The following is a 288,358-nucleotide window of genomic DNA, read 5'->3' on the forward strand; positions in this document are numbered from 1 at the left end:
ACCTCCAAGTGCTGTTCTTTTCACCCTGTGTTTAATTCTTATTCCAGATACATTGTTTAAATTATGGTCATTAACTTAGAATGCATTCTGAGAAAGCACTGTGCTCTTCTGTCTTGTTAATATGTTTATCTAAACTCGCTTTAGCTTTGAAAATAAATAATTTGCTTTTTTAAATACAGAGGTTAATGGAACCAAAGTGAGGAAGAAACTAATGGCTCCCGATATCAGTTTAACTTTGGATCACAGTGGGGAATCTGTTTTGTCTGATGACTTGGATGAGAGTGGAGAGATTGATTTGGACAATTTAGATACTCCTTCAGAAAATAGCAATGAGTTTGAATGGGAAGGTAAGTGTGGTGTTACTTTTGTCTGATGCCCTAAATTATTTCTATTTTCTTATGTGCAGGTCAACAGTTTTTCAGGTGGGAAATAACTATGACTTAATATTACAAGAGGAAAAATATAAAGGGAGTGATTAGACTAGAAATAGGAAATAGGTGCAGTGAATTTTTAAAGAGCAAATCAGACCTCAGCTGACTAGTAAGCAGGCAACATAATAGCCGTAAGTCCAAATAAACTTAGGTGAATGTCATTAAACACCTGCAAGACTCAAAGTTATGGAAAATCCTCTCCATTACAGTATTTTTAAAACCAACCTGGGGAAAAAAATATCAAAGGTGTTTTACATGTATTACAGATCAGTGGAGGGGAACCATATTAATGGATCTAGATTATAGATTAGTCAGAAATTGATGAATTGCAAGCCTTTGTATTTACGGAGGACTGAACGATATTTTTTAAAATATTGAGTAACACCTGATTTCATATCTTGCTGCGTCAAGAATGGCAAAAGGTCAGTAGCCTTAGAGTTTGCATGCTTTCCAGATTGACTGAAAGTGGTAGAAGAGCCTCTATTATGTGTCAAGGTGTTCTGAAGTGACTTGATAGGAAGTTGACTTAGCTATAGTCACACTAGTAATGATCTTAATTTTAAGAAATTAGTAGACAATCTTTTTCTTACAGGCAAAACATGGAGATTCTAACAAATTTTATTTGAGGTAAAAAAGTTCTGTGTAGGAGTTAAAGCAAAAGTTTCAAACTTGAAATTTAATTATGTTTTAGGGCCCTTTTATGTAAGCCAAGAACTGTTGTGTCAGTCAAACAGTTGGAGTTTTTAACTTCTGTAAACTTCATGACTTAATAATGTCTTTTTATTATTTATTTATTTAGTCTGGAAATAAAATAATGAGTAAACAGGAAGCTCTCTTTTCACTGTTACGTATGAAACAGTACCTGTTCTTCATTCCACAATAGCTTATAAACAGAGAAAGAAACACTTTTAGAATAAGAGTTTTCTTTAAAGTAGCTAAAGACATATTGCAGGTCAAGTTTTTGTAACAGAGGCTGTGGGTTTACCTGTGTAAAAAGATTTTCATCATTTTAGTGAAGAATTGATATTTGGGATTAGTTTTGCAATGATGTGAAGGAAATGTTCCGGATGTTTGTGCCTTGTTTTTAAAAGTGGCTGAAAAGGGTTTCTGTCTTTTCTTCCTTTAATGCTGCTGCCTTCATTTTCCTGGAAGGATAGTTTCAATTAACAGCTTTGTCTTGGGAACAGACAACTAACTTGCAGTAGGTTTTTCTCTCTTTGGGTAAGGTCTATGCAACAAAGTCAAGAATCATAATTTAATTGGAGCAAATTGTTTTACAGATTGCTGTCAGCATAAATTTCATACGTATTGATTGCACACACATGAATAGATTTAATTTCTAGTAGATTTGCCTGCATGTCTGCTTGCAAGGTACTGTCAATGTCTTAAATCATGCTTTTATGTAAATCTGTGATCAAGCAACTTGTGTAATTATCGTTGGAGTTAACCACTTTGTCTATTTTGGTGAGATTCGTCATGGTCTGTGTTCTGAAAGCCTACAATTAAATAGGCTTCCTACACGAATGGAAATTTGTCATGTACTTTAATATAGAATATTACAGTCAATGGATAACTGCCAACATAGAGTATTTTAATAAAATATATATGACACCCATGAGATCCTATTTTGTAATGACTGAAGGAATTAAGTCAGCTGATATGTCTGACTGGCTAAAGAATATTAAAATAGATTAAATAGCAAAGTGGTTAACCTGTGTTGTAATTGATTGTCACTATACATAGTATTCATAATGGATCTTGAATATGTTTTAACTTTGGCAGATGATCTTCCAAAACCAAAAACTACTGATGTAATTAGAAAAGGATCACTTACTGAATACACTGCGGCAGAGGAGAAAGATGATGGTCGACGCTGGCGAATGTTTAGGATTGGAGAACAGGACCATAGGGTGGACATGAAGGCAATTGAGCCCTATAAAAAAGTTATCAGTCATGGTGGTAAGGATTAGTGATGTGCTGAGGGGAACTGTTGAGACACTACTTCTTTAGGTGGAGTTGGGGTGGCACAGGTAGAGCTTTGTGCATAAAGGCTCACATGATGATTCATTTGTTGCAGTATTAAGGCATATGGTTGATTCAGTATTTTTTCCCTATTAAAATAAAGTTCCAAAATGTACACGTGCTTAGATGAAGCTACTAAGATACACATTATGTAATAAGATGTACATATAAGTTCTACAGTGTCAGTACCAGTGCCAACGGTATAATTTTTGGGGGTTTAAGAGTGTTGAAAGCGTTAACTGCAGATCTACAAAGGCAGAGATCAATTTAATGACTCTTCCCAACAGTCTGTGGAGTTTAGGTTGGAAGAAAAGTTGACTGTATAAAATGTTATTAAATATACTGAGATATTGATTGTAGGTACAGCATTTGATTTACATCAACTTCAGCTATTTCTTTAGAAGTAGGCAAACCTGAAAAAGAAATCTTAAGGTTTTCTATAACTGTACAAATCCATCCATATAGAATAGATATTTGTAAAACTCTTTAAGGTAAATAATGTAAAAGCTTACGGAATATGCTTGACTTTGTGTAAATGTAGTCAATGTATAGCCACCTTTGTCGCTACTGTCCTTTTTTGTTTTGGTTTTAGGTTATTACGGTGATGGGTTAAATGCCATTGTTGTGTTTGCAGTTTGCTTTATGCCTGAAAGTAGCCAGCCTAACTACAGATACCTAATGGACAATCTATTTAAGTAAGTCATCATCTGCCTCTGAATACTGTCTTAATTTCGCATTGTGAAACTTAGTATTTTAATGTAGTGGCAATTACTTCTCTCTTTTTTTTAATGAAGTTTTTTATGTTTCGGATGAGGGACAGATAATAAATAGAAAAGCAATTACATCTGCTTCCACGGGAAGAAAAAAATTATTAGATGTTGGTCAACACTGTTGCCATTCTTTTTTTAAATATATTTGAGCACTACTAGGAATTACTTTAATATCCACAGATCTTCACTTGCAAATTTTCTTTGCTTGTTTCTGCAGGTATGTAATTGGCACTTTAGAGCTGTTAGTAGCAGAGAACTATATGATAGTTTATCTGAATGGTGCAACAACACGGAGAAAAATGCCAAGTTTAGGCTGGCTTAGGAAGTGTTACCAGCAAATTGATAGAAGGTAAGAAGCTCTGCAGTGTTTTTGTACAATATTCACATGCTCAGTGATATACACATTTAGGAAAAACTGCTGTTTAATATGCTGGCTGGTACCTACTGGTTAAGATTTAATTAAGCAAATTGCTTGGTGTATTGAAAACCTCTTCCTAAGCTAGACAATGTGGAATAATGCTGTAGGCAAGCCAGGTTTTTTTGTTGGTTTTTTGTTTGTTTATATTTTAGTGAAAACAGTTGTGTTAGAATACTGAATACCGTTACCATGTAGGGTATCCTTAAAACTTCATGTATTAATATGATAAGTTAAGAAGGGGGTCCTTCGTGAACCACTTCATCATTCGTTGTGTAAAAAGATTCAAAGAAACTTCTCTTTTGAATGTTATTTCCTTGTCACTGTTGTCAACCTGGTACTACATCTTAAATTTTGACTATACAATTGTGTGGGTGTTTTTTTTTTTTTTTTTCTTCTGGCAGATGGTAATTTCTAATAATGGAATATTGGAATACCAGATTTATGTGACAGTTGTGCTTGCAAAAATATATTTTTATATATTAAAAAAACTCTTGTCATGCTGCCTTTTTGTTCTAGTAATTATGTCCACTGTTTGAATTCTTCAGGTTAAGGAAAAATCTGAAATCATTAATCATAGTTCATCCTTCTTGGTTCATCAGAACACTTCTGGCCATCACAAAACCTTTTATTAGGTAATACTCTGGAAGCTATTTCTTTTTTTGCTCTTTTTTTTTTAAATAATCCTAACAAGTGTTTACTTTAAACTTCAAAAACTGTTTTAATATTGACTTACTGAAAAAAAATTTAAGTTGTAATTGTACCCTGCGTTTGTTCTTCCACAGCTCAAAATTCAGCCAAAAAATTAGGTATGTCTTTACCCTGGCAGAACTAGCTGAACTCATCCCCATGGAATACGTTGGCATCCCAGAATGCATAAAACAGTACGTTCTATTATTCAAACATGTTCTACACTGATCATGTTTTAGAACTGGTATATATTGTATTCAATGATTGGTTTGAATGTAATACTTTGCATTTAATAAAATTTAATTTAACTCAGATCATTGTTATCTCTAGGAGGAGTAGCCATGTTTGACAACATTGCTAACTACAGTTTGGTATGCAGTAGCTTGGATAGTCAAAATGTTAATGTATAGGGGTTTTCACGTAATTAGCAAGTTGTAGCGTGTGAATGTCTTCTAGAGGCAAGGCCTCATTCCAGGTGACCTACCCCTTAGGATACTAAACTGGCTTGATACTGAAATTCCTTATAGTATCTTCAGTGTTCATGCTAAAATGTGGAACAAGTTGAGTGGTGAAATATCACTTGGGTTGGGATTTCATTTAAAAGAAGAGCTGTGGTGGAAAAATGCTAAATCCCTAGCCGTAACAGTTCTAAAACTACTTTGGTGAAGAGGTGAAGGCAGCATCAGTGTCCTTGGTTTTCTCTTCCTCCTTCCCTCCATATATAAGTATTCATTTTAAAGTCAGCACAACTCTGCTCTCAAATATGATAATTATACTTTTGTCAATAGCATTTGTGGGTGCAGTAATAGAGTAGAAACCATAAACTTGGGTCTTAAAAAAATCCAGATGAAAATACTAACGATTCTGATGATAAATTCATCAGCCTATTAGAAGGTGTAACATACAAAATGGGATCAGCAACTGGGAATGCCATAAGGACAAATGGCATAGTCTCACTGTTGTGGAGAGAAGGGCACATCCATATTGGACAAATCCACAAATCCCTCCCTCCCCCTGCAAATGGCTGATTATTGCAGTAAACAGCCAGTATCAGATGCACAATTTAAGTTTTTATGAAATAAAGAAAACACAGTTTTCTTGAGGTGGGGAGGACAAACATGACAATGCTGAAGCAGCCTTGTGCTATCTTTAGAATATTTTTTTTTTTTTTTTTTTACTGGGGCTTTTGAAGGATGCGTTATGAATATGCAGGCTGTCACCCCACGTCTTGAAAAACTCCTTTCTGTATTGATTAACTTTCAACTGTTTTGCAAAGGCTGAACTTGGTTGACTTATGGAATTAATTCTCAGACTTCTGTGGAGGATTATATCTGGCTTCAAACTGTGACGAATATAGACTTTATATTTTAGTAATGAATGTTAATACTGTACAAGAAGTTGTATCGAATTCATATGTCGTAGTAACTAAATCTTAATGCTTCTTGTTTAATGCTTATAAATGTTGGAGGTATGATATATCTTTTTCTTAATTACGTCAGTTTCAAAACTTGGTATGTTTCTACAAACTGTATTGACACTAATACCAGTTCGCAGCTTCTGTTGAATTTGGCCTTCATATGTTATATTTACTGAATCAAACTTTTCCTCACCAAGGTATGAAGAAGAAAAGTTTAGAAAGAAACAGAAAAGGTATATTCATATTTTGATTAGGGTTGCATCCAGATAAGACGATTTGCACTGCAACTAACTCCCAGTTGATTGGCTTGCACAAAGGAATAAGCATTTGTAAATATAAACATGCACTAGTGACTAAGTTTTTATGCATGAAAGTAACTATACTGCCTGCAAGTACAGTTCATCTGTACAGTATCATCTAAAAGAACTCACCCTGGATGTTCAAACAGGTATTTGTGAATAGTCTCTGTCCTATTACATGAGATGCTCACTTGTAAGGGGGATATGTGGATTCTTAACTGAATCTTCAAGAGGCAAAAGTAGTGCTTCTGTATGAATTGATAAAATCAAGTTTCACTGTCTCTAACAAGAAGTGGTATCTGAAGGAAGAGCTGGATTTAGGCACCAAGCTGTAGCTATGCATCAGCAGAGATGCAACACTGGAAGAAGTTCTAATATTGAGTCTTGTATTTTGTATTTTTGGTATTCAATACCTTTTTAGTTATTAACTTGCACAGATGCAATCAAAATTAGTATTTTTAGTGCTGTTTGTATTTGCAGTGCCTATGTTCCTTGCTAATAAACATTGGATTTTCATTTTCTTAATATTCAGTCTCCTGCTAACTATTCAAGCTATTCCAGCAACTGATGAAACTTTTTGAATGGATATTTTATTTTTTCACTCTATCGCTAACAAATGTACTGATAGGTTTTGCTACTAACTTTGTTTTTTTTTATAATTACGGTTCCTGTGCACGTATAACTATTGAGGGAGGTTTATTGTCTAAATTGGGTAAGGGACGTAGAGAGGAACACTAGGCGTGCAAAATTTGGCCCAATTCTATTGCAAGGCCCATTGTATTCGGGATGCAAACCTGAGATATTCAAACAGTGATGTAAAACCTTTTTAAAATCTCCACTACAAGCAGCACTTTTTCATGTCCCTGTTGATATCATCACTTATACTACCATCACCTTTGTAAAAAGTAGTTTGTTCCTAAGTGAAACTTTCAAGTATAGAGGAGAGATCACAGACGCTATTTGAAACTGAGACTAATCAGGTTGAAAGCAGTTGTAGGCATTATTTATTATAATAGGGGGAAAGGAGATGTGTTGAAGATTAGTTACTAAACTTGTTGAGGATGGCAGTAGGAGTTGTTTGGCTGTGTGTATGAGACACTTTGGAAGCTAGAATATGATATACTTCTATGGATTTATATTGTCAGCTGTATTTTTATGCATAGCTTTTTTGCATTAGCTTACCATATTTTCTTACACTTTCTGTGATTAGTCCTGTAAGTCATGTCAAAACATGCAGCGAGGACAGGGATGAGTTGCAGCTGCGTACTGTGCAGGTGAACAGGTATTCAGCTAGGACTGTTGCTCCTAGGCAACACTGCTCCAGACCTACTGGATCCTTATATACTAGGTTTAGTTCTTACAGCTGCAAAAAAACCTCTGAAAACTTGCCTCCCTTTTCCTATGGGTTCATGGCCTAGAAGAGCTGCCATTTTTTTTATCACTTTGAAAAACTGGCTGATTATAGTTTGAGAGACTGGACAGGTAGGTTAGACAATTAGGTTGTTAGAAGACAAACTTGGCCTCAGCCTTTCTCAATTTGGAACTGCTGTTGGTTTTAAAAGTAACTTACCCCCATGCAAAACTGATTTTCTGGAAGATATGGTTAAGACTCGTTTGTTCTTACTGTAAAGAGAAAAAGTACATCTTGTGCGGGACTATCAACCATCCACTGATTTCTGCAAAGCAACGTTTTGTTTGCTAGTCCCAAGACAGATATTAAAAGGAAAAAAAAAAAGCCACAAATAAACAAAAGTTTTAGCAGCAGGATGAATTTTTCCTGTGTAATTGCAAGAGTCTTAGAACTTGTTAGGAAAAAGTATTGCAGTTAAGGACCCACTTCACTTTTGTTGATTCAACTAGCACTGTTACCTTCTTGCCTTAACTACTATAACATTAAAGATAATTCTGTGCTTATCCTGCAGTGTATGACTTCATCGAAGTAGTAGTGCTTGACAGTATTGTCATGTTACCTGTAAACTTGTATTCCTGCTTGCATTCATTAATAAAAGCACAGAACCTGCTTTTTTCCTTCTGTGCAAAAGCGCTTGCACTTTTCAAATGCTATAGTTATTTAAACGGTTTCTTAACACTTTTAATTAATTTCTACGGGGAGGTAGGAAAACAGTCTTTTCTTTAAAAAAAAAAAAGCATTGTTGTGACTGCATTCAATAAAAATCTTAATTTAATATTTATTTATTAAACTTTTTCCATGAAAAAGCTCTGTGTTTTCCTGTTAAGATTAATATTTTTTGCTTAATATATAAGCTATCAAACTAAACTACTTCTTAACATGTTTTTAATTTTACTGCTTTCTTTGCTAAGCAGAGTTGACCAAGAGCTGAATGGAAAACAAGAGCAGAAAAGTGAACAGTAAGTTTGGAGTCCAAACAAGACTGAAGAATATGCAGATGGAATGATGCTGGTTTTGCTCCATTTACAATGCATTCTCTGTGTGTGTATATATTATATAATCTGTTGCAAAAGGTGCTTAATTTCTTCGGACTAGCACACAATGGACTGCTTACTGCTGTATCGGTTTGTCTTGACTTTAATAGCTATGTTTATGTAATCATTTTATACTGCTAAATGTCAAAGAACCCTATGTTTTCAGAGGATGTTCTTGCAATTGTTTATCTAAATGATGCATGTTCTTCAGTAAAATATTTATATACCTAAATGTTAAAGGAAAGAGATAATATATATTTTTATGACTGAGCAATATATTGTGTGTACCTGCTGAAGGAATTCATTTGCAGGTAGACAAGGCCATAAGTTACATGTTGTTACTGTATAAATCTGTTTTGCTGTAAATGGTCAAGTGCATTTCTTTGTTGTCACAGAAGCCTTAATTTTTTTTGGATATTAACAATCACATAATGTAGTCTTTTACAAGTGTGGAGATCCTTATTTTTGTTCACATACCTAATACAAGCAGTACTCATTTACCTTGCTAGAGTGAGCTTGAGCTTTGGTGTCTTTTAGTCTGTTTTTCAGAGTGCAGAACTGCAGTTCTGTGAACTTCAGTCTGTTGGCCAAAGGGTTTAAGCCTAAACCACAATAGAAGCTGAACTGTTTCAATAGTAAGATATCAGACCTTTCTCAATTTAAGTTGCGAATTTAGATTCTGCTTCAGTAAATCAAGGCTATCTCAGCTACCAATAGGAAATGAGTTCGTCGCAGTTCTTCCTGGATCAGTAGCAGTTGTCATACTCAGTAGATCTTGGGAGTTGCATAGATATTCTGGTCGTACTATCTATTGTTTGCAGAGGTATGGGGAGTATTATGCTATCTGTGTCATCCTTGTAGACGAAACGTCCATTTCTAAAGCTCTTAGTTTGGCACATGATACCAGCACTAATTTCACTTAACAACAAGAAAAAAATTATTTAAAGGTTGGGGTTTTTTTTCTCCCCACAATGGTCGTTAACTTGTGTCTGTAAGAGGTGTTCTTGGACACATAACTAGTGTTTATAGGTTTATCAGGGCAACAGTAATTCACAGGTTGACACCTTGTAAAAGTTTGTAACATCTTTTGATAGTCACTGCTATTTCCCTGTAAGGACAGGTATACGCAAATAAATCCATTCAGGAGTTGAGCAATATAATATTGCAGCAAATATATTACATATTCACTTTTGGTTTTTAATGTGCTTACAATTTTGTCTTAATTGAGAACTGATATTTTTGGCATTATATTAAAAGTTAGTGTTACACAGTTCTCTTACTTAAAAAAAAAAAAAAACCAACACGGATCTGTTCAACCAGATTACTACCTGATGCTGATAAATAGCAGTCGAGAGAGTTCCATGGTCAAGACTTATTACCAATTAACAATTAATCTACTGTCTCTAACGATACACGTATGGACTCCAAGAGCATGTTCATGTCAGATATGGGCAAACTGCCCATGTCTCTGGGAGTTTATGTCTGCAACTCAGAGACTTTCATCTCAAGATCTAGGTACCTTTGTTATAGTAGCTTCTGTATCACAGTTTCACAGAGATAAATATGCAGGACATTCTCTTTCAGTAGACGATGCTGATTTCAAGTTGCCTTGCATCCATTCCATCAGGTTTTGATCTTGCTCTGAAAGCAGAAAACAAATGTGAACAGTTTCTTTGGGGCTGTCTTATCTCCTGCTTCATTTTCAGTGTTGACCCAGATTAATGTAAAATTCCAGTCAGTAAACTGGACGCTTCCAGCCTGTTTACTCCTGATACTTTCGCAGTGTGGAGTGTATGAACGTGTAAACCTCCTTGATTTTTTTACTGACTTTGGGGGTCCTAAGCTAGATACTAAGCATTCTGATCATCTCATTTCAAATTTTTTAAAAAAGTGTTCTTAGTAAAATCATATTCTTTGTAGAAGGATCGCAGTTCTAGATGTCCTGTTGCTTCCTACGCATATGGTGCGGTATAGAGTAGCCAGTCCTCTGTATAGGCCATTATTATCAAATGATGGGATTGTTATTGTTGTATTTCCTGGTGGCTGAGTGATCCTACAGTTTCTTGCTGCAGTAGTACTACTTTTGGAGATGTGTATGTGCTTACCTAATGGTTTATTTCTCTAGTATAAGTTTTTTTTGAATGAATGTACAGCACAACAGTTCTGTCCCTAAAGATACACAGCTTGAGAAACAGGTGTACTAAAGAATTATTCCCCTCTGACCTTTTGCAGCTCATCATTAAATGGTGAGGTGGATGTTTACAAAAAGCAAAGAGGTCCCAAAGTTATCTTGAACACAAATGGGTAACTTTTTGTCGAACTTACCTTTTTCTAAATTTATAAAATAATTTAATATATTTTAATATTTAAAAACATGAAAAGTTGGAATGTCATACTCTAATAAAAATTATTTCAAAACCTGAATGACTTTGTGATAAGATACAGTATTGTAGGAAATTCACCTTTCAATGGCACTTCCTTCTAAAAGTAAAACTCATGTTGCTAGAATACAGTTTGACCCCTGTCAAGAAAAGATAATTTCATGAGCCACTAATTTACCTTTGATTTGGAGGTCTCATTAGTTTATATATATATGTGTGTGGTAATAAGTCCTTAGTTATCTTCTGTTATTGCTGTGCGCAACTGAAATAGAGATGTTTGGGCTAGTGGCCTCTGTGTGGATGTGACATTTTGTAAATTGATTTCTACAACAGGATAAGTGTTCAGAAGTGGCAAGGATATTTTGGAGGTGTCATTAAAAACTGTTGTGAGTAGACTCTAGATTGTTTGACTGTTCTTGATGTTCTGCATAGTGTGGCAAAGCTATGTTCTGCTGGAAAGCAATGGAGGGGGAAGTATGAGGATTTAGGGTTCTGGGATGTTAAAATGGAGAATTTTTGATTAGTTAGAGTAATGTGTAACCTTGTTCATAACAACAAAGTTCAGCGTATTTTTTCCCTTTATTTTCAGCGAACAGGTGAAGAAGAGTACTTCTTACTGTGAGGAACTTTGTATTGAGAAACAGTAGTTATATTCGGAATTGCACACAATTAGTATATAGCCTGTGTTGGTTAGCATGTTTCAGCAGGTTTGTTGCATCCTACCCTTAAATGCTCTAATGACAGTTTAAAACCTTTGAGCAGTTAATTTGTGTCAGACTTCCAGATTAGATTACATGCTGGTGGTAATGGAATCTTTTATGAAATGACCTCAAAGTGTGTCATAGGGAGGAGAGGGTGGCATTGGTCCCCTGTCATGTCATCTTCATTCGTGTCATCTACTGTAATGTCTGTAGTCAACAGAAGATAATGGAACTATATTGTGAATGGGCACTTTCTAAACCAAATCTGTCACAAAGAAATGTTTCTTGGTGAAAAGGGTATTTCTTCCAGTGTCAAACTTTTTTGTGTGTATCCTATGGATTTATACAATATTTATTATGTAGAAAGATGGCTTAAATGCATCTCTTATCACTTATGACTTTAATTCTTGAGTCATTCCAGTCTCCCTCAGAAAAGTCTCCTATGAGGAACAGAGGGGAGAGGCATAGTAGCTTGCGTGGTTTTTGTAATCGCAGAAGTCTTACAAAGCTTTCGGTGTAGATTCTAATTCAATCCTTGCAGATGCAGGTCATTCTCTCAAGGATTTGTTTCACCGACTGATTGTTGGAGAGGCCTGAAGTAAGTGCTTTAATTATACTTTTTAAGGATACTTGGTTTTAGTCAGAGTAGCACTCTGAAATATAAGGAATATTTAAATATTCATATTCTGAAAGCCAGATTTTGCAGCTTTCCTAGCTTCAAAATTTTAAGTTGAACTACGCTGTTTCCCTTACCACATCTTGTTCCCTGTATTGTGTTAACAGGAAAAAAGGGCATTTTTTCCCTGTATTGTGTTAACAGGAAAAAAGGGCATTTTTTCCCTGTATTGCGTTAACAGGAAAAAAGGGCATTTGAGAAGTGAAGAGGGCGCAGTCTTGTTACAGTTTTTCATCATTCCCTTCAAGCATGACTGAGATCAGTGAAATTAAAGGCATTCTTTGCTCAACTAGATCTTTTTTTCAGTTTTGCAATCTGGACTGCCCAGATTACTCTGATTGAAACATAATGATTTTTTTTTTTTTTTTTCCTCTCCAGTATTGAAAGTAATCAGAGGTGAAGCTGCTGGAGTGTTTCCAAAAAGTCAGTTCCTTATCTTACCATGTCCTTTATTCTAGCTTGCTCAGCTGCTAGCTAACATTTATGACCTGGAATTCCAGGTTAATAATTACAAAAAATATTAATGGAAGACAGGTGTTCTGCAGTTTTTCTTATTCAGTCATCTGAACAAAGACTTTTTATTAAGAAGAAAAGCCTGAGTAGTGGGGTGCTCTACCAGTTGGATGGTAGATAGAAGGGTTAAGACATTGCCTATTAGTAAAGGTTAATATGTGTGATATGGGAAAGGTGCAGTGTTTAACAAATTGAAGCTGCAGTAGTCATGCAAAAACATAGGTTGTGAATCCTAGCTGCTCTAACTGGCTTAAGTTGACTATTCTTCCCAGATGTGACTATTTTCCTTTGCCCCTTTAATCTAAAGCTATAAAATACAAGACTTTTCACCGACCTCTGAAGAATGTTATGATCCTTTCTTTTTAAATGAGCTTCTCGTTTCTGTTTGCGTTCTACGGTGTGATGGAGTAATGTGATAAACACATTGCTGAATGTGCTAGTTGTTAATACTTATGGGAAACTTTTTAACTAGGAAAAAAAAAATGCTATATCCAATAAATACCTTTGGAAAAGGTCTGAATGTTTTATTTTACTGCTTAGGAATGTATCGATAATAGGAGAGTCTCTTGTGGTTCTGTGTGCCACCAGTACGTGATTTAACTTCAGTTCCCAAAGCATCGTAGCTGCCAGTCCACTAATCGCAGTGAAATGTAGCCGTTACTTTGGCGGGAACAAAGGGCCTGCGGCTCCGCCCCGGGCCCACCCACCGGGGGGAAGACGGACGGAGTCCTTCCGCTTCCGGGCCCTGGGGCGGGCGGAAGGGCCCTTCCTCTTCCGGCCGCCGGGAGCGGGTGAGGTTGGGGCCCGGGAGGGGGCCGCCCCCAGCGGGGGCTCCGGAGCTAAGCCCGGTGGGACGGCGCTGCCGGGACCGTGGCTGCTCACGGTTGCGGTGCGGCGGCGGCCGGTACCTTCCCGCGGGTTGGCTGGGTCTGGGGGGGCGGGGGGGGCGGGCGATGGGTCCCGGCGGGGCTAGAGGCCGCTGGGTCGCCGGCGCTTGGCCGCAGTTGCCGTAACGGCCTTCAGCGGGGGGCGGGCGGCGAACGAAGGCGGCCCCGTGCCGTGTGGGCGCACAGGCCCTCGGGTGCCGGCCCGGCAGCGGCGCCGCTCCCTCCCGGCCGCCCGCCTCTCTGCCGGGCGATAGCGCTTTGGGCTTTTGAGCGCTCTTGGTTGTCGGTGGGTGTTTGCGGAGTGGTTTCTTCAATTCTTCTTGCTCTTGCTGTGGATTATACGTTGAGGGCTCTGTTGTGTTTGTTTGTTTGTTTGTTTGTTTTTCTCTTTAATTTCTGGGTTTTGTTTTGTTTTTTAAATGAGAGCGGGGACATAGCAGGCGTCCAGAGGCGTGGATGATCAGGGAGGTATCCAGCCATGGCATATCAGCTGTATAGGAACACCACGCTGGGCAACAGTCTTCAGGAGAGTCTGGATGAGCTCATACAGGTGCGTGTTGGGTTTAAGGTATGCGTAATGAGTTTAAAAGAAAGCGAGGTTAGTTATTAAAACGGGCTTGCGGTTGCTGTATCGGGGTACTTATGGCCAACGTCTGTAAAACTCACTGATTGAAATCAAAAGCTCTTGGTACTCCATTCACCTGGGAAGTCTTTTTCTTAATGTTCGAAGGAAATGACAAAGGAAAATGTTTTATCTAAGTGGCATAATCCCCTGTTGCGTGGCCCAGTAAATGAACAGCCAGATTAATCTGGAACACTGTAAGCGATTTCCTGCTCTTCTGGTTGTTTCCAATAAATATTTATCAGAAGAAATCTTTGTGTAGTACAAAAAAATCATGTTAGCACATCATTTCTTTTCTCAGAGTTAAACAGGAAAAAGGAAGTAAACACAGGAACATAATACTTCTGTAAATTGTTCTAGAGATCTGCTTCACCTGAACTTTGTTTTGATGTTTTTAATTTTTACTGCATTTTAACTTCTTGGTTTTTTTAAACTGCTTTAGTCACAGCAAATCACGCCTCAACTGGCCCTTCAGGTGCTACTTCAGTTTGACAAAGCTATAAATTCGGCACTGGCACAACGAGTCAGGAACAGAGTCAATTTCAGGGTAAGATAACAATATATAAAAGTTGTTCATGAGGTATAGTAACCAAGTGTTAATGCAGAACATTGTTAAAAGCTGTGTGCTCCAAGCAGAACCTTACCAAGGTCCCTTTTGACTCTGAAATAACGACTGTTTACATGTACATTTTTTATGTAATTGTAAGGCTTGTTATGTTTGTATTCTGCTAGGGATCTTTTGAAGGAATGCAAAAATCAGAAACAGATTTGGTGGGTGGATGAAAACAGGGGAAGGGGAAGAGGGAAATGCTTTCATGGGTGGCATTGCCACCCTCAGTGCCTTGCAGATGAGGAAAGAGCCTTTTGCTTCTCTCAGTTGTCCCTAGCAGAAGGGAGATGAGGCCAGATTTTCAGCCACATCTATAACATGAAGTGAGACTAGAGAGTTGCAGAGCTACGCTTAACACAAGTCACTGGGTCATTTTGTAGCTATTTTCTGTACATATCATAGAAAAAAAAAAAAAAAGTTGGTTTTTTTTTTCCCAGCCAGCCACCCTACTTAATGTCAGATAGCCCAGATAGTAAGTATGGAATATGATATAAATAAATTGTTAAATGTCAACTTGATTGTAATTTTGAGGGGAAAAAAAACCCCACCACAAACAAAACCAAAACAGTTGTCCTGTTAATGTATGTCCTAATGTTTCCTCTACAGTGTATGTAGAATACATTAATGAAGTGAGCTCTTAAGGTTTTAGATTTTTAAACTGTATAGATGTGTTAAAAAGAGCATAACTTTTTTTCTCTAATACACTTAACTTGCTTTGTGTATGTTATATGGTATAGAAAACTGTTCAGAATGTGTTTAGTGGATAAATTTAAAAAAATGTTATGTGGAGCTTAAGCTCAAGAATATCAGTTTAACATGTGAAGATGAAGGCTAAAAGATTTACATATCAGTATCCCCAGTAATACATCAAACATGAGGGTTACCCCTTTATGTCACATAGGTCAGTTTTGTCATGTTTTATTTAAACTATCACTTTATTTAAACAATTGCAGAATTCACATCTTGTTATGATCACTGCTATGACTGATTTTTCTTATGGCCTGTGTTTTAAGAAATCTTCTCTGATACTAATCCATTATACACATAAGAAAAGTTATAAAACTTCTTGGCGTACCTGTACCTGTGAAACTTCCCCTTGGATAGACACTAATTGTCACTACATGGTCTTGAAAATTTTAGCCACTGGAGGGCATTTAAACTACAGTTTTTCTCAGAATTGCTTGCTTGCCAAGTTTGTTTGCATTCAGGTTCACAGCTGGCTTTATGGCAAAACCTAGTTCTAGAAGGTATGTAGTTCAGTAGATAGTAAACATCATATTTTCTGTTACTTTTGGGATGCATCCTATAGAAAATGTCTCTTGTCTTTTTAAAGGGGTCTCTGAACACATACAGGTTCTGTGACAACGTATGGACATTTGTACTGAATGATGTTGAATTTAGGGAGGTCACTGAACTTGTGAAAGTGGATAAAGTGAAAATTGTAGCATGTGATGGAAAAAGTAAGTATGGAATATGATATAAATAAGCTGAGACACAAGACTTGTTCATTTATAAAAAGCTTTGACCAAATGTCTGATTAAAGCCCAGATTGATTGTATTATTTAGACAAAAGTAGGGTTCTGCACTCCCTTTTATACATGATGAGAAATGAAACAAAAGCAAGCTAAATGCTTCCCTAACTCATAAGTACTGAAATAGCAATGGTTAAGAGACTGCTCTATACCTGTTGTTGGGAAGTACATACTACTAGAGCAATTAGAAAGTCGGAAGTAATCTTAATTGAATTTCTTTGCGGTGATTTTTCTAGTATTAACCTGTTTGTTAAAAGAGGACCATGTTTTATTGAATTCAAGGAGTGCTTCATCAGTCTGAGCAATTGTCTGAGAAAACCATCTAAGCATTTGTTTGCTGGATTTGATAATAGGGGACCCAAGCACAGGAAAAGCTTATGCTAGGGTTCGCAAATTGCGTTATAAGATTTATATATTGCTCAGGCCCACTGTATGTACACTGCTTACGGGAGTTTATGTTCCATGTCTGCTTGACTGAATTACTTTTGTCAATGTTCCTTGAAATTCTTTACTGGAAAAAGTAATGTAGTGACTTTTGTGGCAAGCTGGTTTATAACTTTTCAAACAATCAATGTGGAGGCAGAATATCGCTAAAGATGTGTGAAATGGTGCCACTTGTTGCAGCCCCGGGGATTGATGCTAAAAGGAAGAACTGAGAATGGAAAATGCTTTATTTAAATATACTCTAGACCTCTGAAACAAGTTCTTCATGGCTTCCCGATCCTGGCATGACTATAGTAGTCACTTCAAGATATGTTAATATTTTGGTTTTCACCTTGTGCTAAAAGAGCCTGCACCCTCCAAGAAAGTTCACTAAGAGTCTGATTTGAAGAACTGGGTAACTTCAAGTTGCTGTTAACATTACAGCCTTTTATTCCCCACAAGAAGTTGACTTGCTAAAGGAGCACAGTAGAAAGTGACTTGTCTTTATCCATATCCAAGTTATATATTTTTTCCATCACTCTAAGAACAAGAAAGCAGGATTGGTAGGAAATCGCACCAGAAATTGCACTGGTGTTAATTGGTGCTTCTGACAAAAGTTCAGAATGGAGAATTGCTCACAGTTGTTTTATGGAGATCGTGCTCATTCTTGCATATGTCTCAAAATGCATAATAAACTATAGCCCGCGCTCCACAGGAGCTTATGCTACTGTGTGTGCAAAACCCTTTCCCTTTAGTAGGTCATGTGATTTAGCCAGATGTGCTTATGGCTGACAGCAATAAAGTGTTTGTGTATCATTGTAAGTTAGAGCAAAGCTTCTTGTATTTTTAATGCCTTAATAGAAAATGATGTGTGTGCACAACCTTGCAGTTTTGTGCTGTCTCTTTTCAATGTTGCTAACAGAAGTGAAACAGCACAAACAGTTCATGCATCACATTGGTAGCAGTGGAGGGAATTAAGTAGGTACAGAACATGTTCTAAATCCATGGGGAATGCTTTTGTGCTTGGGGAAGGTATTAGAGAGTGGTATTGGTTCTCTTTAATTTATACTCAACTATATTGGGGGTATGTATTACTCACAGTTTATTTTTTCTTTCCTAGACACTGGTTCCAATACTGCAGAATGAATAGAACTGTGGTTTGTCTGCAATGTTTTCTGTTAATATGCAGCACTTTCTGGAGAGAAGCATGGGAAGGACTGTGTTCATACTTAATTCTTGTGATGCAGATGTGAGTTAATCCATACTAGAAAGCGTCACAGAATGACAGCCGAAGAAATACCTGTAGCATTTCTTCAGTTCACCTTATAGGGCATGAAAACAATGTTACCTTTTTTTCTTTTTTTTTTTTTTTTTTTTTTTTAAACTACAACAGATACTGTTGCCTTTTTGGTTCAAAATAATTTCTGTAATAAACTTTTATTTAAAAACTTGTGAAAGAATGATCATTGGAAAACTTTGTTTAAAAACAATCATTAATATAATACATTATGCCAATATTATCTAAGTGTGTTTAGAGCAGTGTTGCAAATGCAAAGCTCTTTCAGTTACAGGGTTCCAATACGGTTACACTGATTGGTATTGCAAGAAATGTCTGTTTCAGAATGAGGGAGGAGGACGTGAACAAAAGCTTAGCAGCTCATGCTGGCCAGTATAGTTGTCTGTTTGTTACTATCTTTCTGTCTATAAATTTGTCCATTTGGTACCCTCTGCTAATAATACACTAACCCAAGTATTGAAGTTATTGCACAACTAATCAAAATGAAATAATGAAACTGAGTCTCGTAAGATTGCACTACATACTCGACAAATGTTAGTGTGGCTTGTTTTAATGTTTTTCTAATTGTTTTTTGTATTTATGTGGAATACATTTAATTGGACACCTGGCTAACAGGATTTCGGTGAAAGAGTTTAGCTATGAATTTTGAGATATCAAATGGATAACTTTGTTCTTTTTAGACTTACACATTCCACTAAATAACTCCAATCAAGAAACCCTTAAAATAGTTTATTTGCTAGAATTGTGAATATAATATACTGACAGCTCATTTGTCTGATTTAACAGCAGTGACTGTTCGAGTGTGGTCACAGAAATGCTAGCTGCCGCAGCAGTGTCAAATTCATTTGTTTTTGACAGTAGGCTACTTACAGATCCCTAGAAACTGGAAATTGTGCAGAAGTAGTCAGGGGGTAACTGTTTTCAGATCAATCTAAATCTTTAGTTTGTGATGAAACCGGAGCATAATTTACATGTTGAAACCTTTCTTAACATGTCAGTGGCTCAGTCTATTAATTAAAGTAATAAATCTTTAGTATCTTCTAATACCTTTCCAGACTGATATGTTATGGTTCTCTAAATCCTTCCTTTGGTCTGTATATTTGGGGCTTAGTTAATGTCTGCTTCCCTCACTTCAAGTGGTTTTCTCTTTTTCTACATGAGATTCAATCTAGGTTTAAACATTTTTCGTTCTCTTATAATCACGTGGTAAACTGAATTTCAGCCCTTACAAGTATAAAAGTTTGCTGTCCCTACCTCTAACTCTTTGCCGTCTCTTCCTGCCTCTGGAGAGAAACTTCTCAGTCTCCAGTTCTCTGTAGCCTTTGGACTCCCTCCTAATGGAAATAAATATATATCATATTTTGTTCCAATTAAGTGTGCATTAGCATATTTACTATAGCATTTTTCCATTAAAACCAAATTTAATAGAGAAGCACAATTGTACTGATGATCTGAGATTACTGTGTGGGATGGATTTATGTTTACATTTCATTGATGCTCCTCTATCAGACTTGTTTTCAACAGTTGTATACTACAGCTTTAGCCTTCCTAGGCTTAGTGCTACATTAGCTGTTCAGTGAAAGGAAAAGAAATATTTAACTGAAAAAGAAAATAATGTATATATATACTAAGAAAAATTACAAACAAAAAGGAGAAATAATTTTATTGACAAAGATGTCTGCTACTTAGTAATCAGTGAAATTCAAATCAATGTGAGCAGGAAACAGAAACAATTATGTTCATAATTCAGGGCAACTTTACTGACTTGTTTAAAAAAAGAACAGTCCCATTGAAGCTCTAGACTTGGTCCTTTGGAAGGAGAAGGTGATGGGATACTCCCTGTGCTGATGCTTAACAGTAATACTTTAAATTGTATAGCATACTTCTCTGGTGGTTCCTATTTGGTGTGAAAACAGGTTTGAATATTGCCTTGCCTTGTAAGGGAGCATTTGAAAAGGAGATGGACATTCTGAAATGAATTTAAATGCTCTGTACCCAAGTCTTGCTGTACTGAAAAAATGTGCAAACTTAAGTGACACTAATGTTCTTGATTAGCTTGTTCAGCTGGAGTTAAGTGAGTGGCAAAAAATTACATAAATGAAAAATACGTTAAATGTTACGGGTGGTTCTGAACGGTTCTAAGATTTTTTTCTTTTGCTAATAATAATGTCTTAACAGAAACGCACAACAGACTGGAGCAGGAGAGCAACTGGAATAGGCGGGGGGAGGAAGTAATCTTCCTGGGCACAGTGATAATGAAGGGACTGTGTGCTAAAGGAATCTGTGCAATTTAGGCTGTGTGAAAGGCTAGAAAGCATGTGCAAATTGCGAGTAAGGGAACATTTTAGGTGAAACCACAAAGAAATGAGTAGGAATAAATGGGAAGTCATAACATATGCTTCTGTAATCTAGACGTTGCTTTTCTCTCACAAGCCAAAAGTCTGAGGCCTTTCATACTGAACAACAGGAAGAGAGAAGCTACCAAACAAAAATAAAAACTGAAGAAAGGCAAACATGTACCCTGAGCTTTTTGTGTTGCTGCTGCCGGGCTAATTATTGGTGGTATTAGAAGCTTTATTTCACATTTGGTTAATGTTTTAATATCACTGTTTCAAAATTTTCTGGTAACATAGGCTAGCTCTGTTTGGTTATGGCAAATGCATTGAGCTGTTGTTCTGCAAGCCACTTGTTTTCCACTCTCATGATGGAATCCATTTTGGTTTTTGTGTACTCCATTTTTCATTTATAAAATAAATACTTTGTTACAAGTTTGACTACTTATTGTTCCCAAAATCAGCTTATGTGTGCTTCTTCTGTCTCCTTCATGACAGTGCAGTGTTAGGCAATGCAGGTATCTGACATTTTTGCATCTGTGGGATGTTTCTAGGACATGGAATTCAAATCCAGATGCATACAGAGTGCATACTGAGTTTATCCAGGTACACAAAGAATACTTGAACTTTTGTGATCAATACTATTCTTTGCTTCTGTTGTTGTTGAGAGCCAAAGGGCAATCTGTGCATATCCAGCAGCAAAGCATTTGGCAGTGTTGTTCTTTGCACGGTTATATTACAGTGCAGAAGCTCCAGGTACCACTTCTTTAGTATTTATTTTATTGTTCAGTGAATATACTGTTGAAAACTGCAGAAGTTAGCATTGGTTTTGTGTATGTGAAGAAACAAAATGAATAAGGGTTGCTTTATGGTTTCTAAAGCTTCTAAAGTAAACCTCACACAGGTCTGATGTTTCAACCTTATCTTGACTTTTATCTGTATTCTGTTTTGAAATACTCTGTTTCTAGCTTAGCTCTAGTTTCTTTTTTTTTTTTTTTTTGGTTGTTGCTGTTTCTAAACTATTCTTTTTTTCTTAAACATCCAATTCAGCATAAGGTATTTACCCTGTTAACTCTGCCATCTCTCTAGAAAACAGCTCTTGAGGCATACTGAGATGTAAATGATTCTTGGGAATAACCTTTTTGATGTCTAGAATTGCTCCAGTGATGGCTCAGGGAGTATCTGCCTATTGTATCAAGACTGCTGCCTGCTTGCTGCAGAAGAGAAGCTTGCCTATGCTTCTGGAGGAATTAATTCCTGCAAACCTCACAGCTGTCAACACAAGCTGACACTAGCTTGGCAGCACACATCCTTTTTGGCTCTAATTATGTTTCTGGGATGGTGTTTGTTCAGGCCCCGGATCTGCTACTTCTGTGGAGGCTGCTTCAGTTCACTGCAGGAGAGGGGAGCAAAGAGAAGGTAAGGGGATCTGGTGCCAAAATCTTCCTGCTTTTTATTGCTTTACTCTCTGTCACTTTCTTGCCACTTACTATTTTTTGTGTTTGAATTTCAGCTAATCCCTCCATGTTCATATGATTAATGTGCTTTGTGGTCTTGGAAGATTTGTTGAACTTAAACCTTAAAGTGTTAACTTCACTTTTGCTATACTAAGCTATTTTAATATCCAGTGGAAGACAAACCATCTGACTTGCTACAGCATCAGCATACTTGCTGCTGCCTATTTGCTTATTCCTTGCCTGTAGTGTTATGGACTGATTCATTTGTTTGGTTGGTTGGGTTTTTTTGTTGATTTTTCTTCAGAAAGGTCACAGTTGCTTCCACCTATCAGTAGCAGACAGAAGGTAAAATATACCTTTGCACCTTGACCTTCACCTTGAGTGGGAATGGATGTTTCTATTTAGAAAGTAAATTAATTAAAATAAAGTGAAGAAAAGGGAAGAATAAACACCAATACAGAAGTGGCTGTGGGTGACTGCTTGTGTTTAAACATGGCTTCCAAGAAAAAGGATTTTGTGAATTCTGTAAGTGCACAAAACAGGATGTTATCTAAAGTAAGCTGTCTGCTCAGTCAGGGATGTCAATACCTGACTTCAAATGTTATCAGAGACACAAATTAAAGGAAAGTGCGAAGCAGGAAGAAATTATGATGAATTCCTGGAAGACAAGTTTAATCAGGATCATTATGTAATTTTACACAATGACTAGGTAAAATGAGGTAGATGAGAGTTACTCAAAACACAGATATTTGCTTTTAAGGATCTCAGCAGCTTAGAAGGTAGTATTTCAGTTAAGTTACTACTGACTTGGTTTTGCTTTTCTGTACTCTGAAAGTTCGGGGGGGAGGGGGGGGGAGGAAGAAAAGTAGGAGCATGGTAAAAAAGCATTTTAACTTTGATAAGACTGTACTGGAAGATGTGGGCTTTTCCTTCACTAACTTAGAGAGTCATCTTTGTTAGGAAAATAGCTTTGCTCAAAGATAAATTTACTGTATAAATTAGCCATTATGGCTTAGTAGGTAGTAAGTCACAGATAGATATGTTAATATTTTGGTTTTCACCTTGTGCTAAAAGAGTCTGCACCCTCCAAGAAAGTTCACTAAGAGTCTGATTAATGTTTCATGCTCATTGCTGTTGCAGTCAGAAGAAAAAGGACACCCTAACCCTGTTCCCTGAATCAGTTTTACTCATGACTGCAAATACTTTACTGATATTTTGTTCCTATAAGTCATGTTTGCTTCTAGTCTGTTCAGAATTTATTACCTGGTTTCCTCCAAACTTATTTCAGTTGACCCATCTCTTTTTTATAGGACATTTCAGAGATGTTCATACAGAGCATGAAAGAAATGCAAAGCAAGAAGGAAACAGACCATCCTAACTGGAGTTAAGAGGAGCTGTTCATTGACCCACTGTGTAAATATGTATTATGCTAGCTGCAGCTTGCATTAAGTTGTTCTTGTAAAAATAAAGTGAAAACCACTTGGAAATAAAATATAAATTAAAGCCAGGCAAGTTTAAACCAAAAATAAATATTATTAGATTTCAGAATTATAGTTTCACCTTCCTCCTGCGCATAGCTTGAAAGGTAAATAGCAATTTGCAACTTATTTCCTCCTTAAGCTGGTGGTTTATTTGAAGTTCAGGTTGTTAGTTAACAATTGATTGTAGACAGAAGTTTTAGAAATAGATTTTCATCCTCTCACTTAAAGTTAACACTAATATTTCTGATATGATTATATTTCCAATTTGGATAGCCCAAGATTTTACTGATTAAGTTCATATGGGGTTTAGCCTATTTTTTGGAGGTGATCCTGTATTCTGATATACCAGTGCTACTTTGTGCTAGAGCTTGTCCTACTCTGTCAGAAGTTTATTTTTTTTCCAGTTCTGCAAATAACCTTGGTAAGTTCCATCCTTTCTTTGTGCCCTGTTGCCAGATGCTAGCTGTCTTATTTCTATGATACTCTAAGATCTCTGGAATACAAGTTCTATGCTAGAGTTGAGTGATATTTTTTATTGTCATTTATACTGGTAAGGAGACATAATTTTTTTTTTCTTTTCTGCATCACTGCTTTGACATGTGACCGCACTCATAACTCTGACATTTCTAACGTCTTTGGAAGAGGAAATGCTGAGAACATTCCTTTGTAAGAATCCTTTTGTCTTAGTTCACCTTCTGAATTTGGGAGTAGTCTCGTTCTTTCAGAAGAAATTAAGTCACTACTAAAAGGAGAGGGTGAGTTGAAAATAAATTTGTACAAGATACGCCTTTGTTTTTGGAACCAAATAATCTAAGATAAATTGTGAGTAATAACACCAACAGAAACTGAAAATTTTCTTTGAATCAAGAGAACTGGATGTGAAAATTTACAAGTTGTTTATATCTCCAAGACAATAATGCCAGAACATTCATTTTCATAAAAATCTGTGATCTCTTTGAATGGAGAAGGCAGTGTAGGCTATGTTGTTAGCTAACTGCTGTCCCTCTTGGTGTGTCACCAAATGGTTTTTGGTATGCTAGTTTCACTTGAGGCCTTTGCGTTCCACAGGCAAGCTCTTTCAAATGTGGATAAATGCTTAGATTCTGTCTCCAGGTGTAACCAGGAAGAGCATAGATTGCAACAGGTAACATTAAAATACAACATAAAATGAAAAATTATTTAGACTTTGTTAAAAGACTTACCATGGAACAAATTTGAAGTGGTGCTCCCCCCCTGCCCAGCCCTAAATACTTGACTCTGCATCTGTAACGTTTTTGGCCAGGACAGTGTCTGTCAATAATAGATGAAACACTGTTACTTACATAGTGTGTACAAGCAATACTTCGTATTTCTGAGAGAAGAAACAACTGAAGAAGTTAAACATATTTACAGAGTGAAGGGGATAAAAATTACTGTTAACAAATGTGTAAGCAACCTGTAAGTAGGTATCTTTCTTTACAGGTAAATTTGCCAAATAATACCCCCCAGGCAAATAATAACCCCCCCAGGCTGGGGTTCCTTCCACCCCCCAAACACTTTTTTGCTTTTTTGTCGGTGCTCAGAAGGTTCTTTGAGAAATAAATTTAGATCTTACAGACATCCATTTCATGGATGGGTTTGGTTTTGATGCAATTCCTTAGAATAGAGAAGTATGGTTTGTTTTGTTTGTTTGTTTGTTTTTTCTCTCAGTGAATATGCACCTTTTTTCTCCATTTTCCAAGGGAAAAAGACAACACCTTGCCATAGTCTAAAACACCAACCCTGCTCTGCCTTATTTAGTCCAGAAACTTGAACGTATGCCACTCCCCCAGTGAACCACTGGCAGTAGTTTAATACACATTAGCCCAAATGGTAATTTAAAGTAAATGAAAGAGCTCCAGCAAGCAAAATCAGATTAGGTAGCAGTGGTTAGAAACAGTCTTCTATGTTGGGAGATTTGTATTCTTACCCTGAGTCAGCAGAGAAGTTTTGTTTGTTTTAAAATAATGTACTAGACATGGGCATATTTGCTATTTAATGTTGTATTTGCTGCTGAAACCATTTTTAAGTTTTCTATATTACTATCAGGTTAGCATAAAGCTTTAATCTCTGTTGTAGCAATTGTCTGCTTACATAAGTTGGAAAGAGTTTCCCACTGGGACTAGCAATCCTATTCCTTTATTTGCTCTTTTTGAATAAACAAATGCCCGATGATATGTTGGGTATTTATGTTTGAGAGCTTTTTTTGCCAGTAGTTGGGGATTTTGCCTACACTGTTTGCTGTGAAATCACCATAGCATTTTAAGAATCGGTGTTTTACAACCAAGTTCATTTTAAGATGTCTAACAAAATTGCAATGAGACACCTTTTCAAGTCAGTTATTTCATCTTCGCATCCTATTTAAATCAATGTTTTAAAGATCTGTGTGATTGCAGTCATAACTTAATCTGATTGTAGCCTGGTGCTATGGAATTACTTCAGATGTTCTTTGCATAGATGCTAATTCTCCACCAGAGATCTTGAATTTATAAAGGTGAGAGTGTACTGACAAAAAAAAAAAAAAATTACTTGGAAGGTATTTTGGGTAGTACAAAGACAACGGAATTAATCCCTCAGCATTATAGGTAGTGAAAAGCTGTTGGATCCATGGAAAGTGCCGAGATTTAATGTGAGAAGGTGGGAAAAATACATGTGGGTGAAATACGTGGGTTCACAAATCTTTCTTTCAGATTCTAGAAGCAAAAGAAAACAAGAATGTGCTGGATTATTATTTTGTTCATCTAAAACGCCAGATACACTACTGGATATTACTGAGATCACTTCTCACAACAATCTTTTTTTGGGGGGGAGGGAAAGAGAGGAAGGTGCTAGAAAAATGTAGGTTTTCACACCATTAATGACATAGGCATCCCTCTCCCTGTGTTAAAGTGGGGCGCAGAGGGGTTAATTGGTTTAATGGCTCTGCCTAGGAGCACAACCAGTTCTCCTCAAAGGTACAGAATACCAGAGAGCCATCTATTTTAGTGTATTTGATTTTATTGGAGGATTTTGGTTATGGCTATTGACAGAAATTAAACTTTAGAGCGATGCAAAAGCAGCAGCCAGATGTTAAGCTGAGCAGTACAACAGGTACCAGGAGCCGGTGGCCTGACAGGTGCTTTATAGAAAAGCACATTAATTATAGTTTCTGCTCTGCTTGTAGCAGGACACGGAGTCACTGTGGGCCATGACCTGGCCCTGCCTCTCTACAACAAGAAGCCCTGGGGTCACTGTAGAAGGAGAATGGAAAAATACCCTACCCCCGTTTCTTCAAGCGGGTCTGTGAGGAAGCTGTCCGGGGGGGCCGGGCGGGAGGCCGCGGTCCGCACGGTGTCTCTCCGGAGCAGCCGGCGGCCTCGGGGAGGCGGCAGGGCATTCAACACCGGGCATTTCCCGCGCCAAGCCCCGCTGAGGCGGCCCGGCCCGCCCCGCCCCCCGGGGGTCCGCGCAGCCGTTCCGGCCGCTAGTGCCCTCGCGCGCCCGGACGCTGCTTCTCCTCAGGGCCCCCTTCCCGCCCGCCCCGCGGAAGGATCCCTCCGCCAGCGCGGTAACGCGGCCGTCCTTTCGCCTCACGGCGCGGGTCTCCCTCCGGCTGCTCCCGCCGCCCCTGAGGCGCCGCCGGCCGGGCTCGCCTACGGACGGCGGTAGGTGCTGGCGAGGGTCTCCGCGGGCTCCCCTCAAAGTCCCCGGCCATAGAGGGCACTGTGGCGCAGGTGCTCCTCGAGACACTGGATAGCGGCATCGTCCACCGTGGGGTCGAACTTGTTGGCCAAGAGGTGGTGCTGCTGGAGCATCCAGGGCAGGTCGCCCGCCCCGTAGATGCAGACGGAGCGCTGGTGCCGGCCGGTGCAGGGCGGGTAGGGCGCGCCCTTGCTGGTGTCGCCCTCCAGGTACTGCCACTTGACCAGGCGGGGCAGGGCGTTCATGTCTGAGAGCTGGAACTTGTCGTTCTGGGGCTTGGCGCCTGGCACGCCGGGCATGCGGTTGAGGGTGGCCCAGATGTGCTCGTCAGGGCTGTAGGTGTCCTTGGCCCACTCGAGGAACTGCTGCGCCGTGGGGTTCTCGAAGATGTGCTGCACAAAGGCCCGCGTGACCACGATGTACGCGTTGCCCGTGAACATGGGAGAGTTGTGGGGTGGCGGCAGTTTCTGCTTGGCTGTCCGGGAGATGAACTTCCCCACTTTGTGGTGGTACTTCCAACGCTCCTGCTTGAGGGCTGAGGGCTTCTCTGACTCCATGCTGTTCTGCCCCTGCAGCACCTTCAGGGCACGGATGATCTCGGCATTGGTCTTGATGGGGAAATCGGTGCCGCAGGTGTTGAGGATGTAACGCCATTGCACGGGGCTCCGCAACAGGTCCTGCATGCAGTTGAGGTCAGCCTGCACCCGGGACCAGGAGGCATAGACCACATTTTCCAGGCGGCTAGCCACAAAGACATTGGGGAGGCAGGCTACGATGGCCCGCACGGCCTCCTGGAAGTCAGCCGGGGACTTGCTGTCAACATGGACGCAGTAGACGTTCTGGGGGGCGTAGATGGACCGCAAGAGCCGCTCAAACATCTCGATTTTGTTGTGGATGACCATGGAGTAGGCGATGGGGAACTCTGCCTCCTCCTGACTCAGCGGGAACTCAATGAACCGCCGGGTCTCCCTGAAGTTGCTGCAGTCCTTTGTCATGTTCAGGTACTGACTGGGCGACAGGGAGACCCTTTTGTTCGCAGCCTCTATGTTGCTGAGCTGGGCCTCCTGGATGGCTTTCTCATCCCCACGGACAATCCCCGAGCAGTTGATCCTCCTGCTGGGGGAGAGCTCCAGTGCCCGGTATAGGCGTTGGCGGCAGCGTGGGTCGGCAGCGGCAGCTGGCTGTTTGTCAGGGCAGGGCCGGCTGGCACTGCGGATCGCCAGGGCGGCCACCAGCAGCAGGGAGCCCAGCAGCACCATGCAGCGCCGCCGTGCTGGCAGGGGGTTCCGCTCACATAGCCGCATGCCGCCGTGGCAGCGGGCACAGCTGGCAGCCTCGCGCCCTGTTCCGCCACGTGCCGCCTGCCCTCCCCGCTGTTCAGCAGCGAAGCACTGCCTCACCCTCAACTGACACCTCTCCCCCCAGCCCCTCCCCACCTGCCTGGCCTCAACAGGTCTGGTCTTGCCTCTTCGGTGAGCTTTGCGGAGGGTGCTGGAGCCGGTGCTGCGCACAGAGTGACTGGACAGCCTGGGTGCGTGCTTCCTGGGTAGTGGTGAAATAGTGGCAGGGCAATTGCAGCGTAACCGCAGGTGAATAATAGGTGAATAAAAGGAAGTCTCCTCCCTCCCCGTGGCGTGACTGCGTTTGGTTTTGTCAACACTGGAGGTGGTTGTGTATCTTGTATGTCTGTTTAAAAGAAGATATTTTATCTTACCCCTGTCCAGTGTGTAACGCGAGGAAAATTGCTCCGGAATGCAACCCCATGTAACATGCTTTTAAAAAAGACTTTACTAGATGACTTTGGGATCTAACCTGCTTTTCCAGTGTTCAGAGCATTCCAGCTCACAGGTCAAGGGAGTGACAGCAATAGCACTGTAGTCTAGAAGCCCAGCTGCAGCAAGCTTTCTGCTGGCCTGGAGCATTTTGAGCTTTAGTGAAGGATTATCGCAGGTGTTGGATAACTGGGCAAAGTAGAATCTCTGCTTCTACAGTGGAAGCAGAGGGTGAAGAGAGAGGCCATGGTTTATAAATAATTTGCCACAAAGTATCCGCTTAAAGGAAGGAGTGAGAGAATACTTGCAGAGAGTGTCAGGACCTCCTGTATATACCTACATGCACATCCTGGTTAAGTATCACAATAGAAAAGGTGGGATAACTGCAAGTGACTAAAATATGCTTTGAGCCATGATGAACAAAATAGCGTCCCCTAGGTTTTGCAATCATCCTGAACTACTTTGTAGTTTGAACCAAACGTGGGATTTGGTACCATATTTGTAAAAAAGGGCCAATTTCAACAGTTTCAATGCTAAGTCAGAATTTCCAAGATGGGTTTTCTAAGATACCAACAAAGGTGTATTTATTTTAATTTTTTTCTTTCTTTCTCCAGTTGTATCAAGGAACCAAACTCGCAGAACCTGCAGCTGGACTGAGAACCGTTGCTGTAAGTGTAGTTCTGGATGGGTTCTAGAAAACAGCAGCAGTTACTTCCCCAATTTCAAAACTGAGATTATTTGTTGAATTATTAGCTTTAACCAATTCAGTAAATAACTTAGACATCTGTGGTTCAGAAATTCTAATGGGCATTATGAAAGGCAGTGATGTGATACATGTAGTATTTGCCATATGCACAGCTGTCAGTTTGCCTGTGCTAAGTACCAAAGTGAATGTGCGTGGGAGAAACATGGGGAAAAAAGGCTTGGGGAACATAAACAAGGTGCTAGATGGGCCAGCAGCTTCTCAGTGTAAGAAAGACACTGGTCTTGCTTATGTGTGTACTGTGCTTCTGAAATTTGTTTCTAACCTGTGTTCTGTTTTCACTGCAGAGCTCGTTGACCTGGACAATTTCAAAGCGTCTGAAGAAAGGTATTTTACAAGAAACTCTTGGAATAGGACAATAATAGTAGTGCATCTTCTGCACTTCCAAGCAGCTCTTCCCCTCCAGGTCACCTCTGCTAGACTGTATCCTTGCAGTATTGTACAGAGGGATGGCAACTTCTTGTAGTCTTGGGATTCTCTTTTTCTAAAGCAATGTCTTTCTATCGATCCTCTACTCTGATTTCAGTACACAGATATCCTTTCATACAGCCACTGCTTGTGGGCTAGGAAAACAAGAGCATATTTTATATATTGTATAGCATTGTAAACAATAATTTCTACTTTATGGTTGTAGCTGCTCTGTATGTGTTGTGTCTTGTAACGGTGTGGTCGAAGAAATCCTCAAATTCTTAATCCTACAGGAACTATATTTAGCTATATTTATTTCCAGTTATGTGCATTTTTGAGTAATTCTTCAAAAATTTTGGTGATGTGATTCAGAAATGTAATGGTGTTTTTCCCAAAGGTGTTTTTAAGGAATTTGAAAAGAAACTGTAACTCTATAATCATATTTTTACCTTCTGTAATTCTTTGTTAAGAGTCAGTAGTTGCTAAGTCTAACCTGAGACTTGAAAAATGTGTTTTCAGTGTTCTCAGCTATGCTTTTAAAGCCAACAGTGTATTTGGTCTCTAAACAGTGCCAAAAACTAAAAAAAAAACCACCCCAAACCCACCCCAAAACAGTGTGTGAAATGACAGCAAAGGGCTGCTGTATTTCATTTTACGCTGGCCAATGGCTGACGTCACATGCACAGATAGATAGAGAGTAGGCTGTAGGAGCAGTGTATTCACTTCTTGAAAATACTGTCATACACATTGATAAATATCAGCCACAGGGAGTATTATTTTTGGAAAAGTTATCTTTGTTGATAACTTTATCTGACAGTAAATGTTTTCTCAATGAAAGCCCGATACTGAGTAAGGAAACAAATTATTTTGGATTAATTTGTCAACATTCTGTAAATTTAGTCACAGGTTGAAACTCCTTTGGAAGAAGTTTGTCATTTAGCTTTTACGTCTTGAACTTTTTCAGTGTAAGAAACTTGAAACTTTTGAAGGTTTCTATGATTAGGACCGTGGCCATAGGACCACACATCATCTGCTCTTCATGTATAGGCTGTTATCTCAAATTAAAAAAAGCACAGCAAACCCAAGTAGTCTGAAGTGCTTGTGCCTCTACTGACTGAAGTATTCACCCTTGCCTACTTTCAGGGTGAATTTTTAAAACTGTCTCCTTTGGAAAGTGTGAAATGTAAAGGTCCAGCTAAACAGCTGAAAAGCTGAAAAATAATAGTTATCAGTTGATCAAACTATATGTACTGACCAACCCTCTCTGAATGCCTTTTATTTGGCATGCCAATTTTTTCTGTGCTGTAGTATTATTCTTTATGCATTCTCTTAAGAGCAGGTGGTAATCCACATGGTAAACATGGGTAAATATTTGCTTTGCTCTCTGCTAGGCAGGTCTGCTGCATAACCACAGCAGATGAGCTGTGGTTATGATTGCAAACTTTACAATTTCTGTGAAGCTTGATATCTAACTTGTCTGATAGGAATAGTATGTATTATAGACAAGATATATACATCTAAAAAACTTCATGAAAATGAATTTGTGTCCCTAGTTACAGTTTAGATAAATAGTTGATATTTCAGTTAAGTAACAGAATACAGATGCTAATATCTCACTATACAGGAAGTTGTGTTTTTTTTTCTGTTGCATATTCATGATGAAATAACTTAATCCTTAAAGACACATGAAAATGGAATTAAATAAAACATAATTAACAGTATGCTTTCTGCAAAGCTGCTTTTTTTTCCATGAGAGAAATGTTAGCCTACATAAAAGAATATTTTGTTGGTAAAGTCTAAGACTTGAGAACTTGTTTCCATATCAAATGGGGATTAAATACTCTTAGTATCGATATTCTTGTGTGTAACTGCAACTTCCAACATACTTAATTTTGAACTGTGGGCTCAAATCGTTGACTTTGACTTTGTTTAATGCTGATCATGTCTCAGTGAATACTCTTTTTACAAGTGAGTGTAAAACAACTGTCCTACATAAGGTTGCTATAGTACAAGAACTGTCTACAGGGTAACCAGCAGCCACTTGATTACTTACATAGAGATCAATAGCTTGGAGGGATGACAGTAGATTACAATGTAAGAGAAGGACAATTTAATGATATTTAGGTAATCTTTCAGAACACTATCTGTGAGAAGTTACATAATGTAAGATTCTTGTGGTATGCATTTTGCAGAAACATACATCAAGCCACAACTTCCTAAAGTTGTTTATATTTGAAATGGTGAAGGAACGGTATAGAGAGGAGTTCAGGTGTTTGGCAATGATGGCCATGACTTAAAGATCACTGTGCTTTCATAAGACAGACTGGTGTTTCTGTTCACTTTCAGAATTCTGCTGTCAATATCAAAGAATGAAGAGTTCTTCATCAGTGTGAAGACTCTCAGTAAAAACAATTTTGATAAGTCTAGACCCTACATCTCTCTAGTGCCTGCCTCCATTTTAATAAGCCACATCAAGTCAGAAGTTCCTGCTTTTTTATCTTTCCTGTTAAGGGTTAAAAGGAATCATCACAAGGTGACCTGTTACCTACTTGCACAATTTTTAGGTTGTGGTTCAGATGAATGCATTGGAGAGTGGAGAAAAAAACATGTATTCTGCTTGCTTCCCCAGGGGAAAAAAAAAACCAACTATGTGATTGTTTGCTGATGGTGCCACACCTGGTAAATCACCTGGTAGAAATTTAGATTGTGATGGCAAGGCTCATAGTCTCAGTGGGTTCACCTGTACACAGTTAGCTTGTAGAAGGAAAAGGATTTTCTCTGGGAAAGCAGCATTAATAAAGAGGTACAAACAGAACTCACTTGAAGGAATCAGCTTGAAGTGGTGGCTACTAATATGTGTTAACAAAGAATTTTTATATGTGTAGATATACTGTTAGCTTCTTTAGTGTGACTTCTAAGAAATATATGGAAGTAGTAAGTTTTATTAACCTAATCAAATAGACATCTGAGGCTAGACTTGTACATGCTACATAAAATCTTGTGTTATACTTCATTGCTTGGGTGAGCTTAGAATTTCGTTTTTAGCTTTTTGGTCACAAATGGTTTGATAGAATTTTTTTTTTTTTTTTTAAGTTAGAATCTGTGCAGCCTGTTCCTGTAGGGATTTTGAAGAACTCCACCTCTAAGCTGTAATACCACTTTTAAGCCATTAGGACATGGTTGTCTTTATCATTTTGCTGCTTTTGTATTTTATGTCCTCTCAGTTTTCAGAAGAAAGCCTTCTTTCCTGCCGATTCAGTTGGAGGCATAGTGTGCATTGTGGTGTGGTTTCTCCTATGTTGGCTAACTGCTCTGTAGGCACTACTAGCTTGCAGCTAACTTCTGTGTTCTCCAGGACATTTGTGTCAACAGGGGGAATCTTATATACACAACACAATGACTCACAGTTAACCTTTGTGTCTGATAGTTGTTTGTTTTTTATGTGTCGTCTAGGTAGTGAAGAGTTAAATACAAGGAAGTACATGCATGAGGTGCAATTGTAATCAGAAAGCAATGCACTTTCCTTCACAAACTGTTCCAGTATAGGTCCTCTCCACAGGCTACAGTCCTTCAGGATAAACCTGCTCCAGCGTGGGTCCTTCGCAGGCAGCAGTTTCTGTCAGAAAACCTGCTCCTCTGTGGGTTTCTCTCCACTGGCTGCAGCTTTCTTCAGGGCACATGCTCCTCACTGCTCCCCCCCAAGTTATTCACTAGCCTTGGTGTCTGCAAGCCTGTTTCTCACACTTTCTCCATCCTGCCAATTGCTGAGCAGCTTTTTTTTTTTTTAAAAAAACACCTTGTCTGAAACATGTTTTCACAGAGGCACTACCAGCTTCACTGATTAGCTCAGCTTTCTATGTCTGGCATGGCGCAGCTTCTGGTCTTTTATCACAGGGGCTGCCTCTGCCTCCTTACCAAATCATTGCCATGTTAACCCAGTAGATGAACCTTTGTTCCTCTTATACTAATGGCAGGGAGGAAGTGTGCAGAGGTGAGTGATAAGGGTGTGACTTAGATAAGGAAAGTTGTGAGTGATTTTTTTTTCTTGCTTTGTCTTTCCCTTATTCCCTCTCCCACCCTCAGCTGGCTACATACTTGTATAGAGAAGCTGATGGCTCTAGTCTTTTCTGTGTCCGCTAGTATATTTTACAGCTATAAGACGATTTGTGATATAGTTAACATGTCGAAGACATGTAGGTGATTATCCAGGCTTACAGATAACAGGTAACCTAAAACCATGGAGAATCAGCTTGTTGATTCTTTCCAAAGTTACATGGATTAGTTATGTGAGAAATACCTACCGGCCTGAGGCCTGTAAAATTATTTTGCAGGCACACATCTAAAAATACTTAGGGTTGGCTCTGATCTTCCTGTAATTTTTGGTTATGTAATAAAGTATCATTAAACAAAATTAGTGATATTCTTACTGACCGCTACTTAAGCAAGACTGTTCCTAAATATACTCTATACATAATTTGCTGTTAAGGACGCACCTTGTGTTAAAATATAGTATTCTGTTGTGGAGAGCTGCATTCCACTTTTTCATGTGTGTTCACATAGGGAATTTTCTTGTTTGTGTCAAGTAGAAATGGATATTTTTCCGAAAGAACTGTTCTTTTTTAATCAATACTTCCTTTGAACTATGCTGACAAGAAATAAGATTTCTATCTTCTTGACTGCTCAGACCTTCTTTTTTAACTGACTGTGCTGATACCGTGATACTTATCTACCAAAACACAGAAGTGTATTTGGCTTATAATTTTAAGATTTATAGTTTTTAAATTGTTGAGAAACATTTAGAAAACATTATGGTAACCTTCCCATTATATATCTTCAGAGACCAAAAGTTCAATGTTCTTTTGGTATGGAGTCTTTGGCACATCTTGCTTTCCAGTGGGGGTTGGGGAGCGAGCAAGGAAGTCTTGAGGTTTCACAATAAATATAATAAACCTTATGAAAATATGTAGGTATTATATATTTACACCTTATCTGTAAAACTTCAATATGATGAACACTGTCTTATGCAGGTTTTCATTTTTGAAGTTGAAAACTGTATAATTAGACTTTAGCTTCGTTTTTCTTTCCATTTAATTTCAACTGAATTATGTGGCTCAGTCCTGTAGTCTGTAACAGGTCAACCTGTATCTTTACAAGCTACTAACACTGCATCCACACTAGCATCCTCTTTGGTCGTTTTGATGACTAATTAGTGATTAAGTCAATCTTTGAGGAAACTGTTGGATGTTAATTTTGTTTTTTAGAATTCTACTTCATTGCCGGTTTGTGACAAATGGTTTGAAAGCAGTATATGCAATACCTCTGGGTCTGTCCCTACATGGACGTGATTCAAAAAGAACATGAAAAGGCAGCATACAGTAAGTAAAAAATCAAAACACAATCATTTTTGTAACATGCATACCAGTACATGTTTTGGAACTTAGCACTGGTTGATGTTAATCATCTTACAGTTGCAGGCTCATTGCTCTGCTGTTTCTGGACTTCTGTGGAAATCTTACTGCAGGAGAGAAGGATTTCTGCTTTTATCCAAGGCAAAATAGCTGGACTGTATGGAGTAACAGTGAGTATGGCTTTGAAAAAAGCTTAAGCAGTTAGTCATAATTGACATTTAGTTAGCAGGATTTTATTTATTACACAAAACCTGAACTCTGCTTATAGGTATAATGAGTTTCCTAAATCATATTTTTTTATAATACAGCAAAATAGGGGTATAAGGCTTTACTCACCTTATGCAGATTGCTGAAGAGGCAGGCAAACAAATGGTATGATGCTGGTAAAGGTGTTTAAAAAAATTCTTTTAAACCGCTCTTAAAACTGGCACTGTTTCTGACTGTGGTGCCCAACACTGGAAACTGGACTGTGTCCTGGGGGAAGAAAATAACCTGACTTTTCTTGACGGATGTAACACAAAGAAAACACAGTGATACTGAGGCTAATAAATACATTAGCTCATGCCTCATTGTTTCTGGAAAAGGATTGCTTCATACAGCATGGGAAATATAAACAAAACAGCAAACAAAACTCTTTTAGATGGACGATTGAGGAGTTCAGGGTCATAGGAATAAAGAACCAAAAAGAATGAAATGCAATTTTGTGCGTTTCTCACAATGAAGAACCCATGATAACTAGCCTCTTGAAGAGATTATTTCTTAACAGATAAAGGACTTCCTGAAGTAGGCAGAATTGTTAGAGAGAGTGTTTATCTGAACAAAAAATAACCTTAAAAGCATGTTAGCTTTGTTTCTTGCCTTGTTGGCAGCTGTCTAAATAGCATTCTGAACATTAAATGTTTCTCTTCTATGGTAGAACTGTATTAATTGATCAATTTCTGTGCAGTTTGCTTTGGTCATAAATAGAGTCTGCCATCATGCCATCTATGCACAGAGTGAAGGCTAACAAACAGATTGTGTTCAAAGCTTCTGTGTAATGTGTTTCTTTCATGTCTCTGTGGCTGCACAGAAATGCATCTGAATATGTTTAGAGTTACAGTTAATCCGATTGTCTTTGAATGTCCCACAGCTGCATAAAGAATACTTTGGGCAGGGAGTTTATCCAGTTGCTGAATAGGTGTGTCCTGGGCTTAGTAAATCCAGTAAATTTTCCTTCAATACCTGTAGGATTCATGCAGAGCACTTCTTGCCTTCACACCCATGCAATGCAATATAAGGAGAGCCACAAGAGGAATCAGCAGGGGAACGGTGATTGTTACTCTAGAACAGTAGTTGTGGGCTGTTCAGTTTCATCTGAGGTTCATGCAGTGTGCTGTCCTTGTTTTGGCTGCTGTTCTGCAGAGAAACCCAAGTATTTCCTAGTAGTTTGAGTGCCCCTGCCTTCTCTGCTATACATGCTGCTACACAGCAACAGTCAAATATGAAATTGCTTTTTTGGAGGGGAAAGTGGTTGTGGGGGAGTGGTGTACTACTTTTTCCTTATTTCAGGTGATCTATTTGCTTCATATTTTTCACCCTTTAAAAATCTCTTAAATACTTGACATTTTTGCTTTCTGTCATGCAAAGCTAGAAGAAATATTAGCTGCATTTATTTCATGTCAGAGAACATCCCTAAGGTTTTTACTGGTTATTATTTCATTCCTTCCATGTTCATGGCATGTGTCTGTGGTATTTGTCTGTGAACACTGTTCCACACTCTTGTGAACTAAATCCAGGGAAAAAGATAGCAATAAATTTTCTGTGCAGTAGGTGAGCAACTGAGTTCTAGAACCACTGAGATATTTGAGTATTCCACTTGAAAATAATGACAAGTGCCTGAATACGTGGACCTGGATTGTGGAACGGTTCTGTACAAGTAGTGCTACTGAGACAGACAGCAGTTTCATCTTTCTTCTGGCATCTATTATGTGCTAGTGTGTCCTGCCCCTACAGAAGGGGCCCAAGGTGAAACTGCTTTTTGAGGAGCAATAACTGTTGAAAGACTGAAATGTTGATGGCTGCTGACTGAAGGTTGTGTTTGTCAGTTCTTGCAGGTGAAGATGACTAAGCCTATCTTTATTTGAACAAATTAGTTTATGGTAGTGCTAGGTATCAGTATTTCCCAACTTATAAATCAAAGAACAGCATGTGTATTTTTTACTTAGTAAGCTTATTTAAAAAAAACAAAACAACCAACGAAACAACCAACAACTTCTAACATTCTAACTTTTATTTTCTTTTTAGAAGAAAATGCCCTTCTTTATGATTTTGGAACTTGATTTAGGTCAATAGTTAGCCCTGCAGGACTACCAAACTGTAGGCCTATGGGAAACATATTAATTGCAAATTCAGGGGTGGGGGAGCTGAGGAGTAGTTCATTTTTTTAAAAGATACAACACTGGCATGCCCCTGTATTCATGTTATTTTCAGTTCTAAACTTGAATGAAGTATTTTTTGCTGCTTCTGTGTTCAGCAGCAATGATGTTAGAGTCCAATATATAAAGCAGTGACAATAAATCTGAGCTGAGGTACCTGAACCGAAGAACTCTTTCATTGAAGACAGGCAGAGAGGGGAGAGGAAGAGCAGAGAAGTTGTTTGAAGTGAAATGCAAACCAGGGATAATTTCAGTAGTTTATACTTGAACCTCTTAGTTCTAGCTTGCTCAGTCATTAGTTAGCTAAAAAATGTGCAGTGTCTTAACTTCTCTTGTTGGAATAGTCCGTGTACCTGAATGAGAGAGAATTTCAGTGATTAGCCATTTCTGCTATTTTTTAGATGACGTTAATATTGGCTAATGCCAGCAATAAACAGTATTTCCAGGTCACTTCACCCACCTACTTAAAACAATTGTTCTGTTGTCATGAGTAGCAATTAATCACTTTATTTCTGGACTGTGTCATGGCAACTGAAAGTCATACAGCCAAAGTCTTTAAGGTTATGGAATAAAAATATATATTCCAATAGATATTTGCATCTCCAGTTATTAGGCACCTTGCAGAAGAGTGAGATGGTACTATAAAATATATTTGCAGTTAAAAATGGATTCACGTGAGTTAAACGAGCTGGCTTATAAGGCCATTTTCTTAGTTGAACTGAGATGAAATTTTGCAGGTTGTTTCAGAGAATCGTCACTAAAACCATACCCCCCTCCTTTACTCCGTCAAGATTCCTGAGGTGTACATGTAAAAAAGTTTAGGTCAGAAAGATTTTTCCATGTGTAAGCACATAAAAGATGAGAATATTTGGAAAATGTGTGTTTGACTAATCAGAGAGCAATTCTTGGGCAGTAAAGGCTGGGTTCAACCAAGGTGGTAAGTCTGAACTGTTCCTTCCCTCCCCTTCCCCAGTTAGACTTAAAAAAAAAAAAAAAGACAAAAAAAAACCCAACAAAAAATCCCACACTTTGCAAGGGTATATTTTAGCAAACAATAGATTACATACTGAAACAATGTGTTCTTTAAGAGTACTAATGTTCCTTTATTTCAGGAAGGTTATGGTTCATGATCTTCTAGAAACTACTTGAAAGTAATACAGCAAAAGTGCTACAGTGTTCTGCATTCAAAATGATGAGATCCTAGCACTGATGTATAAATACTGACTGATGCTATGGCATGATGTCCTCTGCCATGCCACTGCAGGACAGAATTGCCAAAATACTGATAGCGTTGTCCATCTGCTGCTGACACAGAATTTATTGCTAAAGCTAATGGACAAGAGGAAACAGAGGGTATCTAGTCAGGAGTTTGGTGGTTTGTTGTTTTTTTTCTTTCTTTTTAAACACACCTTTATATTGTTTCTTGTAAGGGTGTTAGTTTAATTGAAACCATAAGTCTGAGTAGCGATACTCTCATGGTTTTACTGCTGACACCTGACAGGCATACTTGTACTTACCAGCGTGAATATTTAGCACATAGCAGAAAATTGGATCAGTAAATGTGGTGTTTGCTGTTGTGTTCATTTGAATAAAAAGTTAACATCACAGGCTAAACTCTCTTCACCAAAGAAGAGGAAAAACTGTCTTTCACACACAGGAGGATCTATGGTCTTTGGATCAGGGTAGTTTTGCCATTACTTCATCAACTTCTGCCTGGAGCATATTGAAAATATAGTTGACTCTAACAGAAACTAAAATGACACAATTTTTCTTAGTCAGTGAGAGCTGACTCTCCTGTTTTTTGAAGTACCAGAAGTGACCAAATGTAGTGTTAAAGCAAATGCTTGCCAATGTCTGAGATAAAAATGCAGCAAAACCAATACACACAGACTTTGGAACAGGTTTTGTGTGCCAGGATGAAAATGTTTTACCTAGGAAATGATGGTGCATGCCTCTAGGCCTTAAGGAATTACATTTCTGATATGTGTATTCTCACTTATGATTGATAGAGAACAATAGGTGATGGTGATGCACTTTCTCCTTTGTGATTGCCATATTTATACTGGGTTTAGAGTTGTGAATGTTGGGGTTGTGTGAGGGAACGGACCGCAGAAGATGGCTGGGATTTTGTGCAGGGTTTCACAGCTGAGCATGTGAAAACTGAGAAACCTGTGTCCTTTCATAGAGAAGACAGTTCTCAGTCTCTAGGCTAGTAGTAATCAGGAAAACATGCATTAGTGACTGCAGAAAAACACCAAAAGAGTATGGGCAGTATGCAACAAACAATTGAGCTTTTGAGAAGGGAATATGCCTTGACTCGGTGAGTTTACAGTACTCTTCCAGTTCTCTAGTCTTGTCCAGCTTCCCTTTCACACAGTTTCTGTTGATAAAATAGACTTCATCAGTGTTTGCTTGCAGTGTACAACTGCATGTATGTCAAAGAGAGGAAGCAAGTCTTGCTTTTCTTGTTGTTGCAACATATGCACAGTCTTTGTGATTGCACTGCAGTCTGGCAGTATAATCTCTCTGTAAAAAGTTTTAAAGGAATATGGAACCGGCTGTCAGACAGGTATTTTTTCTGACATTTTATGTTGGACACCCCCCTGCCCTTCTGAATTAAACTTCAGCACTAATATTTTACCACTGGATTTGATAACAGAATTTTCATGTAAAAGCTAGACTAGAGTCTGCAATTCTCTAAATGTTTTGCTTTAGGAGCAGCACTAACTTGCTTAATCAAGTGAATCCTCTTTTCTCTGAAGGGGAAGTTTAAGTGACAAACATTTGTTCATTGAAAAAGCTTTAGTCATGAATGAAGGAACAAATCACAGAAAAGCCTTGATCTGGCTTGTGTGTACATACCTTCATGTATACTTTATGTAAAGGAAGGGTGCAACTGAAGAAACAAAGGATAAAAACCATTGTGACTATGCAAAGTAGTGGGGAAAAAGAAGTTATGTTTTTGGCTGCTTCTCAGATAGGTAGTGTTTCTGTGAGAAATATATTTGAGTGTGTTGCATCAATTCAATTTTTATTCAATGCGGACACCCAAATATGTAATGTTCTTGATGTTTGTCATCTGTTGTTACTGTTTATTTTTACCTTGCCTTATAAATCATGTTCTATGTGTCATTGTTGTAGAGAAATTAAATAGCTGATGGAGTGCAAGAAAAGAAACTGAAGTGTCAAGTGAGTGTGGACTGTAGCCAGCATCTTTGAATATTTGAGTTGCATCAGGCTTTTATACTAGCACGGGAATGGAAGATAGCTTGTCAGAAACCAAATGGTAAAAATGTCCAAGTACAGCTTTCCAAAATCCTCTGATCTCAGTCAGGCACATGGTTAATTTGTGGAGAATGTTCTGGAGAATGTTGGTGACTTATTTTTTTATTTTTTCAGAACAACTGAGTGTCTCTCACCTGTGAGAGAAAAGATCAATAAGCCTGCATGCTCTGTTCTTTAACTTCTAGTCTGTCAGTAACAGCATCAGGCATGAGGTTTTTCATTAGATACTAATGACTCTTGTCTTTTGAAGGGCCAGGTAAATATAGCACATCAAGAATACAGCATCAGAGACAACAGCATATTTTCCTACCTGATTTGTTTGTTTGTTTGTTTAATTTGTTAGTTTGGGTTTGTGGTGTTTTGTTTTGTTTTGTTTTGTTTTGTTTTGTTTTCACTAGTCTTTTGGGGGTTTGTTTGTTTTTCTTTTTTTTTCTTTTTTTTTGAGGGGGTAAAAGTGCCTCTATAGACATAGAAACAAGAAACCCCCCTAGCTACTGGTAAATCTCAATTACAGGGTTGCCCTGGATTTCCCAGTGGGGAGAGAAATCTGCATGCTTAATATTCATTGAGGCCTTTGATTTGATGGGTATGTAGGTGAGATAGAGTAGGGCTTGACAACAGCTATGCTCTCTGTCAGTGAGAATCTAAACATTGGTTTTGGATGGGTAGTCTTGTTGGACTTTGTGCATAAATGCAGTGATTCTACTCAAACTCTCTGGGCCCGAACACTATTTCTGCTATAGTAAGAATTATAAGCTTCAATATTCTTGTTATGTACATTCAGAAATTAAGATATGGAGAAGCATTAAATAGAGAAGAAACATTAGAGGAAGGCAACAGTGCTGCATATGGAGAGATGAGCAGATATTAGTTGTCAGCTGCCTCCATAACAGGTGTGGTGAGCTGCATGCTGGCTTAGAAAAATGGATTCTTTTTTGAAAAAAAGTACTAAAATAACCCACAAGAAATATTAAATAGTCAGGAATCTATAGAGTTTTCTCTGTAAGACTGAGCAAGAGATTTTCTTTTCAAGGCTGGCAGCAGAAGTCTATTTTTCTTTCCTTCATGAAGGGATTGATGTAAATTGCTTTTCCAACACTTTGGCTTCCAGTTGTGTTTGGAGTTTCCATTAGTGGTTAATTTTGGATTATCTGTATTGCCATCAGTTTTCTGTTTGCTACTGATTTTTTGCACACGTTTAAAACTGCAGATGTGTTCAAAAGTTTTTTAGATGGAGTGCCAAGTTACAAATGTAGATACAAATAATACCTTCAAAGTACGTGTCCCACTTTACAGCTGTTCCTCTAGCGTTTTTAGTGCAAGGTGAATAAAGCTGAGGGGAGGATACAAATCTTCCAAAAAAGAAAAAAAAAAAGGGGGTTGTTTTCAAATCCCCCAAGAAAGTATGCTTGAAGCATGTCATACCTTGTTAACAAGTAATTTCTGTGTAATACTGAGTCATAGTATTGTTTGCTTTTCCTTTCAACTTCAGGATCCATGAAAAATTGGTGGAGTTCCAGCACTGGGGCATATCTCTGCAACCCTCAACACCAAGTGAATGGGCTAAATAGTGGGACTAAATTAGTCAAAGACACATTTGAAGTAGATGTAGCATTTCCAACTTACTAGCTGTATCATCAAGAGCTGCTGTCTGCCGGCTGAGTTAGGGGAATCTGGCAAATCCAGTATATATTGCAGGATCTACTTCTAATACTGTTCCACTGTGAACCCATATTTCTAACTAAACTGAAGTTAATTTACAGCTCAGGGAACTGGCTACGTTCCCTTGACCAGCCCTGTTCTTCAATTGTAGGTGAAGAGTTCAACTGTAGTTGAAATTCTTCTATTGTTTCCAGCAGATGATTCAAATAATGAGTGTGAGACATTCTGGCAGTTGCTAATTCTGAACTTCAATTAAATAATTTTTATATTGTGTACATGTAAATATACTTGACAAAGACAAATGCTTCTTCTGAGCAGTATTAGATGTGATAGTCAATGGTATTACATTCTTTTATAGTGGAAAAAGCTGTATGTGTCTTATTAGCTAATGTAGCTATAATCTAGTTAGTCCCTACATTCCTTTGTAGCCTGTAAGGGGTTTCCAATATGCTATTGAGTAGCATCAGTACAAAACTATTACGAGAGAGAACTTTCATCCATAGTCAACAAAGCCTGTTCTGTCTCTCAATGAATATTTGAACTAGACACTGTCTCTAGCACTGAAGTTATGTATAGCACATTGCTTGTTAAGTTTTGTGTTCTCAGTGTGTATCCTTGAATATTCTCCCTCAGCTAGGTATGATTTTGTTTTCTGTATACACGCTCTCCTATCTGTCTAAATCTCTATCCTACTGAGACATGGGACTCTAGCTTCCTTTTAGTGTGAGGTAATTTCTGAGTTTATGAGTTAGTTCTACTGGAAACAAAAGGAAAAGGAAGTTATTTCTTCAAGGGAGAAAAAAATAAGTAAACCCTGACTAAAATAATCACCAAGACAAGTACTGCTGATTAGAAGTGAAGAACAACTTTGTGCCAAAACTCTTCTCAAACATTATAGGTCTATTTATTTTCTTTGTGCAGCACTGGTTTTGAGTTTACTTACAAAGTAATCTATGTTTTTAGTTTTAGTTACAAACTACTGTTGGCTGTATACATGTGGTTCAGGCAAAACCAGGTGTATTTTCTCTTGCAGGTTTATAATTCACTGTATGAAATGAGTAGACAAAGTTAATTAGTTTTTGTCACCTTGCAGAATCATAAATTACTACAACACGAGTTTTGTGTTTTTAAAATATGTGAATACAATGCTATTGGGCAAGTGCCTGCTTAGTAATGCAAGAATAACTTAATGTCTCTCTTACCCACCCGCCACCCCCGCCCCCTAAAGAATGCCATGGCTTTTAGCATGACACTTACGTGGATGAAATAACCCCACTCACCTTTTGGTTAATGGAAGTTGGTAGGTCTGCTTGTTCCGTGTTCTCTTTTCTATTCTAGCACTGGAAAGGATGATTGCAATGATGGCAGTCAGACCAGAAAAGGAGTCAAGATGTCAGAATTTCAACTTGAAGAAGCCAGTCAGCAGCTGCGGACTATATTCTTCATATATTCACTTGTCTGTATCAGATTATTTCAGTGACCTAGAAGTCAGTGTTACATAAGCCTTTTTTTTTTTTTTGGGGGGGAAGACACAGGGACAACAGACTTTTTTCTGTGCATTCCACATGCTTCTCTCACACGTATTTAACTGAACTCCAGAAAGGAATACACTGGAAATGCTTTCTTTCATATGAACTCATCAGTTCATGCCTATACTTACTTAGAAAATCGCTCTTTAAAAATTATTATAATAACTAAAATTATGTTCTTTTTCAGACAGATTACACTTTCCTTCAGTTCTTTCCATCTTTTCTTATACTTTGTGCTGCTTTTTATTAGAAAACAGAAAACTTTTGGATTAAAAAGAAAAAAAAGGCCAGGGGGTGAAATAAGGGAAGCCTTTCAGTTGCCTCCTCTGATGTCTATTTAGATAGGAGTTACAAGTCCCTATTTATGAACAGTAAAACAGAAGTGTGCACACATACTGACCTAAAGTCTGAACCTCTAACACTCTGAAAGTTGTGTATTTTTCAGTTAATAGAGAAAAACTATGTTGCCTGACCATGCTCTATCCTAATTAATGACTGATATAAACTTTGGTCATGCCATCTTTCAATTAGGTATCTAACAGATTTCACAGAATACTAATCTGGAAGCTAATATATTGAGAAAAAGTGCATCTTGGGTACAATCTGCACATATATTTTGTTATTCTTCCAGTGCCATTACTCTCTCTAACAATAAAGAGATAAGGTAAGCAAAAAGAAACTAGATTATTTCTGCCTCAGAGAAGACGAGGATGTTCAGAGTGTTAGTCTGGGACTTTGGAGAGTAAGATTCAATTTTATATTTAGTGGCAGACCTTGCCATGGTGAAAAGCAATGTCATTTAATTTTTTGATACTTCATTTTTATGCTCCTTTTGTGGAACTGATCTTCTGTGTCTCACAGGGCTTTTCCAAAGTTATATATTTTTGCTGTGTAATCTTTCACAGTATGAGGTGCTGTGTGAGCACCTAAGCCATAATTGTGAAGATAATCTTCCTCATTTAGATTGGCATGATGGCTCATGAATATTTTTGGGCACCCAGAGGGATCAGGTCTGCTAAAATATGTGCAGTAGTATCTTCCCTGACTAGGACCTATGAACTTAATCAGAATGCTAGATATACAATTCAGGCTTTCAAATTCTCTGTCTCCTTCAGAACCCATTGTTGTCTCTTTGTGACTCCTCTTCATTCTTTTCAGTCTTATGCAAAGCACAGACTCTCATGGAAATTGCATCTGTCATCTGGAGTTTCCTTGTTTGCATTTGTGACAGCTGCTTATCAGCCAGCAGCTTTCTCAGGAGTGGCTTATATAAAATGAAGTTGACAACTATTTTTCTTGTTGAAATGGCTTCATCCTCCATCTCAGAGAAAGTGAAGTGTACTGGTCTAGGGAAGTGCCCTAGCAGTGCTTTGGCACGAAGATACTGAAGGTGGTACTTCATTAACCATAGTGAGTTGCATTTGTGTGAACTTAGGTTTAGTCTTGACCTGGCAAAATCCCCATCTTAACAAACCCTACAGTGTAAACATGATTTTGCCAGCATAGAAGTATGTGATTAGATCAGGTCTCCTTATGGTACTTAAGGAGGTGGCATAATAGTTCATTTCAGGATAAACTGCGTCTCAGTACAGGGGTTGGTCGACAGCTGTTCTGATGTAGTGATATAGGCCATTCTTTATATAATAGTAGTGACATAGATCACTTGCTACGGTAGTAAAGGCCTTATAGTGTAGATGTGCCCTCAGTATTTATTTGTATTGTTTTTTTGTCATCCTTAAATGAAAAGGAGTTCTCTTCTACTTCCTATGGGAATAGTACGAACTAAAAGAGGCTACATTACTATTTCTGAACTTTATACAGTGAAGCTATTTAGTAACTACATAGCTGCATCACTCCATTGTAGAAAGAATTTATATTGTGTATGAAAAGGTAATTGACTGTAATTGAAGTATTATTATACATTTCCCCCCATGAGTTATCAAGCTTCTGGATGATTGTTGGACTTTCATTCTATCCCTTTGTGACTGTATTCATGTCTATTGTTTATATCATTGACATACTTATTACACACTTCTGCTTAGTGCAGTGCAGGGGGGAAAAGGGCACACTTGCTAGCCCTTTTGGGCAGTTTAATTCCTGATAAATCCTGTGGTACCTTTCTGAGGGTGCCAGTTCCACTTCCCTTTGACAATCTGGCAGAGTGACAGACTTGATGATTGATTTTTTTTATTTTTTTATTTTTTTTTAAAGCAGAGTAGATGTGTTCAGAGCAGTAAAGCCTTAACAGCCAAATGTATCGTGTGTATCCAAGAAATGTTCTTTCCTGTAGTGAAAGCCACAAGCTTGAATGTTTTCCATCCCATGTGAGGGTCCTGATGATACTTCCACCAAAGTTTTAGCTTAGCTTTGGGGAGGTTCTGTCATCTCCTGGGGGCATTTTATCCCATGATGCATCCAGAGTGGGAAGAGTCTTCTCGGTTATCTTGGTTTTCAGGTGTTAGTAATTAATGTATAAGGCACAGTGTTCTTTCTTTTTCAAAATGTTTTTCTAACCTGGTGTTCTTCCTCCCAGTTGTATCTGCTGTAGGGATTTCTCATAGTTCCTGTAGCAGTTCCTGGTCTATTTCGTAGGTGTATATGTTACTCAGCATTTTATTTTTATTAACGTTCATGTCAAGGATAGGTATGGCTGGGTGGAGGTCTCTTCCCTGTGAAACGAAAGTGTGTGCTTTCTGTGTGTTATCTCATGCACCTGATTAATTAAATAGTCTGTTTGACGTTTACTAGCTGATAGAAAATTTACTTTGTCTGCATGACTGACTTCTAATGTTACCTACCCAACACCTTCCTTTTTCTTATAAGCTTGAACACACATTACTCATAACTGGTTATAATCTGTTTACTGATGATCATTAAAAAAATGTATTTTGGAGTAACATACGCTTTAGGCTTCTAGTTCTGCTGGTTGTGAACAAAGTAAGCTCAGAAATTCCTATGCTATGCATCTAGAACTGGAGAGAACATTTTGTTTTATTTATCAGTTTAATTTTGTACTAAATAGTTCCTGGCACTCTTGATAAATGTTTAAACAAAATTACTAAAATAAAAATCCAGCCATAGTTGACCACCAGGATAGGCATAACTAACCTTTTTAGTTGCATAGTAATACATTTGACCCACTAGGCTTTCTTCAAAATCCAGAGCTTCAGGGGATGAAATAGTAGGTCCTAAAAGAAGAGCTAAGGGCACAGTAGAAGCATTTCCTGAGTAGCTGGGTTTGATCCCCTGCAGTAGCAGGTATGAGACTTCTGAAAGGCATCGTAGCTCATTTTAAAACTAATCAAAATGCATCTGTCTTAGAATACTGTAGGCTAAGGGAAAGTGAATGCCAAAGCTGTTACATGCCTCTCATACATATATTAAAATTCTTCATGGTTCTGGAATATGGTATAATTTTTAGATGTATTTGTCCTTTCAGCATCTGTCTGAGGTTGCAACTAACAAACAGCTCCATAATTCTTGCTTCCAGATGAAAACCGAGGTGCAGTGAGGTTAAGAGACTTGCTTTTGGGTTTGCTGAGTTAGTCTGTCCAGCAGAAGAGGGTGATGAATTTGCATTTTTCAAGTCCAAGAATAGCATTCTGCATACCCTGATCTGCAGTGGTCAGTCACGTCCCTCCTCCTGTAGCTCTCAGATAGAGAGCCATGGGGAGTCATAGCGATGTCATTACCGTTCAATTTTCCCTCAGATAAGCTACTGTTTTTCCCTCCTGTTTAAAAGAAATGCCAAAGAGGAGTGTGAATTATTGTGTCTAGGGGAAAGTTAATTTTGACTGCTGTTTTAACAAATACAAATTACAGAAGGCAAGTTTGCTTCCCAGTTGCGTGTTGTCTCCTGCTGTTGCTGAGCTGGTTTTCTTGGGGTCGGGGAAGGAAGAGGCACGGGGAAGTGCTGTAGATTTGTGAATCATTTAAGCTGTTGAGCCATCTAGTGGTACCTTTTTAAAAAAGCTGCTCGATGATAAGATAAAAGCAGATAATTACTTAACTTGCTCTTTCAAACTCCAACTGCACGTATAATTAAAAGCAAGTAGCTATGTTAAAGCAAATGTAAAAGCATCATCTTTCCCCTAAGGAAGCCTGATGTTATATTGCTTCTTAACATGTGTTTACACCTTTCTTGCAGGTAGAATAACTCTTGGTTTTATCTTCTCACGCAAGATGCTCTTAGTTGCAGAAGTTAGCTTTTCAGAGAAGAAAAAGAAAATTATCCTATTGTAAACCAAAAATAGTTTGTGCATGAAATAATACTCATTCTTAGTTCAAACAGTCAAGTGTTCTCTTTAAAAGTATGACTTTTAAGAGAAACTGGATTAGCATTCTGAAGGGTAAGAATATATCCAGTGCATAGAAAGAACAATGAAAGTGGCATTGAATATTTTTTCCATGTAAAACTGCTGATGTGCCTTACATCTGCTCTGGAGAGATTCCAGTGGATGGTCAGCTATGAGGAGTCAATGCATTATCTAGTTTCTGACACTCTAAGGAAACAGCTTAGAAATCATGAGGTTTTTCTAAAACAAAACCCACCCTGAATTTCTCGTGTTCTTTCTAGTTTTTCAGCCTGTAGGCTGCACTGGTTTCACACTTTCAAGCTTTTCTCAGCACGCAAGGGAGTGAAAATCTTTTCTTTTAAAATAATTGCTAAGACTCTCAGGCATGATTCCAGCAGCAGAGACTCTAAGAAAAGCACTAAAAATTGTGAGAGTCACAATAAATTTGCGAGAGCAGGAAGCGTTGCCTCTGAGAGGAGTGGGGAGGAATCTCAATTTGTATGCATTCATTAACTTGGCTTCTGAAGTTAAGAGTCTTTTTCTAGAGTGCTGCTTCTTTCATTGCTGAAAGAATTATAAAAACTGTTCACAAACGAACCTCTGGCTGAATTCTCTGAGGTAGTTTATAACCATTACAATAACTTGCTATTTTCAATTCATTATTACAGATTTAACAAAAATATTACAAATTTAATTTTTACAGATTATTTATTATTTCCTGGACAACTTTGTTTTTGCAGGTAGACTGAAGCTCTTAAACTGTTGCATGCTTAATTTTTTGGACAAAATGTCATGGGTTCTACTCTGGTTACTGGTAAGGATCTAGAGCGTGTTGGAAAGGTATCTGCATGGTAGGCACAGTGATATCACTGAAATTAATGATTGTGCTCATTTGTAATACCTATGGCTTAAAAATGCTACAATAGTACTTCTGCACAGAGAATACTGGCTTTGTATCTGGCAAGAATGTTCTAATTACATGCAGCTATCTATGCTTGCACTATTTTCATTATCATTAAAGCAGAAAAGCTTTATGATGACTGCCAGGTGTACTGCAAATAAAATGCAGTTACATCTCACTTTGAAGGAAGGAGGGCACGGGGGTGCTCATAATTCCACAAAACAACATGAAAGAAGATACGGAAACAAATTTGGCCAGCAACTTAGTTTGGGGATTTGTTCCACTCGGGGACCTTAGATGTGTGAGGCTAAGGGCTGAGTCAAGTCCTTCTTACTTGTTTTGTTATGACACTTTCTACCTCAGGTTAACAGGTAGTGTATGTGAATCTAACAGTGGTACCTTATAAAAGAAATACCCTTGAAGTAGAAATGGCTGTTTCAAAGGTTATGATACTGGGTACTGAAAGAAAACCATCTAATTTGCTTTGCCGTTACTGCCAGATGTTTAGTAACCACAAAAAGAAACTTTTCCAGTTGTAATGCATAGAAAATTCTGCTCCAGATCAAAACCAGACTTGTCACAACAGCAAATAAATCTCAGAATTTAAGTTTTTGAAGAGTGATTTGTGTGATGTCTATAAGAAGGTAGGTAAGTTTCCTTACTATGTACATTTGTTGTTTACAAAGAAAGCATATTTAACTCTATCCAACATAATACATGACCTTTCACATTCTTATTTTACTGTATTACACTTGGAAGATGGTTCCCATTGATATTTTTGTGGCTTTTATTTTTTAAGTTGTTAGTTTTTCTTTTGTGCTCGTTTCGCTCAGTACTTCCATGCGCCCATTGCCTTGGTGATGGCTGTACATAAAATGCTATCATTTGTCTTAAAGTTCACCAAGATTCTGACACTGAACTATGATGAGGCCATTGTGTACATAATGGGATTTTCCTGTTTCCCATATTTTAATCTTTCCTAGCAACTGAATTGACTTTGCTAGAATTTGTAGTGCAGCAGCGTCTTAGTGGTAAGGTTTTCAAGGGAGCTTAAGCCTTTTCCTGCAGGTCTGTCCTTGTGTTAGTACACTGAGAAATTCTGAAGTAAGTAATAATCATAGTCCTTTCTGCATATCAGAATTAGTTTTGTGGAAATGTTCTTTTAAGCGTTGCTGAACTTGATTGGTTATGGTGGTTATTTTTCTATGTGTACGTGAGTGAAATACAAGTCAGGTCAAAATGAAATCTAACTGATTGCTTTTTAAATCTCAATGTAATCCATAAGTACAGTGTCAATTATATTCAGAGTTCTTGAAATATGATTAATTTATATACCCAACTTATGAAATATTGTCCATTATTACCTTTTCATTCCCTCTTGGTACTAATTTGGAATTCGAAATGTTATTTGTTTGAGTGCTTAAGCAGATGGAAGTTCTGTTGTAGTTTGGGAAATTTCTAGCTGTTGCAGTTTTAAAGCAATTCTTGGAAATAAGACAGTGCCCCTCTCCTAGTGTGATGTCCATTTTTAGTAAAGTTCATCTCCTAATAAAAGTAATGACATGTCTCAGAAACATCTTTACAGTCCTTCTATTTGCCTTTCTTTGGATGAACTGGAATATTCTATCTATTTCTTTATTTTCATAGCTTTTGTTTTTTGTTTTTTTTTTTTTAATTCCATGCTAGCTGTTTAAATAATGTTGACTAAATACGTTAGCTGGCTAGTGGCATTCATGTTCCTGAAATAGCATGACAATCTATTTTCAGTAGACTCACAGCTACATAAATGTTTTCATGTAGTAACCAAAATTGTACATTCACTTTCCCAGGGATTTCAGAGGAGGGAGTACAGGAGCAGGGAATGCAAATACTCCTGAAATTAATTGAGAATTGGTTAGCAAGATTCATTTCTTACTTAGTTCTCAGGAATTCAAGCACCCCGACAGTAAAACTATGTTATTGAGTGGGGGAATGAAACAAACTAAGATGTAGTATAACCATGGTTTTCTTTCTGGAAATGACCAATATTATGTATAGTTTTCTCGTCTTTTGTATCTGCCATTTTCAGTCAAATGTGCGTTTCTACAGCTTCTACTAATGATGGTAACCCCAGAACAACACCATCTGTTTATTCAAAGTATGTTTCTTCATAAGTGAAACATGGTAGTTAAATACAGCTTGACAGTTACCTGACACTTTCAGGTTTTTTTTCAGTTGTTTTTCATTGTAACGTAGTAAAAAAAAAACCTGGAATTTGACTGTTGGAAGCTAATGATATTGTAAATAATCTTTTGCAAAACCTAAAAAGCCAATTTTTTTTGAAGAAATGCTGCTCTGATCTCTCAAGTTCACTGATGACCTGGTTTCTTGATCGTTGAGTTAAGGGCTTAGAGTAGAAAGTATACTATATTCATAAATGTCAAAGTGTCTACAGCAGCTAGCCTTGGTTTGCTTTTGGGAAACACATACCATATGCTAGTATATGGTGTACTCAGTTTTCCCCTCTCACGTTTATTTGGATGAATGAGAAGAGGACTGTGTTCATGTTACAACTGTAGACTTGCATATCTGTAGGTGTAAGTCCACAGATCTCAAAGAATATGAACCAGCATGAGAGTAAATTTTTAGATTCCACCATCTCTTAAACTGTAGCTGTGAATAGTAGTTGATTTAGCACTACTAGTCCTGAAAGAAGAACCGTAATTTCTAGGAACTTTCTGTTTGTTTGTGTGTGGGTTGGTTTTTTTGTTAGTTTGTTTGTTTTTTAAGGAAGGCTAGATGTTTTGGAGGACTGCCTGTGCTCTGGAGTTCATATGGCTGTGTTTAAGTATCCAAACCCAATCTAAGTCAGAGGCAGCTGCAGATGTTTAATGGAAATGTATAATAGAGATATCTTTTATCTGTCCAAGTTGAGTTCCAGTCTCTACCAAAACACATGACAAGTTAAACTGGTCTGATCTTTAAATGACTAATGAAAAAACAAACTGTTACGGTTATCTTAAAAAAAAAAATGTAAATGACAGAGCAGCTTTAATCATGGCCACATGCAAGTGTAGTCATTCTGTTTGAGCAGGAAAATAAATAAAAAAACCCCCCAAACCTACAATATCAAGCGCTCAAGCCTTAGATTTGAATGTCTGGTTTGGTTCTGTTTAATATACAGCTTAAAATGGGAATATGGCTATTCCTCTAATTTCTTCAGCATTGTAGGGAAAGGAAGCAAGAGGAAAGAGGAAACAGGGTACTTCCTTCTTAAATCTTACTACTCTCTGGCAAGCAGAGTGCATTACTGAAAGTTTTAAATTGCTAAAGCCTGCTATCACTAGCACAAATGCTGTTAGTGACAGCTAGTGTGGGCTTTTCCTACTTAGGTATATGAGAGAAGGCAAAGGAACCGGCTATAACGAAACCGTAAAACTTCAGGTCTTCAACATGAAAGGAAAGGAGATTAAAGTGAAATAAGAGACTTGAGTGATCAAACTGACAGGCACCATTGGATTTAGCAGTCAATATTGGTAGGGTTTTCTATAGGAAAACCTGTGGTATTTTTGGCTATTGCTGTCAATAGCTGTCAGAAGAGTTGGACTGAGCAAAATGAGATAAAAAGGAAGACTACAATGTGGAAGGGAAGTTTAAAAAAGCAACATATCTGCTTAATTAATTGCAGCCTACTTATATATTAATTAACTGCTATTATGAGTCAATCTTTCTCTGCTTCACATTTCCATTTTGAAGGTATGAGATACAGAGCAAAGCAACTGTTCTCCAGCCACTTTCTAATACTTATTTACATTTTGTATCGCAGTTTTCTGCATCTAACTTATAGTATAATACAATTTTAATTGCTTAAGAAAATGTTCTTATGGGAGAAATATGACTGGTATTTATACAAGAAGATTAAGTGCTATAGTTGAGAATCATGCAGTCATGATGAGATGGACTCTCTGATCATGCTTTTAAATAAGCAACTATCCATTCATTAACAACTGTATTAGGAAATATTAGAACTGGAATTGTGTGTATGCATGTGTGGGGGAAATAAGACTGGAAAAAATTCTGTAAACTTTCTTTTTAGTTGTGAAATGCAATTTTAATTTTTTTCCCCAAATGTTGGAATAGTTGACTCTCAAAGAAATCCGCAAATGTGGAGGCCTGAATAAAAATGTTTGTCTTGGGAGGGTATTTGGGGCCTCAAATGTAGCTCATTTAGCATCTGTTAGGATCCTCAGTCAGTTCATACCAACTCTGGCTGTAATCATAGAATCATAGAACGGTTTAGGTTGGGAGGGACCTCATGTAGTTCAGACCCCCCTGCCATGGGCAGGGACAAAGCCCCATCCAGCCTGGCCTTGGACACTTCCAGGGATGGGGCCTCCACAACTTCTCTGGTCAACCTGTTTCAGTGTCCCACCACCCTGATAGTGAAATATTTCTTCCTGATATCTAATCTAAATCTCCCCTCTTCCAGTTTGAAGCCATTCCCCCACATCCTATCACTACATGCCCTTGTAAAAAGTCCCTCTCTGGCTTTATTGCAGGCCCCCTTCAGATACTGGAAGACTGCTATAAGGTCTCCCTGAAGCCTTCTCTTCTCCAGGCTGAACAACCCCAACCGTCTCAGCCTGTCTTCATAGGCGAGGTGCTCCAGCCCTCTGATCATCTTCATGGCCCTCCTCTGGACCCGCTCCAACAGGTCCATGTCCTTCTTATGTTGGGGGCTCCAGAGCTGGACTCAGTAATGCAGGTGAGGTCTCGAAGAGCGGAGTAGAGAGGTAGAATCACCTCCCTTGAGCTGCTGCAGGCACTTCTTTTGATGTGGCCCAGGATGCAATTGGCTTTCTGGGCTGCAAGCCCACATTGCTGGCTTATGTTGAGCTTCTCATCCAGCAACACCCCCAAGTCCTTCTCCTCAGGGCCTGTTCTTAATCCATTCTTCACCCAGCCTGTATTTGTGCTTGGGATTGCTTGGTTGTTAAATGGGGGTGGGCCTTTCCAGTCCTGTCAACTTCTCTTGTGTAGTCAGACCATCAACCACATCATCCATTGGCTGGCCAATAATCTTTTGGTTCTACAAAATGCAGCAATCATGATCCTTCATTACAAGCCATGTACCTTTTAAAATATTTCTCTTCAACACCAGTGGCTCTCCATTTGCTAGTAATGGGTTCCCTCATAGTATTTTCAGCTGAACCACCCTTAGAGATGACACAGGACTCTTCCCTCCCAGATGAATACACAGTTGTTGGCTTGTTATGGAACAACATGTGCCTGAAGCAATCCAAAGTGGCAGAGTACCTTTCTACTTTTCTTTCTTCTGCTTCGTGGAAGTCCTTGATCCCGGCAGGCAGTTGTATTTCTGATCACTCATTCTCAAAGATCTCGTGGCTGCGTCTGGTGAACGTGAAATGTCCTGAAGATTGTTGCCTACTGAAAAAAAATCAGCTTCTGCTTATGTGAACTTCCCTCTCAGTTCATTAAATACCTCTTCTTCCGTTCCTCAGCTGCAGTGCTGTTGGCTGCCTAACTACTGTTTTTGACTTACGAGGTGTTTGCATATAGTACTGAGAACATATGGGTAGGTATGATATGATGGTCTCAATCCAGTTGTCTGCATATGAATAATTTTCTTCCTGAACTTTTTCCTGTTGTGGGATAATGCCTTCTTTGTATTATCCTGTGCAAGGTACCAGCAGCTTAAAAAAATGGTGGGAAATGTATTTCAAGCTAGAATAATGGATATGCTAAGGGACTGCAGGCACAGCACTGAACAGAAATGATTGAATGGAGCATAAGAGTAATCTGTATTATTTCCTTTACTTTTTACCTCTTGTCTAGTGTAACAGAAAAGTGAATTTAAAATAAACCAAAGACAGAAACTCTTGTGGGCAGAGAAAAAAAAATCATACATGTTGGAAAACAGTAGATTAATATAGTAAAATAAACTAATAAGACCTAATATTCAGGTGGCTGAAACTTAGCCCACTTAATACTGAAAGAAAGAATAGAATTGGAGTAGATGAAATAGAGAAGGAAATGGAAGAGTCTGTTGCTTTTTGGTGTTTTCTCGGTGTAGAAGCAGATAGAAGTCCCCTTTATGTGGCCCAGTACAGTTTTCTTCCATTGCACAACCCTACAAAACAGCCTCACTTCCTTTCAGAAATACACATTTGTTATGGTCCTGGTCAGGGCAGTTCTTACAGTGAGGCCCTCCTCAATCAGAGCTTTACCACTGGTCACTTCAGTAGTCTTTCTGCATTACTTCCCTTTTCACTAAGCACTGACAGGGCTGGTGGCAATCGGCACAAACCCAGAACTGCAGCCCAGGGAAGAAGCAGCACCTTGCATTTGCCCGTTGAGATTGCCACTGGGAAAAAACACATTGCAATTGGCACTGGAATTAGGCTCTGAAAAGAGACAACTGAGACCAAGTAATGCTGTACTGTAATACTTGCGTGTGTTACAGAATAGGTTGTTATGGTTGTCAGGTGCTTTGCATTGTAAAACAGCTCCCCATTTCCTTTTGAATTTGACACACTTTGGGCTGAAACACTCCATTTTTGTGAGGTGCCTCACAGTGCATTCCTGGAAATTTTCAGCAAATAATAATATGAAGATTGCTTCTTCAAATCTATTCGTTAGAGACCTTAAGGAGGGCCTGCAAAGGCAGTATTACTTAAACACAAAATTGAAGAGTTAACAAATTTTGTAATTATTCAATGGGTGACAGCTGATGTTTTGGACAGTCTGCTTTTTGGAGTATGTGTGTCATCTTAATGGGTATGTAATTGTAAACACTATCTTGCTCTGCTCACTATTCATATTGCATTTAGTGCTGCTTCAGAGCCTGGACCCTGCAGTAGCTCTTTGGGCAGTGTTGTGCCTTAGAAGGGCAGCATGCAACCTTGCCCAGCCTGTGCTCCAGCATGCCTGTGAGGCTGCTTCCCGTGCTGGATGTTTTTTCACTGAGGCAAGCAAAACAACTTGGCACATATCTAGGCTTTGACTAAGAATTGGATTGAGGTGAAAGACTGCCCCTTTTATCAAATACACACAAATCGTGGAAACAGTTTTTTCTGTGTGAAAAAGCAAATTATTGTTGATCAATATAATTGCCTCATTAAATGCATGGGATTTCTAGTAAATCTGCTGGAAGCTTATGAAATACTAGGTTGAGACTGTAATAATCTGCAGGTCTGATAAGGTTGAGTTGGAGTGTAGTGGTGGATGGTCAGGGAAAAAGCTTAACAATACCAAATTCAGGTATTTTGCAAATACGCAACCAGCAAAGCTCAGGGCTGTTCAGGTCAAGAGACCTGGGTGCCCCCTGTCCAGGAGGCAAAAAGAAAAACAGCAGAAAACTGTGTCTTCTAGGAAGAGAGGAAGCTATGCTGTTGCTGATGAGGTAAGTAGAAATAAAAGACATTTATTATCTGAAGATTTGCCATTTCTTTGCATTAATATCTTAGTAAAGAGGTTGAAGAGACAATAAAGCGCTGTTTGTCCAAAGTTGAGCTGCCAGTATATACCTGAAGGCTATTTTTTTTTTTTTAATTTGCAAATAGGAGATAAAAAAGAAAGGGGGGAGGAAAGGGGGAAGCCTGATGCTTTTAAAATTAGTTCCAGGCAGTTCAATCCATTGGGCTTCACCTGACCATGTACTTCTTCTAGAACATTTATAAGGGTTTTCATGGTATTGTATATCTTTCCTCTTGGCAATATTTATAACAAGATTTACCCTGAAGCAGTTGCTTTGAAATGTGATCTGAATTGCCTGGTATCGGCAGAGTTCTGTCTTTCTAATGGTCATATATATGGGTCTAATTATCTGCTTTAAAACTCAAACCTCACTTTGGTGAAGTAGCTTTATGAATTGTTCTATGCACCTCCAGTTTAAACACCAAGAGATGGCCAACCTTGCTGATAATGTGGAATAGGCTAAATATGTTCTGAGTTGGTGTTTCTTCCCTTTATTAAATTTTTAAGATCACAGCATCACATGTATATATAGCCAAATTATTCTTTTTTCAGCTGGACTTTAGCTTCTGTACAGTTCTAGCAAAATTATTACCTTTGGTTTAACAATAGGTTTATTGTGTAACATATATACATATGTAGATTAATGAGGTTTCTTTTCTATTTGAATCTTCACCATAGTAAAAAAGAAAAAAATTGCAGCGTGGTAAAGCCTGATGCTTACTGCAGTATGATCTGTAGTTTTTAACAGTCTTCACGGTGCAAAGGTAGACCTGCTGAAGTAAATGTTTGTCTGACCACAGCTTGAATATCTCACTAGGAAGTTATATCTAAAAATATAAAAATACAAAAAATTGTCACAAAAAATTCATTATTAGAACCTATTTCAGATCGGAATAGTGTTGAAAAGAGCTATTATCTAAATCTTACTCTTTCATGATTAACTGCAGCAAACAAACTCCCTGTAGGGATATTGCACTGCTTCTGGGTTATGGACGTGAGGTGCACAGAGAATGGAAGTGTCCTGTAGAAAGCTCACAAGGGTTCTGCTAGAGATAATTAGTGCATCTGCTTCCTCTTCCCAAGTACATCTGTGGTACAAAACTAGTCGACTTGGTAATTATAAGTGAGGCAGGCTATTTGAGTAATGAAAAGTTCAGTCTTTCTCATTCAGAAAAGTAAATTCACATTACCTAGAGAAAGGTAATGTGGATAGTAGGAAAGATTGCTATGAAATATTATTGCTTTGCTTTGAGTGAAGGCTTGTAAAATATGTGAGATGGTGGGGTTAGCAGTGACGGTCTCTGTGAGCGTAGAGGGAGGTTTCTGAGAAGCAGCGCAGTTGCCGTACCCGGGAGGCTGCATTTTTTTGAGATGATGAGCTGTAACAGGTGAATGCTGCTTCATTGACTCTTAAAAAGCTTCATTTAGTGAGTCAGAATTAATTCTGTGCAAGTCTGGTTTCTCCCTTGCTCTCTCAGTAACTGCTGGAGAGGGAGAGGAGGAACACTTTATATAATACCTTTGTAGTCTTTTTGCTTTGAGAGTTGAATTTCAGATGAGTTACAAAACACCCATGAAAACTGATAGCGAAATGTACTGTTTTGACCTTTACAGTTGCCTGGTAAGAGTTTTACACCTATTCCAATTTTCTCTTCTTCTCAGTATCATTACATTGAAGAGAACTAAGTCTGGTCAGTTAAGCTTTACCCACTAAATAAATTTTAAATGTAGTTTTGGAAAAACTTTTGATGTTTTAATACTGCATTTATTAACAGGATAAGGAAAGCTTGTAGAGTATTTCCTGTCTCAAAGAATATGCTCTTTAAGCCTCTCTTCCTTGAGAGGGCATTCCCTTGGATGCCTGTGATAAACTGCTCCTCCTTTTGTAAATAATATCAGGTTTTGATTTTATCTTGATCATGGCATTCCTGAAAGTGACTATCATTTCATTTGTAAGGTTCTCATTGCCAACCGTTTTCAAAGAAACAACTTGAAGATCTTTTAGCAATTTTCTATTCTATTAATTTACTTCTCTGCAACATTTTGCCAGGAGGCAAAGGGTAAAGGTAAAATCAAGCATTTGGGACGCTCTATCAGCTAGACTGATTTCTGGCATCACCAAGGCTAAAATATCCCGAGTCACTGGTGCATCCATGAGCATAATTTCAACTCTTAGTGTTGGCTGGAGACTGAGATGTCTTCAAGTTGGAACCCACAGCTATCCTCAGGGAATGTTTTGGATTAGGAAAGAAGGGAGAAGGATATAAGCCCTTTCCCCACCCCTGAAGTTACCTTCTAAACTTCCATAGGAATTACTACCAAAGAAAACAACTCACTTTGTGGCTTTGCGCAAGAAATTAAAAACAATGGGTGTAAGCATGTGCTTTAGTTGCCTTAGGGTCCCTGGTAACTTTATTGTAAAACAAAGCTATGTTATGGTCTCTTAAAAATTAGATCTCCTTTGATCAGCGAGTGGGACTAGTGACCTTCCTTCCAACCTAAATTTTTTTTGTGATTTCTAGAACGTTATCTGTGAGTTGGCATGTGTAAAATGGACTAAGGATGATAGAAGCAGTTATCTGTATTTTACGTCCAGTTAGGTTTTATTTCTACTGTCACAGAGGAATGTAGTTTTTGGCAAAGATGGTTGTTGTGAAACTGCTGTTTAGAAGGGACGATGCTTATCTGAAGTTGTGGGCCACTTCTGGTAAGATATGCCTCCTTTCCATAAGGAAACTCAAATCAAGAACTCATGTAAAAATATTGAAGGGAGATTTTACACTACCATCAGTTTTTGCATTACTGAATGGCTGTTACTCCACGATGGAGGCCTGAGAGGTGCCTAGAAGCATTTTCAACTTACCACAGGCTAAAAGCAGTATGGTCAAATACAGATCTTTTGGCTATTACCAGCACACAGTTTTAAGCCTATTAAAATAGGAGGACTGTGCACATTCACCTTTGTTATTACAACATTTATAAATTTAGAGGCAAATTAGTGTGATTTTTGAATGCTTTTTTAGAGGTGGGAGGAGGATGGAGAATCAATATGAGTCAACTCTAAGGAGTGTTTGAGTTGGAAGGGTTAAGGGCTGTTATTTTAACAGAGATGGTTCACCCAACCCAAATAACTTGTTCTTATTTAGGGAAATGGGTATTCTAAACCTGCTAAACATACATGAATGGAATTTTTATTGCTACTGCTATAAACGTCAAAATATATGCAAAATGGATCAAAATATATGTGTGTATATATATTTATATTCTGGTGTTCTTAACCTTAGTAGTCAAGAGATTTCTGTTTTAGTGAGAAGCAATTTGCACTTATTTGTCAGCATCAAAGCAATGAAATAGAGAATATTTCTGTCCATCAGCTCTATGGAACAGATTGCTTGCATGTTGAACTTAATGTTCACGCTTTCTTTTTCCCTCTGAGGTGCAATAGTTAAAGAGACAGACCTTATGACACTTACTGCATATATTTAATTAGGCCATTTGAAGCACTTTGGAGCAAAGTGAGAAAAAAACTGTTATTGTGGGTCAAATTTCTCAGTCCCTAAGGCCAGTAGAACACTTTCTGCAGATTTCTGCGAGAATTAGAGAATGTTATAATTTTATAGTTATCTTTTCTTTCCTTACAAGAAAGCCTCAAAGTCTTGTTTTTAATCTTTTTGCTGAGTGTGGGGGAAGAAACGATGCTGATTACTCATGTCGAGTGGTGTGTAATGTCTGCATCTCATGGGCTGATGTCAGTCTTCCTGCGGGGTTCCCACTTGGTATGAAAGGTACGTTGTGACTAAAAACTAGTTGTAAGCCCCACACTGTTTTATTTTCCTTTGTTTAAAGGCAAGGTGAGAGTGCCTCTGACCCACCTACTAGAACAATGTGTAAAGCATGTTTGGTTGTTTCTCCTGTGCCATGTGTTTATTGCTCCTCAGGCTGAGCAATGTGCTAGTGATTTTTGGAGGAGTAACGGCAGCAATCCTAGAACCAGGAAAGCCAAGTTCAGGAAAGGCAAACTATACAGCAAGTTGATTTAATTCTATTCTTTTGTATGCTAACTGTAGCAGAATAATGATCTCAGAAAATACTTGTGTCCCTGTGGACAGGTATCACCTGCCTCTCCAGATCTGCGTGTGATAGTGGTATGTCTGGAATAGATGTGCAGCGTTGTGAGGTATGTCATGATACTTTGTTAGTGTTGGGCCATTTGTGTTCTGGGATTTGTGTGATAGTATCTGTAAGGCAATAGAATTTTAGGGTCCCAGGTGAAACCTTTTAAACATCTACGATTTATCTTTCGTGGAGTCACTAAAAACCTGGATGTGCGCATGTGGGAGCTGCAGTCTCGCTCCAAAAAACCCAAGAGGCATAACCTGCACCCAGCCATCCTGTAATGGGCTCAGAACTGCAGCTGCCTCAGAGAGTGAGCATGAATGGAATGCTGTTCCTCCTGGCCGAGCTCGGGTTGTGGTGTGCTTTGCATTGGGTTAGCAGGATATCCAGCAGGCTGCTCTAATGGTAGATAAAAGTACTGGCATATGTGAGAAAACAGGCAAACCAACTTATTTGTAATGTGAAATGTGTAGTGTTTGCTGATAGTAATTCCTCTGTGTTTAAAATTGGTGAAAATGAAACTCATCTTCATATTTTATTGTGGACTGAAGAAAATAATGGAGTGAGGAACAAAAATTACTTTTGGCTTTCTTCCAGGATAGTCTAGAGGTGATGCAGGCAATCCCGCATCATGAAATAGAGCACTGGGGACTGTGTCCACCACAGATGCTGATAGAGCAAGTTGGCTTTGTGTTGTTTGGGATTTTTTTTTTTATCCCCCCATATTAAATAACCCAAAACAAAAGACTGGTGCTACCCAAACTGCAGAATCCAGCACCATGGAGAAGCAGTTTTCTAATGAGTCAGAAGAGAGCTCTGGAGTTCTCTTTTCCCTCTTGCCACTGGGAGCCTTTAATTTCTCACAACTGTTGTCTGGAACGCACATCCAGGGGCAGAGCTGATCACAGCTGTGCATTGCTGCACACGTGTGTCAGAAAGTAACATCCTTGCATGATAATGGAGGGGGGGGAAAACCCCAAACAAACATGAAACAAGGTATGCTGTCACTGTCTATTCTGAATGTGTGTATACATATTTTGACTTAATTGTAAAATTTTCAGGCTTGCAAGTCCAAGTTTTGGCTGCAATTATATGAAAGAACTCTAGCTGATGGCAAAAAATATAATTGCCAAAAGAAACATTTATTTTAAATGAAGTCAGTCTAAACAGATGTTGACAGACTGAAATCACCAAAAAGAATGCATGTCCAATTGCTTTTCATGAAAGTGTCATCTATTCGAGCGATCTAAGTCTGGAGATGTCTCATGCAAAAAAGCCCTCTTAAACAATGGGAGAAGCATATTAATGAAAACCTGTAGAGGGACAAAGTGTGTATTTCTGCAATAATTAAAAATGTCTAAATTTATATGTACAAGCAGCCCATTCATTTGAGAGCTTGATCCTGTGTTGTAGAAGTCAAAAGAGGCTTTTCCTATTGCCTTCATCACAGTCATGATCAGACCTATCCCTGTGTCATTGCCTCTACATAGTCACACGTATAATTGCCACTCATGTCTTTAAGGTCCTACCCTGTGCCTAAGGGCAATCCATCCTGAATGCTATGTTTTATGAAATTACATTTTTATTCTGTCTCTTTTTGTTTGCTTTCCCTCCATGGGTTACTTGCTTTTCTGTTCCACCATCAGCAGAGAGATGAATATGGATTTTTTGGTTTTGGCATAGGAAAGATTTTTTTAGCAGCTGCTGTGAGATGACCAGATGTAGCCTGTGAGCTTAAGCTGAGCTGCTGCAGGAGGAGAGAAACTTAGATGTCCTGCTGTCCCTCTGCCTTTCCCTTTGTCTCTCTGACTGTCAACACCCTGAATATATCCTGTGTTTCTCTCAGAAATCTGAGTAGTGAAATGTGAAGACTTGGTATGTTTGTCCAGATTTGCCCAGAGAAGTTGTGGATCCCCCATCCCGGAGGTGTTCAAGGCCAGGCTGGATGGGGTTTTCAGCAACCTGGTCTAGTAGAAGATGTCCCTGCCCATGGCAGGGGGGTTAGAATGAGATGATCTTTAAGGTCCCTTCAACCCAAACCATTCTATGATTTTCAGACCGCTGGAACAGCCTGACCGGAGCTGGAGCCTGGGCTGGGCCATGTCTAGGAGTATCATACCTATCAAGTGTGCATGTGCAAGTAAGGCCCGTTGCTTTGAGAGCAATGGCTCCAAGAAGCATCTAGCCTACTGAATACATGCTTGGCGAAGTCCCATACGTTTTAAACACTTAAACGGCTGCATGTGAGCTTTTCCTCCTGTCGTTAAATGCTGGACTGATGTGTGGTGGCATCTACCCATCTCCCCAGGGAGTGCTTGTTTGCTCAGCAGTGCCGGTGTAGCACAATTACTACAATGAGTCATAGCTAAGTGTCCTGAGGTAAATTCAAGCCCTACATTGTACCCTGTGCTCCCTTCAAATGAAAAAAAAAAAAAAACCAACAACAAACAAACAAACAAAAAAACCCCCACAACCCAAAATCAGCTGCATAAATGGGTAACTGTTGAAGAGTCATTTTTTCAGAGACTTTAGAGGATAAAATCATATCTCAGATTCACAGACCCTCTAATGCTCTTAGTTAAGAATGTCTGCATTATGGATATGAGCAAACTAGATGACTTCTATGGGGTTATCATTAAACATTCTTTCTATCAGCAAACCTCTGATGGGACCTAACTCAGTTCTTTGCCTGGAGAGAGAAAAAAGAAAACAAATCAACTATTTAATTAGGTCTTCTGTAATGTCAGGCAAGCTGGAATGTTTTTCTGAGTTTTTTTGTCTAGGTAACATTTGCATTAAATTCTGTTGGTAACGGCTGCCCTCTTTTCACAGCCTATACATGGGGGCTGAGTTCTGCTGGATTTGGTTGTATTGGACAGTGTGGAAAAACAGCCTGAAATAGGGGATGCGGCCAGTGCTGTAGAATCTTTAGCTCAAATGTACTCTGGGGTTGCTTTTAGTCAGCATATGGCCTGTTCTTGCTTGAGGAGAAGGGATTAAGAACTGAGAAATGTAAGAAAAGCACTTACTACCCAGTTTCTGAACTCAGAGAACTGGATCGATGAGTAGTTAATTTGTCAACCTTGAGTAAACCCTGCAATAAAGACTGGCATTAGAAAGCATCCTGCCCTTTTGTGTTTTGAGATGCCTGTCAGCGTTTTTTTGAAAAACAGTTTTGCCTCCTTTGATGTAAAGAATTTCCCGCTTGCTGTTTCTGTCCTTAAATTCTTCCTTTCCTCTCCAAGCAATAGCCCTGTGCTGAGTCGAAGGGGAAGGTGGTGTTTGGTAAAGCATAGAATCGTAATCAAGGAACTGAATACTGGCGTATTAACTGCCTGTTCATACTAAGTTGTTTGTTTGCAATTTATTTTTTTTATATGTCTGGGAGCAGCAGGGAAGCGATTATTTTCTGTTGTATATTGGGGAGAGAATTGAGCCGGAATGCGGGTTGGGATAGTAACCATTCCAATAGCCTGTAACTGGACACAAAGACAAGCTAAAGAACCCAAAACATCAGGTTGTGCATTGCCAAATGGTAGTTCTCATGCCGCTGCCTCTCTGGGCAGCAGGGAGCTAATAAACTACTCCAGGTTCTTCTTAGTGATAAGTTTTGGTTGCCAGGGTGTTTCAGCTCAATGTGATGATAAAAGGGAACAAAGAAGCAAAGCAAGTGACCAGAGAGACACTTTATTTCTAATTCAGGAAATAAACTAAATTGATCCATTGTTTTCTGTCAAACTGTGAAGAAGAAAAAGATGGAGAGAACCAGAAAAAACAGTCTCACTGTTCTTTAGTTCCATATCCTGCCGGAGCTACAAGTATTCTTGTTCCAGATAGCACCTGGATGTGGCACACGACAGCAGGTCAGATGAAGAACAGGTACAGTGCCCTCACTTTGAAAATGTTTTCTCAATAGATAGGCATAATTTAACCAAATCCAGCCATATCCAAAGAAAGCTAAACTCGAAAAGAAATACTTCACTGCCACTAAGCTTAGCGCATTAATGCTTGGATAAAAACAACAGTAGCTCCTTGTTCCTTTTGGCTGCTTTGGCAATTGGGTTTGGGTTGGGTTTTTTTGGTGTTTTTTTTTTTTCCAAGAACAACTTTGACATTAATCATTTCTTGATCACAAATTACTGGATGCGCAATCAACCTACTGAACAAAATGTAACCTTTCAACAACACTGCATATTTTATAACTGGATTTAACAGTAAAGCTTTCTCTGGTTATTGCCTTTGTAGCTTGCCCTGAATAAAAAATAAAGACAGAATCTGGAAAATATCTGTACCTAGTCTGTTGGTTAAACATAGCCAAATTATTTATCAAATAATAACTGGTCTCTTCCGTGAGTCACTAATAAGGAGTTTATACTGAAAATCAGATCTATTTTTATTGCTCTGTTGTTACTGCAGTATGGTCTGATCTTGCTTTGACAAACTCATTGGTTTGAATCAAAGTGTAATGCTCATGATTATGACTTAACTGTTAGATTCATCAAGCTGGCACTGCTGTTGAACAGGTACGGTAATGTAGCCCTAGTTTGGGTTGAATGTGTTTTGGTTTTTCAGTCTGGTTAATTGGCAATCTTTGATAATTCACTCAGTGACTTGTGAGCCGAGGTATAGTAAAAGCTGAAAACATGAAGAATAATGTGCTTGAAGATCCTCAGATTTTGTGTGCTAGGCTTAAGTTTTCTCTTTTAATGTCTAAACCATTGTTTTTAGGAATTGGATTTTTTGCAGATAGGCTCATGTGTGTTAATTAGCCCTTTAATTATCATAGTAGGATTATAAACTTGGTCCTTATTACCCAATTCATTATTATATCAGACTAGGTGAACTATTACGACTAAATAATGGAGATAAGGGCTAATTATTTAGGGACTGATTACCACTGAACAGTGGTTTTACAGCATCTCTTATCTGAATTAGACAAATATTCTTTTCTGTGGTTTTGAGTTGCTACCTTTAATTGCCTTTTGGAGAAGGGAGGGATGTAAAGGAAGAAACATACTGCCTTTATCAACTGGTCTTGAAACGTGTAGTGCTCTGCAGTGCTCCTGGCCCTTGAGCTTTCAGTTGCGAAACTAGTTCTATGTACACCTAATTTTGCACTATTTAGTTAGGTTGCCATCGTTTCTTCTCTAACTGATGGGAAGAAGAGTAAGTCTGCTATTGCAGTAGGAGATGAATTTCTGATCCATACGCTTGGTAAAGAACTTGTTTATCCCTCAGTGGATATGGAGAATTTTCCTCTGGTGCCAGTGGTTTAGACCTTCTTTCGGGAAGCAATGGGAAAATTGAAACCTCCTGAAAAATATTGCATCTTTAAACTTGGGGATTTTCTCTCTCTGAGTTCATACGGATAGAAGTCCTTCATGTGAATCAAAAATCCTGTACATAAAATTTTGTTTCCTCTTGTCAGCTGTTTATGTGGTCTTACTTTTTGTTGTGTCTATTTATATGAAAAAGCTCTTAACCATTGGAAAACAATTTTGTTATCAGAGGCCTTTCCTTCTATTATGCACATTTTGAGACACTCTCCAATCTTTATTTTACAGCAATATAATGAATCCAGGAAAAGGAAGTACTATTATTGCCCCTTTCCAGATATCTAAATGCTGTATCAAAATGTGGATTACAGTCCTATTAAATTAATACATACGCAAAATGCATCTTGTGTAATGAAATTAATGACTGCCTTAAAAGTAGCATAACATAGTGATGGTCCACTCTTTTTGCATATCTTTTCAATGTCTGCTTGTTCATGATGTTCACTAATGGTGTGTTCCTCAAGATTAACAGAGGCAGTTCAAGCATTTGATGATCCAAATAGGATTGCCCATTTGGATGGGAAAAAGAGCTGTTATGCCTGACAGTGAAAATTAAATCTCATCTAGTCACTGCCATATCTCTTATCATTCTTCAGTAAAATTTCTATGCTATTAGTAGGCAGTAGTAATCCAGAAGGGTAACCAAGCAATTGTCATACCACCTCTGATTTTTCTTTGACTTTTCTAGTCTTAGCTAGAGGGAAGGGAAAGGAAAGCAAGGCATCAAAAAAGTTAAAGCTCACAAAGGAGCTTGACAAAGGTGGGATTTTTTGGTTTTGCTTTTGATTTTTTTCTCTTTTTCTCCCTTGTGACAAGATAAGCCAAAATTATATAATGGGGAAAATTGTATTTAAATTATGTTTTTTTTCTATCCTCTCATTTTTATAGTTACTGTAAAAGTCACTGCTGTTCACGTCACATGGGACTGCGATATTTCATCATTGTTGAATGCACACAAGTTAGAAATCCTCAGTGACTAGAGTCATCACAAACCTGCATAGGGCATGTTTTCCATGCTATTCCTTAGGTGTTCTTTAGAAGGCTTTTTCAGAAGTACCATCCTCTTCCACGCTCCATAGACACACAGTGTACTGTACTTCTTGGATTCTTCTGCCCCGCCATGCAGTGCTTCTAGAGGGTCACAGTTTGCCTCTTATATGTGCCCATGGATGTTGATGAGATGCGTGGCACATGCCCCAGGAAGGGAGAGTGCCTACATACGTCTTCTGGCATTCAGTCCTTCAGACTTCTCTATCTTATGACCTTGCTTTAACTCTTTGCTATAAAATCTGGTGGTGAGATATCCCTGCAGGTAATAATTTTTCAGGCAGCTGTTCTTTCAATTTCGGTTTTATTCACCAGGAAGGGTGACCCTGGGTAGTCTTGACATCTGACAAGCTTGACGTCTGTATGTATGGTGCTGTTGTGCCATTACTCAAATGAGAGGTATTCTGTGGTTTTCCATTTGATACTTCCTCAGTGTTTTTTCTTCCTGTAGGCTTGAAAAAATACTCTGTATTTTACTGCTAGTGGAAATGTAACCATTTATATGTAAGCATCTGCAGCAGCAGTCCGGACTTCTTTAATATTCAATGGAGAATGGTAGAGTTAGGTTTGTGAGTCCTCTGAAGGCTCTGCTGGCTATATGAGTGCAAGTTCTAATTTGGACACCTATATTAGGTGGCTCCCGTATTAGATGGCAGTAATGATTATGTTGTGTGTGTTGTTAATCATGCATGCATCCATGTCAGAAACCTGGATGAATTCCATGTAGCCTCATTCCCAGACCTATAGTTTGTCCAGACTCTGAAGGAGAGGATTCCTAGGATATGGTATTGATCTTTATAGCCCCTTGTTTCCAAAGGAAGGCTTTCAATCCTTTTCTGTGCCATGCATTCATTTAATAGCAGTGTGTGCTCTTATATTCTTCAATGAATCAGTGTTGAAAACTTCCACTCCATCCATCTAGCATGAGAAATCAGTTAATCTTTTTCAACAATGTTCACATAATGGGGCCAGCTTTCCTCTCAATGTGTTTGGTAACCCCATTAATGTTAGTAGGAGTTACATATGCACTCAGGGAATAATGGTCTCCAACATCCCTATGACAACTGCTAATTCAGTGTGACCAATGTATAATTTCTGCTTCAAGGCTGAAGCAGTCTTTGGACCATTAAGTTAGTCTTAGAGCCATGTTCCGGAATTGCTTTGTTGCCAATTCAAATAATGATGTAGCAATTTTAGCAGGATTGCATTTAGTTGATTAAGAATTAAAAAAATTAAGATGGTAATAATAAAGTCTTCAGATTCATGTCGCGTTTGCTACAATTGGATATGTGAACTGAGTACGTTAATCCTAACTAAAACAACTAAAGATTGATCAAAATTTCAAGCCTTTATGACTAAAGGCTGCTTGGAGACCTTTAAAGAATTCTGAGTGAAGAAAATATTTGATGTCACGTTTGAAAGACAATGTTTTGTTTGCTATTTCAAAGGCTCCTGCAAACTGAGCAGAATGTATCTCTTACTTCCTATGACTTTGTAAAACCTTTATTTATTAAAAGCAGTAGTTTATTTCTTTTCAAAGCAATTGAAATGTCCCAAGTCTGCTAATTGGTTTTGGTTTTTTGGAACAGAATTGTTGTGCCTTTGCATAGATGTGAAAAATATATTAGCAGCTTGCAGTTCAGCAGAAATCAGGAATGCAGACTGCTATTCTTTCAGTGCTGTCGGTTCATCTGGTAAATGAACAAGTCCTGTGTCTCACAGTAATAATGATAATGCAAGGGTAATTCCCACTTCAAGAAAGCTGAGGTGCCCCTCACTACTAGACTGTTGCCCATGTCCAGAATTGACTGTTCCAGGTGCTTGCTATCATTGCACGTAGACAGTTATCTTCTTCCACAAATTCTAAATTTTGTACTGCAAGACTTCTCTCTGTTCATTGAGATCCCACGGATTAGGAAGGTTTGCCTTGGCATTTTTTAAAAAACATTTACTTTGCTAATCAGACAGCTCCTCAAATGTCAGCCAAAAGTATGGTCACTGTTGAAAAGCAAAACTTTCCCTCTTGGAACCCCAAGTGTTTATACAGCAGGAACACTTATTGTGTCCCTTAGGTATAATAGTGCTTACTCTTTAGCCATTCAAGTTAATTTAAAAAAAAATATAAATAACTAAATTGAAAGTTCTGTCGCCTTCGTCTGTCACAAACAACTTCCAGACCCTCTGCACATGCCAGGAGAGTTATTCAGAAGTGTGATATTTTGCTCCTCTTCACAGCTCTGTAGAGAACTATGAAGCATGTGCGACTGGGTCGGTAACAGCGTGTGCTTAATTATAGGTGTAGGCTTTTCATCAGCAGGCTGTACCTTTGCAATATTCTGTAATGCCTAACCTTGTGAATACTAAGAGCATCTTGTTAGTGAAGTACAGCTGTAGGTATGTACTAGTGAAGTATCCCAAGTCAGACATCCCGAGGGATATTTGAAGTGATCCTGTTTCTCACCAGGAAGCAGCAAAGGCATTGCAGATTTGCTGTGAGTTTCACTACAGAAGTGTCATGCCTTAGTGCATTAGTGATTCTGTTCTGTGCCAGATTTTACTGCAGAATTAACTCCAAAACATCTGTAGAACAAATCTTCTTGCTTGCTGTGTAAAAAAATGTGTTGCTAATTGTGTGGGTGGCATTTCTCAGTCTGCTTGGGAGTGCCAGGAACCATATTGTATTATTTTTAAAGATTCTGAAGGCTGATAACAATCTGTCTGTAACCGTAAAATAATAATCTGATGTAATGACAGGAGAAATAAACTTCCCAGCTGACTTGATAGAAAAATGTGTTCTTGTTGAGTAGATATTTCCAGAGTTAACAAATAATAAAAGCAATTGGCTGGCAAGAAATGCTGCTAATTTCAATGACATTTAATAAGAAGAACAACTTTAAAACTCAAATTAATTAGGAAACAGCTAACCTCTTCTGAGTCCCAGTCTCACAGGTCAGAAGGAGGAGGAGGCAGGCAGCCTGATTTTTGTTCCCCGGCCCTGTTCTGTCCTGGCCGGCAGTGTGCGTGCTTCAAACAGCCCAGGGGACAGTAGCAAAGATGCTGATAGTTTGATTCGTATAAATACAAGGGGGGAAGCAACAACTCAGAAGAACCCTAATTTTAAGTACTATTAGCTATGGTTACTCAAAACCAGTTTAAAAACAAAAGTTATTTCCCCTCATTTCGAGTTCAAGTTAAATCTTCTGAGTTATTCATAACTCCAGTATGTGCTTCTTGCCTTTTCAACTGGCCTCTGCATGTGTGTGGGTTTTATTTATTTTAAGCTTTCACTTACATCTAGAGTTAAAGATTTTCTTAGGCCTTTGAGGATTTTTTTCTGTGGATACTGTTAAATTACTTTGTCCAAACAGAGTAACAAAAAGAGGTTTTTCATTAGAGACCCTTCCAGGTGCTACAGACCGACCATCAAAGTATCATTAAGGACTATTGCTCATGTAGCAATCTTAAAAGATGACTAAAGCAGTTTTTCTTAAGGATAATTGACTGTGTCTTCATTTACTTTACAAGACAAAGATAGAGTTTCTGAAAAACTTTCTATTGATCTATAAGCATAAATGTCTCGTTATGTTTGTATGCGAGATGCAACAGTGTTGTCTGCCTTTCATATCTAGTCTCTAATGATCTTGCAGGCTGATATTAGCAGTAATAAGAACACTGAAGGTTGTGCTTACCATTTATATTCAAGATCAGTCATAATTTAATTTGTTTTTTTCTAAATGTCATGTATTCGAAGGAACCCAATTTGCATTTCTATTGTATATAGTTTAAGTTGCAGTATATAACTTGTCTTTAACAGCTTTGCCTCAGTTTCCATGTTTTCTGAAGTGGGAGGTTAAAGTGGATGCTTCGTTATGTTGAAGCCAAAAGACACAGAATAGGTATAAAGTTGTTTTATAAAGGTGATAGATTTAACACAGACCGATGAAGCCTGATCAGATACCTCATTCCACAACTTGTCTTATCCATTATATCTATCTTCTTGTTAGCTTCAGGATGTCTGTGGTTGACCTAAGGAACTTCCTGCAATCAGTGAGGTGCAGAAATGTGGATAGGCTGAAGGAAAAAGTGCGACAGATGCAGAAAACATCAAATTAATTCAAGGAGATGTACATATAGCAAATGTTGCACAGGAAACATTCTCAAAGTTAAGGATTCAGCAGGTTTTCATTTAGGCTCATTTTGTCCACTAAATTGAATGAATTCTGGTTTTTGATCATTCTTTACAAAATAGCTCTTTTCCATCAAAATTTGGAAGTATATTATTTGGGACAGATTTACGTGACCAGACGTGAGACAGAACTGTGCATTATTCTGCACATTGCACCCATAAAGAGATACTAAAGACAACATCAGAAGAAATTGATGTGTGGTGGGGCTTCATTAGGAAGTTTAACCTAGAGCTTTCTTTTATTCAGTAATCTGTCCCTAGCTCTTCATACAATTAGAATGAAAATACTTGGGAGTTTGTTGGACTTTGGCACATTGTTCCTTTAACTGCTAATTAACTGCATCAGGTTCTTGCACCCTTCATGAACTTCCTGAGGATGACTTGGACTGCAAATTGTCTTGCAGAATTTATTTGCTGTTTAAATGTAGTTGTTTCCTACAAGCTTTCTCTTACAGAGCTTTGAGGACCAAACTGAAGTTTGGAAACTTTAGATATCTCTACAAAGTCATAGATGTCCCATTATACTATACTTCTATGAATCTTTTCATCAAAGCATTAGAAAAACCCCAATGACCCCCCAAAAAAACAAAACAAAACCACAACCAAACAAAAAAAACCCACTCTAGTGTGACGCTTTTCTATGGAGTCTCATAGAAGAGAATTTTCTGGAAGAAAATTATTAGGGTTTCATCTGCCAAAGTTGTTTATCTAGATCTCTTAATAAAGGTCCAGAAGGATAAAAACTAATGTTCTTATCTTTTGGGGGATATAACTGCAAGCTTACCTTTGCTTTCCCTGAGCTTTCCATCCAGAACTCACTTAAATCCCTTCTGGAATCTCTGTAACTTGTTGCAGGTGCAGAATGGATGGGAGTGGTAGAACTGAAATTAGAGAGGATAATATGCTCTGTAGGTGGCTACAGTCTGTGTTGGTGTCTCTTCATATATAGCTTTGTGCCATAGGAAGCACGAGAGGATAGAAGCATGAGAGATCATAGGAAAGAAGGACTCGAGGGGGGCTGTGAGGCTGATGGGAAACCCCCAAAGAGACTGGGAGTGTAGGCAAGGAGATTTGACGGGTTTATACAGCTAGTGTCTATAATGGCTGTAAGGCAGTAAATGACTGAAGGATGTGTTCATACCTTCCTTGCTGACTTTTTAAAAAAACTCTAGAGAGATCACACTAACTGTGACAGAGACCTTTTTGCCTGTCAGTGCCAACAGCAGAATGTCTCAGAGGTCACGAAATGCTTATGGTAGATAATGATACTTACATGTTTACATTTAAATGCTTCTGTTTTCAAGATTTTTTCCAAATAATCATAAGCAGGCCTGTACTTAGATTCTATGTCTTCTTTACACAGACTGGCAATGAATCTCCTCTTGTGCAAGTTATTTAACCTCTGTGTAATTGCTGCATTTATAAAATGGGAATTACAAGGCTCTGTGGGATAGTCTGCAATACATATGGTTGCTGTGACTGTTGCAGTACTGTGGGAAAGCAAAATGCTGCACTATACAGAAGCCCTGCTGTGAAAAAGCAACCTGGAGGCTTGTTCAGTGGCATCCTACAAGGGGAAACTAACATCTCTTCCTCTCTATGGAACTCTGCATTTTGAGAGCCAAAGATATGTAGCCAAGATAAAATAACTATGCCTTGAACAAGGGAATAAAGCAAGGCAAGAGAATCTGGAAATAAACTAGTAAAATTAATGTTCTTTATACCTGAACATCGGTGATTTTAGCCCTATTTCTAATTTAAATGTCCCCCAGACCCTTTCTTCTCATTAAGCTTATACATAATTCCTGAGTAATTATTATTTTTTTTTGTCCCAAAACTCTGTTGTTTTCTTGGGTGGTGGAGGTAAAACCAGCACCATTGCCATGTTTATATAATATTTACGTTCAGAATATATATAAAAAGTATATATATTATAAAAAGAAAAAACTTAGAAAAAGTGAAAGATATAGGGTTCATAAATTGTCAACTATATATTTTGACTGCAATATACTTCATAATAAATCCAAGTTTGTGAATTGGAATATATAAAATGTCAAATGGTGTGCAATGATTAATGTCAGCACATTTGTGTAGTAAAATTTTGCTATTATATAGAGGCTGCTTCTTTCAAGCTATTTCTCCTTCAGTTACTGCACTGCCATTGTTTCAGTGTGCGTGCGCCTATAAGAAATATAATTTGTCATATCACTTTAATGATGAAAAAAAATCTTTTTAGCAGTAATTTTTATCAATGTTAAATACATAGCGTCGTTGAACTATAAACTCATTTTATTATCCCATAATGCCAACGACAATGAAACTGAAAATTAAATTAAATGTGCAACCCAAATGTTGTTGCCATGAAAGAAAATGGAGTTTTACCACCTTAATGTTAATGGAAACTGGATGTGTGGTTTCTGTGCTTTTGAGGATATTATACCAGAGTGGTGTATCGGTGTAAACACCGCACATTTCTTGAGAAGAAAGTGTAATTCTAGTTACTAGCTTTTCAAAGTCCAGGGTCCTCAGAAGTATAGCACAGCATTTTAGCAAGCATGTATGGATATTGCGGTTCTGCTATGGCTACCTGTGTTAGCCGAATTAAAGTTAACTTGGGTACATCTGCAAATGCTGCTGTCACACTCTTAACGGTGACTTAAGTATACATCAGACCCTAGGAACATATTTGTGACTGGCAGGCTCATAGCCACAATTACTATAAACTTACCATGAGAGAGTGAAAACAGCAAGAGAAATGATTTTTTGTTGCTTTGGATGTTTGTATCTGTGCAAGGTTGACACTTTAGTAGTAGTTTGTTACCAACTTGAAAAGTTGTAATGATGCAAATCTTACCTCACCATTTATTTTTGCGTTACAAAGTTCAGTACCCACAGAATTTGTTTTCTGCTTAGATTCAGCTAACCAAATCACAGTGCTCTTGCTCTTATCTCTGTTTAGCCAAGTGTTCAATTTTAGTATATACCTGGAAAGTTCAGTGCTCCTTCTAAGGTGATGTGGACTCAAATCAGCTTTGTATATATTTTAGTAGTACACATTTTGTAGAGCTGTATCTGGGTTTTCTCCCCCACCCCCCAATGCTAACAGCTCTGACTGCTGGAATTCAAACCATGCTGTAGAATGCTTATTCCATTACTATTGCAGCCTGCTTTCTTCTGACGGAATTTCCATCAAAATCTCTATTATTAGGAATGCTGTTTCTTTGCTTGAAGAGCACAGGTTACTCTGCCCAGCTGGAATGCAAAATGTGTTTTTGTTGTTTTTGACTTTAGTAAGTTTACAAACTCCCTTTGATAAGTATAAATATTTCAGGAGAGAGGGACCCTCGGCCTACAGTTTTGTCTTTCTTCCCCACATGGAACAGAAGAGGGAGGGGAGGAACCAGCCTTCCTGCTTGCTTTCCTCCTTTTATTTATTAACCACAAAAAGCTGCTTGTTGCTTCATCTCCGCCTCTTTACCCTGAGAGGGTCTTTGTTACAAATTCTTACTTAACTTGCAGTAATTTTCAGCGTAGCTTTTCATGTCTGTGCAAGGTGAGAGTGCGCAATCTTGTTTCGGTGAGTTTACCATAGGTCCATGAGACTGCTCTGAGCTTTCCAGACCTCTGTATGGGTGTCCCCACACAGTCGGTTCACAGGACATGCCTAGAATGCTTACTAGAGTTATGATATGTCTAGTGTGGATTTTTTCGTTAGACTTGTCAATTGCAACAAAAGCCTTCACCATCTGCCCTCCGATTACAGCAAAGTTCTCAAGGAATTAATCTGACCCAACAAGTTTCTTTAGGGTTCTGTTCTTTATCAGATTATGGTCAACAGCTCTTGTACCCTTCTTGTAGGTGCATTTAACTGGGGCTTAGGATAATTAAATAAACACCATCTTTCATTCCATCCCTGAAGACAGGGGTTTTGAAAACTGTCCCGAAGTGTACGAAGCCACACTTGGTCACATCACATGAGACTGTGATAGCGTTGTAAGTAATTTAAAGGCTGGGTAGATCAATACGGCACTCCCTTGCATAGCTTGCTGGCAGGTGAAGACCAAAGTATTTTCCAAGCAAATACCTAAAAACATTCATACTGGTGATGTTCCCCTGTGACATTTTGTCAGCATGAAGGGAGCAGAAGAAGAATCACCACCACACTGGCAGAGAAGTTCTGCTTCTGTCTTTGCCTACCTATAAAGAAAAGAGGATAAGTGCTTCCATCCTTGGATGCTGAGAACACCTAGCACAATGTTTCAGTTTGCTGGTAGTCAAGAGATGAGTTTGATCTTTGAGCTCAAAGCCATGTGCTTAGTTTGTGGCCAGTTCTGCCTCTGACCCAGAGCAATGCTAGACAGGTGATGGGAGACACTGCGGTGGCAATGCTTTATGTGAGCAGACACGGAGAAACCGGATCATTTTCACCATGACAGGAACCTGTCTGCTTATGGAGTCATGTTATGCTGACAGCCATTCAACTGCCAGGATTAATGAACTGTAGAACATCAGTTGTGAAAATACTTTTCTTCCTTTTCTTCCCCCTGCGTCCATGTATGGTCACAGAAAAGATGTGATAGATTTTGCAGGGAATGTCAGTCATATACATGCTTCCCTTTTCTAAAAGCCTGGAAATTTCAGATCTCCGAACGGCTTTGTGATTTCTGGGTTCTTGATCTTCGTGGACTATGGTATACGTGCTTTCTAATTTGAAGAAGGGGAAGATGTTCAAATGAGAGATTGCAGTATTCATTGCATCTCTTTGGACTAAAGGATTTTGTTTCTTGAATCTGTTAGTGGAGATACTACCACTTCCATGAAGGAAGAAAACATAGTGTCCCCAGAGTATGCGAACACTTCACCTAGATCCAGCCTCTCTGCATTTTCACACTTCACCTGGGACTTTGACCGTCAGAAACACATTTGTTTTCCATAATGGTGGCATGAAAGAAAGTTTTGCTAGTGGCAAGAAAAGACAAAGAATGAGGAAACTTCAATCCTCAATAGGAAAGCCTTTCCCTGCATGGGTCCAGGCAGCCTTTCCTTTGCTAAGCACGTCACACTTTTGCTGGGATTCTAGCTGAAAGAAAGAGAACTGGCCACTTTTGCAGCAGCCATCTAAATGTAGCCCTGACTCTGTATCACTAGTTGGCCAACTTAGAGCCTTCTGATCAAACTGTGGTTTGAACCCTGGGCCTATGTAGGGTCTGTGATGACTTTTAGAGCATCTTCAGTCCTGAGAGCTCTGGAGTAGCCACCTGAGGGTCTCGTATTCACAAGTGGATTTCCTTCACAAGCAAATAGACTAGAGCTCTTTCAGCAAAACTCTGCCAGGCTGTCCTATCTTTTCTCAAACTCTCACTGTCTAGGAATCACCTGCAGGACAATCCGTACAGACAATCACATCAAGGAAAAAAAAAAGTGTCTCTTTCTGTAATTATGGTTCCTTTTTGAGTGTGTTATCCATACATTTCACAATTCATTTTTCTTTGCCGCACTTAAAGAATGCTGGACTTTGCATTCGTGAAAAAAAGAAGAAACTGTTCTGCTCATGACTGTTTTTGTTTTTGAGAGGAAATTGAGAGCACCGCGGAGAACTTGCTTCAGAAATCTTCAATCATAACCATAAAGAATTTGTATAAGGAGAGTAGAGGACAGGAGGGGCAAACAATGAGAGTTCATTTTATGCAGGCCTAAACCAGTATCGGTCAAAACTGTTGTGGTTTTTGTCTGTCACAGTTTGTATGCCAAAAGCTAGTAGCCCATTGCATTTGCAGCAAAAGGTTATATATGGAACAGCTGGGAACTTTTTCAAATGTTTTCATTTCTGTCCTCCTCGTTAGCTGCAAAAGGAAATATTTTTCAAAGGTAAGGTGAGATGCTTTTGGGGGTTCCAACAATATGCTAAACTGATGTTGGGGTTCTAGCAGAGAGCTAAAATGCAACTGTTTTTTTCTTCCCTAAACATCAAACCTCACTTGCTTATGATAGGGAAATGCGTGTCTGCAAAACTGTCTTCACACGTCACCGGACATACTTCTCCAGATGTGCTGTGTTGGTGCAAAATGTATTATGACATTTTGTTTACATCTGGTGTTGCTGTATCTGTCATTGGTTGCGTGTCCATCTGTAGTAGGCTGATCTCAGGTGAGGATTCTCAGTGTTTTTAGATAAGGAGGCTTCTCTTGAACAGGTGCTCCTGTACCTTTGGGTTTTTTTTTCCTTCGATCCCACATATTTTGCCTAGTTCTTGGTTGTGTGCGTTTCTATTTTTGTCATAGTCAGTGGGAAAAGGGAATGCTCAATTCTAGAGGTGTATTCCCTAATGCATTTCCTTTCCAACTCTAGTGTTACTGGAAGAGTGGAAGTGAAAGACTGCTTTGGCGTGGGGGCGGTAGTTTTAACGCAGTGAGACGGAATACACCCGTGTGCGTGCTGCAACGCCTGGAACCGGGCTGTGGGAGAGGCCGCTGCAGGCCGGAGCGGACACACCAAAAGCAGCGCCCCGGGCCAGCGCGCCCCTCGGCAGCGGGCAAACCCAGGCAGGGCCGCTGCCGGCGCGGGGATGGACCCGGCCGCGGGGGCGGGGCGGGGCGGGGCGGGGCGTGGCTGGCGGGGCGCTGCGGGCAGCCGGGGGGCGGGCCCTGCGGCCGGTGACTTCACGGGCGGGCGGCGGCGGGTCTTGCTGTCCGTGTGTCGGTGCCGGCCGCGGGGCGGGGGGGCCGCGGTGACGGAAGGCGGCAGCTGGGGCGGACGGGCGGGCGGGCGGGCGGGCTGCAGCGGCTGGGCTGGCTCCCCCTTCGCCGGCCGGAGGAAGATGGAGCTCGGTTAGCGAGGGCTGCGGGAGGAGCGGCGGGGGCAGGTAAGGGCTGCTTCTCCCTCCTCCTCCTCCTCTTCCTCCTCCTCCTCTTCCTCCTCCTCGTCTTCCTCCTCCTCCTCCCCTCCCCTCGCCTCCCCTCCCCTCCCCTAGCCGGGAGCACGGCGGGGCCGCGCCGGCCCGTGCGGCGAGTGGCCGGTGCCGGCCGGTGGGCCCGGCCCGCGGCGCTGTCCTTATCTGCTGCGGGCAGGCGGGGGGCAAAGCCCGCGGGCGAGGCCGGGCGGCGGGAGCCCCCCGCTCTGCGGCGGGGATGCGGGCAGGGCCGCCGGCTCGGCCCCCGCCCGGCTCCGCGCCGGGCTCCGGCAAGGGCTCTGCATTGCGGGCGCTCGCCCCGCTCCGTGCCCGCGGCGCTCCCGGCTTGCGGGAGCCGAGCCGGGGGGTAACTGCTCGGGCGAGGGGCTGCTCTGGGCAGGGGGGACCCCCGTCGGTGGCCTGGGGGGGGCTGACCTCATTCCGAGAGATCTTAGATGTGCTCGTGGTATTTGTTCTCGCTCTGAAAGGGCTGCCAAAGGGAATCTGTCAGGATCCGTGTGAATAACGATCGCCTGGAGTTCGCAGGGTGCTGTACAGTGCAGTGAGGTATAACGTGCATATAAAACATAACGCAGTGAGGCACGCGACCTTACATAATCTACATTTAAAAAGCTTCCTACCCCTACGCTTACCCGGGAGGTTGTAGGAATATGTCTGTTCTAAGCTCTTTCTGGAGGCTCATTAAGTATCTCTCTGACGTGAAGATGCAGAGCCCCTCGTGAGCCAGTGCTGAAAATAAAAGACTAAATTGTTGACTACTTTTGCTGTAGTTCTGTCACAGTAAGTTCCTCATCCCTGGTCAGTCTCACAGACACAGAACAATAACAACGCTCGTGGCTACCTGGGCATACATAGCTCCGCACTGCAAGAGGGGATGGTCTCTTCCACCGGCCGTTAGACGCATCTTTAAATAGACCAGCTATAACACTGTCATATTTTACCAAACTCTTCAGGCTTCTCTCCCTAGGCCCAAGTAGTGCTACAATTTGTAGCATACAGATATAAATTTAGTGTAAACAGGAAGAAACCTTTCACACTTGTCATTTGACCTTCAGCATCTTGAATACTTGAAACTGATGATCAGGGCAAGTATTTTGCAATAGACTGGTTTAAAATATGTTGCTAGATGCAACAATAAAACTCAAATCACATCTAGGATGACACACAGTCAGTGTTCCGAGCTCTGCATCCAAAGGAAACTAATGTCTGATAAATTTGGCCCACATTTTATTTTAACTCAGTCCTTACAGATGACATTGACTTTACAAAAGGTTGCTATGGCACAGATTTAAAGCAAAGTATATTAAGCTTCTGGAATTGAAAGTGCTGTTGGTAGGAAAAGTGTTGTTTTTTTTTACTTATAATGTATTATTAAAATATCAGTGTGATAGCTGTTGAGGCTGGATCTGGCTCTGTTTTCTGCTGTTGGTGCAAATTGACTAAATGATCTCCCTTCTGTGGATGAAGGCCAGATTTTGCCCAGGTGTGTGTGTGCACAGGGGCGAGCTAGGGTTTCCCCATTTGAATCTGGAATACACCCGAATATCAATGCCTACCTTCCTCTGGGATACTTTCTATTACAAGCCTGCATGCTTTTGATAAAGCTGTAAGATTGATTGTGGTGTGGAGTATAGAACCAATGTGGGCTGTGTATACCCACACAGCAGAAACGATGGTATGACGTGGAATAGAAATGACGTTTTTGTGAACCTTGCTCTTTTGTGATACTACATTTTTATCTTTGTAGTTTACAAGAACCTCAGGCATCTTCATGACAGCTTAATTCATGTGTAATATACTAACTGTCACAAGTATGAGGCTCAGTAGGGCTCAGGTCTAATAGACTAATAATTTTTATATGTATAGTGCAAAAATAACTGATTGTTTACTTAATCATAATGTATTTATTTTTTAAAAAGGTAGGGTTTTTTTCAGATGGGATCTAGAACATTTTAGTCTTGATTTACCAATACAAATAAGGGTGATAATGGTTGGATGTCACAGGCTCCAAGTAAGCATGGAATGAGTAGGTGGGAAGGTACTTAGTCCTTCCATAGTAAGCCTGCCTCAGCACCTTTCCTTGCCCCTGGCATATCTCCCTCACTGTCATGCTGGCAGGTTAAGGAAAAAGGCCACAGACTTTCAGTGAATGAGACTCCAGGTCAAGAATTTTGTAGAGCTGTATGCGTGCAGGCTTATGAACATTGACCAATGCAGCCATTGTGCTAATCATCATAGTTGCCATTCATGTTGCCTATTAAAAAATTAGGGAATCTATGTTTTAATTAGCCAAACTACTATACATAGAACATCTAATTTGAATTTAAAACTGTATGTTTTAAATCTAATCACTGTGATGTTATCATGTCTTTTAGAGTCTCGTATGAGTTCATTGGTATCGTATCTGTGGGTTTTTTTAGAAAAAATGGTACTTTATTAAATTTTTTACTTAATGCATAGACACATAAAAACTTTAAAAATGTGTATATCATCTTGTTGTCACATATTGTTATTTAGCTCATTATTGCCTTTAGACACAGTAACTCCTGTAGTCTTAATAGGAGGAGGACAACACTGTCAAGGTGTTCCCATGTAGTTATGTATTGCTGGAGAGAAAGTTGGGATTGAAAGAGGGAAAGGACTAAGGGAACCAGCAGAATATTTGTCACCAGATACTCTAGACCTCAGATCTTATGGTGTTTAATTCAGTCTCCTCTGTTTAATATATTCTGCATTCCCCAAAACATCATGAAATCTGAATCTCCTTCTGACTTGAATTTCATAAAATACTTGGAACTTGCATTAAGCAAATTTAAGCATAAACTTTTAATTAAGGAAATCACAAGCCCTTAAAATATCAAGTGCAACTGTTGTGAAATTGAGGACTGAAAGAAGTAGAAAAGGCTTTGTTGTTGTTGTTGTTGAAGACTTTGTAGTCTACCAGTTCATTTATAGTTGATATGTCCTGCACAACCATGCAAATGCATTCAGAGATATTTAGACCAAAGCATGGAGATAAATGGTATGTGGACCTTCTGAACAAATTACTTGGTGTTGCCCTAATGAAAAAAACTGGGAGATTAACCTGACTGCTTAGGTGGCCTGAAAATTCATCAGTATAGTCTTAGCAAGAGTAGAAGTTTACTGGTTCAAGTGCGATATAAATGTTGCGTAGATCTTACACTGCATCTGCCTGTGTTTCTTTATTGTTGGTTTCTGGAGACACAAAGTATGACACAAAATTGAGAAAGTTGAGTGTCCCCAGATAAGGTGGCAGAACTGTCCTCAAATTTTTGTTAGTAAGTAATTTGCTTTATTTTAAAGGCAGACTGATTAGTGTATGCATGTAAATGTAATAACGCAACTATGTCACCATCAAGTATTTTCTAGTCTTTTTGTTTAGCTGTCCTCCGGCAACTATTGACCCAAGGGAGGAAAAATTGTTAATCTAACAAGCATGGAGACACTGGAGATATGAAGGACTTGACTTACAGTTCTGTTTTTATATTGTTCTTCTAGCATAACTGCTTCTGTGATTAGTATTTCTGATTTTAAGTAGTTTGAAGAGACAAAGCTAATTGTGATGCATGTCAAGTCTCCTTCTCAGTTTACTTCAGATTTTTGTTCTTCTATTCGAGGTCAATGCTGTCTATTTTAGGATATGGTTATACCAGTGATTTTTAGTCATAGTACTCTGCTGTAGTGTTTTACTGCAGAATATTATTTACATTATCTGTACTTACCTTATTTAATCTTTCTTGGATGGACCCTTGGCAAAGCTTTAGGCTTGAAATAGAGAAACTGTTGAACTTGCTTATTAGCTTTTTATTAAAAGGGTTTATAAATTCATTTAGTATTTTTGAGTCTCCAGCCTTTTGAAATACACTTTAATTTGAAAAAAAAATATTGGAAAACCCAGGATAAGAATATGAATTTGCTCTAAATAATTTGAAAATGTAACTTATTATGTAACTTACAGAAGAAATGGAGGATTGCTATAGTTGAAAGTATTTTTTAATACTTCCATTTTTTTTCAGAATGAGTGTATCTGCAAATACATCATGGTACATTTAGTAAAATTAGTATGTTTCACATCGTATGTTGAAAATTTCATATGTTAGAACACTGAGTTATACTCTGTGACCATGATTGCCATCTTGTATGCGATGCTTCGATACCATTTAACCTGTACGGAGAACAAGTATGGTTGGTTTGTTTGTTTTTTTAAATACAAGGGTAAAGTAGCCATTTTCATCTGTCAGTGTTTCACAGATACTCAGTGTTCTACAGTGAATTTTTTTTTTACTTGCACATTCTCTTAGTATCTGCTGAGTAATCATATGCATTCATGAGTTAATCAAAGAAGGGGCAAAACCCCTGTAGAAACTGAGCGAACTGTGAAAGAATTTTGATTCTTGTTTTTGTCACAATGGTTATATTTCCACTATTGTTTTCGGAATTAGAGTAAGGAACACTGAGAACTTGTTCTTTAATTAGAGGCTTGAAATATCACGTTTCTAATCCTGATGTCTGCTGCTGCCATCAGTGACCTCTGTCATATGGAAATTTACAAAGTAGTTACTGCTGCATACAACCAGGAGATGTAATATATTTCTAAGCTATTGCTATGATGTTATCAGAAACGTGTTCTAATGCCTGTGATTAAAATGGCTAGCTGCCATGGTGATAGTACCATAGAAACTGGGAAAATAATCATTGCCTATTAGGAAATCTGAATGAAAAAATTCTTCTCTATTTTTCTATCTTTTACGTTTCGGCACCTTAGCAGGAATGAACCTCTGCTGATGTTATATTCCTGACTTAAACAAATGATTGAACAAATTCCTTTGCTCTGTGTTACACAGCAGAGCAGGCTAAAGTTCTGGTATGGGTGCTGCTGAAACACGAAATGTGTGTGTCTGACAGCTCAGTCGTTCCATGGACTACTTCTAGTAGTCAAGAACAAGGGCATTGGAGTAGAGGCCTTTCTTACAGCAGTGGTTTTTGTTGTTAAGTCACTTTACTCTTTTCTACTGTCATTACTTTCTATATAGTGCAGCAAGTATAATTTTCTTCCAAAGCACTCTTCTAGCACAGAAGGGCAACGACTGCGTCCTGCAGGCAGTGCCTGCAGTAACGACAGAATTTTAATCTGGGAGCCCGACTTTGTAAAGGGTTTTGTCTGTTTCAAACTATACAAATTGTGAATGTCAAATAAGATCATATAGCAGGCAATATCTTTACTTGATTAGCTTTTTCCATCTCTTTTGAGATCTATTGCAACAAGAAACAAAGTGCAAGAAGCAGTCCCCGACGTGGATTGCTCTGTCTCTTGGTTGGGATGACTCATTTCTCTATTGGTGGTAAGTGACTCTATCGGGTACTTACACCCGATTGGAAATGGCTAAGCAAGGACACGGAGGGAGAGATCCCAGATGTATCTGCCTAGGTACACACACATTAAATTTCTGGGCAAACACATTGCCTTCAAAGTTTCCGAGATACTGCAAAGGAGCTTTTACCGTGTGTTAAATAGTTTTCCCTGTTAGCACTGAGATCAGCATAAAGAGCAGATTCTTGATGGTGGTAAACTTGAGTTTTAACTAGATTCAGTCTGTATAAGCAGAAAACAGTAGAAGTAAATGCAGGCTATCAAACTCTACACTTAGATACAGATTTGACAGCATACTGGCTCTAATCAGAATAACATACTTACCTGTGAATAGAACCCTGACCAAAGTGTTGTGGGTGGGTATGTCAGGAACAATTAGTCTCAGGTCTACCATCCCTTACCAGAAACCTGCCCATCTCTCACCCAAGAATATTTAATATCCCAGTAGCTTCTATTTTAAGTCTTAGAGCTGTTACATTGTCAATTTCAGGGAAAAGGAGGACATACAGGTGCATTAAATAACATTGTGGTAATGGGAAAAGATTATTTTAGTGTCAAGAAAGCATTGATTTAGCAAACTATAATTAAGTTTGAAGCAATGAAATCACCTCCCATGTCTCTCTAAATAACTCTTTAGATCTTTGTCTCAGGAAGAGTACAGGTGAATTAAAGGTAGAGTATAGAGGGAAGGAAGATTTATGTAATTCCAACAGAAATTATGATAGAATATACAACCTGTAGATAAATTTCACATGTGGGAAAGATTCAGGGAGTATCCTGTGTTTCAAAAGTTCTACAAGTACAGCTGAGTAAGGGCTGGAGAGAAACTTCTTTCAGCACAAATTAACAGAAGTAAAATACAATGTAGTCAGTCTCCCAGAGAAGGCCATGAGGATAATATTAAATAAAGCTGGGTTGATACAGTGTCTGCAGTTTGATAAGTTGAGGCTGTTTGCTGTTAAGAAATTGCAATTGAGAAGTAGTAACCTTTTCATTAACTGTGAGTTACTGGGATGCCTGAGCATTTAAGAACTAGGGGTTAAATTCAGCGATTGTGAGGTTAACCTGAAAATTTGGAATTTAAAACAGAAATCATAACAGCTGAGACGCTTTATATCAATTTTGTTTTTTTCTCAGTGTTTCATGTTTGGTTATTCAATAATTGTGAAAGCAAGACTTTAAACAAAACCATGGGAGGGCACGTCAATGCCAAGTCATTTAGGGGAAGCTCCAGGTCTAACTTAGAGTTTGCCACAAGGATTTGAGGTCCTATGAGTTATTCTCACAGCTTCTAATCATGTATAGTTTTGATATCCCAGGAGGCGGAGGGAAATCGGGTGTTCAAATATTGGGCTTTACACAGTGTCACTATGTGATGAAAGACCTGCGTGAAGCAATGAATTTTTGAGCCATGTAGTTGGGGATGACTTCTAGTGGATGAGGAACACTTGGAATGACAGGTTCTGTAGAAGCTAAGTGTTTATTAGCAATAGAGAGTTTGTTCCTTCAGGCTTCCTTACATGGATGCAATATTTTAGGACCTCAGATATAAACAGATAGATGTGAATTCTGTATAATTGAAGTGTTCTTGCATCTTTGTGTCATGGTAGAGTTCCCGTGTTCTGTTCATTGCTAAATACGTGGAGGCCAAGTTTCAAATAGGCTAGGAAAAGTTGTTTGCACTCATATAAATAATCCTCTTCTGGGAGACACCCAGAAGTGCTTTACTGATTTTCTTTTTCTCTCATATTCTTCTATACCTATAATCATACCCGTATCTCTCTGCTCTAATATTCCAAACTGAGGATGCTTAATGGATAAGGACTGTATAACAGTTTTGGGCAGGAAATACAAAGATAGATATCCATTAGAGTATAGGCAGACTGTAAATGCTCAAAGCAGAGTTTAGGTTTGTAGAATGGTTTGGGTTGGAAGGGACTGTTAAAGGCCATCTGGTCCAACCCCCCTGCAATGAGAAGCGACATCTTCTACTAGACCAGGTTGCTCAAAGACCCGTCCAACCCGACCTTGAATGTTTCCAGAGATGGGGCATCTAACACCTCTCTGAGCAACCTGGGCCAGTGTCTCACCACCCTCAGCATAAAAAATGCCTAAATCTTCCCTCTTCTAGTTTAAAGCCATTACCCCTTATCCCATCACAACAGACCCTACTAAAAGTTTGTCCCCATCTTTCCTGTAGGCCCCCTTTAGGTACTGGAAGGCCACAATGAGGTCTCCCTGGAGCCTCCTCTTCTCCAGGCTGAACAACCCCAACTCTCTCAGCCTGTCCTCACAGCAGAGGTGCTCCATGATCATCTTCATGGCCTCCTCTGGACTCGCTCCAACAGGTCCATGTCCTTCTGATGTTGAGGGCTCCAGAGCTGGATGCAGCACTGCAGGGGGGATCTCATGAGAGCAGAGTAGAAGGACTGAATCCTCTCTCTTGACCTGCTGGCCATGCTGCTTTTGATGCAGCCCAGGCAGGATGTGGCTGGCTTTCCGGGCTGCCAGCACACATTGCTGGCTCATGTCCAGCTTTTCATTCACCAGTACCCGCAAGTCCTTCTCGGCAGGGCAGCTCTCCATCTCTTCGTCTCCCAGCCTGTATGGATGCTAGGGGTGCCCTGACTTAGGTGCAGAACCTTGCACTTGGCCTTGTTGAACCTCATGAGGTTCACACGGGCCCACTTCTTGAGCCTGTCCAGGTCCCTCTGGATGGCATCCCATCCCTCAGGCGCATCAAGCGCACCACTCAGCTTGGTGTTGCCCGCAAACTTGCTGAGGGTGCACTTGATCCCACTATGTCATTGATGAAGATATTGAACAGCACTGGTCCCAATACAGACCACTGAGGGACGGCACTTGTCACTGATCTCCATCTGGACATTGAGCCATTCGCCACTAGCCTCTGGATGCAACCATCCAACCAATTCCTCATCCTCCAAACAAGCAGTCTACTCATCAAATCTGTATCTCTCCTATTTAGAGAGAAGGATGTTGTAGGGGACTGTGTCAAACGCCTTACAGAAGTCCAGACAGATGACACCGTAGCTCTTGCCTTGTCCACTGGTGTAGTCACTCCATCATAGATGGCCATGAGGTTGGTCAGGCAGAACTTGCCCTTGGTGAAGCCACGCTGACTAACTCCTTGAAGAGCTGGAAGTTTGCTTTCCTAATTTTCAGGGTCCTGACTCTACTCTTTGCCTGACCCATACCCCTCAGGAAATATTAATCAGGATTAATAAAAGGATGCCTATTCTTGGCAAGAATAGAAGGAAACTAAAGGCTGTTAAAAATATGTTCTATGAAGGTTATGGGTTTTTTTTCTCCTTCTTCAATAGAGAGGACTGTTTTAAAGAAGCTCCATGTAGAGGTCTCTTGTGGCTCCTGGGCTGTGTTGCCCAGGAGTTTACGTTTTTATCATTCTACGTTGTTCGAGATTTCTTCTGACATTGATAGATAAAAGCATGTGCAGAAGAAAGAGTAGCACCATAGAGTCTAGAGCAGTGGTATTTGTAACAATAATCGCTATCACGTTGTCTCTCTCTGGTCACCTTTGTAACAGGAGATACTCATTTTCCATTGCTTAATCCATCCCAAATACTTAGTTCCTTTGCCCTTCAAAGGGAGAATCCCTGTAACTGGCAAAGGAGGATGGGTCAAACAGAGGCTAGTAGACTGGAAATTGAATCTCAGGACTTGCAACTGAGAGAATTACCAACAACTTTGCAATGAGGTCCAAGTCTGTTTGAACTGGCTTTGTTTGTGATTATAAACACATGCTACAAACTATTCATTACTTAAAGCAAGCCTGAAGGCACTGATTTACTGGCAGATGCCTTACTGGTATGACGTATTGCTTACCTGCAGGCCTGGTAGCACTCTGACCGCAAAAAGATGATATGCGCATTTCAGCTGACAAGCAATATGCAGTCATACTGGAAAAGCTGATGAATGTGCATCCATTTGAGGAATTGCCGGCCTGGCTGCTCTACCCCAGTGCTAATGCAGATCAGGTGCTTGAGAGAAGCTCTTAGGAGCACCAAATGTTTCACTAGTGAGGTGTAGACCTCAATTAACATGGAAATATAAATCACTGCCTTTTGCTACCACAGGGGATGAATATTCATGCCTGAGCAGCTCAGTTGTAAGTATCTGGAGTTGATGTGATGGTTGCATCTAGCTGATAATCTCTTGGCTTTCTTTGATACAAAATTTGAGAAACAGAGCCATTATCATTTTCTTTCCTCCAATTTTGTCTCCTAAAATATGCTTTACATGAGAATGGGAGAAAGGGTTCCTTCAAGAGCTATTCAGTTGTTACCTTTCATTCCATATGCCTCTCGTATTTAACATAAAATATTTTCCTATCCAGTATAACTAGAGAGGTATGTACTCATAAGAGAAGATATCTCTGAAGCCAAGTGGTTGTCATTAAATGTATATTTACAGCTATCAAAGAAAAATATGAAATATCCTTCTTTGGATTTCATAATAAAGTTTACCTCCATCAAAAGATGCTTTATTTATGTGAGGAAAAGTTTGGAAGGGCACATAATTTTACTCTGCATGCTGTATGTCAGTGTGGGTAGAAATAACCCTATGACTGGTTTTACCCCAATTATTATCTTAGAGAATTTATAATAACATATGTATGCACATGTTTTCTGTGAACCGTTTTTCTTCTACAAATCTGAGACTTATCAATGGAGAAGAAAATTATTCTGTCTGTAACAAATTCCTTGAGAGTCATGCTGCCACAGTCCTTGGGAACTGGAGAAAAAGAGGTCTGGAGCTTTAAAAATACAAACCCAAACAATCCACCTCCCCTAAACCTCTGAAATGAATCTTCTTTCCTAGTAAAATAATGCTAGAAAATAGCCTTTGAGTTGTGGAGTTCTGAGTCTCTTTGGCAGAAGATGACCTCAGAGGGAATAATTGTTGCAGTAAAATACATTTTAAGCTGAAATGCTAAAACAGAGAATGGCCAACAAGTGCGTTTAGCTCACTACTATTACCATTACTCTGTTCACACCTGGAAAACAAAATATTTTGCTATTGGAAAGCTTCAGATTAAGTCCCAGATGTTTTGAAACACTTCTCATGACTCATATATATGGAAAAAAAATCTATTTTGTGCTGCTTGAGATGGTGCCATGTCAGTATATTCACTTTTAAAGTGGGGCAAAATGTAACTATCCAAAATAGTTTGCCATATAGGTGTGATTTCTTGGTGATGTTTTATCTGCAAGCCATATCTTTTTTGGATATGGAAAATACATTATGTTTTGAGAGAAAGGAAAAAAAAAAGATTTGCAGGACAACTGTGCCCTCCCGGTATTGTACGGTATATTTCATGGTCTTAAGAGGAGGTAATTTTATAACTGACTCAATGCTGTACAGTAAAATCCTGGGATTTAGATGAAAAAATCTCTAATAAGTGAAACTCTATAGTAGCTTGTGGTTATCTTATTTGTTTTTATCACCATACCATGAGAAAGTTAATGTAGTGTTAATTATAATGGTATAATTTGAGATAATGAGCACTATACACAATCAGTTTTATTTTTTTTTTCCTTTAAATGCAACAGTGAGAATGGGGTTTGCTAGTGTTATGAATGTAAAAATGCCAAAGCAGAACTTAACTTTCTCTACAGATCATTATGCAAAATGTGACCTTTATTTGATCTTCCAGCTTAAGTTACAAAGCAAATGAAATGTGGTAGCTGTGTATCTAAAACTATATATATGTATATCGTTACAAGGGGCTACTAGTGTTTTTTGAAAGAAAAGGAAAAGGTTGTTGAAAATGTAGCTGTAAGACTTACAGGCACATGTTTTAGAAGAAAGAGTTATTGACAAATAGCAAAAATACTAAAAGAACTGTAGAAATCTTTAAACCTCGTACAACTATTTTGAAGTAGGGAAGTAGCTAATCCTACAGTATTTTGCCAGAAAAGTTGTTTGGTTTTTTGTTGTTTTTTTTGTTTTGTTTTGTTTTGTTTTGTTTTTGTTTAATTTTTATACATTCCTAAGCAGCAAGGTAAGATAAAAGGTTATTGCCCATTCAATAAAATATCTGCATGGAGATCGCTGCTAGTAACATGCAGTGTTCCTTCTGTGTTGCTTCTGTGTGTTCCCACTGTTTGTTTGGCTGGAATGTAGTGATGTTATATATTTGTAGATGTAACAGCTCTTCTTTTCTTCAAGCCTTCCACTGTTAAATTGGGTCACTGCATATAATGCATGTTAAATAAGAGGGTTTGTTGTATTTACACAAAAAGTTAATAGCAGATTTTCATAGTATTACAGGAAACATATTACAGTTAAGAATAAGCACATTTCCTTTGAATACACTACTAGTAGTTCACAAAGTAATATGTTTTTCTGGAATACATCTTCCTATGTATGTAGATTCGATAAAGTTGACCAAATGTAACAGAAAGCAGACTGTAGCTCTGAAGTTCAGTGGCTTGGTAGGTCTTTGATTAGTGTTTTGCAACAGAACATCTAAGTTTTGTGTTTTAATAGCTGAAAGATACTACTTTTTTTGAGAGAGAGAGAGACCAAGAGACTAAAGTGAATTATTTTATAATATCAACGGCCTGTGCAGAGAGAATAGTTTTTAAAAAGTTTCCAAGGCTCCTTGACTCACTTGAAAAGCTGACTACAGGTCCTTAAGAGATCACATAACTTCTGATAATGGGATTTAGGCTTCTAGGTCATATGAAGTATTTTTTTTTAAGTTTATTCTTGTCCTGATGATTAAACTGCCAGATAAAGTTGTAACTTCATTAATAGTCAGGCTGTAAAACCCCAATTCAAAGTATTGATTCTACATCTCAAAAAGTGGAGCTGCATATCAGCCCCAAACCCTTGTGCTTTCTCTGTTCTGTAATTTGTAAATTTCCTAGCCTTTAGACACGTCTATTTAAAACTGAACCAGCAGTTATATAGTCTTTCCTAAGCTATGACAAATACATTTTGTGCTGTCTTGTCTCTGCTAGGCATTCCTTCTACTGCTTTTTTGCTGTAACAATAGGAATTGAATATGTGATAAAATATTGGTTGATTTTAGGGCATTCAAGTAAGCATTGCTGTTCATAAATACAATATTTTTGGAGACAATTCAGAAGTTGGAAGATAGTATTTCATGTCAGCTCAGATGGTAGCCTAAAAAGTGAGCTTTTTTTAACTGAGAGCTTACGCGCTCCGTCTGCTTTTTTCTGAGTATGATTCTGCATGTCTTTACTACCTTTGAAAAAACAATTGGGGTTGTGCAGAAGTCTAAAAACGTCCTGAATCTGGCAGTAGTTAATATTTTCATTATTGACTTGGATGAGAGTACCTGTGTTGTTTATCTGTGAAAACAACATAGATATTGCAAGAACTTTGGAGGGTGGGAATAGAATGAAACATGGCCGTGACAAACTGAATGTGTAATCTAAAATAAGCACCATATAACTCAATAATTATTGCACTTCAGTAAGAGTAATCAAAGTTTGTGAGTACTAATCAGTTAGAAAGGTTCCTAATCTGAGAGAGCTAATTGAGCATATGTGGTACTGTGGCATCCCTGCTCTTAATTTTGTGCTGAAGGATATTTATTGAAAGGAAACTACCATTTGTGCCTTGCTTCCATCCATGCTTGTCTAAGAATGCAGTGTACTCGGGAATGCTGAGTGCCTGCCTTTTTTGTGTGTTCCCACCTTTTGGGTTTAAAAGTGTTTTAATTTAGTAAGGCCTGTCTTGTTTATTAGGTTTATTTCCAGATTTGATTCTAGATTCAGATTATTTTCCCGAAAAAATCAGAAGTACTTGATTGGCAACTGGTTGCACTTCATTCTTACTGCTATGGATCTAAACATATTGTAGAACTGCTTTAAATACATGTTGTCTTATGAATCCCATGCTTGCCAATCGTGGGGTTTACACTGATTTGGGAATAATGATCGGTCACGAAAAAAATCTTATAAAAAAAATTATTTTCAGTGCCTGTAAAGAAAAATTTCAAATGAAACTGCCCAAAGAATGGGCAACTGTATGAAGAATAATAAAATCTTCTTTAGCGTTCCAGGGAGTAGGGCTTAAAAGTTATCTTGGGGGCTTATCTTCAGGGTTTTGAGCAACCTGGGCTGGTGGGAGGTGTCCCTGCCCATGACATGGGGGTTGGAACTAGGTCCCTTCCAACCTAAACTGTTCTATGATTTTATGATCTTTTTCACTCCAGAATGCAGTTTCTATGTATTAATGGGTAAATTCTTCAGAGACTTTGCATCTGTTGTTGACTGTCTGTTGACTGACCGGGGATTTAGTGTTTTGATGAAGAGAAGTGACTCATTAGATTTCTGAGTCTGGTGGGATATTTATGAGGTTTTATGGTCTGATCTCCTGATATCACTGAAGATATAGTACTTGGTGGTGGAGTTTCTGCTTAAAAAACTATAGGTCTAGTTGAACTATAACATCCTATTCAGAAAGACGCTTCTGTTTTACAGACTCTTAATTCATTAAATGAATATCACAAATGCATAAAAAGTAGCAACTTTGGTCACACAGGTTGTGCCTTTGTGGTTTAAAGAAGTTCTTTTGTATTCCCTTTCTCTTGACTTAAGAGTGAAGTTGAATTAACAGCTTGGGTTTAAAACATGACTAAGAGAAAAGAATTTGCTTTTATGACCAGTAAGCGTATGCGGGTTTTAGAATTAGCATGACTTAAACCATACAAATATATACATATTATATTTGTAAAAGTGATCAGAGTGCGAGATTCGTAAGTATCGACATATTTATTTTGATAGAACTTGCTTTCGATCTATTTGTGTCTTATGAATTTGTGCTGTGATAAATAGCTTCTGTTGGCCTCTACTCGCTAACGAGGCCATAGGTGGCTTCAGACGCCTGCTTCTGTAAGTCAGGTCGCAGAATCAAGGCCAGGGTGGAGAAGCTGCGATGCTGTTTCACAAACTGGCACTTAAAGTACTTTATGTGTCCAGAATTACCTACAGTGCCCAGTGTAGAAAGTGTTTGGGGGGAAAAAGTCTTCTTTCTTAGCATTGTGAGCTAAGATAGTTGTTAAATTTCATGCTCGGCTTCAGAGCTCATACGTGATCACTGAAGATGAGTACCTGCCTTAAATAAGGGATTAGGTCATTAATCTTTTGCGAGCGGTTCAAACGATCTTTGCAAATACAGAGCCTTGAGGATAACATAATTTCAGCTGCAGAGCCTGCTAGCTCTTGTGTGTCTGTGTTGTTAATCGGAAGAGAATGATAGTATATGAATAAACATGCATGCTTCCAAGCTGAATTGTCACCAATCTGTTTAAAATATTTTAGTTGCCTTTCTCAGATCTTTACTGTTAATGAAATTACCTCCTAAGATCTTGTGTATCTGAAAAGATGCAATAACAGTGCCAGAAACTAAATTAATATGCCATGGGAGCTTTTCTAATGAAATTAATATGGCATTTATAACCTTTTTAGAGAGGCATTTCACCAATTACAGCATAAAATTAACTCCCAGGAGACAAAGATGCTCTTTTTTTGCCCAAGCTTTTATACTTCTGCCGGCTTCCTTTCATTATATGTGAAATGGAAATCGTGAAATAAAATGTAATTTTTTGATACCCCTCTGTGGGTTCATAACTTTTTTTATTATTAATTGTGAACTTCAATTTTAGATTAGCATTTATTTCTTTTAATTTAGTAGGCTGCGTTTTTCCATGAGGTAGAACCAACTAGCATATGAAATTAATTTTTCTTCTGAAAGAATACGTTTTCCATTTTCTACCATAATGCTTTTGGGATTGCAATACAAAACTTCAACTTGAGGCCTGCAATTGTAACACTGAATTGTGTAAATATTTTCTGGCTCGGGGGAGTTTTTTGGTTTTTGTTTTGTAAATGGTGAATAAAATGTGCTTAAACTTTTGTAAATGGATAGTTTTCTTCATAAAGTAGGCCACAGCATGCTGGGGAGAACTAGCAGGAAACTGAGTATTACAGCTGTCCAAGGTGAGATAGGGCTAAACCCAGTGTCTAATGGAGCTACATACTAGAGTTTGTTTAAGAACTGACAAGACTTCAGCTTTTGCCACACTTGATTCCCTTTGCATACTCACCCGCTCTGCTTGCCAGCGCTGCCTTCGCACGGTCTTGGCGTCCCGTCCCAGCTGGGCATTCACAGCTTCCTTGGGAAGGCTAGGTAGAAAGTTGTGTTGGTTTATGTGCATCTCCTTGTGGTTACAGATCTTGGGCACTGCTGGCCAGGGTCCCTGGGCATGCACTGGCATTCGCTTGTCTACATGTAGCTCTGATCTCCAGGATTTTCCCTCGCTTCCAGTCGTGATCTTTGTTGCCTTCTTTCCTGGCCCCTTCTTCTGTCTGAGACTGCTACTTCTTTCTGGGAACCCTTATTTTTGGCACCAAACTCCTATTTTTCCCTAATCTAAACAGTCAGTGTGTAGGACCACAATGTGTGAGCCGCCTTTAAATTGCATGTTCTGCCTCTGTGTGAATTGGAGGATTCAGAATGTGACCCTTCTGTTTAGTCCAGGTGTTATCAAAGTTTACGAGCACTCTGCACAGACTGCAGCCAGCAAGTACCACTCTCCTGCTGGAGAGTTCAAATTCAGTTTCAGACATTCACCCACAGATGCACACATATGCCCAATTATCTGATGCCTGTTACCATTTGCAGTTGAAGGTATTCTTTTCGCTATGACAGCAGCTAATGTACTTATGCCAAAAGCTATGTTTGGTGCCACTAGGAAAACCTTCATTCACTTTGTCATAGTCTCCGATCTTCACTAACATGACTATCTAGCTTTTGCATCTTTCTTACAGGAACTTAATTTCTAAGATCACTTGGTAGGGAAGGAATCAGAACGTGGATTGGTGCCGAAACAGGAGAAGACAGCATGTGACTGTTAGTTTACATCTCATATGGCCGTTTCGGGGTTTACTCTATTTGGAGATCTTGTATGATGTGAGAACTTTCACATGCTGCAGTACTTCATGTCACAAATTTCAGGTAGCTTTACAGTCCTTTAATCGTGCAAAAGACACCCCTATTGACTATATGTGTGGAAACATACAGGAAAATTTTTAAAAAAGGAAGGTCGCCTAACAGTAGCAGGAAAATGTCTTTGTTCATATTGTGAGTTCTGTTTATTTCTTTTTAACTTTTCATCTAACTTTTTGTGATGAACTTTTCTTTGGTGCTCCCTGCGTGGTTAATGTGGGGGGGTTGCCCTGTTGGGTTGGGGAAGGGTCGAGTTCCCCCTCTCTTCTCGGGGTCAGCAGTCTAGCTGGTGGTCGCTCTGGAGGGAACTGGCCTCAGAAAGCATTTTGGGGGGTGTGAGGTCCAAAAGCATTGCTTGTGCATCTCACTGTTAGCATTCAAAAACTTTCTTCTATGATTAAAATGCTTCTATATTTGAAATAGGTATTAAAGGTCTTTCTTAGATCGCATTGTAGAAGCAGTGCTGTACTTTCTCTGATTATTATTTCTGCATTTCAGGATATGTAGAGAAAACATTTGGAATATAAAGAACAGCTTCAGAGATGAGGAGACTTCATTTTCTCATGCCATAGGCCTTTCAAGGAACAGATACTCATCTCTTGCTTTGTCCTTGCACTGTTTCTGCAGCTTTTGGTTCTGCTGATTTTATTGGAGTCAGTGGTTTACCTGCACCTCCAATGTTCCCAAGAGAAAAAAATACGGAGTCTGGTTGTTTCTTCTGTTGGTTTAGCATCTTTTCTGCTGCTGAGTATCAAATTTTATTGAGAATGTTTCAGCCAGCTCCAAGAACTGTGCTGCTGGCTGAAACCGAAGGAATAGTCGCAGAATGTATGCTTACCTCAGTGCTGCTCAGAAGCACCTCTGCTGTTCGATCCAGAAAGAAATCACAAAGTACTTCTTGGGCAGTATGCTCTCCTTCCATGGCAGAACCAAAAGAGACGTCCTCATGTATTTTTACTTCTAATTTAATCAATTAGAGAAAAGGGGTCAGGAATGCTTGGAGAAGTAAAATGTCACGTTTTATGATGAGATAAAGCACACGTTCTACGCGATAAGCCTTCTCCGTATTTGTGGCAGAGAAGGGTGTTTGCCACACAAGAGTTTAGATGCTGTTAGGATAGAATAAATATATATATGTGTGTGTGTGTGCATGTATTTATGTGCACGTGTATGCACCTCTGGGCATGTACATCTAGAAGAGGGTAGCGTGCCATTGCTGGTGTTCAGCTTTTTCCACAGGCCCTCCCTTCCTCCCCCAGCCAGCCATCCTCTGCTCACAGCAGGGAGGGTGGTGGGGATGTGGTGTAGGGGGAAGCTTCCCAAGGGTGAAGATTTGGGAGGCAATGAGGTTTTTAGGGAGTGAATGATGCAGGGCTTTTTTATACTCTTCAGTGTGGATCGTCTTTGAATTTGTTTGGGTTTTTTCTAATGTTGCACCATGGGTGTTTAATTTTTCTGTTTGTTGGTGGTTTTGTTTGTTTGGCTTTTCCTTTCTTTTTTCCCCTCCCTTTCCACAAAAGCATAATATGCTCACAGAACCACTGCAGTCTTCTGGTATGAGTGCCATAATCATTTTCCAGTTTCTGCCCAAAATCTCAAGCCATTTTCATGTGAGATACTTTCAGTGTGGATTACTAGACAGCCAAGCAACGTATGGGCTATTTATTGTTCCAAATAAACAGTCTCGTGACTTAACAAAATGAAGCTTTAGCAGCTATTCTACATTGTTTATCTTGGTTGTGGTAAAGCATCTAAATGCTAGGTTTTTTAAAAAGTTTTGGTGCCAATGACGTTTTGCTTAGGACTCATTTACAATCTTAGAAATAAAGAAATAGCTAGCATCTGTCGAAAGTTACAGCTGTACCAAAATGTTTTATCAATTTGTTATTCAATCACAGGAAATCTGAAAACTGTAGGATATAGTAGTAGCTTGTCTAGACTACTTTTTCAGTTAAAATGAGAGAATGTAGCTACTTACTAATGGCAAGTTGAATGCTTTCTAGGTTTTTGGCATAATTTAGTGCATTAAACAAAATACTTGATGAAAATCAAGCCCCATAATTTTACACTTTCAATAAAAGCTTCTTTCTGTCATCCTGGAAAGACAAAGAAACTAACCTTCATGTAACTATACCCCCTGTAAAACTACTTGCTTTTTCATCAGGTGATGGGGAAGGGCCTTTGCATAATACAAACACAGTGCATTAAAGTTGCCTTTTTTTGTTGTTTTGTTTTCTCCTTTGAGTTTTTGTTGGTTTGGTTTTTTTTTTTTCCCTATGGGGGAAAGAAATTTTTTGAGAAGCAAGAAAGCTGTTGAAGTTACAGAACCTGTATTCTTACAAAGATGAATTTTGCATTCTTTTGAATAGGAAAATATGCTGTTTAATATAAATATCATTAGCACTAAGGATTGGCAATTTAATTGACCAAAAAAAGCCCACCTCATTATTTTGTTCATATATATGACCTGGGATGAAAACAACCCCATAGTCGCAAGATGTGATTGAACTGTCACAAATAGTCTGTCTTTGTACAAGACGGTGAATGTCATATACAAACCTACATGATGTTTCTTGTAGCAAACCTGGCCCTGGAAAGAGAATTAGGTTCCTGCTGAGTGGTTTTGTGGTTATTGGCTTATCATCTAAGATCTCGTATTATTAAAATATTTCCTACCTCATAAAGAATATTTGTAAAATGATATTATGATAATCACCATCTTGATTGATATATCAGGTGCTGAAGTGCAGACATAGAATACCAACAGCATGTCTCTCCTCCGCTTGAGCTACAGAGTCAGGTGCTGTAGCCAGGATATGTAATACTCCGCATCTTCTAACAACAGGTAAAACACACAGTGGGCCGTGTTTTGATGTGTGTAGCAGAAATGCGATAGAAATGAAGTCCCCAATAGATTTCTCACCTAATCTTGGATGTCATCTTTCTAATCTATCTCTGAGGCTGTTTCTTTCTTGCTTGGGAAAGGCAAGAAAATGCTTTCTATTTTGTGGTTCTGTTAAAAATTTCTCCAAAGACTGAGAGAAGAGTTTAAAAAAAAAAAAAGCTTATTTAAAATCTTCTTTTAAAACCCTTTGGAACCGGATGCTTTCTAAATGCCCACGTCCTATTAACCCATCTTTGCGTCTTTCAGCAGTGGCGGTTCTAAAACTTCCAGTCATTCTCAACTCTAGTTTACTGACTATTTGGAGGATTAACACTCAGATTCAGAACTGTACCTTATTCTTCCCTTGATAGATCACTTAACTGGGGAGTAAGGGAGTGCATAGGGGATAATTGCCAAACTTATAAAAACTGGAAAGGAACAGCTGCTTAGTATGTGTGTCAATCAGTTGTACTGCTGTCCACGGTAAATGAAGAATCTATCGTGAGTAGCCTTGACAAGCATGCCCTGTTATTTCTGGAAGAAGGGTTTTGATATTGAGAATACTATGAGCAAGGAGACCCATGTGTCTGGAAAAATATTTAACTTTGGGGAAAATTGAGGCATGGAGTTCAGAAAATGATTATATGTGCCCTTAGACTTAGGACATGAGTTCTATATGTAAACAATGATTTGTTTTTTTCACACAACTGAGTAACTATACTGTCTCTTAAATTAACTGTAAGCTACAGATAGTTGACCCCTTAGATAGTCCACTTTAATTTTAGACACCTAAATTTAGACTTTGGGCTCTCATTTGGAGCATCGGGTTTGAAAGATTTGGCCTGGAACCCAAGAGCTTCACCCTGTCCTACTTACATTACGGTTCTCTCGCTGAGCCTCTCCCTCCCACTGACATTAGCAGCACTTCCCTCTGTCTAGGGATGTTCTCAAATTGCTTTATTCACTTTTCACTCATTTTGCTTCAGAAAACCTGCATGTTGCAGTTCCTGTTATTAAAAGTAAAATCCGGTATGGAATGAAGAGAGTTTCCTCTCTTAAATCGGAAGTTTACAACTGGCTGCTGTAGGTGAAGCTTACTGTGGGTCTCTCTAATTAGCTGTGCCAAAATTTCTAATCATAAAATAGATTAATAGACAAAGCTCGTGGGGGAAATGTGAAAGGGAAAACATGAATGGGACACTGAGTAAAACTGAAAATCCACTGGAATTCTTCCTTTTAGTTCAGGCAAACTAAAGCAATGTATGTGCTTTGATTATTTTAATTTAAAAATTTACTCTCCTAAGTGAAATGTTCTTTTTTTGGAACTTGTTTATGAAATCTAATTAATGACAAACAGATTTATGGTGCGATGACCATTGCCCAGTCTTGGAAGGAAATTAGTCAAAGTGCTGCAGCTGGGTCTGAGGGGACACTGCATAAAAGCCAATTAAAGTCTTCAAAAATCAACTAAGCTGTAAAATTGAACTGATAAACCTCTTTAGATGGGGCAGTTTATTAGGTATGTATCAAGCCAGATGTTACTGAAGGGAATTTGAGGTAAAAGCCTGAACAATGTCTGATACAAGTAAGATGTGAAGATTTTTGTATCAAAAAGAACATGGTTAATAAAAATTAAAAATATGAAATTACATATGTTATTGCTGATATTCTCCAAAATTTTGAAATTATGCAAAGACAGGTTGCTCATTAGGTTTGTTTTGGAGTTAACTTGTGTGTTCCCATCATTGCCTGGATTGTAAAGTCAAAGTTACAGTATGTAGTGAATCTTTTACGTTTCATAATCAAGAAAACATCTTCAAATAAAAGAGGGTGTTACTGCATCCATCCAGAGGAGAGACTGACTGAGATACTTGTATTTTGGAAGGGAAATTAGTCTTTGATATACATAATTTTACCTGATAGCTAAGCACAATTGCACATTCAACCTGTTACTGCAATTCAGCATTAGAAATCGGATCCAGCACATTCTGTGCTGCATGGTATTAAAACCAGACCAATGCAGCTTTATATGAAAGCAGTCGTCTTCAACTAGATTCAGACAAATGTAGACGACAGTCTGCCAGCTCGATTTCTGGGTTGGGTATACTGCAGCCATGTACTGGAATTCCAAAATGCATCAGGGATGCTAATCTATGACATTGTTCCTAGTATACCACAAAAATAGTGTTTGAAGTGGCACTGTATTCCTTTAATCGCTATCCTTTATTCTGAGCAGCTCAGTGGAATTAAGCTTTGGGCCAGACAGTGACGGCTAGAAACCATTTGTATGAGCTTTGCAGGACCACTGGGCCGGCCCTGAGGCGGTGGGGCGGGAAGGGGAGGGGTGCAGCCACGTCCCCGCTCATGTGGCGATAACTCGGGCCCCCAACTCACAGCTGCCTGGGTCCCAAATTGCTGTGGGGCCGCAGGTCTGCTGAGGTGGCGTGGGTGCTGTGGGGCAGCAAGGGGGAAGAGGGTCTTGGCTAGCCATTTACTGTGCTCCAGCCTAGCCCTCCCACGCTTCCAATACTGTGTTCAGTTTTGGGCCCCTCACTATAAGAAAGACAGTGAGGTTCTGGAGCATGTCCAGAGAAGGGCACGGGAGCTGGTGAGGCCTCTGGAGCACAAGTCTGATGAGGAGCGGCTGAGGGAACGGGGGTTGTTTAGCCTGGAGAAAAGGAGGTTCAGGGGAGACGTTATCGCTCTCTAAAACTACCTGAAAGGAGGTTGTCGTGAGGTAGGGGTAGGTCTCTTCTCCAAGTAACAAGCGACAGTACAAGAAGAAACGGCCTCAAGTTGTGCCAGGGGAGGTTTAGATTGGATATTAGGAAAAATTTCTTCACTGAAAGGGTTGTCAAGCATTGGAACAGGCTGCCTAGGGAAGTGGTGGAGTCGCCATCGCTGGAGGTATTTAAAGGATGGGTAGAGATGGTGCTGAGGGATGTGGTTGTGGCAGTGTTAGGTTGATAGTTGGACTCAATGATCTTAAAGGTCCCTTACAACCTAGATGATTCTATGATCCATTCTTTTATTTTTGTGTGCAATTTGGAAAGAGGGTAATGTTGTTTTCCATTGCTGTGGAGCAAGTAATATACATTTCACAAACCATTTCTGTTTCATGTTTCAATGCTATCCAAGAGCAAATGTCAGCAAGGCCTGTCATCCCCCGTCTCCCCAAAGCTACAAACAAGCTCAGGAGTCCCACTTCTCTCAGAAATTTCTGTTACTAATAAAGTCTTTTTTTTTTATTGTACGTATCAAAGGCTGTACAGCAACTCTGCATAGTCATTAAGGCCCAAAATACAGAGATCAAAGTATGTGACGTTTCATGAGCCTTCTCCTGGGCAAGGCCCCCAAAGGAAGCAGTGGTCTTGTACCAGAAAAATGAAAGTGTAAGTAAGCGTATCGCTGCGGGCCTGTAGGCATATTCTGATGAACGCAGTCACTATGCGTTTCCTGAATCCGTAGAGAATGTGAACAGTAAAAAACATGCTTGCAGCTTGCTCCTTTTTTTTTTTTTAATCACTGGTATAATTTTAATTTCTTCCAGAGTATGAGAAAGAGTAGAGTTCCAGCTTGCTGGAAGTTCCAGTTTGCTGTCTCTTACTCCATTTTTATTTTATCATCGTTCTGATGAATATTTGCTTTTGGCAAAAATATTTCGCTTTTCTACCTTTTAGAAAGTCCAAAGGAGCTTGACTTACATGATTGCGTGTAAGCATTTATCTGAGAAATATATACTTCTGTCTAATCAGAAATACTATGAATGACAACAGCTATCAGATGGCAGATGGAATATCCAATTTGGGTTATAGTCCAGGTAACAGAATAAATAGACTATGTAGAAAATTTTTTAGGACAAGAGAAACAAAAGTTCATGGCATACATTTCTTATGTATGTCAAGATGGTGGATGTTAAGACTAGGTTTGAATATTTTTATCTGTTTCAGTTGGCCAGACTATACACTCTGCAAGACTGAGAAAATAAGGTTTTTGAATAGGTTGGTGTGTTTTTACTTTAGGAAGGGCTGTTGAGTTTGAGATGTCTTTCTGAAAAACAATCAACTTTGATATAGGAGATTCCATGTAACAGAGAATGATAGTTAAGGCTCAGAGTTTAAAATGCTGTGGGCTAAAATAAGAATTGAATTCAACAGATATCCAAGTGAAAAATCTTTAAATCAAAGCAACTACAAAATGCAAACCCAAATACAATATTTTGCACAATAGCTTTCTGAAAGAATGCCATACAAAAGTAGTAGTAAAATGTATTCGTGATGATGGGAAGCAGATACTTCAAATCTAGAAGTGTAAATATATGATGATACCATCTCCTTTTCCATAGGTTTCAATACCTTCCACAGGCTTAGAAAATGAGTTCTTGTTTGGTATGTCATCCTGTTCATGCTAAAATTAATTTTGTTATTCAAACAAGCATCATATTGTAATGTGACAGTTTAGGCCAGGATTTTGAGGCTGAAAGTCCAGTAAATTCTATCTAGTGTCTATACAGCAGTCTGTACAACCGGACAGTTAAAGATGGTGTACAAATCTGGTAACTAAATGATAACAGACTTATTTTGCTGAAAAGATTGCTCATCTGTCAGAAATTATTTTTTTATTTTTCTCTAGGTACACATACACAACTTGCTCGCAGTGTTTGGGGGTGGTTTTGCTGTGGGTGTCTGAGAATGTTTTTGATTGATGAGCTAAGCTGTTTTTTCAGGTACTGAAGCAAATAACTATTGATGCAATACCCTAGAAATTGCTGTTCCTGGAGAGCAAGGCAGAGAGAGGCTCTGCTCCCACAGAGCCCTCCTGTTCTCTGACAGTGGGGTTTGCTTTTGCTCAGGAGCTGTTGTTGAAAAAGCACATAGGGCTTTCCGCTGCTGGGTCTGCGCTTGGAATTGTCTCTCTCCAAAAGCTGAGCTACAGCTGTGGTCAGTGAAAGATCGACCTAATACGAAAGCAAAAATCCTGACCTTTGGGGATTTAAAATGTGATCTTTTAGCAGGGAAAGGAATTTAGCAACTTGCTACCTAATGAAATATTTGTATTACTGTAGTAGTTGTTAATTTATTTTATTAAATTGTTTTAGTAGCTGTTGTGTTGCAAGAAGTTTTTCTGTTTGTTTCTCTTTCCAGGAATTGGATGGAGGATTTCCTGTAAATAATGATGTTATTTCTGGTAACTTTCATGTAATTTGACATTTTCTTTTCCTCTTCCCTGCTCTTTTGTTTCCTGCATCTCAGAAGGATTATCTGTTTTCTCAATAATTTGATTGATTGAACGAAGGCCAAGAGGCTTTTGGGACTGTACATTGATAACTTGGTCTGCCAGCTATCTTCCAGTAATATTTGCACCTCTGGCAATATATTCTCTTGACTGATTCTGTATGAATTACTGGGTCACCAAAGCAGTGACTTTATTTCTTTCTCTAGCTGTTTTAGGAGGTGCGTTCTTATCTTCAAGCTTGAATTGTATTTTGGCAACTAATGCCTCTCTAAATGAAAAAGCAGGAACAATTAGAACATGGCAAAGAATACTGCTGTAGCCCAGTGTGTTATTTTGTGGAATATCAAAAGTCCAAACTGCTTTTGACATGTTTGCTTACTTAAGGTGAGGAAAAAAAGGCTTCTTGAGGGGTTAAATAACTTATGCTTTATGTTTCCAAGATGTGGAACAAAGGATCAAATTAGGTATTTGAGTAGCTAGAAGACTCCCTGTTAATTCCTCTCCCACTGTCGCATGTGTACACTTACACAGCCTTCTTGGGGTACAGTATATTCTGTACTGGGGAGATGCACCTTACTACTTATTCAAGTTTTATCAGAGCTGGTTTTCCTTGCAGTCATTAACATGTTCATATTTGTGGAATATTTATCATGTGGTCCAATTATAATTTAAAGGAAAATAATTTAAATTATTCCTTCTGTGAGCTACGATCGTGGAATACTAAACCACAGGTTTCCCTCCAGGCTTAGTAACAGTTAACTTTGCTGCTTTCCTAGCCAGCCTTGTCCACTGTTAGAGAAACAACTGATTCTGTCAGATACAGTAGGGTACACTAAGTATTTTGATACTATTTAGACACTGGAAAAATCCTGTTGAACTTAAGTGCTCAATTGACTAAAAGGTTGCTTACTTGCAAAAAATCTCATCACTTCTACTTCTGTGCCTGTGGTGTCATTCAGAGTAGCAGTTATTTGCCCCGTCAAAACCTTGCAGTAAGACAGAGCTCTGCAAAAGAGGCATAAGCTGCTATGCCTTTTGTGTTGCTATCCAGAGTACTATGGTTTTCTTTCCTCTCTAGCCTGTATCTCAGTTCTTGTCGTCTTGTCCTTTTTTGTTGTTTTGGGGTTTTTTGTTTGTTTGCTAGCAGTCTGGGGACTGCTATTAGATGTATGGGGATGGGGACTCCCTATTAGATGTATACACAGTGTCAGTGTCTTCAGTGAGTGAAATTCTCCTTCTGTTCTTGTCATTTGTTAATACTTGAAAGCCAAGTAATTTGCAGAGCCAGGATAGCTTAATTATGCCTTCTGGGTGCCAGAGCCTTTCTTTGCAAGATCTGTGTTACAGCAATGGTGCAGTTGTCCAAAGACCTTTGCCTCTGACGCTGAAGTATCTCTTCTAATGAGCTCTCAAATTCTTCCAAAAAGTGGCCAGGAGATACTGGGTTTTGTAGAGGGAATCAGTGGCGCTCTGCAGAAAATGGTCGACAAAATATATAGTTTGATTTTGTGAGATTGGAGGATGCATGTCTTCTAGGATGCAACTGTGATGACAACTAGCATAGAGCGGGTTTTGTTGTTTCCACTTTTGACTTCAGAGAGAGAAAACCATACTAGGATCCATTTCATTATTTGCTGGATGCCATGCCGATGAAGATGCTAATCCTTTTTGGATTTAAACCCCATTAACTATACCCCACTATTGGTTTACCTGCTATTATCAATAGTTCCTAAGTATGTAATTTGAAATGAGACAAACTTTTTAGGGGCTTGATAGAATCCTTTGTGAGACCTAAATATCAAGATATGGATTTTTCATGCAGTTTTCTTGGGTTTTATTCCACTAACACAATGAAAACTAGTTTATGTGGTTTCAGAACATACTTGATAACAAAAATTCATCTTACATTTCCAGCAGTTTGACTGAAAAAGGCATTCCCTGTTATCCACACAACACAGTAAAAACTGTTGTGTTGTTCTGTAATAGATAGATGAAAGGCTGCAATTTATATATTCTTACAATAAGCAAACAGTACAAACCTTCATACTTTAAGACCTACATTAGCAGAGGATATGGTTAGAAATCCAAGGACTAAGTTAGGGAGTGATAAAAAAAAATTTATCTGTATCTTCATAGCTCAATGTCTTGTGTGTACTTATTACCATGCAGCCTTTTGTAATAAAGTCACTTGCTAGGTCCCGATTTCAAAGTTCTAACTTTGAACGTTTCTGACATCTCTGAGAAGAGCGTCCCCAGAAAAAAACAGTCTTTTTGAAGAGTAATTGACTTTCTGTTTATCATTCCTCTCCATTTCAGTAGATGTGTTTGTTTCTGTTTTGCAGATACTATTTGAAAGTTTTGCCTGTTGTCCTGGCCTAAATAGGAAGCCCCTTCACAAAACGGTGAATTTTGTTTTGGAAAGGTATATGTGAGATCTGAGACCTGGGAAGGCTCAGGCCTAAGAATCGTGCTGGTATGAGGCATTCTGCTGTTTGGACAGGTCCATATTGATCACTGAAATGTTTTCCAATCAGCCTCCGTCTGCCCTTTGTGAATGAAGGAGAAATTGTGCCTTCTTATGAGATGCACTAACTACTTCTTGGTAAAGCAAATGTCTTAAAATTAAAATATATTACCATGCCTGACAGTCCATAGGTTAAAACAGGCACAGCAAACGTGTAACTCCATTTAATAGTGTCCCCAGCTGCCAGGGTAAACTGCCATTGAGCACTATGAAAGGAGAAAGACTTGGTGGTGACCATCAGGTGTGACTACCAGGGTCCTTGTTCTGGATGCCCGAGGGTTCTGTACTGTCAGACATAATCCTGATGGGCGCTTGCAGCACCAAGGTATGACTCTATCAGGCTGTAAAAGTGTGTTTTTAAAACCTAAGGGCAAACCTTCTATTATTTATTTCTTTGAGAGCAGGTTTGGGGTGCTGTAGGAGCATTGATCTGCATATATATGAGGTAAGAACTGAAACAATGAGTTTCTATAATCCGCTCTTACAAGACAAGCTTTCCAAAACTCAAAATAAACTATTTACTTTATGCAAAAGAAGGATAATAGAAGATTTAATTATTGTCTAAAGTTACCAGAACAGAGAAGACAACTTCTGATAGGAGTATATTTTTAAGTCTAGGACAGGGATGGTATAATGAGATCCATGACTTAGAAGCTGGAGCTAGATAAAGCAGACTGTAAGCAAGTTCCCCAACTTTTCAGTGGCAGGTCTAATTAACCATCTGGAATCTGATAGGTTTTCCATCAGCTAACGTCTTTAAATCAGTGGTGATTGTCTTCCTAAAATTATGTAGCTCAAATGAAAGTCATGGGCTTGATACAGAGATTTCAGGATGAATGAATTTCTTTGGCTTGTCTTACACAGGAGCTAGATGATAAGAGGGCCTGAATTACACTACTGTCCTTTGAATCACTTCTATGAATCGCTCAGATATTATTCTGGAATTTATGAGAGGATAAACCAGCAATTTTTATAATCAGGAAAATTTAATTGGTTGAAACTCTGGCTTTAAAAATGCCGTGTTTAATTTTTCCCCATCATTTGTTACAAAACTACGATGAATCTTTTATTAATAATTTTCCTAAAATTTGGAATTTTCTGAAGGAATTTAAATAAAATTAAAAATTATGGTTTTGCTTGCCCCCAAATAACAGAAACTACTCAGTTGTAAGCAAAATGCAGTGAAAGGGGAAGGAAAAACCCCCAAACCCAAATACCAGTAAACACCTGTTATATTTTTTTTTTAACAGTCCAGGGAGCTGAAGTAAATATTTGAGGTTATTTTTAATACGAGTTCAGCTGTAACTTTAATTGTTCTTGTTCAGAGAAATTTCAAAATAGTAATTAATTGTCGGTTCAGGTTAAAAAAGCAATGATTTCACCAAGTTTTCAGTATGGATTCGGTGCTAAGAATTGTAAGTAGGGTGCTGCATTACAGACCTTGACAACTGACAAACCAGTTTTGCTGTTTCATAGGAACTCCGTATTCCTGTGGTCTTTGTGTTAAATGAAAAAATAAGACTGACTAAGAACAAAAGCTTTCTCAGTATTCACATCATTGAGTGTGACTAATTGGATGAATAAGGAAATTTGTGGACTTTTTTCAGAGGAACTCTTTTATAATCTGAATTTCTACATGATATAAATCATAAGGTGGTGTCCTTCAGGTCAGTCCATCTGAATATAAACTGGTGACCACTGTAAGCCAATTACAGGACATACTACAGGCTTTTGTTGTGTGCATCTCTGGTAATTGTTGACCCCTTTTTTTTTTTCTTGATTTTTCCATAGCATGGTATAAAAGCGTTTTACCACTTGTGTGTTTCACCTTCCTTTCTCAATATGGCTGATTATGGCTGTAATTGAAGAAGACCAAAGAAAGAAGAAAAATCCCTTCCACCTCCCATGCATGTAAAAGAGAATTTAAAAGTACATGGAAGTATACATATTTGCTTTATATATACATGCTTGTAAATATACTTGCTTTTCCTAAGGGCTTATGGTTCTAGGATAATGTGAGTGGCTGTTCCTAAATTCTTGACATAAATCTGCATACAATGGAAAAAATATCCAAGTTTCCTATCATGTAGCTGATCTATGTTCATTACGTATTTTCCACCTTGCTGCCATCTGTTCACTGGCAGACAGCACAGATATAATAAAAGGGGAAAATTCCAGTAAAGTACAGACAGTATACAGTAGATGATGGTGGTTTTCTGATCCACAGAATAGCATCAGGTGCTCCTAGGCTTGCTAAAGATCTTTTGACCCATTTTTCATTTGATAATGTATTAGTTCTTTAAATCTGTTGCAATAACTAAACATTGTTTTAAACTGAATTAATGGAATCTAGATATTTTAGAGAATCTAGAAAGAAAGCTCGAGGAATTAATACAAGACTATGGAGAACGTATTAGGTTATATGTAGCTATATATAAATTATCTATATTATGCTAATTATCTGGTTTAAAACCCTTCAAGGGTTCAGCTGCGATCATCGCTGAAAACCTTACTGCAGCAGTACTCTTTCATAGGAAATCTTCTGTGCTTACAAGCAGCCAGCTCAACTTCACATTATCTGACTGAGGAACTTCACTATCTGTTTAGATAAAAACTCCATCCTTTTTTGTTATGTTTTCTGTGGTACACAAAGCCACCAGAAGGAAGGAAATGCAGGGTTGAGGGAAATTCCATTCTATTTTTTTTGTTTCTGTTCTTTTCTACTTAGTTGTTCAAGTTGACTTGTTTTCCTTGTTGCAGCATATAAATTTCTTTAGTAGTGGCTTTAGCTTAACCACCTCATGATGGACCAGCAGTTTCCAGTAACTGGCTCCAGGTGGCTGTCCCAGTCAGGCAGCTCTGCATGTTTTTGGGTACCAGAGCTTGCAGCTTCCAGCAGGTCTGGCCAGTGCCGACACAGTCAGGAGTAGTGTTGCTCGGGTGGACTCTGGGTCTGCAAGCTGTTCTGTCTGGCTCCAGGTGTTTCCCCATTTGGGACAGTCCATGGGGGATATGATTACCAAGGGAGTAAATCCTGGCGGTCTCTCAGCACAACTATCTATCTAATTAATATTTGCTACCTGTATTTGTTCAGCGGCAAATGTCTTCATTGCACTGCCAGACAGTTCTCTGCTGCTTTGTGTTTGGAAATAATTTTAAAAGCTTTACTTGTTAGGAAAGCACACCAAGATGCTAAATGTACATAAACCGATGAAGGTGCGTGTGCTAGGGTGGCTTGTAAAAGCCTTGCTTAGGCAGCTTCCCTGGTGGAAGTCTGTAAGAATTCACACAAAAATTCAGCAAAAATCTAGTTTCAGGTTAGATGTTTAAAGTTTTTCTTTCTGGTTATCTGGAGACATTCATATATTCTAGGGAAGAGCCAATTACAACTTAGTTAACTTTCTCCTCAGACATCTCTTCAGTGTTTGTTCCCAAGATCGGACCCTTGCTCTGTTGGGGTGACAACAGTGGGAATCAGTGGTTCGGTGTCTTTGCTTGGCTAGCATGATCTGTAATGTTTGTTTTGCCCCTATAAACAGGTCATAGAATTGGATTTGTGTTTTCTTTTTGATGTCTTAGATGGAACACACAATTACGTAAGCAGAGTTTTCTTTTTACTGTGACACTGACAGTATTCATAAAGTCTGTGCTACACAGATGTACACAAAACGCTTAAGCTAATCTATACAAGAAATTCCTTGTGAAAGATGGCAGAGATTTTTTTTTTTTTCTCCTTCTCCGGCAAGGACTGCCTTCCTGTGGTTAAGAAATGTTCTTATAAGGGTGATGAAGATAATCTGAACAGGGAACTCACTCTTTCTTGGACTATATTGGTTAATATCTGCTTCAGCAATGAAAAACATTTGTCTAGAATGAGAATTTCCAAAGGATCGGGAGAACATGGACACCGCATCATCTATTTTTCAGGATGAAGCTATGCAGGAAGAGTGATTTTTATTTTCTGCTCATAGGTAAACACACACAAAGGCTTTAAAGTTTTAGGTAAATTTAACCCCAATGAAAGCTAAAGTCTTGCCACCTGTGTTCTGAAGACTTTGAAGTCCCTACAGAGATGGTTCTTCCCTCCTGAAGCCAATGTCAGAATGACCAATTCTCATAAAGCTCAGCATCCACCTAAAAAGAGCTTTCTGTCCCATTTCAGTGATTTGTCCTCTAGGATACTGTGGGTTTGTGTGTCAGGCAGTTAGTGAGGTTGGTTCCTGTCTGGGTGCTTTGAGGCCTTTGGATGATTGCCTGGGAATTCCTGTAGTGGCTCCAGTCAGGCCATGGGACATTCAGTTGGAGTCATAGTTCCTCTGGAGCTACAGATGCACAGAAACCCTAGATGTTTTGACAGCTCGTGTTCAGATCAAATGTACCATGTGTGCAGGAGAATGAGTTGCACGTGGCTGAAGAATCCAGCTTGCTTGCGACAGAGAACTTTGTGTCCCATCTGACCTAAACACTGGGTTTGATTTTATATTGGAGAAAATCCTAAATGGCGATGTAAGACATAATTAGAGGTTTCTTCCCATATTCAATTTCCAATGCAGCAGCTTCTAGACAACCTAACTAGAAATAACGGGGGTGGGGAAGGGATGGTATTGCAGTAGGCAGCATATGGACCAAGTCAGTCCTGTGCTTGGTGCCAGCTGGAGTAGGACAGCAAATGTTAAGGAGATGATCAGGTAGCGTGTGGATGTGCAAGGCAGCAATGAAGCTGGATCTGCTTGCAGAGCCACCTGGTTATTGGTGGCCATCCCTAAGTCCAGCCCTGGACCCATGTCTCTTTTCAGAGACACACTCCTTTATTTTATTCTGTAAGGTTCTCTTTGAGTTGTGGCTTTTGGGGCTTTGATTTCTCATTTGACTGAGGTTAAAATCATTGACCTCATTTGCTTCCTTGAGTTTTTATAATGATTCTTGTCCTTTAACTGCTTTGTAAACACAGGGGTTTGTATATTTGTCTAGTTGGGATTTTTAAAGTTTTAGGTGTAACAATGTTCTGTAAAAATAATAGTGGCTAGGAACTGATGAGGCCATGGGCACAAACTGAACCACAGGAGATGCCCTCTGAATATCAGGAAACATTCTGGCTTTGAGGGTGGCTGAGTACTGGCAGAGGCTGCCCAGGGAGGTTGTGTAGTCTCCGTCCTTCGAGGCACTCGAAAGCTGGATCTGGTCTGGGGCAACTGGCTCTGGGTGGCCCTGCTTGCGCAGAGGCTTGGACAGGGTGACCTCCAGAGCTCCCTACCAACCTCAACCATTTTGCAATGCTGATTCTGTGAAATAACTTGATTATGAGCCCTCTCCCTCTGCCCCCCAAAACCCACTTTACACTGGTAAGTGGGTAATTGCAGAGATTGCATTTCAGACATGGAAAAAATACATGTTATTCTAGAAACCTCTTTTCTCTGGAAAAACTTCCACAGATTCTTGAGAAGCACAGTGCAAATTGTGTGCATAATTTGGGATTCCTGTTCTTCTTTTTCATTCTGAAATACTTGGTCTGCGCTGAGCCACACCAGCCATTGGGAAAATCTGACTGTCCTACACAAAGTACGTCTCTGCTAGGGCTTTGCAGAAGCTAATTATGACTTTTGTAAATGCCATCCCAGTGATGATCTACAGCGTGCCCTGAAGTCTGCTTGAGTGTTAATTGGTTTATTGTTTTGCTTAGTATATTACAAGCTTTTCTGTTTAGAGTTTGAACTGTAATTCCATCCTCAGGGTGCCCCACGTGTGAAGCAGTTACAAAGCAGGAGGTTGGGATGTGGTAGTCCTTTTCTGCTATGTTGTTGCCCTGGCATGTTGTCCGACCCCTTTGAGAGATGAACATCTGAAAAAAGAGAGTGAAAGACAACAACTAGATTTTGTTTTCTCATCTTCCATATTAGGCATCTCATCCTTTTTTGTATTTCTGTTTCAGTTTGTGTGTCAGTGGGAAATATTACAACTCAACTAGGTACATTTGTCACATAAGTTAAGATCAGGGCTTGTTTTGCCAGGTGCTGCGATTGTTTTGAGATATGGGAAGTATTTTTAAAACAGCATTGCAGGCTCTTTTGTGCTTTTTGGTATGATAGTGCTGTAACAGTAATACTTGAAACTCCCTTCATAGCCAATTGGACTGTTCTGACTCCAGCCTATAGCTGAATTCACTTCCAGTTGCAAGCCTCATTATATTTTCTGACTGCAAAATTGGGTCAGTGTTTTCCTGGGCTGCCCAGTGTCCTTCTCTTCAGTAACACAGTTGCTTAGCTGGGGATTTTGGGCAGAGACTCTGTCCTGTTCTTGAGCAGCTTCTTGCTTCTTCAGGATGACAATTTCTCTGTTGAAAGTCAGGCTGTGTGCGCTCTGGATGCATTTTCATTTTATTCACATGTAAAGGTGCTCTGCCAGTATCATTATGGAACGTCTCCGTCCTTCTGGAAGGATGTTATGTTTTGCTGAAGTTTACAAATGATATATAAGTTGCTGTACATGTGATTCTCCATTAGTCAATGGACGATGTAACCGGTTAGTCTTCTAACGTGGAAGATTAGTTTTCTTTCAATAAAAAGGTAGAGTTGCTGAACTTTGCTGGATAAGCTTTGGGAATATTTTATCCTGGAGCAGAATTAGTCACTTATAGTCAGGGTAAAGATACCTTATTTTGCTCTAGATTATGATAATATCTATGCTATCAGGCAATAGTGGCTTTATATCGTACTTTCTGTTCTTTCTAAGCAGCCCGTAACTCATCACTATCCAACTGTCTTGCTTACACTATGCATTTCAGACAGAAAGGATAAACAAAATGAAATCTTTAGCAAACTGAAATGCAAGAAAAGCCTAAATACTTATCTTTAAAGCTAATACGTGCCATCATACTCAATTTAGTTTCTGATAGATTTCTGCTATTGGCCAAGTTATGTTGAAAAGTGGAGCTTACTTAAGTTGCATGTTAGTTATATCTTCTCAATGGTATTGAATCACTTTGATCTATACTTCTACCAATTTTCAGAGGTCTTTTGTTCTCTAATTTGGCCTTTGTACAACATTTTGTAGGTCATTGCTTTGTCTGCCACTAAAGCGGGTGACTGTATTTTGAAATGTATTTGGTTATTTGAAAGACTTCATTGGTACAACCTCAGGCACTTCAGAAGTCCTTCTGTAAATGACAGGTTCACCTGGTGGTAATTTTACACATTTTGGGTGCATCTGGCAATGAAGAAAACCTGAGTGGGATCAAGTTGAAGACACCTGGCAGAGTGGCATCTTTCTCCACGCTGCCAATGGGACAAGTGACAGATTCCTCTAAACCTCTGTGAAGAGTTGGGGAAAGTGTGACTTTGTTAGAAACTCTTGCCTTTTGTACATCTCCTCCTGTGTCTTTTTATTAAAAAAAAAAGAGAAATTAATAAAAATAATATTTTTTCAAGATTTTGCAGGTTAAGTAAAGGCAATGGTGCTGGAAGGCTTTTGAAATGAAATGGAGCAGAATTGCCTTACAATATATTTTATGGATTATTATAATTTTTTCTAGTTGCATTTTATTATATACTGCTTAATGCCGTGACATAAAACTAGAAAGAGGTACGTGTCTTCTGTTGTAATTTGACTTTCTGCCAGAGAAATAAGAGCATAATTGATAAGTTCAGTGGGAAAAAGGCTTGATGGTTAATATGGAATGTCCTCTAGAAAATTTCTTGCTGGTATCTGCAACACGTGGTACCTTAGGATAATTTTTTATTTGTTTTGTTGTTTTTTTTCTGTTGTTTTTTGTTTTTTGTTTTTTTTTTTTAATACATCTTAATTTTGGGTAGAAATTAATAAAGCAAGGGCCATTTGTTATAAACAGATTTCCCATCCCCCCTCCTAAAATTGTGGAATTTTTCTCTTTCTTTTGCTAAAACATCTGGGGCTCAACAGAATAAGCCTATGGATAAGTTAAATGAAATGTTACATTTCTGTGCTGTCAGATGTCTGTCAGCTGCTAGTAAGAAGAATATTAAATAAATCCTTAAGGCTCTAACATCATGGCTTACAGTAGGGTTAATGACTGATGTCAGTATCAAGTTCTGTATTTTGAACTGGCAGCTTATCCCAAATGAAAAAAGAAAGAAAAAGTGGTGTTAGTTAAGATATCTATATTATTTATACATAAAAGTATGTGTATTTATATCTACATAAATATATTAATAATATAATTAATAATGCTCTGCAGTACAATTGAGAACTGCAAAATATACTTTTTGGAGGTATTACAGTACGTTGGTGTGTTTTGGATTCTAAGATAGCTATAGCTAAATTCAGAGCAGAATGTAGAAGTATCTGGCCTAGAGGTTGTGTCTGAGATAAGAGGATTAATTAGATGGGAAATTCCAGGGGTGGATTACGTGAACAGCAAATGGATCAGCTTCTCTTCAGTTGACGTGTTCTTTTTAAGAATAGTATAATTACTCCCATTTTACAGGTGAAGAAACTGATACAGAAAAGTGAAGTTTCTTATCTAAGTTTGCAGGAGGCTTTTGAAACAGACACGTGGACCCATGCAAACTAGAAAGCTAAGAGAACCAAGCCTATTAATTCAGTTGAAGTGTGGGTGTGGTTGGGGCTGAAGTACCAATTCAGCATCTCCCTGTGCTGTCAGACAAACAACTTCAAAATCTTTCCAGGTCAGCTCTGTGCGTGGATAAATATCTACTACACTTAAAATACAGTTGTTATTTGAACAGTGGGTGTTCCGATGTGTAAATCCATTACTTGCTTTACAGTGTTAAGATGTGCTTTTAAATTCCTGAGATTCCTCCTTCCCCCTTTCTGCTTTTTAAAGTAAAGTTTTGATTTTTGTCTGCGATTACTGGAAACAGAGAGAGAAGAGAGGAAAGAGAGGCAGAGATTTGAGGCGTGTGCTGTTTTGTGTCCCACTAGAATGCGAGCTGACTGCTCACGTGTCAGGATGTACAGGCAAGAGGGAAAGAATCCAGAAGTGTGTGAGCAGAGGTGAAGGGCTGTCATTGCCCTCCACTGCTAAATAGGCAGAGTAGTCTGATGTCATTGTGACCATAGGAACAAAAAAACCCCACAGAGATGCTGGGCTTGATTACATCAGTTCATAAAATTGGCTTTGCTTTCTGCTACCAGCTTTGATGCAAAAGCTGATGTAATGCAAACACACTTAGGAAAAGCGCAAAACCAGCGTGTTGTGGTTTTTTTTTTTTAGCTTCAGAGAGGAATCTTTGTTATTGAAGGCAATGGTGATTTTGCCACCCATTTCAGGAAATACCTTTAGTAACAGTTTAAGTAGATGTCTCTCTGCCAATCCAGCTGAAATTCGTTTCCATCTTTCGATACTGCTTCTAGCACAATCCATAGTTGAAATGGAAAACTTTACTTCTTCATCCTCTTTTACATATACACAGGAACTTGAATAGAGAAGAATAGAAGTCCTACATTATTTTAATGCATTGAAATGTGCAAATATATTTCCCTTTTTTTTGTTGTTGAACTTCCTGCTTATTCTGCCAGTGTATATGAGAGTTTGAATGGGCCCCATTAAGAATGCTCATTGAAGCAGGATTCCCAGCTTGCTTCAGTGCAGGCCTTTGGCTCAGTTAGGACACCTAGGCTGGCTGATACTAGTTATCTTCTGCAACGTGTTTCAGGAACATGGGGAAAAAAAGGTGCATTCTTGCAGAGCTGCTTACAAAATGAGAGCTTGAATCTTTTTTGATGTATGTTAATGATTGTCCTGGTTCCAGCAAGGATGGGGTTAATTTCCCCGAGGAGCCGGCAGGGGAGGCAGGTATTCCATCCCAGGTGCCCCATGCCCGGCTATAAGAGGCGCTAGCCGGGGAGGGGGGGGCAGTCGCCGCTCGGGGGCGGGCTGCGGCGGGGCGGGTCCGGGCGGTGCGCGGCGGTACTGTAACCGCGTCCTTATACTCCTTTATCGGTGTGATTGTTTTTCTTTCTTCTTCCCTTTGGCTGTTCTGTTAAATTACACTGTTTCAACCCACGAGTTTTGCCTCTTTCTGCCGATTTTTCCCACGGCTGTGGGAGTCGAGCAAGCGGCTGCCTGGGTCTTTGTTGCTGGCTGGGGCCAAACCACGACAATGATGCGTGAATATTTATATATATATATATATATTAAGTTATCTTGGGGTTTACTAAACATTTATTGGTGTGGCAAAATTTTTAGACCGTCTCTGTTAAATAGTAGCTATCAAGGTAAGATTGGTTATCCTGTACATTAAAGCTGAATTTCATACTTTACCAGCAGTGTTTGGGAAATGTTTAGAATGTGGTCTGGCGAGTACTGAGAATGTGCATACTGAGTAATGCTTGTAATAAAAGTGAACCATTAAGGATGTTGTGAAGAGAATATACATGTAGCACATGAGAAATGGCAGTAACTATTCTCCATTATTGTAAGCTCTTTTAGTATAATGATAAATGTGGAGGAGGAGGGTCGGTTGTGGAGAGGAACTTAGCATTGTGAAGAAGTGAGTGTGCGCTGGGTCATTTTGCCACCGAAAGGCTATAACTGTAAACCATCAGTTTGTCACACTTATCTGAATTGTTGGACATTTCTCCTTTAAAACTCTGTCGTGCCTGCTTTTGAAAAAGTAAAGTTAGGCAGTTTAAAATTTTGTTTCTTATGCTATAGAAACAGTTAAGAACCTTGTGTTATTATCATACTAAAATCATCAGACAGTTCTGTCATTTACAATAGGAAATGTGTGTTTTTATTCGTTCTCAAATAAGAAACAAACCAGCTGCCCACAAAAGGCAGTGAGGGATAGAAATTTACATTTCTTCAAAGTATATAGGAAAGTTATATTTAAAAAAAAAAAAAAGGAGAGGGGGAGGGGAAAGAAGCAAGCATTCAAATTCTGGTGGAAGCTCTGTGTTTGTGTCAAGCAGAGCAGCTGCAGCTCAGCCTCCCCTCTCGGGATGACCTCAGTCCTGAGTGAGACAGACCGTTCCGGGTGCAGGTGTGACTACTGAATTATTTGTTCTGTTTTAGTGTCAGTCAGTTACAGTGAGGTATTCTGGGTAAAATTTGTATCCACTGAATAAAGTGAATTGGTATATTTGGTATTCCACAGTTCACTATGTGCCTTCCTGCTATTGCGGCGGTACTTTATTTTATTCTGTTGAATTGCATCGGTTAAATAGGACGGGTGAGGGGAAGTGACTCCAGCGACAACCTCTGAATACATCAGGCAGGCGGACAGAAAGGCAGGATTGGACTGAAGATGGTGCAGGACATAAAAGATAGTTTTGACAGCTGACTTGCGATCTTTTTGAAGAGGTTTCTATATGTAGTTCGAATTGGGAATTTTAAGTTTCTTCTCCGTGCTCCATGAGAAATAGAGCTGTGAAAAATGCTCACTTCTGATGCACGCATGTCCAGTCAGCCTTGGTTTGAATTCGTCTATTCTTGTGAAGCTGTCAGCGGTTAGCTAAGCTGCCTTAGGCTGCATTGGTCTTTGCTAGGTGTCAGTACCTAGCGATGTTATACGTGCCATTTATCTCTTACCAGTTTATGAAGCTTTATAGAAAGATTGTGTTCCTTCATTTGTGTTTGGTGTAGACTGCCAGAGAGTAGGACTACATAGACTGAAAAATGGCTACTTTTCTCATGCTTGTTTCCAACCAAAGAAGCCCAGTCAGACTATGGGGAGGACAGGTTCTCGAACAGCTGATTTTTATTTTTTTTTTTCCACGTGCGTAAGATGTAGGCTTTTCAGTGTCTTGGAAGAATCAACACACATCTAGAACCCACAAAAGCAAGTCCTCCTAGAAAGATGGGTGTAGTTTTCTCCAAATAATTAATAAGAAATTCAATGCCTGCTTTGGCAATCATTAAAGAGAGAACTCTTTCACCATCAGATGTATGACTTCAGCAGCTAAGTCCGCCTAACGCTTTTAGGAGGTTCTCCCTTTCATCACCTAGAGTGCAATAAAGGGATATAGTGTTCCAGATGAGTTGTAATCCTACAAGGGTTACAGAGAATGGTGGCAATAGTGTTACGCTGCATTTGAGATCTGTCTTCTATGGATCCACTATCCTGTTACTTCCTGTAAAAACATGGTAGTGGCATGAATGTTGGCTTCATGCGAGGCACAGAGTATTAGTATAGAAATTTGTTTGAGAATTTGATAAAATTTGTTTTAAAAGGAATATGGATTAACATTAGGATTCCTATGCAACTAGCAATGTACTCATAAACACTTTTTTGTTATGTAAAATGAGCATGCCGTTGCACTGCGCTTTATCAAGTAAGAAACGGATGAGAAATGGGAGTTTGCTGACGCTGGCTGATTTTAAATACCGGTTCTTGTTTCTGATCCAGTGCAATTTCTTTAAATGATCTGACTCCAACTGAACGATAGGGAAATAGATCAGGTATCTCTGAGGATTTAAGAAGGGTTTAGGTGACTCATGAATGATAAACCAGCTTGATTGGCTGGTACAAGGCAAATGAATGTGTAATTCACTGTACTCATAGTGTAGCATGATTCTCTTGAGCATGTGAATTGTCTGCTAGCTTTTTTTCTTTTAAATCATCTGAAGCAGACAGATCTTCCTCGTGAAATCAGTAATGCATTCGTGGTAGGACTTGGAAACACATCAACCTTTCTAATGGTGGGAAGTAGTTGAAGAAGGATTTGGCAGGGTCAAGGACAGCTCAACCACCACCCACTGCTGCTGGTGTTGGGAATATTGAGACACCGCAGTAAACAGCTGGTATTTCTGAGTCATTCCTTCTGCTGTTCCCACCTCATCCCTCTGTCTAGGGTGTGTGGGTGGCCAGGTATGTTTCTGGGCAGGAAAGTCATTAAAATTGGTATCACAAATGATAGTTCTGTTACGGGGGAGAGGGGACATGGTTGCATCCCTCTCATGTTCCTTTTAAAGCCTTTATGCACTTATCTTCCTGATGTATGGGACTGTCAGTAAAAAGGGTAGGGGAGTGACACGTAGATGGCCAGTTATTGTGCCTTGAAGCACAGCTTCATCCTGGACAGGTTGTATCCTTAGTCTCACCTGTCTGTTGGTATGGCAAGCACTAGGCGACAGACCCACATTAAGGTGCAGGAAAGGTCTTTCCCAGAAACTGAACTATGAGTGTCTTTGTATTTATGTGTTTACTTGCCTGTCTGCTCTCTGGGGGGTAGATGCTGGTTTTAGGTTAATGGAGGTCGATTGGATGCATTGAGAGCATAAAGGTTAAGCGTGATACATTAGGGGCATGATGAACTTTAGCAGATAATATAGCTTGTGCTTGAATCACTTCTACCTTCTGTTAAGAACGGGGTGCGATAATACAGTACCTAGGTGGTGTTTCTTGGAGCTTGATGAAGGTTGCAATGTAGCATAGAGTTCAGGGTGTGCTGCACTAACAGCTTGTGTGTATGTCCTTAACACCAACATTGGACACTTTGTTTCAGAAAAGGCATCTCCATGTAGAAGCTTAGGGCAAGGTTACTACTTTAACATGAAGTTGCAGTAACCTGGAATAGCGTTCTGTACATGTGTTCTTTTGTTAGATTGCGTCAGGTAGAGCAGAGAGTCATCCTGCTTATTTTAAAAACAAAATCTGACACATGTGAGGCCATGGTGGCTAGCTGAAAAAAGACACTGAAATACCCCGGTAAGTGGGGTAGTGCCATTCAGGCAAGTTGTGTATAACTTGAGATAAATAAGAATTGTTTCTTTACGACCTTTGAACATGTTTGCATGCCTGTCTTAATTATGTTTTTTCAGGTAGGACAACGAAGTCTCTAACTGGTCCAGAAGGAAAGGGTCTGGAAAGAAAATCACTCTGTCTTTGGCAAATATGTATCAAATAACAAGGGCAGTGGGGGAGCTTCTTCAGGTTTAAGATATTTATCTGAACCAGTCTTGATGAACTGAGTTACACCTGAATTTGGAGTTAAGGTTTCAGAGGAAGGAAATTCTTTTCACGTCTTAAGCTCCCAGTCACTGAAACCAGAAAAGTGGCTGCTTTTCATTTTTGTGTAAAGTGCTGTTGCTTTTGATATGCAAATGGTGCACTGTACCGTATAACCTCAGTCTTCTAGAGAGCAAAAGGAAGGGCAGAGAAAAATGTGTGTGGTGCAGGAATTCAAATGATAGGGAAGCAGGGTTCCTACTCTCTTTCACAATTCAGTCCTAAATTCCAATAAACCAAAAAGAGAACAAATCATTTTGGACTCCAAGGACAGGGATTGCCCTGTGTGATAAGGGACACTTGAGAATTTTAGCATGTAATGAATATACACGGTAACGGAGCTGGCTGAATGTTAAAGCAGCTGTAGTGAGCAGTAATAGAACTGAGTGGGTTGTAGCTGAGCGACAGCTCATCGTATAATCATCATGTTTTCCACTTCGAGCATCTCTGAAAAACAAGAAAGATGGTTTTTTTTTTTTTGGTCTTCCTCTAACAAGAGATTTTGAGTAATTATTTTTTTGCAAAACCTTCATTGACATCTGGGCTATAGACAGATATTTTGAGCAATGGAAGAGTTATTGACTGTGGTACAAAATACATTCTCCCTCCTCTCCACCTCATTAAATCATATGGAGAATTTCCCCTAGTCATTTTTCTTTTTCCTTAACCGTCTTCTGTACCGAGGTCAGATTTGCTCTGCTGGCATTTCATGATGCAGAAGCAACCACTCAGCAAAGAACAGACATTTGCCTGTTTCGATGGTTTTGATGCTCTCCATCCTTTCCTTGCCCACCACTCATCCTGGAAGCTGCCGGTGAGATGCGCAGACGGTGGTGAACCGAGCAGCTCTGAACTGCAATTAGCATGGCTCAGCCATGCCCTGCTGATGAGGCAGGCCATCGTCTGCCTGTCTTCTCTCGGTCCTCAGTTCTAAGCAGCTGATTGAGGAGAAGCAATGCTCCCACGGTTAGATAGAGCAGGAGTAGGTTCCCAGTTTTTACAGGAAGCTCTTGCTAACTGCCAAGTCAATCTTTTTTTTTTGCATCATTGGGAGAGCGGTGACTGGAAAATGGCTTTATTTGGTGAAGTAGGGTTTAAAGGAAAATAGATCTCATGAGATGAAGCTAAAATCAATAGGAGACCGTGCGTTATGCTGTGAGTCTTTAGGCATCAGTACATAGTGCATCCCCTAGGTTTGCACTCCATTTTCTCATCTAGTAGTGACCAGAAAGGTCCTATCGCACCTGCTCAGATACTTTGAGATATGGTAAAGTGGTAGTCTTCATTAGTGGGCTTTGGAGCTTGTCAGGTTTGGTATCTAGAGGTATGTTTTGTAGTTAATAAAGTATGATTCTTTTAAAAATGAAATTGCATTTATTATTGGTAAATTTGAAGCTCTCCCTATGAAGTTGATGGATTGTTTTAAAGAAGTCTTGAAGGGTAAAACTATACTTGTGTTTTTCCTGCAAAGTCAGCAAACTGGGTGGTTGGTATAGAGTGCGAGAGTAACTTGAACTGCTTGCATTTTATAGTCTTTTAGAAGAGGGTAGGTAGCTCTGTTTGCAATTCCAATGCACTCAATTTATTTGCTGAAGTTTGTACAGCTCTTCCTAATTTAGTCCACTGTTGAAGTGTCTGTATGCTTGTAAATTACTTTGCTGATAGCTTTCAGAGGAAGTTCATAATGTAGCTTTGTTCAGTTACCATTATGGGGTTTTTATGCGTGTATAAAACTTAGAAACAGCCTTTTCTCAGAAATTTATTGCTGCCAAGTTAATCAGAAATCATTAGAAATTAAGAAGATTTGTTTCAAATAAAAGTCATTCATCTTCTACCACCTAGGAATGAATGAAGGGCATACTTCTAGATTAATAAAAGGTGTAACTTTGCCTGCAATGGAGTGCAATAGAAAAGAGTTGTGATTAGAAACTTTGATTAGTGACTAAGATTAATGAAAAAAACTAATGATTAGGCACTAGTTCAAGATCTGTCTTCTTGTACCAAAGCCTGAGGCTCGTGGGAAATGATAATGTACAAGCAAGACGTGTTTCATATATATGTGTGAGTGCATACACACGTGTATATAGAAATATATTTTATGTATATTTTTTTAAACTGCAAGACATTCTAATATGAAAGTTTTCAAACCACAAAAAATGACAATCCACAGGTAAAAGACAGTTACTGGTAGCATTGTTTAAAAATGAGACGTATTGATTGGTCTTGCCCTGAGGCTCTGTTTGTTTAGTAACAGAGTTCACAGTATAAGGATGTTTATAGGTGAAGTCATGGAAAACTTTCTCTGAGCTCACTGAAGTTAGGATTGCTTCCTGTGTGTTCCAAAAGATCTCAGAAACACACTGCCATGTTGGTGACTTGGTGTTTGCTTTTGTGTGAACAGTCTAAAGATGTCAGTAAAACTAATCATGCAAGTAGATTTGTATGGGTTCTAACTCTTCTAAATTCAGGATGAAATAAATGAAAACATGATTTTAAAAGTAACCTTTTCATGCATTAAGCCAAATGATAATTATTTTGAAACCTACATTGATGCACTTGCTGACTTTGTATTAGTCACAAAGAAAACTGTACTTTAATATTTTATGTTAGTACTGATGGTGATATGAGAGAGAAAAAAACTTTAGGATTGCAATTTAATGTTTGTGATTTAGGGCACAGTACAATTCTTGAGAGTTTGTTAGAAAAGAGTGAATTAATGTGCTACTAAAAAGCCAGGACACGCCATACTAAATATTCTTTACAAGATTTGTATTTTAGTTTACAGATAATCTTTACGTGGTCATTTTATGTGATTTTTTGTTTCAATTTTCTGACTGTAAAAGGAGGGGGGGAAGCATTTTTCAGAAAGTAATTTGGAAGTCCTTTAACTGGTTTACATAGGGAAAAATAATTAAGATTTTAATTACATGTTTCAGGGGTTTTGTATGTGTGGGAATGTGACATCATTTTTATTCCCTTGAACTTATTCCTTTAATGAAGATAAGGCTACAGAACAAGATTTTATTGAGCTAATTGGTGAAACCAGACAGCTTTGTATTTAAAACATAAAAACATTTTCTTCACAAAGTTAAACAGAAGTGGTATGAGTTTACAGGGCTAGGCACTTTAAGTATAAAATGTAACCCTTTTTTCCAAGGTATTTTCCCAGTATTGGAGTTCATAATGTAATGCAACTGTATAGATAGTTATGTAGTCAAGATCTACTTTTGGAGTTTGATTTACAGCCATACCATTTTCAACTTGCAAAAAAACCCCTTAGAACTCATTTAATTGAAGACTTTGAGCTTTCAATGGCTAGGAAAAAAAGTTACTCTTTGATGTTTAAAAAAAAGAATATGTACAATAAAGTATAGATCTTCACAGTATTGGGGAGATAAAAGATCATAAAACTTGGTTTTGTTTCTCAGTCCTGTTTATAGAAACTTGATGAGAGTAGCTGGCTGCAATCCTGACAGCACAGAAGAGTCAGATTAATTTAATGATGTGCAGCTAGACAGTCACATCATTTAATCTTTCTTACTCCTGGTAAAGTGTTCCTTGGCTATTGAAGAAAAGGAAGCTGTTCCAATCCATTTCTGCTGCCCTGGTGTTCTGGGACAGGTAGGGTTGGTGCTATTTCCAGTATTTGTGCGATTACTAAGAGATGTTTGGAGATGTCTTTGAAACATGAGCTGTATACAATGTGCAGCCAAAGCCTGCAGACCCAAGCTCCCACGCAGCGTATTTTTGTACTCCAAAAGGTGAGGACTTGTTTTCCAGCCATCGCCATAGCAGAAGGTCCCTCTTTGCCAACCGGGGTTTTTTATTGGGTGGCCCGAGACCACTTGGACAAGTGTCGGAGCACCTGAAAAGGAGCAAAGCAGCACCAAGTGGCCCAAACCAGGGCCGCAAGGAGGGAAGAGGAACCCCCCTTTTAAAGCTGCTAGGTTTTAGCCTCGTCTTTGATTCAGTACAGACCAGTTTTGCTGGGAAAGCAGTATAAAGCAGATATGTGGAGATTGGGTATAACATCCGTTGTTTGTTCAATTCAGTTTTTAGCTATTCTGTTTCAGAAGATGAATGTAGATAATTGATAAACTTGAGAGTTTAGATTTGGTGGCTTTCTAGCATGGGCCTGGAAAAGTCTTTCTGCTTTATGTGATAAAGCAGTATGTGTTGTATATAAGGTCCTATAATTAAAAAGAAAATTTCCCATTGTAAAAAGGAGAGTTTTTAGCTTTTGACCAGTCAAACGGTTACTGTGTTTTCCATGATTTCGTGCGGTTACTACAGATGCTAAAAGTCAGCAGCAATAAACACAACTGAGAAGTTTATCGTGTCTTGAATGAGAGCTTTGGACAAAAAGACTGCTGCCTCAGTGACACATGCTGCTGAGAGCTAAAGAGAACGTACAGAAAGCTTCCCAAGATCTTGGTGACACTCTTTCTGTTAGTGTTCAAATACGGTAGCTTTTGCAAAAACTCCTTTAGTACCTAATTGTGGCAAAAACTGAGGTCTGCCATAAACCTCAAGTGTGGGCACTCCCGTACATCTGTGCTATCCCATTACAGCCTTTCCTGCTGGAAATGACAAAAATGAAATTGTTCACAAATATCCTTGTTTGCATTTTGCAGTTGGAAATCTTCAGTGTGTATGTTTCTTTGGGCTAATGAAAAAACCACACATAACTATCATCTGCATCACTGGAAGTATCAGTAGTTTATTTTCGGAGGTAGAATTATAAACCTGATCTTAAACAGTAATATGATCAATATATTGATAATATGTACTGCAGAATCAAATGTGAGAACTTACAGTACTTATTAGAGTGTAATTATATCAAGGCATTACTACACCAAAACCTTCATGAATCATTAGTGAGACATTGTCACATTTTGGTTATGCCATAAACAAGACACAGATTGAATTTTGAAAGTATTAATTACCTTTATAGGAACTTACTGGAAATGTTTGATGTTCTTTCCGTAAAAACTTTCTTGTGATTGTTTCAGTTTGAATCTACTGTCATTTGTTTTTCTTCCATTATGTATGAATCGTTTTGATAGACTCATCAAACAACTGAATACGGAATTGAATACTGAGGTCAAATTAATTGCTTGTATTGGCAATTCACAATTTAATTTGAATCTTTAGTTCACAATCATGGACAACTATGGTTTTGCTATGGCCTCTGCATTGAAAGACAAGTTTTGTGTCTCCTTGTCCGTTGCTTGTGCTGTTAGATGAATTTCACCCGATTAAGACAAAACCAATATCCTTCCTCTCATCCTCCTAACCTCTGTTTTATTATTCAGTGAATGCATGCAAGTGTCCAGGGACAGTGTTAGCAGGAGGCAAAGTAACTAGGAGAGACTGTTCTCTGCAGTCTCTTACGTATTCCTTTTTTCACTTCATATTTCTGCTAGCTGGAGAGAGCTTTGGACTGGCTATTTTTGAACTTCTACAATTAAAACAGCTGTTTTTTAATGGTGCTTCAGAGAAACAAATCGGCACTTTGATGGACAGTGATACTCTGAGTAGTTCTTCCATGTGTGCTCTGTCTGGAGGCATTAATTGAGTTTCATGGGTGTTGAGCGGTTCAGGCTCTCTGTGTCCACCAGCAGCACCCCTGACCCAGCACTTGTTCCCAGGGTTCTGTGAGTGTGACCGTCATGTACGCTCTAAGTGAAACCTTGCTGGTGGGAAGAAGTTGAATGAACTCATAAATCTTGAGCACCATTTTTCGGCTACCAGAATTTTAGCATCATCGTGTGTACTTGTGCGATCAGCACATGACAATATAAACACTACAGTGAAACTCAAGTGAAGTTTGGGTAATGTTTCAATCGAGAAGTCTAAAATACTTTTGTTTACTGTTGCTGAGGTCTGTATCTGGACAATCTCTTAAAAACCCTGTCTTAATTCGACATTTTGGGGTGTTCCTTATAATGCTGGGAATCAAAGGTGTGATATCTTTAGTCAAAAATATAAGTACGGTTCTGTCTGTCAGGAAGCATTTGTAAAAATGTGCATGTAAGTTCCCAACTGTGTGGAGTTGCATGTTCATTTTCCGCACCTTAAATATATTATTTTTGTGACCACCAGCACTTCCAAATACTCTGTCTATGAATACAGAGGATATTTAGTTTTTCTGGTCAGGTTACCATAGCTGTTTCCCATTTCAGTAGAATTTCACAGAAAAGTAAACTTAGACAATGTTCTAGGTGGCTGATACAAGTTAACCAGGTGAAAATTCAACTGAACCTGAAAGGCAGGCAGCATCTTGTCACTTTAAAAATGATGAGTGAAGATGTGTTATATTGAAATAAATTTGTGCAACAACATATATTAAGAAAAACAGAGCTGGAGAGTAGAAGAGGAAAACAGAAAAGAGTTCTAGTCTGTCTTTTTATAAAAACAAATATATTTAACAAATATGTGGATTTGCTTACATAAATATACAAGTAAACATATATGAATTTGTTAAGAAAAAGCAAATTCTATATAGAGAAGAAAGTGTAATATGTTGTAATTAGGAGGAATAAGAAGTTCAGAGAACTGGGAGAAAGCAGGCTAAGAATGATAGCCATAAAAACTTTACAAGATACAATGTTTTAAGACCTTGATTAATGGTACTTAGACTAATAGAGAAGCAGACTTTAGTCAGGGTGAGAATGGTATTTGGGCAGAGTATCACTAAACGGGCTTTAAAAGAAGTGCATGTGCTGATCATTTTTGCTCTTTTAACAGGTGAAACGGATAAAAAGCTAGATGAACTATGGCATGCTGACATATCTAGTCAGCAAGCACAACATTGTATAGCTCTTTAAACCACTAGGATCTATGCTTCATGGTTAATTTAATTTATATTGAGGATTCTTTCAGAGCAATCTGCAATGCTTTGTTGTTGGGTTTGTTTGGTTTTGTTTTTTTTAAAATCATATGATTTTTGTTGAACAAAATCAGTAAATCTCAATCTGCAGATGAGCATTTCATAAGCAGAAAGGGACTAAATATACTGGATCAGCTGGCATAATTTACTCGGTTCTGTCATTGACATGGAACGTACAGTCAAACTGGTGGAAAACCAGCCCTCCAAACTGGATTTGAGGTATATTGCCTCAGTTTCTCCGAACCAAGCAGTAAGGGAGCTGCATTCCTAAGAATCTGTCACAAGGTACCTCTGCAATGGCAAAGCAATCCCAGTCATAAGGCATACCATTTGGGTTTATCGAGTTACCTTTTAGAATCTAGGTTAATGTGTGCCGGTGGTCAAACAAGGTTTCCCTCCAGAAAGCTTCCTTTCTGTTTCTTTGTTTGATAATGAATGTTTCTTTTGTTCAATCTGAATTGGATTGGGCTTTGGCTGAACCTCTTGATGGAAAAGTTATTGTGACCTCAACAGTGAGATACTGAAGTGCTTGCAACAGTCTTGGGAATGGTCAAAGCTGGAAGAAAGGAAGAAATTATTTATCCATAATAGTCCTGCAGATTCAGATTCCAAGGTCAGGGTATGTAGTGGGAATGACAAATAGGTGCACTTTACAGTGTCACTTTTGGAGTAAAACATGTTCTGGTCTTTTCTCCATTCTCACAGGCACATGATACTGCAGAGCTTCAAAAAATCAGAAGTAAAATCAGCTGGACAGTTGCCTCCTGCCTTCCTAAATAGGTAAACATATTAGAAACAAGACCAGGGTCCTTACCTACCTCAGTCCTGTAAGTAGCTATAAACATCCCCTCCACCCCAAAAATTAGCATCTGTCACTTAGTTGTTTTGAAATGCTGAGCATAAGGCCCTTGCAAAGAAAACAAAAATTTAATTTGTTTTCTGGTTGACAAGAATTAAGTGTAGCCAACCAAAGAAACCAACTAAAATTATTAAGAAGCTAACGGCGTGCCTATTGCCTGTGGCAACACAGAGCTGATGGATGATGCAGTGTTACTCATTAAATGAATCTTTATCTGTGCTTCGTAAAGCTCGGATGCTAACTAAGTTCTTAAAACCATCCATATCATTGCCATGTTAAACTGCTGCAGCAGTTGATCGGTCACTGCAGAAGCTCTGTTTTGGGCTTAGTTCTTTGCTTTTATATTTCTCAACAGTTCATTTTGTAATAACATGGTGCAACCCATTGTGAGACTTAAATGGAAGATCCCCATAGTAATAGCCTCGGTAAGGCCAGCGAAGTGAACAATACATTTGCTAAATAAGTGGTGTTTGGCTGATTATCAGCTTCTGTAAATTGCCATTTACTTGCTGACTTTTGTCCTTTTTCTAGGGAGAAAGTGGGTTTACTGGTGTGGATGCCTGCCTCGTTTGCTGCACCAAAATGAGATAGGGCATGCAGGAGAGAAGGGAGGTTTTTGCAAGTAGAACCTACCATGGTGAGTTGGATTTTGCCCCTGCTTCTGCTGTAGAATTTCTCAGTGGTGCCAAATACATTGCTTAAACCAAACTTTTCACACAAGTGTTTCTCCTTCTCTGGAAGTATGTTACGTGTAACGCTTGCTTGGCAGCAGTGTTGGATTGAGTTCTTCCCTACTGCTTTTTCCTCCACTGCCACAGGGTCCACAGAACTGCTTGAGGGGACCTTGAATAAATTAAAGCAGCAAACTAAATGGAGCTGAAAATAATTACTTTCTACCATATACATGAGAAAAGTATGAGAAACTGTGGCCTGTGTTCTTGATTTGACACCACAGGGTCCGTCTTGAACATTATGCTGAAAAATAAGTACATGGGAAATAGATTTTTAATTTTGAGTTGCTAAATACCCTCTAAAATTGTAATAAAGTGCAGGGACTCAAAATTAATAATGCTTTTTAAACTAATCTGTCTTCCTTGGCTCCATTTTTAAAATAGTATAGTAATTGCACACCTTACAGGCACATTCTTAACTAAGCTCGTTAATGTTTTGAGAGACACGTATGTACTGAACAGATGAGCACAGAAGGAATGAAAGAAGTTCAAAAGGTTATAGTAAGTGAAATTCCTGGGGCCACATTTGCATGGTTGTGTTCAACTGAACACCTGAAAAAACTGCTGATTAAGCCCTGTTGATTCTGCAAAATGTTTAAAAGCAGGGATCTTTAATGAAAATACCAGACTGAGGGTATAATTAAAGACTGTATTATAATGCTTACACATAAGAGAACTGAATGAAAATTCTGCATTCTTGCATTAACTGAATTTGACCTACAGGGAGTTACGGCCAGGATATTATTCAAGCGCCTTTGGCTGTGCATGCCATTGAGGAACCATGGCTTCGAGGCTGTGTAGTGTTCACATTTTAAATCTGTCTACTTTTTTTGCTAGAATGAGCAATGTGTTATAATATCCTCATATAGAGATAGAAGACTTCTGTGCATATTTGTGACTTTGGAAGCACTAACTTTTTTTTGGTGATCTGTTGTTATATTTGACACGCATTAAGTGTTCTATAATATTTTCATAAAGAGCAGCAATAATGCTATTGTGAGATTCCCCCGCGCTGATGTTGGTGGCTGGGTCTTGGGTTTTTTCACTGCTGTGAAAACTAATGATTTTCTGATCATAAAATGAAAGTTCAATACTTAAAGATGTCAGGGTAACAAAATACCTAGTAGAGATCAATTCTCCATTACTGCAAATGTGTTCCCTGTGATGGTGAAGGAATCCTCACTCTTCTAACAGAACTAGAACTTCTAACAGTCTATAACTCTGGAGCATGGAAAGTGTATCTGCCTTGGTGTCTTCATTTAATGGATTTAATTTGTTTCTAATTTTGAAGCTTAATCTTGGGTTTGAAATTAGCTGTAAACAATTCTGTCAACAGCGATGGGGACTAATGAAGCCCATAGTTTGCTGTAGTTGCATCGCCTTTGTCCCCACTCCTCATGACAATAATCCTGTCTCCCTCATGGCTTCCCTTCTTCGTTGCCTTCGCTTCTTCGGGTTTTCCGAGACTCCCACTTCTATGTTATCCCAGTTCTCACATATATCTTCTCAGCGCCTTGTAAGGATGCACCAGGTCAAGCTTCTGGGCAGAGGCTTCCCATAGGTTGTGCGCAGAGATAAACCTGAGCACTTGTGCATCTACAAATATGACAGTTTTGAGTTAATTCACAACTAATTTAAACAAAAGCAAATTCAAGATCTTCTTTTATTATTGATGTAAATTCTAGAAATGATTCCTGGAACTGTAAGGGAAATTCTTCTTAACCTTTATCAGTGTGAAATTTGATAACTTTATCATGACCAGCTTCCATGAAACACATCGACTTTCCCTGCAGTAGCCTATAGCACCTTGTGAGATCATTTGGTACTGATGACCTCCTAATTGTATTGGATCCATTGCAAAACCAAACCTATCCAGTATTTATGAGCTCTATCAACTTCACAAAAGGTGTTCATATAAATAGTGATTTCACTATATTTTAACTGTATGTTCCTTGAGCTGGACCAATGAGGAAAGCCTTACTTAATATTAAGTGGACTCAAGCATGCTTCCTGCTCTAGCGCAAGCACCTGAATCAGATGAAAATTATGAAATATATGAGGTGGTTTAGAACCAGTTAGAATTGGGCCTGGAGTGTAAGAAGGAGAAACAATTTTTAAAGATATCTAAATGTTTTAATTCATAAAGTGGTTAGTTGTGATGAGAATCTAGGAAGCTGCTGCGAATGTTACTGGAATGTGATGCTGTTCTGAAAACAAGGAAACACATTGTTGAGCAGAAAAGAGGGAGTGCCAACTTCACGAAAAAGCCTGCAGTTCAATTTCTGTTAATCTACAGCATGGCAGGAGACAAGTGTTATGAAGTCACTTAAAGGAATAATGCTTGTTCCCCTGGTATCTCTGATGACCAGCTTGTCATAGGGCTGGTCTGCAGAGTGTCCTTCAAGAGTTGCATGGATTTGTGATGGTCTGACCGTGATCAAGGTGTGGCTGGGTGTTAATGTCCTTCAGAATGGCTTTAATAAGTGCTGTACAGATTACATATACACCACAAATACTTTGTGGTGTTAGATACAGATTGTTAAAAGAAAGTGCAAGTATGAGGAGAGGAGGTTTTTAGCTCAGTGTAAGGAATAACATTTAGAAGATCAGACAACTTTCTTATTAGGACTCAGCTTTAAAGTAGGTGTAGATTCTTTTAGGTGTCTTGATTCACACTGTACCTTATTAAGTGTTTTTAATAACTATTTATTCTACATTGGCCAGTATTGAAACTTCAGCCCTATAGATGTCAGGGAACTCAGCAGTGTTTCTCATGGTTAAATTCATAGCATCTGTTCTTTGGGTTGTTTTACAGAAGAGCATGTTCATTACTGCGTAATAGAGAGATATGAACCTAGCCGCTTTCGGTAATGTGAGAAAATAAATCTGTCTATCAGATTATTTCTATGTTGTTTTGTTTTTTTTTTTTATTGTTCAGGATTACGTGAGCATGTATCATGATATAAGTTAAACATGAGGAATGGATGAATGGGGGAGGCAGAGCTCAAAAGTATCAAGACAGCACTTCTAGCAAAACTTAGGAAACATAATGGCAGGTTCATGGTATTTCAAGTAGAAAGGAATCTGAAAAAAAAATGTGAAACTCAAACAGAAGAAACCTCTAAGCTAACTAACTCTAATTTAATCTTCTCTTGTCCAAAATACTTATTTTTAATACTTCTGATATTTCCCAGTCTGTTCTAAATATGAGAAGTTTGTGTAGTAAAGATGGTGAATAGTTATCATTGATCGTAGGGTTTGGGGCAGACTATTGGGTGGCAAATTGTACCGTCTTCTTGCACGTGCTGGTTTTACCTACCTTTGAAATGGTGTATTTTTCTACTAAACTTTTCTGTTTAAATTGGAGGCTGTGCTTTTAAAGCCTGAGCTGTAACCTGCAACTGGCATTACAGTCTTCAGTGGCGGGATTGTCAGTAGCAGAGTTCTGAGCTTAAAAGAGATTTTGAAAATAAGATGATTGGAAAAATGTCATTAACTTGCGGGTAGTGTGAAGCTTGGAAAACAAGAAAAAAAAAAAGGAAAACATGGATTTTATTTGGCTTAAAAAAACTAATCCGTCTCTCAATTTCAGACATCAAAAAATAAAGCCTGCACAGTTCTTAGCTAATGTATTTATTAAGTTATACTACTGCAATTTCAAGGGATACTCTTACAGAACTCAGTAAACCATGAGTAAAGTTATTAAATACAACTTTGTATTTCTTCTTGATTTGCTTACATCTTGGTAATCTTAACTGTCATCAAACTTCAGGGAGGAATAGCATGACTTTGAATCAACATTTTAATTGGATTAAGTATTTTTGAACAAAGGATGGGAATTCCTCAGTATTTCATTCTTTTGAAATATTTATAGTGTCTCAATTATGAAATTAGTTCTGGGGTAAAGGAAGAATGTTTAAGTAATCAAATAAATTATACTACTGCACGTGTGCTTCTCTTTCGTAGAACAGAGTGCTGGAAAGACATGTTTTGGTTTTGTCTCTTTATAAGGCCTTTTGTAACTCATTTGAAATGAGAGAAGCATTGATTTCTTCAACTTCATTGCGTAACAATGATAAATACATTTGTATTTAACAAAAGGTTGGAGAGGGCTCTGTTTTGATGGCAGAAGAGCAATGGCACAAAAGAACATTGTCTTAAAATATGGAGTTCTGAAGTGAGAGCGAGCTAGGTGCAAGCAAGAAAATGTGCATGTTACAAAAAGGAGTGCTTGTGAGCTAACCTCTTTATCCAAGAACAACAGCCAGTGCAAATGCTTGAAGTGATCTCAGGTGTGCAATGTCTCTCAAGGAGATGAAAAAGGTATCCTTGACCAGTACTGCTTTCCTTTTTCTGTCCAAAGTATAACAGCTGAACAGATTGGTTGTGTATTCAGCTGTCTGTGTTGTGCTCTCCTGTCCTTTGGCACAGACTGTTTTGTTCTTCTGGTACGCTGTTCTATGAAGTCAGTAGACTGTCATTCAGAAAGAGCTGGATTTCTGCATCTGACAGTTGTGGAGTTTGTTAACATACTGCATTGATCTGGGGACCTGAAATAATTTTTGTCAGTTCTTCTGTTTTCTTCCCTTATTGAGTTGTAATTATCCAAATATTATCTGATACAGTTTCAAGAGATAATAATTTTCTTCAGTACTTTCAGGGGATGGAGTAAGAAGATAAATATAGACCTGGGTAATAGGTCTATTACAAAAGAGTGTTCTTTTTGTCCACAAAAACCTCTTAGTAACAAGATTTTCATACAGTCTAGAAAAAGGGAGATGACAAAAATGTTTCCTTACAAGCAAAAGTTCATACCAAGTAGATGTAAACAGGCTGGAGTATGTGTGGATGAAGTCAAGCGCTTAAGTGGATTAAGAATGATATTAGGAAAACCTTTGGGGTTCTTGCTGAGAATTTTAGAAGTATTCAGTTCAATTACGGAGAAGAAGGGGTATCCAAGTGTTGCATATAGAATGTTTCCTCTGGAACCATCATCACTTCAAAAGCCTTTGTGAGTCAGGACACTGCACTCAGCATCTGCAAGTCCCTGTCTTTCTGCTCGGGTGTCAAACTAATTTTATTTGTCCTTGCCAAATCACCAACGCTGAACAGATTGCATTGCTCTGTTCTGCTGGGGCAAAGTAAAACCACGTTAATGGCTTCTTTAATCTTTTAAAAGTGATTATTTTATTTGGGGCAGTGACTGCAGTCAATTCTAGTCTCTTGCTAGTGATGGTGGTCAAATAGAGATAAGCAGTGCCTGCGTAAGACAAGTTAGACTCTAATCTTTCCACATTTTGTGCCTAATTTAACTGAAAAAAAAATTTTCCTAACTCTGTTCTCAGGAGTTGTTAGCATTGGGTGGCTCGTGCGATTTACCTTCTCCAACCTTGATTTCGGGTAATACCAGCTAGCACTCTATATGCTATTAGCTGTTATGTGTCTTATCTAAATCATATCTATATCTGATGTGTCTCATCTATGCATCTGAAGTATCTAATTCTACAGTATACTTTTGTTACATTTTGCATTTCAAGGACCAGAAGGATAGGAAATTAGAGCAGACCAGGGAACCCACAGATCTGAAGAAAGAGGAGGAAAAGAAACAATGTATTATTCCACCTTACATTGCCAATCTAAAAATCTTCTCATGGCAAAATTCACTTCTAGCATTTAATCATTTGGGTCTTGGATATTCCTTTTACAACTTTACAGAACTTATATTTCTGTGTGTCCCCTGATGCATGACTTGCAAAAAACCACTCTGGCTTAGATCACTAAAGATTAAAGTCACAGATACTGTTGTGTTGCTGTCTTGAAGCTGTAGCTTGTGCTGTGTAAGCCCTTCAGTTCCTGGAAGAGTTACGGATGTCATCTGTCTGGACTTCTGTAAGGCGTTTGACACAGTCCCCCACAACATCCTTCTCTCTAAATTGGAGAGATACAGATTTGATGAGTAGACTGCTTGTTTGGAGGATGAGGAATTGGTTGGATGGTTGCATCCAGAAGCTAGTGGCCAATGGCTCAATGTCCAGATGGAGATCAGTGACAAGTGCCGTCCCTCAGTGGTCTGTATTGGAACCAGTGCTGTTCAATATCTTCATCAATGACGTAGTGGGATCAAGTGCACCCTCAGCAAGTTTGCGGGCAACACCAAGCTGAGTGGTGCGCTTGATGCGCCTGAGGGATGGGATGCCATCCAGAAGGACCTGGACAGGCTCAAGAAGTGGGCCCGTGTGAACCTCATGAGGTTCAACAAGGCCAAGTGCAAGGTTCTGCACCTAGGTCAGGGCACCCCTAGCATCCATACAGGCTGGGAGACGAAGAGATGGAGAGCTGCCCTGCCGAGAAGGACTTGCGGGTACTGGTGAATGAAAAGCTGGACATGAGCCAGCAATGTGTGCTGGCAGCCCGGAAAGCCAGCCACATCCTGCCTGGGCTGCATCAAAAGCAGCATGGCCAGCAGGTCAAGAGAGAGGATTCTGTTCCTCTACTCTGCTCTCATGAGATCCCCCTGCAGTGCTGCATCCAGCTCTGGAGCCCTCAACATCAGAAGGACATGGACCTGTTGGAGCGAGTCCAGAGGAGGCCATGAAGATGATCAAGGGCTGGAGCACCTCTGCTGTGAGGACAGGCTGAGAGAGTTGGGGTTGTTCAGCCTGGAGAAGAGGAGGCTCCAGGGAGACCTCATTGTGGCCTTCCAGTACCTAAAGGGGGCCTACAGGAAAGATGTGGACAAACTTTTTAGTAGGGTCTGTTGTGATGGGATAAGGGGTAATGGCTTTAAACTAGAAGAGGGAAGATTTAGAGTAGATATAAGGAAGACATTTTTTACGCTGAGGGTGGTGAGACACTGGCCCAGGTTGCTCAGAGAGGTGTTAGATGCCCCATCTCTGGAAACATTCAAGGTCGGGTTGGATGGGTCTTTGAGCAACCTGATCTAGTAGAAGATGTCGCTGCTCATGGCAGGGGGGTTGGACCAGATGGCCTTTAACAGTCCCTTCCAACACAAACCATTGTATGACTTACTAAGATCGATGTCTACTTTGGCAAGGGGTTTTTCTGGGTTGTAAATAAGCCCAAGTGTCTCTCACCCTCCCCCCTTCCCAGTGCCTACCTGCTCTGTGCTTGTCCTCTGCAAAGCATTCTGATAGCTTCTAGTTTCTTTTACGTATCTGCATCAGACATCTGCTGTCTCCTGCAGGGCTGGTGATGGCATCACCCCAAGCTTCACGAACTACTGCTAGCAAGTTTTCAGGAAACTGCCTTCTTTGTGATGTGAGCAATCTCACAGAACTTTCGAGTAATGAGGAGGTAGTTATCAATAGAAAACAAATATCACTTTTAATTTTCTGATGAAGTTAATATAACTTGTAGTCAGAGTGATATGACAGAAATGTTACTCTGTTTTATTTGTCATCTTGGTATTGCTGTGGCAGTATTTTTACAGAAGTATGATGGCGTATTATAGAGCAGTGGCATTTGGTTTTGCAAAGAACTGGGACACGTTACCTGTCACTACAGGCAGCTTTCTCTCAAATTCATCATTTGGCAGTTACTGTTAATTTTAGGCTAATCTAACGCTATGTACCATTTGATTGTAGTCCATTTGAATTTCAATATTGAATTTGTCTTAGGAATCCTCATTAAGATACAATTAATAAAGACTAACTGCTGTATTAGGATACTTGGGCTGCTCTGCTTAACGTGGGTGGAAATAGGAGTGTGTTTTAGTTACAGGCAATGCTCAGTCATTTTGAGATTTAATTGCTAGGTGGATTGGTTATTTTAATAACTGTCTATTATGAGACAACTTTGTTACACAATAACAACAATCTTGTAGGAGGTGCTTATTGTCAGTGAGTGCAAACATGTAGCTTTGCTTTTTCAAATGTAGAAATCATAAACATTCTAGTTCATTCTCTTTACCTCTGGTATATGCCTTTACAGGTTTCATTACTTACTTTAACAATGTGAACTAGACTAATTTTTTATTTAGTCCTCATGAAATCAAAATACTTTTACTAATTACTAGGAGTAAAATACTGTTAAGCCCTATTCCATAGTAAGAAATAAGGTTCATCCTCTTTTGTACAAGCTGTATAAATAATGTTTTTCACCACTGAAAGAAGCCACGTCTGTGAGGCAGTAACTTCATGCACATTTTCGGGCCAGTGTATCCAAACAAAAATTCGTGTCTTGGTCAATTCTGTCCAAGGTAGGTTCTCATGGAATTCCAGGAAATTCTTGTTTGTCTTGAAGATTCCTTTTTCACAGTTAATCTGTGTTTTAGCAAGGTGGGTAGTTCTAGATCTGGATGAAAAGAATTAAATGTATGCTTGAAAAAAATCATGTGGTCTCACTAGACAGTCCAATCATCAGGATGTATTTTTAAGAAAAAAATACTGACTGGTTCAGTTTAGAGCAAGAGCCTGTCATTCTAGAGAACTCCATCTCAATCTAAGAAGGCCTTAATGTATTATAGCATGAAAATAATTAATATAGAGCAGTAGAAGGATACAGTTTAAACATTTAATGCAGTATAAAGCCTTTTATAGTACTTAAACACTACTTTTATAGTTATTTAGCATGAAGTCCGTGAGAATTTATATTCCATTGTTTTCACTGTTTATAATACAATGCACTTATTGGCATAGTGTCTACAGACTAAGCTAGTAGACAGTGGCTACATGATGAAAATATCATCTTGTCTCGAAGCATTAGCATTTTAAATACGGTGATTAGAAACTCCCAAGTTTCTAATGTTTTAAACCTTTAAAATCAGGGCAGTTCAAAATAAATATGGTATCTGTTCTAGATGCTGCATGGGCTCTGTAATAAATTTTTAGCATTGCAGAATCAAACTGTAGCCCAACCTAGGTTCATTCATATTGCCTCTCTTGTGAAGACAAAAAGACTTTCAGTAAAATTAGACAAAAACTATCCCTACCTGGTCTCTCAGTTTTATTAATGTGTCTAAGGGCAGAGAGCATATGGATGGAGAAGTTGGTACTGTTTGTATAGCTAAACAAAGGATCCAGTCAATTTGTTGATAGAGAAGGCAGAAGTAGCTCCTTTCCAAGTAAATCATCTTCTCTCACATTTCTTCTTGAACTACCTCCATATATTTCAATCATGAAAAGCTGACACTGGTTTCACATGGATGGTAAAAAGTTTTTGAAAACTTCATCCAGGGAGTTGAAATCCTTTTGTGTAACCAAAGTAAGCTTCAGTGTAAATTAGACCAGTAAGATTCTAAAAAATCTCTTTGTGGACGCCTAGAGGATCTTTAACACTCTTATAAGCTGAAATGCCATTTGGCAAATAGTAGGTTTCAAGATTGAAAAGGGTCAAGCACACACTGTGGTTAAGTTCCAGACATTTATTTCCTGGTCACGTTTTGCTAAATTTGGAACTGAGTCAACATCCTTTGCAGAATGTGTACTGCATGTAATTATGTTCCATATATTGTTTCACTGGAGGCTATGAGATGAGATGTGGCTGTTTCATTTCTGTTCTTAAGTTATTTATTGCTGCTGTATCATAGAAATGAATTGTGCACTGGTGGTGTAATTAACAAATGTCTTATTTGTCTTATTAGACAGGCGGGGATTAAAGGGATGTCTTATTAAAATATCTTGGTTGAAAAGTTGCCCAAGCAATTGGATAAATTTTTCTAATGAAGTACTTTATTTTGTGAGGGAATTATCTGTCTTAATTTCTGCATAAAGGGAAAGATTTGCACTCTTCTCAGTGGTTGTTGTTGACAGAGATTTTAATACATAGAAAGGAATCGTTTCAATAAATAATTTTCATTGATTCTGAAAGCATCTGCTGAATTGCTCGATACTATGATGAAGTGAGACAATTTTTTAAATACACTTCTGATTCTTGTGATGATGAAAGCATCACCAATGGGAGATGCCACCCAAGAGGAAGCCGGTTGGCTCTTCTCTGTATCTCTTACTGGGTGAAGCCATGCTAGTCCCTACCCCTGGTTATCAAGAACAGCTTTTGTTGTAGGAAATGGCAGGACCTTAACAATACTAAGGGATGCTTGTGTGTTCTTGAATGCCATCTGACTTACCTACGTTACTCCTTGTGAAACAGGGGTACTCTGTAAGTTGCTGAGGTTGTTATTTTTACTGTTCTCATGAGCGGTTCCAAAGTCAATGGCTGTCCTGTTACTTTATCTGTTGTATAAAATCTTTTGCAGTATAGGAAGGACAAGTACTGGGGGAATTCCCAGTGTGCCTCTAAAAGTGACAGAAAAATGTCTTATTCATTGGAAAGAAGTAAGAAAAGGGCATAACACATTCTGGTATTTATGCAGATGACTTTTATTTGAAAGCTGGAGCTAAACAGAGCTGTATGCAAAATAGCTTTCTTCTTCCTAAAAGTTCAGCTTCCAAAAGCCCAGCAATTAAAAAAAGGGATTATAAGTGATTAAATTAACTATGTTATATTGAAAACTGAGATGCGCTGTGCCTCTTGGTTTCCAGGCTGTGTTCTTGGACCAGTGAGACAAAATCTCCAATTTCTCTTGCAGTTACTGATAAATGGGTATAACAGTCAGTTTCTTCAAAGAAAGCAAAGTCATAAAATTACTTCTGCTGCATAGGAGAAAAAAAAAATCTCCATGTCCTGCAGTATAAGGAAACACTAATATATGTATATTTAGTAATTAATTGTTGGTACAGGTGTTTAAATACTCCACTACCATTTCTTGTAATGGCTGAATTAATCCAACACGTTGAGAAATTGATTGCAATTTTTAAGCAATATAATAACAGAGCATTATATGATGTGACTTTAACCATCTTCCTGGAATTAAGAACCTAGACTCCCAAAGTAGTTAATGGAGACTCCAAAGCACAGCTAGAACACCTTAGTAGAGCCTGTTTACATTTATTAAGTGTACAGGGAGAACTTCAGATCTCCATTTGTGGATTGACTTGTTTGGCTGCAGACTAGGGGTTCTGAAATCCTTGCACTGTGTTTTTCCCATCTCTTGATGAGAAGAAAGGCTGATTAAATGGGTAAACCTGATATCAAGTGTAATGGAAAGGGGAATGCATTTTTAGCCTGCTTTTCCAACAGGCTCTCTGATGAGCCCATCCATCCATGTATCGTTCTTCCCAGTTCCCCTGAAGCCATTGTACAATTTGAAAAATAGTTAGAATTGTCAAAGTTAATAAAATTGTTACAAAATTTGTGAAAGTCTGTGGCTGGTGGAGAAGAAAGACTGAAACTAAACTGCACTGTTTTCTACGCTGTTGGACAGCAGTTGTCTGGGCAGTCTGGTGCATACATGGTTCTGGACTAACTCTGGGATGTGCTGGTGGCTGTTTAGGGTATTAAAGGACAGAAATTCAAAGAAAATGAGGCTTCCTTCTTTCTGCTGCTCACAGAACAATTTCCTGTAAAACTGATAGGATTTTCCAAATAATTATTCTGATTTATTGATTCTGTGAATTCAGAGGTGTTACCTGTGCCTCCAAGCGTGCTGGTATTTGTGTGCTGCTGTTGACTAAAGGTAGACGGATGGCTCCAGACAAAACTGAAGAGATTGGCACCTGCAGCATCGAGAGCTACCTTCTCTTTCTGAAAAATGTTGGAGCTATTTGTAGATCCTGAAGGTCACAAGACTGTATGTTGCTTATCACACTTATGCTTGTTAGTGCAGCTTCTGGTGTGCTCTCATAATGAACTTTATTCTTAGCTTTCACAATCAAAATACTGTTTTTCTTTTTTTTTGTTTTTTTTTAAGGCCTAGTATCTTTGTGCAAGAATGCTGGATACTCTTTCTTCACTGAAGCAGTGCAGTAAATTGCAAATGATGTATAAAACTTAAGTATCTCTCTTCAATTTTCACTATTTTTTTCAGAGTAAATAGTATATGTTATGCTGTTTGATGTTATAGTCATCTTAGTCATGTCCAGGAGAAAGTTGCCAAGCCTAGAAGTGCTGTAAAAACCAAACCCCAGATTTCATCTTTATGCCTCTACATACAGTCAGCAAGGTAGCTGAAAAAGATTTCAGTATTTTGTTCAGACTGAAATACAGATGCGGGGGCGAGGGGTGGGAATGGCTGCAGTTCCTCCCTGGTCTTCTTCACTGCCATTAGCACTCTCCAGAGCAATATGTACTCTGCGCTTTTCCTGCATTCAACCAAGGTGAGTCTGTTGACCTACCTGCAATCCTTTCATTACGAACATTACTTTGTTACTTTTTTCCATGTCAGGAAGGCAAAGTGATATAATTCTAGCAGTTCAGGTCCTTTCCTCAGCCAGTTTTCTCAAGTAAGAAACTTAATGTACTTCAGTGGTGCTAGTCCTTAACTTTTTGTCTCCCTATGGAAAAAAAGGCCCTTGCAGAAGTCTTGGCTTCCACAGATGCGTGTCTTCATCTCAGTAGTGCTTAATGGATAGATTAGTTCGTGGAAAGAACAGAGAACAATGTGAGGAAATCTGTCACTGAGTGAGTTCTTGTCGTGGTTTGGAGAAGGACTGATAGGACTGGAAGACGTCCAAGATCAGCTTTCAGTGGTCACGCCAGCTGGGGTGGTGTTCTATAAAGTGTCTGATTTTCAAGAGGTAAAGTATTATAGGAAAGTTTACTGCTTATCTGTAAGTAGCAATGGTAATTATAATATAAATTCTCTGAATGTCTTTCTGTTTCAGGGCATGGTACTCAGGGCTTTTAATTCTGTCATTTGAATTACAGAGAAAATACAGAGCCAAGTTTTTCAACCTTCTGCTGGAGGTTGTTTACGTAATTTTGGGCCTTTTGGCTATGGCTTTACCTAAGGAGACTGACAGTCTAATTTAATCAATCAGATGTGGATTTGTATATGTGGGCTAGATATTCAGTCACATAATCTGTGTAAATAAATCCCAGGTCAGATTCAGGACTGTTTGAAGTTGCTCGAGAAGTTCTTTGCAGCTAAATCTTTTTTGGATTAAATCTGTTTGTGAAAGTGGTGTTTTTTCTTCCTTTTAGTTAAAGCCTCTAGTCTTTGGAGATCACGGTCATAGGAAATGTTGATGTTATACGTAAGAAACTAGTAGCTGTTGTGTAGTTTGAGTTGCATACGTTAAGTTGCGCATAATCAGATCCACTTCTATTATAATTAATACACAAATACTGGTGGCACGAGCTTAGTTCAGATCCAAGTTTAAATATTTGACTAGTTGAAAGTAGTGACCTTCTTTCCCTGACACCACCACTTTTACTTTGATGTTAGTGCATGAAAAAAACCCAAATTATTATAAACTAGATAAAGTTCAGCTTGTACCCTTTTACGTTTTAAAAGTATTACGAGCTCCCCATAGATGGTTTGCTTCTTAATGTTTACTGGCTGCAGCTCCAAGAAATTAGCTCATTCTGTCTGTCATGAAAAGGAGAATACTGCTGGTTAATTGACTGGTTCAGCAAACTGAAAGGCAAGAGGTTTTTCCAAAACATTTGTAAATAAGAGAAAAGCTGACTCAAATGAGCAAGTATGGCTTGTATTCGCTGTCTGGCAAACTGACTGATTTAGTGGAAAGTGACTGACATAGGCAATAAAACCATAATTTTTCAAATAGGTTTCTGCAAAACTAAACAGGGAAGTGAGAGTAACCCTCTTTCTCTGCTGCTTGCACTGTGGTTGGTCACTCTTTAAGCCACCATTTTGATCAGCTCATTTTGCTGCTTTTTCGCAGTTGATGGAAGAAACACGGTTTTGAGCAAAATCTTTTGTTTGCTTGTTTTTTTCCCCTTTTATGCAGTCTATATTCTTGCCTGTTTGAGCATCTGTCTTACCAAACACTACTGATCTGTTGTTGTGGGACCAACTCCCTGCTTCAAATAATAGATTTTTTCTCTCCTTCACTCCCCCAGCTCTTTGTATTTCATATAACGCCTAACTGAAATTATAGATCATCATTGAAATCATTCCTGCTCCACTTCCATATCTTTTTATTTTGAACCAGCAGTAACGGGACTATTTCTTCTTCACTTTTCTGGCTAATAAGCGGACCTGCTAGCCAGGAAGAACAATTTTCTGCCATGCTGCTTTGAAAAATTTCTAATAAATTGACAGTGCGCATTGTCCAAAGTGATGACACGTATTATCTAAAAATAATCTGCAATGACTCCCAATCAGCTTTGCTATCCATTTAGCTTCAGATCAGCAGCAAAGCAGAGGAGTTTGATCAATGTGTCTTTAAAATAAAGACAAAAAAAATTAATTGTGTGAAAGAATGTCACTTTGGATAGCTTCAAGGAATTTTTGTTTTATGGACCTTTCCAGGGTGTTTCTGTTATAAAAAGCAGAGAAAAAATACAGGTATTTCTGAAATCCATGTGTTTGAGATGTTTAAAAAATATATATAAATAATTCCTTCTGCAGTAGGTTGAACTGAAAGATATTTCTGTGCTGAAGCTTGCAGTAAGCTCTGCAAAACATGTTCTACTTCCTTAGAGTGATGTTGTCATCATGTTTGTCGACTATGGCTCAAGGAGAATACATATTCTTTTGTATTTTCCCCTCTTTTTTCTGTGTAGTAGTCTGCGATGAGCAGTTTGTTTCAGAAGAGATTGTTCTTCATTTAGTTTACAGGCACTGCTTTCATAGCTGAATTTGGTACATAAGTTAAAAAAACAGGCACTGTTATTATTATTTTCTTTAGTTGTTGCCTGTAGACATTAATATTCAGTGTGGAGAAGGGTTTTATTCCCCCACCCCCAGGCTTATTTTGCAATCAATAGCAATTTCCATTTTTTTCTGGCTTTCTAAATTCCTGTTTCGCACACTGAAATTTAACTCCAACTGTGTCCTGCTTTTCATAGAACGTGATAATAGATGATGACGACAGTGGCAATTAAAACTAATGGTCTACTTCTTAGGGATGTTGAATATCCATTAATCCTGGTGAAGTTGGTCAGAACTGTTCAAAAGCACCCAAAAATCAGGCTGCATTATTTTAACATGCAACTTTGAGTATCTGTTGGTTGCTAATGCTTTTTATGCTTGTACAATTGTTCTGCATGTTCCCTTATAACATTTCCTTGATTCAACTGCTTCCAGTTCTCCTCCTTGATCCTATTTCCTATTTATTATTATTTTTAATATTGCCTGAATCACAGGAAAAAATATACTTTTATAATTATATTACATAATACATATATATAATTATATAATATGCAATTATATAGAGATAATATAAATGAAAAATCTATAATTATGAATTTTATATATATAATATATAATATTGATTAAAATTTTTTACGACTGTAGGGGTAGCTATAGTTTGTTTGTGGTGAGAGAAAACTTAGATTGTTGCCAAGTTGATTTGATTGATGGATTGAAGGAGGGATTTTCTTGCTGTTTAAGGCATCTGATATTTTCTTTAAGTTTTGATGAACAGTCATTCGCAAAACAAAATAATTTCACATTAGACACTAAAAAAATTATAGTTTGCTTGTATGTTTAAGCATAAGTCTGAAAAGGAGGTGCAACACAAAAAAGAAAGATTCCAAGAAAACTGCAGAGAATAATAATAGTACAGTACTAATTTTGCCTTTATTTTTAAAAAATATCTGCATGTTTTGTATTGTCATTTGACAAAATAAAAATTAAAAAAATCTTTAGTAAGCCAGGACAAAGGCACAATTGACCAAGCTTGCTGTTTTGTTATTTCACAGAAGAAAATTGTTTTCGCCTCTTCCTACTGTTCCCCCAGGATACGTCTAATCGGAGTGTGAGAGGTCTCTCTCTGACAAGTTTTGAAAAAAATATTTAGCATATGCCTTGTCTTCTCTAATCACTTTTATACTGATATTTCACAGCAGCGTATAGATTAAGATATGTTCCTCATATGAACGGGACTAATACTGCTAACATCCTCAGGGGCTACCACACCCCACTGGGGTGAATTTCAGTCGCTTTTAGGACAGATCATAGTCAAAACAGTGAAGTGGAGGTAACACCAGATGTACAGCGCGACAGGGCCTGGCAGTGAGGGACTCCAGTCCCTTCTCCTGGCAAGGTGGGTTCCTCAACAGCACTTTTAGCTGAAAAAAATGGCCAGAATCAGGCAATCTGAAGCTTTGCCTCTGGTAGAAGTTTGCTGTCAGAGGGAACGTTGCAAAACTCACCTTCTGTAGGCATGGAGCTGTTGGTCAACCCTGATTTGATTTTGTCAGTTAGAGTCAGTTAGAGCACTCCTCCAAACAATTTATACCATCAGGCTCACTTTTCATCCAGTGCAACTGTAGCTGCATATGATTGTTGGGTCACAGAACCACGTGTGTGTTTCCCCCCCCCCCCCCTCCCCCCCCCCCTTTAAGAAACATGTTGTACATCAATAGAAGTCTTTCATGTAGGCCAACCTGAGGGGTTCGGGCCATTGCAAGGTGTTCCTCTGACGTTGCTCCTCACTCTGTACAGACATCTATTATTTCTTTCCCTAGGACTCAAAAGAGAGATCTTTTCAACTGCAGTGAGATGTCTCTCAGCAATTTCTTCAGGACTTAATTCAGAGTTGGTACTTTTCTGCTCAGATAGTTGAACAAAACTCACCACATTTTCCCCTTGCCGCCATGAAAAGTGATCTCGAGTTGGCTTTACAAATAACATGCTTACAACTTCCTGCCCTCCCCTACTCTGGCAGAAAATTGTAGAAGTAACCCATAATTGAAAAAAAAACAAAACGGTGGTTTTCCCTACCTCTGATACTAACATGCAAATTTTTAACAGAAGCAAAGATTCCAACAGTTGAACGTGATTTATTAGAACTGTACTTTAATCCTGCTGTAGCGACTGTAGGAATTAGTGTCTTCAGAGTACGTACAACAGGTTAGTATCCATTATAAGTGATTATAGTCATATTTCGGTTCTCTTTCAGTATGAGATGCGATGTGTGACTTTCCTACCGCTTGGCACCCTGAGCTGAGGGGGAGCTGAAGACTGAGGTTCTGACCAGCTACATGACAAGCTGTGGCTGCTCAGTCGCCAGCATCATTATGGAGTTGTTTAATGGCCTTTAATACTGCATCTGTGATATGTTGCTCTGTGTTATTTAAATGGGAGGAGGAGTGCTTTCTCTATAGATCTGATGCATGGGTTTCAGTTTTCCTAATGGGTTCTTCACAGACTGTCGATTACTGATGTAGTTTAAGTGAAACACACGGTTGCTATACTTAAATTATGCATCTTCAAAACGTTGTGAAATGAATCATTCCGGATTCCATGTCTCATACCTTTATTTTCTCCTTTGCTACTCTAGTTGTGCTAAAAATCTTGGAGATGACATTAAAGCGTAGTTTTTAGTCAGAAAAAGAATTAAGCCTTCTATTCTTCTTGGTTCAGTTTTCCAAACCAAATGCAGTAACTGAGGAACTTTGTGTTTCACAGAAATGAGGATGGGAGTTGCAGGGCTGGGGGAAATTACCAGTTCTGTTTTGCTGAATAGCGTGTCTGTGTGAGCTCTTCCCTGCTGTAGCTTATCTAGCTGCTGTGTACACTGAGCTGATGTGCTTACTGTGGAATTCCAGCACGTTATATGAATGCCTGGCAAGCTAGTAGCTTGCTGTTCTTTCTACAATATATCCATCTAAGGACTGACAAGGGCTTGCTTTTTGTACGTAATCTGAATCTCGGAAGTTCAATGCTGCCATTATTTTTAGGGTACTTGTAAGAGAGGGAGCCTTCCCATCAGTCTGTCACTGCAGCTGTTGGGTGAACCAATTGGGGGAATCAGTATTTTTAAGGGGAGCATGGAAAAATCACCATTATGTGTTTTGCCTTGATGTGAGGAGCAATGCAAAGTGAAGAGCAACAGACAGTCAAGCCTTGTGTTTAAAATAGCAGCTGAATTGTCTACCTCAAGGCGTGGATATGCTGAAGACTCTCTTTTGAAAGACTATGCTGAACTTAGTGTGTTGACTGTGCGCTTGACATACAGTTAAGCGGTTGAACGCTTTAATCTCTGTGTACAAGAAGATAAAGGATGCTTGGAGAGTTGGATCCGTAAGACTATTTATACAAAGCTCACAATGCTAACACTTCTGATGTCCTTTAAGCTTCTGCCTTCATATCCCTGTCAGTTCAATCCACTGCACATATTTTCTGAGTCAAACTGACATAAGCCAAGGAGGGGAGAAATGTGTTCCATTCCTCACATGGAAGAACCGCTGGTCAGGGTAAATAAGAATTTCTCTAGCTAGAGCAGAAATCTTTTTCTGCGTCAGTAACTTGTGAGTGACTATAGAAACTTAAGAAATAAAGTGATAGATGTTTCTTGTGCAGTGGTTACAAAGAGGTTTCAAGTGATGAAGGTTCAGTACAAAGAGAAAATCTGTTTGTGCTAGCCCTTCAGACGGTGCTCAAGAACCAGTCATTAAAAAGTTAGATCATCAAAGTGCTGCTTTACTCTGGGGAATAATGTAACTGTCAAAGATGTCTGCAAGAACATGGAAGGTTAGCCAGTCCTAGATCCCTTGTAGAGGAGCTATGGACAGATGCTGTGTGTCAAATGTTGTACTCTTCCCCCACAGTGTTCAACATGGACATCTGCAGGACATGGCAGAGCCAGTTTCCATGAGTAGAATAATCATTTCTTTGATGCTTGTCACCTCTCTTTAAGAGGACCTAGGTACTGATAGTGGCCATCTTTACCATAAAAACCTCTTCCTTCAGGTGATCTTGTTATTACTTCTTAAATATTACTACTTCCTTATTATTAGAGTAATCTCTTCCTTCATGTGTTGCTTGAACGAAATGAAATCTTTGCAAAGAGCTGCTAAGCAATGTAACTGGAGGTAAGGCTTTGTTCTGAATGTCGAACTTGCACTGAAGAAGCCTGGTCTTAACACAGACTAAGCACAAAGCCGATGTTATACAAGATAATGTATATTTCTTATGCTTTTGTCTTGCCCTAAAACTACTTCAGATTGCATGCATGATCAAAAACCATGGGAGTGAGCACACACTTGAAACGTTGTGAGGAGACGCTGGTCCAGGTTCCACAGAACATCAGCAGAGAAGGTTCTTGGCGCTGTGCAGCTGGTCCTGAGCTTCTGGGGAGGTTGTAGGAGGTATTTCCGTCCTGTGACAGAAATGAAGGTAGAAAATGGGATCCCTTTGGAGTTCAAGGCAAGGATTGCATGAGAGTCTTGGGAGAGAATTGAGGTACTTCTAAAAACTGACTGGAGGAAGCTTCTTCAGCTCCTTGTCAGCGTTTACTTTGAAATGTCAGACAAAAATAGGGAAAAACGGAGAAGGTTACTGTGAATATTCATTCTTAATGAAGAATTTCTCTGCCATCTGGACTCAGTTGATTTTGTTAAGACTCCTCCTTACCCTCAAAAGACCCGTTCGATCTCAAGTTATTTGTTTTGAGATATGTATGTAGCATCTTTAATCTGTGCTTCCTCGTCTTCTTTGATAACTTCACAGACAAGCTATTGCAGGGACCATGCAAATGTAGAAAGATAAATTCAAGATTCATCCCCAGAATTATAAAGGAATTGCAGCCAAGATTACTCTGCACCCTGATAGCTAATGGTAATTTTATTCTGTATGTTTACATCTCTGTATAATTTGTCATGGATCAAGTTGTGGCCATACGGGGAGCATTCTTCTGTTTATTGGCCCACTGTACAGGGGAATACAACAGCCAGAGTAAGCAGTATTTAAGGTTGACCCTAACCTGGGTATTTGCAGCTGCTAACCTTAGCCTGGCTTACTCTGTAGTTGGGGTAAAGAGAAAGCGAGAAGGCTCCTTCAGAAGGACTATTCATAATAACAAGATCAAGTTCTTAAGATCTGAAGTTAGCCTTAGTGTTCGATTCCTACACAGATTATGGTTATAATCTCCCGTACGCTAGTCAGGTGAATGGCCATTTGTAAGGAAGAGCTCGCACTTCACAGGGTGGCTGAAGAAATTATTGGCAGGGGTAGCAGTAACTGCTGTAAATCTCACTGCAAGTTATGTATAAGCTTGAGTTTTTGCATACTGTACTATCAAGTTAAAGATAGTCTTCAGTGAAATAGATAAAAACTATTAAAAAAAAAAAAAAACAACAGGAAAACTAAGAAGATTTTGAAGCTGGTGTGTGTGAGAGAGAAATGCCAAAAAGGGCTGAGCTACATGCGTTTCCTTGTGCCATAACAATCATAGTATCCATGGTAATCTGTCAGATCACTTATTTATGACAGCAAACTAAATGGAGTAATTTTTAGCGTAGTTTAAATGGTACATTGTGGTTTGCTAAAAAAAACGTATGTACTGGCAAGCACTCACATTAAGTCCTCTTTCAATGGAAGAAGTAAGTCGAGTGTTGGATGGAAAGGGTTTATTTTTCTGTGAAGCAGATGCATTGAACAAAACTATAAAATGTTTCAATCGTTGTTTGTTAATATGTAGCTGAAAAAAGGATTATATGTTGAATACTTGATTACTTCCAGGGAGGGCGGTGAAGAAAGTTACGTCTCCTTAGCAGAAACATCATCATTTGATTTTGAAGGCTGCATAACAGAGTTTTTAGTTATTTCCTCATACCTAATAGGGGTTTTGTTGTGTAGATATTTCTGTTTGTTAACATGGCATACGTGGAAATGTTGGGGCTTATTCACACTTGATGGCTATTTCTGTCCTTTGTAGTTGAAGTAACTTTGGAAGTTAGAGCTATTAAAAGTTACTTTTGTAAGCTGATGAGGGTTTTACAGTTGTTTTTTTTGTTTGTTTGTTTGTTTGTTTGTTTTTATTTCTGTGAGGGTGATAATGAGGGTCGTGGGCAAATGCGGTTGGACCGCTGCTTGTATTTCCTTGGCCATGTATGAAATGATTCTTTTTATGTTGTTCTGAACTCTAAAATAATCTACTCCTGTATGAGGATATCTGACGTAGTACATTCATAAGTAAGTTTCAGCAAAGAATTGATAATTCTTTGGTCAGATGTATGATTCTTGCATGAAAATATATCACGGTGAAGGGGAAAAAAAAGCTAGGGATCTTATGAGTACTAATATTAGCTCACAAACCCTTCATGTTACAGCTGAGTTGTTATATAGACAAGTGGGATTTTTTGCATAAGGCCTAATATTTACTGAGATTTGGTTATTTCCCTATGTATTCTAGGAATTAATAAGAAATAATATAATGTTCTGTTTTCATATCACGATTCTCACAAATTCATAACAATGTGAACCTTGTTATATTTCTGCCTGTTTTGAAAGCATTATTGGAAGGAATGTTTTCCATCGTGAAAGGGTTTGGGCAGGTATCTGTTAAATCCTGAGTTTGGTAAAGCTGGGCTCAGTTACAAGCGTATGAGTGTTGTGAACAGATTAAAAAAACAGAAACAGTAAAACTGAAAGTGCCTTTTAAAATAATAAGGTGAAGCTCATAGTAATTGGGATACATATTTGCCAGCAGCAGGACTTATACTTAAAAGACAGGAGTAGATTATATGTGAAGAGAAATGCTGTTTCTTTTAAAAATAAATAAATCCCATGAAATAAAGTAGTGTTCCTTCTTTCTTCATATGCTTGTCCCTTTGTATCGTGAAAGAAAATGGCTATCCTAATTGAGTGTTCTCCTGGATAACTCTTCACTAGTTCATTGCCTTAGATTTTGATAGTTTATGAGAAGAAAAACTTCCAGAGGTGTATTTCATGAATCTTAAGAAAGAGAACTGTTAGAGGAGTTTTTAAGTGTGAATTACCTTTTTCACGTAGAATAGCCACAAGTATGTTTTTGTATCTGCATAATTCACTTTTTTTTTCTTAATTTTCTGAGTCGAGCTCAAGTAATCTTCTTAATGCAAATTGTTGTATATGGTAATTTATCTGTATTGAGAGTAGTATCCATTAGGCTCCTAAAGTCAAAGGTAAAGTTGATTTTTGCCACTTATTATTATTATTATTATTATTATTATTATTATTCAAATAGCATAGAATAAATACAATGATTAATATATTACTTCTTTTTTTCAGATTTCTCAGGGGACAAAATTTTGCTTATTCATACCTTCTACTGTGGCAAAAATGGATTATTTTCCTCACCAAAAGCCAGCAGCATAACGCCCACCCAACACATGCCTCAAGGAACTCTTATTTAAAGTCTGTTGTAAGTAAGTGAAACTAATTGCTTAAAGGTAGCTTTAATCAGCTGTGTATCTACTTACTGCTCAAGAATAAGCAGACTTAACAGGAGAACTAACCTTAGCAGTCTCTATCAGCAGCTGTTTATTCTGCAGTGCAAGCGTCAGAGGACGTGGCACGCAGCGGAGTGGGGGCTACGGCTGCCTCCGGCCACAGGGCGCCAGCATGTGTGTCCTCCCTGCGGGCGCTGGGCGAAGCTGAGCGCCATACCTGGCAAACCAGAAGCTACGCGGTTATGCACAAACAGCATGATCAACAAGTTATCTGCATTGTAAATGAAGATGTAGGCTTCTGTTGCTATGACAATGAATTTTAGAATTCGCAGTGTCAAAATAGGGGGCTAAATAACTTAATGTAAGAAACGGCACGTGGTTAAGCTGGTCTTCGCTGTATTGGTAGTTGAGCTCTATGCATGTCGTGGGGCCTGTAGGCCCAAGTGGTTCATTTTTAACGCAACGCAAACTCGAAAACTGTGTTCAGTTTTGGACCCCTGACTACAAGAAAGACAGTGAGGTGCTGGAGCATGTCCAGAGAAGGGTGGTGAGGGGTCTAGCAAACAAGTCTTATGAGGAGCGGCTGGCGGATGTGGGGTTGTTTAGCTTGGAGAACAGGAGGTTCAGGAGAGACCCTATTGCTCTCTGCAGCTACCTGAAAGGAGGTTGTAGTGAGGTGGGGGTCGGTCTCTTCTCCCAGTAACAAGCAGCAGTACAAGAGGAAATGGCCTCAGGTTGTGCCAGGGGAGGTTTAGATTGGATATTAGGAAAAATTTCTTCACTGAGAGGGTTGTCAAGCATTGGAATAGGCTGCCCAAGGAAGTGGTGGAAGCGCCATCCCTGGAGTTATTTAAAAGATGGGTAGAGGTGGTGCTGAGGGACGTGGTTTAGTGGTAGTTTTGGCAGTGTTAGGTTGATGGTTGGACTCGATGATCTTAAAGGTCCCTTCCAATCTAGACAATTCTATGATTATGTATATCCAATAATGGTTAGTCAAACATCTTTTTACGTACTGAAACAAATTTTATGCATACAGAGTATACGATATATGTTTTTGTGAGAGAAAACTGTTGAGAGTAGCGTTTTGGCCAGCATACCTGCTTTATTTGAAAGAAGGGTGACATTTGGAGGAATATGTTCAATATTTAGAAACAATATCTTCTTGCACCATCAGGAAAAATTGATTAATGAGGAAAATGAGAGGAAAAAATAAGGAGAAAATTCTGAATGAGGAAGAAAATCTAGCTTGTTCATATTGCTTCTGCATAGATATATTCTAGTGGAAGAGATGCACGTTACTTAATGAAACTGCATTTAATGAGAGGCCTTAGATTAACATTTGAAACTCTAATCGTTATATTTGCAGTACAGTGTAATATCACCTACTTCTTTATCACTCTCCTACATAAGAGAATAAGTGATACTTGAATTTGATTTAAAACAAAGGTCTTTGTTTTAGGGGAATTCAATTTTATCAGTGGCGTGACATTTATCTCTTGCACTGCTGCTTTCTGCCAGAACACAGTGAACACGCTATGAGGGCCTTTGTGAATAAAATGAGGGAAACAGTGTTATTGCCTTACCTTTTTTCTGTTTATCTGTTGTCCTGTATGAAAGCAAAAACGATATAGTAATGGTGGTGGTTTATCTGGGGAAAAAATACTGATGAAGGGATGTAGAGGATCCTTACTTGGAAAGGCTCTGTCTCCTACTTGGCAGTGTGTTTCGGTTCTGGGCCCCTGTTTCTGGGGCCTTCTCCTTTATCGATGACACTTGTTCTCTGAGAATGTAATCATTCTTGAGTAAGAACAAGTGTTATGAAAACGCTCTGAAGCTCCATGAAAATACAGTTGTAAAAATGCTGCAGCAGAACATCTGAGCAGATGAATGAATCCTGCTGCACGTGCTTTCGAGGCAAAGCTGGTGCTGTGCTTCCCGCTAGGTGGCCAGCAGCGGTGGGGTGCGAGTGAAGCACCTCTCGGCTGCGATCGGTGACTGTAGATGTTTCAGAACATTTTATGGGGACTTGTGTGTTTTAAGGTATTAAGTGTCTCTCCATAATGCTTCTCTAGTGAGAGTGTGCCATAGCTCTTGAACGCGGCGTGATCTTTTCAATTTTCCTTTTCTTCTTTCTTTTGTCTTAGCCTTCAATAATAGGTTATGACCTCTAATTCTTAAATAAATCACCTGAAAAGATGATTTAGTGGTGTCTGTTATTGATAGTTCTAGCTTCAAAAAAATTCAAATAAATAAGCAAACAGTAGGTGTTTTAAATAGATAGCATTTCTGAAAACTGATATGTAGCTGCATTTTAAAAATATTTCCTGGTTGATCTCTGAACTTTGGTGGCATTCTTCCTAGAACTAAACTTAAAATAGTTGAACGATTCTCTTCTCTTGGATAATATAATATTATAATATAAATTTAATAATCTTTGATGGTTCCCGTGGGGGTTTAGTGTGTTGACTGAGGATTCTTCAGCACAGATTCTCTGTTTTTTCATTTCTATGTCTAATGTATCAGTTCAGGGCTTGTCTACACAAGATACTCAGCAAAATTGCAAGTCGACTAAATGTAGGAATTTTAAAAGGACGACTTAAATCCCCCCAAGTCTGTGTGTGCTCTCCATTTGTAATTAAAGTGGCCTCCACTGAATTTAGTTCAATTCATTTCAAAGCCAAACCAAATTAAGGCCACATTTTATTCCCAGATGAAAGTGTTTGCAAAGGCATTTAATCAACATGGACAAATCCAGTTAAATTAATTTGGGTTAATTTTCCTGAGTTCCATTGTGTAGACAAAACCTTAGTAATAATGCCTGATTGGAGCTTTTATTTTATTTTTTATTTTATTTTATTTTATTACATGTTTTGAGAGCCCACGTTTTATAACTAACAAAGGTACCCCATTTTGCTGTCAGGTCTAGTGCATGTTGCCTTTTGTTTGGTAGTTATCACCGTTTTGGCTGCTTCAACTAATGCCTCTTAATTTATCACTGCAACTACATCTTCTGTCAAGATCTTATCCATCCAGCAACTTTCTAAAGCATTTTTTACAAATATTGCAGAATTGGGTGATGATTATTGCAAATAACTTGTGACCACGTGTCCCATTTATATTGCAATTACGCAGTGCCTTTTAATGGACTGATTTGCCGTTCTGGTGGTAGAACTTGGTCAAGTGCAGCTAATTTGAATGGAGTCAGATTAAAGGTGCTTGTGTGACTCAGGAACTGGTCTTCCTCGCTCAGTACAAAGGCTCTACGGAGCATTTAGATGAAGTGTACAATAGCTTAACTGGTACAGTTTGTACAGATACATTACTTGAATAGTATTTTGTTTCTTTCATTGGAGTTGTGTGAGCAGCATGGGCTTAGTCATACCAAACAGATTGCAAAATTTCGGTCCACTTCATCTGTGATAAGAATGTGTAGTATACATTTAGATCTATGGGAGCTGTTCTTCTGACTGTGGGGTTAAAAACTGGCTTTCGTCTTTCTATCCTTGACAGCTAAAACTGGAAGCTATTTGAAGATAAAAGTCTGTTTAAAACAAAACAAGTGTGAGGCTGGTGGAGTAGTCTCTAATCTCATTTGAATGGGATGAATACAAAGCATAAGACTAAAATACTTAAGAGACATGCACTCTTTTAATTGTCCTTTTAAATTCTGCATTATAGAAGTCTCAGCATAAATAGCTACTCTTCAATTATTAAATCTGCTATGGTCTGTGAGATCTATTCTGAGGGTGTTTGGCTAAGGAGCTTTATGCATTGTGTGGAAAAGCTGCCTTGTGTCCGGTGATTTACGGTCAAATTTGAATGTCTGGTGGGCTGGAGCATCCTGCTGGTAGGCAACATCAGTGCCATGCAAGTTAAGGCAAAACTAGAGAGATTTTGTACAAGTTGAAGGCCCAGAATCTCTGGGAACAACAAAATCGCTGCAGAGGGAGCTGGGGTGTCCTGAGTGAAGAAAAGGTGTGGAATATTTCTTTGTAACCAGTTTTGGTTTTTGTCACTCAGTCACCCCAGAGCTAAGTACAGTGAGCCAATTTTACAGTTAGCGAAAAATACTGTCTCCGCTTTCTTAAATGGCCATGCTGCTGTCTGTCAGCAGAATGCTTCTACCTCCTGCTGTCCCCCGGTCACGTAAGAGGGCTTTTGGTTTTCTGTAATTATTTTTTTCTGTAAGTCAAAATTGTGGAAAAGGATCTAAAGACCAAGGAGTGTGCTAAGTACTAAGGGAAACAAAGGAAAAATGATCATGTCAAAAGCTGCTACAAGTGAAAGGCTACAACTGTCTTGGAATAGTTGACGTTACAGCTGGAGTTGCAAAGAGCAGTTTAGCTGCGCCCCAGCCGTGGATTCCAGGTAGAAATATGGACTGAATGGCAGCAATGCAGGCTGGGGCAGAACAGATCTAATTTAATTAATAGAGGGAAATAAAAACAAAAGAAAAAACTCTTCAGTCCTCTGCTAGAATCCTTGGGACTCATGAAATTCTTGGAGCAACGCTAAGGCAGGTGGTTCAGGTTGGTTGCAACTGGTCCATCATGTGCCTGGGGCACCGAAGCCCCACGGGCTTTTTATCTCTGATTTGGGTGGCATTTTGGCACATGCTTAAAACTAAGTACATGGTTCTGGGGGTTTTTGAATCGCTGCTACAATGATTTTTAGATTAATGTGACTCCATATACAGTTACAGTTTACACCATAGTGTTACAATTTTATAAAACATCAGTGAAATTTTCTCATTGCACATACTTTGCTTAGCTCTTTGGGAATTCTGTTTTTCTTCAGTGTTTGTATCTTGAACTAGGATTTCTGTTAGAATTTGGAGTCTAATATTTTGACGGTTATTCTTATCCCTGTAAAAAAAAGTATTACTTTTTCCGTTCCTGCCAAAAATTAGTACCAGCCTAGTTGACAGGGAACAAAGCAAGACATATGTTGTGGAAAATAACACTGGCTTGCCATTAAGTTCCTTTGAAAGGTAGAGAAATGTAGATGTAGAGAACGTTACCTTTCTGTGAGTTGTTAACACTTTAAAGGGTATGCATTTGCAATGCTTGCTCCACACCAAAAAATCTAAATGTGGTTGCATTTTAGTGACACAGTCATACACTAGTGGTTGGGGTTGGTTTCTTTTTTTTTTGTTTTCTTCTGTTTGTTTGCGTGTTTTCATAAAATCACTTATCATGTATCATTGGCATCAGCTCAGTAAAGATGTGTGGGTTCCTATAGCTAGTGCTTACATGTTTTACCAATGGAGTGTAAGTTTTAAAAAACAGGTAAAATTGTACAGAAGAAAAAACCCTGTCAACTAAGCTTAGTATGTTGTTTAGGCAGTCACGTATCTTTGCCAATTCTTCAGGTATAATCACTATGACCTTTGAAAAGGGCTTATAAAATACTGCTGTGAATTTCGGGTGTTGTGTTTCACCAATGTGAATTACTATATAAACTCATTTTCAGGAAGAATCTCACTTTTAAATTTCTGATATTTTCATTGCATCTGCATGTAAACCCCATCCATATGTGTACATCCTATTACAGAAGCAAATTCGTACGTGTGTGTAAATTGCTTATATAATTTTTCAGGTGGAAATTATAGAGAGAAAGGGAAAAGGTTTAGTACAGATTTTTGTCATACAGAAATTTTTTTAATGTTGCAATGAGGATCTTCTTATTCCATTGCCCAGGGAGAATAACCCCTGAAAGGGTTTCGTAGAGAAACTCAGCTTATTCGGTAGTGTTAAAAACCAGGCCACAGGATTGCAAGAAAACTGCCTAGGTTTTTTAAGTCTGGTTTCCTATCACTGCAGGATATTGTATTGTACTTCACATGTATTTATGTAGCTCTGTTTTTTAAAAAATAATTCAGTATTTTCTCCCTGGCTTCTAAGAGAATATTGTTCCCAGTACTCGAGTTGCTTGGAGCCCCGTCTTTACTTCCAGACTACGTTTACTTGTGGCTTGGTACGTTTATGAAAAGCAGTCTCAATCCAGTTCTCAATCTTGTTTCACTGGCTCTGCAATCCAGGCTCTTTTAGTGACTTGTCCGAAGATAAAACGCTGAACTTCTGATGATGTGTAGCCCGTTTCACTCTGAGGTCCTCTCTCTGAAAAGTACGTTATTGAATTGGCTCCCAGTATTCCAGAAGAGGCTTTGCCAACATCTTTCTTCTGATTTTTACCTTCTAGTTCCACTTTGAACACTGGAAAACAGAAACATGTTTGTATGAGTAATTGTTTCTGATTTTTCCAACTGTATCTTGGACACAGACCTGACTACATCTGTACAGAAATGAAAGTACATGTATCTAAACAGAGATGAAAGTCACCAGCTATTCAGGGGGGACACTGAAACAAAGCATGATTGCAGCGTTACTCTGAATACAAAAAGCTTACTGAATTGGGGTTGTAGGGTGTTAAATACCGTTGAAGTTAATCCAAATAAAGGGTAAGGAGAAGTTTCATGTTGGAAATGAGGTAGTCGTCCTGTAGGCAAGCCACAGTATTCACAAGATTGTGTCTTCGTTAGTGCAAAACCAGCAGAAATTCAATGTCATTCCTTTCAGCTACTCTTGGCAGAGCATTTTCTTTCTGTATTGCAGATTGGTCCTGTATCTTAAATATTAATCACCTTTTAACTGGGCAACAAATGCTCTGAATAATTAACTACTCTCACATATACATGGTATTCCTCCTAGGCAATCTGAAAAGTTGAGTGCCTACGTTAACTACCAGTTCCCTTAAAGCTGATGTTACCCTCCTAAACAAATCTTCTCTAATGGACTTGATTGTTTAATTATGTTTTTTTCCTTAATAGTTTTTGTCTTGCATATGAACATCTGGCAAAATGTTATCTAGTGAAGAGTGGAGCAGCTTTAGAAATGTAATAACCAAATAAAAGCCCTCTTGTTTACTAAAAAATTCTCTCTAAAAAAGTCTCTGTCAAACTAAGTAAATACATTTTGCATACAGAAAAGGATGAGAAATTGCACAGCCTGAGCTCAAAAAATTTAAATCTTTCACTAAGAAGAAATGGTCATATTGGGTGCATTGGTTCAATCTCATGATACTGTCAAGATTGTAGAATTATGACATTCTGCATCGAATATGGCATGTCAGAAAGGATGACTTTCAAAGTCTGGAGCTGTGCACAAACAGGGTCTTTCTGCCTTCACCACCAAAACCGCAAGCAGCGCGGGCATTCCACACAGGAGTGGACTGCACTTAGCATGTGTATTGCCAGAGCAGCTGAGAGGAATCGGTAATGCTATTGGGTGTTTAGCCTTGTCACGCTGCAGGGAAATCAAAAGAAGTGTGCGGGGAACTGGTGTAATGCAATTGCTGAGTGTCTGTCCAGTGACTTCCTGGAGCACTCAGACTGGGCATATTGCTGATGGCGCTTATTTCATCCTTTCTCTGAAAATTGTGAAAGACCTAAGTTGCAGTTTACGCACTACGTCTTCCTGAGGGTTTGTCCACTGTTTGCCGTTCCTCACTTCTGCTTTGTCAGCTATTTGTATTCTGGAGTTTTGGGATTTGTTCTAATGCACTTGCTTTTGCTTCATTAGTAGCCCTATGCCACTCTTTCTGCCTAAGTGGAAAAAAGAATCTTCATATTGTTTAACTGGATGAAGCTGTTTGATTTTGAAGAAGTCATATTTAGATTCAGATGAAGAAAGTTTATTTCAAAGTACGGCTCAGTTTTGAGAGGTACTTAAAGGAGTAGAAAAGATCAGATGTAACTGAGATTGTATTAAATTGATTTCAAGTCCTATTAATGCATCTTAACATTTAGAAGCAATTGGTATCTCTTCTTTAAATACTTTTAAAATGCTTTTTCTTACAATATACAACAAATAATCCCCATTTCATTGCCTCTTGTATTTTTATTGGATAAATAAGAAATTATTTAGGGAAGAAATTTGGCTAGAAAGTGAGTGAAAACCAAGGTCTTCATTGTATTTTGAGGGTCAAGATGTTTCCATTTACATTCAAAGTGCCGTTTGTGTGTCATGTGTGACACATTTGAAAGGAAAACTGCAAGTATACATGTGTGTCTCTACTGTTAACCACAAGAGGAGTGATGCTTATGGACAGGTGGATATAACATGGATTGATGGTGTTACATCTCCTCCAAGTGTGTATATTTAAAGTGTAAGTTGTGTTAATGCTCTGACTAGCCAGCAGAGCAGAGGTAGTGGTGGTGGTGCTTTTGGAGATGAGGAGGTGAGGAGAGACAATGCTCATCCGGTGAGAACAGTAAGTCCAGCAGCCATCTGGCTTCTGAGTCACTGTGTCCTTCTTTACAATTTATTTTCTTTCCTTGCTTAGTCGTTTTTACTATTCCATCTGGGTGGGTTTTCACAGCTAATAGTAGTTTTCTGGCAAAGATGTTTTGTTTTGTTTTGTTTTTTAAGACTTTCTTTGTTGGTGTTTTTTTGTTGTTGTTTTGGTTTGTTGGTTCCCCCCCTGTTTAAATTCTAGAGAGCTGAGAAAACTCTCTGGGCAAAAAAATAGTGCTAGTTCAAATGTATGCAGGGAGGATCCTACCAACTCTGCTCCTTGCTTTCAGAGCATAGAGCATGCACGGTTCGGGCTTTTTGTAAAGGCTCTTCTTTAGGGTGAGGCAGTACAAGTAACAGCCAGACCATCTGTCAGAATTATGACTACAAAATGGAGTAGCAAGTGGCATTTGCTGCATGAGAAAAAGAAAAATAGTCAGTACATGGTTAGTAGTTAGTATCAACAGTTAGTAGAATACTGCTATACGAGGAAACCTACCTCGTATTTGAGTTTTTGAGAGGGTTGGGGGGGTGGTTCTTTGGGGCATTTTTGAGTTGTTTTTTTGGGGGTTTTTTGTTTTTTGTTTTTTTTTTTAAGAACTGTTAATATTTGTGGGTTTGGTATCACCGTGTTCAGTTTATAATATGCTAGGGGCTTGGGGAGGCCTCACCAGTACATGAGGAATGAGTATCCACAGCAGGTCGCTCCTTGGTTGCGTGTGCATCAGAGATTTTAGTTGGCTCTTACGGCATTGCATGTGCTTAATTCAGCACTGTTGAAATTGGGAGTTTGCATGGAAACTCTGCAGGAGTCCAGCTCCGGTCAGCACAATCCTGTAGATCTTATTTCATTTTTAAGTAATCCAACACAGTGAACCAACGTTACTTCAGGTAATCAGTGGAGGGTTTGTTCTGTTTTCTTTTATTTTTAACGTTCATTAACATGTTTTGTCATTGATTCTCCCATCTTTTCAGAGACATCTGGTTGAACAAACACTATTAATCTTTGCTGTGCTGTTAATTGAGGTCTGATGAGTAAGAGGAAGAATTAAATAGCATGGATATTTTTGTGCAGGTGTTCTAAGCACAGTTGCAGGACCCAGAGCCTAGAGAATTATATAGCATAGGGCACAGGTGTAGAGGGAGCGTTGAACTAGAAAACATTTTCCTCACGCTGCTGTGGATTTGGAAGGTCTGGATTGGGCGTGCCTCCTTGGCACCCAACACAAGGCAGGTGTTTTCTACCTGTACAACTACTTATCATTATATGATGGAACCTGGATAGTATTTCATTTTAGATTATTGTTTTTCAGTAAAACAGCAGCTATCCTTATCTCTGGCTCTGTTGCACGTGAGCTGTGTTTTCATCAGCTGTCAATGCACAGATATTACCAGTTTTAGCTATATATAGACAGAGAACATTCTGCATTACCAGAAAGAACCTCTTTTGTAGAGGTTTATAGGCAGCTTACACAACCTTTGTTGGGATAAGTTAAGAATGAAATGCATCTGTTGACATGGTTACTGTACAGGTTCTGATGATCATGTAATCCAGAGGCAATTCGGAGGTGGTGGGTGATGTCATACGTGCAGAGAGAGATTGGTCTGGTCTTCTGCTGTTAAAAGGTGTTCAATATCACTATTGAAAATACTGAAGTAATGCTGATACCGAGACAACTCTTGAATTGACTGCTTCAGACAGATATGCACGTCAGTTTTCCAAATTTATGAGCAGTCTAGCCCCCACACATAGTGACTGTACTTGAGTGCCCAGCTGGTGCATTTTAAATTAGCAGTGATTATACTACTGAGTCACTTCTGATTATTATCTGAAATTCACTAATGCTTTGCATCATTCACCTGTGGTAGGTCCTTTTAGCTTGATCCATATGTTTCCATCCTGGTGGTTAAGACTTATTTCATTCTTTCTCCGAGTTGCTAAAGAAATTAATTGTATTCAGTTTCTTGTGACCTTTTTGTATGTATGTTAATGCTGTTTAGTACAGTGGATCTATGCATGAGATTGTTTTTTAAAATAAAAGTAGTGGTTTTGTCCTGCATTTGCATTGAAACAGAGTCAGTTACTACAAAGCTTAGATACCAAATTTGGCCACAAACCGCTAAGGTAGTTCTCTTCCTGAAGTGTCTGCATTCCTTTTTTAACTAGCCTCCTCACCATTTCCAGCTTTCCTTGTGTTACTCCGTCTTCGTTATGTTATGTTTTAGAAGTGTTTCCCTTGTCCAGTGGTGATGCAGGTGTGCATTTTGTGGTCCTTCACTGACTTGCTCCAGTACGTCTATGTCTGTCTTGTGCTGGGGAGCCAGAAATGGACATAATGCTCCAGATGATCCTCACCAGGGCTAAGTTGGGGGAAAGGACCACCTCCCCTGCTATCCCAATGCGGCCCTGACATAATGATACAGTTGCATAAACAGTATAAAAGCATATATGTAGAAATGGTATAAAACATAAAACAGTACAGTGTAGGGACTAGAAGGTTGTGAAGTGGGTAGGTTTAGCAACAGTGTAATCTGCTTTGATGCTGAAAACCATGTAATTGTGTAACCATACCCTCCACACTTCCAATTTGTTGGAGTGAGTTGGGTTTTGCAGGCAGTCCTGGTGGATGAGGCTGAGAAGCCCACCCTCCTGGGACAGGAGGTAAATGATGTTTGTGTTTTACCTGGGATATGTACATGCAGAAACAGGCAATTTCTAAGAAGGCAAAGGCATTCTATTTTTAAAGTTAAATATACCCAGGTAATTGTACGTGGAGTAGGAAAGGACTGTGCTTCCTTTGGGGAACAGTGAAATCAAATGGTTTTCAATTTCTTTCTCGGTTTATTTCTCTGTAGCTGTGATACAAGCAAGAGCCAACCAATACCATCTGCTACCCGTAGGAAATCTCCATGCTAGCCCTTACCCTTGGCACGTGGTTGCAGCTGAGCCTGTGAGGAGGAATTAACAGGAAAAATCCAATTCATGTTCAAAGGTAAACTTTGACCAACAATGAATAACAAGCACGAAAGTAAAATATCTGCTTTTGCTTCTGTTGTTTGTCATTTAACTTTATCCTGTTTTCTTTGCATTGCGCTATTTCTGCAGTGGTGCAGGCAGGGTAGAAGTACGGAGATACCTTAGCATAACTGTGTTTTGAATGGCAGCTGTCTTAATAGCTTGTCTAGCATCAACTACTCCTGAAGTGCCTGCTTTAATTTTTATTTTATATTTGTAGTAAACATTGCCTAGAAGGATGGGTTTCACTTTTTCAGGAACAAAAAAGTAGGTACAAAATGCAGTAGGCAGATGTATTTTTGTTAGCTATAGATTTGGCAAGAAAAAATTCCATGCTGGACATTGTGTCACATTTCACTTGAGGCGAAAAAAGGTTGGTGCTTTTCTCTTACGGTTAGCTGGTATCACTTAATAACTACTTTAGAAAGCCCTGGATAGATGGCTGGGTTGGGGATTTTGGAAGGGCATGGAAAGTTCAATATAAAAAACAGTAAAGACCTTTGTGTACCTTGATTGTATTAACTAGTACTCTAATTGCATCTCTCAGAAGAAGAACAGGGGTGAAATCTTGCCAGACCCTTCCTTTCTGCCTCTCCCAGCTGAGCCTCGGTCGGTCCAAGTGTTTAGACTGTATACTTGTTACAGGTGTTTCTGATACGGTTTCTGGAGGTGGCTTCTCCACTGAACTACAGGAGTAGTTCAATGGAGGAAGCTAGAAATATAGCTGATACCCCGGATCCAATGTACCCTTGGTATCAAAACCTTAGATCTTGACCTTGAGTTTTTCTAAGTGCTTTCTGCCATAGGCTTCAGTTGATGCCAAGGGGTCAACTGGCCCAAGGGCTACTGCACATACTGTCTCCTGTTTGATCTGTTCAAAGGCTTGTCACTGCTCAGGACCCCAGTTGAGATAGTTCTTCTATCATGTCACTTGATACAGAGAACTCGCAATCTGACTGTAACCCAGAATACGCGTTCTCCAGAAAACCGCAATGCCCAATGCTTGTCTTTCTTGTTTGTTAATTGGCGGGAATATAGCCGTTAGGTTATTGATAACGTCTTTTTGGGATATGATGTCCATCTTGCCATTTTATTCACCCAAACTGGATCTCTTGTGCAGGTCCTTTGGCCTTGCTTTGACCTCAAAGCCCTATCCAGCGTGGCCTTGAACACTTCCAGGGATGGACCCTCCACAGCTTCTCTGGGCAGCCTGTGCCAGTTCCTCACCACCCTCGTAGTGAAAAATTTCTTTCTGATATCTGTTCTAAATCTGCCTTCTTCCAATTTGAAGCCATAACACCTCATCCTATCACTACATGCCCTTGTAAAAAGTCCCTCTCCAGCTTTCTTGTAGGCCCCCTGCAGATACTGGAAGGTCTCTATAAGGTCTCCCTGGAGCCTCCTCTTGTCCAGGCTGAACAACCCCAACTGTCTCAGCCCGTCTTCATAGAAGTGCTCCAGCCCTCTGATCATCTTCATGGCCCTCCTCTGGACCTGCTTCAACAAGTCCGTGTCCTTCGTGTGCTGAGGACTCCAAAGCTGGATGCAGCACTCCAGGTGGGGTCTCACCAGGATGGACTCGAAATGGTAGTGCTGTGCTTCCATCCCTGAGGCAGTTAATTCCAGGTGTATTGGACACCCCTCCATGTGAAAGAGAACTGTGTCCTGCAGTCTGCTGCCAAAGGAATCAAGACAAACACACGGGTAGTGTAAGTTGTAGCATACCACTTGATGACTGCCTTTGACTCCAGTTCATATTGGAGTTCTAGCAGATCTGGTACAGCAGCACACAATGGTGGCATGACTGTTCAGGCTGTTGTGGTAGTCCACTGCTAGCCTCCACCCGCCATCAGACTTTTGTGCTGGCCATATAGGACTATTACAGGGTGAGCGAATCTTGCTGATCACTCCTTGTCTGTCTCGTCAATTAATCAGTTCATGTGTGGCAACCAGGAATTCTCACTTGGTGTGATATTGTTGACCATGCACTTTCATGGTAGCAATAAACACCTGCAGTTCTTCAGCACGCACCCCACAACAGAAGGATCCTCTGAGAGGCCGGACAAGGTAGACAGCGCAAGGTAGACACAGGCCCAAGGATTTGGCGAGGAAGAGAGATTTTCTTCGAATTACCGGAGCTGGCAGGCCAGTCTATCCGCAGTTGGTACCTTGATGTCTGTCCAGTCTGTTATCACCAGGGTGCTGGCATATGGTAGTGGTGTGTTCCATACAAACTTCCGCCACATGGACCACATGCACTGGATTTTGTCCAGATCTTTGAAGGACTGGTTGTTGTCCAGGTTGCTGTAAATCACCTCCACCACGACTAATTCCCTCAGATAGTGGATACCGTCCTCAATGGTGGCCCACTTGCCTTAATAGCTTGCTCATCTTCCCGGAGGGGATACCTTGCCTTCACACTCAACAGGAACTGACTCCAGAGGCTGTGGATTGTTGCCCCTTTCCCAGTCCCTTTGTCTATTTCCGGGTCCTTAGCTAGGGATCCCAGCTGCTGGGCTTCCTTACCCTTTGATTTCTGACTGTGGGCCTCAGTATCGCAGCGTCAGAGCAACCAGGTGATAATTTGCTCTCCTGGCTGACAGCTGTAATCTTTCTGTATAATGTGAACATTCTGGTTACACAGGGATGGTTGAGAAACTGAAAGGCTGTTGCAACAAGGCAGGAAACATCTACCCTGGAGGAGGTGGCATGCTTAATTTCCCTACAAAGTCACTCCTGGAGGAGAAGAGGAGAAAGGTATAACTGTTGATTGACTCCATGAGAAGATTCCCAGAGTATTGGGATGGCAGCAATACATGGGCCAACCACCAGGTTAGACTCAAGATAGTGCTTTTGTCACAGCTCTCACAGGCTAAGAAGAACAAAGTGATAAACAACACAGCAAAAGCTGAAAGTGGTCATTAAGAAACTCTGGAGTTTGATGTACAAAGCCCTGGAGTTTGCTGACCCCAGCCAGAGACAAAGCACCTACCAGCAGCTCACTCGCTCTCCTCACCCCCCCCCCAGTGGGATGGGACAGAGAATCAGAACAGCAAAAGCAAGAGAAAAAACCTTGTGGATCAAGATAAAGACAGTTTCATTAAAGTGAAGGAAAAAGAGGGGGGAAGCAAGTGACACAAAGACAATCACTCACCACCTTTCACAAGCAGACTGACGCCCAACCAGTCTGTGAGCAATGGCTACTTTGGAAAGACCTCTACTCCACTTTTACTGCTGAGCATGATGTTTTATGCTAGGGAATATCCCTCTGGTCAGCTGGGGTCTGCTGTCCCAGCTGTGTCCCCTCCCAGCCTCCTGCCCACCCCCAGCCTGCTCGCTGCAGGGAGGAACAGAGAAAGGCTCGAGGCTGTGGAAGTGCTGGTCAGCAATGACTGAAATATTGATGTGTTAGCATCACTGATTTAGCCACAATTCTAGAAAATGAATGAAGAATCATAGAATCATAGAAAACTAACTCCATCCCAGCCAGACGTAGTACAGTGGACAAACTATAAATTACAGAAGTGGTATTGGCAAGGCAAATGAAAGAACAAATGCAAAGCTCTGTTGTATGTATGTTAGTGTTAGTAAGTAAGGCAAAAGAGCGAAACATTGAAATACTTGCTAAACTTCAGTGTATGTGCAGTGACAAGAATATGGTGATTGCGCTTTGAATGAACAGTGCCTGTGTTTGGCTGGATTGGAGCCTTCAAGTTGCAGAATTATTTATGAGATGCACACAAGAAAAGTCAATAAAATTATTAAACGTTAAGAAAGTGAAAACCTTCCAGTGTGAGTGAGAAACAGCTTCTAGGCTAAGGCAGAGATGGATGACAAATGCTGTTTATTTCAATATGCTGTAACTTGGATGTTTTGGCATTTCTAATAGTCATGTTTGGGGAAGAGAGGAAAAATGTACTTTACATCACTTTGGAGTATATTCTAAAATCCTGTTTCTTTTTTCCTTGGCAGATGGATGCCTTCTAGCCAACCCGTGAGTCCTGCTGCTGCTGCATGTCTGGCAGCATCTCTGAATGATCTCATGACTCTTGATATGGATGCAGTCCTGTCAGACTTTGTTCGGTCCACAGGGGCAGAACCAGGTCTGGCAAGAGACTTACTGGAAGGTAAGCTTTCAGGACACCAGTATTTCCTATGTTTGCTGCTCACTTAAAGCAACAACCAGTCATAAAAAGAGAAATAACTACTGAACAGCTACAGCAGACTTAAAAGTATACAGCAGGGTATATGTGTCTCCTTTTTGGAAGAGCAATTTCACTTTATCATATGTATGTCATATGTATGCTAGAAGTTTTAAATTTTGCCGTAAGTTCTTTTTTTACTCTGGGTTTTTCAGTAATAAGGAATGACATATTATTAACACAGAGTTGCACACGATTTTGCAGCATTTCTCAAGTCATCTGTGTCACACATAATAATACCTAGCTATGAATGTCGTCCTTGGCTTGCTATACTTAAGAGACCTCTGTTTTGTCTGACTGATTTCATCAACCTGTCATTCTAGCCTAGAGTCTGTCTTGGTCTTTTGAAAAAGAATACAAGAAGGTTTTTTCTCAGCAATATCAGGACAGATTGTCAGTTATTGTGCTGATAGCACTGCCAAAATTTGAAAAAAGCGTTCCTACTTATCAGAGGTGGTTCAAAAGAGTTACTTTATCTTGTTTTCCTTGCTATAAAGGATAATGCTTCCAAATAAATATAGAACAGTATTTTTCTGTGGTTTACTTCTAATTTCTATAGATGAAAAAATTCACACCATACGTATTAACAAAGATATAAACAATAAGGAATTTATTTATTCTGAACAGGCTAATAGACATATGCATCTAGCCCAAATTATTTCCTCCTACACAGGAATTTCTTAAAGTAAAATAGATTGCTAGTTCTGGACAAGATGCGCTCACAGGAATGTTTCAGCACACGTAGTTGTGGCTGCGTTTGGTGTAACAACTTCTAATACTGGCCATATCTTGTGCTGGGGGACAGTATTTGATCCAGTGGTTTCTCATTTGTTTAAGAAAAGACACAGAAGGGGCTACCACCCTTACACTATTATGACTGTCTTTCGTGGCTGTTACAGCATGTAGATGCTCTGTGAGCAGGACTGAAACCTGTTGAGTAACTTCTTACAGATAAAAACATTCAGAAGAGCACACACACCCCGCACCATGGTGCACAAGGCTGTAGCAAATGTTTGGGACCTGGTCTTAGAATGATGATGTCTGTATAATGTTTCCAATTCAAAATTTGAAAACAGGTGTGCACAAACAGTTTTGCGAAATTTCAAGATTTGCTTGTAGTTTGTAGCCCCGAAATGACTGCTATGGAGAACTTTGAGCCAGAAAGGCTTTCTTGTATATACTGTCATTTCCATATAATCACAAGTTTTGATCAGTTCTTCTAGGGTCCCACAGCCCTCCTCTCTTTCTGATCTGCTCACAAATTCTATTTTTAAAACTTGCTCAGACTGAACGTGCTTCTGTGGAGCATACACATCTTTTTCAGGCCCATTTCTAATACCACTTCCTTTGTTCACATTTTGGGAGAAATTTCTTTAATTTCACTATCCTGTAGACAGTGAAGGCTACTAGTTTCTGCTTCCTTATCCAATTATTTTAATACATTAATTGTTTTGCTTTGATTGTGCTGCGGATGCGTCGTGACAGTAGTGTGTGCGATACATGGTGTTTTCCCTGGCAACTCCATGGCAAGTTAAATAAGTTATTTACAACACCGACGGTTGTACAAATAGCTAAAAAACCCCAAACATTGCATATAGATTGCATATAGGTTTTCTAAATTGCCAGAAGTTTTCCTAAATATTGACTCTGGTGATGTTTCTATACTCTGCCTGTCCTGCTGGTAAAATCCCTGCATTTTTTTTCTGTTGAACTTTGTATTGAACACAGCTATTTGTCTCACTAAAACATTCTGCTTGTTTGCTTGATGCCTATCTTCTAGAAAGTCTCCATTCTTGATTTGAAATTAAGATAGAAAGATATTTTTTTTTAAAATATACCTATATATACATACACAGACATTGGTTCTAGTTTATTTGTGTCTGGTTCTTTTTGCCAGCTATTCATATCCTAAAATAATAAATAATAGTACAAGCCAGTTGCTTTTCTATCTAATTTTGATAAGCTAAACATATTGGGCTCCAAGTCTCACTTTCTGTCTCCATATTTTCTCTATCATTCAAAAGAATGCAGACAGAAATGTTTTGGCTATTTTGGTATATATCTTTCTAGTGCAAAGATTGCCTCTTTGCAATTACATTCCATATGCTGCAATGTATCTGTGGCCAAGTTTGCTTTAGTATTGCACAGGGAGCTTGTGGTCAAGTCTATGCTCAGTTTGATGTTTCAAACTGACCAATTCTAGAGTTCTGTGCAGTTGCTTAACTGTTAAGGAGTTCAGATGTCATAGACTTAAAATCTTAAAGGTATTATTTTGATGATAGGCGAACTCTGTCACGCACATCTGAAAATGGATGTGAATGCAGACTTTTAAAGCTGCACCACAATTAAAAGCGGGTTTGTTTTTCTTGGTTCTGCCTAATAAATTAATTCTGTTTTCGTGATGTTGCTAGGTCTACGTTTAGAAAAGCCTTCTGTCTAATCAGCCATTCATTGGTGGATAAAATTGCTTTAGAAATGGCTTAGTTTGTGTTTGTCCAATGCACAATTTATGTTTCATTCCTGCTTTTCAAACACCACTTACTGAGGCTGAAAGACCAGTTGTAGATTACTTGCGATTTGCTCTTTGTGTGCTCCAGCTATGGGAACTTACATGTACAGACTTGGAGAAAGTACAAGGAAAGGTGTGTGAAGGCAGCAGGGGCTCAGCACAGAACAGCACATAGGCCGACACTTTTGTAAGGCGTCTCTCTTGCTCTTTGGGTTTATTTGAGGTTTTCTTGAGTATTGTAAAGAATCTTCCTTCCATTACAGTTTATCAGATAATTTGGCAGATTTCTGCCCATTTCTGCTGTTAAAGAAAACTAAGAAATGTGAGATTACAGTCTGATATGTCATAGCTATGCATTATGATTAATTCAGTGATATTTTTTTTTTCATTGAACTGTATATAAATATCTCAAAACTAAGGCCTTTTCCCAACTGTTCAATATAACAGTGGTGTTATTTATGACTGGATGTATATTGTAAATGTACACCATTTGTGTTAAAAAATAATTAAGCATAGCAAAGAATGTTAGATTTATAGTCGTGTAGAGTTATATAACTGTCATATTGTCAAGGATAGATTATGCATTGTTTTTAAGCAGAAGTTTCGATAGCACAAAATCATTTACCTTATTACTGGTATGCATCTATTGAAGACGTACAATCAAATGAGTAATCAGAGTTTATTCCGCTCTCTGATGTGCTATGGATACTTAGTAACTCAGTTTGAGAGCTCAGGATGACTTTATAGCTGAAAGTGTGAGTAGTCTTCTCTCCCCTTTCTACCTCCAGCTTCCCTCCCTCCCCTCCCCCCCCGCTTTTGAACATCCCAATAACTGCATGCCCACTTCTAGGATGAGAACCCAAGGTAGCTGAGATCATGAGAAAAATCCTTTTGTGGGAATTATGTACTGCTAACCCAAACGGCATCTTCTGTCTCTCAATTCAGGAGTCTTTCATCTACCCTTCACTGTACTAGTATAAATTTTGCCTTGTGCCCACAGTGTGCTTGCATGCCTGAGCAATAGCCGAGTGAGCTATTTCTGGGCTGAATTCTCCAGATGATCTGTCTCCACATCAGAATCTGCCTTCCATCAGAAGCTGCTGTACTCGTCCGCTCTTAGTTGCTGGCAGTGTCTTGTGCCTAGAACGCTTCATGCTTGGTTTTGGTTGCTTGTTCTTCTTGGTACCTTTCTGTACTTTTTATACTGAAGGGCTTTTTCTTCCTTTACTCAGCACTCCTTGCTTTCTTTGAATGCTGTCCTGGACCACCCAGACTGCTCCCATCATTCTTTTCAGTTGACAGAACAGCTTTCTACCAGCCCTGCCAAAATTCTTAGCCACTGTTACAGCTGAATTATTAAAATGGGAAGCACAGTTCTTTCAGCTTGGTTATGATTACAAGACTTTGCAGTGTTCACGCTTGTTATTTAGGACTCCAGGGAGGACACTTGGTTGATAGCTATTTACCCCTTTGTCTCTAGTCTTGCAGAGACTTTAAAGTAAATGCCCAGCTGGAATTACCTTTTGAGAGCCTGCATATCTACAGATAAGTGGCCTCAAATTCGTGGCATCTCCAAGACATCATAAATCCTGATGGTTTGATATTAAAAATTACAAGTCAAACAAATCATGAGTATGTCCCTATGCAAATAAAAGGACACCAAAAGCTATTTACTGACTATACCAGGTAATAAATAAAATCACAGGTTGGAGACAATACACGAGCACCACATATGTCAGCAAATTATGGAATGGAGAGAGTGACTGTGACAGTTGCTTGGCTCTCCTGGTAGCATTTGAGTCAGGGGACGTGGAAACTGGATCTGACGTTGCACAGTGTGATGGTTCAGGAATCAGATATGCTTGAAGCAGATCCCTTTGTATCAAAACTGCTGCAGACCTGAGATCTTGTCTCTGTGCACTTTCCTTGAGGAGGAAGGAGGGGACTGTGGAAGTTTGTCTCTCTTCCAAAAAAAGCCAACCCCACAACAGATTTATTCAATTAACCTGCCTGAAAACAAGAGCATTCTCATCACTGTAAATCTTGCTGTAACAACCTTTCACATAATTCCTTGAGCAAAGGCTTCATTTTGAACTAGCAATATCCAAGAGCACAGTGTGAACCTCTATATCTTTTCCTAAGTTTAAAAACACTTTTTAAAATTGCATTCCAATCTCACATTGAATCTTGTGCATTATATTGGACAATTCCTATGTGTAAACTTATGGTTGTTGGTATTATTATCCTGTCTTTCATGAGGAACTTATTAGCTGTAGGAAACTAGATGTTTGAAAGACAGTCAGATACTTTAAAAAAGGATACCGGAGCATAGAAGGACATCGTTCATTCCATATTATTGTAAAAGAGTTTTTCTGTTAAATGGAAGCATTCTGTGTTTTCATTAGATTAGCCTCATTTTTGAAAATAGGAACTCCAGAGAAGCAGAATATTCTATTAGAGTCCACTTGTATGTTTAAGGCTGTAGTAAAACTCCACATCAGAATAAGGACATCTGTTCTACTTGGTCTTTACTACCTGGGAGATCCGCTTCTGTTTGATTGTACAGGTCACCAATACCACTGCTTCAGGTCTCGCTGCTCTTGATACTCATTTTCTTTTCCCTCCATTTTATTTTTCAGTGATTAATTGTTCACTGAAAATTTATACTCAGCCTTTGATCTCATACACTGATGTATATATCAGAGAAAATAATTCTGCTTAAGTGCTAGTAGCTGCATTCTTTGAAAATAATTGTGTCCGATATTTATTCTAATAGCCAACATTTTCTCTTGATGTGACTAGTCCAGCACAGGAATAATTTATGGGGTAATTTAAAATGGATGTAGGAATGGGTTAAAAAAAAAAAAAAAGGTAAGAATAAAATGTATGTAAAAAATTTTATCATTCTTTCAATTTTCCCCCTTGATTCCAGTTAAAAAGAATAAAATCAGTGATCTGAAATCTTTTTACTTCCAATAAAAGCCAAGAATGTGCTCTTGCCTTGTGCTGTTACATTTATGAAAACAAATGCAATTTAAAACATTTTCATGGCTATCTGTTATAAAACTCTAATATTGGGCTTCTGGATTTATTAAGATGCTTACAACTATCTTAAATTATTGTAAATTAATATTCATATATTTCAACTATGTATAATTAACTCTTGCAATTATATGTTAGTGGACTGTGCACATTTGCTAAATAATTTGTTTCTTAGAAATGTTATTTTCCAGCTTCACTTTCATTTTTGGATGTTATGTCCCAAGTCTTTCATCTGTTTCATTTTGTATCTCTTTGAGATATTGTTTACCACTTTCTGAGGTTTTTACCTTGTTTGTGTGAACTGAAAGCATACTTCTATATGTGAGGTAATGTAGAGTAGGTATTACATTTGTGAAACTTCACTGGGTCTCCATTTTAAGGTTATTTTTTTCTTGTGTATTTGCTAACCAGCTTTTCAGATTCCCTGATGACTTTATTTTCTGTTCACTAATACACGTTCTTTCAAGTTTACTTACTTTTCCTAATAAGCTGATTATGGATGGAGGTACTATCTCCTTTTTTTTTTTTTTAAACTGCTCCTTTACTGAAAAAGTTGGCATCCATATCTCTCAACCTTTGCTGGTCTTTACTACTGTTTTTCTTTAAGTGAAATCCATTCCAATTTCTTTGAATTGGTGTTTTAGAAAACATCAAATGGCCAAAGAAGCTCAAAAAAATGCAGTAGTTTTTCTGTCCAGAAATTAATTGCATCCACATCGTCAAGTCCAAGGGAGGCAGGTACCTATTGTTTTGGCCGTGTTTGCAAATTCTTGAGAAATCAATGGCTGGGACAGTTGTTTATCAGTCCCCTTGTGGAAATAAAGACAGCATGAACCTCTACAATTCTGCTGGAGGACCTGAAACTGTTACTTCATTTGCTCTTTGTGACCTGACCTCTTGAGTGCTGCATATGCCACTTACATGTTTTCTGTAACTTCAGTTTTATGCTATGCATTCAGAAAATGCTTTTCCTGAGACTCGCTCCGGTTGTTCTAGGAAGCATTTGTCATTATTCTCTTATTTGCTGGTGTCAGTCCCTCGATTTTCAAAAAGGTGTACAGATCATAAATTTCCAAATTTAAAGCATTGAAAGGAAGTGAGTCTAAAATGAGCCCATTCCCAAACTATTTTAGATAATTTAATTTTTCACTTTAAAACTAACCTATCAATTGCTGTGCAAAAGAACTGAAAGAAGCATGACGTGAGTATTGTCATCATAATTTTTATACCAAACCCCAATCCTCTTCCCCCCACTTGTAAAAGAAAAAATTGAGATGTTTCAGACATGAGAACTAGGTGAACACAGCAGAAGGTGGGGACAGCTGAATGGAAGGTTTGGTATCGCTTTTGGCTTCCTTTTAGTTTGATGGTATGAAAACGTGCCAAGTTAGGGCCATCTAGACGCTACAAGATTTCCGTTAATTACCTGGAGATTTGGATTTCAATCCTTGCTTAATTTTGAGGATAACAGTGGGGAAAAAACAAGCGAACACCCCCACCCCGCCTAATTCTACTTGAAACCAGGCTAAAATAAAAGCCCACGGTCAGAGTGGTTAGTATTGACAGAGCAAGTTCAAGATAAATGTGCCCCAGGTGAAAGAAACAACAATCTCGGCAAAATAGTTTGAGAAGCAGCCCGTGCCGGTAGGCGTGTGTATGGCTGCTTTGTGCAGGACTAAATCAGTATATGTATTAGATCAGGGTCACAGGAAAACATGGAATCAGCTGCAAGACTCTCCAGATGTCATCTTTGCATATGCGTGCTTGGGAATGGCAGCTGGACCCAAAGGCACCTCGAAGTCGGTGGAAAGAGTTCTTTTCCTCACTAAGCTTTGGGAAAATTCTTAAATATAAACAGATAGGTCTGCATGCCAGAGAATCAATTTCTCTTCAGCTGTCTTTCATCTCCAACTTCCCCACTGTCCAGGAATGAGGAAGGCATGTCCCTTTTCATTCTGGGGAGTCGAGGCTGGCACCTTGAATCTACCGTGCATAGAATAGCGGTAATGCTCGAGGTGTTAAGTATAACCTACTTAAAATGTGGCCTAAGGCAGAAAGAAAATTGTTAAAGAAAATAGTTCAGTCTTTAAAACAAGTTATGCTGTATTCGGATTACAGAGCCAGGGCTGTAGGTGTGGATGAACTTGGACATTACTAATAAATCAGTCAGAAAACAGCGTAGTTTTCAGGAAGCAGCAGGTGTGCAGGCAATGACCACATGAATATAGAGTGAAGGCATAGGATGAACTATCTTAAAATGCCAACAGTATAGGCAGCCATCAGGAACTGGAGGATTTGTGGAATTCACTGCCAATAATAATAGAAAATAATGATAAAAAATAATAAAAACATTAAAAATAATCCAAACTGCATCAGAAATAATATATTTAACTGAAAATCCGCCCTTTTACTTGTATAAATGGTTTCATTTATTTGTATAAATGATGTTATATTTCACCATTATATAAAAGTAATTGCTGTCTATTTCTAGCTTTATATAGCACTTAATCGAGGTATGCGTAGTTCACCATTAATTCAGGAATCAGGAGATTGGCTTTCCAGTCATGAAATGTATTCGGTAAAGGAGACTGACCCTGTGGAAAACGGCAGAGATGCAGTAGACAGACGCCTCCGCAAAGAATGGTGTATATAAGTGGGATTCAAAGAAAAGCATGTCATTAATGGAGAGGGAGAGAGAAATTTACAGTACTGTCATGTGATTGAGTGTACAAAGCTAACTCCCCCCAAATAGTCTCTTATTCTCCTCTCCCTCAGACAGTTCCTTTTTTAGCTCTCTTGTGGAAGGCTTGGCAAAAGGAAGAGGAAGCTGAGCTGCTACCGATGTCTCGATACACAGAGATCAAAATTGTCATTTCCAGCTGTCTGTTCAGCTTTGAGTGACTCTGCATTCTAGCAGAAAATGAGGCGAATGTTAACGGAAGGTCCTTGGGACATTATTTTCCTTTGAGAACATGGACCAAAATTGAATCGTCTTTTAAAACCTATGGTCTAATTTTATCCTAGTTTTGCATAGATGTTTTTCAGAGGGAATAAAGCTGGTCTTGAGTTCCTCGTCTTATCTTATGCCTGTTAGTATTTGTTAATCTACTTCACGCCAAATAGGAAGAAGTGACTGCATTTAAACTGAACTTGTGGGTTGTTTTATTGGCAGCTGGTTTGTAAAAACAGACTTCCTTACATGGGAAAGAAGCTGATGGTAGACTTCGTATCTTAACAGATTGTCAAGTTTGGGGGATTTAAATTCATATATATATATAAATTCATATATATATATAAAAAAAAAAGTGCACTGGTCTAGTGGTACAAAACAAGGATCATTTTATGTTGGTGAAAACTATCAATAATCCTGAAAGACAGAAGCTGCTTATCACTTCTCCAAATGCCTTTCTAGCGTAGTTACCTAAAACTCCTAGATTTAATAAATAGCTTGTATCCAGTAAAAAATCTCCTAGAATTATCAATGCTAGCCAGAACTGAAGAAGGCAAAGAGCTTTTGTAGTTGAAGCTGGAATTACTAGTTAGGTAATTGATAACTCTGCCTTGTGCCTGTAATCACAATTTTAAATATTGTCCTATGGAAAAAAGAGTCTTATGAAATTGTGAGGGGAAAATGTCAGAACTCTTCTTGTTCAGAATAGTTAACTGTAACTTAACTAGCACACAGAACTATAAACATATGTACGCTGTGGTAAAAAGGTAGAAGTATAGAAGTTAGTCGGGTTCAGCCAAGACATTTAAATAAGGGCTCCTGTGAAGATTTGGACAAGGTGTTAGCACGACTAAACAATGTCCCTAGTTGTATAAAGGTAATAATATTCCCTTCTGGTTGTAAATAAAATTCAAGATTTCATATAATTATTGGCAATAATGAATCCTCTCAACCAACAACGTCTTAAAACATCATCCTCCCAGATACACAAATATGGAGGGAGAATTCCTGTCAATGATGAAATACATTAACTACGCTCAGCTTTTAATTTCTGTTGTCGAAAATGTGAACGCTTCAATTTCCCAAATATACAGGGTATCAGAAGCACAGAAATTAACTTTAAACTTAGGGCAGGGTTGAGGTTGATAGGAAAAGGAAGAATTTCAAAGGCTTTCCACTGTTTCAGGAGAGCTAAATCACTTCACAACCTTCAGGCTTTTTTGAATTCTCATGTGCAAGTGAATACTCATGTAACCCCAGGAACAAAATTGTTCTTTTGCTGCAGTTGGCCATGAGTTGGACTATCTTAGGCACATCTTTGTTCATGAGGAGCCCTTAATGCAGAATTCTTGGGGACCTGATTATTTCAAGTGTTTTAATCTAAGTGTAAACCCTCACAGAAGTGTGAATCCCAGTAGATAAGCAAAAGATCATAAAAATTGCATTAGCCTGGAGTGTTACTTTCTGCGTTGGCTTCAAATTGAACTTACAGGTCCTTTTCATGGATCGTGTATTGGCATTCAGTGCCTTTCTCTGGTTGGTTATTCTTCTCTGTCTGAAAGTTAGCTTATTGCCCTCCCTGTTTATGTTGTCCCACAAAGGCTGTATTCCGTTGGGTCAAACTGATGACTTGTGAGTCAAGATGACAACACTTGTACTGGGTTTATGCTATGAAATGTTGTGAGGACATGCCTTGTCGAGACCTAACTGTACAACTCTGAGTGTTTCTCGTTTCTCTCAGCCTTGCAGCCAGCACTTTCAGCTGAGAACTCTTTCCTGTGTTCTTGGAAGGAAGACATCGTGATGTAGGGATTCATATTATTTTATTTTTAAACATGCATAACTGCTCAAAGTCTAAGCTGAACGACGGCACAGAAGAACGTAGATGGAGTAAGAGCCCTGCATTTTGTATTTAGAAGTATGTTATACGGCCTGCCAAATACTGGAATTGTGCCTGGTCATTTGCAGGCATCTCGGATTGTGCTTCCTTAGAGGTAGTTTTCACCCTCGTAAGGGGATGGGCTGCATGAATCCAGCATTCCTGCTGAAAATTCCTGTGCCTGCTTAATTGATTCGTTACTGATCCACAGTGTGGTCTCACGTAAAATGCTGGTTGGTTCCGTTAAATGGGCTAGAAGGGGAGATGATGTGCCCGCCACTTAACAGCTGATGTTTTGTATTTGTGGGACAGCTGCTGTGCCGAGAACATCTTTCTATACACAGGCATGGAGTATCAGGCTCACACCAGCATGTTCTCTGCAGTAGATTTAAAGGAGTTAAAATGACTGGGATGGTATTGAAAACAAAAGTTTTGTCTGCCAGCAAGACTTTTCCTGTTCTGTGGCCAGGGATACTTTGTTGAATTTTTTTTTTATTTTTTTTTTTTTTTTAATAGTGAGGGATTCTTTTTCCTGTGGATGCTTTGCATTAGCTTTAGTAATAGCAGGATTGTGATTTTTTTTTTTCCAATTCACTAGTAAAAAATACAGACAATTAGAGTAAAACATTGAAGAAAGAGTGGCAAAAACCTTGAAAGTTACATTGCTAGTACAGGTTCTTCAGTAGTCTCTTTTTTAAAAAAAAAAATGTTTTCTAAATGGTATTGCATTCCAGCGTGAATTTCATTAACAACACAAATGGCATTAAATGTAAAGTAGATGGGCCAATATTGTACCCGATTAAAACGGTTAAAAATTACAAGAGGTATGTCCATTTTAGTTTTACTGCCATCTTACCAAAATACTTTTTTTTTTTTTTTTACTTTCTTGTATTTGTCACATTGAAAAATGACGTGCTCTCTTCCTTTCAGGTTAGTTTCTTGTTCAGTTTTCTCATCTTTTTGTGCTCCTGTACACCTTATTTTTTTGTTTTCTGAAATGCATCATTCTATAGTCCTGGATGTCCAAGATGCTTTCTCTGTGAGCTGTGTCACATTTTGGCTTCTTTTTTTCCTTTATTGTTTTGGGAAATTTTCACATTAATTCTTCCTGGATGTTTTTATTGCTTCTGCTTAGGGATACGCACCAGCAGTTCATTAACTGTAAATACAGGCTGCATTGTAACTTGCTTAATTCTAACATGCCCCTTCTGCATCCTTTTTCTTACATGCTTTTGCTCCTGTTCAGCTTTAGGCAACATTTTCTGCCCCTTTTAACATCTTTGCTGAAGTCCTGTGTATATGTTGTTGCTGTAAGTTGCCTGTCATTGTGGTTCTTACTATTTAGATCTTTCCAAGTTGCCCATCTCAAATGGCATCCTTTCTAGCATTTGGTTTATCATTAAATCAAGTATTGCTGGTGACTTTTCAAGTGTTCTTTTTAACATATTGGAGTAGGTGGATATTTGAAAGCTTGGCGGGGGGGGGTGCTTTATAGTTGCGTGCTTGCTATTCGTACCAATTAATGATAAATGTCCTCTAGTTTTATTATATCTGGTTTAGGAAGTGAAAGACAATAGATTTATTAGCTGTGACAACCCTGCTAATCTCTGCTCTTTTAGCCAAAACAATAAAAAGCAAAAAACCCAAAGACCAAATAAGAGCACGTCGCTCAGGTCTTGCTGCCTGAATATTACCTGCCTGAAAAACCTGAAAACTAGTATCAGCACAACTAGCGTAGGCTGCTTAATGGGTGCCTGAATTTTCTTACTAGCGAGCATGAGTTGTGATCTGACAAAGCATGTGCTTAACGTTGAGCAAGCAAGGATTACTCATGTGCTGCAGGGCATTAAGAAGTCACTTTCTCCTCACAGCAAAATCAAGTTGAAGACTTGACTAGAGTAAGACTAGGTTAAAAATAATATGGATCCTTATTCTCCAGGAAAACAAGGGCGAATGCAGCTAAGCACCGTGAAAGCTATTGTAAAACCTGAGGGGTGCTAACCTTACTGCCTTTATGAAGGCAGAGTGTATTTCTCATCTGAAAAATTAGAATATGTGATAGTCTTGAAGCAAACGGTTTAAAGCAAAAGTCCAAAGTTTCTAGTGCTCTTCTGCTTACAGATTTCAGGACCTTGTCAGGAGGTCACTCTGAAACTTTTCCAAGAGAGTTTCCAATAGAGAACACTATAGAGTTGTATTTTTTTGTTGGGTTTTTTTAACTCTGCAATATATTATTTTATTTGAAACTCAACAAAGTGGTGATATTTTAAAATAATACCTGGGCAAGCAAACCCTTGGATAGTACAACATTTCTGCTTTCACTCGGGAAAAAGTAATTATGTAAACGTTTTACATTTGTTACAGTTTTGTACCGTGTGTAGGTACATAGTGCATGGATCCAATGTGGTGGGTGATGCAGCCTACATGCAGCTTGGGGCAGAACCAGATATGCAAAAAAACCCAGCTACAGCAATATTTCTTGTCCAGTGAAGTTTACTCTGGTTTTCTTTGACCTCTTGATTGGCATGCACCCAATTTCCTGGCTGCAGAGTCTGAGGAAAACCTGTGTTTTAGTCTAAATTTCTGACTAATGTATTGGCTCAGTAGTTTGTCCATCTAATTCCCAGTCTTGTCCCTGGGCTGGGAAAAAGTAGTAGTCACGGCTAAATATAAAAATGTATGTCTTGGTCTTTGTTTTCTTTTATCAAATGGTTTCTAAGGAGAGGATCGTGTCCACAGGCTGAGAAGGACAAGAAGGCAACGTGGAAGGGCTGGGAAAGGTGTAGGAATGAGGTATCTTCTCTGATCATAGCGTGATCAGTCCTAATGAGGTCATCTCGACCATCCCCTTTCTCAAAAACTAGATTTAATAGCAAGCAGCTTTCCCCAGTGTTCACTAAGAGGTTATGCTCGATGAGCAGCGTGCCAAGGTGAGAACATGCTCTCTCTGGATCCTGCAGTAGTACTCTTGCATAGAGAATGCTCTTGATCGCTGCCTCCTTTTCAACTTCTTTCCAGCCTGGGATTTGGAGTGCAGTGACTGCCACAGAAAGCCCTGGCACTAGACGCTCAGCTCTCATCCCCTGCCCCCTCCTACGGTTGGCAGTTTTATGTCATCCCCAGAATGAGGCACGCTAAGGAAAGCTAGGCTTTTTGGATCCAGGACCAAGGCCTGGGAAAATTTTATGTGTCTCAGCTTGGTCTCGGAGCATCAGATCACTGGGAAACCCACTTCTGAACAATTCCTGGGCTCTCCAAGTTGTCTAAATAGGGCAGAGGTGGGGGCAGGGGGAAGCAGTCCTCTCTGATGATCAGGTGTAGTGGTTTAGCCCCGGCTGGCAACTAAGCACCACGCAGCCGCTTGCTCACTTCCCCCCTGATGGGATGGGGGAGAGAATCAGAAGAGCAAAAGTGAGAAAGCTCATGGGTTGAGATAAAGACAGTTTAATAGGCAGATCAAAAGTCACACACGCAAGCAAAGCAAAGCAAGGAATTCCTTCCCTGTTCCCCAGGCTCAGGGGAGCAGGCAGGTGGTCAGCCATCCCCAGGAAAGCAGGGCTCCATCACGTGGGACGGTGACTTGGGAAGACAAACGCCATCACTCCAAATATCCCGCCTTCCTTGTTCTTCCCCCAGCTTTTTATACTGAGCATGATGTCACACGGTATGGAACATGCCGTTGATCGGTTGGGGTCAGCTGTCCCTGGCTGTGTGCCCTCCCAACTTTCTGTGCTCTCCCAGCCCTCACTGGCAGAGGGTGAGGAGCAGAAACGGTCTTGAGAGCTTAGCAGCAACCAAACCACCAGTGCGCTATCATGCTATTCCCATCCCAAACCCGTAACACAGCACTGCACCAGCTGCTGGTAAGAAAGTCAACTTCATCCCAGCCAAAATCACAACACCAGGAAAAACTGAATCATCTGGAATGCTTCTGAGGTGAGACCTACTGTTGCTGTTATTTAGCATCTTTTATGAACTCTTTAGCGGTCCAGTTTAAGGTGGTAAGGCAAGAACGGATAAGTGGCTTCTTAAATATATTATTTTATCTAAGTCTTTTTTTTTTTTTTTTTTTTTTTTTTACTTCAGGCTGACAGTGCCTCCTGTTGTTATTCAAGCAACTATTATTTAGGACAGTAGCTTTACAGCGTAATTAAGTTTACTTTTGAATTTCTCTTTCATGTCGGTACCTGCTGTCTCTGACACTAAAACGTCAGTACCAGCCCTCAGTCAGAGTCCATCTTCTTGTTCAGCTGCACTTTTTTTTTAGTTTTGTTGGTTTTCCTCCACACTAGAAACACTCGGTTTTAAAACAGAGACCTGTCAGCCCTGTTACATTTCACACCTGCTGACTCACATAGCACACGCAGCTGTTACGGCAATAATTGTTCAGTAAGAGTATTCTCTCTGTTGAGTTAGTGAATTAATTTGGATCCAGCATCCTGATCATGATTCACTGCATGTGTTTCCTCACCAGCTTTGTGCTGCTCCAGCTTTTTGCTGACTGACGTTCTCTGACTATTAGAAACTCAAAGCCTTCCACTTAAACCCACTGTGTCAGTGCTTCTTTGGAGCAATCCCCTTGCCACTGACTGATACAGTGCTGCCAGTGACCTCTCATCTGATGTGATTGTGTGAACCGAAATAATGTTATACCTGTGAAATACCTTTTTAAATACAATAATATGTCATATAAACAAAGAAGTTAGCAGTTGGTGAACAGTAGAGTGCATCAGATAAGTTAAAGTAAAAAAAGAAAATACAATAGGAGACAATCTGAAAAATATTTTTATGTTGTTTTTGTCCTTCAGATTGCAACAAAAATTCTTACTTGACTTAATTTAGTTGATGAAACTTTGCAAAATAGGCGAATTACCTGTTTCTTCTCTGTCAGCCTTGCGATGGAGGGCATGTCAGCACCTATGTCAGCTGTAATCTCTGTGGGATAGGAAAGATTGTTCCTTTCTGTTGAGGGCCTGTGCAGGAGATGACAATTAAAGAAAATAAAAAGGATGTATGGAGCAGGGACTTGTGTGAGGAGCAGGGTCTAGGAGATTTCGGAGAAGAACAGGGAACAGACATACAAACAGAACTTAGGTAACAGGAAGAGCGAGCCTTTTCCTGGGGAGCCAGGGGGACTGCGTGCAGTCTTCTCCAAACCAGAAGGCTGCTGAAACTTCCCGGACAAGTAGCAAGACTGGAAGGAGGGACCTGCCCCCTGAGGCATTGGGGGGGATATGTTTGGTTTCAGTGTTATAAGAATTTATTTTCGTTGTTTCTGACACAGCATACCTCAGGGTTTTTTTTCTTCTTTCAAAAGTTATTTTGGAAAGCTTTAGAACTTCAAAAGCTTTTGGTATGCTAAGTGTAAAGGAGAACTAGGCAGAGTTAGCACTATTACTCACCACAATCATAAGCCCCACTAGTTTCTTCAGTAACTTCAGCTGAAACTTTCTCACCTGCCATGTCACAGTGCTAGAAATCCTTGTCCAGATCATCTGCTCTGGACATCTCTGAATTTAATAACCTTTTTGATTTGTTCCCAGTTTGTCCGTTGCTTCTGCAGTCTGTTTCTGTCGTCCAAATCACAGCACACTTTTTATTAGATCTATTTATTTTTTTTTTTTATTTTACACTGCATTAATTTTTTTTACTTATTTCTGTTTCTTCACACAGTGTCTTTTATAAATGCCTCTGTTTTTTTTCCCCTTCTTCCTTTCTCCTAATTCTCTTTTCTGCCTCTAGTTTCTTCTACTTTGACTTATGAATTTTTTTCTTTAATCATCCCAAACTGTTGAATTCTCTTCTTTTTTTTTTTTTTTTTTTATGGGCAATGGGAAAAACAAAAGGTCTCTTATTGTATTTACTTGTGAAAATATAAACCAAAATGAGAGGAAACCTTGGCAAAGGGGGCAAGCTTAGATGTTTCCAGGACAGTGAGTAGCTGAAAACACTTATTCTAGTCAGTTATATTCAAAAACACTATTTCAGGGAGATGGAAAGGTGCTTAATGTGTTCTCTAATTTGGTTGAATTTTTCTTCTTGCATTCCAATGCTTGGAGGCTCCAGCAAATGTGGGGAAAGTGAGTCTAGTAATCATTTCCTATGTTGGTTCTCTGAAGTTTAAGGCTTTAGTGCTGATAGGTGCTTTTGTTCATGAGATGGGAACAACTCCAGGGAGATGGAGAGATTTAAAACCACAATGCTTCTATTTAAGTGTCCTCCTTTCAGCTAGGATAATTTTCTTTGTAGTAGCTGCTGTGTTTTGCTATTTGGTGTGAGAGGAATGTTGATAACGCATATGGGTTTAGTTGTTGCTAGGTAATATTTATATTAGTCAAAGACTTTTTCAGCTTCCCATAGAAGCTGAGAGGGAGCATAGACCAGACAAGCAGGCCACGGGGATGTTCCATACCGTAGACATCATGCTCTGTATATAAATGGGAGTTGGATGGGGGGCAGGGATCTGCGATTGCTGCTCGAGACCAACTGGGCAACAGATTGTCGGGTGGTGAGAGCAACTTCTATTATTTTGTATGTCCTTTTACTATAATTATTATTTTCCTCTTCTGTTACTGTTCTATTAAACTGTCTTTATCTCAACCCATGAGTGTGTTTGTTTCCTCTCCTTTTCTCCCTCTTCTCCCTGCCCTACTGGGGGGGGGGGTGTGAGCGAGTGGCTGTGTGGTCCTAGTTGTTGGCTGGGATTAAACACAACAGTAAAATACGTTTAGATATAGAAATTTTATTTTATGTATAGTTTCAAGTCTGTTTTAGAAGTTCAGTTGCTGCCTTTTACCATAGAGAGTAACTCGAGTCACTGTGGAATTGAGTTTTAAATGCAGCACATGGTAAGCCTAGTTTCTGAAGGCTGACTGTAATTTTTATGATAGAGCTTTTACATAAGATGACTGCATTTGGCCTAAAACTAATGACAGCAGGATTTCTGTTAGTCTACTGATTTTCTGCTTTCCTATTACATACATCAAAGCCCTGTCACACAGCAGTCACAGCACATGCAGAGTGATTTTTGTTAGATTTCAGAACTTAAATATGAAAATATCTTGAGCGGGCGACCTGTAAGGAATGCCCTGACACTAGAGAAATGCCGTCTGTGTTCCATTAATACAGGTCTGTTACTTGAGGGTCTGTACTGAATAAACGCAGGTTGCTGGACTTGCAGCATCGCCAATACTCAGACAGTACTATTTTGTTGAAACCTACATTTCCTAGAATTATATTTATTGTCACTTTCACTTTTTAAAAAATGGTTTACTCTATCCCCCTCATGGTTGAGAAGAAGATTTAAAAAACATATTGTAAGTATTTCCTAAAAATTAGGCCAAAGAAAAGCAATACCTACTCCAGACATTGATATGCGATCACATCAGCCTTGGGAACACACTCATGATTCTTCGATGTTTAGGCTGGGCAACTTCATTCAGATGATATATGTAGTTAGAGCAGAGCCCTCACCTTGATTATACCCATTGAATCTACATGGGATTTTTAGAGATAAAAAAATAAAAATGCTGGCAATGACACAAGTGCTTGTTCTAGGATCTCTGACAATTTTCACTGAATTTACATTTCGTCCTACAGGCTTTCTAATAGAAGATCACAGCATAACATACATAATGATTCCATATCACTGACGTGGTGGTTTATATTATAGACTACTCAGGATGTATATACATTCTTGCTCGGTGATATTAATTCTCCTTTCGTAATTTTGTTTAGTACCTCAAAACCTGAGATAGTTGAGCTCAACAGCTGTTTGTGCTGTTTTTTTTCCTACTACAGTTAGGTTTTTGTTCTTCGCAGAAATTACTGTAAGAGTAAAGGACTTTTCTTATATCTGTATACAACTGCTTTGTACTATATTTAGCTTATTCTCCTTTGTGTAAGCAAATAAGTTATATTTAACTGCTACTGAAGTAACGTAGCTTCTCAAAGTACATAACGTGACAACCCTTTAAGGTGTAATAAATCATGTATTAGTCAGAATTGGGTTACTTTTGAATTCCCAGAAAAAGTGCTCATGGAATGCTGTGAAAGCCTCATGTAATTAGTGGGGTCTTTTCTTGCTATTGCTTATTTGTAATTTTGCTGTTAAAAACAAGTTCTTGGAGAATGCTTGGACATCTATGTATTTTAACTTAGCAGGATTGTTTTGAAAATAACATACAAACATCTCAAGGTTTTTTTCATTATTGTTTTTGGAGTGACGATTACCATTTCACCACCTGTACTAAAGACTTCTTCGTCTCCGGATATTAGCCTGTGTTCTGTTATCACTGGTCATAGCACCACGAGGAAGTGGGAGCTTGGAAGCAAAGCTTTTGGGAGGATTCTGTGTTGGCAGCTTCCGCAAGCAGCTCACACAGACATGGAACCACACCAACTGAATCCTCTCACTGCATGTTTTGTTACGAAACACTGTCCTATATTATCTGCTTTCCAAAAGATTTTTAAAATCTCTGAGACAGCAAGTTCTCTCTGATGTGTAAGATAAAGGGACCTAAAGTATTTTGCATTTGCATTCTAGCTGCCCTGCACGTAGAAAGATAAGAAAATTTGTCGCACTTTTGCGCTATAATACTAACAGTCATGTCTTTCCATCGTTGCTGCTAATTATTATTTATTATTAATACAACTGTACAGATGTGAATTATTACTGCCTCGTTATTTTATGTTAAGTTCTTGCCTCATTATTTTATGTTAAGTTCCATGGGATTTAGTGTTCATCTTAAATTTCCAGTTTCTGGAGCCATTTCATGGGAACCAGAGCAAGGGGAGTCCCGGTACTGATTGCCTCATATGGTAAAATGTCTGGATTTATGAATGAGGGGAGAGCAGAGGATACCTTTCACCTCAACGGCAGCAAGGCTTTTGACACCGTTTCCCGCAGTGTTGCTATCTTCAAGTTAGGATGTTACAGTCTGGATGGGTGGGCGGCTAGATGGGCAAATAGCTGTTGTGACGGTCAAGCTGAGAGCATAGTGGTTAATGAATAGCTTTTTGGCTGGGACCTGATAACAAATGCTGTCCGTCAGGGGTCTCTACCTGTTTAAAGTCTTTATCAGTGAGGCAACATCAAGTGTGCAGATGACATCAACTGGTGGGACTGGGTGATGTCTTCAAGGGCAGAGCTGCCATTCAGGGAAACCTAGGCAGAGCGAGGGAACCGACCCACAGGAACCTGATAAAATTTAACAAGGGTGAATGCAGACACGGGTGACACAGGCTAGGGGGCAGCTTGGCAGAAAGAGACCTGGAGGTCTCAGTAGCCAGCAAGGTGCACATGAACCAGCCATGTCCCCTGGCAGCTGGGAAAGCCAGCAGTATGCTGAGTTATGTCAACAGGACCATAGCCTGTAGATCGAGGGAAGTGATTTATACCTCTCTACCCAACACTGACTAGACATCTATAATACCATGTCTAATTTTGCCCCCCACCCCCAGTCCAAGGAAGACAGCTGTAAGTTGGATGGGGTTCGGGGGGAGGCCATGAAGGTGGTTGGGGCTGGAGCACAAGTCCTATGAGGAGAAGCTGAGGGAGCGAGGCTTGTTCAGGCTGGAACTGGGGAGGCTTGAAGGGATTGAACAGGAGCCTTCCCATGCCAGTAAGAAGGTTATTAAGGAGTTGGAGCTCTTTGCGGTGGTGCATGGCAGAAGGACAAGGGGCAGTGGGTATAAGTTGAAATGTTCAGTGTGGGCATAGGTCCCTTGAAGACAGTCAAATGTGGGAACAGTTTGCCCCGAGGGGTTGTACAGTCTCCATCCTTGGCATTTTAAAGACCAAACTGAATAAAGCCCTGAGCAATCTAGTCTGATCTTATAGCTGACCCTGCTTTGAGCAGGAGGTTGAACAAGAGCTTTCCTGAAGTCTTTGACAATTATGATATAAAGAAAACTAAAATATTTATTAATAAGAAGAAATAAAAAGATTTCTGTCTTTGTCTATTTGCTGTGTACTTTCCAGGTGTTTATCAACAGTGCATTTTTGTTGAGGGAGGAGTGGTTGTAAAATGTTTCATCCAAAGAACCTCTGTTTCCTTGCTGATGCTTTAAGAGTGATTCCTCTATTTAACCTTGCATTTTAAGTGCATACGAAGATGTTTTCCAGGTTGTCAATCTGGTCACATACACATGTGAGCAGAATGTCCTTTTGCTCTTTGGCAGGCAAAAACTGGGACTTGACCGCAGCTTTGAGCGACTATGAGCAGCTCCGGCAGGTACACACCGCCAACCTGCCACAGGTGTTCAACGAGGGCAAATACTACAAGCAGCAGGAGCTCGAGCAGCCTCCCCAGGTGACGAAGGCAGAGCGGCCCTGCCTGCAAAGGCAGGATGACATTGCTCAAGGTAAGAGTTCTTCTCCAGGGCTTCTGTGGCCAGGCAGCTTTCCAACCTGCCAACTGGCAAGTCGCGCTTGTGTGCGGGGAGTGGGAAGTCATTTGCCATCAGCCTGTGAACGGTGTCATTGTGCTGGGGTTCACAGAGCTGCTGCTGGACCCCACCTTGCACGTGTCTCAGTAGCCATAAGCTTTGCCTCAGTTCTGCAAGTTATTTTTTTAATGTGTGATTAAAGTACAAAAATACATTGTTCCTAAGCAGTCCTGTGGTACATGCAAAAGCAATTAATTAGAGGGTGTCACAGACCACTCTTGTATGTGACTTTCTATGTTTATTGAGACCAAAAATAAATTAAAAAAAAATCCGTATTTCAGTCTTTGCATTCTTACTCACAGGACGTGATTAGGGCATATGAGATCTATGAATAACTTTCAGCTTTAAAATTTTGTTCTCTTACGGTTCTACAGAAGAAAGAACAACCTCCTATCCCCTGCCAAATAGAAACTGAAACCTTAAGAAAAATGAGTCAGCTACCTCTAGCAGTTGATTTCAAGTACAGGATGATAAGCATTAGAATTGACTTTTTTATTTGCAGATCCTTTATATGTTTTATTTCAGAGCTCTCTCTCAGACTGTTGGAATGCATTTTTTAATATTAATTTATTGAGGACCTGTAGTTTGCACTAAAATAAATCTACAGGTCTGACAGCTTGTCACGTAGGGAGGTAATAGCACTAGCTTGGTGATGGCTTTCTGTGCAATCATTAGAAGGAACGGAAGGTCTTCCCTTCCCCTGCTGGCTCTTCCCTCCTATTAAGCAGAAAATGGCATCAGTACTTAGAAGTGTCAGTAAAGCTTTTTGAAAATAGATAACTTCCATTGGCAGAAAAAGAGCTGTGGTGCTTCTTATGATTTCTTAACAGCACTGAATACAAATAAAGGGAGGAGGTGTAGCACACTGTAGCTGATGAAGCCGTGTCCCTTCATCCTCATTAGGATACAGCTCGCTCTAAAATTCCATGTTATTAAACTTCCCAGTTTACACTGAAATGGCCATTTGATTTTTTAGTGGGTGTAGTTGTTAGTGTGGGGTAAGTCTGGCTTTAAATGCCTGGACTAACAGTAACTTTGCCATCAATTCAATGCGTAATTGATTTCATCATGATCCAAGAGCCATCTCTGATTGAAAGGTGAAACTGGAGTGAGGAGGATGTTCAGGGAGGAGCAGAGAAGGGAAAGGAGGGTCTCATCACGGACCACATACTTGGAGCAGAGGACACAGCCAACAGGAGGGCTGCTGAACTGTGGTAGGAAGGGGCAATGGAGTGATAGCTAACGGCGATGCTATCCTATACTTCAGTTCCCCTCTTTAAAAGTGATTTAGCTGAGAGGTACAGGGAGAAGAAAGAAATGCAAATGTAATCAAAACTTCTGCCGCTTCCCCCAATTTAGGATATTTTAGGGAGCGCAATTTAGCTCTTACAATTATAAAAACATTGATCCATTAGAGAAACAAAGTTCACAAGCTGCAGCTTCAGGAAAATACATTTTTTAGTAACCATTAGTCAGTTTGAGGTGTTCTAAAACCACTATTAGCTTCAGCGATAAGCTGCATTTAAGTAAGCTTCTTTGTTAATTACTGAAGGCACTGAAGTACAGGAACTTCTTTTATTTTAATACAGCATTGTACGTGTTTGAGAGTTGATCAATAAAGACTAGTTTATGGTGGTATTTATGAAGCTACATTTTTTTTTTTACAAAAGCTTCCAGTACGATAAGATACCCATTTCCAAGGAAATCAATGAAAACATTATCTAACTTAACATAATGTAAATACCACCAGGAAGCTTTCTGCACGTTTGAAAATGTGAAACACTCCCTAAACCTGGTGTCGACTCACTAATAAAACTCAGTAAAATGCCCAGGAGGCTTTCTGGTATTAATTTAAGATTATCTCCATTGGGAAGGATGGCTAGAGAGAGTGTGACTCGGTAGAGGACCTGAGCTCAGTCTCTCCGAAGCACAGAAAGGCAGCGGTACTGCGGCACTAAGGAGCGCCACTTCACAGATACAGAAAGAAACTTTATGCTGAAGGTTAAACTTTTGAGGGAAGACTAGTAGCATTTGATGAATGTAAATTTTAAGCAGCTACAAAAAGCACATTGCAGTTTTTAACAATACAAACAGGAGTACAGGGCAGAAACTAAACAAGGAAAATACCTCTATCAGTTGTGCCTGAATAATTCATGGCTTAAGCACTTGAAGAGTATTTCTGTTACTTATTTGCTGATACCAGAACTGAGGCCATACAGTAAAGTGAAATGATACGATAGTAATATTTTGCCCCTTTCTTAACATTCTAATGCTGCTTTTGCATTAATGACCCTTCACTGTTCCTTACATAGCATTTGTTCACAGAGAAATTCAATAAATTATAAGATATTAGCCCATAGTTGTTTTGATAAAATACTGTTGTACCAGGCTTGTTAATTTCATCGTTCTTTTTGAACTATGTATTTTTTTCTTGAATCGGTATTTTAGAAAACATATACGCACAAACTCTGATTTTATCTTAAATTCAGCATAATGATGTTAAAATTGCTTTCGGGTAGATTGTTCTGAGATTAAAACAATATGGCATGTTCAATATGAAGTGATCGCTGGATTTTTTGATTCACAAGTGGTCAACTTGAATTAAGAGTTCAAAACATTAATTGATTATCATCTGTCTGCCAGTAAATGTTTCTTCCAGTGCATCTTTGGAAACTTAAGATACATTAAAAAAAATAATTACAGAAATATCTTCATATCTTGTTGCTTGTACTGGACATCTATTTTGGTAGAAGTGAAGTTCCCGTGACTTGCAATAGGGATCCATAGTAAGAACTAAGCCATCTTTTGCAGTAGGGAAATAACCCAGAAAAGGTAACAAACAAGAAGTTGAATACATTCCCGAGTGTAATGAACAGGCATTTGCCAGACTTGGTGTTGGCTGGTCTTTTATGTAGTCTTATAGGCTGTAATATCTCTTTGGTTTCTCTGCAGAAAAGCGTCTTTCCAGAGGTATTTCTCACGCCAGCTCAGCCATAGTCTCCCTTGCTCGATCCCATGTAGCAAATGAGTGCAGCAATGAGCAGTTCCCTTTGGAGATGCCCATCTACACATTCCAGCTACCAGACCTTAGCGTGTACAGCGAGGATTTCAGAAGCTTCATTGAACGCGACTTAATTGAACAGGCAACAATGGTTGCTTTGGAGCAAGCAGGTGGGTAAATACTTTGGGTGTCAGCAGCTGGCCAGTCTGTTTGGGTTGACATCTCTAATCGTGCTCCATTTCTAGAGCTTGCACATCCTGCACAGGAGATAAATGCCAGAGAGTAAAAGTAAACACTGTGCGCTTTGCAAAATGACACATACCCTGATCCTCTATTTCTTTTAAAACATTATAGAGAAAACTGTCAAATTTACTTAATAAAACAAAGCAATTGAGGGAGGAAGGAAAGGAGGACTGATGAGGAAGTCGTGCAATAAAGAAGGACATGAGTCTGGACGGTCGGAGGGGGTTGGTACTTCCAGTTCTCGTGAGGAAATTACATTGTGGTGATTAACAAAGGAAACATCTCAAGTTCTGTTGCAGCTTGAGCAAATAGCTTTTAAATATGTATTTTATGGATTGATTATTATTTTTGTAATAAGAAACTAAATAATTCTAAATTAATACTTTATTATTGCCATGGGAAAAAAAGTGAAGACATTTGAAATGAATTTCAATTCAGATTTATTAGTAGTTTGAAGTTTTAAGTCGGTTTTGAAAGATAGGGAGAAATATATTTTAAATTAGCGTCTGTGCCTTATGAAATAGGAAGTGTATTAATGAAGCACAAAATGAACACAGCTACAGAGTGACGTGCCCAACTCTGGTGGTATAAAGGAGTTACAAAATCAGATTTCGCGGCTGCTGGTGGAATATCGAACGGCCAGTTGCTTTTTTTCTGTTGACTGCTATACTGGCTTGTATAACGCTATGTATTCACCTGAGAGTTCATTCTCAAAACTTGATGCGTAGTCTTACCAGATGTGTTCAAACTGGTGAACTGTTGCTTGTTATTGGTCAGGGCACTGCAGCATAGTATTTAGGCAGGACCTCTGCTGATCTGGTGTCATGCTGAGTACTTAGCATGTATTGTCGAATGCTCGTTTCTTGGCTTTGGTATTTGAAAAGCAAGACCTACTTAAATATTTACTGACTGATGCTATTATCTAAGAAAAAAACCACACACCCACACACAAAACAACCAAAAAAAACCCAACCCAAAACCCAACAAAACCAAATAGTATTCGGAAGGCCTTCTTCTGGAAAAACATCAGTATAAAATAATGCAGGAAAGCTACCAGGCAAACTATGAAGTATGAAAACTGTTAGTCACCCATCAAGAGAATATATCCAGTTTATCTAGGAACCAGCGAACTCAAGAAGGACAGGGAAAAAAGAGGATGGCTCTTCCTTCGGCAGCTCTGCAAACACCCCAAATTCTGTGGGACTATCAGAAAATACCTGCTACGGTGTCACTGTTGACCCACCCGCTTCAGTGGAACTACAGCCTTTAGAGCCAGTTAATGCAAGAGTACTAACTAGAGGATCACAGTGGTTTTCTGACCTTAAAATCAGGGAATACGTGAATTTAGAGCTGAAATCTTGTAATTCGTTCAGAGCTGGCTGGCTTTGAACTTGAAACAGGGCTGCAGAAACTACTGATTGTTCTGCCTCAGCATTCCTTTCTCAAATCTCTCTGGAAATTAGAATAAATCATTTATTCTGTTCTTCATGTTCCTTTAATTAGGGCAATAACTAGACTCACGCTGGAGAAGCCCCTTCCTCCCCCAGCTCCTTGCCTCCTGGAAAGGAGGGGATTCTGAGCATTTGAAGTGCCTGCAGTTGTGACGGCAGGTGTTCTGTAGCTTACCTAGACTTAGTTTACTTAAGTGAGCATTTCATTCAAATAAACTGGAACTTCCTGGGAAACAGTTCTTCAGCTCAAGTTAAACAGATCAAACAGTGAATGTTTAAGAAAAACATGTCAGACTTCACCTAAACTGACCTTTTGGCTCTATTTAAGACATAAAGCTATTCAGTTTCCTTTTATTTCCTGCCTGTTTTAGACATATTGTTATCTGAAATGAAGAGAGTGGATTAAGAGGAAAGTCATTTAGCATTAGGTGTTTTATTGTCTCCAGCCAACAGAGGGCCCGGTTTGACTATGTTTGGTCAACGACACACAAAAATGCACAGATAAGGTGCATTCCCTGTGAAGGGCCTGAAATCTAGTTCAAAACAAAACCAACCCCACGAAGGACAGTAGCTTCTGGGGCTGAGGTTGGGGATACTGTTAAAGGAAAAGAGAGGTGTGTGCCAGGGTTTAAGGGCATGAATTTCAAGACAAAGTAAAAAAAAAAAGCTGGTTAGACAAAAGGAGGAGGAACTTGGTTAGGAACACAGAGTAGTTTGCTACTCTCAAACCACAGATTGGGAGAGCAAAACTACTATTGTCAGACTGTTGCAGGTGGTGTCTGAACTGGCCATATGACCGGGATGTCCCTAAAAGCCTGTTAGGTGTTTGTATTCTCTTTTTATATGCTTAGGCACTTGCCACCATTAGATCTATATATGAAAGGACGTTCAGGTTACATCCTACCTGTATAGGGACTCAGAGCACAGTTCCCGACTCACAATGCACTCAGCCGCGCATTGTGAGGTTATAAAGGAAAGGCCCCAATAATGGCAGGATGATTCACTCGCTCTTTCCTGCTGCAGTCTGTCCTCTACTCTTTGTGTCATTGCTTTCTGAATATTTCTCTTAGAGGATTGTATTCACCACATTCATATAAGCGTTTTGTGCATCTTATAAACTCGGCCGTTCATTATGGCCTGAACTGGAATGCTGTTGGCTTGTAAGTGACGTGCGGACTGACCTCTGTGCTCCCGCAGTGATCAGCGTGGTTCTTCAGTGGGGGGTGGCTCAGGTAACATTAAATGAGGCCTGTGTGAATGGAATTTTATCATTCTAAATACTTTGATGCAGCAAGTTGATTTTCATTAAATGCGCCTGTTGCCCTGCGTGTTGTTATGTGTAGGCTGACGCAAAGAGAGATGCTATTAAAGCTGCTTCTGCTGTATCGATGTGTTAAAAAGAAATAGAGTATAGGCAGAAGAATGGCTGGTCTAAAACAGTGTTTTTAATGAAAAGAAAAAACGTTTCTATCGCAGTGCTGAAATATAATTCAGTACAAAACCTAAAAGTAAACTGCATGAACCTTCAAGAATATTGCTTTCCTACGCTTTTCTTTCTGTGCTCAGGTTTGTGTTTCCTGTGAAACATTTTATACAGCTACAGGTAAAATAGAGTTTTGCATCCCTAAAACAAAATCCACCAAAACTCTGGAAATGTTTGATTTCAAACTGTTAAAAATTAAGCTTTGTTAATGAAAAATTTATGCCTTCTCAAGCTGTAGAATCATTTTCTTATTCCAGAATCTTTAACAGATTTTCACATGGTATATGCAGGGTGTGGGAATAGCAACCATCATAATTACAAGAGAACTGTATTAACTTCCTGATTTCCAAGCTTTGAAATGCATGCTTGTGTAATTCAGTTCTAATATGAATGACAAATATTGTATCACAGATTAGGATGAAATGCAATTATGTCATAGAAAACCATCTGTCTCAGGTTATGAAAGAAACAAACAAGGAAAACGGCTAATGCTGGATCTGCGGTTACCTGCAGATAACAACCCACTATCAGTTATCTGCAGCCAGTTAGGCCTAGTCACATAGCTCTGTGCCACCTTATTTTATGATCTTTGATTTGCATTCTGGTCCCTAGCATCTCTGACAGTCTGTGTTGCTTAAGCATCAGGCTGCAAGAGAAACGTTTACTTGATTGCTCAGTTTTGCTTATTTCTACATGCACGGCTCAACATCCACTCCAAGGGCATCAGTACATTTGAATAGCCTTGCAGATGCTACTGCGAAGCTGATTTCATCAGCTAGACTAAAAGAGAGACCTCCTACCAGAAGGTCCTTTCTTTGAAGTGCAGAAAGTGTATTGGTAAACGTTATATTTATTCACTTATCTAACAAGTAAGCAGTCACTGAATGATTAATATAAGCCCATGTAGAAAATCTGTTCTTGTAGTTTTCTTCACCTCAGTACTTGCAAGTACACATTTATTGCACGGAAGGACTAAGACTTAAAAATAAACAAGCAATCCTCGTAGCTAGCCATGTAAGAAACGCATAAAGCATAGAAGTAGCTCTGCTGAAATCTGGATTTGAGGTTCTGTGCCCGTTGCTAATTGTCTGGCCGTTCCGAGTGATCCTCTGCTGCCCCAGCCTCTTGGTCCTGTGCGCCCCAGGGCACTTATTGCTGGCGGGTTCCAGAGGGGGCCCTGAGTGCCTAGGGTGAACCCTTGCTTTTGAGAATATATGGGGTGTCCAGAATTAGACTTGCCTCTGAAGCTGAAAATGTTATTTTGTGACTTGCTCGTCTTGGGGGATGGATGACAGGTGGCTTTTTGGAAATATGATGTGCTGAAGAAATTAAAGACAGGCTGGTTTTAGCCTAGTTTCTGAAGGAAACTGAGCTTGTGTCAGCAAGCTGTCTCTTAAGATTGTACCACTGGTTATTTTTTAAATTTAACTCTGCCAATTTCAAACATATTTGTGAGTAAGCTTTTACAAGTTTTATGAAAAGAAGCAGCTAGCTTATTTTTAGTATTTTCATAGAAGAGACACTTGCAACGTGAATATTTTTTATTAAACGCTACAGGATCCGCATGGGAAAGACCTCCAGAATGCCCAACCACAAATAAAAGAAAAGCCATCGGAAGTCTCACCTTTAGCCACACGCAGGACAAGCACAGGAAACCAGACACTGGGTCCCCGTGTGCACAGACCGACCCGCTTGCCTCTGCGAGAGGTCTGGTCTGTCAGTGGTTTTGAGGAGTTGGCCTAAGACTGGTTTGCTTAGCGGTACGACAGAGTACTCTTAATAGCACAGTGAAGTGCGTTACAAGACAGTCGCACTCAATCTGAGGTGAAATTGTACAAGCTGTGACATGACACTTCACACTTTTTCCCATCTGTAACCACTCCTGGTTTTCTCTTAATGTCTATTCCATTTTTTTTCTGTAAGAATTCTGACTTATTTTCGATACGGTAAATGCACAGTGGCATTGCAGGCAAGAAAGCGACTGTTTGCTTGGAGGCAGTGATACGCAGTCTGGCTTTGCAGTGAAACTTCAACCACACTCAGTCATGTAGAGCTTGAGAGGGGGCTGGTCCTTTGTAGCATCTCCTTTTACCCCGTTGAGAGAGAGAGTTATATTAAGTCGCTGTTTGCCAAGTCCTTGTAACTTTGTGGTGGTTAATTCTACCAGAAAAATCCCAAGTCTGTAAAGCCATTTAATTTATGAGTAGCTTAAACCAGAAAAAAGAAAATACGGACTGGAGAAAATGAAGAGGGAGCAAAGGATGCATGCAGTTCTTTTCTTTAGTATTACGTAAACTCATGTTTGTTTTGAATTTGGTTGGTTTGTATGCACACCACCACCCTAGTGCATGTCTGGGCAATGAACACTTTCTAATGGACATTACTAAGCTGGAGCGCAGCTCTGTGTGAGCATCTTTATGGGATAATCATAAACTAAAATAATTTCTGTTGCATATTTCTATCTTCTTGTTTATACTGTTACTGGAATTTTGCATAGAGGACATCATGCTGAATGCTTTCTTACCTTTTGGAGTACCAGTGCGTAAGGCGTCAGGGGCTGATAGCGAAAGCCAAGCCTGGCGCCTGGTAATGCTTGAAATGCATTCTCTGTGCTCTGCTGCCTTCTTTTTGAGCTGTTCAGGTCATATAAGCATCTAGAATCCTCTTTGGCAGTTTCCTCTCATAAATCCTGCCGCAAGAAACAATACACCTGTGCCTTGTCATACAATATGAAGGCTTATGCATATACCACTTAAACCTTTCTAGTGTGTATTAAGAATACTCCAACGTTATGAATATTGTTGGGCAAACCCCATGTTTAAAATATTTCTTATTTCCTTTTCCTCAAATACTGACTTTTTCAACCCAACAGTCGCATCAGGCGACCTTATAGTCATGCCTACAGCTGCAATGGGTTTACAATAGGGTAGCTTTTGATGATTGCGTCTTGTCCTGAGAGTCGTCAGACAGTAGATATTAAGGTAGGGATATTGTCTGTTTTCTGAAGTTTGCAAAACTTTCTCTGAGATTCATCTTATTTTCTTTGCATGGGATAAAAGTTATATATCCGTTTCTGTATCCAAATGATTGATTCTTGTTGGGCCCTGCAAATAAGGGAGCAGGGGGAACCAATATAAGCTTTGTACGACGTGAAGTCTGATACACACGATGTAGTGCAGGACTAGGATAAGATCAGAATACCAAAATAATTCGGAATTTTCAGCTGCGTGGAATACTAGATTCTGTTACCATTTCTTTTGAGTTTGCACCTGAAGTCTTAAGAGTCAGGCAAAGAAAGGGCAATATTGTGCGCTCGTGTCTGCCTCGCTGATTGTGTGTTGCTAGATCATAGACCTGGATAGGAATTTTAATCTTGACCTAAAATGAAGATCAAATTTTAATGCACTAGAATATGGCTATATTAATTCTTGGAGTATTTTTGCGGTAAAACAGATCAAATTCTTGAAATAGTGTATTTTTTTTTAAGATAAATAGATTTTGTGAGAAAGTAAGAAGGAAGATCAAGTAGGAGACCAACAGAGGGAGGGAGAGTGAGTGAGGAGTGGGTCTAGTTTGTCCATAAATATTACCTTATCAAAGCAGACAGAAATAAGCCTGAGGCAGAACTGTTTCCAGTTTTCATTTAAATTCCACTTTCTTGTTTCCCTAAAGGGATCCACTATAACCACTAGATTTGAAAAATGAAAATGCACTGCTTTTTTGGTTACAATCCAATGCACTTTTGCTAATTTTTTTAACAGCCATAAGCTTTGTCATGTTAACCAAGCCCACAAACGTTTTTGCATAATCTGCTTGAAAGCAGATCACGTTTTTTATAAAACTTCTGTTATTTAAAAGATTCATAAACACCAAACTTTGACGTTTATTACCAATAGCTGCCAGTTAATCTGCAAAGCAATACCACTCTTATTCCCTTAAGTCCTGAGGTCTGTCTGGTTTAGGTCTTGTTACTGTGCTTTAAGCAGCACCTTAGTATAACTTAGATACTGAATGTGATACCATCAAAACATTCTGCAGAAAACAGGTGGCAAGTTGTTACTTCACAGCCCACAGACACAGGAGTTGCTAAAAATTGTAACTTGTTATTTCAGATTTATCTTTCCCAAAGGCTCTCCAATAGCGCTTTAATTTAAGCTGCTTTAATGCATATTTAATTCAGAACTCAATAAGCCTAGACTGAGATGTTGGGCATTTACAAACTAGCTGCTAAAATCATATGAGGATTACCAGATATGCTTAGTTATTCATCTGCTATACATCTTTACCTTTACAGTATAGTAACTCTCAACCCATACTAAATGAAATCTAATTACATTGTTCTTAGCACCTGGAGCAAGTAACTGAGGGTACATATTAAAACATTGTTATACTTTTTTTTTTTCACAACATGTATTACCTGCTGTTACAAATAAACTTCAGTTCAACTTTGTAATGAAAACATACTAATAGAGAGAAGTTTTTTCATTGCTTGAATTTATTCCTCTTTTGTGGATTTAACCTTAAAATGAAAGACTGCCTACAAATATATAGACACTACTTCCTCTCAGCTTGCAAGCACAGGAATTGGAGGAGAAAAAGGCTGCAGGAGAGGACAAACAAAGAAATGGAGTCACCACGGGCTGCCTATCGCATTACTCATTCAATTATTCAATATTGTGCATTACCCGCAGACTTTCCAAAAGTCTTGTGAAATATACCAGCTCTACTCATCATTGTTAACCATCTGCTTATCCCAAAAGATGTTATACAATCGGTCACATTCTTGTTCTTTATATTAGAAATGTTTGCATGACGATTTAACCAAGACTTAACACTCCAGTAAGCTACCGCACTGCAACCTGTGTGCCAGGAATTATGTAGTTCCAGTGTTGGCTTTGGCACCGAATACTCTCCATGGCTTTATTTGCTTCATCTAGATACATCAAATACGTCTCATCTTGTCAGTCTTTTTCATAATCCATCTCTGTTTTATAATCTGTAAAACATGCTTCATGTAGCAATGATGGATAAGTAGTTCTCTAAATGTTCTCAAGAGAGAAAAGCCACATGCTATCCTAGACCTTGGGCTATGCATTTGGTCTCGCTGTAATCCTCTGGTAATGCAGCTGTTGATTTTAGTAGGTCTAATCATGATTTACACTATGGTAACTGAGAGGAGAATCAGCTGTTGAAACAATCAATCTGATTGCAATGGTAGTACTTTACTTAATAAACCTTCCTAACAGTAACATATCTTGATTAACACATATGTATTACTTTTATCTTCTGAGACTTTATTACTGGAACATAATCTGTCATCTTTGATGGGAGTCTGATGTCAATTATGTTTGGGAAGTGATACCAAGACTGACGATGGTATTTAGGCGATGAACTCATTGGAACTCCAACCCTGAATGCAGTATATGAGAATGGAAGATACAAATTAATTAAAGGTGCTCTCTTCCAAATATATCTAGAGAACAGTTAAAGTTTATCTGCCTCTTATTTCTAATCTTTTGAGTTTTCACTTCTGACATTACACTTCAGTTTATTTGGCAGAAAGGATGTTCATGATTAATCTTCAACATTACACATTGTTGCTGTATGCCTGTACACAGTACATATCCTGTTTTAGTATCCACTCCGCCGTTTAAATAGATGCTTTCTTTTCAGGACGACTAAATTGGTGGTCCACAGTGTGTACAAGCTGCAAACGTCTTCTTCCCTTGGCTACAACAGGTGATGGAAACTGCCTCTTGCATGCTGCGTCTTTAGGTAAGGGAGAGTCTGTACATGAAACCTTCTGCCAGCAATATTTACCACTTTTCTTTATCCCCAGCAAAAGCTCAGAAACACACGGGATGCAAAGACTTGTCATTAAAAGCCTGGTTCTGGAGCAATATCTTCTTCAAATTTCATTTAGGTATTGTTTGCTTAGGCATGCTTGAGGGATGAAAGTAAATGGTTTATCAGGTTATAAAAGAAGTATAATTGGAACACTATCAAAACCCATATATCATAAACACCAGTGATTTGCATTTTCCTTACAGAGCCCAACCTAACAGCTCTGGAACAGGCAAATTCCAGGTGTTTCTGCAGGACTGTCCCCATTGTGGGCGACAATTTGTTCACGTGCTTTTGTTAAACAGTTCTCCTGCTGTCTTCAAGAATGGAATATCCAGCTATTATCTCTGTTGGTTCCTTGTAGAGTTTAAATATGTGGCAAAAAGAGTTTGGGGTGAAATAAAATAATTTCCAGTTGGTTAATTAATTGTTAGTACAAGATCTTTGAAGCCTTTATTCAAATCAAATAAATAGAAACCTGTGAAGCTGAAAGCCTTTGATATGCCTTCTATATCCTAACCTATTATGAGGAAACTTAAATTTTTGTTGCAGTTGCTAAAATCTTCCACCTGTGGAACTCCAAAAGATGGCCTTTTCAAAATCACTGGGGTTTTCAGTACTTTGAAGAGACTCTTCTTTTTGAAATTAGTAGTAAGAGAAGAGCTTTTGGTGTTTCCAAGGATCCTTTCATCTTCGTCCATTTTTAATTAGGAGGAATTGTATATCATTTACAGCAAATGTTTGGAGTATTTTGGCTTTCAAAGTCTTAAATAAACATATTTAATGCCAGCAGCTGACAATATGGTAATTGAAACGTTGCTGTCTATGGGCACATGTCTTGGTGAGAGCTCTGCTCTCTTTTGTTGTAGGTTACTATTCTCAACTACATGAATACATTTTATTATCTTAAAATTAACTTGAAAGCCTGTAGCTGGCTGTTTTTTAGACTTCCAGTCATCTTGAATGCTTGTCTCTTTATTTGGATGTTGAAGCCAATTTACCATCATGCTGTGTAAAAGAGTGGAAGCCTTTGGGTGACAGCATCATCTGTTGGTATGATTCACAGATGTGCCTGCAGTTGTCATTAGCACTCTTGCAGCTGCAAGCACTGTTGGCAACTACAGCTAAAACCAACCTGAGCAGTGAATAGTCCGTTGCTTGCAGCAAAGTTGAGGCTGCCTGCAAGCAAACGCTGTAACAGCTCAAATCCTTAGTCATTCCTCAGTCAAAGTTAAAACTTTGTTAAAATTCCCTCTCGTTCATTAGCTTATCTATATTGACTGTTTCTTTTGGAAACCTAAAAAATAATGAGTGATTTATTTGCCAAGGAGAATCTTAAACAATGTATAAGCTATGCTTCTTTTGCCAATAGAGCAATATTAATTGTATTAGTACTTCCTAGTTCTGTTTCACGGTAGCTTCTTGAAAACTGAATGTCGTCTTGTGCTACTTTAGGGATGTGGGGATTTCATGACCGGGACCTTGTTTTACGTAAGGCACTCTATACTATGATGAGAAGTGGAGCTGAAAGGGAAGCACTGAAACGAAGATGGAGATGGCAACAGACCCAGCAGAATAAGGAGGTCTGTATGGCCTGACGACAGTCTTGTTAATATCATTTAGGGTCAAAAGCATTCTTCTGAAGTTTGGTGTGAAAGTTTTAACTGCTATCAAATTCCTTGTGCTTCCATTTTGCATGGGGAAAGAGGTGCTTGTATTTAGAATTTTTGTATCAGAATGCAAATGTGTTTGTAGCTTTGTGGGCATAAATATGCACAGTTTTGTGCCTAGAAAGGTCTGGGATGAGTTTAGAACCTGCAGAAAACTTGGGGCTGCAAAATGGATAATTTAGCTATCACTAGCATTATAAAATGAGTGGATGAAAGAAAAGAAAGAAAGAAAAAGAAAGAAAAGAAAAGAAAGAAAACTCCATTTAGGAAAGATTCCCCGGGATGGTGAATTAGGATTCTTACAGCTGTGACCAAATATTGAGAGGACGTTTCTTAACTAAAATCATCTGTAGGTTTGGTGTGACTGTTGATTAAAAGATGTACTCCAGCATGCATTACTTTCTGAATATGTCTGTGCCTAAACAGTGGCTAGAAAAGCCAATTTCAGGAGTTATCTTGATGCGAACAAGTGGATATGCTTTAATGTTTGCGACTTATTTGTAATCTGCTTTTCGTTGGCAGCAGTCAGTGAGAATAGAGCTGAGCTGTGACTGACTCGGCTACTTCAGACTACCTGAAAACACAGGGGCACAGAAGCGCTTATATACCCTTTCTGCTCTCAAACAGGGGGAGAGAGCATCACCTGTCTGCCAAGGAGGGCATCTGTAGTAGTTCCATGTACTGGGGAAGAAAGCAAACCTCCAGAAATGGGCAGTAAAGCATGTTAGCCGTGGCTGTGAGGAATTCACATGGGTATGAATAACTGGATCTGCAGTGATGGAGCACTGCGTTAGCAGCAGCAGACCCATATCTAGGAATGTAATCCAGTATACAGTTGGTGGTTTAGATCATTTTTTAAATAAGTTTATATTCTTTCACCTGAAGAGAAATGTTGAAGCAGTAATGGTCCAGGATATTAAACCATATCATGTATGACGCTCAAAATAAGTTAGTTGTAAATACTACTACAGGAATCTGCTTACATTTTGTATCAGCCTAAATGTAAAGGTATTTCGTTCTCTCCCACAGTCAGGTTTAGTGTATACAGAAGAAGAATGGGAACGGGAGTGGAATGAATTGCTTAAACTGGCATCAAGTGAGCCACGTACACATTTCAGCAAAAACGGAGGCACTGGTGGTGGGTAAGTTTAGAGTATGACAAAATTTTGGGGGGTTTTGTTTGCAGTAGGAAAACAATACAGTACAAATGAATGAAGATGTTTATAGGACCATCAAACTGCCTTTTTAGCTGCTTGCGATTTTTTTTTTGCATGATAGAGTATAATTATCTAAACGTCCTATTACAATACTTAGCATTTGGATTAAGTACAGTTACCACACTAACTTGAGGTTACTTTGCATCCAAAAGAGTCTGGATTTCATAAATCCTAAATTCTTGGTTTCTGGAACAAGCATGTTGGCAGTAGTGTTTAGGTTCAAGGAGATGAAGTGCCTCGTCTTGCTGAAGATATGTAGCTTTTCGTTTGAGGAGACAGCAAAAAGATAGCCACTGTGCAGATATTTCCACTAAAACAGGGAATGACAAAATAACATCGCATCTTCTAATAGCATTCTAGAAGAAAATAGTTTGTGCCCCAATATCACCTTTTCTGTGCTTTAGTACGGCTTTAATGCCATCTTCTCATATTCATACATTTATTTCAGTCCTTTTTTGCTTTGTAGTTCAATCTTCAGAGAGATCTTTTTTGAGGGCAAGTCACCAAGTAACTCTTCACATTTTCTCCTTTTAAAATGCTGTTAACCCTAAACATACGGGGGGAAAAAAAGTAGTATTTTTGGTATTAAATATTTGGATGAAGCGTCTTTTTAAACAGGAAGTAGAATATCAAGTTATAATTTGTAGTCTCATTAAACCCTTCTGAAAAATCAATATGCTACTTCAATCTTTGAACAGTTATAAAAAACTTAAACTAAAAATTATGATAATAAATATTGCATTGATAGGAACAGTTGCCCTTTCTTTGACTATTCAAGCTTTTATTAAGCCCGTGTATCAAAAACAGTGCTCTCAAAGGCAAGAATTATTTAAAGTTTGTAGGGGTCTTTATTTCAGATTAAACCAAGTCACTATCATCCTAGTAAATGATGTTGCTGGAAGGTTCTGCACAGGGTATGTCTGTATCTCTTAAGAACCACATCACATTCTTTTGTTATCTACTTCCTTATCTGTTTATCTAGATTGATTCCGTAAGATATGGCTGATTGCAGCTACTTTGATGACATTCTACAGAGTTGCAGTGTTTGCCAGTTGCTACCCAGTGCCAACAGGCAAACAAGGAAAGAGTGTCTTTTCTTGAAGACCGGCTTAGCATGTGTGCTTGATCTTTGTATAATACTCAATTAGTAGGATTTTAGTCAATTAGCTTATTATAAGCAATACCAGAAAATTTGATCATTGCAGGGAAGGCCTCAGTACTGTCTACTTTGCTGCCAGCACGTGTTTAGTTTAATTGTTCAGAAGCTATTTGAAAAAATGGATAGAAACATTTTTGTGAAAAAGTTTGGGGTGAAATAGTATCTACAACATTTAAATACCCATGATGCACATACAGACTCTAATTTAAATAGCTGGTATGATAAACCATGCCTCGCTTTCAGTGCAGTTGTTCCCAAAGTATAAGATTATTGACCAGCCTTAAGAAGGGAGAAGCTTTAGTTTTTGTGTCTAGTGTTTATCACTAAAAATACTTAGTGTTTGTTTACTCGGTGCGTGTTTTTCTCTGCTACTATTTTCCCTGGAGAGAATTACATGCGATGATAAGTAAATTGACAAATTAGGGCATAGAACACAATGAAAGTAATAAAACCTTTAGGAAATATTCTGAGCTTTGAAAGAATATTGTATTTTCCTTTTAACCCTGTGATGTCAAGGACAGATAATTCTGCTAATGCAGGAGGATATTGTTTGGAAAATTGTCAGCCATAATGTGTCTCATTTTCTTCTATTTTGAGGCTAAAAAAAAGATTTGTTTTCATTTTACTCTCTAGTTTGTTTCCTATGTTTGTAGAAACTTTCCTGTTGATAGGCTTTAGTCTTCTAATGCAGTTCAATTCACGTTTCTATTAACCTTGGCCATTCACCACCCGTTTTCTTTGGCCTTATTCTGTCTATTTCATTCTGTATGTTTCATGTACTCTGTAGTTTCAGTATCTACCAGCCAAAGATGCCCTCAAATGTTGCATTTGCCAGTCGATCAACCATCTTTACCCTTAGTTCCCAGATACCTAAACAGGGAGTATCGCTATTATGAAAAGAATTAATTTAAATTGGTTTTAGTGTTCTCATCATGGTTTGCATTTATCTTTTTGCAAATCAAAATAAAGTAAGGATAAATAGACAACTGTTAATTTTTCCTTTAAAAGAGTGAAAGAGGAATCAGGCAAGAAACTTAACCTATTAAAGGTGTGAATATGTATTTCTCTTTGCAGTCATTCCAAAGACAGAATGAATATCACAGAAAGAATTATTTCCTTAGTTTAACGTACTCATGTTCAAGATAGAGCCCTTGAGAAGGAACAGGAATATCAAAGTAGTGTTTTTCAGATGGGGTATATTATGTTCTTTAGTTAGGTACTGTGTGAAGAAGGCCTGCAAATTAGACTTTGAATTGTAGATGAGACGTTCTCCTCTTATTGTCAGAATTAGCTAAAGCATCAGAAGTTGTATCTGCTTCAAAAGAATTCAGTGACAAGCCTAAGTCTGGAATTGTGCTGCCTCATTCACCTGCAAGTTCCTTTTAGTTATTTTTCAGAGTCAGTTATGTGCAATAGGGATCAGCAATTGTCACTAAATCTTCAAAGATTTCTTCTTTGAGAGCACGCTCGTTCTGAGGCTTGGAAGTTGGGAAAAAAAAAAATATAAAGGGAACACAGAAAAACCTTCTTCTTAAGTTCTTGTTTCTGACATGTAAAATCCTTCAAGCACTAAAGCAGGGCAAACTAATTACCTATGAAGCAGATTCTTGTTTTGAAACAGACTTGCACATCTTCCTGTAAATGTAAAAAATAAATTTCATGTTTCCATAATTGTTTCATTTATCTCCATGTACAAGCAAAGCCAGGGGTACTGAATTGAAACAACTGCTTGGAAAAAAGGAAAATGTCTTGTATCCCCTGTTTTTGTTAAGAACCTAACTATTGCAAGCCTGCTAAAGAAAAAATTCCAACCCCTTCCTTCATTTTGCAGACTGTTGTCAGTCAGAGATTTTAGAGCGTGTTCTAGTGCTAGATTGAATATCACAGTTGTTGTTCACAGCTTGAAAACCTAGTAGAGCTGAAAGCTGATGTCGTGTTGTGTTGTGAGCTAATACAGATTTTGAAAGGGAACGGTGTTCTTATTTACTATTAACTGTCACCTTATTAATAAAGTCAAGTGATTTTAAATAGGGAAGCAGGCAGGGAATATTGCTGTAATCTTCCCACGTGTCATTGGAGTTTTATTTAAGGCAGAAAACCAGAACATTTAAACAGGAAGCACCTCTCAAATGCATGCAATCTCTGAGGCTTTGGGCTTGGTTAGGTATTCAGAGTATTTCAACATACAGTTCTTCATACAAAACTGCTTTGTCCAACAAACGCCCTCATCTTGTAGAGAATTTAGTTTAGGTCATTTAACAAAGACATTGCTTTAAAACTATTCTTATTTGATCTGGTTGTCTATTATAGGAGCGCTATTCCTTTTTAACTGTTCAGTATATGCAGCAATTATAGGGTGCGGATAGAAAAAGGTTCATTAGAACAGTATATCTTTTGCTTATTAGCTGTAGTTTTTGATGGCTAATAAATCTTTTCTTCTGGCCAATTTTCAGTTGAGGTAAATTGTACTTAAGCCAAACTCAGGCTGGAAATAATCAAATTGCCATCATGATTCAAAAAAGCTGGTTCAGACAGCCCTTCAGATCTGTAAACAGTGGATATCCCACAGACTCTAGAAAAGAGATAACATCCAAGGCAAAGGAGGGCTCAGAATTATGTCATATTAAGTACTAGTACCTACGTAGTGATTGGGTTTTTTCCTTATTTAACAAGTTTTTGTTGAATTCAAGATATGTTGTATTTGACAGATCGTTGCATCTCACATGCCACAGAAGATGCTTTACACAAAAGCATGCATTCCCACACAGTTAAATACAAAATAACATTCAAACCAAAATAGTCTAGGGAAAGTTGATTCAGGTTTCCTCTTTACTATATGCCTTGAAAACTGCTTACTATGTATTGGTTTTGCCTGAGAAGAAAGTATTGATATTTTCGAAGACTAAGAAATAAAAATTGGAACTCAAAACACTCACATTCTGTATCTCCTTTAGTCAATGCAGTATACCTCCCACCACCCCCCCCACACCCCCCATCCCTGCCGAAGAAAAGAAGGGAAATGTCCCACTACTGTACAACTTTGTGTGTTTGAATTGAAGCTCATTGCTGAAATCAGTGGATAGGTTCCTTCACCTACCTACCAGAGAAATTTGTACTTGCTAGCAAGCTGCAGCTGTGTTTTGATTTTGGGATTAGTTACTTTTAATTTTGGGATTCTTAAGCAGAGAAAGAGGAGGTTTCAGAAATGGAATGGTGGCAGACCGAGATAAGAACTCTGATTCAGTCTGGTCTCATCCTTGTACCTAATCACCAGGTTGAAGAACTTGATGCTTGTCATGTTGCTCCAGTACATCTCAGCTGTCTGCAGGCATTGGTCTCCTGCTCCGCAGGAATCCCAAAACTTAATCTAAACTGGGAGTAGCTGTTATGAGTCTGTTGGACAAACTGAGAAAGAAAAGCAAGGTTACCATAGGGAGCTGTTTAGAAGGAGATCTAAGGACGTGAAAACAGATCTTGCTCAGATTTTACAGGCAAAAGAGAGGAGCAGACCGCAGATGGCCAGGTGGAACAGCAGGGTAGGCGACTTCCCCGTTTCAGCTTTTTGAGGTTTTTTTCATTACTGGCTGCAGTACAAATTAGATTTTCCATAGGAGAGAAAAATCTCTTTGGAGTGCTAAGTAGGTGTCCACTACAGGTGGTCCTGTAGGACAGACTGAGGGTTTTTTTTATTGTATTTTTCCTTTTTTTGTTAATTTGTTCTTGCAATCAAGATAAATTATGTAGTCAGAGTGCCCTGCTTGGGCACGATTCTGCAATGCAGATTTATATGCTCTTATATATGTGGATTTTATTATTTTTAAAATTAGCTTTACATGAACAGAGGTATTAATTTCAGTTTTTTTAAAATCTCCTTTGCTTCCATGTTATGTTGACAAAATTATTTTGTCGACAATTTTCATGTTCATGTAGTTAGCATAAATAAAGGTCCAAGAAAAAAAGTGGAATAAGTGGATCAAAGGATGTGCCAGGTTGCTATGGATACTTGTTAATGATGATTTTTCATTCTCATTAATCTTTAGGAAAATCCTCAGCAGTGGCACTGCAATCATACAAGGTGGCCCACATGAATTACTGGCAATGGTGAAATAAAATTGAACATTGAAAAGGTTTCCCAGAGAGGCTGTGACGTCTTTCTCCTCGGAGATACTCCAAAGCTGCCTGGACAGGGTCCTGGGCAACTGGCTCGAGGTGGCCCTGCTTGAACGGGGGTGTTGGACAAGGTGACCTCCAGAGGTCCCTGCCAACCTCAAACAGATGTGTAACAGACGAGAAGGATTTCAGATGTGTGAATATGATCATAAGTAGTGAATCAAGCAACTTGGTGAAGTGATACTGAAAAGTAAATAAGCCTCATGGAATTTTGGACTTGATGTGCAGTCATGCTTGACATCAGCTGACCAAAGGGATAAAGGTCCTTCTGATACAGCCTTATCTGGAATATGCCTTTCACTTCTAGAAGCCTCATTAACTAGGAGATGAGGATTTTAAGAAAAACTTCAGGACTGATAGTCTGGAAATACTAACGTGAGAAAATAGCTGGAAATCTTTGTAGCGTACTTTCTTGCCAATAACATGATTCTTCCTACTTCCTTTTAGCTAACAAATTACACTGAGGATGACCTAATGGACTGCAAATGCTGAAAAGCAGTCGCAGCCAACAGCAGCGAAGAATTCAGTAAGGAATATGAGAGCAAATTGCAAGTCGAGGAATTTAGTCTGAACATCAGGAAAAATTTCCTGATGAGTTTGGGTAATGGGAAGAGGGATAGAGGGAAGGAGAGGTGTCTCGCTGCTTGATCAGAGAATTGTATCCTCCATCAGTCTACTGTTAATAATTTCCATCGTGCCATGATGGGCTGGATGCCATCAGACCTGTGCGAAGGTTACTGTATTTGTCCCACAAAAAAAAAAAAAGTTGTGTTCAATTACTGTTTTCCACATATAGTGAAAATTAATGACAATTATGGAAGTTCTCTGCACACCTAACACTAAGAAGACAATCACTGCTTTCATTTAAGAGCGTGTGTAGGTTCTGTTGCCCACCTTCATTTGTCATGTCTCTCAGAAGCTGTGCTCTGTGTGTATTACATGTTTAAGTGGCACTCAGCTGTGAATTATCGTCTTTACTTTTGTCTGCTTCCCACAACCCTACCATTTTTCAGTTGTCTTCTATCTAGTGTGTTTATTTCTGGCTTCTAGGCAGAGGCAGAGCTTGAAAATGTGATAGTGATAGTAACGACATTAAACTAGGAAAAAAAGAAAGGAGATAAGTAAAACCAAAAATTCTACAAAATGCTTATGAAGTCATAGAAGGGCTTGGAAGTGTTCAGGTAGAGAAGTGGGGAATTTAAGGGATTTATTCTTGCAGTCCAGATAAAAGAATGATCTGTTTCATAAATGAGTGACTTTATAGGTTAGCTTTCCAAAGGTGTTGGGCATTTCTATTTCCTGGAAGATTGGGGGGCTGGTCGAAAGCATACTGGTGCTAGTTGGAAAACCTTTTTTTTTATATATTTTTTTATTTTTATTTTATTTTGTCACTCAGTTTTAAGTTATGTTTTCAGTCTTACCTTTATTGGGGGAAAAGTACCCCATTGCATTTAGTGATCAGCAACATATCCCTAAAAGTTAGTAGCACGTGTTGTTTAACATAAAGTTTCTCTCTTCTGACTGTCAAAATTTTTGATCCATGAAACGTGTAACTGCACATTTAGTAAGTTTTTCAGTAAAAGAGAACATTTAAAACAAACTTAGCAATTGTGTTTGTCCATTCATATATGAAGAAAAAGGTTTGTTGAAATTTGTATAGGTTGGGAAAAATAAGACTAATATATTCAGATGAATAGGATAGCACAGGTATATTTTAAGGAATTTAAGGTATTTAGTAAATTATATTCTAAGCATTTGCCTCTCTATATGTACGTGGTGGTTTACGCTATTGATTTGTGTTGTTAAATTTAAATTTCTGACACTTGATGCTATTGAGAATAGGTAATATAGGTTGGAGATTAATCTGACGGGAGGGACTACTTCCCTGGGTGCTTTATAACTTTTTAGCACTGACGTGAAAAAATTACAAATCTTGTTCTATGTGCTTATACACATCTTTGGCTTTCCGAAATGTATTATCTCTATGTTCATCTGGGTAGTAATAATTATGTAATCTAACATGAGTTTTCTCTGATACTCCTGTCACAGCCAGTTATCTTTTTTCATAGACATCCTGTTACTCAGTTTTTCTTTGTCTTCTGTCATTGCTTGTGCCTTTCAGACATCAGATTATGAATAGAACAGAAACTGCCCAAACCATCCCAGATAGGACTGGGATAGCTCAGTCTCTTTTTTTTTTTTTTTTTTTTTAATATATTGTCTGTACTCATCTTTGTTAGATTCTTTCAGCGGGTGATTTATTCATGTTGGCCACCTTAGAAATTTAGGACTAATTGTCATGGTTTTGACACAAACCACCATACTGTCAGCATATTGCCACTTAATACCCATGTTTTGGAGAACTAGATGTTGAAAGGCATTTTCACCAAGTAAAGATGATGAATTTAATAATTTTTTTTTTCCCAAGTTGTGTATTCCATAATGGTATAAACAATTTGAAAGGAAGAAACAGCTCTTCAGAGTACAGAAGACTCTTCATGTGCTCAAATTGTCTTCCAATTATATCTTACATCTAGTTTATTTTTTTAAATTCCTTCCAAGAACAGCACTTTTTTGTCTTTGTCTTAAATTACTTGCTCATTGTGAAGCTGGTTGAGGATCTATGGAGTACTCCTCAATAAGGCATTTATTTTACTCTAAAAATGAAATATTCTCTCTCCACTTTCTGAAGGGCTGTGTATCTGCTCCAGCTAGATGAAGAGAACAGAAAGACTTTCAGTAATGCCTGCGGTATTTCGATCAGACCTGTTGAAGGCCAATGTAAAGAAAAGACTTGGGTTTCTCCATAGAGCTGTCTTACTGTTAGAATTTTATGTTCTGCTCTCCTACCATATAGAATACTTGTATTGATTCTTTCTATGTATTTTCTGAAGTGCAAAGCTCCATTGGCAAAAATGCTTGGCCTTTTCTCATCTAACTGCATCTTGATCTAGATTCCTTCCATATTCTGTAAAGAGAAATGAGAATTTTCATCTCATCTTTGGGCAAATGTGGAGGAGGAGAGGGATGATCCTACTTCCAGATGTGCCCATCTTTTTTTGTTATCTGTAGAGGCAATCAAGGTGAAATGCTTAGACTTCTGATTTTAGATGTCTGAAAGTAGGTGAAATTCATCTCATTAGAAATTCTAATAGGAAAATGAATCTCCAGTTCCTTACACAGGTACCCCTCCCCATCTTAAAAAAAAATATGTTTTGGTAATAACCAAAGAAAAAAAGTTGACAACTCTATAAGTTAAATTCGTCCTACTCAAGCTGACATTAATGTTTCTTATGTTGCCAAGGCACTCACCTTTATTATGTTTAGAGGAACTAGAAAAACATGTTTCATTGTAGAGTCTATGTGCATGGGTGTCACAAGAGACTATGATTTTTGTGACAAAAGCAGATTTACACCAGGAGCTTGGCTAAGAATTCCTTTTTTTATTCCCATTAGTTTACCAAACAATATCCGAAAGTAATGACTTTTGCTGACTATTAGACTAGTGTGGAGTCTGCAAGGGAAAACATTTTCTCTGTTGCTATTATTTTATTTCCAAGAATATATTTTTCTTTCCAATTTCTTATGTTACCTACTTCAATAACTGGAATATGTGTTTCAGAAGAGTGGGAATATGAGTGACAAGGAAGAATAAATAGCAGATGTGATGTGTTGGTTCACTAAAATTTCAATGGTTGGTTCAAGTTTGTTTAAAAAGTTTCAATGCTGTGTCTTCCAGAGTTGATAATTCAGAAGATCCAGTGTATGAGAGCTTAGAAGAGTTCCATGTTTTTGTCCTAGCCCATATTTTGAGAAGACCAATTGTTGTAGTAGCAGACACAATGTTACGAGACTCAGGGGGAGAAGGTAAGAGTTTCTCATGAGAAATTTATGTACCTATGTAAATTGAATCAATCATAAGCTCTCACAAACAAAAGCCAGCTGTAACATATCAGAGTGTTTATGGGATAGCCGCTGCCTTTTTCTGAGACAGAGGGGAAAAAAAAAAAGAGCGGAATAATACTCTATCCATTTCTATTAGATAAAAGTAAAAATTACAGGATAATTATTTGAGTCTTGCTGCAAATCTGTTTATCCTAAATATTTACTGGTAACTTAATAACCACCAAATTACAGAACATAATACATTTCTTACTGGTTGCCCTGGTTTCAGCTGGGAAAGAGTTAATTTTCTTTCTAGTGATTGCTGTGAAAGGAATGTCAATAATACCTATTGTTTTTAGTTGTTTCTAAGTGGTATTTACACTATTCAAGGACTTTTTTCATCTTCCCATAGAAGAAGAGACCAAAGGATAGAATGGCCAGTGGAATATTCCATGCCATAGACATCATGCTCGGTATATAAGTGGGGGTTCACCAGGTGGCAGGAATCCCCGATCACTGCTTGGGAGGGTGCCAATTAGCCAGGCAGTGAGAGTGACTGGTGTCATTAGTATTATTATTTGTCGTGGTTGGGGGGGGCGGCTGCCGGTGGTGCCGGTGCTCTGGGGGGGGCGGCTGCGGCCGGGCCGGGCCGCGGTTCACGCCGCTGCACATCGCCGAGTGGCTGCGCAGGTCTCAGTGGTGGCAGCGCACGGTACCCTACAGCTACCCCTGCACAGATGTTTCACATGAAACCACCCCTGCACCACATTCAGGAGCATCAACAACAAAATCACGATCTTAAGAAGGTAACAGTCCTTATCCTCAGAGCCCAGAAGGTTTCCATGCCCCAGCTCTGATGGTGTCACATGATACTTATGTATCAAAGGGCGAAGTAAACATTCCCCAGGTAGAACCAAAAGTATAATTAATAACAGAATCCATCACCTGATGCCCGAGATATACAGGTAGAGCCGTTACCCAACTCATCGTGTTATACATCTGAATTGCGAAACACACCAAGACAGTACCTTTAAACCTTCGCATAAAAAGACAAAGAATAAATGAAATTTGCAACACCTTTGGCAGGTTAGACCAAGTTGACTGCATTAAGGTCCAACAAAGCTGTTTAAAGGCATGATACACGATTTCGTCTAAGAATGACATGATGCAAGCTGTCTGTTCTAAGAGCAAGCTGGAATTCAAACTATTTGGACAATTTATCACAGCTCTGGTGGAGCACTGTTCATGCCCCACGTTGGGCGCCAATTAATCTGTCGTGGTTTAGGCCAAATCCACCACTGGGGACCCGAGGGACCCCAGACGGGACCGACAGATGCTCCCCTCTACCCCTCTACAAAGAGAGAGGCAGAGGAGGAAAGAGACTTATGAGTTTAGAAGAAACTCAACTACTTTAATGAAATATTAATAATAAAATAAAAAGAAATAATGAAAAATATATACAAAACCGTATCAAGCTCCCGAGATGACAATCACGTCGCTGGCTGGCACTGGGGCAGTCCCAGCCTGGACTCAGTGACGGACAGGAACTGGATTCCGGATCTGGATTCAGGATCGGGATCACAGGCAGACGAACAGAGTCCTCCTCAGACGTCAGCCATTGAAGGAAGAGCCCGTGACCCTTTGATCCCTCAGCTTTTATACTGAGCATGAGGCAGATGGGATGGAATACCCTGCTGGTCAGTTTTAGGTCACCTGTCCTGTCTGCTCCTCCCCGCAGGTGAAACCCCACTATGCTTTTCCACTTCCGACCCTCCAACGGGGCAAATAATGAAGTTAGTTGGCCTTGGGGGTTATAGCAATAAGTATAAGCAAGAGCCTCTCTGCATCCCATGCCTGGGCATCAGCTATAAACAATTGGTCTTATCACTCTGAGAGAGTGAACACTGTCTGCACAATATGCTGTTAATTTCAGTTGTTAGAAGAGGCCCAGCTAAGAAGCGAAGTTACTGAACAAAATTGGTTCTGTTTTACCTCAAACCAGGACATTATTGTTATTTTTCTGTTATTGTTTCTATTAAACTGCCTTTATCTCAGCCCATGAGGTTTTTTTCTCGTTTTGCCCTCCTTTTTTTTCTCCTCTTGACCCCCACTCTTCTTTCAGGGGGGGTGAGGGGAGGGAGCGAGCGAGGGGCTATATGGTTCTAGTTGCCGGCTGGGGTAACCATGACACTGGTCTAGGTTGACAAGGTTTTAATTTTGCTGTGTTATTTTGGTGCCCCTTAAAACTCTGCATAAATCAATCTAATCTGACTTTGAAAAACTGAATTTTGAATGTGTGTATCTTGGCTTTTTGTTTTCATGAACTCCTTTGCAACCTCTCATTCAAGAGTTTCCAGAATGCTGTGTTTGTTCAGTTTGCACATGTGAGCGCGCAAATGTTAGACCCTTATGTGCAGCCAGCTGGACGGCTGTCTGAGCAGGACTCAAATGATTCAATTAATCACTCTCACTTTTTACCATGAACTAATAGAATACTAATTAATGATAGTATGTTGCTTAACTAAAGGCAAATGCTTGGTTGATTAAAAAGGGTGATGTTAAACACGTGATGGATTCTACAGAAATTTACTTCCACAGGAAAATGCTGGGTAATCTCGGTTTCCATTCAAATTGTGAACTACAAGTAATGGTTGTACGATTGCTATCTGCTCTGACAGACTCGATCACAATTGCTTCATTTCCTCGTAACTTTTCCTATCCCAAATTGCCCTCCCCCCACATTTTCTTCTTCTTGACCCAATCTGGTTCTGTCACAATCCCAGTGTTTTTGTCACTGCTGGCCTCATGGACCATGATCAAGTTACCCCAGTTTGGCTGTTGTATGTATAAAGTACGGGTTTTCAAAAAGACTAATAACTAATAAAATTTGGATAGACTCACCAAAATGTAGGTTTATGCCACAAACCAATACTGTTCTCCGTCCCCAAGTCTGGATATGGCAGGGCTTTTCAAAGGAAAAGCTTCTAGTAAAATCAGTGTATTCTTTGGATTTATTTTTTCCTTATGCTTATTTTGGAAATACTTCAGTAATAAGGATTCGTATTGGTATTGTCACAGCAAAAGGAAAAATAATTTTTCAGAAGCAAACATGTTGAGAGAATTTTCCTGCCCAAACTTGCTGTTTCCTATAATTAAATATAAACAAGCGTAGAATCTTCCAAAGGAACGAGCTTTGCCCTTACAGATGCAGCATCCCATTCAAATTCTACTTGGAGAATTTTTTTAATCTTTCCTTATCATTATTATATATCCATACATATACACACTCATACATATATGATGTCTGTGTAGACTATAAACACGTTCGTAATATTTCTTATAAAAATCTGTTAATACAAGGCGTGAGCAGAGTATTTTACCAAGAGAACCGATAGTCTCTTTACTGCTGATTGTTAGAAAACATCCTTCTGCCTAGAAGTATTACAGGGAAGTATAAATCTGCATGCATGTGTGAGTCATCAATATTTTGTTGTAAGACCTTAATATCTTTACTAATCAACAATTAGAGCAAGTAAGAGTATGTAAGAGCAGAATGTTTTCATTATTGTTCTCAGTATATTTCCTGATGTGTTCATAATGAAATTTTACCTGTTGTTATGACTGTTTTCTGCATTGATTACTCCACTTTAGGCCGCTGTCCTGAAGCTCTGAAAATGTTGTAGCAAAATTGTTACCTACAATAGAACCAACATTATTGTCTGTTCTTTGACATAGTTAAAAAAAAAAAAAAATGTCATTTTTCTTTACAGCGTTTGCACCTATACCATTTGGAGGAATTTATTTACCACTTGAAGTTCTACCTAACAGATGCCACTGCTCACCTCTTGTGCTAGCCTATGACCAGGCCCATTTCTCTGCTCTTGTTTCCATGGAACAAAAAGATCAACAGAGAGAACAAGGTATGCTATAAACACAGCAACTCGCAGGTATATATTGAACACAACGCAAAAAGTACTTTCTTCTACATGTAGGTGTATTTATCTATCAGAAAAGAAACAACGTGCACTAAATTTTATTGCTGCATTCTTAGGAGTCTAAGCGGTCTAATCACAAGGCTGGGAGCCAAGAACTCTTCAGTCCTAATCCTTGTGCTGTCACTCTCCGTCTTGGGCACTTCAACCTTTTCTGTCAGTTCCGTATATGTAAAGAGGTATAATCATAGTTACCAACTATGCTTCTGGGTTCCTGAAGGCCTTTGTTAATTAGGGTTAGTAAAGAGTTTAGAGGATTAAGTATGAGTCAGATTAGTATTGAAAACTTGTGTAGTGGAAAAAAATCTCTCTTCTAGTGTGCTAAATGGACTTTTCTCATTTAAAAACATTTAGTTGAAATGTTTTTATCTTATCATCTTACTGTCTTCTGTGTTACTTCAGAACAGTGACAACAGTCTGACCAGATATTTCTGTGTCAAGTTTGAGCTTCCTGGATACGGGACTGGGGGTGACAAGAGCTTCAGGTTTGTTCCTGCATCAGTAACCGAGGAGCTAGCTATAACCGCCCTTATTTGAAGACCTGTTTGCTTAATAATAGAAAGCTGTGAGATGAACTCCTATCTGTCTTTGCCCCTCCTGTGGGGAAGGGAAAAGTTTTTTGCCAAAAACATGGTGAGGCTTTACAAAAATTCAGTGGAGTTTTGCTGTTAGGTATGAGTCCTTTTTTTTTTTTTTTTTTTTTTTTTTTTTTTTTTTTTGCCTGCTGACACTGCAGAGGTGTTATAAATCCCTTATGAATGCATATTATCTCTAAAGTAAACATGGAATATGTGCTGGTTGTTGAGATCTCCTGAGTGAATTTCATTTAGTCCTCCTTCCTAGAGAGTAGTTTAGAGGCAACTAAATATCCTTCATTTAATTCCCAAACCCCACGTGCACTTCATCTGATGTTGGATGTATTAGGCATTTTCCATGCTTACGAGACTGTCAGAATGCTGCAGCTGTGCAAAGTAGAGAGAAAGATGTTCATTAAAACGAAGCAAAGGAGGAAAGAAACTCTTGAATAACAGATTTTGTTGTAGACATCTTCATGCAAGAATTTGATATCAAGTTAAGGCATCCTACTTGGAAGGAGCAGAGAGTTTCTTACGTTAGGTTGTGTGAGATGGGAAACCCTCTACAAAGGGTTGCAAGTGGTATTGGCAAACATTGTGTTGGTGAAAAGGAGACTGAATCGTAAGACAGTAATGGAAAAAAAGGTTAATCTAGAGGTCAGATATTCAAAGGGAAAATCAATCCAGTATTCATCCCTCAGTGGCTCTTTCAGGGGGTTGTAGGTGTGTTCTTGGCACTAGGTCTGGCCTTTCTGTTATACGTTGGGACATTGCAACTGCCTTTCAGCCCTCAGTCTGTAGAAGAGCGGCCCATAGGAACTGTTTCCCATGCTTTTCCCATAGGAACTGTTTCCAAAGCAGTACACTGAGGTATGATGTGAAACACCTTGTGAGAAATGAAACTCTGCAAAACAAATTCCTACCATTTTAATGCAATAATGTGATATGAATGGAGATACAGGTTTTGGAGAGCCTTTTTAAGGATAGTGTTTCACTGCTGATGGTTGCTGATGATACACTGCAGCCAGAACTGTAATGGCAGCATGCTATTAAGTTAACAGCTCCTGCATATATGTCTATATTACAAACTGTAGAGTTGTCTTATTTTAGAACGTCCCTCCACGTCCTTGGTTTTGATCCTTCTTAAGTCCGAGTTCTGTTGGTGGTGAAACCAGACAATTTCTGGAGTAGGCAGAGTCCGTTTCTTCCTTTCTAACAATTGGGATCAGAATAATATCAGTACACTGACAGTAACCTCATTTATTTTGGGCACGTCTATCTGCCTTCATACAATACTTCATTATCACAGGTCTACAATACTTCATTATTACAGGTCTTACAAGACCCTATGCGCATAAATAATTTGATTGAATACAGAGAACTTCACTATCTCTACAATAACTTTGCAGATAGGGTAACCACCACCCACCAAACCTTTTGCTACTGTGGTATCCTCTAAGTGACAGGACTGACAAAAAGTAGTGAGGGACACTCCTGTTCAGCTGCTCTGACCCTATCTCTCAGTATGTGTTAAAGTATCCCGTGATACACCTTGATGCCACCTACTGCAATACTCCTAATATTACAAGCCATTTATTTCTGGTAATTACACACTGCAAGATCTTGGGTTTGATGACAAGGTCACGTATTTGATTTCTCCCACAAGTGCTAGCAATAATGTTAAATATAGTTCTTGTGGTTAGAAAGTGCCTTTTCCATAGGATTTTCCTACACCTGTAGCCGCACAGGAAAGGTGCGGGAGAGAAAAAGCTACTAAATATTCAGCATAGCATCAATAACATTTAATATTGGCTTTGTTTGTGTATTAGTTCATCCAGGCCAATTACAAGGGCTGTTGAATCAAAATAGTATTTGTTTTGTATGACCCGATTTTACATGTTTTGCTGCAGGGCCTTGAATACACAGGCTTCAATTCCGTGGAGCAGCAGAAAGCACTTGGCATCAAGTCTGGGACGAAGGGAATGTTTCAGCTTCCAGCTGCCAAGCTCGTTGCTGTTAGAGACTGCAGCAGCCTAACAGCTCACACAGCCCTGCTATTGTTCTTCAAATGCTGTGGCAGGAAATAGATTGGCTCAAGGATGCTCTAATAATGCCTATTTTTTGTACCTTGTCAGCATAGAGATGTTGCAGCTTTGGCAAAAAGGAAGGGATAGCCACAGTTGTACAAGTCGGAAAACAGTGGCGTAGGTGTCACAGTACCTGGCCAGGTTTTGAACTATCGGAATGCTGCTGGGAGGTTAGAGCTACAGCTTCTTAAAAGGAGCACCTCTGATGGCCAGGCCGTTCATAACTTGTAGTCATAGTATTTACAGCCATGTAACTGGATGTCAGGAGCAGCACCTGCAGCTGTCAGAACTACTGTGTGTACGTACACATGTGTTTGAGCTGCTGAGCAGCTGTATTGTGGAGAAGACAGCGTGTCCTATATTTGTGAAACATGTGCAGTCAAATAAATGCTGATGTGAGTGCCACAACATCTGATCAAAAACCTATGAATACTTTTGTATTCATGCAGGCTATATTTATGCAGGTGGTTTGTATCTTTGTTTATGGAAAATAAAGACCAGTTCTCAACTGCCCCTAAGACTGCTTTACAAATGAATGTGACGGATCCTGCTTGCAGTCCTAACATTAAAATACTTTTCTGTCAGGAACGTGAGGAAATCCTAAAAGAAACCCCAGCTACCAAACAGAATTCTGTGAGAGAGAGGAAATCTCTTGCCATGAAGATAGAATTGTAAAACTCCATTACTTTAGCAGATACTTTTTGCAGGAAGCTGGTATTGCTTCATACCAACCTCAGGCTACCCCTTAGTATGAGTACACAGTTTCCATTTGACTCAGAGTTTGAAAAATAGTTAACAAATTTCTGTCTGAGGGTGGAGACAGTAGGTGTTACAACGCGTATGTTGGTTAAGACAGCAGTGATGTGCTATAGACAATCAGCTCTAAGCTTTGTTTTGTAATTAGATATTAAGATTTTAATAAAATTTAGTATCTAACCATTTTAATAGGTGTATTTTCAGTATCAGTAGAAACAGCCAGCTTAAAAAGCATTCCTTTAAAATTTTTTTATAAAAAAGGCTATTTATTGAACTACGTGAAAACCAGTTAGTTTCAAGCTGTCCTTAGAAAAGAAACTCGATTCACTTTTTGAGGTTTAGATCCCAAAGAGATGGATTCCCCTCCCTGACAGCTCTTTGGTCCTGGCTTCCTGCCATTGCCTGCCTCGGGATCACACTCCCGTTCTCTGCCAGGCTGTACCTGTAAGGTTGGGTGCTACCAGAAGTGGAAGTGCTGTGTTGTAAATTTATAATGCTGCTCTCTTGTAAGTTGCCTTCTTCCTTTAAAAGGTTGATATATTGCATTGTGAGGTCAATTGTAAATGCAGTCAGTACCTGCTAGTAATTCAGTTAATTGGCAGAATATCTGTTTTCCTTGGAAAACACAATCAGTTAATTGTGTTATCGGATATGCCAGCCCCTCTGTTGTGATAATTTGATTGAATGGAGCAGGGTAAGCCCTCATATTACACTACAGAGTGTTAAAAAGTGTATTCAGTTGTCATCTCTCCTGTACAGCTCTTACATTCTTGTGCTTCAGGAGCTCTCTCTTTCCAGTGTATTTTGAACGGTAGAGTTAGAGTCCCTGCTACTTAGTCACACTGAGTTCCTTTAAGGAGCTAAATTCTCTCAGAATATTAATTTCTGTGCTTGCATCTTACCGCAGTATCTGCAACTGAAGTTGATTTTGCTCCAGCTGTTCAATACTATATTTGCAGTTAATATGGGGAAAATCTTTCAAGAATTACCTATTATAAGCAGTAGGGGGCAACTTTTCCATGAAATTGGTAGAGGTTTGACCTTTTCATTTCCAGTCTGCAAAGATGAAAATATATATATACCCTTTCTGCAGTTGTTCTCAAATTGTCTGAACAAAATACTGAATTAAACTTCCTGCATTCTGCTAGGCGAGGAACAATATTTAACCAAAAATGCTGGACCTTTGTTTTGACAACATACGTTTTCTGAACTGCACAAAAGATGATAAACAGCATACAACCAATAAGTGTAATCAATTTTCAGTAATTCAGTGCCATGATGTTTGGGTGATTTCTCCAGGTTTCTTTGCCCCTTGGCTTTGCTGGAATGAATACCTATGTAAAGTCCTTAAGGTTTCTAGTATAGAAAATTAAATTCCTTGATTGGTTGTCAGAGAAGCAGCAGTGACCTGCACCATGCTGAGGATCCCACCCAGTCCCTTGACAGCTTTTACTTTTTTTTTTTTCTAATGAAATGGAAGCAAATTGCTGGCGCTAATTAATGCTGACAGCGTTTTTCTCTTAGTTTCTTGCTGGTGATGAATGATAGACACTCTGTAAAATCAGAGTGCAGTCCCTGCATGTGGAGTATAAAACAGAGTCATTAAGATATGTGTCAGAAGGCGGAGCGCTAGCAGAGAGAGGAAGGGACAGAAGAGCCAGAACAGCTAGACAGTAATGCTGGGATATAACAGCAGTAATGGGCTTTTCACTGCACTCAAGACAGGCCTCAAACTGACCTCTTAATCCATATATATGTTGATCTATGCTCCTCAATTATGTTAATTCAAAGTTTGAGTCCCAAATCGTGTAACTGCATTTTCCTTTGTTTCTTAATGCTGTTATCAATGTATTTTTGCTTCTTTGACAGTGGAAAACAAAAAGGTACTAAACTGAAAAGACAAAATTATTAACAAGTATGTGCATCTGTGTGAGAGATAGGCAGGAGTATTTCAACCTTTTATTGCTTTCTGCTATTCTAATGGGTCTGTCTGTAGGAAATGTTTATTGTGCATTACAAATGGCGATGTGGTTCTCCCAGAGGTCTCCCCTCCTCCACAGGTGACTATCTTTCACTCCAGGAGCAATCAGTGTATTAACCTCAGTGTATTGCACAAATATCAAAATAGGGAAATGGAGCCTGCTATAAATCATTTGTGGTGCTCTGGCTGAGGACACTCAAATTCTGTCCTTCTTTAACCAATTATGCTGCTTTTCACAGCTAATTCTTTTTTTTTGTCATTTTTGTTCCCCCCACCCCGATCCTTGTTTTTTCTCTACTGCAGCGGTGATCCCCCTGACTGATTCTGAACACAAGTTACTGCCTCTGCACTTTGCAGTTGATCCTGGGAAAGACTGGGAGTGGGGAAAAGATGACAATGATAACACCAAACTGGCCAAGTAAGACCTTTTTGTAACCTTAGTGTTAAGCAGTGAAATGTCTTGAGCCATACCTGATTGAAATATTGGGGGAACTGCTGACAGAGAGGGCTTTGTTCATGTTCTCTGGCTATATGGGAGAAGACATGGGTGGGTATCCGGCTGGCAGTCACAATTCAGGCTGGTGTTCCATCTCTCCCTGTTAAGAAATACTGCTTTTACTTTCAGGCTGGTTTTGACTGTTTGTTCCCTTCTTTTTTCTAGTTTGATTCTGTCTCTTGAGGCAAAGCTTAATCTTCTACACAGCTATATGAATGTAACATGGATACGCATACCATCTGAGACACGGGTAAGGTAACTTGCCCTCGGTCTAACCAAGATCAGAGAGATGCCAGGCACGGCAGGGTGCTGTGTAGGGCAGGCTGCCTGGACTGGCCAGCTGCCTGGAAACACCAAAGTGTCCTGGGAGCAGGGACAAGTCACTCATGGCTCACTGTCATGGCAGTCAGGCTTACAGATTCTTCTTTATTTTAATAACACAGTTGCTGGTATATTTTTGCCACTCGTGCTCTGTTTCGAAATGTATTTTCTAGCTTTATCTTTCTGTAGCTTATTTCAGTAGTCCATGCAGTTCAGAAAAGCCTTAAAATAGACCTTTTCTCGCCGTTGTTTTCTGAGAACTTGGCTTGCTCTCCTAATGCCACTGTTAGGTTACCAATCCCCAATCCTTTCGCTTTCTGAGAATACATTCGCACCCCTGGACAGCTCCCAGTTTAGAGTGGCTGACAAAAGGCCACGGACTGGTGCTGAACCAGAGCCCGCTTCTTTCAGACAGCTATTTTAGAAGCATGCTCAGCTGGCACCTAGTCAGCTGCAAATTCCTCTGCAAATTACATGGAATAGATTGAGGGGTTAGTCTGGAGGCAAAAGGTTGCTAGGAGAGGATGGAGGTGATTTAGACAGCCTACACAGATGGAATTTGAAAGGAGGAACAGGACACAAAAGGAGAAAGCGTTTAACAAACTACAAGAGGGGAAAAATGCATTTTTCTACAGTTTCTACAGTGGTAGCTACCACATCAGGGAAAGGAGAGGCAAAATGGTCCTGTACTTGTAAGCTGCAAGCCTGAAACTTGTGGGACCTGGGTTACCTCTCCCTGCTTTGCACTTGCCACGTGAGCACGGTCAGGTCACTTCAGCACTCATCTGCCCCTTTGCCAAGTGGGGATAACAGCTCTGCTCCTGACCGGGTGGTGGGGGCTTGGGGGTTCCAGAAACAGAGAGAGGACAGTGAAGTACCCAGGGACAGGAAGCAGGCATGCATTTCTATACTGGAACATTTCCAGAGCGCTTTTTTTTGTTTTCTCTCTGAATCATTATGGTTAGTTAAATATTTCATATTTAGCTCTAGCAGATTTTAGCTTCGTGATGCCTGAAAACAAGACCAAGTTTTGCAGGACTAAATGGACAGAGCCACATTTTCAAGTATCCTAGGATCCTCGTTATTGCATTTTCAGGAAATATATTTTATCACCTTACCTAAATTGTAACTTGTAACTCAGACTTCTGACACCATTTTTATCTGTGTTTTATTTCCAATAAGAATTAATATATGCCACTGTATTCCTCAGCCTACTTGCTGAAGTTTAATGTTTAATATTTCAGGCAAGATGTTTAGCTCTGGTACATCGTACCTTTGATTTTCATGCACCTGAACAATGAAGAAATGAATGTAAATAACTGAGTTTTGAACATAATGATGTTTGAAACATTGCTACATACAGGTTTGTGTGCTGCATCCCCTTCACAGCTTGCAGCGGAAACTCATTTCCCTTCCATCACAATGTTAGTTTCTCTGTCTCCCCCCAGCTGAGAGGCAGCCTGTATTGTGTGGAGGGGCCAATCTCTGCCTGCTGGCCAGCCGCTCCGCAGCAGGGAGGTTGTGCTGCAGCCCCCCCCTCCACAGGAGCACTAACTTGCATCTCTCCATTATTCAGACACTGATTTTCACAGAAACTCAGAATGAATGACCTCTGTTCTACAAATGTGCTTGAAATGAGCCAAAAGCTAGTGCAGGAACAAGCAAGATACGTAGTCAGCACAGCCAAATAAGCTTTATTTGGTGAAAAAAAACAGTGGAAAATGTCAGTGCGTAAATTAAGAAGTACATTTAAAATCAGCATCAAAATCTATATTGGATTTGTTTTGTTTTTTGGGTTGTTTTTTTTTTTCACCAAGTCCCTGTATGAAACTGATTTTGCTGTATCTAATTGTAATTACTTTTCCATAGCAGGCCCCTTTGGCTCAACCAGAATCCCCTACAGCTTCAGCCGGGGAAGATGTTCAGTCTCTGGCTGACTCAATGGACTCGGACCGAGATTCCATCTGTAGTAATTCCAATGGCAATAATGGCAAAACCAGTAAAGAAAAAGAAAAGGACAAACAGAGGAAAGATAAAGACAAAACCAGGACGGATTCCGTTGCCAATAAAATAGGAAGCCTCAGTAAAACCCTGGGAATTAAACTGAAAAAGAATATGGGTGGTCTCGGAGGCCTGGTGCACGGCAAAATGAGCAGAGCCAATTCAGGGAATGGAAAAAATGGTGACACAGTAGAGAAAGTCAAAGAGAAGAAGTCTAAGTCTCGGAAAGGGAGCAAAGAAGAATCTGGACAGTCTGCGAGCACTTCTCCATCCGAAAAGACCACTCCATCTCCAACTGACAGAGCTAGCAACTCGCCCATTGAAAAGATGAACACTAAATCCTTCTCTGACAAGCAGTCTGACCCATGGAAGTACAGCACTGACGTCAAACTCAGCCTAAATATTTTGAGAGCTGCCATGCAGGGTGAACGAAAGTTTATTTTTGCTGGCCTTCTGTTGACCAGTCATAGGCATCAGTTCCATGAGGAGATGATAGGCTATTACCTGACCAGTGCGCAGGAGCGTTTCAACGCAGAACAGGAACAGAAAAGAAAGGATGCTGAGAAAAAGGCTGCACTGAATGGGTCATCTAGTAGGAAACTGGAGCCAGAAGCGTATTCAAAAGAAAAATTAGAAACGTCTCCTCAGGATAGGGCATCACCCGTCTTGCCTCAAAGCCATACAACTCAACTGGTTTTAAAATTTAAGGATCGCACTAGTCCCACTCCTGGGTCATTTTCTTCACCTACTAATGGTGCTAAGAAAAGTGGACCCATTCCAGTATCTGCCCACTATAGCCATACGCCACCTGTTCAACGGCAAAGTGTCATCCATTTGCATGATGTCAACTCTAAGCCATCCAGCTTCCAAGATGATACCTACAAGCCAGTGGTTGGCACCTTAAAAACCTGTGCCACCTATCCCCAACAAAACAGATCGCTGTCTTCTCAAAGCTATAGCCCAGCTCGGATATCCGGTATCCGTACCGTGAACACAGTGGAATCACTGAGCTATGCCATGCCTACGGAACACAAGTCTCAGACATACACAAATGGATTCAATACTGGCGATATCAGAGACTGCTTAGAATATGCTGATGAGGATGCTCCTCAGACCTGGTTGAACAATGATAAAAATCAAGGCAGAAGCACAGTTTGCCCAATATATTCCATCCAGCAGAACCGCTGTAAGAAGGAGAACTGTTCCTTTTATGGTCGTCCTGAGACTGAAAATTACTGTTCATACTGCTACAAAGAAGAGTTAAAGCGCAGGGAGAGAGAAAGCAAGGGACACAGGCATTGAGGATTCTTCCATGACTACTTAGTTTTACCATTTTCTTACTTACAAAGTAAACAGTGTTGAATTGCATTAAAAGGAATCCTTAAAAAAAAAGAATAAAGGATTGATGAGTAAATAGTGTCTAGCTTTTCGCTTTTCCGGGGCAATGAGGAAATAATAGGATTAATTTATCATAAAAAAAAATTATTTTCCATTTTGTCAGCATCTTTTTTTACATATACTGGTAAGCTGAAGGGTTGTTTACTCCTTTGTCAGTGCTGTGTATATGTTTGGTCAAAAATTTACTAATGGTGCCTGAATTTACACTGACATCACTCAGGTAGTAGAATGATAGGGGAAAGTCATAATACCGGAGACGTGGTGTTATAGTAGGGTAGTATCTGTCTTGTAGACATCTGAAATTCTATAGCTATTACGAGAGTATTTGTTCCTCAGTAAAACCTAAATTTTTCATAGCCTTTTTTTTTCAGGAGGGTAGTGATTTTGCATACAGCACATTTTTAACATGGCAGCATATTGCATTACTACTGACGTTTGTACTCACTTTAGTCTGACATTGAATGGTTCTGGGGAAAGTGGGAGTGAAAGGACTGAATTCATGAGGGCTGTAGCTCTTCCTAACTTTAAGTTCTTACCAGTTATTTCTACATTTCCATAAAAAAGGTAGATTTGAGCCACTTTTATTTGTACTGAATTTTTAAACGGGTTTTATAAAAAATACATTATGACTGGCAAGACTTCATATCACAAGAAACCACCTCATAGTATAGTTTTGGGCACCTGAATTTCAGTAGTATTTTCATTGCTGTTAAAATTGAGAGAAATGTTAAAAATAAAATATAAAGCTTTTATTAGATTTGGAAAATTTGATGACCAGCTAGGAAATTTAGGATCATTTTAGAGCTGAATGAACTGCTTGTCAAAACAAATGTATTGCATCAATTGATTCCCTTAGCCATTGCATGAATTTAATCACTATTTATTCCTTTCTCAACATTATCAAGTGATAGTTGTTGCAAACATAATTACTTCTGAGCCTTTCTTGAAGACTGCTGGCTCCACCAGCCAGGAGGTTCCAAGGTGGCTATACGTGTATACTTGCCTCCAGTATGAATGGCAACTCCTAGCACAGAATTGCACAAGTCTGATATCCAAATATTTACATAACTATTTGCAATACTTTTGAAAATAAAACTTTGCTCATAGGGACATTTCTGGAAAGCAGACACAGCAAATACTGTTAAAGTACAGGTATGACATTAGGAAGTCTTCTGGTTTTGCAGCCCTCTGCCATCAACTGGCGTGATGTAGTAAGAATAGATCTTTAGTGTTAGGCTTGTAAGCAATGGCTCATTTACTGTCTACCTACATTTTTTTTTTTTCCAGAAAGAGCTCATTTTCCACAAATAGGTGAAGAATAGCCTTCAAGACTGCTTACTCAGCCACCTAAAGGTACAGAAAATTATTTCTGCCTTACTCATTATGGAACAGCACTTTTCTGGCCTGGCACAGGAAAGATTCTTTGCCAAAGAGTCTTTGTTTCTGATTCTTTTCTGCTGTACCCCAATTTTTACTCTTGACATGGGTGGCACCATTTTGCTTGTGTAGTCTGTAAAACAGGATACACAAACTTATGCGTATGTGGACTGGCTTTCAGGAAAAGCACATAAGATTTTGCTTATATCCCACAGAAATTTGTGGAACTGAGCACTCAAATCTGACCATATGCTTAAGTTTTCTGCTGAATGGGAAGTGTACATAATAGTTTCCAAATAAGTCCACTCCTAATAGTTTCCAAATAGGTCCACTCCTAAAAAGTCATGGCCTTTGCCGTGTTAGCTGTTCCGTGAATCCAGACCTGTACATTGTATTTCTTGCCATGTACTAAGCACACACTGAATGTTACTGAATTTGCATTGCTTCATTAAAGGGAAATATTAATACGCGTAATGAAAAGTTAAACCTCCATGTGACCTCTGTCCTGAAGGTAAGCACGTTCTAAAATCCAGGTGTCCAGTTGTGTACACCGGTCAGCAGTGTCCTTTTTTGGTTAACTTTTGTGATTACATCTAAGTTCTTATTGCCAAAGAAATCTGTGATTGCAGATTATGCTAAACCAAGCCAGATCAGTTTAAAGCAAATCAGGTATCATACTTGGCTGTATTTGTTGCTGAGTGAGAAAACTGACAGGATAAAACTTCACAAAAGAAAGAAATATTTAAGAATTCTTAGAGCATTAGAGTAGCAGTAGCGTTTGATCCTCTGAGAATTGCTTCTATGTAAAGTTGTGCTTAAGAAATACTTCATTAGCAGCAAACTACACCAGCCCCTGTATTTAAGTCAGTTGTATCCTTTCTGAATGAGGAAAAAAGTAACAGCCCATACGTGAAAATAAGCAATTACCATGAGAAGTTACTGCTTCCTGTGTTTCTAAGGAGTTGTTTCTATAGCATGTTTTCAAGATCTGCTACTCGCAAAAGATGAGTTTTACAGCTGGTCAATATTTAGATGAATTGCTCTGTTCTAAATTGCTGTATAGAATGTACCTGTATGTTAGATTATTTTGAAAAATCAATTGGTCTTCTGAATAATAATAGGCTTGACTGTAAGGGATAAGAAACTTCAGTGTTCACTATCATCCTCAAATCACGCAGATATTTCCATAAATATTTGCCACTACTGGATTGCTCGTTTTAAAATATCTATTATATGAAATGCTGACAGGACACTTTTTAGTTGTGCCTGTTGCATGCCTACAAGGCAATTTGCCAATTAAAATCAACTCATCTTTTCCCAGTATTTGCCCTTTCTTCTGGATAAGTAGTACTGTGATTTTTTTTTTCTTTTTTTTTATTTCTGATCTATTTGTGGCAGTTGTCTAAGGGGGCTACCGTAGTTGGTATTATACAGTCCAAACATAAAGAAACAGTGCCTCCTCCTGAAGAAGGGAATGTCCCATGAAAAGAAGAGTTCAGCTATAAGAGGAAATTTTCTGCTTGGTGTTTTTGGAGAGGATTCCCAAGTGCTCATGAGTTGCATTCACCAGCACTGAAAGGAGTTGTGTCATTCCTGAGCTAGGCATGAGAGGGAATCATCTTCAAATGTGTGTTTCTGTTGCACTAAATGGCTAACCTTTGACCGCTCTTTTGGTTTATTTTTCCTTCCATTGAAAGCTTACGTAGCCCACAGGCCAGCAAGTCCTTTTCTGTGCCTGATCTGCCCTCTCTATACCTTCCAGAGCTTGTTAGAATTACCACTTAGTCCCAGCTGTAGAGAAATGTGTTTAAGTTTTGGAGGACCCTATTCATTTCTTCTGTTAGCTCAAGTGGCTGCAATACACATGGATATTTTTGCATTTGTATGTGCTTTTTCCCCCCTCTCCTTGATAGTGATTCAACAATTATCACTGTTGTCCAGTTTCAAAAGTACAAACTAAATCCTGGGTAGGCTACACCCGCCCAGAATAGATCCAAAATCACTAGGAGATCATTAGATTGGAGGAAGCTGGAATTTTTCTAATGCGTGACTGTGCAATTTTTCTAATTTAAAAAAAAGGCGTAAACCTATTATGCAATTTTTTTACTTTGTTCGTAAACTCTGATACTGAGGTCTGTTTGTAACAGAAGAGGCCTGTAATACATAATGCATTTCAGTCACACTTTATATTAAAGTTCCATTTTAATTGCTTTATAAAGAGTTAATAAACTCTTGCTAGACTTTACAAGGTGTTTTTTTTTTTTTCAGATATGGGTATCAGTCGTAGCATATGGCTAACAAGCAGCTCATTCAGAAAAAGGTGGTGTAGATTATCAAAAGTAACTTCAGATATTTTGGATTGTAAACCAATTGATTAACCTTTTGTTATTCCAGTTCATTAAGTTTTATAAATGCAATGGAAATATACTGTGTGACCCAGCTTTCTTTAGCCATTAGTTTCTTCTTCCTAAGTCAAAGATAACACTAAAGGGATCGGTGAAAGAAAGATGCTGCACTTGGAAAGTTTTGTGTTGCTTATTTCTTAAGAAGTCTAAATAGGCCAAGTGAAGTCTTCAGAGTCATCTTTTCTAAAATGCAAAACTCGTGAAGTGAGCAGTGTTACTTGAAACAGAAAGCACTGAGGAGAGACGCTTAACGTGGATTTGCGCACCGTTTGGCTGCAGATCGAAGCAGTCTGCTGAGGCAATAGCAGTCCTTGTACATACAGGCATATTCAGGGTAATCTACTCCTCGTGTGATGAATGTGTAGATATCAAAAAATGCACAGCACAGATCTGACAAAATACTGCCCTCTAACTCTCTGACTCTGCAAACAGTTACACTGGTGCTCAACTTCACTAATATGAATAGTCTCCCTGACAGCAAGGGGACTGCTTATTTTCAGAAACTTAACGTAACTGTTAAGGAAAAGCATAAACGTTCATGGGATCGAGGCCTGAGCCTTTAAGCCAGTGTTTATTCCCCTCAGGCCACCTGACCTTACTCTCCCAAGGAGAGAATCGATGAGAATTTTGCCTGAGGAGCAGAGGGAAGCCTTAGGCCTCTTTGGGCTAAATCTGCTGTCCTCTGAAATCTGTGGACAGAATCCCGTTAGTAATGGGGGCCTTAACCCAGGTGCTTCATGGACACACCAAGCACTTGCAAGCTGGACATGAAAGCAGAGTACGGGCTAATAAGGGAGTAAGGCCTTTGTAACACCGGGAATGTTTTGCACAGGTAAAAAACCGTATGTTAATAGAAACCACAATAATAAATAAACATAGGTCCGGAGAAGCAAAATAACTGATGCTGATTGTAGATGGCTTTTCAGCTTAGTGTATTTTAAGTCTCTGTCAGTGTATTTGAAGAGTATTTGTTTTAGGGTATGACAGCTTACGCAGAGGATCACCAAACAGTACATAGCATAGAATTTAAATTATTTCAGTAACAGACACTAGTATCTATTTTAATTTGCACATTAATTCCCAGTGTATATGACTAAAATACTATATTGTTAAAAATGAGAGGAAAACAATTCAAAGGTGTTTGTAAGTATGTTCTGTTTGTAGAGTTAAGGCTGTATTATGTTGGAATTTTACAAGCCAAGTTTAAATTGTAATATAGAAATTATTTTTATATTATTTTGAAAATATGCTACAGAGCAATATTTTGCGCCTTTATTATAAACAGGGTCATGATTTTAGTAGGTTACCTTCAGAAATGCTGGTAGATATTAACCATGAAAAGAAAGCTTTGTAAATGTACTTGTTGTTTCTAACTGCTCTGTCTGTTGTGCACATCTGTATCTAATGCAAGTTGAATATATAAATTTTTTTTTAATTGAAAAGCTTTAAATTTTTCTTTATATATTTTGGTACAACACTATCCCTCCCTATTTAATTCTACTCTTCCTTCCAGTCTGTACCAATAGCTACTTTTATAAGCAGCTTCTAAATACACATTCATCTGGAAAGTTTTCTTACCAAATGAAACATTTCTGTGCAGATATTGATTGACTCGGGACATTCATAAGACACCCTGAATCCACTGGAGTAGGATTACTTTGCTTTTTTAAAAAACAAAATCAGAGATTTATTATTCCTTCAAAATGAAATTCAAGAATTAATAACCAGTGCAATCATTTAGCATCTGCGGGAAGAAAATCACTCTAGGTCACAGAAATGTCATCCTTTAATTGGCAGATACATTGTGTCTTAATATATATCAAATATGCATTAGCTTCTTGCAGATTAAAGTGTTCAGATTTTATTTCTTCATAGTTCTTTGTACTGTACATATCAATTACTGAAGAACCGTGCAAAAAAGACTTTGCAAACTAATGCATATGTTAAGTTAGGAGTCAGCGTAGGTTTTAAAATTCTGTAACTTCGGTGGTTTAGTTTGTTGGGGTTTGTTTGTTTGTTTGTTTAAGAATTGCTATTAAGGTATGTACTGCAACCGAAATTTTCAAATCCAGATGCCTAACGTTAAGATTCTGCATCTAGGTTTCTCCTAAGAAATAGACTGGTTTTAAGATGTACCGAGCATCAATTTCTGTGGGAGCAAAAGCTCTTCCTTGGTTTCAGAAAATCAAGTGAGCATTACTCCAACACGTATTCAGGGCTTTTCTTTATTAGTCTACACTTCTTTTCAGTCAGTGGAATTTACATTTTCTCTTTAGTGATTTTCCATGTCTGAACAAATAATTGGGCTTATTCGTAACGTGATTGCTTGAATATGGAGAGACTTGCCTTGTACCAAACCACCATATAATTGTTTAACTGTTGCATTCTTAACGGGGCTAATGTATTCCACTGATTTTGGGGGGGATCTAAGACTTCTTTTTCTTGGATATCATGATCACTCTGTCTTGTTTCTGGTTTGTTTTTTTTTTTTCCTCTCAAGTGAATATGCTGTTGTGATTGCTGGTTTGTCTCCCATTACCGGAATGCATGTACTGTATCAAGAGAATTGAAATGGCTGATGCACATTTGCACTGTGGAACACGTGATATGGGTAAAAGCCACCATGTTCCAAACAGCCTTAAAATTATGACTCTCTGGGGACTGAGAGTCACTTAACTGGATGCAGTCTCTGTCCCACTTCCTCATTTAACCATGGCTGTAAAACACTCTTGCCTGCTGTAGTCTACCTAATATGTATGCATAGTCATCTGAACAACCTCTAATCTTAAAAGAAATTTTTTTTAAAAAAATTGTAATTCTTTGGTAAGCGTCACTGTGTCAGGAAACAGTCTAAAGAGGAGGTGGGGTAAAAAGAGAGAGATAACAGTAGCTAGCATGGCACCAAATACTAAAAAGAGGGAAGATAGTTAAGATGTATCAAAAACTATTTCCTGTGAAGACTGGAAGTTTTGTAGATCTTCCTGTGTATGGAATGTTGTTTTGCCATTCATCTCTGCATCTAACATAGTCTCTTACTTTGTTGCGGAGTTTGCTATTGGGGAAGAAGGGAGAGAAAAATGGCAAATTTTCTTCCCTTCTTAAACAAAGCAAATTCTACTCTAGTGGCAGAATTATCTGAGATTGCAAAAGTGTGATCCAATGTTAGAACTAAACAGTGCCTAACTCCTGTGTGCCAGTTTTGCTTTTCATTTTGCCCCTTTGAAATGCTGGGTTTAAAAAAAAAAAAAAAAAAAAAAAAAAAGCTGGGGGGGAGTGGGGGAGTTTAAGGGAGAGTTTAAAGAATAAGCTTGTATGCCAGTGACCCAGTTCCTTTGTTCACGTGCAAAATCAATATAAACACTATAAACACAAAAATGGAGTTACACTGGAGTTGCACTTTCCCTCTCAGGCAAGCTGAGAGGTAAAAACCACCTTTTTAGGTAAATTCCACGTAACTGCTTTGTCACAGAATAAAATTAGAACCCTTTGGCAGAGGAACTTTGCCTGATGAAGCCTGACAGTACGTCGGGAGCCTGAGAGCCATGGCCAACCTAGCCAAAACTGGGCAAGCCTGGTCAGTCTTGCCTATAAACCAGATACAGTCCATTCTGGCCCACGGTGTCTAAATAGCATCTTTGCAGTAAAGATGAAGTGGAACACTGCCTTGTTGTCATTGCCTCCAGGTTTAAGTAACACAAAGCCTCTTCCCCATGCTTCTGGTTAAAATATGCAGGAGATGTAGCAGCAAAACATGGCATCTCAGGCTCAGAGAATGCCCTACGTCTCCTTTTAATGGGCTTGCAATCAGGTATGAATTGAAACACAGCCATGTGGGCGTGATAGAAGCGCTCTCATCTCTAAACTTTGCAAATTGTGTGCAATTATGTTTTAATACTAACAAATTAAGCAATGATTTTATTTTTTATTTGCTCAAGATTCTGAGTACTGTAAATACAGTCTTTGTATAATGCACACAGTGCGTGTACAGTAAAAAAAAAAAAGCTTTTCCTTTGGAGCCGCTCAAGAAGCTTTGCATGCAACATATCAATCTCTGTTCATTCACCATAAACCAAGGAGAACAAACAGGATCTAAGCCTAGAGTAAATAATGAATGGAATTAGCCGCATAGACCTAAGCAGCCAGGAGTTCCAACCATAGTATTTCAGGCCCGCTTTGACAGTTGTGTGTAAAACTCTACCCCAATGATCTAGATCAGGTTTGTGCTCTCTCCTGGGGAGGAGCAATTACTTCTGTCTCTTCCAAGCCCATTGCTCTTTCCCTGCTAACTCCTTGTTGCGTTTGCAATGTGCCAGTCTTACCATCATTCAGCTATGAAGCAGTTCTTCAAATCTGCACAGAGCTCTTATTTTCTTATTGGAATCCATCTAGAGCTTTATTTTGCATTCAATTTTAAGATGTAAAATACTGTTATAAACTTTTCGTAATGCCTTGAAGTCAGCTGCTGTATGGCTGAAAGACTTTGCTCTCCTTGGAAGTCCTTGTTCTTCCTTATTGGTTCTTGCGACTAACATTTTTGTATGGAAAAAGTTGAATGAAACATTGAAAATATCAATGCTGTTTACATGTATTTCTGCTATTTGGCATATTTTACCTTTTTGTTACACAATCCTGTGTTATTAAAACCCGATGCCTCTCAGATAAGGCCAAATCTTGAAAGACAGTCTGGATTATTATGCACAAAAGGTACATGTAGCTAATTCATCATAACTATTTTATAATATGTCCTCCCCAAATTGTTTGTACATCTTTTGCATTTTTCCTTTCAGGTTCTACTTCCTTAGACAAATAGTAAAGCTCTTTGTCCTTAAAGCCTGCGGTAGATTTTCCCATAAAGAAGATTTCTCTTTTTCAGTTCAGTTTGCATATTGAGTGTGGCTTGTCTCCCCAAACAAGAATTCAAATGAAACATATGTGACACCTTTAGTTTATAGAAGTTAATTTACTCATTAACTGAGGGTCTCTGTGCAAATATAACCAAAGCTAATTATGTAAAGTTTAAAAAATCAGGACAGGTAATGTGACTCTTTCTAATAACCTAGCAAACTCAGCATTTTTAAAACTGTAGAAATGTACAATAAATGTATTTGTACTTGAAGTCCGTATTTCAAAGAAATACAGTAGTTGGCTCTCACCGGGGCTTAAGTAAATGTTAGTATGGAATAAAGCAGGTCTCACTGATTTCTGTTGGCTAAGAATTCAACTTCTTGGTAGTCATTCCATCCTTCTCATTTTTCAGAGTCTGAGTTTGAGTTTCTTGTTGTCTTCTATAAATTTACACTATTTTAGCAAAGATTGATTTAGGATTTAAATAAACAATATAATAGATATATCAGAAATTTATTTAAAGCTGAAGTGACTTTTCAGGTTTCTCTGTGTTTGACCATTTTCATGCAAAACTTTTATCTCGTATGAAAGGAGTTAATTTATCTTTTCCCATTCCCTTCCCTATTCATTATTTAAAGACGTGGTTGCCTGCAGTCACTTTTGTTGGCAAACAAGAGTTGATAATTTTTAAGCTGACTGCCAATTCACGTTTAAATTCATCATTCAAAAGAAACAAGAGCATTAATTAATATTAAAGGATAATGAATATTTTTTGTTGTGAAAAGTGTGAGTTCTTGAGAACCTTTTCTACATGCAGTTTTCATTCAAATTCAATTTAAATGTCATTTTTAATCTGATCCATTCTTTGACAAAGATGATGTGTAAGAGCTGTTTTTAGCAGTTGGATTGTTACTTTGTAAAGTATTAAAGCACTAAACCAATTTTTGCAATAGGTAGTAAAACTTGCTTTGGTTTTGAAAACCTTCCAGTTATAACTGTCGCACTTTTTATAGCAGAACTGTATTTAATTTCTTTCTTTTATGAAAGATTATTCGAAGTAACTGATAGCTCTGTAATCTGTGTGAATTGGCTTCTCCATTATTTGAAACGGAGAGAAGCCATAATGCCTATTCAATAAAATTAACTTATTTCTAAAGTATCCGTTTGCTTGAATTCTTGTTTGTGCTTTTTGTGTACTCTCCTCAGCGTTGTGCCAGGGAAACACTGAAGCCTAGAAAAGAAACAAGGGGCATGCCACAAACCTGGGAGGGGGTTGTTCATTGGCTCATCACAAGCTTTCATTCTGCTGCCATGATGTTCACTCGGTTTCGTATCAAGATTACTTTGCCTAAATTGGGTAACTGACAATCTGAGGCCAAAGCCAGACATCAGGCACTGCCAGGCCTGTTCGGCTTTTGTTTTTACGGAGCATTCCTAGCCCCTAGGCTCCGAGGGCAGAAGGTCCCTCTATGCAAAGAGGGGCGGTGCTGCCGTGCCACGGTGCTGTTGTGACACAGCCTGGGCTGTGACTGCCGCTGCTGCCGTCCTCAGGAAATCTATGCCTGTGGGATCAGGTGCCAAACAGGATATCTGTCAAACAACCAGTTTTGAACTACAGTGTTTCTTTAGAGAAATCCCAAGTGCTGAAGAAGTCATATTAACATGTGGTAAGTTGTGCCAACAGTTAATTAGCCATTTTAAAAAAAAAAAACTTTTGTTTCTAACCTGAATTTGCCTCACTCCAGTTTCTGCCTTTGGATGGCATTTCACTCCTGTCTGATTGAGGAGTGGTATGTTGCCCTGGAATTGCTTGTACCCTCTGATGGAGCTGTCCCTTAGCCCTGTCTTAGGCTAAGCAGGACAGGCTTTCCAAGGCTGTTGCAAAGACATATATCCAGTTCCTGGAATTTAGTGTTTTTCATGCCTGTGGTTCAAGTATCCTCCAAACTTTTCACGTGTCCCTTGATCTGCGGATACCTGAAGTAGACTGGAAGTTTTTTGTGAAATACATTCCAGCTCCAACAAGAATGAATTCGGGCAGACTCTGCCGCAGGCTGTATTAGGCAGCCTGTAGCTGAATTAAACAGCCTCTTCTCAATTAGTCTCTGATTCTATTATGTAAGAATTGATAGTGTCTGCATTTCAGTACAGATTTATTTCCCAACTGAAATTATTGTACAATTTATTCACAAAGATGTCTTTAGTCTTTCTGGCCATAAGATGTACAAGGAACTCTCATTCAGCTGCTCTCGGACCTAGTATTTTTCAGAGTCCTTGCTTCCTGAGCTAGAGTCCTCCATCTGGTGAGTATAGATAAGTTCTTGGTTTTTTTTTCCTAAATGTTTGAGTTAATTTTGATTATATCAAACACACTTGGTTTGTTTGTACCCACTTTACTGAGCAACCCAGATTACTCTGTATTAGCATACAATCATTTAATCTTCTAATACTATTAATAATTCTTTTAAGCACTTCCTGTGTTGACTGATAAAACAGTTAGTGTAGGGCTAGCCCTCTCTTGAGACAGTGGATTGGTGATTAATTATTTATCAGTTAAACTTCTAATCTTTTCAAGTAATTTAAAAAGGTTTGAAAGGGCCTATTTTTTATAATACAATGCTGACTATTTTTATCCTTCTTTCATTCTTGTTTCAAGTTCCCTATTAACCATTTTATTATTGTGCCTGTGTTCATAGCGTGTGTTCGCCTTCAATAGTTGCCATTTGACATCATCATAAATTTGAATTGGGGATAAATCAGATATTAAAATAGTTTGGAGGGAAGACAAAGAATCTTTGAATATGGCTACCTGTTCTGCGGATCTCAAAGGTTTCCAAATGCCAACCTGCCATTAGGATTTCTTTTCTTCCTGCTGCAAACATACTGTACCTAAGGACAGAAGAGAAGCTAAGGATCAGCATACCTAAGTCAGTCGAGGTTATGGACTTGCTCAGATCTGTGCATTTGCTGAAGAGTTTTCTTAACTGGCATGACTAGTTTCTAGCAATATGGTTCTTAAATATAAGGACACTGTAATGTTAAACTTCTCTGCCTGGCTGATCAATACTGGAATTATTTTACCTTTATTGCAATGGTACATGACATAATTCTTGTATACTCTTTTTTATATTGATATAAAGGACACAATCATGCTTAATATTGCTTAATATGATCAGATTCCTGAATCCTTCTAGAGCTTTATCGACTCCAAGAGTGCTTCAGGAAAACACAGGGCGGACTTGCTTGTAGAACTGGAATTTACACTCAAGAAACATTTTGAGACTTGCTGGGGAAAGGACATTAAAGCAACATAAGGCTTTACTTGTTGATATCTAGCATTGGTTGGCCTCCCTGATTTGATTGGCATCCTGGCCAAAATCCGAACATTCGGATTCCCTCAGCTTGTTTTGGAAATTTGTTTCCTTTTCACTGTCTGCTCAGAACTATCATGGATGAGTGTTCAGTCAATCCAGAAGTTTGGAAAATAGCATTTTAATTTCTTTTGCTTGTCTCTAATCTCTCTTATAAAGAGTTTTAAAGAGGAAAACCAGTGTTAGTAAATCATTACTTCCCTTGAGTCACCCCAAATGGCTCTGTTTGGGGTGAACCTCCCCCTCACTGCACTAACCTGCAGCAGAGTCGCCCCTGGACACCTGTTACCAGTTACTGATTGATCTCCTGCTGGGGGGATGCAGGAAGCAGTGTTGGTGTCACCTACCACTGCACAGAAAACTGGTGATAGATGCTTATTTTTAATAGCATATGGTGAAAATTTGATTTCTTAATGAAAAGAGAGGAAATAGCCCACATCTCTAGAGTGCTGATAGACAGAAGTTCTCCCCAGCCGGTCAGCCTTGTCATAACTGACTCCAATTTTCTATGGCATTTTTTTCTCTCACCAAACTAACTAGCATTTATACTGATTTTTGGTAACTTCAAATCCTGTCAAAAAAGTTACATCATTTACTCCTAATTTTGTTTAATTGTAGAAATCATCTTTGCTACATGAAAACTCTTTGTTTTAAATTTTCATTTGTTTGATTTCTATGCAGATGGCTCGGTTAAACTCCACATGTAACTAGAAAATATTTCTAAAAAGCAGCACTTTTTGGATCCCCCATGTGAGTTGGATTTCTAAACCTTGACATTTATAACATCAATAAATTTCAAGAGAGGTTATTGACTGTGTAAACGTAACCCCTAGAACTAGAGAGCAGCTCTGTAGCCAGAACTGTTAAAAAGCATATCATATATGGGTTTTCAGACTGAAGAATACTTCAAATAGTTCAGTAACTAACTAGCTTGAAAACAAAAAGGTTTTACAAAATTAACCATATGTAAGTGCATACTTGATTTTACTTTCTAGAATTGTGTTCAAAAACAGTTTTCAGGATATGAGGCTGTACTTTGCAGCTAAACCCTTCTTTGGTGAAACAGTGAGCTCGCCTCGCAGTGAGCCTTCTCACCCTTTATTATTCAGTCTTAATGTTTTCCCAATCCTTTCTGAGTTATTCTTCATTGCTTATAGTTATGGTCTTCAGTTTTCACATCTACATAGTATTTCTACAGGCTTTTCCTCATGTGTTGTACTTCCTGTGGTCTGCTGAAATAAATCTGTGTATCGTGCTGATTTATCACATTTGAAAGACTCCCACTACTTATAATGTAATTGCAATGTTTTTCTTCGTGTAACCACATTTTCAAAAAAAAAAAAGTGCATTTTAAAGAACAAATGGAGAACCTGTCCCCAAAAATCCACCTAACTTGGATGCCGTGCTGAAATAAAGGTGTTACTATTGTTAACTCAGGGGAAGAAAAATGAAAGTAGTTCAAGCAACCTAACATTGCTATAACACTCAGATCGAGAGCAAGTACCAGTCATGTGGGAAAAATTCAGTTTCTCCTCCCTGTTGTAGGGGCTGGTTCTCCCTTGTCTAATTTCAGTGTACACGGGAAATTATGGTGATGGAATTGCACCATTGAAAAGCATCTGTATGACGGTTGCTACATGGGAATAGAGTGGCAGATCAGGGACATACCGTAGATGGCGAGTGCATTGAAGATATTGCCCCTCAGGATCAATAACCTAAAAACACACACAAAAAAGGCCAGAGTTAGGTAGAGTGGAGAATGCAGAGGGCATAACGATCCTAAATCAGAAGTAGAAACTGTGGCTGACATGCCAGCTGTGTGTCTCCTAGGAGGGACGATGAAGTCTTTAAGGAGAAAGCAGACTTCAGGGGACTACACTGCGAGCTGATAATAATGGTTTACAAGACTGCTAAACCACTAATCTAAACTCACAAAGTGCCGTGAATCTAAGACAAAAATGAACAAAACCATGATTTATTATTACTGTGACCACAATATTTGCCCAAATGTCTAGCTATGTGCAGTATAAGAACCAAGAGCAATCTGATTGAGGAAGCAAAGGCCAAGGCAATTACCTGAGTGCTTGGGGCTGGAGAGGTTCCCAGAGGATGCCTGGCCTCCCTCTGTTATGCCCCATTTTACAGTTGCAAGATGAAAATACCATCTTTCTGCACAGAAAAATGTTGTCACTCTGTTTACTCAAGAAGGTCACAGAACCACTTGAATAGAAATGCCATCTGTCTCAGCGCTGTGCAGAATAATACTGAATTTACTTTCTTCATTCTACAGCAAATCATCTTCAGGATGCCTACCAAGGTTGAAAACTGTTAGAGTGACTGGAATGAAAGCAAGGCAGAGCCAAGCATCCATACGTCTTACGCAAGATTCAACAGCATGTAAGTCATGGTATATTCAAGTTTTTTTGAAATGTAAAATACCACACATTAGACAGACTTCATCTGCCGATTATAATAAAAAACCCTGATCATTGAATTGAAGTGTGTAGGAAAGAAGTGGAGCAAATGGCAGTGGCTAGTGTAGGACCCGGTTACGAATACATTTTAATTAGTAAGTATGCGAGTATATTTACCATAGGTAGAGCAGAGAAGGCTGCCTACCTAAGGCCCTGCCTATGTCAGATGGGTAGGAGCAGCAAGTAAGCTCTTTGGCACAGAGAGAGCAAGCATCCAGCCTGGCCACATAAAATTTGTTGTTAAACCTCACAGATGACACAAAGAGGCGACTCTTTTTAGAGGCACCCAAAAGGGATGTACTGCTTTAGATATTGGCTGTTGCCCCCTGACATGTCCCACTTCTATTAGATATTTCACACAACTGTTCCCTGTGGCATCAGGAGTTTAGAAGCTGGACTCGGTCTAAGATGAGGTGACCCCTACACTACAAAACTTTGTGTGTGTGTTTAATGGTCAATGCGGATTGCGGTTGGATAGCAGGGAGCCAGAGTGTTTTTCCTTTGAGGAGGGTGAAGATGCCATTCATGTCTGTTGACTGCAAGGTGCTGTGCTGAAGATGCTGAGCAGGCAAGCAAGGAGGCCCTGCTCTGAAGCAGCTGCTGTTCAGTGAGATGGGATGCGGACACAGGACCAGAAGATGATTAAGGAAAGGCTTTTTTCTTCTGCAGGCAATGGTAACATTAACGCTGATAGAAGACTCAGTCATAAGGCTGAGGGATGTAAATCTAAGCCCTTGCTATCACTAAAATAATAGCAGAATTTTGAAAGCATTGCACATGTTACATCACGTTTTGGCTCTGGTATCCAAGAGGGCAGTTTTTTTTCTGAGAACTTCCCATCTGAGTTCATAAAACAGATTTTCTAGCCTTATACTAGCCCTGTACTTCAGGCAGATTATTTTAAGGACCTGGTGAGGGTGCTACGTCACTTGGCTGGGATTTTCCTTCCTGTGTAACTCCCTGCACAGAACTGAGCAGAGCCTGTGCCAGTTGTTCTCAAGGTCCCAGCCAATGCCAGATCACAGCACACGGAGAAGCTGGGAGCCTCAGCATAGCTGAGCGCTGTACAAAAACACAGCCAGAGGACAGCTGCGTTTTAAAGCTGGGCATTCAGCTGTGCCTTCACTCCTATTTAATAACAGTTAAGTGGTGAAGCACTGTCTTCTTGAAACGCTTCCCCTCTCTTAGCAAACACCATGTAACGTACAATTTTTACAGTGACTTGTAGCCTACTTTTACTCCTGAAATGTAACCCTTCCTTTTTAGTTCTCCTTAATCACAGTGATTTTGTGGAGAATATAAAATTTTCCACTCTCGAACTTAAAGCTTAATTTTTTCCTTATTTCCTTTGGCATTAATTATCCCTCCTAAAAATAGACAGGTGGAGCCCAAAAATACCCAGTGGAACCTTAATGGAAGGTTTATTACAGGGAAGCCAACAGCCAGGCCTGATTTATTCACCCAGTTGTGCTGTTTGTGCAGTCCCACCCTGCGCACAGTCCCATCCTGTCTCCCGGGCTTGCCTCTTGTTGGCTCACCCGGGTGATTCAGTGCAGCTGCTCGGAAGGGCGCGTTAAGGGGAAACCAGCCCTGACCCAGTCTTCAGCGAAAGATGCAAACACTGGGGAGGGCTGTGGCTGCTTTCACACCCTCAGCCCTGGGAGCGGCACCTCTCCCACCGGGAGGAAGGTGGGTGTAGGTCGTGTCTTCTGAAGGATCTGCCAACCTGCTCAGCCTCCTGCAGTCAGCCCACGCCTGCCGCCTGCCCTGGAGCAGGGCTCGCTGCTGCTGCAGAGGAGGCGCCGACAATCCTGAGCAAAACTTTCCTCTTTCTCTCCATTCGTGCTATTCCTGCCAGTGGGCTGCAAAGAGCAGCGTGTACGGCAGCCCCAGAGTGGGAAAGCTTGGGACTTTGTTTTCCAAAGTCAACAAAAAGGTTGCATGTTACACCAAACCCGTAAGGCCCTGCAACTTCATGGGACCTTACTGTCTGTAACATCAAAGGGTTTGACATAGTTCTCAGCAGAGTAATAGAGGCTAAAGGAAGAAACAGAGAAAATGGATTTGTCTTGGGCCTGATCAGGGGTGATTCTGCATTGTGGTGTAGGAAGTCTTGATACAGGCTGGGTTTGGGGCCAGCCACTTTTGTGGGTGCCCATCTGTACCTCCCCTCTGGGAACAGCATGGCTGCGATGTTGATTTTTAGATGTATGTGAACTTCCAAATGTAGCATTTTGAGAGAGAGTCCCAAACTGACGTCTTCTTTTTGAGAGGGTGGAGCGTGAGGCTTGAGAGAAAAACTGCAGGGTCTTTGAAGTGCAAAGCTTTGAAGTTTTAAAAAGCTAGCAAATTCCTGTTGCAGTTCACTGTCTGTGGGAAATCTGGAAGGTAAGACTTTTAACCAAAGAGACTGGGTAACATATTTAAAAGTAACAGACTGGGGAAGTGTGGCTTTCATGTTTTAACTGTTTATGCAGTGGTGGAGAAGGTGAGCTTGATTCAAAAAGTGTGTACCAAACAACACTGTCAGCCTGCGCCTTGTTTCTCTTCCACTGGGAACCTTTGAGCGTGTTCAGATCGCTGACGTAAAATGCGTGTGTGGTGAGAGGGGGAGGGAGGAATTTCTCTCTTCCCGTTGCTATTGTGTTTTGTTATGTTTTGTGTCTGTTCAGTTTGTCTCCAGGATCAGAGAAATGACTCAAAGTTATTTCCACAATAGGAGAGCATGGGAAAACACAAACATTGGTCTCTTAAAGACACACAGTCCTGTTTATTACGCACTGACGTGCTTTACCTTCTAGTCTTGGAAATCCTACCACATGAGCTATCTTACTCCTTCCTCTTGACCACCTTTTGGATTTTGCACATTAGGCCTTTCTTTTCCTCTCCAGAAAATGATTGCCCTACTCTATACTCCTTTCTTATTTTTCTATAGTTATCTTCCCCCTCTTTACCTCACCTTACACATTTATTGCACCTTCATCTGTTTTCCCACATTTTTTCAGCTTCTTCCGCTTATGATGCTCCCATACACCTGAAACTCTGTCTCTAACAGCACCATCTCTCTTGTCCCTCATCTGTGCCTTTTTTCTCAGCGGTGTTCTCTCACCCGCCCACTTGTAACACTGCACCTTCCCTCTGAGAGACGTTCCAGTCGCACCAGGCAGGCCTTGGGAAGAACACTTGGGCCAGCTCTGCACAAGCCAGCCAGGGCACTGTCAGCCTTTGTGACGCTCTGGAGCATAACTTGCAAGCACCAGTGCAGCAGGCGCCGACCTGTGCGCTGTGCTCAGGAGGCACCTTTATCCGGTGACGCAGAGAGAGAAACCTCAGCTCAGCAGCAACTGGCCAGCAACAGCGTCTTGGAGCCTCCCTTAGCCCAGCCCCTGATGCCAACCCCTCTTCTCCTGTTCAACAGTTGTTCCAGCCAGTGGGAGCCAAAGATGGAATCTAATTCCTGCCAGTGCCAACCAGGTAGGACAGGTTGATCCTTCATTTACAATTATGATGAGGCAATTATACTCTAGAGCTGTTTTTTCTTGGTGAGGTAGAGTTATTACTAAACTCAGCATTTGGGTTTTGTTAGCAGACCTTTGGGGCCTGTTCTTGCCTAAACCCACTCAGGTTTTCTCAGATCTCTTTTCTTCACACCCCCCACACCCCATCCCCCTGACTTGTCCAGTGGAATCGTGTTCTCTGAGTTGCCCAACGCACAAATCCAGCTTCCAAAGCCAGTGTTCATTCATGCTTCCCTCTTCCCCTCTTGCTGCTCAGATGTCTGGGCATCCAGACTCTCCTCCCTTGTCTGGTGCGTGGATTGAGAAATCTATTAAAATAACCCCTCCCTCTCGTTATACTCTTAGCTGTGCCAGCAACGCATTGTAGCTAGCTAGACACGTGTCCTTGTCTGCTTGAATCACTGTCTGACTTAGCTCCCTCCTCTGCTGCTCTTAGACAGGATGATGCAGTCTCTGGTCATCTTTAGATGCTGCCTAGCTTGCTTGCTCTGAAATTCTTTAGGAAGCCCCACACTGATTTTGGTGACGTATGAGCCTTTCTGGTCAGCTGCCAGAAACACTCGGCTCATCCCGTTGTCCTCACCTCTTTTTTTATTTCAATCTCCATCTTCTCTCACTTTTCTCTCCGTTTCTATTGACTGAGTATTTTTATTTGTCACTTTAACTTCTTGCGGCCAGCTAGCGAGGCATGCCATGGGTGTGGTTCCCTAAAAGCTGGGGCAATGAACCTTCAAGTGGACTATTCCTAAACCAGACATGATACACAGATAAATGTGAATAGGAAAATCCCATGCTAATTCTAGGAGTATTATTGCTTCTCTTCTGAACGGATGGACTACTGCCAAGTCTACGAACATCTCAAGGCAAAGGCTGAGTCACAGGCAAGACAGAAACCCATACATTTAGCAACCTGAGAGGAGAGGTTTCTTTTGCAGATGAGAATGTGTTAACATACATGTCTCAGAGTGTGGGTGTCTGGGTGGGGAGGCACATAAGATTTCAGTACCAAGGCAACAACTCCACACTTAAACTGAAAAGGCATATATCCCTTTAGAAGGATTTGTTTCTCTTTTTGTTCTTTCTAGAAAGTTTAGAAAACAATCTCTGACTGCTCTTCTGTTACCAAACATGAGGCAGATCCTTCATGTAGGAAGAATTCAGAAATGCTACTCTTCGGGGCCTGTTTTCACAAACAGTGCTTAGAAGTGTTGTGTAACCTGTATTTTCAAGAAACTTAAGACTCATTCCTTCACAGAAACGAGGAACAAGAGTCTGTATCAACTTTCTCCAGCACCAGTGAAAAAAGACCCCTCAGCCAGCACCTTCCCCCAAGTACAAACAGTGAATTCAGACAGAGCAAGTGGCTGAAAAAACGGGTAGCGGCAGAGGTAGACATGTCACACCCTTTTCAAAGGGACAAACTAGCAAAAAGCAACGTGATTTCTGAAGCAGCTGCCTAGCCTGTCTGTTCAAGCGCAAAATTGAACTAAACTGTGAATGGGATGACAGGACATCTGAGGAAGCGTTAAGGGAAAGACTGCCAGGGGTAGGGTGATGTTAGTTACTGCTGTGGATCTGAAATGGAGGACGTTCAGCAGACGCATACACGAGGTCTGCAAGGGAACTTCAACTCAGGTGTTGGGTGGTTTACCAGGATTCCCACCTGAGGATTCTCACAACCTGAATGCTTCCGAGAGACCGCTGCCTGGAATTTCCCAGTTACAACACAGACATTGAGAATAAGCACTAGAGGCCACATCACGCTAATGTTAGTAGAACAGCATGAAGCAAACCCGTGGTTTTCTGCTGGACAAAAGCATTTTAAATGTCTGCTGTTCCAGTGAGGGTTCACTAATAGAGTCGGGGCTATCCACTGCATGCACGACGAGTATGTTATTCTCAGATAACAAGCCCTTAAATACTGCATTAACATAGCTAAGCATTTTGTGATTTAGCTAGTTCCTTTGTGTAAGTTATAAAAACGCAGCTGATCACAGACGCAGAGATGTACGATCTAACTGGCGCGTGGTAAGAGATAATGAATAGCACTGACAGTTCAACTCTGTAATGAATACATGGGGAAACCTGTTATTAAAGATAATGGCTCTCCGGGTTATTTGCTCTAAACTGTTTTCATGATCCCTGCACAAGAAAATATACTAATTTTAAAGTAACTCCCACACTTGCCCCTAGCTTGGTAAGGATATTTTAGCTTTCATCTTTCAACAGTAGTTCACTGTTTTAAATTGTTTTTGCAATCAGTGATAATGTCCTACAGACATTCATTATAGGGCGCAAAATTGTTTTTCTGGGGGTGTGGTGTTACTTTCAAAGGAGGATAAAGGCATACATCTGTCACTGCCTTGTGTCTTTGAGAAAGTGACTCAAATATCTTGTGTTTCAATTTCCTCATCTTTAAAATTAGGAAAGAACATTTCAGGGTGCTGTGAGATTAAATTACTACTGTTTCGATATGACACTGCCACTTGTGGAGATGATAGCAGAAATTTGCAAAGAACTGGGCTTTGAAAGAAAGGGTGGCAGACTCTCTGACCTTGAAGTCATGCATACTAATGCCATAACCATCTTGTAAAGAAAACCACAGTATATACCAGCTTTGTGAAAGGAATTTCACTATGCAACTCTAAAATACCCGTTAAAGCAGAGGAGAGTACAAAACAAACATCACAGAAACTTTCTCTCAATGATTAAAAAAAGTCCTATTTTAAACAATAGCACTGGGGGGAATTCAAAGATATCAAAAAAGATACCAAGCCTCAAATGAACAGCAGAAATATTAACAATTGATGCCTTTTAACTGATACATAGAGAAGGAAATTAAGAGCAAAACAATTTTTCATAATAAGTTTTATTTTGGAAAATGTAAACGTCACTAACCATGCATACAAGTTAAGACGGTATTTTACAGTTGTTAATTTTCTTCCTTTTTCCTTTTTTATTGGTGTTGCATAGGACATTATCACAATATATAATCTATGCCGTACAAAATACATTAAAAGTTACAGCAGAGCAAGAATAGATGAACATATAGCTGTACAACTGTAATACTTCAATGTAGTGATGTAAAAGAGTTGAAAAGTGACCCATGGAAGCATTCATGTGCTGCTGATAAAACTGTACAAGTGAAGATGACACCAGTAACATTATAGTTCACCAAAGCTGGGAATACATATGTAAACACGTGCACACTTACTGGCACACATATTCTCTGTCACCCACACGGGCATGCGCCTGTAAAAAAGCACATGTGCACGCACAGACGTCCCCCAGAATGTATATACACACAAGTAACTGCAGCTGTAACCAGAGATGAAACTGAACTACAAATCTCAAAAAAACAGTTTCAAACTTTCCAAATGCCATGGCATTTGGACCTAGGATTTTGGTTCAGACCCATCACTAGTTATAATGAAATGGATACCTATTTTTGCTCTGTAGACATCCCTTCATTATTCAGTGTGAAGTATATACACACTGCTGTGTATTTATGTATATACACAAGTACTATACAATATACACATATATGTATTTTTATATATGTGCATACGCTTATATATCTCCATATATATAAATATTTATATATATATAAAACCTATACCAGTGGATGGGCTTTTGCATTCTATATTCTGGCTTATGGGGTAAACAAGTATAATTTGGTTACTTTCTTCTGCCTAAGGCTATAGCTTTATCCCCAAAAGAGTTAAAAATACAGACGTTCATCATACCATTCACTGACATAGGCTGTATGTTAGCACCCAATGCATACACAGATGGTGTGATGGAATAAAAGAGCACCTGAAAGTCAGTTTGTAGGCATCACCTAATGAAATCAGTAAATCAAATAGTAATGAAAAGGCAAGCTTTAAGTATGCAGAGTTCATTTTCCTTATTCTTTCTTTACAAACCATGTTCCCCAAATAACAATCCACCTCACACAGTACAAATTCTAGAACTCATGGCAAAGAATGGGAGAAAAGCAGTTATGAATGAGAATAGCTAGAAACGGGTAAGCTCCTCGCACAGCCTTTTACTGCCTGGCTGCATGAAACATGGAAAGCGCTGAATGTCTGGGTGGAAGGTAATGAGGTTTTAAAGGTGTACAGAGGTGCTTGTAACTAAAAGTTACTGCAAGGGTTAATGCAGTAAAGAGGGTAGGATACATACAGTAATTTGGTGTTACCATCAAACAGAGGCTTCTGATGAGTTGCTATAACTATATACCTTTGCAGTTATGTAAACAGATACTATGTATATATTATAAAAGCAAGGAACAACTAATTTGCAGATATAAACAATTTTCACAATAAAATCTAGCTGCCAGGAGTTTACCAGGACTGCTTTCTAAGAGGCAGGATGAAAACTGAATTCATGTGGCCATTAATGCACTTTAGGCCTTTTCACAGAATGAGGCTAATGGAAGGGGTGAAGCAGTTTCCAAGAGCATCTTTAGTTTCACTTGAGTGGCAGTAGCGAAGTGATGATTTTAACTTGCACCCGTTTCCTATAGCAAAGTAGTTAAGCTCAACTCTTAGAGAGGAAGCTAGAATCATTGCCAGAGAACAAACAAACTTTCAGGGCTTTCTTAACAATAAACCTGTTGTATATTGTGAAATTAATAGAAAAAAAAATAAGGGCAATTTTGTAGTTTGTGGGTATTCACCTCAAGAGATTGCATGGGGAAAGGAGGAGGAAGGAGGAGAGATGCACCCTCCTCCAAATGGAGAACTGTGAAGAAATCTGCACTTTGCCAGAGCAGTATTTCTAGAGCGTGCAGTGCTTGCTATGTCAGGAGACTGTTTTAGGTTACACCGCTGGGTGAAACAATAAAAAGGTAAAGATCTGAGGTTAGTTTCGATAAGTACCCAGATTTCAGAACATAATTTGAGCTACTCAGACTTCTCATCTGCAAAACTCAGGAGGAACCATCATGAGAATGGAGTCTCATGACCTTGCTGGTGCTTCTGCTTCTTTTCCAACATCTAGCAGATGTTAGAAAACCCCACTCACTCTCTTTCTATATGAAAATATTAATAGTTTTGTTCACATTCAATTTTGGAAACTACTAGTGGTTTGGAATTTTATCCTAAAGTTATCATGTATTAAGCATTTAATGCAGATACTTGAAACTCTAGCTAGGATTTTAAAACACAGTAAAAAAAAAAAAAACCAACACTGTCAGCCTAACACACTCTGAGGTATTTACAGCAAAGATGTAAAAAAAAAAAAAAAAAAAAGTTTTAACAAGAAATTTCAGAGAATTTCCTGAAAGTACATCTATGTTGGCTGTATATAGTCTCATAGCCTTCTCATTAGATGAACTGGCTGAACTTGAAATTCGACTTGGAACCAATTTATTTTTTCTGCTTAAACTTGGAGAATTATTAGTGATATCTATGAGGAATACACATAAAATGCTTAACTTACTGTTTGCATTAAAGATTACATGCTTCTTATTTCACTCAGAATAGGTGTCCATAGTCTTTATATCCTATAATCTCAGTACTAATAGAACCTGGTGCAAATATTCTTTCTCCAGGCTATTAAAACAACCTGTTTGTAATGCACCTACTGATTCATGCTGTATTATTATGCCCTAAGTAAATGGACTGGAGTGGTTCCTCCTTTGCTAAAGATTAAGGATTAAATGATGCTCTTGTTGGAAAATATGATTTTACAACAAGCAGAACGTGAAAGCTATGATTTTTGCTGATACTTAGTTCTCCTTTTGACACACACACCCCCATCCCTCTATTAAGGTATAATGATAATGAGAAATGCATTTATTACTTGTTTCAAAGTATATGCACAAGACACAGCTGACCTGTAGAATTCCTTTAGCTAGGTATCTTAAATGCCTCTTTACTAACTACAGCACAAGAGCACTTTTAGCAGTCACAGAAATGGTTGAAATGTGAATTCCTGTTACCTGAATTGTATCAAGTTGTTAAAACAGTGTATCTCAGTAGGTGAGACTTGGAGGAGAAAAAAAAAAAAAAAAAAAAAAAGGGAAAAAAAGAGAAGAGGAAATCTATGGAGGCAAACAGATCTGGCTTTTCCCCAGCTCACATTCCCCTCACTCACAGTGGTTAGGCAACTCATCGCACAAACTCAACAATATTTTATGTCTTGCTAAAAATCTTTACAATGTTCTTTCATTTTCTCTGAAATGAAACAGTAGAATTGTGCCTCGCATGACTTCCTATTCAAAAGGGCAAAATTGTGATTTAATAGAGGTGAAATGTGAAGCAAATGAATGTGAAAAAAAAATACTGAAATATCTGCACTTTGAACTGTCTTTGAGTATTTATCCATACAACTAAAAGAACGCGTAGTATTAGGAATAATGTAAATATTATGGAAGTACCTATGAAGCTACCTGGAAATCTATATTAGCCTCTCACAGTTAATATACAGTACAATAAAAACTTGCAAAATTGAGTCAATGCAAAGCAGCAAGTAAGATACAGGTTCATTTGGAATGTGGAGGCATTCACTTGATATCAAACGGCAGGTTTGGCATAGAGAGTTTCTTTTCACCATGCTACACTTAACTGCATTTATACCCTACAGTGAAAACAAGAAAACCCCAAGAATTCCAGAATCAAAAGGACCTGAATGTATAATATGCACCATCAGACCCAGCCAAACCAAGGAAATTCTATTTGCTGCCAATGAGGTCTCCAGTACATCACAATGCTCCTGGTCTTTTGCTGTGTTTTCTACAATATAAAACATAAAAATCTACCTCCTAGTGCTCTATCTAGTGTCAAATATTTGAAAGTTACTGAAAACTAGCCAAGATTCCCTTTTTGTTGCTAAGCAGTTATTCAGAAATTAGAGCACCTTACTTTAGGCTGGTATATGAATATTTGATAAACTTGCAGTAGTGCTGAGCTAGAATGTCATTTTGTTTTAAAATTTAAAAATGTGTGTTTTATTTTTCCAGTCAGAAGATACCTTATGATTTTTGCTTCCTTTTATCAGTGACCATGATTGTGATGCAACAGGATACAGAAACTATGTCTTAGCCAATTTGTCTTGCTAAGATACAGCTGTACAGTAGGTAAGTACCTTGATGAATGTTTTGGTGGGCATTGGTTCAGCTATGCTATTTCCATAGTTCATTAAAAAGAAAAAAATAAAAAAGGAATAAAGAAAATTGTTCAAGTCAGTGTGGTTTGATTTGAATATTCTGTTGGTCCCATACAGAACAAGCAGTGCAGAGAGCTTAACAACCTGGAGAGAGCAACGACAGAATGCCTCCAAAATTCCATGCCACCTTGCAATAAAATGTTAGCCAGTGTAAATATGTTTCCTTGTGATTTAGGTTATTTACTTAAGGCATCTTGTTTATAATTTTTTCTCAGAATTTTATCTAGCATCAAACAAACAAAGTTTATCAGCCTCTCAGAGATTTTTGTAATAGGAAGTTGGTTTTGGAGCATCTTCAGCATGAAGTGAAAAGACAGCTTGCTATCAAAAGCAGAGGGCAGCTTGAAGAAAGACAAGACTCCTGTTTGGACACTCCCCAATGCAGGTATATCATCAGGAAAACAAACAATGGAAGAGTCTGGTAGGACATTCCAGTACTGGTTTGGTTTTTGTATTGTTTGTTTGTTTTTTATTTTTCCCCAGTGTGTGAAAGAACCTAACAAAAAGCTTCTGAGTGCAAATATATTTACAGAGTAAGGCTGCGGTTAGGGTGTGTCTTCATTGTAATTATTGTGTAACATAAATATCCATCCCTGAGAAAGGAGAAGAGGGACACAATCCAACAGTTGATTTGTAAGTGTACGTATGTTCTTGTTGTGCAATCCGGTCTTACAAAACTAGTTTGACACCTGAGGTGAATTAGGTGGGTTTTTTCTTTTTTTAGATTTTCTCATTTTCTTATAAAGAATAATCAAGAGGGTCTGTAAATTGTTGCAAAATTTATGAAATATTGAGACAGCAGGAGTCACTAAGTGGAACACGTAAGTCTGTCCATGAGGTTAGAATAGCCACTTGTGTGGTTCAGTAAAGAAGATTTGACTGGAAATTGCAGTGGGAGGCAGCTATTTACTGGTAATATTTTTTATTTTTTTTTTTTAAAAAAGGGGGTAGGGAACTGAGGAGGGGAAGCGACGGAGTTTCTTAAATGTGTGCAACACAAACAAAACTCCACGTTAGGTATTAGAGGCAAAGTGCTGACATCCAGTGCAGGTAGGTCTATGGGGAACTGGCGGGGCTAATTGTTGGACTTGAGGCATCTGAGCGGCTGTAGTCACTGACAGACCCTGTTCTTGAGCTGCTTCCACTTCGCCTCTTGAGCATGCTTGGGTGGAAATTGGCATGGCGACGGGCATGCTTTGTCAGATGGTCACTGCGCATGAAGCGTTTCTCACAGAGAGGACAGCTGAACTTCTTTTCTCCCGTGTGAGTGCGGTAATGGCGGGCCAGCTCATCGGAACGAGCAAACTTCTTGTTGCATCCTTGCCAGTTGCATTCAAAAGGCCGTTCACCTGCAGGAAGCAAACATGGGATGATTAGAAGGCACACCAATGTCTTCCATGTTTTTTTTTTTTTTTATGCAAAAGTTAGAATGAAAAGGTTGGGAGCAAGGTAGAGGCCACTTGGCACTAACTGGATGGAGAAGGTGCTACTCTCTGCCAGAGAGGAGGCCACTGTAGTATTCCAACCCATTAAAAAGTACTGTAAATCAAACTAGTGATACCTTATTTGATAACTGGATCTTCAGGGACGCTGGACTCCTGATCCTTTCATGGATGTCACATTTCATATCTTTTGTAGTCTGCTGGACTCTACTGGACTTTGACAGTATCTGTACTGAGCTCTAAAGAATATTCACTTATTTCTCCAAGCTGTACCTAAGTCTGTCTGACTCAGTGTTGAAGTTCCGGAGGTATGATGAAGTCTCTCTCTTCAGCTATTTAAAAACAATTATGCTGAAAATGCAAACTGGCAATTTTGAGGCACTGGATGTGAGGCGCTCACCTCGCACTCTCCACAGCCATGCCTGTGTTTTCTGCATTTGCTACAAGGTACTATGGTTTCTCTTGTTCGCTGCCTTAGGTGTCATGTAGAAGGGAGGCAGGGAGCACTGTATTTAAACCAGGTAAATGTGCCACATTGAAAGTAGCAGCCTTCTATCATTACCTAACTTAAAAATCATGACCTGTTACGCTTAAGGTAGGACCAGTGAGCTCAAAGAAATAGCAGTCTGGTGACCTGATGCACTTCTCAACAGATCCCAGGCATGGGAGACAGCTTGGACAGGGCCACATGCCCGTGCCATTGTGTGGCTGTGCTGGAGGTCTGCACTTGTGCACTGTGGCAGATGTGTGGCCTGAGAATCTTGAGCAATGGTCGCAGACAGAAGTAGCATTGTTGGGTAGTCGGGTATCTGGGATATATTCCCAGCTTCATCACTGATGTGCTGCGTAGCCTTGGGCAACTCGTACTATTTGTTTCCATCCTTAGTTTCTCCGTTTGTTAAAAATGAAAACATCACATCATGAAACTACTTCTGTATAGCGGTTTGCTTCTTACTGTTGCTGAGTCTGAACACCACATATTCTTTATTTGTTATTAATCTAGAACATCTTATTCTTTTGTGAATACATGGACTTAGCATTTTCTGTAGTTGTAATTTTTATAACTTCCTACTTGCACTAATCTTAATCTTTCTAATGCTGAATAGCCAGTTCAAGAAGCCCAGTGCTAGAAAAATTCTGTGCCAAAATAGGAAAAATTTCTCCACACACTACACCAAATAGGAAATAAATAAATAAATTAGTCTCCTGTAGAAATTCAATGCACCTTAATTAAAATTGTCTGATAGCAAAATTCATCCCAGCCAGCCTTCAATCTAAGCAGCCAATAATCTGTTTTAAATTTGCTGATTTTGCTGTAACATTTATCTCCAGGATCTACTTAGGAGGCTCCTGCTCAGAAAAAAAGATTTGCAGGTTCTTTTCCCCTCTGTTTATGAACTTTCCAAGATACTTCAGCCAAATCTCAAATAGTTTCTCAATGAATAGATGGGCAATTCTTTTCTTAAATAGGATTTTGTTCAAGAACATGGAGAAAGCAAGCGTCCCTGATGTTTCCTTGGTTATTTAGGAGAAAGACCAAGGCTCATTAGACCAATTGTTCTCAAGCATATTTTGCAGACTTCATTAGTTACACCTACAACTACAATGCATACTGCAATGGTTGTATCTGTATAGTACACAAGGGAGATTTTCACATGGAGAACCATCAACACCACCTCCTAAGTGATCTGGAAAAGGCAGCTAAGACGAACAGGACTGCTTTCAGTTGGTTTCCCCTGAACTAAAACCTAAAACACTTAAGGCCCCACAAACTTTTTAAGAATAAAACCACTAAGAACTGGTTTAATTGATATAGTTTTGTCACTTAAAAAAAAACATGTAAATCCATTCAATGTCCCCTTCAACCTTCCCCTGCGACTGTCAGGGACTCATCTCTCAGTCTGCTGATTGAAATGTGAAACAAATGGAAAACAAATATATTCTGGCTGTGTTTGTCATGTATCCAGTCATCTGTTCTTAGATACGCTCCTGCCTGTGGTGGGAAATGCCAGTCATCCCTGTTGTGAGAGCAGATTCGCTAGTTTTCTCCCTGTGTTTTGGTCATACAACAGATACACTTCTATGAGGACACTGGGACCCCCGGGAAGAAGGGCAATGAGGTATGGTCTGACACGTGATCTGGCCTGCAGAATCAAAGTTTCTCATCCCTGAGCTATGGGATCATTTTTTGGTAAGGCAATGGCCTTCTATTGCCCGAGTTAATTTTCTTTGTATTTTTTTTCATTACAAATTATGTCAGCAAATGTTCTTGGCTAGAAGGACTGCCCCATGAAATGACTACTTTCAGACAAGGCAGGCAAGAGTTACCGTGCAATGTTTTGCTTCTGCTGTAGACAACACCATGAAGCACAAAGGAAATGGTACCTTTTCTGCTGATTAGTTAGCATAGCATCAGCTGCTCTTTTCTACGTCTAGCATTTGGTAGCCAGCAGTAGGCATGACAGTCCAGTTCCTAAAAACAGAAGAGGTTCTGGAGCAGGACTAAGATCTGCGTTATCCAGCAGTAACAGTCAGATTATGGAGGTTTTGCACAATTTATCTCCTTCTCTCCTCACTGCACATCAGATCTGCATGAGAACATTCAGGTTCCTACTCACCTGCCTGATTTGATGCTGTTGATGACGGTGGTGGTGATTTGGGTGCTGAGGCAAAGAAAACGTGGCCATGCTTCCACTATTTCTCTACTGTCCCCCGTTCTCCTCTTTCCTAGGAACTACTTTTTCCCCTCAGTCCTCACTAGTCTTGATTTGGTATCTTCTTGGTAGTTGCCTTTAAGGTTCTTGGCCAAATGGTTTTCCCCTCTGCGCACTCTCTGACAGCTGGCATCACTCGAGTAGTGGTAGTAAGTTCTCTAGAGTGCTTCTCAGCTTTGTTGAGGTTTAGCAATACCTCCTCAAAGAAAAGCTGAATTGTGAGGAAATGCTGGATTCCTTTTGTGAAGATACGAGAGTTTTTATTGCTCATAAAAAATTAGTACACAGCCTGGAACAAAGTTGCTGCAGGGTATTAATTAAGACAAGACCTAGCTGCTGCTCCAAAACCACACATGGAAATTCACAGTCTGTCATCAGTCTCATCTCTCAAACAGAAAGGATGTGGGTTTTTGTGCAGGTAAGTTATATAAATGTTCTCTTACCGGCTGTAAAGCAATCGACAGAATGAGAGATTATATGAATTGATTGCCTAATCTCATTAGGGAACATGCAGCCACAGTACAACTTTCTTGCATAAGCAGTAACCCATGGACATGTTGTACTCAACAAGGAGCTTTCACCATTAAAGTGGGTGTACACAACACAATAAAGATTTTGAGCTCCATCTTAGGTGATGCTAGAGTCAGAATTTTACCTTTATACAATGACTGCAGAATTTGATACTGTAAGTTATTGAGGAAATGTTATCAAGTACCTTAAATATGGCAGGAAACATGTCAAGCATGTGAACGTGTATACTGTGAGTCTTAATGCTATGCCTTGGCAGCAGCAGTATTTTTGAGTATTATGAGCATTACTAGCAGGTCTCAAAGAGCAGTAAGTCTCCAAAAGATAAAGATGCTTGAAAAAAAGAAATCAAAAGCAGCTCAGGCTTCTTTACTCTTCAGAGAGATGGGCAGGAGATGCTTTTAAAAGATAAGAAATATTGTAGGTTTTGGTTGTTTTTTTTTTACAGTTTTAAATAGGTTTGGATTTCCACATTCCAAATCCCACTGAACTGTAACCTTTCTAACTCCTCTGTCAGAGCACAAGGCATCACATAACTTGTGTTTAGAGTTACATAAGCTCATGGAAAAACATCACATTTGAGAATTAAATTCAACCAATCTTAACTGAAAATTACACAAGCAAGAACATTTTTGGCTTCTTCCTGAACTCCACCCAGTCCAATGAAAAAAAATGTGTGTAAAGCTGCATTAAGAAGTTTGCAGTGCTCACTAAGTGAAAAAGTACACGAGATCTGCAGGTGCGCTGACTTTGAATTCATTTTAGTGGCACAGACCTAGCTACTCATGCTGCCTTGTATTGTCTGTCAGAACAGACTGCCAAAGGAACTGTAGAGTTGCTTGAGCTATAGAAACAGCATTAAAAATATGCATCTGTCTCCTATCTTGCTGGAAGGGATTCAGAAGCAAGTATAGCCAGCTTGTTCTTATGATATTATATAAAGGTCCTTTGTATTATTCTATATTTGTCAATCATTATAGATATTGAGGCAACTATATGTAGTTATAGGAAATAAAAACTACAGAGCTGATGGAAGCAGATCTGATGCCTGCTGAGCTTGATTTGTACCATGCTTTAGTGCACTCTTGACTTTACCCCAATCCACATACAGTTTTAAGGACTCCACTCCTATATAGTGACACTCCTGTAAAGACCCTGGAGTAATCTACTTCCTGTTTTACCAATTCATGTGTGTGATATGCAGGATTTGAATAGCAACTGAAAATCATACTAAGTACTGTGTAGGTCTGAGCATGCTTAAAAAATAACCTACTAATGACTGAAATGACAAAACAGGTTGAGACACCTGTGATACCAACCATTTTCAGAATTACAGTGCAAAGACTAGGCAATCGTATCTGAACAATTTGAAATGTGATATCCACTGCCCTACAGATTAGGGTATTATTAAGTTAAACCACGTATTGGGGGCTGCTTTTTTTCAATTTAAGTCATGCAATAGCTCTGCACAGTTATGTTAGCATCTTCAACCATATGCCAAGGCCATGCAGTAACAAAGAAATCTGTAACCTGCGAATTCCATGAGTGCCTGCAAAACCAGAAACAGTAAACCAGAAACAATTTTTATGTGATCTTTAATCTGTTCTGCTGCTTTGCAGAGCAGTATTCTATGTTGTTATGAAAACAGACTAGAAACCTGAACATGCCACTGTGTGCTATTCTTATATTTCTACATTTTTATATATATAATTAAGGGTATATTTGGAAACACAGATCAGCAGGCTGGGTGGGGAGGATGAGGGGCAGACAGTTAAATAGAGATGTGACTGAAGCAGCCTTCCTCCAAGAAAGGAAACGCTATCCCAGGAAAAGACATTCAGCCAAGTAGACTGTGTTTCTTGAGACTGGCTGTTATTTAAAAAAAAAAAGAGTAAAGGTCATCCTTCAATAGCACTGATATGTATTTATGAATACTTTAATTTCTGTTATTCTCTTTATAAACAAGGCCTTTTGCATAGCCAAAAACCAAGCCCTTAACCTTCTGAATGCAAGAGAAAGAATAATGCATATCTTTGATGTTAGATGAATGGTGGTTTCTTTATCCAATATTTACAAAGGGATCAAAAAATTCTAAACCCTCACAATTCCAAATTCCTATGAATTGAAACCCGTTAGTTTTAAATTAATGATTTGGGGGTGATATTTCATAACCAAACAATCCAAATGCAATCACATTTTTTGCATACTCTTTTTGTGTCTATTAAACAGCTTTTGAATGTCTCTGCTACCTTCAACCATATCTAACAGAGGCAGCGAATTCAGCAATATTAAGCTTGATTAGTTCCAGGAAAATGAGTAAGTTTTAGTAATCTTCTCAGTGAAAAGAAAAGTTATAGGGTGAATTTGACTGTCACTAGACACCAGAAATCCAATACAGGAGTGTGGTATGAATGCCCAAATCCAAGAAAAGCTTCAGAGTTCACACACAGAGACACTGGGACATAACACTCCCCCAAGCACCCAAGACACACAGCAACAAGGAGCTTGGCTGCATTAGTACCTGCTGGCAGAAGCGTGCATGTTCCTGCTATTTCCATTATCTGTGATGTGAATTTTTAGGAATTGGAGCTCTCAGATTTCCAGCAGGCACAGACCCGGGCATCAAGTACAACCTCACTTTAAAGTGTGAGCATTTTTATTTTAATCTTAACAAATATAGTCATTAAATTGATAAATTATGGGATCTTATATTTTGTGCATGCACAAGAACCTACTACTGAGCAGGAGCTGCAACAGCTACTGTAATATCCGTTATTTAAATCCTTGGTTTATTTTCTGTACGTTAGCATTTTCATTGAGTTATTTAGACATATATGAATATTTCTTGAAAGGGGAATTTCCAAGCAGCAAGTTTACATTTTAAGGGAACGGGTGTTACTGTTTGCTCTGCAAGTGCTTGTATTACTCCATCTGGGAGCAGATTACACTGTGTGACTTATCTGTATAACCACGGCTAACCAGAACAACTCAAATAGCAAATGACGAACGCACATTCATATACTATAAGGATAATGGCTACAATGGCAGAGAAATGTAAGCAGTGCAAAATTCCTCCCCCAGCCTTAACCACGGTTGGGTCTGCCCAACAACCAAAATAACTGATTTGGTATGTTCCATGCAGCTATCTGGTTCTTCTTAAAAATATTACCGCTCACTTCCACCATAATGGAAACGATCTTTTTTTTTTTTTTTTTATAAAACAGATTACTTTCTATCAGTTATATCCTAGGCCTTTATTTCAAACTTGTTTAATACTGTCAGACAGATCGTAAATCTCAGTTTATAATAATTTTAGATACTTCACTATATTTTTATCAGCCACAATTGCTTCTCTTTTGTCAAGGCAGAATCATTCTAGCCTTTTTAGGCTTTTTTTCTTTTCCAGGACACTCCATCACAGAATCTTTCTGTTGTCTAAAATATGCACTTCATGGCTTTACTGAATCCCTTTTCAAGCTGAGACTCCCAAGCTGAACTGCTCTGTCTGTGACTTTCTATAGCTTAGCACTTTTAAAATACCCGTGTTTTTCATCCTGCATTTTTGCGTGGTGTATTAAGAATCTGAAATTTGAACCTGCTTCAAGTCATTTTCTGCCTACCATGTTAACTCCTGTTTAGTTGTCACTTTATCTCTGCGGAAGCTCATCTCTGTGTGTTCTGTACGTTAAGCGCTGTGTTCCACTCCCCGCTAAAGCCTAGTCCCAGACCACTTCATGACCACTTTGCACAACCAACCAGTAAGTAGCTGAAAGTTATGTTCCAGGCACTGGAAAATAAATCTTACAGCAAATTGGCTTTAAAATGAAATGATGAAATGGCCGTAAATTTAATAAAAAGAAATACTGCTACATCTTTGCTAAGGTTTTGAATGAAAAGGTAAAATAAAGGCTAGAGCTATGTGGATAACATTTTCTGCTCAACTGAAAAATAAAAAAACACAACTTTGTACTGCAGAAGAATTCAGCAAACCAAGAAGCCCATAGTAATTTTATTTTTGGTTGACCAAAATATTTTACTTCTTTTGGAGTGTTTTTTTTGTAACACTATTTTAATTCCTGTAGCTTTGGGGACAGTTTTCAACACAATGACAATGTTAATCTGAAATGAATCAATGAAACACACCACCATAACTCTGAAATTAAAAACAAAAAAAATCAGCCTAAACTATTTGCTGAGTTTCTGACATACAGTTCTAGTCTTCATGAAAGACTATTTGTCAGTGAACAACTGTTTGCCAAAAATATAGTTTCTATAGTTCTCACTAATAAAGAAATGCGAAGTTATTAATATTTTTCATTAACATTTCTTGGCAGCTTTTCCTCCATGAAGATTAAATGCCTGACATTTTTATTAGGTGACTAACTGGAGATCTGATCTTCTAAGGGCACAATTTCATTTGTATTTTTCGACTTCCACAGCACTCCCCGTGTTTATAAGCATAAGGGATATTCAAAGGCAGTCAACAAGGGTAGGCTAACCAGCCAAGTGTAAGGACCATGAAAGTATATCCTCCCCTTCACAAAGAAATCTTGAATAGAGTTTAGATCTATGCTGAGAATGTGACTAAGAATATGCCCTCTGGCATTGCAATGTGGCCCAAGGAGCCTTAGGTGATTCCCTACGGCATATTGAATACAAGAAACTTATTTTCCAGTGTTATGCTATGCTTCTTTTTTTCCTTGGACATTTGTCCTCTTGAGTCATTTTGCAAACTGTTGGTAAGTGATGCAGCCCTTTAAAACACTGTGTCTGTTTTGAGTTCTCACTTCAACAAGTATGAAGATGCACTACTGGTATGGTAAAGAAGCAACCAACCCAAAGTCCATAGGAGAAAGACCAAGCATATTTTCCAAACATGTGTTTTTATTATAGTCTTTGGACTGACTGTGTTACAGTTCCATGGATACATGGTGAATTGTATTTAGTTTTCTTCTCGCTAGCTACATTTACGTTGTAGTCTCTCTCTCTCTCTTTTTCTCTGCTAGAGAGTACTCCAAAAATTAGGTAATCCTGCTGGGCAATTGAGAAATTAAATTCCTTCCCATCGATTGAGGACCATAAAAAAGTCATTAAAAAAAAACCCTTCAGGAATTCCACAGTTTGAAATTCACATCTGTGTCTGTAGACCTGAACACTGACAGTCTGATGCTACTCATTTTACCTCACCCTTGTACTAAGATACATAATACTTGTCATCGCTAATATTAGGCTTTCCCCTGTACAGTTTGTCGCTTCCTGGTTTCTGAAGAGTTCACCCTTTATCTCTTCTCCCTTCCTTACACAACCTCTCCCCGTCTTGTATGTTCTTCGTCTTTTGAAATGACAAAAAATCAGTTGCACTAGGCCAGGGACTTGTGAAACTCTTAAGTCAATTATACAGACTACATAAAAACTGGAACTGTGTAAACATAGTTACATTTGTGTGCATTCAATACATTAAAGAGGTTTTTCCTTGAAACATAATCAGTTACAAAATCCCTAAGGTGAGTTCAGCCTTCAAGACTCCTTCCTTTTATGATGGGGTCTAGATATGTAGACACAAGTATTTGAAATGTATCTTCTCTATTAGAAGTAACAGAAGTATTTAAAGCTACTTTAGCAAAGAGGCTGAATTGGCTGAATAAAGCATTGAACCAAAGACACTTTTATAACTTTCTGAATAATTAATTAGCCTAGTCATATGCTCACCACCTAGTTAAGAATGTGTGCATCTGATGACTCAATTTGATGCATCAGTAGAACCCAGTGAAATACAGAAGCCAGTGGAAAGACAACTCTGAAACTAAAGGCTGAGAAAGTGAAAGTGAGGGAACAGAGATATGGGTAATTTGTGAAACGCTCCTAGGTCTTAAGAGATTCCTCATCATTCTTCTAACTAAGGGTCACAGGCTATCTCCAACTACTAGCAAAATCAAGGGAGTTCGTTTAGTGACGGGAGCTGAGGGCATCCTTGTTTTTGCTGTTCTCCCCAGCTTCCCATCATAAAACTGCTAGTAGCTGTGACAAGAAGGTAAAGAAACAATATTGTTATTGGTATCTAAAGCACTGAAATTTAGCAAAACAGCTCTAAAGAATATCTTTATACATATACTGCTGAGATTCCATGAAAATATTTAATGCATCATACCTCATTCTCTCCTTTCTCTTCTTTCTAAGTTATTTCTAGCAGTAAGACACAGGTGATGCTTTTGAATATGCTCATCATCTGTCCAACAGCAAGGCTGTATGTCAGCACTGTTTACCTATTTGAAAAATACATATTATGTGAACTATTCAGCATGTCCACCACTGCACTCTGCATGATGGGGTTTCACAGCAAGGCTACCTCTACTCCATGCCATCTTTCTTGCCTAAAACTCCAAACTGTTTCTGTCATATATAGTAAGGTTATATTCTTGCCTCTCCAAGCAGCTAATGACTGTATAATCCACATACATCTCCGCTTGCTTTGTGCCTAAGCTTGTAGGGAATGCTGTCATGTAAAAAATCGTTATTAATGTATTGTTTTCTTTAGTCAGAGCTGTGTTGTGCTTGAGTTTGTAGATAAGGTTAATTGCAAACTAGAGAGGAAATAGATGGCGGTAAAGTATGGTGTCAGACAACTGTCACTATTTCAGTCATCTTTTTTGCTTACTAGTCTGAAACATAGCGTAGCTAAAAGGAACAGGAGACTAACAGAGAAGAGTGGCAGAGACAATAGGAAAGGGTTTGCAGGTGAAGTTCTGTGGTCTTACCGTGAAGTCAGCCCGTGTGGTTGCAAAGTGTGCCCCTGGCCACGTCTAGAACTACAGATCACAGCAGTCTTGATGAATACCCTCCTGGACCAAATACTGTAAGTTTAAACTAGGAATTCAGTATCACTTGTACCACTTATACTGCATCTTTAGCATGCATTGATTAACTGCTGTAAATGCCACTTGGCTTCACAGCTCTTACTGGAGCGATGAAAGGAAGGAGGAATTGGTGATCTTATTAGCGTTTATAAATATATAAAGGGGGAATGTCATGAGGATGGAGCCAGGCTCTTAGTAGCGACCAGTGATAGGACAAGGGGTAATGGATTCAAGCTGGAACACAAGAGGTTCCACTTAAATTTGAGAAGAAACTTCTTCTCAGTGAGGGTGACAGAGCACTGGAACAGGCTGCCCAGGGAGGTTGTGGAGTCTCCTTCTCTGGAGACATTCAAAACTCGCCTGGACGCCTTCCTGTGCAACCTCATCTAGGTGTTCCTGCTCCGACAGGGGGATTGGACTAGATGATCTTTTGAGGTCCCTTCCAATCCCTAGCATACTGTGATACTGTGATACTGTGAATCCTCTCTAGCCTAGGTTAGTGAATAAAGCCAGCTTCCATCTCTTCCCTTTCCAGACCCTATGTCGTGATACATGCTCTACGCTTGGAGGCCAGGATGCCTCACTAAGCTGCACATTGGGTATGGTATTTTCCTCTCCACTTTTTGTGATGTTCTTAGCAAAGTGTTTCTGGGGGAGTTACTGATCATATACAAATGCAGTAAGAGGAATCTTTTTGGATGTAAATTTGCTCATTAGTATCTTGGGTATTCAGGTTAGCCATGTCAGGTCAGGTGAGAAAGAGATGCATATGAATGTTTTCTCCTCACAGAAGTATAATGAGCCAGGTAAAGTTTTCTTTTGATGACTAGAAAATATGATGCACAGCTTTGTGGTAGCAATTGCGTTACTGCTACACCTTCTAGATGGCCTTATCAACATCTACACGTGTAGTATTTCTCTTGACTCTTTTCTGTCATATTTGCTGGAGTCTTGCTATGTACTGACAGCATGTACACTTTAAATGCACTATCAGTGCAGCAATACCTCCCGGTCTGTAAAAGTGAGCAATCAAAACTTCAGCTACCTCTTGCAAAGGTCGGAATCCATCAGCCAGAAGAATGTCAATGTTACATGATTATATGAGATGGTGTTTACAATGCATGCAATTTCAAAGATAAGGTACAAATCTCCTTACAGTTCTATATGGATTTATCATTGTTATCTAATGCTGCTCTTTTGTTGACTCTGTCTTAACTCTAAAGCTTAACGTTCGCCATTTCACTCTCCAAAAAGTTCTGACGCACAACCAAAATGGAGACCTCCCATCTAAGGCAAGAGGAACATCTGAGCCATCAAGATACCCATGAGGTTGGAAACTTATCCTACCTAGCAGGGACAACATCCATGTCAAGGTGAGTGTGCTGACTAGCATGGTCCCTGTCTGCCCCACAGGAATAACTTCTATTGATTGTGCTTCCATTAAGTGCAATGCCTTTGTTTACACAGACTTTTACCACATCCTATTATAAAAGCAGCCTTTTTTTCCCTCTGCTGCTGGAATCTTTGAGTAAGCAATGCTCTTTTACTGAGTACCAATGGCAGGCCTTACTCTTGAAAAACAAAAGGCAACAGCCTCAGTGTCAAAGAGCTTATGTTCTAAAATAATGCAAACTAAATGTTGGGTTTTCTGTCAAAGTCAAGCACCTACAATTGTGGTATGTAATTTCTGTTCAGTAAGCCTAAAACTCTTACTGGATCTCCTTATCTCTGAGGCATTCAATCCTAGACTAGGGCTCAGTAAAACAAGTGAAATGCCACTGATTTAAAGGAGCAGCATCTTCTGCTTGATTTTGTCTCTCCTGTGGCTTGTTCCAAGAATGAAGATCAATAGCTGCCCCTTTGACTTTGCACTTAAATGCAAGATAATTAAATTGTGTTATGCTGAAATAATGAAGTGATGAATTCTGGGGAGAGGAAGATATGTCTTAGCTATGTGTCAATTCTAAACCACACTGAAGTATCAGACTCTTTGCAAAGAGTGGGACTCTGGGGCTTAGTACAGTAGCCCATTAATTACTACATTTCTCTAATTTGTTCTAGTCAGATCTATGAATGTAAGAAAGGAGGATGATTATTAAAACCTCTATTGTAAATAGAAAACAAATGAAAAAAAAAACCGTAAATAGATCCTCTAAACACATCTGGGTATTAATGAATGACAAAACTAAAAGATGGGGGATTTTTTCCTTTTCCATTGGTCAATTATACTTCTTAATAAATAAACTTCAAGAGAATACTGGGGTTGCAAAACCAAAAACTGTAAGTGCTAATCAGCAAATCTGACCTACCGCATCACCCCAGCAAAGGAATTTCAGCCTAGAATTCTTGCCTTGAGCCAAAAACTTGTTGTTTAAGGGGTTTTCTTCATTCCTTACGTACAAAGCTTGTGTCTTAAGCACAGGTCAGAGAAGTCTGGCCTCTTGTAACAGAGACTAACATCAATGAAAGTATGTGGGATTTTGTTCTTTTTCTGTCATGTTGATGAGCCAATACAAACCTTTTAAAATGACAAGGGACTAGAAGCGGGCTATCCAAATGTATGTAATAATAAACACAGTGCTTTTATCAAATGAGTCCAGTTAAAACTTGAAAAGGAAAGTACTAATATGGACCTTGATAATAGATATGCTGGACTGAGATCTTGTTTAGTCATTTGCAGTCTCATGTTACTTCTGTTCTAGCATGCTAGCATGCTGATTTGTTGTCTGCTACAAGCTGATAATTTCAGCTGCACCACTCACCCTCTGTTCGAGCAAATAAGGTGATTAATGAAAACATTATGCAGACGGCAACTGAAGCAAAAAAACCAAACCCCCCAGATTTGATTCACCCTCCTCCAGGAGGGAAAAAATCTTACCCACAGCTGACACAACTGAACCAAATGCATCTACACGTAATGTGCAGTTAAGGTACCAACAGAAACACAAGGTTTCCATTACAAACTGCTGTCTGGATCTTTCCTGTGTTACCTCAGAATTGCTCACTCTGTTACCCAGCACACTCTGCAAACTCAAACCAGCTCCAGATCAGACGTCTGGCTGTTAGCAACTTCATGGGAGCTCTAAAGGGTATTATACTCCTTGGCATCCTGTCTTTCTCCAGCCCACTCTTACAGTGGAAAAAAAGATTACATGCTCACTATAGGACACTTCCCCTCTTCTTCCAACCTGCGCTACCTCTTCTTGAAACCTAGGATTATGTCCCAACAGAGCAGACAGACTAACTGCCAAGCCATTCATTCTCAACAGTGTGGTCTTACACAGAGAAAATATACATGTAGCAGAATTAACCAGTAGGTACTCATGGGTCAAATGGCAGGAACCAAAAATGCAACGTAGCGACTTCTAAATGTCATAATTGCTTCTCTGGAGATTCTCTTGTGAATGTACCACCACAGATAACTATGCTCCTTTTTGGATCAATGTGATGACCTATCTTTCCTCAGCCTTCACTGTGGGACATGGGTTATTCCTTGCTCTTCTAACAATCCAAGGGTCTTCTCTCTCTACTTGAAAATGCTGTTATCTTGTCCTTGTTGGAAAATTCTAGTTAGCTTACTTAAATGGTCTTAAGTTTTAATTTATCTGAGTTCTGACCACTGTAGGAGGTAGGACATCACAAACCATCCCTGTCTGTATGATGAACACAGAAATGACTTCTGTAGTGATTTAGACTGCTTTCAATGACAGTCTACCTCACAAATAATTTTTGTGGTGGCTTTCATAAGAAATTCACATACTAATGTTCCTGATCTCTGGTATGACAATTTAAATGTTTTAAGTGGGAGAGCAATTAAATAGGTCATGACAAATTACGTTCATCTGGTGTGAATTGTGGGTGAACTCATGCTGAAATTGTGAAACTTTGGCACCATGAGCGTTACCCAGCACTTGCGTGAACAACTGCAAAGAAGGAATCATATGACCCCATGAATCAGTCTCTTCTCTGTTGACATATCAATGATTTTTTTATTATTCTATTCTACTAAAAACAAAAAAGTGCTTGTATCAAACTAATGAAAGGTTGTCCTGCTATGCAAAATAACAGACAAAGGATTATTCATCTCAACTGAAACCTGTACTTTATTTATCTGAATTCTGGAAGATGTTGAATGTCATCTGCCTCCAACTGAAGTTGACATACTTTGGCATGAATAGACATTGCGGGTAAGTTATGGCATTTTATGTGCACAGCATCTCCCAGGATCTGGGGACAGGATGAGATTTCATTTTGCTAGAAGCCAAGCAAACAGAAGTTAGTGAAGTTGCCTTTGGCTGTAACTGCGAAATATCTCTTTGTGAACTTTTGAACTGTTTAATCAACAACCTCACAGTAACACAGCATGCATGAAATAGGGGACTTCAGCATTTACAAGTACAGCTAAAGCTGTAAAGCTGAGTGAAAAATCTGATACTGAGAGTTTATTGAAACTGTATGGAGGAGACAGGGAGTGGGAATTTCCTTTTATTTTTATTCTCATTCTGGATGGATTGTTGTGCCAGGGAGCAAGGTGGTGCTGAAATAGTTTATAAGCAGCATCAGCCAAAGAACATCCAGCTTCAGGGAACACGCAGCTCTGGAAAGTAATTTTATGGGCTTACAATCAAACAGTAAGTCTGTTGCTTGATACCAGGCAGCTACCACTCAAGGTACACATAAATCCATCGCATACACTTCAAAAAATCTTCTGCTCAGATTGTAAAGCCACACTTCCTGTTTAAACCAGAATAGTTGTACTCATATCCTAATGTGCTTGCTTTTAAAGCAGGTCAGCTTTTTAGAAAAGACAGTATTTGCAATTCAACATTCAACTTTTGCAAGTCCCATTTGTACGTTCTATTCTGACAATACGTTCTTTATTTATTTTGCATCTCCCCATCTAGCAGTCGTCTTCAACTACAGCTGCATAAAAAGAAAAAAAGAACATAGTTACCTGCTCCCTTCTAGTTTCAGCTTGTTTTTCAGTCTTTTCTGCGTTAATTCTTTGGAACTACAAATCTATGTAAGGACACACACACCTAGGCCTCATTCTCACATATATGCAGAAAAAATATAAAAGAAGGTTTTCAACAACTATCACTGATTTAGATTGTCTGTTAATTTTGGCTGTCTTAATGTTTTAATCACTGGAATGAGCCTGTAGATGGATGTACAACCATTTCTCTGAAAAATCAGGCTCCTATCTATTTTCTCAAGTTGTTTCTGAAAGCATGTGTTACCACCTTGGCCATATTCTATACAAAATATAAATATATGGTTATTAATGAGATATTGCAATGAGACTCCCTTAGCATTCCTCCTTAGATATAGCATCAACAAGTCACATAGATGGAGGTACATCATGTGACAGAAAAGAGGCTGTTTTCCGAGACTGCAATAGAGGAGCATCGCTGCCAGAGCACCGCTTCTCTGAGCATTAACGCCCACAGTATAACACACCATAGGTGCAGCTCAGCTCCTGTGATCTCTCCATGTTTTATGATCATTTTGCAGGACAGCTGCTTGCAGGGTCACCAGGGAGACTAGCCTCACCAGCTGTGTCTGACGTGTGGGGTCATGGTGTAGGAGAGGGGTCATGGTGATGCTGGAAATGAATGAATGAAGTATGTGATTGTGGAGGCGTACAAGTCAGGAGCATCTGAGTACAACTCTGAATGTGAAACATAACTAAAAAGCTAAGACCTTAAGTAGAACACGGACATATTTCAAAGACAGCTTTGTCAAGGGCATCTTGGTATATATAACTTCGAAACCACCTCTCTCTACTTTTGAAGCGACTATCCCATCATGTACTCACATACAGAAATCAACTAGAATCCTTTTTTCAAAATGAAATACTAGTTTCAATACTTTCCTTTTTCAAAGTAGTACCGAAAGGAACATCTTTACTATCTTGAAATTTTCCAAATTATACACAGATATATCGACTACAACACTGTTTTCCCTTGCATGCCACACCCATGTCTTCATTGCTTGCCTTTACAGAACAGTCTAGCATTAAAATGAGTTATGTCTAACTACAGAATGTGGTTTATACATATGAATCACGCTAGAAGGGCTGCCCAGCAGCCACCATTTTCTCTATAAGTACTTTAAAAGTCTCGTGACATGCAAACCATTTTACTGTGCGAGTGATTCCTTAGCAGAGATTCTGAATTCTACAGGTCATACATATCATGTAAAAATGCAGTTGCTGTAAAGGTAGACAAGTTGTTGTAGAAAGATCCCTATTACTTGCCAAAGCATAAATTACTAGCGCCTCAGGCACATTTATTCATGCTCTGCTACATTCATTTAAGAGCCTGCTCTTCTGGGTGAGGAGAGGAAACCTGCTGGCCTTTTGGCTTTTTGAGATGGTGCACCTGTTCCCTGCATATGCAGGAAGTTAGTTGACCACACTTTGCATGCCCAAAGCAGGGGGGCTAATGAAATAGTCTGCACATGAAATTCTGAAAGATATCCCTGCCACGTAAGTCTGCAGGCTGGCTCCAAAACCCTATGCAGAGGACATGATTTTTACTTTGAAAAAGATCACACAAGTTCCCAGCTGTCCTCATTTCTATTTGTACTCTTGGTCAACCTAGTCCTAAATCTGGGAACTACACAATGATTTGAACCTGACTTTCTGCCCATACGCCTAGCTCTTGCTGTGTACAACTCTGGCAGCCATGAGGGGTCTCGGGCTGGGATTCAGGAATTGCAGTATGCAGAGCTGCAAGGTTCATAAACTTGAGTAATCGGGAGGTTCTGTTACAACAGACTGATTGGAAATAGAACCAAAGAAAACAGGAATTGCAACTTCATGAGTTGTGTTGTATCCTTACTCGGCTTCACTGGACTGAGATGATCCAACAACTGCTGTTGCAGCTTGACAGTGCCAAACAGGGCAGTTTATTATTCCTACAAAAGATGTGATGCACAAAGTACTTGACCTTGAATTTCAGCCAATTCTTCGAAACTTGTTTCTACTTTCTTTTGAAAAGAAAAGTTTTTACAGCTCAAGTTTAGGATTGTTACTCTTTGTGAATAATGGACAAATAAGAGAAAATCTTAGGAAAAATGATACATAATTGCACTGCACACAAACAGGTATATGTTTACCATTTTTTGCAGAAGATACATAACCTCGGTGCTGTGAAGTTGTATACACAATGCTGTCTGCTTGCTCATAGACAGCACATTTGTAAATCACCTTTTCAGTGTAACCGCTTTTTTCTATCACTCAAGGCTGTAAAAGCTGTTCACCACTCTGGGTGACACAGCTAGGGCTTGTTCCCATGCCTTAACATATGGGAGAAGGAATTGGACAAAAGGAACGTCCACACAGAAAGTAACACAGAAGCTGGAAGGATTAGAGTTGATTATTCACTGACTACTTCTGTACAGATGCTAAGGAGCTGCAGCTGTTCTTTATAATCAGAAGAGTCAAACACAAGCTTGACTTAGTAACTTACGACCATTGATTTATTTTTTTAAAATTAGATATTAAAAAACTCAAAGGTAGTCTGATTTCTAAGTGAAAAACAGTTGTGCAGTGGAAGTTACTGTTGTTCTTACTGTGTTTGTCCTTGAAACTGCAATGCATGTACTCAAATAAAAAGTGTGCTAGCACAATCACTTCTTCAAAAAGGGAATACCACAGAATTTGCAAAGCACCCGTGAGAATGTTACATACAGCCTCTTACAACTACTTAGTTGAGAAAACAGTTATGTGGTAACTTGGATTTCTTTGCAAATGAGAGTGGAGTTCAGTTCCTCCAAAGCATTCAAAGAAGAAAACCTATCATCAAGTGTAACAATCCATCAGTTCCTTGCCTTTCTGCAAGAAATTCATCTAAATATCTAAGAAAGCAATTTTCATGCTAACAGCAGAAAAACGTAGCTTATATCAAATGAGTTTGAGTCTCTTGCAAACAACAGTGGTCATACCCACTTTATGGTGTATGTGTATATGTCGTGATTTAGGCCAAATCAGCTACTGGGGACCTGGGGGACCCCAGATGGGATGGACAGATGTTCCCCTCTACCCTTCTTCAGAGAGAGGCAGAGGAGGGACAAAGAGACTTATGAGTTTAGAAGGAACTAAACTACTTTAATGAAATAATAATAAAATAAAAAGAAGTAATGAAATATATACAAAACCGTATCAAGCTCCCGAGATGACAATCACGACACCAGCTGGCACTGGGGCAGTCCCAGGCTGGACTCAGTGACAGACAGGAACTGGATTCTGGATCTGCACTCAGGATTGGGATCACAGGCAGACGAACAGAGTCCTCCTCAGACATCGGCCATTGAAGAAAGAGAGAGCTGACCCTTTGATCCTCAGTTTTTATACTGAGCATGAGGCAGATGGGATGGAATACCCTGCTGGTCAGTTTTAGGTCACCTGTCCTGTCCGCTCCTCCCTGCAGGTGGGACCCCACCATGCTTTTCCGCTTCTGACCCTCCAACGGGGCAAATAACAAAGTTAGTTGGCCTTGGGGGTTATAGCAATAAGTATAAGCAAGAGCCTCTCTGCATACCATGCCTGGGCATCAGCTATAAACAATTGGTCTTATCACTCTGAGAGAGTGAACATTGTCTGCACAATATGCTGTTAATTTCAGTAGTTAGAAGAGGCCCAGCTAAGAAGCGGTTACTGAACAAAATTGGTTCTGTTTTACCTCAAACCAGGACAGTATAATACAGAACTGTAAAGGGTAACTTGGATGTGTCCAAGGGCACACTATACACAAGACCAGAGTTGGCTCATGGAAAGAAGCTTTAAGGAAACATACACACAGAAGTTCAGCACAGGTGTCATATGCTTTTCCAAAATAATTAGCCTGTAACTCACCCTCTAGCCACCCTGTAGCTAACCCTAAGGTTAGCTGCTAAGTGCTAACCGTGGCAGCACAAAGCAGGGTATTGATGATATATCCTCAGAAAGTATAGCTGTTTTCCAAAGAATTCATTACAAAAGCAAAGCACCAGCCAGATGGCATTCTCTCAGACCTTTTTTGTAACCTACTAGATTCTTGATGACAAAAAATAAATTTTAGTAATTTTTGCTTTAGTGACAAAAAAAAATCTAGTAATTTTTACATTCAAAAGGGAGTAGTCTATTGCATACAAAAATTGAACTATGTTTCTGTAAACAGTCTATAAGAACACCAGTCAAGGTAAGGACAAAGAAGAGAAGGATTCTTTCACTGAGAAGTTTGGTGTTAGACTGAGAAGGGGGAAAGTACTCAAATCATTATTATCCTATCAAGCACAGCGAAAGAGCTGAACTATAACTTTTCTTTTTTATGTTACAGAGCCCTCAAACTTAGCGGAATTAACAGCAGCCTATTAAACAATCTCATTTTAAATGATGGGGAAGAGAAAAGGAAGCATCAAGTCAAAGATGAAGGTTTAAAATAGTGTATTATTACTGAGATGATTTTGGTTTGATAAGGTCAGTGCTATTGTTTTCTCCAGAGGCAACACTGCTCAAAAATTAATATGCAGAAATGCAGAGAAAACAGGTGAGTTCTACATGGCTTTTCACCAGTAAGCAATGTTAGCAAAAAAGTCTCTAAAAATGAATAGTCCTTCACTATCTAGGAGCTTGTGGTTTGAGTCAGGTGAGAGTTTACACTTGGAGAGAAAAGATAGGTTTGCTTAGTCCACACTGCTTACCAGAAGCATTAGTCAATTCCATATACTGAAGTTAGGGTAAGAAACAGAATGACAAAATGTTCTGTTCTTTTTTGTTTTCAAAAAAATAAGGATAACCTTTTGGGGACTGCCTCAAACTTTACTTAGAAGATGCTGGTGCTGAACATCTGTACTTTGACAAGCAGTGTTTAAAAGCTGTTTCTCATTAGAGCTTTGTCTCTGCATTACATAATGAGAGCCTCATGAACTATCACCTTAGACAGTATAAGGTATCACACAATCACATTCCTAAACACATTTTATCTGTACCTTTCCCAGTTGTAGAAGTCTGGGACAAGGTTCATGGTAAAACATTTGTCCCAACTGTTTTACAGTATTTGCTTACTTCAGAGAGCACAGCAAAGATGACATTGTAACCTGCCTGACCATCTCATCTTCTGGAAGCTACCAACGAGACTTGTTAATTAAAATAGCTCCCCAGAAGTTAGACGTTTAAACTCCAGGCTCTAACAGATGCTGGCTTAAATCATGTCTGATTTGGTCAATGATATTGTCCCACAGACTGGAAAAAGATGCCAACACAACAAAACTCACTCAAGGTGGAACGGAAATGTATAAAAATGGTGAAAGAGTATTTCAGCATGGATAATTACCCCAATCTTGTGCAATATCTGAATTTACTTGCAGATGAGATGTTAAGAAAGCTGTGGAATATAACCATAGCAGAATGAATCTTGACTAGCATTGTGTTCCCACAACATTCAGCTACAGTCCCACTAGTATATCTGTGCTTCTACAGGTCTTTCATAAGTCATCATACCAGGATTACAGAACTGCGATACATGTGTACAGTTTCCTTTAACAGTTTTAAACAGATTTTTGTGGTATAATTACCACAATTTTCTTCAGTTGTTCTCTGGAGTTTGCAGATTATGTGGGATCCATACCATAGACGAAACTGACTGGAAAGCAATGGGTCTGAATACCGTAGATGCCAAACCTCTAAAATACTTTCAGTAGCATCTGTTAAAACTCACTGTTATGAACTGAGACATTTCTCCTCTTAAAAGTTACTGTTTTCAGGCCCTCTACAAACTTGGGCAGCTATCATAGCTGTCAGCCATTTGAAAACTTATCTTTTCAACACTATCAGCTATTCTGCAGAGCAGGTAAGAGTCAGAGATAGCGGGGAGAGAATCCTCCCTCCAGGCAGCATGTCCCACTATTTGAGCAATGCCAAGTTACTCTACCTAGCCACAACAGCCCTATTCCCCCTTCAAAGCCTCACCAGCACAGGAAGGAAGTACAGAATCAGAGTCAGGGTTCACCATAAGTGATCTTTAACTGTGTGCAAACCCATTTTTATGTATATCATGAATGCAATGCTTACTATATGTGCATGTGGTGAGGAGAGGAAGTCGTTTCTTTCCAAATGAAACACAAAATTCTGTGCTTAAAAATATATATATATATATGTTTCCTTATTAAGGACCACGGCAATTTGTTTTTAAGACAAGGAGTAGGTGCTTAGCTGGAAATAGTTTTATTTCTCATATCATATAGTTTGAAGTAAACCTGATTCTAATAAATCCACGCTATAGCATCTATTAAACCCATTGGATAGAATAGAAGTACTTTGTCCCATGACCAAATTCTACATCTTTTCAGCCATTTATTGAAAAAATGAGCTTTCAAATCCCTTTCTTATAGGTGTATTTATGCTAATACTACTATGCGGGGGCATCTATAAATTCCAAAGCATTTGCTTTTCTGGTTCCTCATAATTTTGCTCACACATGTCTACTTAAGCTAGAATTTGGTGCACATGTTGCCAATCTGAGAAAGACTATTTCTAAAATGTGAGAAGAATCCAGTTGTTTCCAAGAATGATGAAAGCTGGGGTAAATGGAGGGTGCAAATACTGTAAATCTCTGCACAAAGAGGAAAAAATGTATCAATGAGAATCCTGGCAGAGATGTAATCCTTTGGGGTATCTAAGAAATGCAGTTTTGTTTTGGCCATGTTCTGAGAATTTAAAAAACATACTTTGCAAATACACCCTGGATTTATTATACAATAAGACTAGATACCTGCCAACATTCTATTGGCACTGCTTATACAGACATATATACACCAAATGGAAATTTCCATTGACTTAGAGGGGATTTCAGTGCTCTATTAAGAGTTTCACATGCATGCATAAGAAAGCTGCATATAATTCACATTGGTCTTGGAAAATATATCAATCGCCAGAACAATCAAAAACTGCCAAGGCAATCGTGTTAATGCTAGTCGGCAGTCCTTCTGCTGGCATTTAATAGAAATTGCAAATTTAAATTTAGTAAGCTCCTACAATATATAACAAGAAATAGTCTGTGGTTCAGCGAGATTTTAGCAGCATCCCTGTTCATCTTTGTTATGGCAGTATCCTAAACTACCAGATTAAGAATGCTGTAAAGCCCCATATGCACTGTGAGGTTTTGCAAGAATCTATAAAACCCCGGTCTAGTATACAGATTTGTACCACTGCAATTTCATTTATTTATCCCCCAAATTACAAGACAAATATTTCTCTATCTATTAACAAAAAGTTCATCATTTCAGCAAAATTTTGCAGGAAACATCTGAAGATGGACTGGGGTGTCATGTTCTAACTCTTCTCAGCTGGCTCCATTGTAAGTTCCTCTACTGGAAATACTGACAGCTATTTAGTTTTAAAAGCTCAACACATCCTTTTTGGGTGCCATACCTCAGCTGGTCTCACTCTGGAACTAGCTGGTTAGCATTTCTGCCTCTCTCCTTGACCAGTTTTAAAAGCTATTGTTGAAGGCAGTAAAGGCTACATAACCAGCATACCCATTCAGCCTGTGTATTTACTGTCCAGGGGTATTCTAGTGGGCTGCAGGAGCAAAGCAGACAGAAAGCTGCAAAACACATAGCAGTAACACAGTTCTCTCTCATGTGAATTCTTCAGGTGCCTCTATTCCAAAACTCATAGAACTTATAACCAAGCAATAGAGAGGAGTCTGGTAGAAATGTAGTGTGCAATAAATCTAAGTTAGCTTATTGATCCATTGACTGCAATATCAACAGATATCCAGTCACAAATATTTTGCCTGTAATTCCTGAGAGCAGTACAAAACTACCGTAACTGGTTACAGAAAATCTTCTCCTTGCACTAGAGGTCATTTCAGGATATGCTTGCTTTAATACCATTTGACTTGTGCCAAGTTCCTGGTTAGTAAATGCATTTTATGTTAGGGTTGCAAAAAAGCTTCTGAGATCGTTTCTCTACCAGTAACTACAACAGTGGCACTGTGAACTTTTAAAAACTTTTATTTTATATTAAGTGGAGGCCCTGTAAGATCTGCTGAATCTGCAAGACCTGAAAAATACAGGATACGTGTGTCTGACTTCAGTGCCTGCACTTAAATAACCCACATTGTCTAGCTATTGTTAAATTGAACACAGCAAGATAATGATCTCAGTGCCCATGTGAATCTACCTAATAAAAGCCAAGTGGGTAACAAAGGAAAAATAGTATACCTATAGAAATTCTATAGAAAGGACCCTTCAAAGGTTATCCTGCATTTGAACAGCAGAGTATTTTTTTGGCTCTGTCAGCACTGACTTCCAAACAGCTGATCCAAGATTGGAAGGGGGCAGAGGGGAAGTTGAAACATGCTTAACTTATAAAACAGAACTAGAAACCACATGTCCAATATAAACATGTTCCAGGTTTCTGCTCTTGGACGTGCCATAAACATGTTCAGCCAGACAATAACACAATGCAACAGTTGTATTTTAAATGGTTAAAGATGCCTTCTTTTCAGAGGAAAACCAATTATGAGTTTGTTTCATAAAGAACTCCAGTTTAGCAAAAAGGTTTGTTTATGCACAATTCATGTCACATACAAATACTTTCCAGTGTCCTGCGGGGAAGTAGTGCTACTGCAGAAGAATCTTCTACAGATCATTCAGAACACTTTTTCCATAAGGCTGTGATTAATTTCTAATTAATCTAACAAACACAGCTATCAATTGCAACCGTCCATTCATTAAAAAGATTGTTTGCTGGTTTACTCCAGACTATCTCTAAGACTTAGGTATTGCTACTGAGAAGGAAAGTGCTGCTACCGGTGTCTGGGATGAGGAAAACAACTGGAAGGCGATCCATCCTCACCACTTCCCATATTAATAGGTCTCATGACACTGGACCCAAGTACCACCTCTATGCTAAAAGGAAGATGGTTTGTGGAAGGGAGAATTCTGTGAAGTTTCTGGTTTTCCACTAGATGCCCAACATTTTCACCCTGTAGAAAAGGCAATCCCCGAACACAGTATTCTGTGAACGATATTGACTGTAACAGCCATACCTTAGTTGGGATACTTTTTGTTAAATACCCTCTGCTCGACTACAGTAAGATCACAGGTTGGCAGCTCACTGCCTGAGCTAGACTTGTCTCAGTAACTGTCTTGGTCTGAGCAAAATGTGATTTCCAAAGAATTGTGGAAGTCAATTGATTCATTTTCTTTACCTTTTTCCCCCTGGTTTACTGAGCACATTTCAGTGCAACATAACGTGTCCCCTCAGATTCAAAGCAATACTCATTTGTCTTTTAAACAGATTGTCATCTTCCTCTTCCCTCCTCACTCAGCAAAAGCAGAGGAAAAGTGACGAAAAATTATGAAGAGAGACTATTTAGCTATGCTCGATAAACCTGTTTCAAAGACAAGAGTGAAGAGGGAAAAAGAAGATGGAGTTTTTTTCATAGTAGACCCTCTCTCCATCACAGTTATAACAGTAAGCCAAGCTTTGCTTTAAAGGCATTTTAGTGACAATAGTCTGCTAATTATTATGAGAACCTTTATTTCTGTGACTTCCGGGGAAGGGAAAGGAACGGGAGGGGAGACCTTTCATAGAAAAGTCTGTATAACAATCAGATTTAGTTCTCTAAATTAGCTAGTACTACTCAAGTATGTGGTAAATACCTTTTCAGCCAATTGGCTCCTCCATGCAACCAATTTAACCCTAACTCTTTTACACCTGAATTAAATGAATCCTATTATTCAACCCTGAACCAGTCAGGTAAAAGGGGTGAGAAGGAGTACTTCCCTCTTTCTCCCTGACTTCAGCTCCTTTTGAAAAATGTAAGTTTTAAAACTTGCTTACTCTTTTAAGAAATTTATGCCCTGTGCTTATTTCAAAGATTTTAACATTAAGAGGCTTACAATGTATATACTGCTTATTTGTTATCTTCAATGAACATAAGACTGTTTGATCCAGGCTTAGGATCAACACTTTTAACTAACAACTTTATTCTTTGGAATTGCATGTTAGGGTGAAGACTTGGGCAGGGCTGTAAATGAAGTTGGTTTACATTTTCAACTGACTCTTTTTTTTTTTTTTTTTTTAATGTGTTGAAACTTTCTTAGAGGAAGTAAGAAAGGAGTGGCAGAGCTCTTTCAGAGCAAGCAAAAACAATGCTTTGCAATTTTGTATTGTTTTTAAAAATACAGGCTTATTAAAAGACACTTAAAACCATTGGTTTTCAGAAAAATGCAGGAGCAGGCCACTGAACTGTTTAACAGTGAGAAAGAATTCTTGTGGCTCAAGCTGGAAAGACAGCTGTTTCATGAGGCTGGCATTTGAAGCTGTCCTGAAGCTAACATTTGAGCCAGTTTTAGAGGAAAACCTTGCAGAAAAGATTTTGATCAACCCAGCAAAGAGAGGAGGTGGAAGGCAGCAGAAGAGCATTATGGAACACAATAGGGAGGGACCCTGGAGCTTTTCAATAATCTGGGTGTACGCTAATGATAGTGAGTTAGGCATGCAGAGCCAGCTAGCTGTTTCTAACTTTTAACACAAGAAGTCAAAAACAGGGGGCCCAGCCACTAAAACTGAAACTGCTGATTAACGTGCAGAAGGCCATGTTCACTTAGTCTGTACTCTTGCCTGAGGGAAATCAGCACTGGAGAAAGGCCTTTCCAATTTCCTCCAACATCCTGTTCAGAGGGAGTGCAGTTTCCCATTCAGTCCTGGCATCCAGAGCAGCCCAACTGGCCGCTCAAAAGATGGGCTGAACCAGTGGTACCCACTCATTTAATCCTGCTCTACACAAGAGCAATCTGCAGCCTTGTTTTCCTCTGCTCTCTTGAGTGGCACAGAAGGCATTAGATTAAGCTTCTCCTCTTGTAACCTTCTGCAAAGGCTTGGGTTCTTCACACTGTCTGCTTGCCATACACATATACCCCTCCTAGAGCCACCGTGTCCCTACAGGCAAGCTGAAAGAAACACAAGCCAGGTCTAATCCACGTTTTTTAGCTAACCAGCTAAGTTTCTGGTAATTGCCACGTGCTAAAATGGAAGATCAACTTTATTTCACTGGTATGTGAACTTGCTTCTCCTTACATTGGTTAAGTAGTTTCTGCACATGGGTAGCATCTTGATTCAGACCAACTTCAAACAAGTTGTGCTTTACTGCTGCATTTTGAATTCATCTAGTTGGAGCACGTCACACGTACTAGAACTGAAAGTGAAAACCAACCTCCTGTTTAAAACATATTATCCATACTTTATATAAAGGCCTCTTTACCAACCTAAACACAGGCCAAATACTACTCCAGTTTGTCCAGTCTAATTGTTATGCTGTTGTTACACTTGTCACAGCGAGGTCTGATTGTTTTATTTCTCAGATTGCTTTCAAATACCAAATACATTACAAATATCGCTATCTTCACATACCCCAGTTACAAAGTCATCAGAAAAACTGTGCTTAGGCAAACAAGATATAATAATTGAGGGAGGGGGGAAAGGGTACATAAGTTAAAACCTACCTTTTTTTTTTTCATATGGATTCACTAGTGTTGTCCTCAAAAAATATGATTATAGAGATTTAAGCTAAAGAAATTTCTATTTCTTTACAACTGAATGGAAATGAGTCAGTCTTTTCTACCTATTTCAATTTAGCTAGTATTTCATGAATAAGGGTTAGACTAAAAAGAACAACAGATACCAAATAACATATCCTGCGTATCTGCAAGTTTATGCAGGCTGAATCCATAGCTGCCCGAGGTCACTCTGCCAGCTAGAGACCAATGAAAGTCTTGTCCACTTTCTCCTGAATGAGTCTGAACCTGACGCCTATGAGCAAGGGTAATATAACTAGGATGGCCTTCTCTTCTTCCTGTACCCCAACAGCCATATAGGAGTCAGCTAGTTTAACAACAGTACAGAGGAGTCACTGTTAAGCCACCTGGTCCCCAAGTTTGTTTCACTTCAAAACTCTATCATAGTAAGATTCCAGACTGAGACTGGTGCCCACATCTCCTTAGCTTATGCTAATTTATGCAAACACTTTTAGTTCTGATGACTAAAAAGCTGTTTTTGTGTTATGATGTACTGCTTAGTGAGTAGAACCAGTAACTTTAGAAGGACGTTTCAATGGAATTAAAGGAAGGTTTATTTTGTGCTTTCTCTGCATTCGTGATGGCATGCTAATGAAGATGGCTAAAAGCTTGAAAGGTCACAGTGATTTGGGGGGGGCTGCAATAGATAGGATTCTTGTGATCCCTGCCCAAAATCTAGGCAGTTTTTTTCTACATAAAAATATGTAGTATAAAGTGGTAAATTGTGGCTCTCTACAACCTACAGTAGTCCTGGACAATGTTTTATGAGGTTGTAGCCTGTAGATGGCTACTCGGCTCTGCACTTTCTCTCTCTTCCTACTGGTTCACCAAAAGACAAACTGGTTTCCAGTGACTCCAGAGTATTTCCAAACCTTCTCGTCCTACAACCTGCTTAGAGGAAGGAGAAATTTGTCATGTAAATGGTTTATCTATTTTTCTGGAAGTCCCTTCTGTTTAGGAATTTTATCAGGAGTGGAGAGGATTTTTAAAACTGGTGTACTAGTGAAATTTTTTATCAGTGGGATCAATATAGCTTGGGACAAACAAGGTGCTGCATCTGTGGATCACAACACAGCTTCTGAGGTCCACGGGAACCTCAGTGGAAAAGAATTTGGACTTGACATCTACCCACTGACTAAATATAACCTTCTGGTAAACATTAAAACTTCAAGGGCTTTGTGGCTGGTGATCATGTTGAACTCCAGGACATCCAGTGAGAGAGTAGGGTGGAAAACATAAACATGAAAAAAAATGTAGGGGGAGGGGAAGGGTTTGAAAGCTGGTGGAGAGAACAGCAAAGATTGTAGTGACTAATGTTTTCTGCCTGATTCAAGGGTTTGTCGATTTAATAAAGATGAAGCATTCATAAGGCTGAGATAGCTTAACTACTAGTGTTCCAAACACAAGAAACTATGGATTTCTCTAGCACATTATGTTCTAATAGAGAACTTCATTCTAAAACACTGTACTCAGAGCAAGAGCCTAAGGACAAAAGGCAGACGCTGCTTCCTTGGCTGTTCCATCTTGTTTCTTCAGCTTTGAATACGATAATTAGCACCCTCTGTATTATGGTTTTTGCTTTGGACATTTGAGCACTGAAATCTAGCTGTAACTATCAGAAGCATTTCACACAGGGCACCAAACAGATGGAAAATAGTACCAGCTTTCAGTCCCTACCAATGTAGGCCAGATTTGACCCAACAGTAGTTGGAAGGCTATGTATCTCTTTGCCACACTATAAGCTCAACGATCTATTCTACCAAGCATGAAGAGCAAAGTCTTTAGTTTCTGAGCATGGTGGCAGACAAGGACAAGCAAGTTTCTACAGCAGGTCATAAACTGCACTATTCAAATATCTCTAGCAGTATCATCAGTATCTTCTAGCCTGAAGTACTGTTCTTAGCCTTCAGTTCACCCCTAAATACCAGCTCATTTAGTCATACAGCACGTGGAAGAAATTCCACTCCATAGCCAAAGTTTTCGATTGTTTCTTATTAAACAGGTTTGGGAGTTACTGGGGTAGCTGTTTAAAGCACCTTGCATGTGTACTTGGAGGACTTTCGCCACTGCTTGGTGAGGTGGAAAGCCATCACCCTATCCATTTGACAGATGGTCAGACTGATGTGTATGTGTTAATTGACTAGTTCAGGACCACTCGAAAGCAGAAGAGACCCAAACACCTTGTTCTAAATCAGTAAAATACATTGTGTTTTGTAAAAACAAACATTTGCCAGTCCTGGAAGTCATGACTTGTTCTGTTAGCTTAACTTCTAGTGTCATAAACTTTTTTCAAGCCTGTCACAATTTCTTTTGAAGAAAGAAAAAAAAAAAATAATCAAACACCTTAGAAAACCTTCTGCAAGAGGAGTAAGAGGCATTTTAAACCTGTTTAAAACTCAATCCAAACAGAGACAGACCTGTTGCCAGTGAGGAGGGAAACTTGGCAGCTTTGTTTAAAGCTTCCCACACAGACACTGGAGACACAAGAAAACAAAGAGGCTGTAGTCCCCGAGGGTCCTGCCACTCCCAGGGCAAAACCAGTCCCTTCCCTGCTTTTCTTCTAGCTCTCTGACACACACACGCTCTCTTTTCTCAGTGCCATTAGCTACAGCAATAACCAATTAAGCCCTACAGAACTGGAAAAAATACAGGAAATGAAGAGTTAAAAAAAAAAAATTAAAAAAAAAAAAAAGGGAAAAAAAAACAACCGAGAACTTGGAGGCAAGCCAGCGTCCCTGAATGACTCCGCTCAGCCGGCAGTCCTGAGCGACACTCCCCACCGGCCCTGCCCTCCCTCTCCTCTCCCCGCGGGGCGGGCATGCCCAGCCCTCCTCTCGTTAGCAGGGACAGGAGTTCCCCTTCTTGGTCTCTAGTTGGTTTGGGACACCAGAAACATTGCTAAATTTATCTTTTGCTTTTAGGGCAATGGCAAATGCCAGAAATAAGAAAGCAAAAGAACTGAAAATTAATGGACACAACTCTCTGCAAGCCAAGTGGAAGCACCTTTTCTGCATAACTCCCAAGCAGGCAAAAAGCAGTTACACAGTGCAAAGCAGGGCAGGCTGCCTGGGGTGCCAGGAACATGCTGTTCCTTTGGCTGTGTGGTGGGCACAGGGAATTGTCCATCCATACACTCAACTTGATGGGGCTTTCTTCTCTCCCACAGAAAGCAAAACATACCCTCAATTTATAAGGGTTCTTGCTTTATCTCAGGAAGGCAGCAGGAAAAGCTGAAGGCATGCTGAAGAGGTATGGCCTGTGTGGGTGAGGCCACCTCTGAGCTAAAACTGTTCATCAGTCATTAAGTCACTTTTAGTTCTGAGGATCTTTTTCTTAATGCTCTTTACAAGTGAACTGACCATAGATCCTAGTAAACTGTTTTGTTGCCTGAAATTACTCGGTAGAACAGCTTGCACAAGCCTACTCCAGCCAATGTGGTGCCTTGCCATATGTGCTATGATCACTGCCTTCAGTAGAGATTGGTCTCAATTTTTCATGCTCCCTATCTGACTGGAAGTCACCCTGTTTCTCAGCACCAGGCAGAGGCACGAGGTCTGAGAAGTCACGGGGCCTCTTTCAAGATGGCCCTCGTAATACTTTCAGTGTATAACTTTCACAGTGCTCGCAAGACTCCACTTTTTCTATGTGGGTGTCTCATAAATTATAACAGCAACAAAAAAGTGGTCAGATAAGTCTTCACCAAGAAGTAAACACTGAACAGAACAAGTTACTGTTTTTTTTTTTTTGTTTTGAAATTGGTTTTACCCAGCTGCCAAAAGCTTTTTTTTTAAGACTGCTCGTGTTGGTCCGTCCGTCCCCCCCCCCATCTTCGCTTATGATAAATGTCTCCTTGTGACTCATGTTCAGCCTCTCAACTGCCTTCCTGCCTACTCTAGCTTTCACACAAGTGTCTGCTAAAGAAAGAAACAGACACACAGTCATTCAGGTGCCTCTAGAACGTTTAATTTTAAAACATTCAGAGTATTGATGCTTGCATGGGAACTGGTAAGCTGGTATAAAGGTAGTGACAGTAGCGTGGGGTAGGAAAAAAATAGATGGGGGAGGGTAAGAAACATTGGAAACGGAAGTAGAAGACGCACCAAACAAGAAGGCTAGCAGATAAAAATTACAGCTTGGTACAATCCACACAGGCGACCCGCACACCATTCCCTGTGACATTAAGTAATGAAAAAGGGCAACATTAGCTTTGAATCTATGCCCAGTAAAGGTTTATTCCCAGAGGGCTGGGGTTTTTTTTGTTGTTTGGTTTTCCCGAGCTTGAGTTCTGACAGGTGAAACCATAATGGTGGCCAAATAAAAGTTTGGTTTTGTTTTTTCAACATTCATTTTAATTACCAAGCTGTAACAAATAAATCTCTGGCTGGATTGTAACTAACCTGTGTGGGTCCTTAGATGAGCTTTAAGATGGGAAGATTTGCCATAAACTTTTTCACACCCCACATACTGGCATTTATGCTTTTTCTGGGGTGATCCAGGGTCAGTCCAGCTTCTCGTGCGTTTGTTCTTTTGTCTGGGGCTTGGCTCAGTTACTGCAGCCAGGCTAGTAGGTGTGGCTGCTCTTCCTCCTCCACGCTTACCAGCTGAAGACACACTTTCTTCCACAAACTCTTCAGGAGCAACAGAAATGTGTATCTGTTCTGTGATGCCAAAGGTCTCCGTTTTTTCCATCCTTAGAGCGGGTGAGTTTGGGACATGCTGGTTCAGATCTGCTAAAATGCTAGCTACCACAAGTAATGATGATCCATTGTCTTTCCCGGTTTCTCTGACTTCCCGCTTATCTTCTCCATTTGATGAAGGAGGTATTGCTGCATCAGGTTGGGGATCAGGCTTCCCCTTGGGACTATGGATAATAGCACGACTGGACATAGAAACAAGGCACTCCGCTGCAAAATGATCCACATATGCTGCTGTTGCCATTTTTTTGTAAGTTTAAAAAGAAATCCAATCAGGAGGGGGGAAAAAAACCCACAACACTGCTCTTTCCCTTTTTAAAAATATTACACGAGCAGACTTTTCCCTCTTTTATTTCTTAGGATCTCTTTGTAGAAGTAAAGGTCGATTTTGCAGCCATCAAAACCACACTTTGTTCGTGACGATCACACCCAGCTTGTCCCTAAATCCAAAAAGCGTTGGAAGTCCAATGGAACAGGAAAAGAAGAGCAGGCAGATCCCGGCACTGGCAGCTTGTTGGTCCGAGTCTGAGTTAATGCTGTTTTTCGGAGAAGGCGGTTAAACGAAGACGCAGTTTCCCCGGCCCTTCCATCGCGTGGTGACAGTGGAATAAGCTTTCCCCGTTACCGCTCCTCGGGGCCGCCGGACCCCGCCGGGGGCGTGGCCTGGGAAAACATCTGGGCCTGACGTCACCGCCAAGCCACATCCTGCGCCCGTCAGGTTGGCGGCTCGCGAGCAGGGCTGTGCCCGCGCGCCGGGCAGCACTCCGCAAATGAAAGGGAGCGGCCGATTGGCTGCCAGAGGAAGGAGGGGAGGCGCGCGCCAGCGGCATCCTCCGCCCTCGCCCCGCGTCCCGGAGCCACCCCGCGGCGCAGGGCCGCAGCGCGCAGAGCGGCGGGAGCCGACCCCTCCGCCACCTCCCGGCCCTGCCCGCGGGTAACGATGCGGGGCGCGCCGCGTTAGAGCTCCTACTGCCACGAACGACTTAACAGGCGCTGAACTGCTAAAAGGCAGAGCTTAGAAAAACCGTGGTGAAGTCGGAACTAGTACAAGTGAGAGGAAAGAGCAGGACTACACCGTTTGGGAGACCATCAGCGATGCAGATGGAGCTTGTGTGTGGGTTTTAATAGGTTGTGACAGGTTCAACTAACTTGAAATTGCCTTCATTTCTGTCAAAACTCTTCTCACTATAGCCCTTTGCTGCCTCTAAACTATTTAAAAGTACAAATGAAAATAACTTGCTTTTCATTATTATTCCCAGCTTGTAAAAGATACAGCTCAGCCAGCTTTTACAGATATTAATGCCTGAATGAACAAAATAATTGTGTGTCTGAGTTACCAGGCCAAAGTAGAGAAATGCATCTGAATTTAGATCTGAAAGTGGTCAGTCTGTTGTTGCTCTAGATTAATTCCTGTCTTTACTATAGATGGACCTTTCCTCTGAGACAGAGATGGTTGGAAAGCTGGAGGGCTCCTTGGGAAGCCTTTCCTTCTGGATGGAAAGTTTTGGTGTGTGAAGGGGTGGGCGAGGAAGTGAACATCTGTTGCAGAAATTCAAATACTTTTGGTGTTGAGTAAAAAGTTGGTTTCATACAAACGAAAACTTATTCAGGAGCAATGTCTGCTTGTGCTTCCACTGCACTTTATGAAAAAACACGCTTTACGTTCTCATGCAACACTCCCCGTCTGGGTCAGGTTCATCGCTGACACGTGCCTGCCACGATGCTCCGTGTCTGCTCTCTGAGCAGCACAACCTGTGGTGCTACCTGGGACGCGAGTCACTGCACCAAAAGCAGGAATAGGGCATATGACCAGTGCAGGAGGATGTGGTTTAATGCTGAATTGAGCCAGATCATTTTGATTCAGGTGTATCGTACCATTTGTTCTGCTGAATGTATCTACAGGAAATGTTCATGCATTTTCAAATAAAAAGGTTGAGTTTGGGACTTACCTATTTGCTCCTATATGAAAAAGGAATTCTGGGGAAAACCTTTTAAGAAGAAATTCTCGTTGAGTTTGAGCTCAACCTCCTCCTTGAGGGAGCAGGATTGCCTAAACAGATCTACCTGGCAGTTCTTTAGAATTAGTAGTAGATTCAGAGCAGAAAACTTGCAGCTCTCCCAGTTTGGTCAGGAACACAGGCCGTTTTCAGGGGAGTGAGGAAGGAGGAGAGTTTATGCACAAGTTCTCAGTCCTTACTCCGCTGTCAAGGACCATCATCAGCAAATGGACCGGAAAAGGGAGAACTGAACTATCCCGGTTGCCAACCGCCAGGCTTTGCCCCAGCAGCAACAGGGGGGTTCCAGAAGCACCCTGATATCCCTGTGCCCCCACCCCATGCGTCCCCCTCAGCACTGTTGTGCCCCTTTCCTACCGCCTCTCCTCGCTGCTGTCTCGCCCGGCCATGCTCCCCCGCAGCCTGTCCCGGCCATGCCGCCGGCCCCACTGTGTCGCAATGGCTTCTCCAGAGGTTCCTGTGGCTCAGAAGGGCTGGTGTGGCCTGGCCCCGGCCAAAGGAGAGGTGCTGGCAGCGCCCAACATCCTGCTCCGCAAGTCCTAACAATATTCCCGCCACCCCTGGGCCTGGCCTGAGGAGAGATCCCTCAGGAGGGCCAAGAGCTGTGATTGGCTGCTCTGCCTCCTTCTGGACCCTTCCAGGGAAGGCCAGCCAATCAGGAAGGACCTTACATGCTGCGTGCACTTTTCCTCAGGGGAGGCTTTTCTGGGTGCTGTGGAGGGGGGGTGGGGGGTGTCGCGGGGGGTTATTGGGGTGGTATGCTGATGCAGTTTATGTTTTGCCTTCATCGCGTGAGCAGGCAGGACGCAGCTCGCCACGTTCCTGGAGTCTTTGGACACAGCTCGCCACGTTCCTGGGGTCTTTGGCCAGAGGAGAGAGGCACTGCGTCGTCTGCATAGCCGGGCCTGCTGTGAGGAGGAGGTAATGGTTGGCTGCAGCTGATGGCAGGGAGAAGTCAGGTCTGTTAGGTTAAAGCCTTGCCCTGGTAGCAGCTCCTGTTATGTAGGAGTGCCTTTCATGTAAAATTAGCAATCATAACCAAATCCCCAGTGAACTTAATGAACTCTGTAGTATTTCTGCAGTTTTGCGGTTGAGAGCTCGTCTCAGTGTTAGCCTGGAAATGTGACATTCACTGGTGGTGCTCCGTGTGATTAAGGGCAGACTGCTGAGGCGAGTGCACCCAGAGGAAGAGGTTTTGATGAGAACTTACTCCTTTTTTGGTTGGGTGAACCTTTTGGGCATGATGTCTTCATTTGGGAAGGAGCAATGTTGTGAAGATTACTTGTAACAAAGGCTTTTACTGTGAAAGAAGAGTTGGTTGTATTCAGCAGATGCCTATGTATCCCAGTTAGAGTTCATGTGTTACTCTCTTTTAAATCATGAATGAATTAATATATGCAGCTGACTTTCTAATAGCTGCCTAGAAGTAAAAAATTGTCCTGTCTTGCACACCATCAGTATGAAAGAGTCACTATCTCATTGTGTGCACAAGGGAAGGGTGTAATAAGTGTGTTTGTCATCTGGACATGAAAATTCCAGCTGCCCAGCTTTGGCTTTTAGTGCAGGATTACATATAGTAAATGCTTCTATGAACTAACAGTAGAAATAGCCTCTCTGCAAGCTGTAGGGGGGAAGAATCTCCTTTATAAGAAATTTCAGTCATTGCATTAGATCAGTAGTGCAAAAAGATTTTATGGAAAAATCGCTAGCCAAAATACCGTGCCCATTTATCAACTCTTTTATTGTAATGATAATGTATTTACCTGCCTATTTGTTTGTTTTTATTATTTATTGCATATTTATTTTCTCTGAGCAAGTGGAAGAGTGAGTTTCTGTAAGTACACAGTAAATCTTAAACTCGCTGCTGCTGAATATCCTGCAACTGTTGACTTGTTCTCACCAAATGAGCTGAACTTTGAAATTGAGATTACTAAAAACATTTAATAAAAATTAATCCTACCTCCCTCTTGAATTTACTTCATTTGATTATGTTGATGTGTTCTCACCTGCAGACAGACTGAGGTGAGAATTTTTCCATCTGTTATGGCACCGTTTTTCCGTCCACTCAAGTAATACAGCCTGGGTTTTGTCAGGGGTTTTTAATATTTAGTGTTTTCTTAATACATAACTTAGAGTCTTGTTTAGCTACAAATGCATAGCAGTGGAATAATTTAAAATCGAATCCACCCTGTTCTGGCCCTCCCAAAAATAGCTTTTTGTCTTAAATTACAGGAATAAGAAGCTCTAAAATGCTTTGTGAAATGAAAATAGTTTTATGAACTCTATTAACAGGAACTTGAAACAGATACAATCCTCATACAGATGCCAGACATGTCAAAATCAGCTGATGGTTTGTTTTGCATGGCCAAAATAAATAAAAAAGATTGAGCTATAACATCATTTTTCATGACTGGTGTAAAAAAACGCTATTCCAGTTAAAAGGGTGCTGTATTATCACACCCTTATTAACCAAATGATAGTGGGAATCTGCAACATGCAAAATTGGGCAATCTGAAACAGGAATTTTATGAGTGGCAGATACGAGGAGTTTTATCTGAAAAAATTAGTTTACTATTCCCAAGAACATGATAAGATCTAAATGTGCAGTTTTATAGTAGCAGATCTATCATCAGCACTTTTCCTGCATGAGTTTTCTCTATAGTTTTTTCTCTATTTATACACTTCTGCTTTAGATCCAGTGAGTCAGACATACAAACAGTGTAAACTACGGGAGTTTTATGGACTTAAGTGAAGTTACGTTATTTTACATCATCTCAGGATGCTCTTTATGAGAACGGAAAGAGTAAAAGGCCATGTAGTCCCTCTCCCTGTTTCAGTTCCTACACACCAGCTATAAGATGAAAAAAACTAGTTTCATTTTATTTTGTCTATGTAAATGGTTCCCTGTCCAACAAAACTGAAGAAACAAGGGGGAAAAAGGAAGCAGAGAAAACAGCAGGCATCTCTGCCTGCATTCTTGCAGTACCTGTATTCACAATCCTGTGTTTTGATGGAATATTAGTCTTTACTGATGCTTTCCTTTGGTTGCTCCTTTGTGGTTCCATGGTTTGAGGGGGGCTCTGTAAAGAGCTGTGTAACAGTGGTGGTTTGAGTAAAGCCTATGGCTGGCAGCTGTCTCAAAGATAAGCATGCCTAATGATGTCTCTTTTTTTGATACCAGGTTGATAATAATGCAGAACTGGTAGAAGATAGGAAGAAAGGGAGGAAATGAACATGTTTCTACCACAGATGAGCTGCACTGCATTGAATGTTTGCACAGTGCTGTTTTTGCCAGGGCTCTCGGTGACTTAATAAAAGAGTGAGTATTGGATGTTTACCCTCATCTTCAAGAATCCCTTTAGCTCATTTTACTTTTGACAAATCACCGTTTTACAGCAAGGAATTGCTTGAGTTCATATCAACAACACCAGTAAGTCTCCAGTTGTTGAAGACTTGGACTGTAAAAAAAATATAAAAAAGCTCTAGTGGCTTAAATTTGACAATACTTTTGTGAAGGGTGGAGGTAAGGCTTGAATATTAAAATAATCAAGAAGCAATTTATACATGGTGTCTGGGAGTCAGCAGCCAGCAACTTTGACGTTTCAGGAACACTGCAAGGTGCTTTGGAGGGCTGAGAAAGCACTGTAAGCTATAGTGACAGCAGTGTGCTGTCACTGAGGTGGACCAGCTGTGACGAGGATCAAAAATGCCAGAATAGCACCCAAAACAATGATCTTGCCATCTTTCTAGCTCACCTGAATCCAGGCAGGTTGGTAATGTCACAAAATTGCTTTTCAGTGTAACTTTATGGCTTCTGTTGACGGACAGAGGCTTCTAAATTCTTGAGTATTGTTCTTCCTCCATGCTAAAATTAGAGAAGTGCTATTGTAATTAATGATTGCACACAAAATGGCAGAAGGCATTATTGGCGTGGCAAAGATAAATGAATAATTAGGAAACTAAACTCTGAAGGAAAAAAGCCCTCACGCTTATGAAGTGTTTTGATACTTTCGGAAGATGTGACACAAAAAAAGACCGTATTCTCTATACTGTACTGTA

General features: G+C 39.3%; 5 protein-coding genes across 9 annotated transcripts in view; 3 read left to right on the top strand and 2 right to left on the bottom strand.

Moving 5' to 3' along the window:
- BNIP2 (BCL2 interacting protein 2) overlaps positions 1 to 11,270 on the top strand; it is a 17,996-nt gene extending 6,726 nt beyond the window's left edge. The window contains exons 5-12 of one of the 2 annotated variants that reach the window (XM_082488519.1): positions 180 to 347; positions 2,214 to 2,390; positions 3,046 to 3,148; positions 3,441 to 3,572; positions 4,187 to 4,273; positions 4,424 to 4,522; positions 5,943 to 5,978; positions 8,370 to 11,270. In XM_082488519.1, coding sequence (XP_082344645.1) covers positions 180 to 347; positions 2,214 to 2,390; positions 3,046 to 3,148; positions 3,441 to 3,572; positions 4,187 to 4,273; positions 4,424 to 4,522; positions 5,943 to 5,978; positions 8,370 to 8,418 — 851 coding nt within the window. In that variant the 3' untranslated portion in view covers positions 8,419 to 11,270. The remainder of the gene's footprint in view (positions 1 to 179; positions 348 to 2,213; positions 2,391 to 3,045; positions 3,149 to 3,440; positions 3,573 to 4,186; positions 4,274 to 4,423; positions 4,523 to 5,942; positions 5,979 to 8,369) is intronic. The other variant, XM_082488520.1, reaches the window with a different exon arrangement.
- A 2,255-nt stretch (positions 11,271 to 13,525) lies between these two features.
- GTF2A2 (general transcription factor IIA subunit 2) lies at positions 13,526 to 19,509 on the top strand. 2 transcript variants are annotated; one of them, XM_082488692.1, is made up of 5 exons: positions 13,526 to 13,551; positions 14,074 to 14,197; positions 14,712 to 14,816; positions 16,213 to 16,339; positions 17,955 to 19,509. In XM_082488692.1, the coding sequence occupies exons 2-5, from the start codon at positions 14,126 to 14,128 to the stop codon at positions 17,978 to 17,980; spliced, it is 330 nt and encodes a 109-aa protein (XP_082344818.1). In that variant the 5' UTR covers positions 13,526 to 13,551; positions 14,074 to 14,125; the 3' UTR covers positions 17,981 to 19,509. The 2 variants fall into 2 exon arrangements, with proteins under 2 accessions (XP_082344818.1, XP_082344817.1); XM_082488691.1 differs by having other exon boundaries at positions 13,541 to 13,664; positions 14,072 to 14,197.
- A 7,588-nt stretch (positions 19,510 to 27,097) lies between these two features.
- GCNT3 (glucosaminyl (N-acetyl) transferase 3, mucin type) lies at positions 27,098 to 28,405 on the bottom strand (the record flags this gene model as incomplete). The annotated part of the gene is made up of 1 exon (XM_082488836.1): positions 27,098 to 28,405. One exon carries the CDS (start codon positions 28,403 to 28,405, stop codon positions 27,098 to 27,100), a length of 1,308 nt encoding a protein of 435 aa, XP_082344962.1.
- A 50,079-nt stretch (positions 28,406 to 78,484) lies between these two features.
- On the top strand, positions 78,485 to 224,330 carry OTUD7A (OTU deubiquitinase 7A). 3 transcript variants are annotated; one of them, XM_082489109.1, is made up of 16 exons: positions 78,485 to 78,561; positions 127,213 to 127,287; positions 127,898 to 128,003; positions 150,083 to 150,219; positions 161,394 to 161,530; positions 165,526 to 165,680; positions 186,318 to 186,500; positions 189,537 to 189,755; positions 198,436 to 198,537; positions 200,062 to 200,189; positions 201,306 to 201,418; positions 210,562 to 210,689; positions 214,478 to 214,627; positions 220,402 to 220,516; positions 220,760 to 220,844; positions 222,785 to 224,330. In XM_082489109.1, the coding sequence occupies exons 6-16, from the start codon at positions 165,530 to 165,532 to the stop codon at positions 224,216 to 224,218; spliced, it is 2,808 nt and encodes a 935-aa protein (XP_082345235.1). In that variant the 5' UTR covers positions 78,485 to 78,561; positions 127,213 to 127,287; positions 127,898 to 128,003; positions 150,083 to 150,219; positions 161,394 to 161,530; positions 165,526 to 165,529; the 3' UTR covers positions 224,219 to 224,330. The 3 variants fall into 3 exon arrangements, with proteins under 3 accessions (XP_082345235.1, XP_082345237.1, XP_082345236.1); XM_082489111.1 differs by having other exon boundaries at positions 222,788 to 224,330; XM_082489110.1 differs by having other exon boundaries at positions 150,083 to 150,215.
- Positions 224,331 to 249,388: 25,058 nt separating this feature from the next.
- On the bottom strand, positions 249,389 to 282,775 carry KLF13 (KLF transcription factor 13). The gene is made up of 2 exons (XM_082488999.1): positions 281,988 to 282,775; positions 249,389 to 250,826 (listed from the first exon to the last, which is right to left on the bottom strand). The coding sequence occupies exons 1-2, from the start codon at positions 282,526 to 282,528 to the stop codon at positions 250,534 to 250,536; spliced, it is 834 nt and encodes a 277-aa protein (XP_082345125.1). The 5' UTR covers positions 282,529 to 282,775; the 3' UTR covers positions 249,389 to 250,533.
- Between the last annotated feature and the right edge of the window lie 5,583 nt (positions 282,776 to 288,358).

Source organism: Vanellus vanellus, assembly GCF_965231255.1.
Source record: "Vanellus vanellus genome assembly, chromosome: 11".
NCBI lineage: Eukaryota > Metazoa > Chordata > Aves > Charadriiformes > Charadriidae > Vanellus > Vanellus vanellus.

Bases quoted from the DNA above. Each gene is read 5' to 3' on its own strand.
- KLF13 (XM_082488999.1), bottom strand. From the start codon at position 282,528: ATGGCAACAGCAGCATATGTGGATCATTTTGCAGCGGAGTGCCTTGTT. The intron at 250,827-281,987 runs GTTAGTTACAAT...TGCTTCCTGCAG, and splicing joins TCATCTAAGGACCCACACAG to GTGAACGGCCTTTTGAATGC.
- OTUD7A (XM_082489109.1), top strand. From the start codon at position 165,530: ATGCCTTCTAGCCAACCCGTGAGTCCTGCTGCTGCTGCATGTCTGGCA. The intron at 200,190-201,305 runs GTCTGTATGGCC...TCTCTCCCACAG, and splicing joins AGACCCAGCAGAATAAGGAG to TCAGGTTTAGTGTATACAGA. The intron at 201,419-210,561 runs GTAAGTTTAGAG...TGTGTCTTCCAG, and splicing joins AACGGAGGCACTGGTGGTGG to AGTTGATAATTCAGAAGATC.
- GTF2A2 (XM_082488692.1), top strand. From the start codon at position 14,126: ATGGCATATCAGCTGTATAGGAACACCACGCTGGGCAACAGTCTTCAG. The intron at 14,817-16,212 runs GTAAGATAACAA...GTCTTTTTAAAG, and splicing joins GGAACAGAGTCAATTTCAGG to GGGTCTCTGAACACATACAG. The intron at 16,340-17,954 runs GTAAGTATGGAA...TTTCTTTCCTAG, and splicing joins TGTAGCATGTGATGGAAAAA to ACACTGGTTCCAATACTGCA.